General features: G+C 38.6%; 6 protein-coding genes across 8 annotated transcripts; 1 reads left to right on the top strand and 5 right to left on the bottom strand.

Annotated features, from left to right (window-relative positions):
• The first annotated feature begins 10,906 nt into the window (after positions 1 to 10,906).
• rgs6 (regulator of G protein signaling 6) lies at positions 10,907 to 92,061 on the top strand. Of its 3 annotated transcripts, none has more exons than XM_088353767.1 (17): positions 10,907 to 11,237; positions 24,830 to 24,925; positions 68,621 to 68,720; positions 73,129 to 73,179; positions 73,245 to 73,351; positions 75,146 to 75,197; positions 76,939 to 77,003; positions 79,076 to 79,152; positions 80,656 to 80,737; positions 81,917 to 81,991; positions 82,056 to 82,157; positions 82,265 to 82,437; positions 83,849 to 83,974; positions 84,117 to 84,303; positions 86,255 to 86,344; positions 87,374 to 87,436; positions 91,721 to 92,061. In XM_088353767.1, exons 2-17 carry the CDS (start codon positions 24,842 to 24,844, stop codon positions 91,769 to 91,771), a joined length of 1,485 nt encoding a protein of 494 aa, XP_088209893.1. In that variant the 5' UTR covers positions 10,907 to 11,237; positions 24,830 to 24,841; the 3' UTR covers positions 91,772 to 92,061. The 3 variants fall into 3 exon arrangements, 2 of the variants coding, with proteins under 2 accessions (XP_088209893.1, XP_088209892.1); XM_088353766.1 differs by lacking the exon at positions 10,907 to 11,237 and adding an exon at positions 22,749 to 22,886; XR_015852802.1 differs by lacking the exon at positions 10,907 to 11,237 and adding an exon at positions 22,751 to 22,886 and having other exon boundaries at positions 87,156 to 87,436.
• Positions 92,062 to 101,503: 9,442 nt separating this feature from the next.
• Positions 101,504 to 134,450, bottom strand: LOC148351844 (zinc finger protein DPF3-like). Its single transcript, XM_088354900.1, has 10 exons — positions 134,330 to 134,450; positions 122,245 to 122,405; positions 120,886 to 120,993; positions 113,957 to 114,081; positions 111,737 to 111,832; positions 111,600 to 111,660; positions 109,237 to 109,278; positions 109,014 to 109,148; positions 108,116 to 108,229; positions 101,504 to 101,976 (listed from the first exon to the last, which is right to left on the bottom strand). Exons 1-10 carry the CDS (start codon positions 134,359 to 134,361, stop codon positions 101,810 to 101,812), a joined length of 1,041 nt encoding a protein of 346 aa, XP_088211026.1. The 5' UTR covers positions 134,362 to 134,450; the 3' UTR covers positions 101,504 to 101,809.
• Positions 134,451 to 137,299: 2,849 nt separating this feature from the next.
• Positions 137,300 to 152,921, bottom strand: LOC148351843 (zinc finger FYVE domain-containing protein 1-like). Its single transcript, XM_088354558.1, has 12 exons — positions 152,822 to 152,921; positions 151,319 to 151,874; positions 150,739 to 151,243; positions 148,954 to 149,168; positions 148,731 to 148,837; positions 148,536 to 148,644; positions 147,354 to 147,451; positions 147,084 to 147,201; positions 144,004 to 144,174; positions 141,994 to 142,174; positions 141,819 to 141,923; positions 137,300 to 138,850 (listed from the first exon to the last, which is right to left on the bottom strand). Exons 2-12 carry the CDS (start codon positions 151,823 to 151,825, stop codon positions 138,618 to 138,620), a joined length of 2,349 nt encoding a protein of 782 aa, XP_088210684.1. The 5' UTR covers positions 151,826 to 151,874; positions 152,822 to 152,921; the 3' UTR covers positions 137,300 to 138,617.
• Positions 152,922 to 155,211: 2,290 nt separating this feature from the next.
• LOC148351842 (cell division control protein 42 homolog) lies at positions 155,212 to 160,628 on the bottom strand. Its single transcript, XM_088353876.1, has 4 exons — positions 160,547 to 160,628; positions 157,522 to 157,767; positions 156,469 to 156,527; positions 155,212 to 156,394 (listed from the first exon to the last, which is right to left on the bottom strand). Exons 2-4 carry the CDS (start codon positions 157,673 to 157,675, stop codon positions 155,912 to 155,914), a joined length of 696 nt encoding a protein of 231 aa, XP_088210002.1. The 5' UTR covers positions 157,676 to 157,767; positions 160,547 to 160,628; the 3' UTR covers positions 155,212 to 155,911.
• Positions 160,629 to 184,304: 23,676 nt separating this feature from the next.
• Positions 184,305 to 197,236, bottom strand: LOC148351841 (glutathione-specific gamma-glutamylcyclotransferase 1-like). Its single transcript, XM_088354686.1, has 4 exons — positions 197,105 to 197,236; positions 189,878 to 190,041; positions 189,757 to 189,792; positions 184,305 to 185,603 (listed from the first exon to the last, which is right to left on the bottom strand). The coding sequence occupies exons 1-4, from the start codon at positions 197,109 to 197,111 to the stop codon at positions 185,199 to 185,201; spliced, it is 612 nt and encodes a 203-aa protein (XP_088210812.1). The 5' UTR covers positions 197,112 to 197,236; the 3' UTR covers positions 184,305 to 185,198.
• A 10,738-nt stretch (positions 197,237 to 207,974) lies between these two features.
• LOC148351840 (delta-like protein 4) lies at positions 207,975 to 233,668 on the bottom strand. The gene is made up of 11 exons (XM_088354878.1): positions 233,302 to 233,668; positions 232,890 to 233,141; positions 230,249 to 230,303; positions 228,070 to 228,333; positions 226,016 to 226,076; positions 223,158 to 223,288; positions 219,983 to 220,152; positions 216,818 to 217,037; positions 214,538 to 215,255; positions 211,455 to 211,563; positions 207,975 to 210,142 (listed from the first exon to the last, which is right to left on the bottom strand). The coding sequence occupies exons 1-11, from the start codon at positions 233,353 to 233,355 to the stop codon at positions 210,137 to 210,139; spliced, it is 2,040 nt and encodes a 679-aa protein (XP_088211004.1). The 5' UTR covers positions 233,356 to 233,668; the 3' UTR covers positions 207,975 to 210,136.
• Positions 233,669 to 245,261: the final 11,593 nt, after the last annotated feature.

The raw sequence follows: 245,261 nt of genomic DNA, 5'->3' as shown, positions 1-245,261 counted from the left end.
GGTGAAAAGACAATACTAATTGAATGATTGACTGGTTAAGTCATCCGTATATCAATACTTAATCGACCCCAAAATTGCATAAAAAGTGAATTTCAAATGACTAAAGAAAAAAGACCAAATTCCATTACTAGTGCTTGTTATTATACACGACTCATTAATTCCCTTATTTAAAAACTCAATTTTCAACCTCTTCACAATTTGACCAGACGAGGGCGCTGTGACCTCCAAATTGAAGTCTGCCTTGAAATGCTCAATGAAGTTCCAGCAGTGAGCCAGTTGGAGGCTCTTATCAAACATAACACTGACAACTTACAACAAATGCTTTCTCCGCCAGTTTTTAAAACATGTTGTGCGTTACAGGTGAAATAATCACAAGGGAACTGTAAAACGGCATTTCTTCAATATTGAATGACTCAATTTGTTCTTCAAGGACAAACAAAGTGAGGCAAAATTCTCTTGACACAGTATATTTTAAATAGGAAAGCCCTCGTTAAAAGTACCAACTTCATGTGTTGATTAGTGTAAATCCAACATTTCCCAAAGTGAAAACATAATAATGCTCCACAAAGGGATGCATGCAATCAATTATTCACTATTTGCTCCAAATTGGCATAGTCTTTTTTGTTGTTGCTGTTTTCCTCATCATAATATATGCTTGCTGCACCGAAATGACGGTATATGTTTCCCTTGCATGATAATGATGAAAAACCGTCGGCCCGTGAAATTATACAAGGATGACCACCAGCCCCCTCCACCTTCCTTCTGCTTTCTATGCATCACTTATCCTTCTCCGTGTTGCTATTTGCAGCCGCGGCGAGCTTAACACGCTCTTGTGCGTGTTACGTGGCGGGTGGCGTCACTCCGTGTTGGTGAACATATTTAATAATTCAGCTGTCATGCAGATTAAAGCAGCCTGCACACTTTTTTTTTAAAGCAGATTGAAATAATACAGTCATGTCAATTCATGTTTATTTGTATAGCCCTTATTCATAAAAAGTCTCAAAGGGCTGCATAGATGACCATTACTGCATCCCTTGATCTGTAACCTACAACGGGGCAAGGGAAACTCAAAAACCTCAGCTTGAGGAAATTAGAATAGATTTGAGAAGAGGCTGGACAAATGGATTGGTCTCTCATTGCTTATATTCTACCGCTCAGATAGGATGCATTATGCTAGATACAGTTGTGGTCAAAAGTTGACATACACTTGTGAAGAACATAATGTCATGGCTCTCTCGAGTTTCCAGCTTTTTCTATCTATCTATCTCTATCTATCTATCCTTCTATCCTTCTAACCATCTCCCCTGGTCATATCCCTCAAGAGGGGTGACCGACAGCAAGACAAACACATGCAAAAAAAAAGAAAATAAAAAAGGGAAAAGGTAGCAAAAAACACAAAAAAAAAAATCACCATGGGCAATCCAAACACTCAAGCAAGTTCAGCACCTCGGCACCCAAGTCAGTCATAGTTTTGTCCCCCAGATGAAGCGGGACACAAGAAAGCAACCATGTCACTCGGGTCAGGGTGACACAACACACTCTTCTGTTCAACAGCAGGGACAGCTTTCACTGGTTTACCCCTGCCGCGTCATACGGGTGCCCTGCCCACCCCTTAGAACACGTCTAAACATCCCACTATCAAGAAAGGGGGGCGAGAGACCGAAAGGTCTCGCAAAACCTCGTTATAGGGTCACTGAATGTAAGAGGATGTGGAAGTAAAGCGACTGAGTGGAAGAAAGAGGAGATCTGAAGGATGATGATGAAAAGGAAGGTTGATGTGTTAGCCTTGAGTGACAGCTATTTCTACAACTCAGATTTTTCTCAGATAGTTCTTTGTCACAATATATACAGCAATATACCTTGCCTGTGTTTGGCGAACAACTATGCACACAATGCATTTTTAGTTATTTATATGACTATGTATGGGAATTCTCAGGATCAACCTGGAAAATAAGCTGCTAGTGTTCTACAGAACCATAGCATTAGACAGGAGAACCTTAGAGTCAATAACACAGCATAGAAAATGATCACCTGCCCTCTCCCCAGTCTGGATGACATTGCCGACCTGTAGGGTCTGCCCAAGGGTAGCAGGTCGAAAAAAATCAGTGTTCATACAGGTGCTTGAATTTCTTAAATGCTTTATTATAAAGTTTTATGGGTTTGAAAAGTGCTTGCATTTCGGGTGAAGTGCTTGTCTATCTATCTACCTTGGTCATATCCCTCAAGAGTGGTGACCGACAGCAAGACACACACATACAATAACAAAGACAGCATGGCAAAGAAGTGCTTGTAAATGCTTGAAATTGTTGACTTGTTTCTCAACAAGTCTGCTTGAAAATGCTGACAATCGCTTTGCCATTTTATTTCTTCTTCCTCCTTAGTTAACTGCAGCTGGCATTAGTTTGTGCGGTATTGTCCTGTGAAGTGTCATCACCCCCTACGGGTCGCACCCAAGAGGAAAATTGCATACTACACCTAAACCAGGCAGTTTGAGATGTGTACTGTATTAGTTCGATGATTATGTGTCAATCATATACATCTATTATGGGCCATGCAAAAAAATAAGGTATTGTTTCCGGGTAGTAAATTGTAACGGGAAGAACTTACTGCAACTGAAAATGTATTTTGGGAGTAATTTTCACCCAACACCTAAATTGGGAGTGCCCTGCAATTGGCTGGCAACCAGTTCAGGGTGTCCCCTGCCCACTGCCCGATGATTGCTGGGACGGGCTCCAGCACCCCCGCGACCCTACTGAGGATAAGCGGTGCAGCTAATGAGATGAGATGAGACCTAAATGGGGAGAGATTTGTGGAAACATTTGAAATTTGGCTTTGAACGTCCTTAAAATGTGCATTATTTACCATTGAAAAGGTGTCCAACTGAATAATGTATTTGCTTCTGCTGTTCTAGCAATCCCTTGATATCGTGATTTACTTTTCATGGTTTCACTATTCTCCAGATGTTCACCATGCCTTGTGTTCTGCATCTTGATTGGCTAAACAGTCACTCTGCTTCTTCTTTACCTGTACGTCAATCACATTTTGGTCCAATATGTATTCGTATGTAAAACAGCTTGCCTAATTTACATTATGTACGTGCAAATTCCCTTGCAATTTTGTGTTTTGTGAACTCCGGCGAGTAGCTCATGAATAGGAACCCTTGAGAGCCTTTCCTTACAGTTCTCCAACATAATCCTTGGGACAAGTATGTGTATAAGGATCTTTTTGCCAAGAAGAGAAAATGGCGACAACAACTACTAATACTATGTTCTTCTCTCTAAAAAAGACACCTGCACTGCGGACTTACGAATAAAACAATGCAGAGTGGGGTATGGATGCAGCAGGTCATTCATAAGAGCAGTGAAATACACTAATAGAGTGAGTATAAAATCCTCTCTCATTGTTTAATGGTATGCCCCAGCGGCAGTGTGGTGTGTGTGAGACTAAGGTCTAAGACCTTTAAAAAGTTTTTTCTCTTTGTTATAAATTAAATATTTATTTTTTGCTTTGCCAATGATATGATAGATAAGATGAGGGTCCATGTATTTGGAAATCTGACTGTCTCACCAGATTGGAACCTCCCCACACATCACTACACACCATGATGCCATGTGGCAGTATGCTCTCCACTGAAGTTCCATAGAGAAACCCCAGGAGCTTCTGTTTTAAGTTGTGCTTCTCTGCTGGGCCTTCGCTATTACATCGCTGGTATTTTCAGACCAGGAGAGATCGTCGGACACATGCATGCCTAGAAGTTTGAAAGAATAGACTACACCAGTGGTTCTCAACTGGTCTGATTGGAGGACGTTCTACTCCAACCTAATGACAAGTTGCAGCCCAAATCAAGAAAATAAAATCTCACACTTATTGAATGAAAGTATCATGCAGTTTAAAGCCGAGATAGTAGAATTAATTCATTCATTATTTGCACCGCTTATCCTCAGTAGAGTCGCGGGGGTGCTGGGACCCATCCCAACTATCTTCGAGCCGTTGGCAGGGGACACCCTGAACTGGTGACAGAGACAGACAACTCACTCGCTCACACACACCTAGGGACAATTTGAACCGTCCAATTAACCTGACATGCATGTTTTTGGAATGTGGGAAGAAACCGGAGTGCCTGGAGGAAACCCACACAAGCACGGGGACAACATGCAAACTCCACACAGTAAGGTTTGAATCCATGACCTTAAAACTGTGCCGCACATGTGGAAACCACTGTGCTGATGTGCTGTAGAATATAATCACATTAGAAAACAAAAAAGACCAGATAAACCATAACAACTTCAAGTACTGTAAATACTTGCATATAAGCCTACATCGCATATAAGCAACCCTGTAAAAATGCTTTAAATTAGCTACATAGTAAAACAAGTTCGGACCCAAAATGCTTTTTAAAAAATTGTGTACCTTTACAGCGATAATTACTGACTTGTGTAGATAATAAAGATCAATATACTGGTAAAAATTAGAAATGTAACATTTTAAACCATTTACTGTACCTTCAAGCAGTGCTTTAATGGCAGACACTTGAACAATATTTTTGTATTTTTTAATAATTTCCTTCTTCAACTGGATTGCTGTTGTCACTGTTTTCCACTTTTCCTTCCCCTTTTAACTATCTTGGGGGGCATTATTATGGGCAAAAACAGGCAATAAAACAAACAAAATCACAAAAAAATTGAGATGTAGTCCCTCTCAAAAACAAATGGGATGGCTCTGATTGACTGAACAGGAAAAAGACATTGAGTAGGGCACTATTGCCATCTACTGTGTAATTGTCCCTCTGTTTTTTCTTCTTCTTTGTGTTAATTTTCCAGGGCAAAGGTCTGTGACCCACTTTTAGGTCCCGACCCACCAGTTGAAAAACACTGCTTTACACAGTCTCTTTTGATGATGAGTGGAGTAGGGTCCCATCTTTCTCTTCGTCAAGTATGACTTCCTCGGGTTGGGTGCTTTGTTTTTCTCAACGCCGTGTTTTTAAGAGAAAAGCCATTTGATTCCTTTTAAAAGGCTTCTTATTAGAGGGAATCAACCAGGGGGGGTTCTAAGCACAATTATGGTGAAATGAAACATCTCGAGAAAAAAAAAAAACAAGTGATTATTACGAGGGAAAATCTGTTTCGTGTTTTCTCTCTCCTCAAATCCCTCTCGGCTGTGAGCACCCACCACTCAGCCCCGGTTTAGATTTTGCTAAAACAGTTTCAGAAGCCGCATATTGTGGAAAAGCCACTTTGTAACCGCCTGTATACAAATAAATGAGTCTCTGGAGGGCCTGCCCACCCATCAAGTGTGAAATTACACCAGCAATCAATTTAATGTCAGCTCCCTATTTCTGCAAATGAGCTTTTCAGATATTTCAAAGGGGACATATTACACTAATGGACTTTTTATTGTGTTTGTACTTTGAGTCGGGCTTTATCAAACAACCGGCTACGTCAGTTATGAATATCTCTCTCCTTTGGCGGAATTCACAGTTTTAAAGTTAAAAAAAAGTTGACTTTAGTCAAGTCAAGTCATGTTTATTTGTATGGACTTTAATCACAATGAGTCTCAAAGGGCTGCAAAGACAGATTATAGCAAACCACAGACTATTCTGACACCATCCCCTGATCTAAAACCTACATGAGGGCAAATATTACACAGATATTGTCAACATAAAATATAGGTTATTCATAAGCTATAGAATAGAAGTGTGTTTTAAGCTTAGATTTAAACATTTCCACTGAGGTTGCGGATCGAATCTCAGGGGTAAGAGCATTCCACAGCACCGGGGCCCGGACGGAGAACGCTCTCGAACCTGCGGAGCGATTCTTGGCTCTTGGGATCACTAGTAGACCAGCGTTTTCAGAGTGAAGGCTCCGGACCGGAACATAGGGGGAAATTAAATCTGAAAGATATGAGGGAGCAAGTCCATGCATGATTATGTATAGAACCTTAAAATCACATCTTAAGCTAACACGGAGCCAATGCAGGTTAGGTAAAATCGGGGTAATGTGATCAAGCTTTCTTGTCTTAGTTAAAAGCCTCGCTGCAGCATTTAGTGAATTGTGTAGATCTGAGGAGAAAATGGATTGGAGAGGGCAAGGCAGATATCTGAAGAATTTGAGGTGGTGTGTTTGAATAAAATTATTTATTTGTGTAACACTCAGGGTTGGGTAGGGTTACTTTAACTTGATTACTTTCAATTACTTTTGGATTACTCCAATACCAAATATGCTAATAAAAGACAAAAGAAACTAAATATGAATACAATTACTAAATTTTGTGCAGGCTTGGGGAGTAACGGAATTCATGGAACGGCAAAAATGATGTTGGCAAGCTGTTTGGATTTATTTTCGTTTTATTTCTTTTGCATTTTATGTTAGTTTTGCCGGAGATCAAAGAGATGAAAGCCAGGAGAGAATGCTTACCACGTGTTGTGAGTCATCATTTTATTCATATTTAGTTTATTTTGTCTTTTATTAGCATATTTGGTATTGGAGCAATCCAAAAGTAATTGAAAGTAATCAAGTTAAAGTAACCCTACCCAACCCTGATTAACACATTTTCTTCTAGGTTTACCTACAAAATAAGTCATAGTTTGCGTGTGCATTATACACGAGATTCTACAGTTGTATATTAGTCAAAAAATATCGCTGCTCACAACTGCAAAATGTTGGATGCAACAGAAATACTATCATGGGCAGAAACAGGACTATGTAATACTGGTCTGTTACCTATGGTTACGCAGTTATGAATGTTTTTTTTCTGTTACAAAAACTATTGTTTGCTGTGTTACAGATGCTGCCCTACTTACAAACGAGATAGTTTCCGGACGATAGTTCGTAAGTTGAATTTGTTAGTAAGTTGCTACAGTGCTATATTTTGTATAGAATGTATGTTTGAGGTTTATATAAGTATGTTTAAGGCTTGTTTAAGTAACCTGTATGGTTTTGTATTTGTCATGATTGCTGATTCGGGACACCTATGACTGCCCAATTGGCGCCAACAGCCCTGAGCGCTGATTGGTTCAAAGACTCTTTTTAAACCCCCTGGCTTCCAAGAGGAAGCTGTCAGACCGTTTGCGAACCTATGCTCCCAGGTAGGCAAGCCCATACCTTCCGACATTTTCCTGCCCTGTTTTCTCCTGCCTGATACCTGTTGAAGACCTGTTTATGGACCCGTTTCTGCCCTGCTCTTCAATCCCGACCATCGACCTGTTTTGCCCTGTTTCCTCTGATACCTGTTGCCGACCTCTTTTCCGGACTCGATACCGCCCTTGCTCTCTTGTCCCGGCTATCGACCAGTATCCCTGCTGCCTACGATTATCCTCGCTCGACACGGAAGTGCCACTTTCGCGTTCCTCCCACCTGCTACCCGTGTCCGTCGATCATCGGATCGTGGAAGCAAGCACTGCTCTCTCTCTTTATCAATAAAACTGAGTAAACAAACGCTACTGGGTCCTGTCTCCGTTTCTGGCTTGTGACAGTATTAAAAAATAAAAATTTCATAAAAATATTTGTTCTATCCGAAACCGACTTTGATCGTGGTTGAATCAAGTATTTATTACTATGTTAAACACCAGAATACAACAAAATTGTGCAAAAAAGACCTAACAGTTAGTAGTAATCACATTTCTTTCATACAAAGCCCTCAAACTACGAAAGTGTTGGGCATATAGTGAAAGGTGTCACTAGGAGGCGTGCTTTCACTGTCAGTGTCAGACTCTGAAAGCTTTGGATGGATAAAGTGAGAACGAATTAATTGGCTGATGTAAAATATTATTCTAACAGCCCTAAATTAGTAACACAAATCTCATAAAAAAAGCATGTTAAAACAATATTTTACCAAGACAACAACTTAAAACATCCTCACCTTCTTAATTTGTTTCTTTGACAGTGTTATGTAAATAAACAAATAAAGCAATTGTGCCCCAAATAGCTAGCAACAGCCCTGTTAAAGGATATTAAATCAAAGTCGGTATTGCGGTCATAGTCAATACATGATTTTAATCATGGCCGCACGTATTCAATGTTTGTCACTTTATAATGCTTACATACCTGTCAACCTCCACGGCTCCATGCCCTTAAAAACGGTCGTATTTTCCCTTAAACAATACAAAAAAATCTTACACGATATTTTATTTATGTAGTTTAACATGTTATATTGTACATGTGTTTCGTTATATCATATATATTGGTAATCAACATTTTGTAGTGAGATACTGAGTTGCTCGACATGAATGAGGTTTACTATAAAAACAATTAAGTAGCTTGGACGTTCACTGTAGAAGGAAAAAATACATGCAAATGTAATTAGGTAGAATTTTCTTTTTCAAATTCTGAATTCATTTTCTGCAATAAATTATTGTTGGTAATATACTGATTAAAGGGATAACCACAAACCTGTCTTTTTTCATGTTCTCCTTTTATACTTCCTTTTTATCTTAACTTCTTTATACAACATAATAATTCGTAATTTAATGCATCAAAGCAAGTGAGCCGTTTGAGAGCCGGTTCTCTTTAATGAGTTGAGCCGAAAAAGCCGGTTCTCTAAAAAGAGACGGACTTCCTTTCTCTACACAACTACCACAGAATGATGCATGATGGGAAATCCACAGGCGGCAGACGCATGCGCACAGTAGCATCAAACCCTCGCTTCGTTTGTAACGAAAAAAACAATACCGAGATAGAGGCTACCGCGGCGAACTCGTTTGACTTGATTGATTTGCCGTTTCGTGATAGTCGGTGTTTACCGGATGGTACCCATCATTGACAAATTTGTGTTTTTCCGTACAGATTTTCTTGTACGTCGTACACGTCTTAAAATGCATAATAAATGTACTTTGTACGGCAAAAACGTACAGGTTGACAGGTATGGGTGAGCATTATAAACCAGTGCACTTTATTCACGAATAAATACCGTAATTCAGAAGCCAGTTTTAAGCCACGTCTAATGTCTTTTTCATGACGGTACACCCGCAGTAGAGGGAGGCACCACCGTGGTTCTTTTTTTTCCTTTTTTTTACAAGAGACAATACAGCTCCCCCGGAATTGCCTGCTTGAAGCAAAGCTGCTGGTGCGGCACTCGATTTATTTCTTCCTTCATTTGCTCTGCCTTGAAGGCAAATTGCAACAATCCTCATTTGTATGGTGGAGTGAAACATGGAAATGTGTTTGGCTGCAAAGCAATCAATATTTTTCAAAATTTTGCTGCTGAGAGGTAACAAGTGATGCACTGTGTGTGTGTGTCCATACCTGTATCCGCTTTATCCACTACCTAAAATCACCACTAGGTCGTCAACAGGGTTGGGTAGGGTTACTTTAACTTGATTACTTTCAATTACTTTTGGATTACTCCAATACCAAATATGCTAATAAAAGACAAAAGAAACTAAATATGAATAAAATGACTACAATTTGAGCAGGCTTGGGGAGTAACGGAATACATGGAACGGCAAAAATGATGTCGGCAAGCTGTTTGGATTTATTTTCATTTTGTTTCTGTCGCATTTTATGTTCGTTTTGCCGGAGATCAAAGGGATCAAAGCCAGGAGAGAAAGCTTACCACGTATTGTGAGTCATCATTTTATTCATATTTAGTTTCTTTTGACTTTTATTAGCATATTTGGTATTGGAGTAATCCAAAAGTAATTGAAAGTAATCCAGTTGAAGTAATCCTACCCAACCCTGGTCGTAAAATTGGAATGAGTGATGCTGCCTAACGTGCCTGACTCCCCATTTCCCGTAAATAAAAAGCTTGTGTGAGATACGTCACGCGTTTGGGTTCTGATCCTGTTCTGGTTCATGACCTTATGATATATTAAAAAAATATCATACTGTACTTTGGCGGGGCTTTGAACAGATTAGTGTATTTACATACAAAATGCGTCTCTACTGAAGGATTTTATACATTTGACTATAAAGGATTTTATACTATTGACTCATAATGCAATGAACATTTTCACTGAGTAGGCTTTAGTTCAATGACAGGTCAGGCTGTTCCAAATGCAGAATATTTTGTCCAGTTCTGCTGATAACAGGACTCTTGACGAAGGACGGCAGGCGATGTTTTGACAAACGCTCTGTGTTGTTTTGAGTACCCCAGACATCGGGACGCTCGTCTAAGAGATTGTGAAGCCCAGGGGACTTCCTTGGCACGCCCATGCGAGGAGCCGGCACACTTTTATGCGGGGAGAAGATGGCCAATAAGAAAAAGCTAAAGGACTTTAGAAGAAGGCTTCCCACAGACTCCAACGTCACTAATTAGTCCGTTTGCGATGGAGTACACCTAGTTAAATCGTTAGGCAAAATAAATCTGTGAAGAAATGTCGGCTTTCCTGTTCATTTTTCCCTCAAGAAACGAGCGTGCATAAATCGTTGGGTGAATGTAGATTGTGTTTGGTTAACGGAGTCAGATAACTCATTCGAACAATTGGGTAAACGGTACATTTTGATCATTAATTCCAACACTACTTACGAACTTTTCAGGATTCAAAACAACTCCTAGGGATGAATAAAATTCGTAAGTAGAGTTACCACTGTCAAAGTTTCCACTTTGACTATCTCATGTGCTTCTTGGAACGTAACCCTCACAAAAAACGGGGGATTTCTGTAATTTTAGATCATATTACCGTGATAAAACCCCCACACACACCTTCTTTGCCATTTAAGCTTCAATTACTCCACCACCGTCGAAGGAAGTGACACGCGAAGGCGCATCCTCAAGCTACAAGTTTTTCCTCTCTCCCTATTATTATTACATAATGCAGTGATTTATAGAGATGATGTATAAAAATAACTCCTAGCCTACTTAGGAGAATAAGCACGCTAAGCTTTGTATGCTCGCCGGCAATACAGCATGCATTCACAACTTAGCCTCCTGCTTACAGTATTTCATGGTGCACTCCGCTTTACCTTCTCTCTAATTCCTTCATCGCCTCATCTCCCTCTCCCTCTATCCCACACTCACATCCTCAAGCAAACTGGGGGACGTGAGGATCTCCTCAACTAAAGCACTGGAGTGAAGAGGAGGAGGAGAAGGAGGAGGAGGAGGAGGAATACGCCGCAGCGAGCAACCAACTCCTGCATCTATCTACTCTCTCTCTCTTGTTCCTCCACTTCACCCCCTTCTTCTCCCCATCTTGCCAATGACACCATGAACCCACCCGCAGCTTGTTGCTAAGGAGGTGAGCCACGCCGGTGGAAAACGGAGAGAAGCGGACAGGATTGCGCCCCCCTCTCCGCTTCGGGAAGGTAAAAAGATGCTTCACTTTCTTTGCGTGGCAGGTGCACACCCACAGTGGACTGCTGTCTGTGTGAATCGGGGTGCGTGATTCTGTGTTTTCTCACTTTGGGTGACGTCCCACGACCACCGTCACGCTTGGGTTTATGAGTTTTGCTTCACTTTTTTTTAAAAAAAACAGACTAAGTTAGTGTCCTGACGTTTGGGTGCATTCTCAGCTGTGGAAAATACCCTGCCACCCTGATTCCTTTTCATTATTGGGTGTTTTGATTTTGCGGTGGACCAGGGCCGTTGCCAGACAAGAGTCTTGGGGTGGGGTGGGGGTGTATATCAAGCGCACTATTATAAGCCCCCATTTTTGTCAGTGTTTTTCAAGGGATGTGTTCCGCAAGTAGCGCTTTTAAATATGTAATGTTTATTACTGTGTTTTGTATTTTTTGTTGTCGCAGTGAAAAGTGAATATTTTTTTAGTTGTGTCATGCAAGGGTTGCAGTTTAAAGTTATTTCGTATAAAAATGAGGTAAAAGTTCATGGCAGAGTGAGATGAATAAATGTTATTATAATTTAGGAGAATATATATTTCAAAAACGTATTGATTACTTTTTTTGGAATATTACATCATTATTAGTATTATTAGTCTTTTTTGCCTTTTTCCTTATTTTTAAAATTGTATTCCGTTTTTATTTTATTTTCTTCTTCTTTTGTTTATTTTTAAAATGCTTTTAAATTATTTTTTATGCTTTTATTGCTTTACTGCTTGCTTTTAATTATTTTTTCCTGCTTGCTTTCTTATACTTCTTTTCTGTCTCTTTCATTTTTTCCTTTATTGTTTTTTTTCCTAGCTTTTTCTTTTTTCTTGCTTTTACATTTTTAATTTTTTTTCTGCTTCAATCTTCTGTTTCTTTTGTTTCTCTTTCCCCAGCTTTTTAAAAATATTTTTTTTTGCTATATTTTTGTTTTCTTATTTTTTTCTTTCCCTTTTTAATTTCATTTTTTTCTTCTTTTTTTTGTCTTTTTTTCATTTTTTTTCTCCACACTGCTGTAAGGATTCAATTGTGCGTAATCTTGGTGGTTTACCATAATTCCTATACTACAAGAGCAGTTAACAAGTTGTTTATCTCACAGCAGTGTATACTAATATTTTGGCAGCTAACGCAATGTTTAAAGTGTTACAAAATTATTTTCAGGCACCAATTTCATTTGTGTTTTTACAAGGCTTAAATGGCCATAATAAAGTTTTTTTTATGTGTATAACTTGTGTTCAAGGAGGGTTAGGAGGTAATACAGGTTATTCATTTTGGTTAATAATTTCATTTTATTCTTTTACTATATTTTTAACTTGTTTTTCAAATGATATTATATTTTTGTTGTTTTATTGTTAGACTAATAATGTTTAAAATGAGCAAAAATGATCTTCCAGTGGAATAAATAAATGTTTACTCCTGTCTAACGTACTTAAAAAAACAAATTGGGTATATGTCTTTTTTTTTTAAAGAGACAGTGTGTAATATTTAGTGCGTCCTAGTGGTACAAAAACTTTCATTCAGCTAGAAAAAGCATTGATTTAAATACTAGGCAAAAATATATTAATTATCATATCATATATGATAATTTTAATTAAAAAAAACACAAGTTGAGAAACGTGTATACTTTTTACATAGTAGAATCCCTTCCTAGACGTCGCCGCCATGTTTGTCAGCCATCTTGCAAACAAAAAACAGTGCCACGGAGCACAGCGTAGCACCGTGAGACAACAATGCCTGTAACATACAGTAGTCCAAAAAGTCCATAACAGCAACGACACGGATTCCCATCTCTGCCGGCTAGTCGATGCAGGCGTTGGCATGCCGCTGGTCCGCTGACTCATCTCAAATCGTCCTTCCCGTATCACCACCAGACAGGCAGTCGGAAAGAGACAGGAAAAGAAAAATATGAGGTGGGCATCAATCATAAGCTATTGAATAGAAGTGGGTTTTAGGTCTAGATTTATAAACTTCCACTAAGGTGGCAGATTTTATCTCCAGAGGTAGAGTATTCCACAGCACCGGGGCCCGGATAGGGAACGCTCTCGAGCGTGCAGACTTCTTCTTGGCTCTTGGAGTCTCAAGTAGTCCGACATTTTTCTGAGCGGGGCTCCATGCAGGTACACAGGGGGAAACCAAATTGGAGAGATAAGAGGACGCAAGTCCATGAAAAATTTTGTATGTTAGAAGAAAACCTTAAAGTCACATTTTAAGCCGCCTGGGAGCCAGTGCAAATTAGCTTATACAGGAGGGATACGCTCATACTTTTTGTCTTAGTCAAAAGTCTTGCTGCCTCATTTTGAACCAGCTCCAAACTTTTGATGCCAGACCTCGGGAGACCAGAGAGCAATACATTAACAGTAATCAAGCCGAGAAGTAATAAACGCATGAATCATTATCTCCGCATCTGATTGAGACAGCATCGGCGAATCTTCGCAAGATTGCGGAGGTGGAAAAAAGCTCGTCAAGTAATATGAATTTAAGGTTCTGTTGGTAGTATACAAAATCATGCATGGACTTGCTCCCTCATATCTTACAGATTTATTTTCCACTATGTTCCCGTCCAGAGTCTTCTCTCTGAAATTGCTGATCTACTAGTGATCCCAAGAGCCAAGAAGAGATTCACAGGTTTAGGGAGCGTTCTCTATTCAGGCCCTGGTGCTGTGGAATGCACTGCCGACTGAGATTCGATCTGCAACCTGAGTGGAACTGTTTAAATCGAGGCTTAAAACACACTTCTATTCCATAGGTTATGAATGACCTGTATTTCACGTTGACAATATCCGTGTATTATTTGTGATTGCAACATCCGCTGCAGCCTGGTCCTCCTGGAAGGGGGATTACCTCATGTGCAGTCCCTTCTCAAGGTCTCTTCATTTTACTCATGTTGAGGTTTTGAGTTTTTCCTTGGCCTCATTTAGGTTTTAGATCAGGAGATGGTGTCATGATAGTCTGTGGTTTGCAATACTCTGTGGTCTGTGCAGCCCTTTGAGACTCCTTGTGATTAGAGGCTGTACAAATAAACATGACTTGACTTGATTTGACATTTAACGGAAACAACAGATTAAGATCAAATATAACACCTGGGGTTTTGACCGAGTCACTACTGGTGGTATCACATTTGTCGAGGTTCAAGGCAGTGTTTGAGGACAAATCACAACAACGAGCTGGACCAACAATTAACATTTCAGTTTTTTTCTTGGTTAAGGCGCAAAAAATGTGACATCCATCTTTGTATCTCAGTAAGGCAGGCCTCCAGATTTCTACAACTTACTGGCCAGTTGTCTCCAGTGGCAGATACAGTTTTAGATATCAGTTAGACGTTTGACTCCTGCTCTCTTGTTAGCTGTCATAACGCTGCATTCGGAAGCAACACGATCAATGAATTTCATCCATTTTGCTTGACTCATCCGGAAAAGCACATTTAATTTAGTTTTTTTCGGATCACAGTTCTCCAGAAGTACAAGTTCACATGTAGACTTAGTGTCAGGATTTTGTTTACTTAAGGTTCTACGCCAACCTTAAGGTCGCCTATGAGCAGGCAGAGACGATGCAAACGATTATCCGTTTTATGCGCGAGCACGAATGTGCTCTGCTTCCATCCAACTCAACTGTGACAAAGAAGGAGCTGAGGGCGGATTATTACTTATTCTCTTTGAAGATGTCATATTGACCTGCATACGATGGCGGCGCGGCATTTGATTTTCCAATGTGTTAGTTTTATTTGAAAATGATTCAAGTTACCTAATAGAGGGTGTGATTTAGTAAACCGAAGCTACACGTTTCTGATGACACCATTTAAAATAATCTTGGAATTGACATTTGTATACTAGCAGTGTCAGAAAGGTTTCAGGATGGGCATCACAAATCCAACAAACTAAATGTATTTACTCTGATGTAATCCCCATCAGTTTTTTTCCAAGTTGGATTACTTTTTCTAAGATAAAAGGTAAATAAAAAGCTGGATGGACTCTGGAGATTTTTTTTTTTTAATCTGGTAGCCATGTTTGTCTTCAAAACGTTTCATTTATGTTCCAAAAATGACCTGTGATAGGCTAAATCTGTGAATCAGGAACCTTCGTTGTTTTTAAAATGATTAAATACTCGATTATAGTTTTAGACTAAAGAATAAACCCCTTTTACAGGCTGTTTATACAATACTGTATTTCCTTTTTTTTATTCAGGCTAATTGGGACCAGTAGTCCTCTCGATAAGTGAAAAAAACTTTTCCTCCCCATTTTCAACAAGCGCTCTGTCAGCCCCGATTTGTAGCGATAGTCAACTGGGGATAAAAGATCATGGTTGCAGGGGAGTTGTTCATTTCAGCCAAAAGGAACAAAAAAAGCTGCCACTCATGAAACAAATTTTGTTCTCTCACCCCTCGTATTCAGCAATAGTTGATGGGAGATAATGTATCGCGGTCAAAACAGTGTGGTTCATTAAAGGCGGGCACAGTACCCCTCTCGATAAGTGAAAATTCGTGAAGCTCTTCCTCCCCATTTCCAACATGCGCTCTGTCAGCCCCGATTTGTAGCGATAGTCAAGCGGGGATAATAGATCATGGTTGCAGGGGAGTTGTTCATTTCAGCCAAAAGGAACAAAAAAAGCTACCACTCATGAAACTAATTTTGTTCTCTCACATCTTGTTTTCAGCAATAGTTGATGGGAGATAATGGATCGCAGTCAAAACAGTGTGGTTCATTTAAGGCGGGCACAGTACCCCCCTCGATAAGTGCATTTTAGCTCGAGAGAACAAAAAAAGCTGCCATTTATGAAACAAATTTTGTTCTCTTACCCCTTGTATTCAGCAGTAGTCGACGGGCGATAATGGATCGCGGTCTAAACAGTGTGGTTCATTTAAGGCGGGCACAGTACCCCCCTCGATAAGTGAAAATTTGTGAAGCTTTTCCTCCCCATTTTTAACATGCGCTCTGTCAACCTCGATTTGCAGCGATAGTCAACCGGGGATAAAGGATCATGCTTGCAGGGGTGTTGTTCGTTTTAGCTTAGCACTAGTCGATGCGAGATAATGGATCGCGGTCAAAACAGTGCGGTTAATCTAAGGCGGGCACAATAGCACACTTTAATGTCCCGGATCAAAAATAAAAAAGCTCCCTAGTACTGGGTCACCTCTGCTATGGAGACTCAAAGTGACCACACCCTATCATTTTTCTCCTCATTTCCCCCCCCTGAACCTTTTTTCCTAGTTTTCGTTTCCGGGGTAAGCAACAAGAGAGAGAAACATCAATATCAGCTCATGAGGTGATGGTATCGTCTCAAAATTGCTCAAAAATCCCATTAGGTAAAGCGAGGCTTTTTGTCCCTGTTAACACGATACAAGTGATTTCCTCAGGCAAACCTTAAGCGCTTTGAGCAAGATTTCCTTAAGGATTACATGGCTATCGTCAGTAGAACTGTGCTCTATTCGACTCTGGGATTGCTTTAATGTCTCAAGGGACAGTGACTAGATATTTGGTAAAAAACGAGTGCTAAAAAGCACAAAGATAAAATACCAAGGACAGAGACCTAAAGTGACTAAAACGCACTTTTTTAAGTCTTTTGAGAGAGTGATCTTACAGAATAATGTTTAAACATTCTTAAAACACACGGACGCTAATGTTTAGAGAGCCTCCAAAAAGCATCAACGCTACTAAACTTGAATTCTTCCCTTTTTTTCTCGCCAAACCCCCCGACTGTATTCCCGCCAGGCAAACATGAGGAAGCGTGTCGACGGCATGTAATCCAACCCCCTCACCTCTATCTACGCAGGCCGATTAAAGGACTAACAAAGGCCTTAACCCATTTAATACACACAGGAGCCCTCGGTGGCAAAGTATGTGTGAGGGAGGGTTATGAAAACCCTTCGTGGAGCGGAATTAATTCAACGCCCAGCGTCAGGAGGGGGAACCGAGAGGGAGAGAGAGCCTGGAGAAAGTGATGGCGAGGTTGTAAATAAATCTCTTAACAGCCGCTCTCAAAAGCACTCGGTGGGCGAGTGGGTGGGGAAGGCGCTTTAATGTCGGGAGATCAGAGGTAACGCCATGTGATCAACACTTTCTAATAACGTGGAGGAATAATATTGCGCTGGTTTAGAAACTATACAGCTGGAGATTGCATGTGGTGTATAAGCATCACACCACTACCTTAACCCTAGGGCAGGGGTTGAAAACCTATACCTCGAGGGCCCATATTTTTTATTCATGTAGTTTAACATGTTGTATTGTACATGTGTTTCGTTATATCATATACCATAAATTCTGGACTATAAGCCGCTACTTTTTTCCCAAAATTTAAATCCTGCGGCTTATTCAGTGATGCGGCCAGCGGCGCTCGAGTACAAAAGGTAAGATTTAGACCGGTGGAATATATGCGCCGAGGAAGACTGCAACTTATTGGCTTGTGCATAGATTGAATTCGCGTAAACATAACCGCATCATGCAAAATGCAAAAAGAAAGGCACATCAAAAAATCCACCATCACCAACGGGTTCCGAAAAGCCGGTCTGCTGCGTGACAGAGAGGAGGGCACAGAATCAGGAGTTGATGAGAGTTCAAGCGACAGTGACAGCGCGAGTGAGGCTGCGGGAGCGTGGGACAACGTCTATATGACAAAGTTTCTTTCCGACACTGAGGAAGACGACTTTGATGGCTTCAGTTCTAAGGAGGAAGATGAGGACGGTTTACCGTGATTTTTACAAGTGATTTCCTCAGGCAAACCTTAAGCGTCCTCGGTTTACCGTGATTTTTACAAGTACGGTATGTTTTTTTAACAGACCCGTTTACTGTGTTGCGAGCGTGTTGCTAGCGTGTTGCTACCATTAACTGCCCTGTCACAGGCACCGTTTGGGATGAAAGTTATATTATTATTATTAAAGCTTTAAAAACTCTCTTGGCGTACCGTCTTCCTTTGTAAATATGTGTAACCATGTATAATATGTATTTGCAACTGTATATTTTTGTAATGTATTTATTTGTATTTATTTTGGACACTTATTCTGATATGTTTTGCACAGGCAAATGAAAAACAAGGGGCGTAACAAACGTTGGGTGAGGGGAAGTGGGGTAAAGGTGAGACAATAGTGGATTTATATTTTTCCCAACCTTACCTTTGGAAATATACACTTTTTTCCTTGGATTACTTTCAACGAGACCCGGACTCTGCAGGTTGGCATCAAACCTTAAGTTCCGGTATCATTTTCCGTTAATTTGGCCGGCTGTGATATTTGGACTGTGTACTTTAATGTAGGACATTCAGTTTCAATCGCGGGACTTAAAGTCGGGTTTGGGTTAATTTTGTGTTTGTGTTACATTTTCCAATGTGGGCGCTTGCGGCTTATATACAGGTGTGACTTGTGTAAGCACAAAATCGGTTTTCCTCTTAAAATGTGGTGGGTGCGGCTTGTAATCAGGTGCGCTCTATAGTCCGGAATTTACGGTATATTGTTAATAAACATTTTGTTGTGAGATACTGAGTTGCTCGACATGAATGAGGTTTATTATAAAATAAGTTCAAAAATTAAGTAGCTTGGACGTTCACTGTAGAAGGAAAAAATACACGCAAATATAATTATGTAGAATAATACATTTTCTTATTCATATTATGAATTCATTTTCTGCATTAAAATATTGTCGGTAATATACTGATTAAAGGGATAACCACAAACCTGTCTTTTTTCATTTTCTCCTTTTATACTTCCTTCCTTTTTCCTTAATTTCTTTATACGACATAATAATTCGTAATATAATGCATCAAAGCAAGTGAGCCGTTTGAGAGCCGGCTCTCTTTAATGAGTTGAGCCGAAAAAGCCGGGTCTCTAAAAAGAGACGGACTTCCTTTCACTACAATAACTACCACATGAAAGCCGAGGCTGCAGACGCATACGCACAGTAGCATCAAACCGCTTGCTTCGTTTGCAACAAAAAAAAGATACCGAGATAGAGGCTACCGCGGCGAACTCGTTTGACTTGATTGATTTGCCGTTTCGTGATAGCCGGTGTTTACCGGGTGGTACCCATAATTGACAAATTTGCGTTTTTCCGCACAGATTTTCTCGTACGTCATACACGTCTTGAAATGCATAATAAACGCACTTTGTGCGGCAAAAACGTACAGGTTGACAGGTATATGCGCGCCGTATATGGCTCTTTTCATGAGTATATACGGCTCGGAGAGAAAATTTGACAATAGTATATATATTCATGGCGTTCCAAAGTCGAGTGGTTAAAATCAGGTGTTGGCTCATTCAAGTCAAAGCAACGCTAAATAGCCTTTCATCGAGTATGCAGGGCACATTCTCAACTACAGTTTACATTCAAGTTCTCACATAGACATATCCTGTTTTGGCAGTAGGTTGCTAAGAAACCCTTCAAATGAAGGCTCATTAAACTATGTATGTTTACTGTTGAGATACTTTATAATAAAAACCCACAAACAAACTGTAAATGAATAAAAACGCCAGCAAGCCAATAAGAGCATTTTGATTGGGTGAGCGCTCGAGGTGGGCGGATCTCTGCGCACCCTCAGCGAACAAGTTTGACACAAAGAGCTGACATTTTTAATTGTGAGAGTCAAAGAGCCACACCATGCACTGACCTGCCATGACAGACACACACACACAAACACACACAATTAAAAACATATTATTTCCCATAACACACTCCTCTCCTTACAATACAACAAGTATTGTTCTTGTATTGATTTCAAGGAAAGTGTCCACCCTGAATACACACAAAAAACCTAAACATGAAACAAGGCAAAGAGCCACAGTATATAGAAAATATGATGAGGCAAAGAGCCGCATTCTTATTGGCCAAGAGCCGCATGCGGCTCTAGAGCCGCTTGTTCGCCACCCCTGTCCTAGTGTAAAAAAACTTTATTTATTTATTTTTATTACAAATAAGCAAAGATATGATAAACGTGCATGTTTAAAATACTGTTAAGTCGAGAAATCCCATTTATTTTACACAACATGGGCCTCACCTAGAAGGAACCGATGTAAATGTAGACCGTCTTGCAGCTCTGAATGTGTACCCAAATAAACAAAAACCTAGCTCAGAGCTGGGCAAAAAGTAGAAGAAAATGTGACGTGACTTGATCTGGTCGAGAGGAGTAGCAGGTGGATGCAGAGTGGTGGAGATTCAAAATGAAACTGATTACAGCCTTGCAACCTAATGAGAAGTAGTGATTTGCATGCCCTCTTTGTATTTCTTGATTATGAAATACATAAAGAATAACTTTACAGTTCCTCATGCTGAGGTCTTTGAGTTTTTCCCTTGCGCTCATGTAAGTTTTAGATTAGGGGATGCTGTAATAATAGTCTGTAGTTTGCAATAGTTTGTGCAGCCCTTTGAGACTCCTTGTAATTAAGGGCTATAGAGACAAACATGACTTGACTTGACTTGCTTTGTGGTCGCTTTGAGTCTCCAAATTTTGTATTCTTCTTTGCTCTTTTGAGCGCTCGTTTTCAGTTGCACTACTCAATACAGCATCTTGTGGTCAAAAATACACATTGCCCCTTTAAAAATACTTATTTTTCTCTCCAAAGTACTAACAACAATTTTACATGTTCATTTGGAAAATCTTCACTTTATTTTTAGCACTTTAGCCCATGACACAACTGTATTTTATTGACAGTATGTTTCAGAAAACTATAAATATACATTTTATGGTAAAATTTGCCAGACTTTGAAAGGTGATTAGCTTTGTAGAAGAGGTCCTAAATCGGGGTCAGGAACAAGCGGGTCTGTAGCTGAATGCGGCTCTTTGGCGCTTCTCAGTGACTCCCTGGCTTTTTTTCAAAAATGTTTGATAATGGAAAATGATTTGGTTTCTGTAGGACAAACGCAACACAAATATTCTTAACGTCTTGCAATGAATATAGGTACATACCGTAATTATGTATCTCTCTTTATGCTTCTCTCGTTCTCTGCATCTATATGTCTTTCTCTCTTATCTCTCTCTTTCTTTCCGCCCTTCTAGGTCACTTTTTCCTTTCTCTCTCTTCCCTTTCTTTCTCTCTTTCTTTATTCTCTCTCATTCTATCTTCATATTTCTCTTCTTTCTTTCTCTTTCTTTCTTTCTTTCTTTCTTTCTCCCTTTCTCATCCTTTATTTCCCCTCTTCCTTTTTTCCCTCTCTTTCTCTCCCTTGGTCTCTATTTCTCGTTCTCTTCCTTTGTTTCATTCTTTTTCTCATCCTTTCTCTTTGTCTCTCTTTCTTTCTATTTTCTACTCATCCCCCTGTGAGTGTTTTTTTTCTTCTACTCTATGGCGCGGAGCTAAAATGGGATTGTCTTCCTTGATTTAGTAGAAAAACGGGGATATCATTCAAACTGAGTCCCAATAGGATTTACTGTACGGTCTTTAAGGGGATATATACGTGTTTCTTTGTCCTTTCTTTCTTTCTCTCTTCCTTTCGTCCTGTCTTTCTTTCTTCTTTTCATCCTGTCTTTTTTCTCTCTTCCTTCATTTCTGTCTTTCTTTAGTCCTCTTTTGCTCTTTTTTTTCTCTTTCTTCCTTCCATCCAGCAGCCCTTTGAGACAACTTGTGATTAAGGGCTATACAAATAAACATGAATTGACTATGTGTTGTTATGCATAGCCTGGGTAGGGTTCCTTTAACTGGATTACTTTTAATTACTTTTGGATTACTCCAATACCAAATATGCTAATAAAAGACAAAATAAACTGAATATGAATAAAATTACTAAATTTTGTGCAGGCTTGGGGAGTAACGGAATACATGGAACGGCAAAAATGATGTCGGCAAGCTGTTTGGATTTATTTTCATTTTGTTTCTGTCGCATTTTATGTTAGTTTTGCCGGAGATCAAAGAGATCAAAGCCAGGAGAGAAAGATTACCACATGTTGTGAGTCATCATTTTATTCATATTTAGTTTCTTTTGTCTTTTATTGGCATATTTGGTATTGGAGTAATCCAAAAGTAATTGAAAGTAATCAAGTTAAAGTAACCCTCCCCAACCCTGTGCATAGGCTTATATAAAGTTTTTCAACCAGCTCAGTAGCCTAGATGGTAGTGTGCCCGCTTTGAGACTGGGAGGTCGCTGGTTCGCGCCTCGGCTGAGTCATACCTAATTGGTAAAATGGCGGCGCCCTCTGTTGGCTGCGGCTGCATCGGCTCGCTACAACGGGTCAGGTGTATCGACATTTCGTTCTGTGTACATTGTTACAAAGAATGACAATACAAAGGAAATTATTATTATTATTATTATTATTATTTTGTGCAACTCCAAACATGTTTTTTTGTTATGGTCCAATATGGCTCTTTCAGCATTTTTGGTTTGCCAATCCCTACCTAAAATGTAAATAATTACACTGAACAAATTAAGGGACAACAACTAATATGTTCCGTACTGTTGGCTTTGCTTATTAAATTTGTAATGATTATTCCCCAAATTGCTTAATTATGGAACATGCCATTAACATCTATTGGGTTCTTGAGAATGTGCCGATTTTTGTTCCTCATATCTCCACCTGGTTTCATTAGCTTCACTTCTGCCGACCAATCAGATCTTGCCAAATCTTGAGTCCTTCCCACCTGTTTGTCATTATTCAAATTGCATTTAGCTCTTATTGCTAAACTGCCCTTCTTGTTTGGTGGGGTCTCTTTTGTCCTAGTTGGTGAGTTTTCTCTTTTGAAATTAACGTTTCAGTTTTATATGGATTTAGTTTTTGTTTATAAAAGCCTGCTCTTGCTTTCTGCTTCATTTTATGATAAAGCAATTGCATTTACCTGGATTCTTACCTTAACTGCTTTTCCTCAGTTGAAACTGTTTACAGCCATTTCTTTGGTAGCTAGCCGTAGATGTAAAATCTGTCATTAATTAAATCAGTAGGTTACAAAGGGACAGTGTGTGATATTTGACCATTAAATGTCACAAGGAATAATATAGCTTACTCCGTGACCAAAACGCACCATTTTTCATATTTTTCTACATTCTTTCACAAGGTTTTTTTTTTTTTTTTATTGAGTACCCGTAGCAGTAGGATTGCAGACAATTATGTCAGCGCCTTCTAATTGAGCCTCATAGTATGTTGAATTAATGCTAATTTCTTGAGTATTTAAAAAAAACCCTCTTGAGGGATATGACCAAGATAGATGGATAGATGAATAAACGAGGAGTTGCAACCAGATCCAGACATTTTATGTCTCCGATAAGACTTGTAGACATGGTACAACAGATGGCCAACAGTAGTAGAATATTCCTACAAACACTTGTAATACCTACAGTTTTATCAACCACAAGAGCAGAAATTGGATAACAAGCTCATTTCTGTACTGCTATTTAAGGTTTTCTTGCATCAACATGAAGGTTCCAGTGTTGAAACAAACTGTTGGTAAACAATAATTGGTATGCTGTATCTGATATTTCATGACATTCGCAATGGTAAATGAACCTCAATGCTGTAAATTACCCAGCCAAGGACTGAATGATGACTGTTGTTCTCAGTTGACTTATCATTCAACCACTATCCTACTGGTTACATGCCTTAAGGCTTTTATTGGCTCAAAACTCGTACAGGCTTGATCGGTATATCAAGTGGTCTTCGGTGTCAGGCTTATCTTTTTTTTTTATTACGTGTTTAACCTGTAGTGTCATGTCTAATCTTGTGCCATTCTGTGTTTTACTACGTCATCAATGACAATAAAGACGAGTCAATTCAATTACTCTGTACTTTTCCTCTTACCTAGTCTCCAAAATCTTGTTTAAACTTGTGAAGCAAATTGATTTGTAGTTTCATTTTCTGTTTTACGTGCAATCCAATATGGCTATTGCTTAAGTCACGTGACCCTCAAAAGCCTATAAACCACAATAGTCAAGCTTGAGGCCCCTCAGGCTGGATGTGGCCTGCAAGGTTTACGGCTCTTCAAATGCTCTTCATTCATTCTTACAAATGATTTATTTTTTGCCCACTTCTGTTAAAATATTAAATGTAGGCTATGATTGCATACTACAGGCTTTTTTCATTTAATGTTCATGTAATGGGAATTTTTACATAAAGGAAATTTCTTCACTGTATGATGTAACTATAAGCTTACTGACGGGGCCATGAAAAAATATTGCTTTAATTAACTGGTCATGTTGGAATATATTTGTTTTGAGTAGGTTCAATTATGTTCCCTACTGAGTCATTTTTAAAATTTTCAACGATCCCCTCCCCCCAGCTTGACACTTTATTTATTTGAACCTTCCACCTTGAAACATTTATTGTTTTTAATATTGGACACCTGCAAAGGAGAGCTCATAGAATGCCAGCTCTTTATTTTGACTATTATTGCGCACTGTTTTTGACTATTTAACTATTAGCCAATCAAGTTGCTGTTTCCTCACATACTTAAGGGTGGATCTGCTTTTTTCATCTAGGATATGTAATAAAAAGGGCTCAGGGGGAAGGCTTTTAGAACGGTTGGGGCATTCTTATCTGAAGAACCATCTTTGCAAGTTCAAAAACCATTGATGTCTTCTCTCCTTATTTTCACTTAGACACCGCTCTACAACAAGCATGATGTTCAACCAAATTCTGTGCCGCTATTCACATGGTGCATCTGTTATGTCTGACAGGTCTGAGTGAAGATGGCGGAGGCCTCCAAAGAGCAGGTTGCCATCGGCTTGGCAGACCCGGATGAGGACTCCCCAAATATGATTGTCTACAGAAAGGCAAGCCTGACTTTTATTTTATTTTTCTTATTTTTTTGTCTGCATCGACAGGGCAGGCGATGACTCTCGGGTGGTGCCGACTCAATGGTGTGTGTCAAACTGCATCTTGACACTGCCATCTCTTGTGTTCGGGCAATTCTCCCTAGGGGTTGAAGCATCTTGTCACAAGTTGGACACTTTTCATGTCGATTCTCCTCAACAGGGAGAGAATAATGGGTTGTTCCGCTATAATTATTCTATGACAAATGTGCAAGTCCCTAATGGCCTGAATTGAATATCGATCGACAGTTATACAGAGAGAGAGCTGAGGCCTCAATTAATATCACATTTTGTCAGCTAGGATGTTCAAAATCGGCAAGCCTTAGCAAAGTGAATTGTGAGTCGACTAATCCCTCTTCCACTCATGAGCAGCACGCTTTGAGTCGTCGGCGATATGTGGGTCACTTTAAACGCCTATTGTGTCTATCCCTATTGTCCATTGGCCTCCTTCTCGAAAAAATAAACTGCCAGCCTACCGATACTTTCTACCGCAAATGAACCCCAACTCCGCACGTCTTCAGATTACGCCAAAGCGAGATTTCGTTATGTAACCGCTCAAGCCCGTAGGCGCTTTGTCAAAGCGGCAGGTTTCTGCTTGTCAGCATGAAGCCCAGTTAGGGGGGTGAGTTTTTTTTGAATGTTGCAAATAAGGCTCAGAAATGGTCAACTTGACAGTATTTAATGATCAGATAATACTTAATCTATTGTAAAACACAACTAAACAGCTGGAAGCTGATTTTCAGAATTTGATTGTTTGGCTTGTTAGCACTAGCTAGTGAACTGTGCATCAGTGAGGTTTGCGTCTGGTGAGGCACGGTCAGAATTAGAATTTTTTTAAATTCATCATTTTAATGGGCATCACAAGAAAGCAAACTGTTGCGTAGAAAGACGAAAAACCTTGTCTTGGCTTGTAAGATGGCGGCGCGACTACACGCAGCGGCTTCACGTGTCTCTCCAGTAAATCTTTTTACTTTAAGTGTTCTTTTATCTCTTATCTTTTCTTTGATAAATACCTGTTCGGCAACTATCACCTTAAGTCGCCAGGAACTTATTAACCTGGGTCTAAGATTAGATTTCGACTCTTTTCACGATGCAAAAAAAAAAAATACCTCACACGTATGTAAAATGGTACTCACGTACATGCTGTCTGCACTATGTCTGTTCACTGCTCAACAGACACCGCACAAAAACTGAAAACTCGTGCCAACACTACCTCATACGAATATAATGTTACTCAAGTCTTGTTCTTGCACATGTCGACTGCACTACGTTTAATGCTCAAATTGCACAATGTCTGACCATTTCCTTTTTTTGCACTATGATGTCTATGCTTGCACCAATGTATATGCGGACTATTTTTGCACCATGATGACTTTGCACCAAATGCAATATTGCACAACCGTTACGATACAACGTTATCACGACAACCCTGTATGTAACATCCCACATGCTGACATTGTTGTGTAAATACCATGTAAATTATAACTATAGCCTTATTCCCCTTGTTTTATAACATTATCTTCTCTGTTCCTTTATCTTCTTGCTCATACCCTCACTATGTGTAAAACTGGAGTGTCATGCCCAATTTCGTTGTCACAATATGTTAGCCCATTTGTAACAATGACAATAAAGGTATATTCTATTCTATTCTAAATGAAATGTATTTGCTGCTCCTTTTTAATGAAATCATCGGTAGATGGGTAATTCTTATGAAAAAGGTCCACGCAATAACACAATATTTTCTGGATAGTTTGACTTCCTCTTAGCTTGCCAATACTATCTCAAATTATGTTGTTTGTGGCAGAAGTGTGCGCCTTGTTCTCACTACCCCCCTCTGCCATGAGGCATGGGGATTGCGTGACTCACTCTGCATCTGTAGACACTCAGAGTAATTGGATGAATACTATTTGGATCACTAGTGATACCATATTCTTTACTAATTTTTGTAATTTGAATATTCTGTGATTTAGAAAAAAAAATCCAAAACATTGTAGTTCAATGAGAAAGAACTTAAACACAAAATATAACCATTTCATATACATATTTTTATTTCATATCTCTGAGGCACAGCCTCACCTGCCTCCCCTGACTATGCGTCACTCATCTGTTTAAGGCTTTGTTTTTACAGCCGCCGTGTTGCAATCTTTTGGATGCGGTTCTACAATTTCTAAATAAAAGGACGAAATGTTACTTATTTCGTGGGAAAGTACGAAATACTTTGATATATTCATCCATCAATTTTCTCAGCCGTTTATCCGCACTCAGGTGTGGAGGCTACTGGAGCCTATTCTTGCAATCTTTGAGCAGGGGAGACCCTGAACTGGTTTCCATCCACACAACTCACTCATTCTGTCACATCTAGGGACAATTTAGACCGGCCAAATAACATGAAGCATGTTATTAGAATGTGGGAGGAAACAGCAGTCCCCGGAGGAAACCCTCAGTGGTACGGGTACAACATGCAAACTCCGCATGGGGAGACCGCGGTTGCTGAAATCGAACCCTGAGCTCTGCACCATGGGGCTGTGCGCTATCCACCCAGACAGTTTAAAATTCCAAGCTACTAATCCTTGTTCTTTAGTAAAGGTATAGGTATTTGTGTTAGTACCTCGTTTTGGTGAACGCAAAAAATTGACCATTTATGATGGTTTGAAAAACAATTGGAAATCTGCACTTTTTGGGACGGTTTTATACTTTCTGAGAACAGTTTTATACATTTGTGTACATACAATTAGTAAATATTTCTGATAGTCAATGATAGTTCATTTGTTCTGTGTTTTAGCAGATTGGGTTGTATTAAGCCATTTTTTGTTTTTAGCTAAAGCAAGGTACCATCAATTGTGTTTTCCCGCCATGATATCAACACTCACTCACTGAATGATAAATAGTTCATATCCATTTGAAATAATGACTAAAAAAAATAAGTTAATTATCAGATTTACCACTATTAATCAAAAGATAAACCAATTATTGCTGTACTTGTTCCCAGAGTAACATTGAAACCCTGTAGCTCAGGTCTAGGCTCGTCAGATTCTTTTAATCCGACCCACTAAACGAACACTAGAAAACTAGAATAAATGTAAATAATGGAAAATAAAGTAACAAAGTACTACTAAAGTTGTTTAAATGCAGTTCCTGTCCCTATTGTGGCTTGGTCTGTGGTCTGCATATGTCCTGCACTCAAGTCAAACAATAGCTGACTACATTACTCTGGAGTTGTTCTTTTTTTAAAATAACGTATTCATTTTATTTTTCAAAATATGTATTGAATTTTATACAAGCAAATACCCTTCTCAGCTAGCCCTATTGCATTTTGTTTTGTTTTCAATGCAATTAAGTGCTTAAAAATACAAAATATAATTTTCCTTTTCTTTTGTAATTGTCAATACAAATATACAATATAAAATGCACATTGATGTTTGCAGTGTATATTTATTCATAAATCAAAATGAGAAAAAGGTCTACATGATCCTATATATTGCCAGGTTTTTAATTTGACTGTTTTGGTGATCCATTTTTTGCCCATCTGCCAAATATTTCAAACTAATTCGTCCCACAACCCTAAAAGTTTGCCCACCCTTGTTGTAGCAAGTACCTAATGGTAACAACATATGTTGGGCTGTTAAAATGCCGTTATGTTTTTCTTATTCGGAATCGTATAGGACAGATGGACTGCATGAAAGCAGTACATCTGGTCTCATGGCTTCCCTATGAAAATGGAACCCAGTATTCTTCTGTGGGATTGTTTGTAAAGACGTTAAAGGCGAGATTCAGTGACATTGCCATCAATCAAAGCTGCGTCAAATGGTGTTGTGCCACCAGGAGAAATGAGCATGACTGATAGTTTCGCCGGCTAGATGCTTGTTAAAATCCAACACCATAAAACACTTTCATTGTCGTACACACAGAGAATTTGCGAAAGTCAAAACGGTCATAAAGCGGACTTATGAGGTTATCAACAGACAGCGTGGAAACACTCGTAACGGCGACGCTAAAACTACCAATACCGATGCTAAGCATTTCACTGGGGTCGAGCGTTATTTTATTTTTTTTTGAAGGCCAATCAGATGTCGAGTTGTTCGAATGTTATGTTTCAAGTTCAAATGACTACAAGTGAAATTGATGCAAAGGAGGTGTTGCAAAAATGTATCTGCGTGGGAGCCCGAGTGGGCTATTAGTGAGTCTGAGTGCTGAGCAGCGGTGCTGGCTGCTTGTCTGAGTTGCTGCGGTTTTGCAGCATCTTCGCCACAAAAAGAGGAAGTGAAGCAAAACAATTATATATCTGCAGGACACTTTATTGCCTCTGGCACTGAAGGGAGATGCTCCAAGCTGGTTGGCTGCTTGACATACTTGCTGCCTTTTATATAATTCTATGCTGTACAATTTTTGTGCTCCTTGCTATTTTGTAACCCTGTGCTTCTAATTAAGTCTTATTTTGATTTTTATTTTTATTTAATGTTTCTGACAGTCTTGGACATGAGTCTCTTCTCGTGGTAGTTCAAATATCAGCCTATATAGAAAATAACCCCGTGTCGGTGGTTTGAAACATCACTATTTAGAGATAGTCTCTGAAAATCCTGGCCCACGAAAGGTGATATCTGGATATTTTCAAGTTAACAGTTAAATATTCTTTATGATATCTTCCTTGTGTCAAATTATTGTGAGCCCTGGACACAACATTCTGGGGCTGCAACCAATGTTGGTGGTTGACTCTTCTCGAATCTATTGTGATTTCCCCTCCCTCTGCAAGGAAAGTCTATTTTTAAAGTTGTTTACAGCCCAACTTGTGTTATTTGCTGAAGAGAAACTGTTATTGGTATTGGCTTTTCCATAAGTCAAAGTAAATTGTTGACTAAAATTTGGGATAAGCAGTATTAGAATTTTTTTAAATGCCATGGTTGAGCTCTTGAGGTTGGAGGTAGAGCGCTTGTCTTGGGACAGATTCCCAGCTTAAATTTGTTGGAGTCCTTGGGCGAGACGGTGAACTCTTAATGCCCTCGAAAAGCAGGTAGCCACCTTGCGCGTGTGTGTGTGTGTGTGTGTGTGTGTGTGTCGTTGTAAAATGCTTTGAGAGGTCTTCAGTGACTTGAAAAAGTGCTGTGTAAATGCAGAACATTTACCAATAGTTTCCTTTTTTATGTATTCTAATATGGATGAAAATAAAAATACTTAGTACTGGTGAAAAGCTGAAATTTGGGGTATTTTTGATAATTTCTATTTCTAAAGACATCTTAAATTTTCAGTTTTATAAAAACTGGTTGATTAATAAAATTAATTCGTTCTTAATTTAATCAAAACAAAGGTGCTCAACCAGTCACTGCTTCCAGAAACAGCCAAGCCACTTTTGCTAGTTACCCAATGCTGCTTTATAGGCTGTAGGGAAGTTGAGATTTTACCCACACTAAAAACTGTTGGGTTGAAATAATTAAAATTTGGTTAAAAAATTGATTAACCAAATTGGGTGGATATTACCAAAAGTAAACATATTGGGGTTGTCTGTTGTTAACCCAGGCTAGGACTGTTTTCATTCCTCAGTTTGCGCTGTTTTCATTACTCAGCTTGGGCCTTTTTTTAATAATCTGGCATGGGCTGTCTTTGACCCAAGTATTTTTAAAGTGCTGTTTGAATCTTTATAGGCTAATTTAAACAACATGGATACCTGATTTGCTCTGCAACTGGCTGGCAACCAGTTCAGGGTGTTCCATGGCCACTTCCTGAAGATAGCCGGGATGGGCTTCAGCACCCCCGCGACCCTACTGAGGATAAGCGGTGCAGATAATGGATACCTGATCAACCAACTCACAGGCCGTGTTACTCTATACCCGTTGATGTAGGCTTGTGTAGTGTCAATCTAACGGAGGCTACTATGCAAACACTGCTCTTTTTCCACGTAGGCTTTATAACTGATGCATACAGCTTTCCCTAACATGAAGGCTGCTTTGCTTTCTAGTTTATCATCAGGCCAAAACAAAATCCTGGAAGTCCTCTGCAAAGGCATCATAATTGGATGATGATTTAGTGTTTTTGGCAGCTCCCCGCTATGTTGACGGGATTATTCACCAAGAGAACGAAATAAAAGGCTTTTCTCCAGCTTGCCAAAAGCTTTCTCTATTTGCCGACAGCGTACTCCAACTATCGGAGGTCCATCCACTTTTTTCAGCCTGTTTGTGTGCTTCTTAATGAGATGTAAAAGTTGTTTATGCCTGTTTTGGCTGCTGCTAATAGGAAGCTTTGTCAAAGCGGGACGTGTATTCATCTTGCAGCGAGGGAGACGGACGCGTCCCACATTCCAACCCCCTAAAAAAGCCTCCCACTTTTCACACTTGCTGAAAAGGCAGATTGCATGTGCTTGGAGGCTCTTCGGATATCTCCCGCTGTTCTTGCAATACCCAGCGCTTTAATGTAGTTTCACCATTAGCATACTTGACTGTATGGGTGTCACAAGGAGTTTTGAAGTCTTTTCTAGTTTGGAGATTTAAAGGAGTGACTATTTAATAGTCAATTCATAGACTTTCTGGGAGTATTTTCATATAAAATTAAATTTGATTGACACACAGTATTTTCCAACAATCGAGGGCGCACCAATGGTTTGGTACATATTAAACCAGGGGTGTCAAACTCATTTTCAAAGAGGACCACATCAGCATAATGGCTGTCCTCAAAGGGCCTGGTGTAACTTGTAAATGTAACTAAATGTAATTGACATGTAAAAACAATGTAACTACTCCTTTAAAGTAAACCTGAATTTATTAAGTTACCAACATAGTTACATTGAAAATGTACAATAAATACAGTGACAACTCTACAAATGAGCTACTCAAGCCACGAGAAGTTTGCGATACAAGATGAGTTTTTCAAGAATTTTGCCGGATATGCAAGAGAAAAAAAATTGCATTTATAAAATTTCCAGACGTTACTGGAGAACGATCCTTTAGTCATTTTATTAACAACCTTTTACTGTTTTTTGTTAATTACTAATTTGAGTGCGTTTTTAATGATCAGCAAGATTCGTTTTATAGCTGTTTAGGGTTAACTTAAACGGTTTTGGGAGGTTTGGAACAAATTTGTTTCAGCCATTTATGATTTAAGATTTGCTCAAAATATGGGCAATTGTGCATACGAGCCCGATCAGGTAATAAAATTAATCTCATCTCATCTCATTAGCCATACCGCTTATCTTCAGTAGGGTCGCGGGGGTCTGGAGCCCATCCCAGCAAGCAGTGGGCAGGAGACACCCTGAACTGTAATGTCATATGTAAAAGTATCGCTGTTACACAAGTCAGGTTTATTTGTATTGCCCTTAATCCGTCTCAAAGGGATACACAGATCAAAGACTATTGCAAACTAGACTATTATGACACCATCTCATCTAAAACCTACATGAGGGCAAATAATACACATATTATCAACATAAAATATAGGTTATTCATATGCTATAGGGTAGAAGTGTGTTTTAAGATTAGATTTAAACATTTCCACTGAGGTTGCAGATGGAATCTCAGGGGAAAGGGCATTCCACAGCATCGGGGCCTGGATGGAGAAGGCTCTCGAAAATGACAACCTTCTCAGTTTCACTCATCGATACGCATATACTGGCGTGTGGTTGTGCTGAGCCATCACTTCGGATATTATAGTAAACGGGGCATTGTGGGATAAACTGTTTTTGCTCCTAGCCCTTTTTTACCTTATTTTTTAGATGCTCAGATAATTTAAGCTCTCAATAAGCAGTAAGAATCCTATAAATGACTGGATGTAATATGAACTTCTTTGGCAGCTTACGATATTCCCACAAGTCATGTTTATTTGTATAGCCCTGAATCACAAGAACTCTTAAAGGGCTGTACAGACTATTATAACACCATCCCCTGTTCTAAAATCTACATTGGGGCAAGGAAAAACTAAAAACCTCAGCATGAGGAAAATGAATAAACCTTCAGAAGGGACCGCACATGAGGTAATCCCCCCTTCTAGGATGACCAGGCTGCAATAGGTGTCGCAAAGACATCAACAGACATCACACATAGTCATTCACAAGCAATAGATCGAATCTGAGTCACTGAACCCTCTCAACTGCAGATCTCTTCTTGGCTCTTGGAACCACTAGTAGACCAGCATTGTTTAATTACCTTCAGGCAGAGAGACTTAAGATCAGTTGGTGACAAGTTATTTTTCTTCCCTATATTGCGCTGATTGTTACATAGGGGTGAAGAAAATCTTAAGCTTGCAAAGTTCTTCTAATGGAAAGTTATCAACTCTTAAGTAGCTCAGTAAACTTTGACTTCTAACTAGTTGGTTTCTTCTCAGCATTATTCACACGTAAGGATATGGATGATAAAGGCAGTAACCGATGCGGCTTACCATTTCTATTCTGTTGGAGAAAAGGGAGCCCATAAAAAATTATATTCTCCCTACGAACCATGTGGCTTCTCAAAGGGAACGTGTATATTTAGTGTCTTCTAATGGTACAAAAAATGTTCACGCAGTGAAAAAACATTGAATTACAAAACTAAGCAAAAATAAATTATCATACCGATCTTATTTTTCATTAAAAAAAAAAACTTTGAGAAATTTGTTAAACACCGTGGAATCCCTTCTTGGATCGGTGTCATGTTGTTCCGGCATCCTGCCGTCACGCTCTGCCTTTTATCACTGGCCTCTGCTCGTACCTGACAACACACTGCCATCTGGTGGTCAAATTTTTCGAATTCAGGCTTTAAGAATTTTCTCATGCATTTCATAACTTAGGCTGATAAGGCGTCAATTATTCAAACTAAACCGCTCTAAAGTGGATTTCGTTTGCAGCGCTACTGTGCTAGAAATAGCTGATTAGCCTCACTTCACTCAAATCTCACTCGCAAATATTCTAAAATTTAAATTACAAGTCTGGCAAGGCACAGACTAACGATGTGAGGAAAGGAACTTTGGGGAGGCTCATGCACACTTATGGGGAGTGCAGCAGATTGTCTTGGTAAAGGATTTTTAGTCATAAAACCACAACCCTATCAAAATGCCCCCTACAAACATGAGGACACACGAAAGTAATGGTTTAATTTTGGGTTTTATATGCAGTGTGCTAATTACTTGTATGCTAATAGGTAATTAGCACTGCTGTTTTTCATGGCCTTGCGGCTGCGGGTTTTACACAACTTGGCCCCAAACCCAGTCCAACCATTCGCTGCTACACTTAGGATGACTTAAAGGGATGGTGTGTAATATTTGACCACTAGATGTCACTGTATTGTCGTGAAACCGAACACAAGGGCTAAAAACCACGGTTAGAAACTACCGAGAAACAAAGTGGTCATAATTCCTGTTTTAAAAAAAATGGTTCCCTTTTTTTGTCCATTAGGAGGTGCTCACTAATACACACTGTCAGTCTAAAATAAAATCATCCTAGTCTTCGCTCATCATGCTTCCTCTGACGAGAGGTAAACTTCATCAGTTTGCACAATGTCCTTTTTGAAGCAATGATCCGCCGCAGCCATCAAGGAACATTTGTTGCCGTTGATTGAATTACTGTAAAAATGATCTGAATCACACTGCGCTTCACTTACTGTGAAGAATAACACATTTTAAAAGAACATAAAGGAGCGAGAGCGTTACCCTCACAGTTGACCCCGAGAGCACGCACGAAGATGCAATCGCATCTCCGGAGGCCGACGTGATGACTCAGAATAAATTCCCAAATATCAGCATGATGTGCACATTTAACGGCGCAGATGCTGCACAACCTGCAGCGGCGTTATGTAAGGAGAGCCTGAATTGGCTTTCCTTCCTGGTTTTGGGGCTGCTCGCTTAAATCCTAGGGGGATCTTGTTTGCAAGTCTTTCTCATTTGCACGTGTCCCACTTTCACTATCGCTGTGCTGCTAATTAAAGGGAAACTGGATTGTATTGATTGCAATATGTTGCATGGAAATTTGTTGGACAGTGTATAGCGAATAGGATTTCATGGATGCTGATTCTTGAATTATTTTTAATAAATGAGTTTCTATGTTTAATGTGATTTTTAGGTTGAAGTTGGTTTGAATAGAGTAAAAACTGTGGAAGGTTTTATAGAAGATTCCTTTTCTATTCTTTAATAATTTGAGTATTTTTTTTCAGCCTCTTTTTTTTTTTTTTTTTCTCCTGGATACAAAATTATTTTGCTCATTTAAGGTCTGATCCTTAATATATTCTTGTAAAATTGCATAATAAAAGAAGTTGTGTTTTAATAGATGGCAGGTAATTATGTATATATACGACTTATTAGGGCATTTTTTTTTTTTTTTGCATAATATATATTTATTACTGCAGAATATTTCATTTGTGCAAATCTATTTTTTTCAAACATATGTAAAACAGGCTATATAGTTTAAATTCCAGGAAGAACAATCATTTTTTATTTAATAAATATCTAATATTTGCTTTTAATATTTAACAATAAATTTCTTGGTTAAATTATTGTAAAAAAATAATACTATGCTACAAATGAATGTTGCAGTTAGAAAAATGAAATCATTATTAAAGGTGGTGTCCGTAATTTCAAAATATTCTATTTGCTGACTCAATCTTCTGGCTTAAATCATTGCAGCATGTGACAAGCTGCTTGTATGGTGGATGCATGTATGTGCCTATGTTGGATGCGCTTGAATCATTTATTTATTTATTTGAATCTTTTTTGGAGTTTGGACTGGATTCGAAACGGTCCTTTTCTTACTTTCACCATTTTCATTCTATAAAAAAGGAAAACCTCAAGCTTGCCCATGAAATCACTCTCCCATCCCAATTTCCCCTGCCTTTTTTCCCCCAGCCTAATGCACTCTGTGGCCGGAACACCGGTGTTAAAAGCAGATGGGTGCTGTGGAAAAAATACATATATTGGCTCTTTGAACTCAGCTGGGCATTGTTAACACATACTTAATAGAGAAAATAATTAATTAATTTAAAGGACACAAACCACACACCTCACCATTAAATGTTTTTTGTTTTTAATGGCAAACACATAGTCTTATTTAATACAAATCAAATAAATTCAACTTGATTTATATAGTAGTAAAATTAAACATCAAGTTTTTGAGGCTCTGCCTTAAAAGAAATGTCTAGTCTAAAATGTAAAAATAGATCTTTGAATTGGAAACCTTTCTTTGCTACGAAATTAATATTGCAAAAAATCCAGTTAGAAAAACGAATTGGCGTAAACATTTTTCAAAGTATATAATTTCAACTTCTTTAAAAAAATGCATTAAAAAAAGTTATTTGAAGGGAAATTTGTCATTTAAATTTTTGTTTCTTGAGGAGAATTGTATATTTTTTGGCCAGAATATTGTGAAGAAAATATTTTTAAATTTTAAACATTTCTAAAAATAATACATGTGTATTCCGAAAGAACATCAATTTGTTAACTAATTTGAATAGTTTTCTAACAGATTTGAGAATATAACTGCAAAAAAGAACTCACTGTAAGTATGGATTCACTATTTACTTTTATCCGGCATAAATTGTAACTGAAAATATTTTTTCTTTATATTGTTCCCAAATGTTACTTCAAATGAGGTCACATTTCACCTGGGCTCATTTTCCCATAAATGGCTCACTAGTACTATGTTGGTTTATAAAAACAAATGATACTTAGCAATTTTCCACATTTGCCATATAATTTATGTACATATATTTACATTTCATTAATTTAAACCTTAGCCCTGAAACTACAGGTTTTAATTTTGTATTCAAAAGGATGCTAAGTAACTTGCACATGAAAGACTCTAATCATACTTGCATAATTATTTTTTGTGTTGTGTGCCTTGTCTGTTTTAAGTAGCGTGGCTAGGAAAAAAAAACTAGCCTGCTGCTCCGCACCCAAATTTCGATTAAAAACTTCAAAGATGCACCCAAAGTGTGACAGACAGAGCCTACTATAAGAAGAAATGTTTAAGTATATACCGACAAATAAATGCCCCAAAAACAAATCACGTGATACCACTTTTTTGGCATGTATTTTTACATGCATTTTGTCACAACAGTGTTATTCAAATGAGGATGGGGGAGTTGAATTTGCAGAGCCTTTCACTTATTGGTTATTTTTGTTGCTGCTAAATTTGACCATGTTGACAATATCCGTGTATTTGTTATCGCAACATCCATTGTAGCCTGGTCATCCTGGGAGGGGGATTACCTCATGTGCGGTTCCTTCTCAGGGTCTCTTCATTTATCTCATGATGCGGGTCTAAGTTTTTCCCTTGTCCTCATTTGTGTTTTAGATCAGGGGATGGTGTAATAATAGTGTGTAGTTTGCAGTCATCTGTGGTCTGTGCAGCCCTCTAAGACTTGTGATTAAGGGATATACAAATAAACATGACTTGTGGGAATATCGTAAGCATGACTTGACCCTACCTTTTATTGCACTATTGTTTTGATGCACTATGATTACAACTTGGGCCAGTCACCAAGCACTAACTTCTCTACCAAATCTACCATATTTGTGTATAACTCACCCCTGTTTTTTGATTATAAACCAGGATGAAATGTGTTTTTTTTCTCTGCTCAAGCCTTGCGGTTAATGGCAACAGGAATCAAACCCGGGTCACTGCATTGAGAGCACCTAATCTTAACCACTGGACTAGCAGTGATATGGATTTCCCAAGAAATTCAATTTTCTCATTACACAGTTTTTATTCACAGTACCAACATAAAATTTATAATATGTCCTTCAAAGACTGCATCATTAAATACACCAGAGATGTTTTCCTTGTCCTCTTTTGCGTTGGAGATATTTTAGAATTGTTTTTGTTTTCCTCATTCCTTAACATTTTTTTCTGGAACAATGACTTAAAATAGTGTGACTTAAAATCTAATACCTTTTCATATCTATATTACTGGTGGTCCTATGTTTGGCAGTCTTCAGCGCTATTTTTCAATTAATTGATCATTGTGCAAATGAAATACCCTAGATGCAGTGTGTATATATAATTCATTCCCGAGACACTTCGTTACCAATGATTACACAACAAACTTTTCTTTAAGGAATAATTTGTCAGCCTGGAAACCCTGGTATATTTTATCCCATGCCTCTCAATAAAAACCCCACATAAAATAATCACTTCTACAACCACCAGACTAGATTTAGTCCAACAACACAAAGTACTGTGTAGAATCTTACATGTAGGCCTACCTCTTACAAAAGCTAGCTTGGGTTTTGTCTGCAAAAGTAGGCCAGGGATGATCCGTTTCAAAATTCAACAAAAAATGTTTGCGTGGGTCTGGATTGAAACCCTCCCTGTTGATTCTTGCAAGTCAGACATTCCTTCACTCGTGTGTCAATTGCTCAGTGTTGTTTCTTTGGTTGGCTGATAACATTTGGGAGGGCATGAAAACCTCTTTTTGGCTAGGTTAAACCTTTTTTTTTTTTTTTTTTTTTTTTTTTTTGCACTGAAGAGACCCATATTCGCTCTGTTATAGTCAGTCTGAATCGAACATATCTGATCTTTTTTCACACCAGTCCAGGGCCACTTTCATATGTGGTCCTAAATGTAAAACATATCTGATCATTTGGAATGAAACTTGTCTGACTCTCCTGTTAACATCCCTGAGTACTTCTGCAAACATGAGTGCATTGCGTGTGACGTCTCATGACCTTATCTAAGCTTGCGGACCGGTTGTGGAGTTCACACAGCGTTTGAGTCGCATACATTTCACATTTAGTTGAAAATGTAAACAATCCCACAAATATCGGACTTTACACAAACATAGGAATTGAGCATTAAGCTCTGCGGTGTTAACCTAGCCTTTGTCTGGCCTGTAGTTGTGCGTTTTTACAGCCCCATAACAAGCATGTGTGAACCATAGCAACGCAACTTCAGGCCAACACTTTGTTTGCGCTGGATGACTCACTTCGACACACACAAAATGGCGGACGTTGGAAATGTGGTCAGAGCGAAGATCGGGTCTAAAAAATTCAGCCTGACTCGAATCGCAGGTAAATACACCTGAACCCGCCCAAACCCGGCGGATTAACTTGATTTGATAAACGAGCCCGAAAAAAACCCGAAAATTTAATTTGCCGCCAAAGTAAATGCAAAGCCCTATTGCGGCCATGCCAACTTCAGCGCCGAATTGTGCGTTCTGATCTGTGCGTTCCAAAGTGTGCATTGCAACTTGGTTTACTTGGCCTTGTCCCTCACATCAAGTGTGAACTGCAAGTGCAGGACCTAAATGAACTGTTTGGCGCTGAAGAACGCGTCTTGGCGATGTGCAGTGGACGGAAGTGAAATTAAACAAAATGACACTGAAAATAAAATCATATTCCGTAGATTTCATGCTTCAAATGTTAACGATTTGGCCAAAAAGCAAGTTTGTAAAGTGTAAAGTTTGTGGGCTATCTGCAAGAAGCAGAAATGATATCCGACGTGAGGGAGGTGGGAGGAGGAAGCTGTGTGTCTTTAAACCGAACACAGAGGAGGAACATTTCTTGGGATTTATTGATTTGGAGTTGAACTGATAGTTTGGTAAGCATTTTATCCAAGTAATTGAGTAAAAGTGCATACTGTGTGGATCCTCCACAAAAGGAGGGAGGGGGGCGGCTAATGGGCGAAAAAGAAGCCTGACTGGCCCGATTTAATGATTGACATTTTAAGCCTGGACTTCAGGCCGGGGTTGGGTTCAGGCCCGGGCCCACTAACTATGGGTAATGAGTGACATTGGAAATCTAAACATAATTGCCGACACCACAGACGAAATACATAATTAAATTAATTTAGTTTGTCACATTTGGGTATATTGTGATGAATACGTTCATTTATTTATATGGCATATATTTTCAGGAATGCATTTCCAATTCATCTCTACATATAGCAGGTTTGGTCCTCCATACAAAATGTTACCAGGTAAATATGAACCATCCTGGTTTTGAGTGACTGGATGGCAGGTGTGTTTTGTTGATCGCCGTACTTCCACGTTTAAGGGAAAACTCCCCAAACAGTCTGCAGAACACTGCTGAAGGCGAGATGAGTCACCAGGTCACGATTGTTTATCCCCTTGCCGAGCTTGAAAGCCGCAGAGGACAGACTTTGAAAGTGTGGTGCAGCACCCCAGCATGGACATGCATCTCGAGCAGGATCCTTGACCCAGCTACCCTTTTGTCTATTAGTCTGGCTCAGTTAAACCGGGCGTTGGGACTAATGCGTTACAAAGGGAGACGATTACTTCTCGGTAACAAGTACCGTAGTGCTTTTTAAATCACATTTTGTAACTTCACTATCAGTGCAACCTGTAAGCCTTACTCCGCTACTTAATAAAAGCGGTAGAGGAATTGTCATGTCCTGATTGTCAACTGTTCCTTTTGCTTTTAACATACAACCTTTTATGTGGCTATTTTAAAGCAGGTCTAGGTCTTCTTCAATGAGTATATATATGTTAATTCACATATGAAGGATCACCTTTAGTTTGCAGAGGCCTCTCGTTCAAATGGCAACTCTGATTTTTTTGGGGGGTTGATCTTCATTTTCTTTTTAAATGATCCTTTTTTTTTTTTTTTTTTTCTAACAAAGTATACCAATTTACGAAGTATAAAGAGACAAAACTCCTGGGTTGAACACCATAGAAAAGATTTAGATAAAATGTTCATTAGCTCATGATTCTCACATTGTTTCCAGATCCAAACCAGTTTTCAGTACCAAACTAAAATAAGTATAAAAACAGACAATATTACCAGGTTCAAAACAAAAAATAGTTCCTTAACTCAAACGGAGTGTCACTTTTGAGACTACAGTAGACCCCCGGGATATGACACCAATCGGTTCTGCGAGTGAAACTGCCATAGAGCTGGGGAACAGACCTATGGTGATCAGCTAACACCCTTCATACCCCCAATGCCCCAGATGAAAACATAACAAAATGATACATAGTATTACTATGTGTATTGTGCATATGATTATGATCCTAAATATATAAAATGCAATTAATTGACCTTTTGGAGTGCCTGGGAGAGATGACAATGATGGCTTATAATTGAACCATTTCAAAACTTCAACCTCACATTGAGATTTCCTAGCTTTATTCGCCTCATTTTCAAAAAGTCAGAATTGGCGATTGGTTATGGCATGTAACCTAACAGGGGTAGTGAATCTTGTTTGTGCTTCCTTTTTCTTGATAAATGCAGTCTTTGTTTCCGTGGTTCAGGTTTTTGCGTTTCAGGTTCAGTGGCTGCTGTTGTTGGGACCCATAGCAAATACAGTATCGTATAACAGACTTGCCAAGTCTTTTCGGAGCACACGGAATTAGGAGTGGTAGGAGATTGTAGGAGGTAGTTCAGCCAACAGCTTATCTGTATTATCATGATGCAAACTGATAACAGACCTCCATTTTATGTCAATCAATGCTAGACAGCCATCTTGGAGACGTAACTCTACAAACACATGAAAGCTACAAAGTTTGACTTTAAAACGTGGGCTCATGAAAACTTTGTCATATAGTTAGGGAAATTCCATAAAAAGGGCCGCAAAACCTCTTATTTCACACCGTAAAGTGAAAAGGTCGCAAGGCAGGGAAGCGGTTTCCCAGGGGTCTACTATACAGTAGAAGTACATTCTTAGTATCCTTACTTCAGGGCAAAAAGACAATATCACTCATACTGTGGGGAAAAAACAAACACTATGCAAAATTGTTGCTGTTAACTTCCAAAAGGTAACTAGTGTTATCATATTAGCCAGTTATATGACAAATTGGTTCAAGTGCAGTAATAAAGTATTGGTTTTATATCCCTCCACTGACCACTTAAGTTTGATAGCAAGATGTCCTTGAAGAGCTTCTCTAGGGCCTACTTCCAATCCAATATTTTCGTCAAACGCTCAAACATTCAAAGCCAAATCTATAACAATTCTGAAGGATGTTGCAGTGTGACCTCCAAGTGATTGAGATTCTTTATTTTCTCTTAAAGTTAATGGAGCATATCTAAGAATCTAATGTGCACAAAATTGAGGTCCAACCTATAAAAACCTAATTATTCCCACCACCTGTTTCGTCACCTTGTGAAGCAATACGACTGTCATCTGAATGAATTGTTGGAAATAAATTAAAACAATGTTTAAAAGAAGAGAGAAATATGTTAGAGCTCCAAAGCAAATTAGATGCAAGATTGATATAACCGCAAGGAAAAACCTGAAGTAAAATTCCCGCAATTTAATTTTAGGCCTCTTTTTTCAATTAGAATTGTCTTCGTCATTGACAATGTAATAAACATGGTTTACGAGATTAAATATGGCACTCCAGGATAAACATGCAATCAAGAATTTAAAGAGAAAATGGAAGATAAAAATGTCTGGTTGAATACAACCTACATGAGCAGATAAGAATCTGCTGCCACCTAATAATATGGATGAATGATAAAATTACTGTGCAAAGAACCTGAAGGATGAAATGCTTTTTTGCAAAGACAAAATTAGCGCTACAGGGTTCGTACCAAGTGCTTGAAATCCTTGAAAATGCTTAAAGGATTGAAAAGTGGTTGTAATTTCAGGTCAAGTGCTTTTTAAATGCGTGAAATTGTTGCCATGTTCCTCAAAAGGTCTACCTTAAAACTGACCGACACTGCTCTCTGGTGGCTTAGCATTGCCTTTGCGTTGCTTCCTTTGTGACTAACGGCATCTGGCATTAGTTTGCATGGCGTGGTCCCATGAAGCGTCTTCTTCCCCTACCGGTCCCGCCCAGGACGATGGGTGCATGCTCCACTGAAACGGGGCACTTTGTAATGTGTATAGCGCAAGGATTATGTATGAATTATGGAGATGTATTATGGACCATGCAAAAAATGAAGGTAACATTTCCCAATGGTAACCTAATGAGAAACACTTCCTGCGACCGAATATGAAAGCTACATTTACTGTAATTTTTACCCAACACCTACGTGGGGAGAGATTTGTCTAAAAAACAAATTTGCGATTTAATCATATGTATTGATAAATGCACACGCAAGGTCAAAAGTTGCATGATTCACACCGGATGTCTTTTAATAGTATTGGAACATTTGGAGAATTGGCCTTGAAAGTACTTGAATTTGGCCATGAAATAGGTGTACGAACCCTGGGGCTATTTTGTGCAGCATGCTAGTTGAAAAACATTGCTCTAAGGCATACGTGATTTCAATAAGTTAACCGTTCTTGTTGCAAAATGCTTAAATTAGATGTCTACTGTTGCCGCACAAGAGTCTGGAGATAAACTAAAAATGTTGACCTTTTCATGACTTGAGTTATGCTGAGCTGCGACGTGCATGAGTCATATGATTTGTTTTGTCGGATCAGGTGCCCGCGTGGTGCGAGCAAACGGAGGGCGGTCCATTTGTTTTTCCCGGCGCCTTCACGTAATTATCGCCCCATTGGACATATTTCATGCTCCCCGCAATTACATTGTCGCCGCTAGTTCCCGTTTGACCGAAACGAGGCCCAATGAATTTCAATGATTTTCCACTCTGTATGTTGGATTCAATCACGGCAAGGTTGCACATTGGTCTATTCATCTCGCCGATTTATGACTTTGGACTGGAAAAGGCGCGGCGGGTCCGTCTGTGGGTAGCCGAGTGAATAATTGAAACGGGTGCAGTGGCTGCTGTTGCATTTCCTGGCTTTTAAGCTTCAGGTTTTGCTCTATAATGCGACCGCGCACGCTCCGGGCTGCTTTTTGTCACCATTATCGATAATCAATTAGAAGCGAGCGAGGCGTTAATGGCATAAAACCCGGGTAGCACTTCAACCGATTATCGATCCCCTCTTTTGGAGGGTTTGCACCACTTCAGGCTGGGTTCGCTTTCATTAAACGGCAATAAAGGGATGGTAATGAGACGAATGGGCTGAGAACAGGAAGGCTGACGGTGTGATGGAGGCAGGAACTTTCCAGCAAGGTGGGAGACCACTCATAATTTTAGTGCAGTTTTGGCCGCGTTACTCAAAACAATTTCATTTTAAAAGTACTGTATTTTCCGCACTAAAGTCTTTGTAATATCTTTAATATATTAAGCACACTGGACCACAAGGCACAAGGAATTAAGACTATAGTACCGTAATAGTTAAGGTTGCATAAAGTAAATAATTTGAAATTTATAAAAATGTGATTAAATAGAACATGAATTAACATTATTAAATCTTCTTTCACTACTAAAAGAAATCAAATTAGGGTTGCAAGATTTTGGGAAAAAAACCTAATCAGTTTTTCAGACCAGTATTGCAATTTCAATGCAATTTTCGATTTTAAAAGAAAAGTGCAATTTTTTGTGCTAGTTTTTTTTTTTCCTGTGCCACTGTGTTAAAAACTCGGAAATATCCCCTTGAATGATTTTATTTAACTTTAAAAGTCCTTTTCCAAGATTGGTTCCAACAGTAGAAAAATTAAATTTTCTTTTTATAAAGATAACAAAATTACAGAAACTGTCCTTAAAATGAAGACAACACAAGGGGTACAGTAATCAGGTTTCATCCATTTTTACCACTTATCCTGAGTAGGGTCGCGGGGTTGCTGGAGCCCATCCCAGCTATCTTCGGGCAGTGAGCAGGGGAAGCCCTGAACTGGTTACCAGCCAGTCGCAGGGCTCACAGGGACAGACAACTCACTTGCTCATTCACAGCTAGGGACAATTTGGACTGGCCAATTCACCTGACATGTATGTTTTTGGGAATGTGAGAGGAAACTCACGCAGGCACGGGGAGAACATACAAACTCCACACTGTGGGGCTAACCACCATGCCATCCCCAGTAATCATGTTGACATGCGCCTTCTTCTGGGGATGCGTTGGAAGGGTTTTGTCTGCTCACTTAAGGTTCAAACCACAGCGTGCTGCGATAATGCAAACAGACTACATTACATCGAAATATCGATTACAATTTCAGTTTGTCGTGCAGCCCTAATTCATGATAAATTACCCCTTTTTCTTCAGTTGCTATTGATTCAAACACTTCCCTAAACTGTTAAGCTTATGCCCAATTTCGTTGTCACAATATGTTAACCCATTCTTTAACAATGACAATAAAGGTATATTCTATTCTATTCTATTATAGGGTTGGCATAAAACTAAAAATACAGTACTAAACGTCCCGCTGGCTTGCTAACTGTAAAGATACATGCTAAGACAATTTAAACAAATATTTTTGTACAAAATGTTACCATAATTTTCTCCTTGGACTTCAAACCACTTGATCTTCTAGGTTGTCAGGTGTTTTGTTTTTTACTTTAGGGATGCTTTATTACAAAAATAATTTTACAAATAAGACAAATTCAGCAGACTTTTACCGTAATATCTGTGCTCATGTTTGCCCCATTGATTTTGTTTGTGTATAAGCCACGAACCATCGCCACGCGCTACCTACCATTCGCTTTTGGTGACGCACAACAAAATGTACTCATATAAACCCCCCACGATATCAGTATTTTAAAGTTGTGAATACGCCTCACATGCAAATATATTCACAGTAGGGAGAATATCTTCATGAGGATAAATTTAGTCTCTTACTTACTGTTTGAGGCAGGAGTTGTTCTCATCTCATCTCATCAGCCGTACCGCTTATCCTCATTAGGGTCGCGGGGGGGCTGGAGCCCATCCCAGCCATCTCCGGGCAGTGGGCAGGGGACACCCTGAACTGGTTGCCAGCCAATCGCAGGGCACACAGGGACAGACAACTCATTCGCTCATTCACACCTAGGGACAATTTGGACCGGTCAATTCACCTGAAATGCATGTTTTTGGAACGTGGGAGGAAACCGGAGTGCCCGGAGGAAACCCACACAAGCACGGGGAGAACATACAAACTCCGCACAGGAAGTCTGGAGCTGGATTTGAACCCACGACAGGTTCCCATGACATGAACTGTGCCGCACAAGCGCTAACCACTGCGCCACCGTGCTGCCCGCAGGAGTTGTTTTGTTCGTTAAAACAAACACACCCTTTTAAGCACTGCTGGCAGATTAAATGTATGTCACATCAGGAGCAATGGAAGGACCAGTTTGCATTCAGAAGACATTGTAATTCGTGATTTGCTTAAAAAAAAAAAAAAAGAGTAATGCACAATGTTGTAACAGCTGGGTTACAAAAATGTAATAACGTTCTCAAATTTGCTTTCCTTTGTAATGCATTAGTCCCAACACCGTCTGTGGGACGGCGGGCACAAAACTTATCTGCTTGTGTGTGGCCACACTGCTGGAGGGTGAGATTTTTAGAATTTTATTAGCTTGGCCAAGTTGGAAGCAAGTCTTTATTGCCGAGATTGGAAATCTGTCACCTGGCGGGGAGTGCGCCTTTTTAATTTCGGAGGTATTAGGCTCGGAGGAAAACATTTCTGGGATTAGAATGGAGGATATCCAGCATTCTGTACTTGGACATGCTACCAAAAGTGGCAAGTATCGGAGGCCATGCTTTTCTGGTATCGTTATTTGCAATAATAGCTGGTACCTGTATTGACTTGCAGTGGCTATTTAACGAGCACAACCTGATTTTAAAGGAATGGTAAATTAAAACTAAATTGAAGGAATGCGTAAAGACCACTTGATTAAGATACTTCTGCTTCTGATGGATCTGAGACACATCTCAAACTTTGTCATTCTTTGGTGTGTAAACTTTTATTTAACCCTATTTGCCTCACGGGTCATATTGACCCAAGGACCATCTATGTAATTCTTTGTAGAGCTTATTCGGAAATGTGAATGAAAACCTTTAATTTTTTCAAACTAAGAAAGGTCATAAAATTTAAAGTTTAAAAAAAAGTTATTTGGAGGATTTGGGAGGCTTTTAATCAGTAGTGGGTTATTTTTACCCGAACACAAGTGGGTTAAGGAGACATTGACTTTTTAAAGTATTTGTTTAAAATATATCTGTTTTGCAAGAAAATCATGTCAAGTGTTGCTGTTCTGTATTTGATGCGGGCAACCTTTTTACGTTTTTCAAGTGTATTAATTAGCTCCTAGTGATAAAAACAAACTTAATGGGTTAAAATACTGATTTCAATAAGCAAATATACACATTATCATATAAACGTGAATACGTAAAAATGGGCATGGATTTTAATTCTTCATCACCTCGAGGGAGCTGAAGACAAATATTTGTAGTTTTGGGCATTTTGAGTCCCTGTAGTTGGTATTCTTCCTTGTGCTTTGTATTACAGCAAGTGGTCATACAATACACACTGTCTCTTAAAAGGATTGGTGACCACTCACTTTTAAAGCATGCGTTCTTTTTCTTGGTAAGAAAAGCACAGGTAACTTGAAGGTCAAGTTTGCTTTAACGTGTGTGAGCACAGCAAGTAATAACGCTTCCTTTCCTTGCATCGGCAGCCATGACAGAAAATCCATGCCAGTTAAAAGGTCAAGACGACAAGAGGCCATTAAATGAGAATGCGAGAGATGCTTGAAGTAGGAAACTGGTCTTAAACTTGAGGCGAATGGGGGGCATTTGTGACCTGGAAAATTCGTTTTTTTTTTTTTTTTTTTTTTTTTTTTTTTTTTTTTTTTGCGGTCGCCTATTTGTGCAATGTTGCTTTTGTTTTGACTATGTTTAAATCTAGTGGATACTATGACTCAGGCTAATTTTGGCTACCTAGAAAACATAATTCTGAACAATGTGAATTATTTCTATGACAGGTATTTTTATTTTTATTGCTATAAATCCGCTCAAATCTTTTCAATGTGGATCTGCAATAACTGACAAAATAAAGTGAAATAATTAACCATAATTGGATGAGTTGGGCGCCATTTAATGTAGGAGAAAATGTAGGTTCGATAATCTTTTAAGTCTTCTTACGTGATTTAATAAAGTGCACCGGAGCTTGCCATGAGGGGGAGCCTTTTATTTTGTCATCCAAAAGAAACTCAGAGAACTCCAGACATAACAACGCTTTTATAGCTTCAGTTTGAGTACAACCCAAAAGGCGGCCCTAGTCCTCAGTAAAAACAAGGAAGATGCTGTCGTACCCTTATTAGGACATGTTGTTCGCCTCAGTTTGCTCAGAGAGTCCTTGAAGAGGGGCCTTGCAGGTCTCATGCCCTTTTAGGGAAACTCAACTGTCTTGCCAAGGATCTTCTCGAATGATGTCAACATTCCCTCACTACTGTAAGCAATGTAAGCAAGTCTTTCTACATTTCTAAATGTATGCAACTCTATTCTACAAATGCAAGTCTATTTTCCACGACAATATTTTCTACTCAGGCTAATACTCAACTTGGAGTCTTGCTTGATACCAATAGTGTATAAAAATATCTCCTGCAAAAAAATGACTGAAATATTTGGACATTTTCCCCTATCATTTTCGCCACTTACATGGTTCTGAGAGCCAATTTTAATAATATTAAATCCTCTCTTATTAAATGGTCAATCAATGATTTATTTCTAAATTTGCTTCAATAATCAAACATAATCAAAGAGTTGCATTACAATTTAGGGCAGTCTTTAAGCACTACCTTTTAAATATTTGTACAGATTCATCCTCGTTTTACCTGGTGTGCTGTGTCTAATCTTTGTAAATAATGTCCACTACATTGTTATACATGGCAAAAGTAATTCTAATTCTTAAGTTTGCTCATTTAAATGTTTTTTTATCTGCTAGTAAAGTTTTATTGGAAATTACTCTATGTACCTGCCTACGTTTTTTGTTGCACTTTTGCAGCATTTTTACAAAGAGGTTTATTCTGGTTTTATATAGGGCACCTGCATAGGATTCAATTTAATTTTTGAATATTTACCTCACTGTTGGTTGTTTTGTCTGTTATCGGCCAATCATGTTGCTGTTATTTGATTTCCACACCCTTTAGAATGGATCTGCTTTCTTAACCAGGGGATTTAATAGAAAAAGGCTCAGGTTGGTGTTTCTTATTTGAGGTTTAGGCTCTACACTGTTCTCGTTGCAAGGTTAAAATCCCATTGATGTCTTCTCTCCTTTTTTTGTGTCTACTGAAATAGAAACTGCCCACAAAGTAAACTTTAAGTTAAGCCTACTGCCCTCGCAAATCAAATATTATTGACACTACTGTATATTCTAACAAACTGTGCAAAGGCCAAATCTCACTTTCTCGCCTCCTGACCTGCTGCATGAATGGAAATTGAACTCCTCGTCTCCAGTGCCTCCGCCACCAAAAATGGGCGAAACACTATTGCATTCCTCCTCCACGACCCAATTACCAGCAGGGAAGTGTCCGTACGTGAGGGATGAGACTCGTCACTAGACAGATGGTCCTGAGGTTTCACCACGTCAAAGCAATCCCCCTGCAGATATCGCAACGGGAGTCTCAAAATGAAGACGTATTGGGCGCGCCCGAGCGGAACTTGAGTTTGTTTGGGAGCTCGCGCTGGGTAGCTCAAACGATGATTCTAAACTGGCAACCAGATAAAGCGGCTTGCACTGGGCACCTGATTCTGTTTTCGATCGAGAAATCCCTCAAAATAACTATGCTTTATCTGATGTCTGCCGTTAGTGTTGCGTAACACAAATTCAATGTACTTGAGGCCAAAGGAGCAAGAAGTAACTGCTTGACCAAAGGTCATATGTTCAAACCCTACTTTAGTGTATTGTCAGCTGGCAGACCTGGCTTTTGTTCTCGAAACGGAATCTGGACTAACGCGGTACATTGCTATGTTTAGGCATGGATAACGACTTGTTCATGCTAGATTTCGCTTTTGAAGTTCAGGCAAAACATCTCTCCATCCCAGACAGCTACGGAGCGGGTGAATTCCAACACATCATTGCAGTACCATTGATTCTGGCTGAAAGCTGCCATCTCTCGAGGCCCACTTGAGCATGGGGGCAATTACCTGTGTTGCCTGCCCGTTCTATTTCCAGTGCATGGGAACCAGGAACTGTCACGAGTATCGCAAATTGGCAATCTGAGTCCCCTGAAAACGGTTTACATTGGACTATAATTGCTTTTAAATGTCACAAATGGCGACAAGGGAGTACTTCTGTCCAAACGAAGCTCCAAATTAGCAAATTGGAATGTCTAACTGGGAATATGCAGGCATTCCCTTTAAATAGACGTCTTGGAGCCAGATGGTGCAAATGTGACACTTTTAAAAGAGGTTGGGCTAAAAATATTTACATGTTGCGCTGGTAAATTTAAAGCTTTAACCGGAGTCTGGGGAAAATCACAAAGTTAGCTTCCAATAGCTTCTGGAACCCAGCAACTAAAAATCGACACTGACTTTCATAGGGATCTTGAACTGGAAACCAGGATTCATCTTATCTTAAATGATAGAACCGGATTATCTGTAGCTAAATATGTGGTCTTTACTTTCCAGTGAGGATTCATTGTACCAGTAGTTTCTGTAAAACTAATGTTTTAATCTTTAATTCCGAAACTGGCCATGCTACAAGGAGCAGGAATAAAAACACCTGTTAAATCTGAGGAGGCGGCCATTCTGTCATTTGTCGATTGAAAAGGACAATGCAGTGCTTGAAGGCTCATGCTGCATTCAAGGAAGGTGGGAATTGGAATCCCACGCAAAAAGCACAACTGACCTCAAAGCATTAGAGAACAGAAATATGAACTATTCCAGTAAAATCTTTATTCTGCTTCTTAAGATAAAGCTAAAAATAAATTAATCTTGTAATCATTTTATACATTCGACTGACTTAATATATGATGCACAAATGGCATATTAAATTAAAAAGTCGTGATAAATCGAGAGATTTAAATTTAATCTTGCCCATTGCTATTTGTTTTGCAATTTCCTTGATGGGCTTACTGTAGTTGATTTATGTTGGATCTGCAAAACGCAATTCTGAAGATTGATACAAATATTTTCAAAAAAGTTATGGTATTTTTGCTTTAAATTAAGAGTTGTGGATGTGTACCTAGGCAGACAGAAGAGGCAGTGTTAGGACAATGGGTTTATTTGGGGATAACTGACGATTAAGGGCAAAGGGGGAGAAAACCAACAACAAAAGAGAACAGTCTGAAAAAGTCACAGGTGGCAGAGTGAATGATCAATCCAGGGGCACTCACGACTGGCTAAATCCAAAACATCCTGGACTGGTAGCCGGCGAGCGTCAAGGCAGAGCAACGATCCGACGTCGTCGGCCAGTTAATGTATAAGGCTGAGATTTTCTTAGGTCGAGTATGTGGAGATTAGAAGCATGTGTGCGCAGTTCAGCCACTCCCCCCAGGTTGGCACCCTTTTATGGGAGATGGCATGCCAGTTCCTGCTGTCACGTTTTTAATTTGACTTGATTGCTGCCTTTATTTTTAACTATTGTCCGCATAGATCAATTCGTAGAACAAATTAAGATGGTTTTTTTTTTTACAAAATTTTGGTCAGGTTTTTTTTTTTTTTTTTTTTTTTTTTTTTTTTTTAAATGAGTAATAATTTTTTGGTATGTATTTTCCAATGTGTACTCAGGTTTTTCAGCAAATTGGGTTAACCTAATTGGACATTGTGTATTTAGAGCTTCTTGGTGTCCAAATAATAGTATTTATTTGAATAAGCAATCCTACATGAACTCTCATATAAACATGATTTTTTTTTTTTTTTTTTTTTTTTTTTTTTTTATATATATAAATACTCGTAGGTCAAGAAATTTATTTATTTTACGTAACTTGAGGTTCACCGAAATGGAACTGAAATGGTTGTCTGCCACCTTGCTGCTCAGGGTACTGTTCTATACCCCAGGTAAAGTTAAATTGAGCTCATGTAGTTTTCCATATTTATTTTGAAAGAGGCTTAGGCCAGATGTGAAATCACATTGGGACCTTATTCCCTTAGTATTAAAGCTTCCTCACTTGGCATTGTAATCAATACACTTGCTTCTGTTGTACTTTTGACCTATTGTCTGTAAATTTCTGCAGATATTCTATTTATATAGCCATTTTTGATGCATTTTTGTAACTTAATTTGTTTTGTTTTTTAACACACGAATGAAAGGGGGGTGGGGGAAAATAAAATGAAAAAGTCTAAAAAAAAAAAAAAAAAAAAAAAACTAAAAAAAAAAAACATCCAAAACAACATTGCAGTGTTGGGGAATGTCTTCCATGGTCAAGTCATTCTTCAAAGTCCAGTCTTCATTGTTCATTTTCCCTAAAGTCAATCCATTTTTCCTCATTTGTCCATAAATTGGGTCTCCTGTATTTTTATACGAAAAGTGGTTCTTTCCGTTACAGATATTTCCTCCACAGTGCACACCCACTGCTCCACAGTGGGGAGATCTTGTTTGTGCCATAATCCAATACCTTTTTTACTGACTGTCGGTACATTTTTAACCAGGGTCTCATCATCTCTCGATAATATTTCTTGTTAGATGGTCTAAATAGAGTACATTTAATATCTTAGGTATTCCTCATCACAATGTTTCAAAGAAACCATAATTTTTCCCAGTAATCTTGAATTCTTGGGCAAAGCCAAAATATATGCGTGTGGTCAACGTCTACCTCTCCACATGTTCTCCAGCATGGTTGTTGAACCGGGGGTTAATACAAATCTGACACACTTCCAGTTGAATTCCTTCAGATTCCCAAAGCTAGTAAATGTGCACTGTGTTTTACACATAGTTCATCACTCATCTCCTGTAATTGTTTGTGTTTCTGTTTTACTGTTTTAGAATAAAGAGGCGCTAGGATTCTAATCTTGACTCACCTATTCCTAAAATGATTTAACCTGCAGCTGAATTTTTTGTACACAAGGACCCCTAAAATCCTTATGAAAGACTAGGCTCAAATGGCAAGAATCACTAGGCTTGGTCAATTTGAGTCTCTGTAGTTTGTATTCTTGTGCTTTGTAGCCGCCGCTTTTGGTAGCACTACACAATGCAGTGACAAATGGCAATCAAATCAGTCTGTCCATTTGAACTTCATAAGTCCTTGCTCTCAAACTTAAATCAAATCCCTTTGGCTTTTTATGTAGACCAACTCAATATACCCTTCAATATGTCCCTCTACCCTTGTGCGCAATAGCCAGGTGTCCTAATTCGTGAGTCCTAACAGCCACCGTCTGCGTGACGTAAAAATTTAGCGAGTCTCTTAGGTGCTAGAGGACGACAGTGTTTGCATTAATAGCAACCCTTACTGAATATGGAATTGCTTTCACATGGCTCGTTTGAGTAAGCGATCCCCCCTCTGCTAAATTTATGTGATTCTCTCCCGACCAATGTTCCCTGTAATTTTCCACGTGTCTGAGCGTTCACACAAAGTCGGTGAGCAACGCTTGAAACAACAGTGAGCAACCATAATCTGAAGTGTGGCAAGATAATTAATTATCAAACATGTCCAAAACTTGACATAAAGTTACGCTTTGCTGCGTTTCCGGCAATGCAAAATTATTTTTCTCTTTTGAATGAATTTGCTCGTGTACTATTGCAAAGGTTGTACGGCCTACAAACGTAGTTTGTTTTTACAATTCTTTCATTAGATATCCATTTCTTTTTATTTCCTGACATATTTTGTCGCTTAACATTTTTGGGGGCTTATTTAGTCGGTTGTAAGATACAGAACTGTACTTAATCCCATTTTTTTAGTGGAAGCACAATGTTGGCAACAAGATTCACTTGATATAATTTGAAATTATTTGAATGCAACAAAAACCTTTTCTTTTCCGTGTTTTTTAAATTCCTTTAAAAAAATCTTATTTTTTCTGAGCTGTTGCTTTTTTCTTTTTGTTCTCTATTTACTTTTTTCCTACATTTCTTTCTTTTTCGGGCTTTTTTAAAAATGTTTCCTTTTTTTCTCAGCTTTTTACAACCTTTTCATTTTGGCATTTTTTTCTTTTTTGTTCTATTTCCCCATTCCTTTGAGTCGTTTTTTGCATAATTTTTCATGATATTTGGTCATGTTGGGATTAAAGAAGCGAAAACAACCTAAAGAGCCGGTTCCTTTTAGTGAGACGAGCCAACAAAGCCGGCTCTCGACAAACTACTAACTTTACTCAACTTCGTTCTACTTCGACTCAAAATACCGCATTTAGGACGTGTATTTTTACCTTCATGCACAGTAACTTTGACTTCTTAATTAGTAATTTTGAGCCCTCATTTTTGTGCGCTGGCTAGATTTTCTTGTGCGCTGAAATGTGCGCAATTGCGCACGCGTGCAGCTTAGAGGGCACACTGCTCCCAAACCCAGCAAATTACCTTTTTTGCTCGCGCCGATTTGTTTTTGACAGGCCTTAACGCAAATCGGGACACCACTGATGCACTTCATCTCAGACAGCTGCTCTTTTAATAGTAAACCCCTACCAACCTGACGCCCCCTCGTCCTCTGCTATCGACGCAGGGCACTTTGTTTCTGAGTGGACTATCAGGGTAGACTCCTGTTGTTACTCCACTTGAGCCCTTAGCAACACATGGAGTAGCTAACAACAAAATTATGTGAGGGGGTGGGTGGAGGTTGATGGTGGTGTGTGCACCAGGACATCTTTTACTGACCTCCTTGTCTCATAACATCAATGTCACCCCATGCACACGCTGATAATGACGTGCGGAGAGGTTCGTGTTTGGTGAGGCATAGATTTTCAAATAAATAAACTTGCATCTTATTACCGGTAATCATTGGATGGCAGGGCGAGAAAGCAATATGTAAAACGTAGCATAGAAAACGTCATATACTATATAGATACTTACGTTAACTTGTAAACAAATGTTATGCACTGCTCTTTTATAATAAAAGCATTGCATTGCAGTGTATTAATTAGGGCTGCAAAAACACATTGTTAAACTCGCAAAAACACATTGTTAAACTTGATAAAGATTAGAAGGGTTGGCAACTAATTTTAATTATTGAGTCATTGTCACGGGATTTCTTAGCCTCTAAGCATATTAAATCAACACAAATAAGCGTGACTGTTGACCTACCACTTAAAGACAGTTTTTAAAAAGTATTTTTTTTTTTTACAAAATTACATTACCAACAAATTTGGCGTCAAACATTTCAATGTTAAGAATTTTTAAGGGAAAGTAAAGTGCTGCAGAAAGAGGCAAAAAAACTAAGAAACTTGTAACCAAAAAAACAAATTTGTTGACAAAACCTTAAAAAGCGGGTTTGTTTTTGATATTTTTTTTGTGGATGAAAAATTTTGCTTCACATGAAATGTATTGCTCTTTCTTCGTTTATTTTGTACGATAAGTCCAAATTTAATATTATCAGTGGACAAGATGGTAGGAAAAGAGTATCTTACATATTTACAGGTGTCTAGCATACATTTGCTTGTTTTTGGGGCGGCAGTAGCTCAGGAGGTAGAGAGCTCGTCTTGGGATCAAGGGATCCCAGTTCGAATCCCGGCTCGTCCGTGTTACATGTCGAAGTGTCCTTGGGTAAGACACTGAACCCCTAATACCCCCAATAAGCAGGTTAGCGCCTTACATGGCTGCAAGGCCGCTATTGGGAAATGTGGAGCACATTGTAAAGCGCTTTGGGAAGTCATTGACTTGAAAAGCGCTATATAAATGCAGATCATTTCATTTCATTTCATTTTAAGTTTTATTGTAACTTTATTTTTCATTTTACAATATTGTATTTTGTGCATTATTTTTCTATCCACCCAAAACTTTTATTGGTTTATAATATGTACTAGTATTTGAGTAAAGGAAATAAAAATAGGGATATAAAAATGTTTCTTAACCAGATTCATCAATTGAAAAAACAATCTACCACTTCAAAGACTTTTGACATAATCTTTTATTTTCAGCCCTATTAATAATACAGAAATGCTTCTCTGCACGCTATACTTTTCCTTTCGCTACTTCACGGATCCACATGTGTTGTGTTCTGCACACTCATTGTTTGAACTGGGGGTTGGCAACAAGCGGCTCTCTGGTGCTCCCTTCTGACTCCCTGGCACTTTTACAAAAATGTTAGATAACAGTATCCAATTAATATACAATATATGTATACACTTATGTATTGGCTTCATCATAAGGCTTGTACTGTATGAAGCATTTATTTTATGCGCCTCCCAACATGTTTTATTTTTTCTTTTCTTTTTTTTTTTTTTTTTTTTTTTTTGTCCAATATGGCTCCTTCAACATTTTGGGTTGACGACCCCTGGGCTAAACAGTTACCCTGCTTATTTGATGACACAGTAGTTATTTGTACAAAAAAGGTTTATACAATACTTTGATTGAATTATTGAGCCTTTAGAAAAGATTTGTTCTTTGGTTTGAGTGTATAAAGAGTAATTCTTTTTATAAATAAAAAAACCCCAAAAGGTTTCCACTTCATGGATTTCATCTATATCAAGATCATTTTGGAACAGACATCCTTGCAATAAACAAAGGATGTAAAATTCTTCCATTTTGAATAGGAAAGTTCCCCAATTTAGTTAAATGAGAAGGAACTTAAAACTCCAGTGATTGATATATTTATTCAGTGTTAATTGTCAGGTTTTCATGATTCCAGGTGAGGCGCTTCCTCACCTGCCTACCTTGACGGATCAATGCACCCTGTGGATTAGCTGCTTTTCTGTGTGGGCTTGTATTTTACTCTTCACTTGAGTTTTTTTGGGAAATTGGTGCCCCAAGATTCATAATCCTCACACCACTTCATCCACAATGTTCTGGTCAAGCAGGCCAGCTGCCTGAGCAGTAAGTTGACATACTTTTAATTGCTTGGCTCCTCTTATCATGGTTTCCATAGAGACGTACGAAACCACTTTCTCATCTGACTCCTCCTCTTTGGGGGATCCTCAACTGGCCCAGACAAGTAAACAGTGTCCTCATCAACACTCCGACATTTCCACACGGTTGGGGTGAAGTGGGGCGCGACATCCCAACTGGCCGCTTATGGATCTCACCGTGTCAGACCCTCGGAGCTTCCGAGAATTAAGTTGGGGATCGTTAATTTGGGATAGTGCACGGGGTAACGTCGATTGCGAAAGATGGAGTGGAAGACAGAAAAGCTAAAAAGATGAGGACATTCTAATTAAACGTGTGATGTATACCGCAAAAAATCTTGTTACACTGGCAGATCATTTTACTTATAATTTGAATACCGAAGATAAGTAAAATAAGAACATATACTTAAAAAATACGCGAAATCTGATATCGTTGGGGCAGATAATTTTGCGCCAAGTATATTTTAGGTTATGGATAAAAGTTTCAACTTTAGAAGACACTCTAAGGAGAGAACATCAATGGATTTTGAACTTGCATGGAGAAAGGCTTTCAGATAAGAGATTCTGTCCCTTCCTTTCGAAAAACCTCTTCCGAGCTTTCTTTTTATTACATTTTTTAGGTTACAATAACAGACCATTGCTAAAGGATGTGGATTTTTAAAATTACAGCAACATGATTGGCTGATGGTGACAATGATGCAATGGTCAAAACAATGAACAGTGAGTCAAAATAAGAAACTTGCATCCCATGGAATCCACTTTGCACTTGTCTAATAGTAACAAACTTATAAAGTAATTTTTTTTTTTTCTGAGAACATTTTGTCTGGTGAACCAAGACACATTTATTAAAACGTGATTATTTTGTTGGTTTTACCTTTTCTTAACAGACATTTGGAATATTGTAGCTGCAGTGTTTTTTACAGTAATTGTTGTACTGTGCCGTGGGAATTTCTCACGTGTGTGCCTGTTAGCAAAAGATTTTTCATTTGGATTTGCTTTTACCAATAATGCAATGGCACTGACTGGTGGTGTTTCGATGAATTCTTTTCAATTTAAAAAAAAAAAAAAAAAAAATTAATCACTGTTCTAGTGTTTGAACATTTTACCCAATTTAATTCCGTAGGTATCTTAGGCTAATCTTGTCTGATTCAATTATTTTCTCAACCAAATCATTTTTCCCTGGGTATGTTCCTACGACGTAAACAAGAACTACATAAGTAAATGTATCAGTTCAGATACCATAGATTTTTTTCATACGATGAAAATTAGACCCATTGTCCGTGGTACAAGCTGTCAACTTCCTTGCTAAAAACAAATGTCTTCTCAGAGAAACTGTTTTCCTATACCATGGACATTATCATTGTCGTGCTTTTTCTATACTGGATTTTATGTGCGCAGTTGTTTCCACCCGAGACTGACTTGTCTGAAAAATGGATGCTCATTTGAAACTCCTTATACAGTGTATTTTCTTACCTCTTTCAACGATAAGTCTGAGTCATGTTATTAGACTTTCCATTTACACCGTTGGTGCACGAAATGGCACAATGCACCCTGACTTGATTAATGATCCCACCTAAGCGAGGTGTTGAAACCATTTGAGCTCACGGCATGTGATACCAAAATGCTGGGCTGTTTGCCAGTGTCTTCAAACGAAGGTAAAATGGAAAGAAAATCCTTGGGAGTGACTAAAATACTCATTGTGTCAGAGGAGGCTTTATATATAATAAAAAGGGTAATATTAATGCAGTGGTGTCCAAACTTGCGGTAAGGTAACACACACACTGTCCTTTTAAGGGCAGTCCTAGCAGATTATGGATTTTTTATTGATTTTATTTTCATATTAAGTCTTAATGTTTTTATTTTTAGATCTTTTGTGCAGCGGGGGAAAAAAACTATTTCAGGCCAGCGGAATGTTTTTATCACAACTTTTTTGGTCCAACCTCACCCAGACCTTAGTTCCGGTGGCTCTGAACTTAATGGGGTTTGAGACCCACGATCTAAGATGTTTGAACACTAGTTCTAACTGAACAAAAAGTGAAAGGGGGACAATGCAAAATATGTTGCAATACTAACTTAAAAAGGCGAGATGGCACAATATATACGAGACCACTGACTAGCTAAACACAAAGTGAAAGCAAGACCATGGAGGGCTTATACTCAAACGCCGATAGAGCAATAATGGGAGTGCCATGACAGCAAGACAATAAAATACAAAATAGCATTCGTAGGGCGTGTTGGCGATGACCAATCAGGAGTGCCTTGGTGATTGTGAGTAAATGATGGAAAGAAACGATTATCCGAAGCTGTGATTGCCTTTGTAGAAACCATCTAAGAATAATATTTTATTGGAATCTCTAAAACATAGAACATAAATGTACAGAGGATGATGAAATCGGAACATAAACAATGAATGCAGTAGCCTGTGTTAGCTTAGCTTTTATCTAAACTGCTTATAGCTGTGCAGAATTTGTACGTTTACATCATTGCAGCCTCTGTCAAGCGCGTTCATAATACGTGTGCAGGTATCTGCATGTTGACACTCACAACCGATAGGAAATGAAAACAAAACGGGGACGTTGGACAAGGATGCGAGAGCTCCAAAATGATATTTTATGAGGGATTTGTATTGTAGTAAATGCAACAGACTGGATTGCCAACCTATTATGGTGAAAGGGCTGCCTGAAGAAATATTGGATAATTCAGGCAACTATCATGATTGATACGGAGTTACACCAGTTGGAAATAAGCAAAGACATTTAATGGATACTTCCTTCTGAAAAAATAAGGTTATTCACTCATTTTTGCTTGGTAATGGTGTCGGTGTCATTTTTAGGTAGAGCTTACAGCAATTGACCACCTCCGGAAACCGCATTTTTCCTCGTTATTTTACTACTGTACCACTACAATCACTTGATGGTAGCGAGCAAACTGCATAAGTTCACACAACTGCCACTTTTACCTTTATAGCTTACAGCTTGCTGTTTGTTTTCTAGTGCATGTTGTTTCAAAATGCCTTACATTTCAAGCGAAAGGTAGCAGAAATTATAAATAAGTTTTTTATTTGCTAGTGTGACGTTGTGTACCACCCCTCCATTCTTCCTTCCTCCTGCGTTCCGCCCTGAACAGCATTGCTATAAGCACACAGATGCTTTGTAATAAAAAATAAACACGAGGGCTCTTTAAACTCAGTTTGGCATTAACATGTACTCGATCCAGTGAATATTTAACTTTCTATTCGTACAGCACATCTCGAATTATGTTACTACCTTTAAGGTTCTGAAAGATGCCAAGCCACTTCACAATAAATCAATTATTCCCCCATGTTTTTTGATGACAAAACTTCCCACTGCCATTGTTCATAAACAAAATCAAGATGCAGTAATGTTGCGAATGTGACTCTGCTGTATCATTCCGTGCTTTCTGAAATATACTCCGCGTTAGATTTCGCCAACAAACAACTCCAACATCCTCCATGTTTGAGGGATTTGTTGTTCCCCGGATGAATTCACCCAATTAAATTTAGTGCTGACAATCCATTGTGACAAATGATTACAGGGATTAGAATGAAAGCTACTGTCTCCACTGCTGTGTACAAAGTACTTTAGCGGCAGCAGCTGTGGCAATGGCAATTGCATAAAGATCCTGCATGAATGAACGGGACGTGTTCGGCGGATGGCGCGCTGCGGGTGGTAACCTTGCAGAATATTCGACACCTTTCGAATATAATTTAACGGGGCACGATATTTTATATTTGTTTACCCGCCACACACATCTTGCAATGGTTTCAATCAGTTGTGATGAGCCTTGCTGTGTTGAGTGTCATATTCTCATCGTGACTTGGCAACCTGACGCTGTGTCAGGTTTTAGGGGGGGGATTTATTCTCACCTCGCCCTGCAGAGCGTCACACACCAGCTGGAACACATTCATTATTCACCCGGTATGTCTCAGAGGTCAAAATGGCACTCGGGAGGGGAAAAAAAACGAGAGGAAAAATGGCTCGACGAAGCTGAACCTCTTGCCGTCAACTGTTGGTGCAAGGAACATTTGATGCTTTATGTGAGCGTGTGTGGCGTACTTGTAGGCTAAATGTAGGTCTCAAGTGCAAAGCTGTTCCATTTTGGGAATCCCCTAAACTCAATTTTGTTGATTTAAGTTGGGTTTGGGTGCACTTTCTTTGGCTACGTGTCAGATCAGTCACCCGGCCATCCCTGGAGCTCATTTTGCCCAGGTTTTGGTACACTTGTTTTCACCTTTGCAGGAGGTCAGTCACCCGGCCATCCCTGGAGCTCATTTTGCCCAGGTTTCGGTACTTTTTTCACCTTTGCAGGAGGTCAGACACCCGACTGCCTCGACAGTTCCCCCAAGTAATTAGCCCAAAACCTCCACAAGGGGGCCATCAGAGGCAGCCTATATTTTACTTGAGTTTTGAAGATAGATTCAGAGTAAATTCCTCAAACAAAATATTTCAATTGAAACGTTCTTGGCTTGACGGGTCTTTTCTGCCATAATTTTAAAATATACAAATGCTGCCCTACTTATGAACAAGATCAATATGTTGCCTCCATGTGATATTTTGTATGTTCAAGGTTTATATAAGTATGTTTAAGGCTTGTATAAGTAACCTGTATTGTTTTATACTAACAAATAAACATTTCATAAAATATGCTCTATGAAGATGAATAAAGTTAAGTTTAACTTTTTGAAGATGGGCTTGCAGAGGTTGTCCTCCGTAGTAGTGGAAGAAAGCGATCCAACCATTTTCTCAACCGCTTCAATCTTATTCCATTTTCATTTCAAAAGAAACAGCTTGCCTCTTCTTTACATTTTACGAGATATTAATCAATAAAAATGTCAGTTAATACACTCGAACTAGTGGAAGCCGAAATTCTTCTTTGGGGTGGATGCTGGGTGACCTCTCACAGGACCACACGGCGGAAAGAAGCACTACAGTACTGACCTCTACTCTGAAAAAGCTGCACACAATACAAAATCTAACCTACAGCAATGTCCGGATATTTTTCGACATCCCCAAAAAATGTTCGTATGTAATGTTCTACCAATTTTTAAGAAGTCGAATGGTGGCAAGTAGCAGAGCGTCTGTAAAGTCAACCCCATTTTATGGATCTTGGGCAATAGACTTATGAATGTAGGAAACGGGCACATACCTTTAGTATATGGTACTATTTTCACCCAAAATGTCCAATAACTGAAAATAAACCTCCAGAGTGTAAGTTCCTAATAAAAAAAAAAAAACACCTGTAAGTATACCCTATGGCCTTAATCTTAGATCTAGGTTTAAAATGGTACTGATGAAAGCGTTTCAATCGCTGAAATAAAAAACTAGCTATTTAGACAGTATAACTACTTCATTGTCACCTCTACTTTATAGCAATATTGTGCAAGGCAATACAGGTCCATATTTTAGATGTTGCTCAATTCAATTCTTTGAAATTTTGAACAATTGAACACTTGTGATATTCATGTTAAAACATCAACTGTCAAACATCACGTAAAGTTACAACAAATTTGATTAAAGTATTGTGAAATTTTTCAATCCGTAAAAAAATGCTCACCATCAGGTAGTTCATAATCTAACAAACGGCATGCTTTTGCCCATTGTCCCTCGCTTTGGTGTTTTCGCCGCATGGATTTACTTAAAAAAACCTTCAGGCAAAGGTGACTGTTAATCGCAGGCTTATAACACTTGGTCACTGTGTGCTCTGTGTTCCAACAAATTCTGGGTCCGTATGCCAGAAAATGCATGCAAATGACACTGAGCTGTTTTGACATCTAGGAAATATGTTATTGGGATAATGTCTAGTTAGCTTGCAAAATATATGTAACCGTATCAGAAATGTTGCACATATCCGGCTAAAGGACCTTAAGCAATACAGGGAATGGGGAAAAACCCGTAATTTTGCTATCAAGGTGTCGAGAGGTTTTATAGGCACTTATTTCACTGATGGTTTTATCAAGGAAAATCCCATTTGTCATGTTTTGACACTTAAAGCATCTAGTAAATCTGGTTTCAAGGTTTTAATTTGTTCTCAGATTGTAGCATCGTGTTCCCTCGGATCCACAAGCCCGAGTGATCTCCTGCTGGCCATTAAGATCCAAATATAGATTTAGTAGACTAGTGTCTTTGTGGGAATCATCCCTATATCTTTATTACAAGATTGGTTTATCTACACAATCTCAAAGGGTAAAAAATACATTCTTGTGAAGGTGTGATTGTAACTCTTTAGTGTCTTGTACCAAAAAGTAATATCAGTATTGTAGAATAGCGGTAGTTTAGCACTTATGATGTTAGGCAGAGGAAGCGCTACCGGACTAGTTCTAGGTTTGATGAGTGGAAACACCAGTGTCAAAATGAATTCGAACAAATTTAATAAACAATGGTAAATAAAATACTTTCATAAATCATAGTAAAAACAATTATTTGGTTTAAGGCGTTCAAAGCAGAATTTAATGTTTTGTTTAAAGCGGGGTACATAGTTTGAGGCTTCCTTAAAAAGTTTAAAAATGTAATATTTTCTCTTACTGGTAAGAATGTGTTAACCAGTCCAACTGAGTTCAAAAAGCCTTTAATAAAAAAAGAACAGTTTCAAATAAAGTTCAAATTCCATCGCAATCCCTGAAAAATATAGTTTATTTAAACACTTCTAAGAATTTCACATGCTTGCACAAGGAACAAAAAAGCTGCAATGATTTTCGGCAGAAGATGGCGTCACCCAGTACAAAATTTTGAAGTTATGGACACAACCTTTGTATAATAACACTGTTTCATTTCAGTGTAATGACCAGTCATCTATTCTAATTTCAATTTGTTGCAGATCTTCACATTACTGTACACAATTTCAACATTTCCATTTATGCACATTTGGAATTGACCTTATCGGTTTTGTGGCAGAAATTGAAATAACACAATAATATCCTCAAATTTCAATGTTAATTTAAAGGAATTGCAAAAAGGTTCATTAAAGAATCAAGAAAAAATGAATTCATGGAATTCCAAATCCATAGGTATCGCTGTTTATTATTAAGTTCAGAAGTCCGCAGTCAAGGTAAAAGGAATCATCCAATTTCTACAGAAATCTTGAATCAAATCCTTGTTGGATTCCTCGTCTAAGTAGCAGATCACTGAGATTTCCAATCAAGAACTCGAGGAATATTATCAGGATTGGGGAAAATACCTGGCCAAAACTCCTGTAGTCCGGGTTTTGCTTACATTGTAAATCAAGTCGCACAGTCGAATCAAAACAGAAAAGGAGAGATTTGGTTTTCTAAGCAATGTCTTGTTAACAATTGCCATTGATAGTTTCAGGTCCTGTCTGTTGTCTACGCTAGCGTGCGTGTTCTGCTTACTGCGAGCAATTACGAATTACGTGCTATCGGTTCTTGCTATGGCTGTCTCTATTACAAAACTTTATTGAAACAAAATAACAAATCATTGTTTGCTAAATAAAATTTGCTACTTTAGTGATATGATCAAATATTCACTGAAATATTACGTCTTAATGTTGAATATTCTTTTTAAATATCGAATCGTCTTTTTATTTCTAACTCTATGCAACTGCATGTCCGCAGTTAAATATATAGATCATGCCCAATGAAAGTAAATGAGAATGGAAGCGGAGTCATTGGCTTATAAATGTTGATTGTTCTAGTCAAGTCACGAGTGGCGGAGGCGGTGCACCTTTCAGTTTTACGCTCCGGAATCATGGCGCATCAGCGGGCACTTTAATAACCTCATCACAAGCCAACGCGATTTGAAAAGGTCACCGGAGCTTTAATTAGTTTTTCTAACAACCTTCTAAATCGCATGTTTAAGGCATGCCTGACCATTTTGTAGATGCTTTCCCTATTTGCCATTTCGTTGATGAACATGTTTGGTAGGAAGTGATTAAATCCTGAGATATATTTGTGCCCGTACGATTTTTAATTGAACTTTGTAAGCAGATGGGCGAAATTTTTTTTTAAATTTAAATCTTTTTATGAAGAAAAATCTTATATTTTGCTCACGTTTGATTAGCCTCGTGGAAAATTTCCTAAACCTCTTTTTAATGTAAGATTTATTTGTTATTGTATTTGAATTTTGGGGGGGGGGTTCTTACATGCTTTTTTTTTTATTTAAACGTTTAAATGTTTAATTTTTATAATGAAGAAAAATGTTGCCCCACAAATCTTTTTATTAATATAAGGTAGAAATGCTCGTAAGATATTTTAATCACTCCAAAAATTGTGAGCTATAGTTATTAAATATTACCAAATAAGAAATGATTCACCATCTCTTAGAATCTTGCACATGTTATTCTAAATAAAATGTTTTTAGCTCGTTGTAGGTAAAACTTATCTGCCAATTGGGTAAACATTACTTTTTGCCATTTTATTTGAACTTTAGGTATTCGTGATTTAAGTTACTTTTTGATTGAAATTAAAACATGGCATTATATTTTAAAATGGCAAAATCTAATTTTTTTTAAACTCATTTTTAATTGTTGGTGATATTACATTAATGCTGATGGGTAATTTTTTAAATGCATTTAATTGATCATTTGAATCATTTTAATAAAATATATTTTTTTATATAAAACTTAAACAATGTCTTGTCAATCTTATATTTTTATTTAGTTTTAATTAACATTTTATAATAGAAAAAAATAGCACCCAAAATTTTTTTCTTTATCGTCTTTCACGTTTAACAAAATGAACATCGTTTACAACAAGATTAGACCTGGCACGCCAGGATAAACGTAATAAGATTCGAGAAAATGAGAAGTGTTCGGATAAATAGGCAATCTTTACGAGAGTGGCCTAATTTGAAAAAGCATCTAAACAATAGTGCAGTTACATTAGCAGAGAAATATTTACAAGGTGAGTCAATAGATTTAAAATTAATACCAGTGCTGCACTTGTTTTTTCTATACATGGGCAAGATTAAAGGTAAAAAAAAAAACATTTTTTGGAAGAATGTGGCCCCTGTTGGTTAAAGGTGGGGTGTGTTGTTTGAGGTGTTGAATATTTTCTTTTAATGTGTCAAATTCCAATTGAGTTCAAAGAGCCCTTATGCTTTATTTCCCACTGCCTGCGTCAGTTTTGTGTATCAGCTGTTTGGGGTTCGAGGAATGGAGGCTAAAGGGAGTACTAGAGAGTGACTGGCTTTATTTTTACTTGTCACTGTTGCATGAAAATGGTAAAACCCAAACCCTAAGATGAAAAAATGTTTTCGCGCATATCTAAGAAATACACATACTTGCACGTGCATCATGAACGAGCTTACTGAGGCAACATGACTTTAAGCCAGGAGATGGCGGCAAAGGGTAACGATGCTCTGAATTCCATACAAATTCTTAAACACATTCCGCTTTCAATTCAACTAAAGCTTCAGCCTCTTTGGAGCTTTTGCTTTCCCCTCATTCTAAATAACATGGTCAGTTGCTGTAAAATCCATTAACACACACGGTTGTAATGGTTTTTCGAGGTCGAATCATAAATCATAACTTAAATAGCCATACTCCAAATGATTACTCCCTCATTATAATTTGCATTCGTGCTACAAATCCAAATATGCCGCATGAGTGTGTGTGTGAAATATAGATAATGTGTATATGTATATATAACACACTCCTGCAAGATACACAAGTGTCCTTCAGATAATAGTTACAGCCCGGAACAAAGAGACGTTATCTTGCTCTTGCAGCCGTGTTGTGTTCCAAGAGAGCCTCCATGGCTGCCATTTGTGCATGTCCAAGAGATTCGAGTTGGCCTTTCTGTTAAGCGGACGCAATGTTTCTGGCGCTCCCATGTCCTGAAGGCAGATAACGAGTTCTTCTCAAGGTCCATTATCGCGCGGGGCCAAAAGGACTTCATCTCGCTTTGTTGCGTCTGCAGAGCGGGATTGATCCCAAGTGATGTCTGTTGTGAAGCATATAGATGGTGGCAGTGGCGCGCATGTCAAACTGTTTACTGAGTGAAAGCATTGAAATGGATGGAAACACTCTGTAAACTTTCGTGCTTTCTTTTAATAGCCAGTTGTGACACCATGTGTCAAACATGGTTCTTGATGAGCATTGATTTCGTGTGTCACATCTTTGAAGACCCCGCACTTAAGATAGTAATTGTCCTCGACTGTCATTTGGACTGGAAGATTGTTTCTTTTTTTAAATGTTTTTAGGGTGTCTTGAATTGCCTGTCTTTTAGATCACTGGGTATTGGAATTTTCAAGGCCCTAGTGGTGTTGTGTAAGCAATATATGGCAGCAATAATTGTTATAATCCTGTAGAATAAATTCTTGTAATTATTGCAGTAACTATAATACATTTTTAGATTATATATGAATGATGTGATGTCATCGATATGTCACAGAGCTAAAACATCAAAGGAGGATGACTATAGTGGACGTGTAACTGTAGCTTTAATTCCTTCTTCGAATGGTAAAAACTGCAAAGTGAACTGCTGTTGGAGTCGGTGGATTTTTTCAGACCGAGGACAATCAACTTTGGCCTGGACGGATCTATTGACACTAACAAAGATGTTATATAATGAAATTGTGAATATGCTTGATTGCTATTGAGTTTTTCGAGAAAGGTTGTTCAAACCTCACATTGTGTTTGTTGTTAAAATCGTCATATTGGAATATAATATTGTGAATATGCATGATTGCTGTTGTGTTGGTCATAATTGTTTTCTGTTGTTGGTGATCTATTGACACTAACAAAGATGTCATTTAATGAAATTGTGAATATGTTTGATTGCTAATAGGATTTTCGAGAAGGGTTTTTCAAATCCTCACTATGTGTTTGCTGGTAATAACATCATATTGGAACATAATATTATGAATGTGCTTGATTGCTGTTGTGATTGTCATGATTGTTTTATTTTAATATTAGTGTCAATAAATTTGTTCAAACCACACGCATTGAGTCCGTGTACTAAGTTTCTGTATTTTATTGTTGTAAATGTGACATCTGCCAAAACTTACAAGATATATTTACTGGTTTCTTTATATTTCTCATCAGGATTTTGAGTTGTTCCTTGCCCTAGTGTAGGTTTTAGCTCAGGGAATTTTGTAATAATAGTCTGTAGTTTGCAATAATCTGGTCATTGCAGCCCTTTGAGACTCCTTGTGATTAAGGGCGTCACAAATAAACATGACTCGTGCAAATTGTTAATCTTCCAAAATGGATGGAAACCAATTAGAATAGGCACTTTTCCTGTCGACCTGCGTGTAACTACTGATGACAACTAGATAAGAGCATGAAGTGACACAGAAAACTCGTAACTACCATTACCCGGAAGTAGTGTTGTTTCACTACATTTTTCAACTTAAACACAGTAACTTATCAACAAAAAGTGTTGTAAGGACAACACAAATGCTAATCAATATTTATAAGATAAAAATTCAGATTCAGATCTACTTTATTGTCATTCTAGTACACATGTATACAGAACGAAATGTCGATGCATCTGACCCCCACAGTTTCCTTGAATGTACAGATATAAATGCGTTACTACATTAAATAAATGAACAAATAAGTACATCTTATTTAATTTAGTAGTGGTAAGGGGTACCAATCAAAGTACATAAAATAAATAAAAATACATATATAATACTTTTTTGTAAAGACATTTTTGAAATACTTTAAAAACACAGAAGTTTCAGAAATAAAGTCTTCTAAAATAACTTGCGTCCTTCTTTGACCAGGATTGGTGTTGACACTTTTCCACTTTTATTTTTTGGGACCTATTACTGGCAATAACTGCAACAGAACCCAGGTAATCACACTAAAATGAGATGCGGTCCCTCTCAAACACAATCAGGACGGCGCAAATTGACTGAACAGGAAGAGATTGGGCAAGGTGGAAGCATGAGGACACAGCATAGCTGTGGGCTCATGTGTACCTAGGATGGCGGCAGAGATGAGTGCCAGGAAAAGAACCAGAATAGGCAGACTAGTCTGATTCAAGAGGATTTAGCTTGATGAAGTTAATCAGATACCAATGACAATAAAGAAACGTGAGTGAGTGTGCGTGTGTATATGTGTATGTAATATATATATTTATGATGATGATGATTATTATCATAAATAATTTGAGATTTAATAACGTACGCGCCTCCTTACAGATTGAAGACATCGTGACAAGAATACAAGACGAGAAATCAGGGGGCGTCTCCATCCGGACAGTCAAAAGCTTCTTGTCCAAGATTCCGAGCGTAGTATCAGGTGAGTGCAACGATCGCTACTGTGACGATGGACATATACTACCACCAGATTTGAGCTGTCACAGTTGGGGGCCGGTGATGATGTTAACTGGAAGATCACCATGGCAGGCTGTTGCCCTTTAATGCTGCCGCTTGCCCTCGCTGATGTTTTTCTGCAAACGTGGGCGCTTCCATACTTCATGTTTGCGTTGCGTGAATCATCGTTTTCCCGCGGCTGTTTGAGTCATTCCTGAAGTCGACGGCCTCCCAATTTCGCTAGCAAAAGGGTGAAGCAATAACGCTCTGTCCAAGAGCAGAGAAAGCGATTCCGCTTGAGACCATTTTGACCTGCAGCTTTGCTCACTCTAATGTTAATGTGTGGGTAATGTGGGGGCAAGGGTACACAAAACTACAGGGCTCGCTTTTTGCCTTAATGCCATTTTTGCCCATTTTAAATTATCAAAATACCAAAGAATGCAATTTATTTAAATTAAATCTAAAAGGGCTTTCACTAGCAGTGGCGGTTAAACATTAAATTACTCCCTGGGCGAAACCACCTCCACTCATTTTTAACACAACAAGAGGTAGATCTGTTTTTCAATTGCACAAATGCTCAAAAAAAAGGGAAAATGTAAATTTCAGGGCTGGGAATTGAAAAAGAAAATTGACTCTCGATTTTGAAATAAATTAATCACGATTAATTTATTAAATCCAGATTTTACAAATGCAGCAGATATGAAAATATGCATAGAAAAATGAGATTACATTTATTATGCTAAATGGTATAGGCATATAACAAGTACATTAAATGTGCATGCAGACATATAATTATATGATTTTCTTGAATTTATGCCAAAAATAACTTTCATAACACAGATATTCAAGTACTTTGTCAACACTGTTGAACTGTAAATTTGCTGTAAAGCTAATGTAAATATTTTAACAAAACATGCATGCAAAGCACGGAAAAGTGTACAAGGTTTGTGGTGTCAAAAACAAATCATCCATAAATGAAATATTCAAGTCCCTGATGTAAATATTGTGGAACACCCTCTTGAACCAAACTGATCCAAGGTTCTTTGTCGAGGTCCGCTGTCTGACTGTACCACCGCACAGGGATGGTTGGCTTTCAAGTGATCCATCAGGGAACAATTACTCTGAATGTAATTAAATTTACCTTAGCAAAGCATACATATCACTTTCGCCTTGTCAATATTTCCGTCAGTCAATGTTATAAAGCGAAAACTGTCCGCCTAAAAGTGTTTCTTTTGCCACGCCACATTCGACCCTGGAAATGTAAGTGACTCTTCGTTTGTTGGAGGAGCGCAGCTTGACACCCAGGTGGAATTTTAATATCTTTTCACGCGTTAAATTAAAAATAACGCAAATCATTAACGCAACATTTTTCCCAGCCCTAATATTAAAAAAAATAAAGAATGCTTGAAATACAAATACACTACCTGCATAAAAATGGCAAATATTTATCAAAAATTGTGAAGAGAACATTAATGTAAAGTAATTGAATTGCAGTATATTCTTGTACAGCAAATCACACACATTAGAAAATACACTAAAGGAAATATAGTTGTATAGTGAAAAGAAAATAAACAAAAACCTGACCTTTCTCTTTCCGTGATGCAAAATCGATAATTGTCATAGGCAATCTGGTCCCTAACTCATGATGCAGATTACAGCAAGGCCAGTCACCTCCATTTCACAGTTAAAAAAAAAATGCACAGCCTGTATTTTCAAAGTTGAGTAATGTGCGTCATTTGGAAGACGGAGGCCGCCAACTAATTTATGTATAGTAAATACAGTGAATCCTCCCTATGCATAACACACAACCCCGCTTCGATTTTCCTTGTTCGCAAAGCCAGAGTGTCTGTCCCTCTGCACACCTTCGTGGCGATCAGGGGTTTCAAAGCTGCAACCAAGGGGTGCCCATTTGACAAGACGCAAAGTCATACGTTAGATAAATTAAAAAACGCTGTATTATTATTATTAAATAAAAGTTCTAATGCCGCCCCCCGTGTATTACGGAAAAAATGCCACCACTGTTTAATGTTCATTTCTGCTCACAAAAAGTTCAGCTGCTTGTTGAAAGGTTGATGTCAGAGTTCAAACTAATTATCCATTTGGTATTGTTTCTCAAAACAAAAGTACACTTTTAAAGAGGCAGTGTGTGCTATTTCGCATCTCCTAGTGGTAAAAAAAATAGTCTTTAAAGAAACAATACTGTTCTTTTAATCTATTAAAGAAACCAACATTACAGTAGTATTTAAAAATACCACTACAAAATCCATCCATCCATTATCTGCATCGCTTATCCTCAGTAGGGTCACGGGGGTGCTGGAGCCCATCCCAGCTATCTTTTGGCGGTGGGCAGGGGACACCCTGAACTGGTTGCCAGCAAGGTGGTAGGGCACACCGAAAAAGACGACTCACTCGCTCATTCACACCTAGGGACAATTTGGACCGGCCAATTTAACGTGACATGCATGATTTTGGAATGTGGGAGGAAACTGGAGTGCCCGGAGGAAACCCATGCAAGCACGGGGAGAACATGCAAACTCAACACAGGAGGTTCGATCTCATGACCTCAGAACTGTGCCGCTCACGCGCTAACCACTGCACTGCCATGCTGCCTCTTATAAACCATATATAACATATTATTCTTGGACGTTTTTAGTAATGTCTATTCCTCAGTTCCACTCTTTGGCATTGATATGGAAATACTGACGTGTTATAGCACTGAGCCATCACTTCGAAGGTATCATAGTCGACCAGCATTGTGGTTAATAGATTTTTGTCAAAGCACTCTTGACCCTCAGACTTTTGTGAGGTACAAAAATGATATGGCGGGCCACATTTGTCCCGCTGGCCATGCGTTTGACACATGTGCGTTAAGGATTAAAACTGTACAGCTATTTTTTTTTAATCCATTTAAGTACACTTTACCTGCTTTAAGGGGACGTTGTGTATTTTTAGTGCCTCTTAGTGGTTAAAAAATAATATATCAAAACAAGCTAAACACGCGTTTCTTTAAATACTTGAAGCTCGAGAGAACTTTAATTGACATGACAAAAGGGCCTCAAACTTAATTTTCTTGGTGGGCTGCCGGAGCCAGGGTCTGGGTAAGGTGGGGACAAATAAGGTTTTCCAAAAGAAATGATCATTTAAAAAATCCTTTATTCTCAAATCCTTTTCCCACATAAAATAAGTTACCAGTCAAAGGTATTAGAATTAAAAAAATAATTACATCTTATACACGAAATAAGATCTTAGAAAAGGAAACATGAGGATAAATCAATCTTTAATATTTCATATTAAGGTGGGGGGCCTCAAACTATCTTCTCAAAGTCGCAACTGGCCCGCGGGCTGCATGCTTAATTGCCCCGACATAACGCTAGCCTCACCCAAAAGGCAATGACATCATTTTTTTTCCATCTTGCTGCTGTGGGTACCTTAAAACCTCATGAAAGGCTTGGCAAAAAAATTAGTCTGGTCACTAAGTGCCCATAGTTTTCTTTCCTGTACTTTTTAGCACTTGTTTTCGGTTGCAAAACACAATACATTGACATCTACTGTTCAAATAATACACTCTTAAAGTGTAAAGAAATCCTACATTCAGTCAAAAGTTTGTTATGAATACTTAGGTCCCTTTTATAAAACACTATTACAAAAGTGTAGAAGTGTTTATTCAGAATGTAAACATGAGTAAGAATGTTTTTCTTTCTTGAAATTTGCGGCTTTTGCCATCTTTTTGAGGTTATCCTCAGTACCATAGATGGCCCCTTTGCAACAATTTCGACCTGGTTTCAAGGAATTTCTCACTGGACCATGTCATCGCTATGTAGTTATAAGGACACTTGAGTTAATGACTCAAAAATAATCCCTGGTCCGTATGATAGAAAATAATAAAGACGATTTCAGCTTTATTTGGTTTTCTTTTATAAGGTCACTTTGACGACAGAACCATAAGCACAAAAGGGCGGTTTGATGAGTTTAAAGTTTAGTAGACACGTAAACCTTTAGACAAGAATGTCTAACCCTGGGATTTATTTATTTAATCTCCTTGGTTACAAAAGCAAAGAATAGCAACATGTTGGGCTAACGTTGTGAATGTTGCTGATTTAAACAGTGCATAATTATTCAAACAACGAAAATTGTGCAACAATAGTCAAAAAACTAACTGGCATCCTATGGTATAATTTTGAAAACAGAATACACGTATCGGGATAAATTTACTCAAGATTGTCACTCTCCTATGCATTGAAAATGTCTAGCAAGTTTTTAACCTCTACGTATCATAAACTACCATTTTGACATGCAACCAAAGCACATTTTTTCTCAATTGAGCCCTTTGTGCAAAAACCGTTTGGGGACACGTTGCCTCTTCTCATTTAAAGCATTGTTCCTCTTCTGAACAGGGGCGGATATTGTTCAGTGGCTGATGAAAAACCTCTCAATAGATGATCCAGGTATGCACGCCATCAAGACATAATGCAACGGGGTCAGGCCCTGAATGCCTCTCGTCTTCCCGCAGCTGAGGCCATTCACTTGGGAAGCCTCATCGCCGCCCACGGTTACATTTTCCCCATCTCGGACCACGTTCTGGCGCTCAAAGACGACGGGACGCTCTACCGCTTTCAGGTGAGAGGACCTCGGGCAATACCTCCTTGTAAGAATCTGTATTTGAGGACTTAACCAGTGGCAGGCTGTCAGGACCTGCAAGCTCTCCTCTGCTGGCCTAAAAATTATGCAAATCATGTGGTTAGATTTTGCCCATGATTACTTAGTAAATTGAGATTTTCTTCTTTAATCTCTTTTCCCTGGTTGCGCTATGGAAACATCAGCGATTTCTCAAACTATGATTGGCTAGGGGGCAATTACAGAAATTTACAACAGCTAAAGAAAAATACTGCATTCCCATGTCCACTGCTTCTGTAAAACGGACGTTTTCATCTCCAAATCGGAAAAAAACTTGCCACAGAAATGGACCAGGACAGGCTGTACTTAACAGCATCTGCATCCATGGCAATAGAAAACTTGTAGATGGAACAGTGACGCGTGGATACTCTGCACGACACGGTAACTAAAATCTTCCCTAGGAAAGAAAGGAGGACAGAATTTGTGCACGAATCAAGTTTTTGGGTGAGGAAAATGTGGCCAAAATCCTAAATATTACAAGTTTGAGGGTATCGATGTGTTTTTATTCGTCGCTGCAGTAAATGTTATACAGCCGTAAAATAGTTGAAGATCAGATTGATTCCATTATAGCACTACTGAAGGTCTAGGTGTGAAATGCATGGCACGCCACTGGATTTTCTTATCCTTTGAATTGAATTGTTTTTGTCATTCATGTCAACATACTGTAGTTAAACATTGTCTGCAACAGGATCAGACATTGCACTCCAGGCTAAAGGAGTGATAAAAAAAATAAATAAATAAATAAAAAACTAAGGCTGTCGGTAGACTAAAATATTTACAAAGTAGTGCTTAGAGACTCGTGTAAGCTAGATAAATTGTGCAATAAAAATATTATGAAATAGTGAGCGAAGTCTGATGAATCCTTAATGTGGTTCTTTGTGGTAGCATGAGCCTGCAATGTCCTTTGGACTGGGCAGCATAGGGGATGATTTTCTGGGCTGTGTTGCTGGCTCGCTTCAAGTTCCACTTTATGACAGCATTTTTACCTATAAATATACACATGATATGTATACATATATATTATAATATTGCTGAATAAGTGACCAGACTTGTTGTTTATACAACTATCAGGGTAGCACAATTTAGCGACAGCATCACTGGTGCTGCCAACTTTTTCAGTCTGACGCACTTCTGAGGATTGGGTTGCACCCTTTTTTACAGACCATATTTCCACACCTACCCTTTCGACCGGACAATTAAATTTTTTACTTGCATGGATTGTAAATTTAGTCTCTGAAGCAGTGTCAGGCCTCGACTATGGAGAGAACCATTAAATAAATATGTCCTAAGCAATAACCTTTATTGCCCATTGATGGCTACGCATTACTATCAAAAGACCTTTTGATTTCTGTCTGTTTTTAGACATTGTGAATTAAAAGGGGATTAAAAGTACATTAATATGTTACTTGATGGGTACCCGATCTGAAAATGTTTAAATATCACCAAGTTCTAAATCTGCCCAGCTATTAAGAATGCATGTTTGATGGGAGCGCTGCATTATTAATGGATGTGGGAATGAAGTTGTGTGTAACATCGGTTGCGAGAGATAATTAAATATGGATAGTGGAGAATATAGCTACTGCTTCTTCACGGATGAGCGTAAAAAAAAAAAAAGTTGCATTTGCAGACAAATGTAGGAGTGGGGCAATCATGTGATTGCGGAAAATTACTGTTTGATACCCAAGATTCCCCTTTGTTATTAAGGAGAATGAAAATAAACATGTCTTCTGTTTTTAGTCACCGTACTTCTGGCCTTCAAACTGCTGGGAGCCTGAGAACACGGATTATGGTGAGTTATGTAGAATTTGCTAGTCTATGCAGAGGATAAAGAATGTTATTTTGCGTCTCTGAGACGTGCGGTATGGGTCTTTTCTTATTTACAAATAAACCCACACCTTATCGGCAGGGTAAGAAAGCAATATATGAACTGTAGCATAGAAAAATGTTATTACCGGTACATTGCCTTACTTTTATTCTATTTCACAAGAAACACATTGCTAGATGGCTTGACTTTGTCAGCTTGCTAATATTATAACTTGTTCTGACTGGGGTTACTGCTTGTGGGTTAATTAGGACCATGGTTTGCTGCCCTTACACAGATGTTTTGTGTTCATAGCAGTACAAATCATAATCTGTGGTCTCACTATCGCCCCCTGCCATGAGGCAAGAGAATTGTGTGCCTCACTCTACAGACGCTCAGCACAATAATGCATCATATACTAATTAGCAAAATTCAGCCATTTAAAAAAAGACCCAAAGCTATAAGGTTAAATGGGAAGGAACTCTAACCCTAGATTGATATAATATTAAAAAAAAATCATTTTTTTTCCATTTTATATTTCCATAACAGGTGAGGCAAAGCCTCATCTGTCTTCCCAGACTGCTCATCACTGCTTGTGGCTTATTTAGGAACATTATTTGCTGTCATGACAGATTTTTGGGTGTTCAATGCAGTACAAATCATAATCCCTCGCCTCGCTATCACCCTTTGCCATGAGGCAAGGAAATTGCATGCCTCACTCTGCATCTGCAGATGCTAAGCTCAGTAATGCATCACATACTAAATAGTAAAATGTGCACTGTGAAAATCCAGCCATTTAAAAAAAAAGACCCATAAATAAGAAGTTAAAGAAGGAACTTTAACACTGAATAAATACAATATAAATACATAAATAACAATTGTATATTATTTTGTAGTTCCATGACAAATGAGCCAAAGCCTCATCTACCTACCCAAGACTGCATATCACTGCTTGTGGGTTATTTAGGACCATAATTTGCTGTTATCATAGATTTTTCTGTGTGCATGGCAGTACTAATCACAGTATGTGGTTTTACTTTTGCCCTCTAGCATGAGGCAAGAGAATTTAATGCCCCACTCTGCATCTGCAGATGCTCAGCACAGTAATACACTACATACCAATTGTATCAAGTCATTGTACTGTATCAAGTGAAAATTCAATTAGGAAAATATAATTCCCAAAATCGTAAAAGAAATGAGAAAGAGCTTTAACCCTGAATAAATATAAATACAAATTTAACATAATTTAAATGTTTTATTTCCATGATTAACTCCCCTGAATGCACGTCACTGCTTTCTATGCTATCGGACAGATTTTCCTGTGTGCCGGCAGTACAAATCATGGTCCATGGTCTCACTATCACCCTCTGCATGAGGCAAGAGAATCAATTGCCTCATTCGTGTCTGCAGACACAGAGCACAGTAATCATTACATTACATACTACTTGTATTAGTAAATCTCGTGTGAAAATTAAATGATTGTGGAGACAAAAATCCCTAAATTGTGAAGTGTAATTAGATGAAATGTATTAATACGTGTATTTTCAATCTTACAATTCCACGACTGGTGAGGCATAGCTTCACGTGCCTCACTGCTTTCTATGCACCTCGATGAGAGATATCTATGACCATGCCGCTTACTGTTATCGTACAGCGTTTCCTGTCTGCATTGCAGTACAGATCTAGATTTCTCATAACAAACTATTTTTTTCCTTTTCCCTCCCTTCAGCCATCTACCTGTGCAAGCGCACCATGCAGAACAAGGCCAGACTGGAACTCGCAGATTACGAGGCCGTAAGTATTCGCTCACTGACTGATTTATTTTAAGAGCTCCTCCAAGAAAATTCCTTTATTAAATTACAAGCTTTTATGTCATCTAGCAAATGCCTTTTGTGTATTTTTAGGAGCAGGCTGTGCTGTTATTTACTGGCAAAAGTCTTGCCGAGCCCTAATAACACAGCAGAGCTCAAGTGTGCCTTTAATATTCCCACTGATTCAGCGAATATTATCCGGTATACTTCCCCTCTCTCATATCCAGGTCGCTTTATGGCCACGGGCCTCATTAGGCTCACTCTTTAACACCGGCTCGATGGTCCTCCAAGTGTTTTCTTTGTAATAGGGTCATGTCCTCCTTGCTAGTCGGATGCTCGAAGGGCATTTTTTTCTGAAATACACTCAAATATTCTTGGTGGTGTGCAAATTTGACCTGATTGACAGATAATGGAAACATTTTTTTAATCCCCTATTAGTTTACGCATATATTTTAGCTCCCTCCAACCCACACCTTCATTTTTCTGTGAAATAATAAAGGGAGTGTATTTGGCCAATGGATGTCGCTGGATGTTTTATTGCAATCAAAACTAATGCTAAAAAGTACAAGGCAGATTCAGTGACAAATGCTCAGTTTTAATTTTTTTCACCCAGCCTTTTTGAGGTTTTTGGATACCCGTAGCAGCAAGATGGTGGACAATATGTAAAATATAATTCTTGACCTACGAGTATTAAAAAAAGAAGCATACTTATGATAGTTCATGTATTTTTGCCCATTTCTTACCACTCCAGTGGTCTAAATAATACACACCAATAGTCTAAAGGTTGAAGTATGGTAGAGTGAAAATCTTTCATATTTTTATACTACTTTTGAGGTATTTAAAAAAAATAGTCAGGCCTGTTTATTTGTATAGCCCTTAATCACAAGGAGTCTCAAAAGGCTGGTCCTGGTGCGCAATAAATAGGACATGTTTATTAATTTCACATTTTCAATAACTTAGCCACACCTTGATATACATATACAACACAGAATGTGTACATATTATCTTTTGTGTGTTCATATAAATATACCAGTAGAGATGTATATTGAGATATCCAAATGAGATGTTCATAGATAAAGACATAGAACACAAGGTTTGCAAAGAAAATTTTGACATTTTTATGTGTGATTACAAAGACAATCTTGAATAAGTGTAAAAGTTGAATACAATTTCAATAACTCATCTAGTCCTTTTTGGTCTGAAGGCCACTTGTATCAAACTAAAAGCTATTCAATGTGGTGTCCAAAATACTGTTCTTCTGGATGAAATCATCATTGCAGCGCTTTTTGTTGTGCATGCGAGTATGTAGAATTCTTAGATATTCGAATAAGCTCTTCCTTCATCTTTGTGGGGTTTGGGTTGTCATCTGGACTATTTGAAACAGTCCTTTTCTTACTTTCACCATTTTATCCTGGAATTAAAGAGAACCTTCAGCAGGCGTGTGTGATGTTACTCTCCCCCAAAGTTCCTCTGCCTCGTTCCCTCCAGTGTAATGTGCTTCATGGGCGCGGTGGAGAAGTTTACATAAAGGCTCTTTGAACTGATTTGGGTTTTAATCCATACTTGGAGAACATATTTAATTTTAACTACCTCATACTACGCACCAAACTTTTAAGAACGTATGTTTTTTGATAGGACAGTTTTAGGATGTTACAAGAATCAGGGGTTGAGACCCAGTACTACTTATAAAAAATAGATTTTTATCCACCAGTGTGTTTGTTTCGATAGTGAATATTGAATTGGTTCAGTCCAGGTCTCATAAAAATCATTTTAGTAGATGTGATTTTTAGAACGTCCCACGTTCATTTCTAAAGTAGTTGGTGTACCGAATTTGTCCCGGCAGCAATAGTTTGGATTCAAAGCTTTTTTTTTTTAAATTGTTTTTCTCCTAGTCGTTGATAAATGTTGTGTTCTAGTCCACCAAAGGATAGAAATAGTTCAGTGTTTAAACAATATAAATTATTTCATGATATACATTTTAGCGAATCAAATACAGGACTGTGAAGTCTGTGAAAAGATGTTAAATTGTTTTTTCGATTCTGACTGTTCCTGCAGGAGAACCTGGCCCGGCTGCAAAGGGCTTTCGCCAGGAAGTGGGAATTCATCTTCATGCAGGCAGAAGCGCAAGTCAAGTGAGTACAATGGGAGCCACCACGTAAAATAATGTAGATTCTGCTTAAAATGACTGACGAGACGAGGCCTCACCACGAAGTTGATGTTTTTTTAAACACTGCCCTCTGTTGCCTTGTATTTGCAAACACATTACTCCTTTTAAATGCATTTGTCATTTTGATAATACATGCTAAAGGCACAGTTAATCATATTAAGTGCCAACTAGTGGTACAAAAAAAAAAACCCTTTCAGTAAAATAAAAGCATTGATTGGAATAATAGGCAAAATACATAAATCATCAAACCTTATTTTTTTTAAACACAGGTCGAGAAATGTGTTTTTTTACATGGTAGAATCCCTACCTACAGGTCACCGCCGTGTTTGTCTGACATCTTGCTGCTTTGCTGTGCTCTGTGGCACTGGTTTCTGTTCGCCTTAGACCAGGGGTCGTGGTGGCCACCAGGCTGCCCCCCAAGGACAGTTGTGGTGTCCGCGGACCTCTTATGAAACAAGCTCCACAGTGACGGCTCATTGTTATTTTCTAGTAAAAATATTTTTTTATTTATTCTATTTAACCCTGTTTTAATAATAAACATGGTAATAACATAGTAACAGGATCGATCGGTATTTAATAATTTCAAACAAATTCCAGTTTATGGGCTTCTTGGACAAAAGAAAATTTTCAAGTATTGATTATTATTATTAAGCAATTAAAAGAATAGAATGAGAATACATTTATGTATTAAACACATTTATTGTTATTTTATTTTACAGTAAATACAACAAAGTTCCATTTTATGGGTTTTATAAGCTAATTAGCAAAAACATGCGTTTTTTTGTGAGCTAGCTGTCTGGCTACCTTTTATAGCTTTGTTGCTAGCTATCTTCCTACATTTTTAGCTAGCAAACAAGCAAAATAGCTAGCTTTTTAAATGTTTTGCATGCTATCTAGCGAAAATTTAGGCGTTTTCGCTAGTAATCAATCTATTTTGGCCTTCTTTCTAGCTAGCAATCTTGCTCACTTTGTAACTTTTTATCTAGCTATTTAGTAGGATTTTACTCTATTAGCTAGCTATCTAGCTCCCTTTTGGTTTTTAACCTGCTTGCTTTTCTAGTAACAAGCTACTTTTTAGCTTTTTAGCAAGCTATCCAGCTAAAAGTTGCCATTTTAAAAATGAAGGTCAAACTGGGTGCCAAACTGCGCACATTAGTAACTCAAAATAGCTCTCACTTTGAAAAAGGTCAGAGGCCTCTGCATTAAACAATACAGGGCCGTCTAGTTGTCAAATATTTCGCACTGGGCCATGTTTATGAGGTAAATTGTGGTTTGCGGGGCCCAAAAATGGACTCTATCAAAGTGTAATACTAAGATAACAAAAGGACATTCATCATTTTTGTATTCGGTTTATGCCCTAGAAGTGTTTCACTCCAAACATTCACTGCATTTACAACTTCGCATTTTTTGGGAAAGAGGAAGATTTTGCAAAATGTGGTTACAAACTGAAAATATTTTTAATGATCAGAATTGACAGAAAAAAGGACAAGGCAGATAGGAAGGTTCTGGATAGCCAAGAGAGGGCCTTCTGGGACGTCCATCGGCCAGTGGTGAGTCATGCACAAAAGTTATGGACGGTCTTGTTCTGAGATGAGGTTTTCTATTTTTCTTTTGTAAGGGCTTTAAGCCATGTTAAAAATGAATATGGATTTTTCCTTTAATGATCTGTATTAAAATCTCACATACCCTTCATTTTAAAACCACAGACCTATACAGTCTTTTGTAATTTCAAGTCATGTTTATTTGTATTGCCTTTAATCACAAGGAGTCTCAAAGGGCTGCACAGACCAGATTATTGCAAACTATTATCACACCATCCCCTGATCTAAAACTTACATGAGGGCAAGGAAAAACTCAAAACCTCTACTGTGTAATCTTAAGACAGGTTTTTATCTATTACATAAAATTCCAAATTTACTTGTCAAAGCCAGATAGCTTGCCATCAATGTCATTTTACCCCTTTGATAGGTCAGTAATTTTCTATAACATGGGTGGGCAATCTACAGCCCATGGGCCACAAGCGGCCTGTCACGTTTGTTAATCTGGTCCACTGAACAAAAATGATGGACATGATACATTTGATTGTAAATAACATGCTTGTAAAAATGTGGTGTTCTGGCGCCACTCTTGTCCCCTGTGTCCGTTCGTTTTCCCTCATGTACTGCCGAGAAATCGAATGAGACTGTAAATCTGCAGAAAACTATAAAATCGATCTATTTTTTTTTTTTTTTACCCGGCTGATCTGCCTAAGTTTTTAATCCAATGTAGCCCTCAACCCAAAATGTTTGTCCGACCCTGTTCTAAAGCCAACTTAATGTAAAAAAGGTTTTGATTTTTTTCCCCAACATTAGCTGATATTGGCCACCCTGGAATGGCTAGTTAAACATGGAAACTACAGTAATCCCTAATTTATCATGTGTTTTTTTTTTTTAACAATTATTCCAAAATAAATACTTTATTGTAAACTAAATCTAAACAACACATCCTTTTTAACAAATAACTACCATCAAATAAGCGGGGTAACTCTTCAGCAAATCAGGACGCAGAACAAAAGTTGTGAAACCTTGTATAAAGGGATTACTGTATAGTGACTGGTTACTAGTAATATCATACCAGAGAGAAACTATCCAACAGCGCTACGTTTAAATGTATGATTATATATTACTCTTGGAAAAGAAAATGGGAGCATTTTAGCAACACACTGACCTAACTTGGACCATCTCCCACAGCCAGGCTGCGTCAACACCACCGAGATGGACATCCGCAAGTGTCGACACGAGAAGAACCCGCATAGGGTGAAAAAGGTGAACACCGGAAATTACAATTTTGTTTTTGGCATTGGAAGCTTATATTGGTGGACCCTCGCAGTCAGTCTACGGGGTCCCGGAGGACGGCCAGAGCCAGCCAGGTGCGGTCCACATCAGCTCACCGCCGGCCAGGAAGCTCACCCAAGAAGACGTTGAGAAAGAGGTATGGTGATTTATGACCCTCCTGGCTCCTTGCCCCCGGGCATCCATTATGACGACAGTCTGGAAGACTGATGGCTGTACTGCTTTATTTAAACTTCTCATTTCCAGATCACTTTCCTCAACGTCCAGTTGGGCCGACACTGCATGAAGGTTTCCAAAGTGGCCGACAGCCTCATGGGCTACACAGAGCAGTTCATGGAGTACGACCCCCTTGTGGCCCCTGTGGAGCCCTCCAATCCTTGGATCAGTGATGACACTTCCTTTTGGGATCTGGAGGCCAGGTAAAACCTCAAATTTCAACAATGCGACATAGTAAAAAGGTATATGTCAGCAGACTGCCAGTCATTCTTTGGAAGACATAAAACGCAGGAGAATAAAATGAATAATGCGTCCTTGGGTAAACGCTTGACGGCTTGTCTGTCATTGAGGAAAAAAATGGTTTTGAATAGTGAATTTTTTATATTACCTCTGCGGCAGATGTTCTCTTGCAGTGCGATGGTCATTCCATACACAATGAATTTGTTCAATAAATGCGGTGTGAAAAGGGCTTTGTTGGTGTAATGTTCAAGTGCAGTGTTTTTGTGTGTAAAATGTCAAAAACACAACTCAAAAACCAACTTATCTACTTGTATGCTGCAAATTAAAATACAACACAATTCAAATAAGTCGAATATATAAGCAACATGATTAAATAATCACAAATACATCACTAGATCAACCTATTGCTTGAGTATTTTTTTATACTTGAGAAAATAAAATCCGAACTGAAAGTAAGTTTCTAATTTTAAAGGGACAAATTTTGACCGCTGTATTGTGTAGTATTGTACAACCGAAAACAAGTGCTACCAAGCACAAACAAGAATACAAACTAAAAAGAATCAGTGACCAAACGGCACCATACATTTTATTTTTTTGCCCAGCCTTTCACAAGATTGTTTTTTGGGTTCCCTTAGCAGCAATATGGCAGATAAACTGTATGCCCGCTATGCTAACCTCATGTTATTTAAAGTATTTATTTCTTAAATATATGGATCGACGAGTATTTTTAAAAAACACATGTTGATCTGATTAGGTATTTTATTTTTCAAATCAATATATATTTGTTTGTTTTTAACCACTAGGAGGTGCTAAATAATGGTGTCCCTTTTAGAATTATAATCAAGATCAGAAAAATGTTTTTTTATATATAATGCCACACAATTGTTTTTTTTCATATATATTAAAAATACAGTAATATAAGAAATTTTTTGTATGATACCAAGTTAGAAAATGTAGTATAAATGAGGAAAATGCCTTTAGCGTTTTTGATCTTTACAGCTTTTTAAAAAAAATTTGGTAGTGGAATAAAACCTGCTTAAAACCAAAAATCTCACCTTTTTATCAATTTTTTATATTTTTAAGTTTGTTTCCCTGATTCAAACTAGCTGGTACACAGAACATGATGGATTCGACTCAGTTTTCACACAATATATGGATGTGCAATAGTAAACGATTGTAGCTATATGAATACTGTACAGTAGTGAAAATGGAGCATCTGGGATGGATGTCCAAAATGGGCACATATTGCTCATTTGCACATCTGTTCTCTCCTGAGTGTATAGATTCTGAAAGACCTGCAGGTAGTGAAAGTCTGTCGGTAAAATAACATCCAGTCAGTCTTGATATTTGATCTTTTGTGTGTTTTTGGGATAGTCATGACACCAACCAGCAGCGGGTCAAGAAGTGGGGCTTCTCCTTGGAGGAGGCCCTCAAAGACCCAGCAGGGCGAGATCAGTTCCTGAAGTTCCTGGAGTCAGAGTTCAGCTCAGAGAATTTGAGGTGAGGCTTCTGTCTCTTTAAGGTTTCATTTATTCATTTTAAACACATTTTTCTAGCAGTCCATTTCAATCGCAACATTCCCCTGTCAAAACGAGCGTTTTATTCTTGCGTACTGGAGCAAGCCCATCTGTTACCGTGACAGGTTTTGGTTGGCGGTGCAGGACCTGAAGCGCCAGCCGCTGCAAGAAGTCCCCTCCAGGGCCCGAGAAATCTGGCAGGAGTTTCTTGCTGAGGGGGCCCCCAGCTCCATCAACTTAGACTCTCATAGCTACGAGCGCACCAGCCAAAACTTGAAGGACCCCGGCCGATACAGCTTCGAGGATGCTCAGGTGATGCCTGGCACATGAGCGCGTCTGTAGAATTAGGGAAAGACAAAAACATTGGTGTTGAATAATATCAAATCTTTGAAATTAAGGGGAAGGCGGTTTTTGGGGTATTTGTATTTTTCATGTGATCAGCCATCTATTTTCTATTAAAATTAAGGCAATTGAGCATATTTTTGTCATGAGAGGGAAAACCCAATCGCGTAACATTCTCACAATTTTGTTGAAGGAGGAAGGGCTGGGCCCACGATCAGGTGTTCGCTGGACGCGGGAAGCGAGTCGCTCTCGTACTCTGCTTGTGATCCGAACACGGAAGTGGATCTTCCGTAGCGAGTGATGGCGGTGTCAGGGACGGGAAAACTGGTCGATAGCCGGGACTGGAGAGCAAAAACGTGGTCGGAGTCTAAAACGGGTCGGTAGCCAAGATGGGAGAGCAAAAACTGGTCGTAAGTCGAGACAGGAGAGCAGACGTGGTCGGGATCAAAACAGGTCGTCGCCGGAGACAAACGGGAGCAAAACCGGGACAGTCGGGGTCGAAAAAGGCTTGCCTAGTATACACTGAGGTTCGCAGACGGACTGACAACAGGGAATTGACAGGACTGTGTTTAAATGGGGACATGGAGCCAATCAGAAGCCGCATCGGTTGGCGCCAAATGAGCGGTCACAGTTCATTCACATCTGTACTCATGACGATTTTAAAGGGTCGGTGTGTAATTATCGCCTCCTTGTGGTTAAAAAAACTTTATTCAGTAAAAATAGACATCTAAAAATATTTAACAAATACATGAACTATCATAAATATGTGCATTGTTGAAGAATACCTGTAGGTTGAGAAATTGTATATTTTACATAATGTTCCTCACCTGAGGGGGCGTTGAAAATATTGTGCGCCATCTTGCTGCTACAGGTACCCAAAGACCAAAAGTCTTGCAAAAGACTTAGTAAAATAATGAGAAGGGAAATTGTTCTTTATGGTCACTTTCAGTCTCTGTGTTTTTTTTCATTCCAGTGCTTATTTTTTTCAGTTGCACTACACAACACGGTGACATATATTTTTTTGAAAAATTACACTGTCCCTTCAAATATTTATCTTTTATATGCATTTCTAGACAATTTTGAAAAGTAATCCATTAAGTGTGAAATTAAAGTGGCAAAAGGCTGTTGATTTTTTTCATTTTAAGAGTTTTAAGTGTTAACAATCACTCAATATTCCCCATTTCATTGTTCAAACTTTTCTTTATTCAACATTTTTTAACAATTTTTTTACATAGTACCTTAAACTAGACATTGCAAATTACCCGGGAATATTTTTTACAGCATCAAAACAGTTGATTGGAATGCTAATTAATTTAATTATTATTTTTTTATTACAATGAAATGAAAGTTTGGACATTTTTATATTTGTCGAACAAGTCGTGTTTATTTGTATAACCCTTAATCACAAGGAGTCTGAAAAGGCTGCAAAGACAACAGATTATTACAAACTACAGAAATTATTCCACCATCCCCTGATCTAAAATCTACATGAGGGCAAGAAAAAACCCAAAAACCTCAAAATGAGGAAAATTGATCCAGTTTTTTTTTTCCTTCTAAGAAAATACATACCAAGCAATATGTGAGGTAATGTGGTCATATTTGCTATTCTCGTTTAAACCCTTAATATCTAAAAAGGACTAAAAATGAGCAAAATTAATTTTAGTAAAATTGTGAAATTCAATTGGAGAAAATACAGCTTGGACGATTTCTTACAGTATTTTCTAAGTGGACCTTTGCAATATACTGTGATTAGGAATAAGAATGAGACCTACTCGTTTTTTATGTCTCCCTCCTCCAATACTGCTGCTGCAGCTGATCATTTAGCTCTTTACACAAATGATTCTGCTCAGAAGAGGAAGATGTTATATGTGCTGTTCGACACGCTCTTCATATGACTTTCTATTCTTTTTGTCACAATTAGGAGCACATCTTCACTCTAATGAAGAGTGACAGCTATGCACGTTTTTTGCGGTCCAGCGTCTACCAAGACCTCCTGCTGGCCAGAAAAAAGGTAATTTTTTGTGTCTTAACTTGATTCAACACAATTATTTTTTTTAAAAACAATATTTTGACCATTCAGGCTCATACAACACACACTGTAGCTGGATTGACTTAGAAATGCATGAGACATTAACCATTTTAAATTGATTGATTGTCAATAATTTAAAACGGTCAAATTGTTGAGTATCAAATATGTTGTAATGCAGCCTGTGGGCCGGAGTCGGACCATTGGATGATTTCATCCGTCCCGCTATAGATTTAAGTATGTCGGAAAAGAAGCGAGTCTCTTGTTCATTTCTATCAAAAATTATGATTTGATTTGATTTTTTTAAAACAAGCACAAACTAAATGCTCTCTTTGGCTGCCGGAAAGGGAAAAACTCTGAAGGCGCAGTGTAGTAGTTTTTTCTGATGGTGTATAATTTATTATTCGTGCACAGTTAAACCCTTATGACATATTTTTTATTTCAGTGGGAAAAAAATGTTTCACAGGTCCAACTTGAGTTTGTATTGAGTGGTGAGTTGGTTCAGTTGTAAAACTATTTACATAACTTACAATAATCCAGTTAATGCTAAAACAATGCCAAACATGGAAATCCTTTTTAACCCATTTTTGTTACTAAATGTGTTCGAAATGATCCTTCGTCATCCATGATTTTATGATGTAGAGCAGACTAATAAAGTAGGCTGAATGATGAAACATAATACTGAAACTGCGGTCTGCTAGCAATTTTAGGTTGACATCGCTGATTTAATTTGTGGAGGACAATGTCATCTGTGATGTCATCGTTTTTCATTTTTTAATGTTTTTTCTCTTTATAGAAGTAATGTAAATGGATCTTTGTGGCAAACGACTACTTGTGTTCACGCCAGCCTTTCTGTCCCTCGCTGTTGCACCACCGTCCATACCATCACCCTCCCCACCATCTTGTTTGTTATTTACCCTTTTATTTTTTTGCACATCCCGACCGTTCTTTTAACATCATAACGACGACCCTACCCCTCACCTTCCCTTGCCCTGCCATTGACACCCCCCATAGCAACCACCTGCAGACCCCGACCAAGGTCGCCGCACCTCCCTGGAGAAGTTCACGCGTAGCGTGGTAAGTGTTCGAAAAACTCAGCTACTCACTTGCTGGCACCAAATGGCTGCCCTGCCCTTTTTTGATGACCACCTTTATTTATGTGTCAAAAAGTACTTATGCTTCCAACACAAAGTTGAACTTGATCGCTCACTTTTCGAGTTCAACCCAAGTTCAAAGAATTACGCTGGTCAATTCACATTTATTTGTAAAACCCTAAATCACAAACCCTTTCAAAGGGTTGCACAAGACCACTGTTTTTGTTACAAATTGAAACGCTTATTATCCTCAGGGCACCAGACATTTTTGAGATGTTTGATTTTGTGCTAAAATTGTTCTGACTAGACACTATTTAGCAGTGATGTACGATAAGGTTTGTATCTGATGGGGCACAGATTTACAAATGAAAAGACCTACAACTAATTTCATTTGATCTGGCAGAAAGCATTATATAAACTGTAGCATAGAAAAAAACAGTTTAGTTCTTTACCTTAACTCATGCCAACTCATCCTCATGCCATGAGGCTCTTTAACTCCACCCGGCAGAGTAAAGGCCCACATTAAACCACACCACCTACATTGGATATTACCGAATCTTACTGCAATATGTATTCTGTGTAGCACTATTTAGTTACTCTATATAACACGCTACAGTGGGCATTTGCATGTCACACTGGGTATTTGTATATTGCATTATTTTGGCTTTATTATTGTACTGTTCTCAGCTCAGGGATGCTGCTGGAAATGTGAATTTCCCTTAGGGGATGAATAAAGTATCTATCTATCTAACTTGAACTTGATGTGCTGCTCCTTTTAAAGTTAAAGCATTAACAGATGGGTAACCCTCCATTATAGAACATTTAATGCAACGGGAAAAAAATTCTGAAGGCCTTGACTTCCCGTTAGCTTCCCAATACCATCACTTATATTGTTTGAGGATGAAGTGTCCGCCAAATTAGAATCTGTGGTCTCACTATCGCCCTCTCCCACGAGGGAAGAGAATGGCCAGGCCCATTCTGCATCTGCAGATGCTCAGCACAGTAATACCTTACTACCTTACATTTGGCTCCTTATGGGGAAAAACATCACTAAATAGGTATTAGAAAAAGTACATGCAACGAGAAAAAAGATTTTGACCCACATGACTGTGTTGGCTTGCAATATTATCACTAATTCAGAATCCTTGGCCTCAATATAGCCCTCAGCCATGAGGCAAGATAATTACATGCCTCACTTTGCATCTGCACATGCTCAGCACAGTAATACATTAGAAACTAACTGTATTAATGATAATCCTTATATGAAAATGCAAAGTTTTTTGAAAAAATAAACTTTAGACATTGTAAAAACAATTTAATAGTTTTTTTATTTTCAATGACTGGTGAGGCCTGCCTCTCCTCAAAAGGTCTTTCATGTTTGCCAACCTTTTCTTTCTTTTACATTAAATCAATGTTATAGCAGACTCTATTTTTATGCCTGGAATAAAATCCTTCTCTAGAATATATTAAAAAATGTGCTTGTTTAAAACCAGAGGTGGCAAACTTTGACCAAAAGCAAAATCTAATGTGATCATTGGACCAGTTTCTTTATACACAAAGACTTGGACTCACTTCCAATCGAAGCTTAAAACACACTTCTACTCTATAGCATATGAATAACCTATATTTTTTGTTTACAATATCTCTGTAGTATTTGTACTTACAACATCCATTGCAGCCTGGTCATCCTGAAAGGGGGATTACCACATGTGCGGTCCCTTAAGGTTTCTTCATTTTCCTCATGTTGAGGTTTTTGAGTTTTTCCTTGCCCTCATGTTGGTTTCAGATCAGGGGATGGTGTAATAATGGTCTGAAATAATAGTCTGTGCAATAACCTGTGCAGCCCTTTGAGACTCTTTGTGATTAAGGGCTATACAAATAAAAATTACTTGACTTCCAAATAAAGCAGCCATAGGCTAAAATACTAGCTTCGAGTCAAGATAGTTTTATTAGTTAAATTGAAAAAATGGTGGATTTTTAAAACCAATTTATTCATTTATTTTATAAATCTGTAGGCGTTATGGGGAGAAAAGCCTAATGCATAAAGGAGTAGTGTTGGTGAGTATGCAAAATGATGAGGCGATCTTGTTAAAGTACAGTCAAAATGCCAACCCAAACCTCAAGAAGATGGAAAAAGTTTATTCGAACGTGTCTAAACAAAATGCACATACCTGCGCGTGCATCATGAACGAGCTGATAGAGGCTGCTAGGATGACATAGGTCAGGAGATGGCTTTAGCGAGTAAAGGTTCCAAATTACGTACAGCTAAAAATAAGCACAACTTATTTATGAGCTTGTTAAACTTCACCAAAGGGGACAAAGCCTAAAACACTTGGCACCTGTTTCAAACTAATCTGAAGTTACATGGATCGCAGGCGCTAATTACCATCATGATCGTTCTGTCACCTCTCCGATCCTGTCAGTGCACTGTCCATTTTTCATTTTCTTTCGTCACCTCATTTTTAATGGAGGCCTTAAAAATCAAGAGAAGCTTTTATGGTACTAGCTCTTATTCATGCATGGAAGCCTCACTGGAGTTTGAGTAGCTGGGAACCGATGGTGTACTCCCGTCAACATTCAATGTGATTTGAGTGCACCATCTTTTGGGGAAATGTGGGTGTTGCAGCTAAAGGAATCAAATTATTGAGAGTACAGTAATCCCTCGGTTATCGCGGTTAATGGGGACAGAGACCACCCGCGAATACTGAAAATCTGCGAAATACCGGCGCCCCTTCAAAAATGCTTAAAAAAACGTATACAGATATACGGTATACCCCCCCGCCATTAAACCGAAGTGATCGCTGGCATGATGGCCTGGAGTTATTGGGTGACTCATCCAGAACTCTTCACACTGGAACTCAATGTACCAAAACATGACCCACAAGTGTAGCCATGTCTTACATAATCAATTTACACAGAATAGGACTGTGGCGAAACCACTATGAACTATTCAGTATAATTGTATTAACCGCTCTCAACCACATGCAGCCATCGCAGCTTATTTCACTTGTTAACACATGTTACATATTGAAAATAAAAAGTGAAAATGTGATATTTGAGTGTTTGTGAAGCATTTTGGGAAACAGTTAAAAAAATGGTCTGTTAATTTCAATGAAAGTGAAAGAGCTACCTTCTGACAATAACATACTTCAGCTAGCGGCATCGAACGGCTTTTACAACAAATACAAGAAACCACACACAATTAGCCGTGTTAAGGTAGTACAAACAACCGCTCGCTTTTGGTATAATAAAGTCAAACTTGAGATGAAATGTGACTGAAGAGAACATACTTGAGTCGCGTCGTTGAGTCCCTCCTCGATAAACTGAGCGCCACATAAGAAGGGGGTGAGGTTGGAGGAGTTGAAGGAGGGGGGGGGGGGGTGAGCGAAGCGGTAACTCACCATGACTAAGCATTGTGTCAGGGCCTCCCCCTCCCCTTAACAATAAGAGTGTCCGCACCGTGTCCTCGGTTGACATAAGCTCGCACTCAATGGCGTCAAGTCAATAAATGCTTTTATTGAGAAGGTAAGGTATATTTTTTAGACCCGCAAAGCTCTGAACCGGCAAAAGTGGAACCACGAACTAGCGAGGTTCCACTGTACTTTTATCCTTTTAGTATTTTCATTCAGTGGGCCGGATTCAAAAGCCTTATAGCCTGTGGACATAGTTTACCCAAACCTTGTTTTAGCCCATCCAACGTGGTCCAAATGTACTCCCCAAAAGAATTATTATCGACATCATGAAATCCCCTCCGTTTCACTTTTAACGAAATCCTTTGGCAAACTTTAATGGTGAGGTGCGGGATTTGAAGACTTGATGCTGCAATCACGGCTGAGAATAACACATGATTTACGTGCAAGCGCGTGCATTTCTAAGACGTGCTCGAATAAACTCTTTAATCATCTTTTGGGGGTTTGGTTTGGGCGCTTGGACTAAAGGCAGGCTTTTTCTTACCACCATGTTTGTGCTCCACTGGCAAATAGAAATTCAAACCACAGGGACGAGATTGACATCTTTCCAGCAGTCACCCAATTCCTTAGGACCTAGTGTGTTCTACCCTGAACAAGGCTGATAAAAATAAAGTAAAAGCAGATGTGTGCAATGGTAAATAAAGCATACAGGCTCTTTGAACTCAGTTGGGCTTTGTTAACACATACTTAATGGACAAACTAAGGATGCTTGAAACAACGCATCCCACCTTTAATGTATTTTCAACTATGGATAATCAAAATCTTCCTGACGCTTCGCTCTCGACCAAACTTTTCAGGGCAAATCCTTGACTGGGAAGCGTCTCTCGGGCCTGATGCAGTCATCCTGACACGCTGCGTTTGCGGGGGCCGCAATGAAGCCCCCCGAAAAGAAACGACCGCACGGGGCTGGAGTTCAAACGCCATGCTGCCCGAGTGACTCTCGGCCCCCTGAGACGGAATCCAAGACCAAAGGCGGGGACGGGAAATGGGCCAAGCTGGCAGGAAAGAAAGGAAAGCGTGACAACAAGGCGACGTTGCCTCCTTGCACAATGGGTTGTCTGTGGGATAAGCGGATACATTTATATTTTCTATCGATGTATACAGTGTATGTCTGAATAAAAGCACATCATTTGGGAAAGGAGGCAGTGTACTAAGTTGCTGAGAAATGTCCTTTGACTTGCTGCTCAAAGAAGCACAAGACCATTTTTGGATTTAGTGTTTTACATGCTAAAGCTGTTGAATGCTTCATTTTCCCTTGCATTAGATTAGTCTCAGCTCACATTTGAGATTGCAGTCCCTAATCCAAATGCTTAATGTGGCTACATTTTGTATAATGGTTCCCTCTAGTGGTAAAACGAGCACCACGCGGCCCCGTGGTGAGTTTACGTACTACCGTATTTTCCGGATTTCACATCCAATCGGTTTAACTGAATTCTACTTTGAAAGGCAAACCCTAAATGAGATGAAAATTAAAGGACGTGATGAAAATGAGGCAGGTATCAGAGCTTCGAAGAGGTTCGGAGCCCACGGAATCAAAATCTCCATGGATTCCACTGTGTAAGTACATGTTTAGAATGTAATTTATCCCCCCTCCCCATATGTAGCAATCGTGCACGCCATGTCCCTCGAGTAATGGCTCGTTATTTTTTAAGCCACATCACAAAATCAACTGAATTTCAATTTTCTATTTAATATTTCAAATGAGTACAGTGAGCCCTCGCTATAATGCGGTTCCATTTTCACGGTGTCACAACTTCACTTATTTGCATTGTTCTGCATTCTGATTGGCTAAACTGACACTCCACTTTCATTTCACACTAAATTATGACAGATTTCTAAACACGTGTAGTTTGTATTTGAATTTGGTATAAACCATATATAATGTATACATTTTGTAGGAAAACACTTTAAAAACCTTTTGAGAGGGTCACAAATGTGTCTATTAAGGACCCACCAAACTTATGATTGTGTGGACAATTGTTGGCATTAAACGCTCTATTTTATTTTTTGACTCAACATTTGAATATCCCCTCAAAATTGGTTTGCCATCAGTCATTTTGGTTCACAAGAAAACCCTGAGAAATTTGGGTTTAAAATCCCAGAAAACACACACACACTGTTGGGATGCAATCAGCCATTTTGTTTTGCAAGAATAATCTGAAAAATTGGGTCAAACATCCCAGAAAACACCATAAAGGTGTTGCTTCAAAGATAATTGTGGGTTATTTTGATACTTCCATCCAAAGCTGAGTTGTATAACAACCTAAATAATGAAAGCACTAAAAATGTGATTTTAGTGAGTTGCGTTTTTGGTTAAAATTAAAAACTAGGCTTTCCCCATTGGGTTTATTAAACCCCCAAAAAACCCAGGTCAAGCAAGCACGGTCAAAAAACGGTTTTGTTCATACAATCCAATTTTGGTGTTTATAAATTTGAGCCTAAAATGGGATTTGGATGGGTTATTCATTGTTGTTTAGGATAATATTATGGACTACGTTTTCTCAATTTGGTTAAACCCCCAAACCTGGGTCAAACGAAAATCAGCAACCCCCTGTAAAATAAAAATTATACATGTAATCAAACATGTTTGGGATTATTGAATTTATTTGACCAAAATTTTAGGACTAAAATATAATTTTGTCCAATTGGGTTAGTTTAAAAAACACGAGACCTGGGTCAAACACCAGCAACCCCCGGGAAAAAAAATTGTACATGTAATCAAACATGTCTGGGATTATTGCTTTTATTTGACCAATTTTGCCCAATTAGGTCAGTTAAAAAACCCAAAACCTGGGTCAAACAAACATCAGCACCCCACTGTAGAATACCATTTTACATGTAACCAAACATCTTATCTCATTAGCTGTACCGCTTATCCTCAGTAAGGTCGCGGGGGTGCTGGAGCCCATCCCAGTAATCATTGGGCAGGGGACACCCTCAACTGGTTGCCAGCCAATCGCAGGGCGTAATCAAACATGTTTGGGATTATTGCATTTATTTGACCCATTTTGCCCAAATGGGTTAGTTAAAAAACCTGAAGCCTGGGTCAAACAAGCATCAGCAACCCACTGTAAAATAATACAATTTTACATGTAATCAAACATGTTCGGCATTATTGCATTTATTTCACCCAAATTTTAGGCCTAAAATGTTATTTCGCCCAAATGGGTAAGTTAAACTCAACCTGGGTCAAACAAACATTAGCAACCCCCTGTAAAATAAAATTGTACATGTAATCAAACATGTTTGGGATTATTGCATTCATTTCACCCATATTTTAGGCCAAATATGTGATTTTTGCCCAATTGGGTCAACTAAAAAAAAAAATGAAACCTGGGTGAACTACCAGCAATCACCCATAAAAAGAAAAACGATGCACATGTAGTCAATTGTCTTTGTTTGGGGTTGTTGCATTTACTCGACCCAAATGTTACGCCCAAAATACGATTTTGCCCATTTGGCTTAATTAAACCCCTAAACATGGGTCAAACATGAGCACACCAGAAAAAAGGTACATATAATAAAATTTGCTTTTGGGATAATTGTATTGATTTGACCCAAATTTTAAGCATAAAATGTAATTTTGGTGACTTAATCATTGACCCATTGGTCACAATCAAATTTCTAAAGCCCAAAATCTGGGTTAAATACTGCAACCACACCTCCCAAAAAGCTTTGGAGTTGAAAACAAACAAGTTAATAATTACTGGTACATTTATTCACAAAATATTTGGCTTACAAATATAATTATTGGTAAGGATGTTCACTGAACTAGATCATGAATCCTGAAATGAAAATTCTGTATTGTTTATTGAATGATACCAAAAGTGCACGTTAGTATCCTCGTACCAAGATCGCAATAAAACAAGCAATTCTATTTTTAGTTTTTTTATTTTCCCAGAATAAAAATAGTTTAGGAACTTCATTTTGACATGTATATACAACAGAAGATGAAACAAGCACTTGTCCGTTTCATTTCTTCTTGGCTCCGTTTCCAACACACACGTACACAAGCCGCAGGCATACACAAAATTCTGTCGCCGCCCTTTCACAGCACCAGAAGTTGTGGGCGGGGCCACTTTGGGGGAGGGGCTATGTTTGGGTGGGTGAGGTTTATATTGCTGTGTTTTGGTCAAGGTAAGGAAAACTTGCATTCAGGAGTTGACGCTGCAGATTTTGGTTACACTACTGCAGGTGATGTCCATGTTAAAGGGACAGTGGATAGTATTCAGCACCTCCTAGTGGTAAAAAACGACTCCATTAAAACAAACTTAATTGTTTTGAATAAAAATGCATGAACTATGATACAAACTTGCCTTTTTTTAGCTTATAATAGGTAAATAAATTTGCCTTTTTACATTGCGTTAGCCTCGCTTAGTGACCTATCATGATTGACTGCAATTTTTGCTGCTACGTGTATTCCCAAAAACCTCTTGAAAAATTAAGAAAATGGTGCGATTTGGTCATTTTGAGTTTCTATTCCTTGTGCTTTTTAGCATTAATCAGTTTTAATACACAATACAGTGACGTCTAATGGTGAAAATATACACTGTCCCATTAACTTAAACTGGGATAGGCATCTATTACTAATTCTGGCAAGTTTTCAAAAAATAAATAAATAAAAAATAGACTGTGTGCATGTCTAACTGCCCAACGACTCAAATTGGAGATCAAAATGTCCTGAACATAGGGAAAAGTTAAGACTTTATGAAAAGTTGAAGAAATGGATTTGGGGAAGTTCCGGAGTCAACTTATAAGTTGAATAAATAATGAAAATAGTCATTAATTAAAAAAAATGTTTAAGTTAAGCAAGCGAGGTTTTCAGCTAATTGCAGCAAGCTAGTTTAGTGCTAGCAGTTAGCTAAATCCTGCATGCAATGGAATGGTAGCTGTCTTTTGCAAAATGTCCTGAAAAGGTAAAAGAAAAATTGTAAAAAGCAAAATTTCCAATGTTAGATTAGGTGTTACCAAGCTGGATACAGCTAGTGAGATGTTTAGTCAACTGCAGTGAGCTGTCCCAAATCTAGATGCCAGTCTTTAGCTAGCAGTTAGCTAAGATCTATCATGCTATATAACGGCAGCTAACTTTGGGGAATAATCTCAATAGTGGTATGTGGCTTGCTAATAGCTTCAAATTAGTGGAGTAGACATTGCACGCTTAGCGCTGCAGGGTGGATAAATGCCAACTGGAGGTGGCAAGAGGAAAAAGAAACTACGGTCCTTTGCTGTCTTAAATTGTCAGAGGATAAAGAAACTACTATTGTATATGGACAATAAAGTAAAATGGTAAATGTTATAATCACTCGCTACTTGGTGCATTGCGAACTGAAAAATATTCATTAAAGCCCAAGTTTGTAATATTTGACCACTTGATGGTGCTGTTTTGTCCAATGCGCAAAACCTAGTGCCACAGAGCACAATGAGCAGCAAGATGCCAAACAACCATGGTGGTGACTTCAAGCTAGGGATTCCATTATGTAAAAGAAATACAAATTTATAGACCTGATTTTTTTTTTCAATGAAAAATTAACCTTGGTCTGATTTCAGGTTTTTTGCCTAGTAGTCAAATCAATGTTTTTTTTACTAAGTTTTTTACCACTAGGAGGTACTAAACATAACACACTGCGCCTTTAATGTTTATGAGAAATTTAATCCTTGGTGACAGTATACTGGATGCACGATTGCAGAGCGCATTTTTTAATCTGTTTGGGCAACTGAAACAAGCCATTGTGGGCTGCCTAAAATGAACTTTACTGTGTGGCTGTAATCCAATATCCCCAGTAAACGATTGCTGAGAGCGGAGGCCAGGACAAATTGTCTTGCGTGGCAGGCCTTTTTTTTGGTCTAAAATGAACAGCACCCGTTACTCTTATCTTATGGTCGCCTATTACTGCATGTAGTATTTTGCCGTTCTGTCCACTAAAAAGTGAACTACACTTTTGAAATGCACAGTTGTGGCTGCAATTGTCCCCAGTCAACTAGTGCTGAAATGGTTTGCTAGAGCGCATTTTTGGGGGGGTTCAGAACACTGAACCATGCTATTGCAGCACGCTTAACATTAACTGCACGGTTTTGGCCACAATCCATTTTCCCCAGTCGACTGTTACTTACTGAGTGCAGACGGAGGGAGCAAAATTGTGTCACGGGTGGTGGTACTTTGTTTTCGTTCTTTCCGCCTATGATGAGCAGCACCCATGCGACCAAGGTCTATTGTCTTTGGTCAACTATTGCTGCGAATGGAAGCTGGCAGCGTGCATGTTAATGATGTTTGGGGGGCTACTATGCAGATTTTCACATTACAGTATTCACATGAAAAATTTCAAAGCTACAGGTCCCTAATTTAAATGGAAAAATTTACGTGGTAACGTTGGACCAAGGACATCCAGCTTGACCCTAGGGTATTAAGGTCCAACTTGGCCTGAGAAATTAACTTGCCCCCTAAATGTTCATATGAGGACTGGGATTCTCACTTGCTTACTTTTAAAAAAAATTATCCCCCCCCGTAATTGTTCTTCTTTGTCACACGGTAGAGGATTCACCCGATGGATTCAGTCCCCCCTCTCACGCATTGGCAAGCTGCAAAGACACTTGGCGGCGAATGCGTAAGAAGGGGACTGAATTGCGTGGATTACTCGCAGTAAAGTAGAAGAAACAAAGAACAATGATGGGTGGATAGTTAAAAAAGTATGCAAGAAAGTAGCCTGGCCTTAACCCAAATATAATGATTGACAGTTTAGGCCGGACCTGAATTTCGGGGCTTAAGCTCTACATATAGATATAGAGAAGCTGTGTGGGAAACACAAATGAACAGAAACACTCATAAAAATTTGTTTTCTGCTCTATTAAGGGAATGCCATCAGATACCCTTCCCTGAACACCTTCCATGTTTGATAACAAATCCCAAGTCTGTCTCTTCTAGCTCACTCAACAAAATAATTGCAGCATTCTGGCATTTTTCCCGCTCACCATGCATCAGCGGGCCCGTGCGTGGCATTATTGTCCCCTCGGCGCCGGCTCAATACAATCGCATGATTCCGGCCTGTGACGACTCTGGCCAAACAATCAACAGAGGAGCGATGGTGAAGGCTGCCTGAGTAGTTTGGTGGCCGCTCGTGAACAAAATAAATAAAAACATACGAGCCAAGCGAGGAAGCGCAACAATTGAAGCGCTTCGACGAGCAGGGAGGTTCAGAGGTCAGCTGGTGGAGATGAGCACCGGTTTTATGGACGGGGGAGGGTCTGTTGTTCGAATCGAGTGGGGAAGGGGAAAATCGTAGGGGCTGTCAGGGCTGGTTTGCAGTGCAGGGAAGGGCTGGCTCAGCGATAAGAGGAATGACGTCAAAGTCGCATCGGGTCGCATGGGAAGCACGCGATCGCACGGCTTGGAGTGGGTGGGGGTGGATTGAGTTTACGGAAGAGGGGGCTCTGGGTCAATCCTACCCCAACGAGTCCAAAGGTCTTCTTGTATTCGCACTGTAATCCTCAATAAGGCTGTGTGACCCAAAAAAAAAAAACAGGTGGGTAAAGAATAAAAAAAATAACCTGACCAGGGTTGGGTAGGGTTACTTTAACTTAAATACTTTCAATTACTTTTGGATTACTCCAATACCAAATAATCTAATAAAAGACAAAAACTAAATATGAATAAAATTGTGACTCACGACACGTGGTAAGCTTTCTCTCCTGGCTTTGATCTCCGGCAAAACTAACATGCGACAGAAACGAAATGAAAATAAATCCAAACAGCTTGCCAACATCATTTTTGCCGTTCCATGTGTTCCGTTACTCCCCAAGCCTGCACAAAACTTAGTAATTTTATTTATATTTAGTTTCTTTTGTCTTTTATTAGCATATTTGGCATTGGAGTAATCCAAAAGTAATTGAAAGTTATCAAGTTAAAGTAACCCTACCCAGCCCTGTCAGGGACTGATGCCATTTGGCAAATGAAATCCACCCAGTTTCTAATAATTGACCAAATTTCAAAACCCAAACTTAAATGAGAGGGGGAAACATGGAAAAGAACCCACTAAACTTTTGAGGTTATTCATGAGGCAGCTTCAAAATCTTCATTTCATTTGACCCATCATTTTGGGTTTAAATGAACAGTGTATTATTTACTAACCCCTAGTAGTACAAAAAAAAAACTTGACAGAGTTCCTGCAGATTATTACTCTTTAAAGACATTGAATTCTAAAAATAAGGCCTTAAATGGCATTGAAATGTCTTAAATCCATTTTTTGAAAGTCTTAATGTGAGCACATTAACAACATGTGTATTTGAACTAAAAGGATTTAGTAATTTATAAGGATGCTTCATAAGTGTAGCAGAAGTGTTATTTGGAATTAGTGGTTATCGGCCATTTTTGACTGAGGATTCATGATGTATTGTCAACATCCTTTTTATTTGTTTTCCATTTAGAAAACGAGCGTGCTGTTTTTCAGACGATAAGTTTTCAATTGGACTAAAATGTGAAAAATATTTGTTTATAATTGCCTTTATGTTTTTTGGTTTTGTTTCAATTGTTTCTTTTGACGACTTGGTCTTAATTTGATTTCAAAAGGCATTAAAACATGTGAATTTCATTTATTAAGCTGTAGGGAACCTCTTTGAATACTAGGCAAAATGGCCGGAACTATCATACCAATGTTAATTTTTATTAAATCATAGGTCGGGCAATTGGTATTTTACATAGTAGAATCCATACCTAGAAATTGTCGCCATAATTGTCTAGCATCTTGCTGTTCTCTTGGCACTGGTTTTTGTTTACATTAGACAATACAGTGCCATCTTGTAGTCAAATATTACACAGTTGGGCATTAAACACCCCCCAGATTTGGGTTAAAATTTGCCATTTTGGTTCACAGGAATAATCCATGTCAAGTATCTCCAAAATACCATGAATGTTTTTTACGTATATGAGCTGTATATTGATGAACAAACAAACTGAAATGCATTGTAAGCACTAAAAATGTGATTCTTGTTGGTTAAAATTAAAAACTAGGCTCTCTCGATTGGGTTAATTAAACCCAAGAACATGGGTAAAACACAACTCCAAATTGTTTTTCCCTGGAATAGAATTTCGGTGCTTGGGATATTATAATGCGTTTGTTCGCCTCAAAATTTAGACCTAATACATAAAACATGTCTGTCTGGGAATATGGTATTTGACCTATATTTTAGGTCTGGTTGGTTAGTTTTCCCGAAGGGCTCAATTAAACCTCAAAACCAGGGTCAAACACCAGCATCCCCTGCCCACATTAGAAAAAATTAAAGTTTTGAAGCTTTAATCAGATGTCTTTCTTGGGGATTAATGCATTTATTCGACCCAAATTCCTGGCCTGCAAATATAACCCCAAAAGTTGGTCAAAATTGACCTAAGTGGCATTTGGTCCCTTCCTGTCCCACTGTGACAAGATCAGCTCTTCACATGGTCCGGGTTATGTCACAGTCGGGCTTCTGGCCCGGGTGTGTTTAGGCCCAAATTTCAGGAGGCAAGTTTACTATACCGTTATCTCCTGTGCCAAGAGTTCCTAGAAAGAAAACAGCCACTGAATGTTGCACAAAAACAAAACAGGTAACAAAAATACAGTAGACCCCCTGTGTATTACATTGTTCCAAGGTGGGGCTTGAAAAGAGAAATTGCTCTATGGCAGGGAATAGAGACTGATGGTAATGTATAGCTAAAGCTTTTTGAATGCCCGGTACCCTGGATAAAAAGTACTACTTATGACGAAGAATATGAAAAAGCATTAGAAAATAAATTTAAAAGGAAATATTCACTTTCGGTGCGACGTAACTTCAGCTGGTCGAGTAGAGTAGCTGGCGGACGCATGGGAGAAATGTTAGTGGATTAAAAATGAAACGTTTTAAAACTTCCACTCGCAAGGATTCTTAGAGTTCCCTGATATATTCGTCTCATAAATAGTCACGATTGGTTAAGGCCATTCAACTTAGCCAGGGTAGCGTGTGCCTTTGTACTTTTTGATAAACACAAATTTCGATTTGATGGTCGATTTAGTTTCTTCCTATAGCTACGCTAAGGTGAAAAAAGTAAAATACCGTACAATACGCATGAAATTCTGAACTCAATGAATAGAAAGGCATCGTTGGAGGTAGTTCAGCCAATAGCTTCATCATCTTCACGATGCAAACCAATAGACTTGTACGTAACTGTTGACCAATAGGAGACGGGCACCTTGGAGACATAACTCTACAAATGCACGCAGACTGCAAAGATTAAATTTATTTTTTTTAAAAACAATAGGTTGATGTTATATAGTGGGGAAACTGTCATTAAGAGGGGCTGAAGGTGTTCCTATTCTTTGCCGTAAAGTGAAAGTGTCATAAGGTGAGTTAGCCGTATCCCGGGGTCCACTGTATTGTCATGTGTTCTTTCTTACCTTTCATTCACTGTGTGGCTCGTGTCCATAAAGGGAAAAACTGGATTCCGTATGTCTGCAAATGCTGTTATCAGGTTCCTGCCGTTTTGAAGTGTAATCGAGATCCACAGACATCAGCAGGTCCAATGAGATTCTTCAAGACCCCTCCAGTCAAGGCTTTTAAATAACATTCAAACAGGCTCAAAACTTTGTTCCTTTTTTTGATTGCTCCAGTGTTTTTGTTCACACAATACTATCCTCATCTTGCTCCAAAAATGGGGAAAAAGTTAGATTTTTATAAATAAAAACGTATAAATTAATGTCAAGTAGATAAAATACAATTGATTTTTTTTTTCCTTTTTTGTTTTTTCAGTCCTTAAGTGATTATGTTGTGCTTTCAAACAAAAAGTCAGGAAGGGGGAAGCAGCATTTTTTTTTTTTTTTTTTTGCCAGAGATGAATCCAGATGTTTTTTCATTTTTCTTTTCCCGCAGCTGGAAAAGGTCGTCTATCTGTGTCGGCTGGCAAATCCGTTGCTGTTGGCGGGTTCTTCCAGCTCGTCATCTTCAAAGCCGTGGAAAGTAGATGCATCGCTCTCTGATGTGGTGGCAAAGAGCTCCTCGGCGCCCCCTGCGTTGCCATTGCCGCCATCTTCCCTCTCATCGCCACCCTGGGCTGAATCGCCGGCAGAAAGGAGCGTTAGTTGAATTATCATCATACAATTTGTTAGTGTTGAACAGTGTTCCCTCTAAGCTGTGCGTGTGCGCAATTGTGCACTGCTCGCACCTGAAAATCCAGCCAGCGCACAAAAATGAGGGCTCAAAATTACTACTTAAGAAGCGACTCAAGTCAAAGTTACAGTGCATGAAGGTAAAAATACACGGGTTCCCCTGACGTTGTGACCTAAATGCGGTATTTTGAAGTCGAACGAAGTTGAGTAAAGTTAGTAGACTATGTCGAGAACCGGCTTCTTCGGCTCGGGTCACTAAAAGGAACCGGCTCTTTCGGGTCCTAAACGGCTCTTCAGGTTGTTTTTGCTTCTTTCATCCCTATATGACCAAATATTATGTATAATTATGCACAAAATGACAGAAAAAAAGAAAAGTAAGAAATGTAGGAAAAAAGCAAATAGAGAACAAAAAGAAAAAAGTAACAGCTCGGAAAAAATAAACACAATGAGTTTTTTTTTTTAAAGGAATTTAAAAAAAAGTTGAAAAAAACACGGAAAAAAATAATAAAAAGTTTGTGTTGCATTCAAATAATTTCCAATTATATCAAGTGAATCTTGTTGCCAACATTGTACTTCCACTAAAAAATGTGATTACGTACAGTTCTGTATCTTACAACCGACTAAATAAGACCCCAAAAATGTTAATATTATGCGACAAAATATATCAGGAAATAAAAAGAAATGGATATCTTGTGAAAGAATCGTAAGAACAAACGACGTTTGTAGGCCGTACAACCTTTGCAATAGTACGAATCATTCAAAAGAGAAAAATAATTTTGCATTGCCGGAAACTCAGCAAAATGTAACTTAATGTCAAGTTTTGGACATGTTTGATAATTATCTTGCCACACTTGGGATTATGGTTGCTCACTGTAGTTTCAAGCGTTGCTCACCGACTTTGTGTGAACGCTCAGACCCGTGGAAAATTGGTCTGCCGTTAGACCACTGTCACAGTTACTGTCAAAAGCGATGCGTTACTTTGAAGTATACAAACGGCGGCATGTCCTCACGAACCTGACGCCATTTTTAATCAACAGTTTACCACTCTCCTCAGTTGTTTACATCTTTTCGGATCACGTCACCATTCAAAATAGCTATTTACTAATATGCCGAACAGGAGAAAATGAGGGCTAAGTCGATATTATTGATGTGGCAACAGACTCATGTTATTTGCACACGAAATGTCTATGAGCCAGTTCCCCACCGATCAACAGCTGGTTCCTTTCTTATGATTGGTCAAAATCCCCCCGCCCCCTTTTTTTTAAGGATGCAGTTGTTGACTTTAAATTTGTTGAGCATACATTTTTTTAAAAAAAAACAACCCATCAAACGTATTAAATTTCCTGTGTTTTTCAGTGTTAAGAAAATCTAAGCTTAACATTTTTACATTATCTCATTTAATTTGTTAAACTCGCTTTATATGGTTTATTACTTGTATTTGTTGCACTTCAAGTGTAGGATAAATCAGTTGCTGGTGAGGTGACATAACACAATGTTCTATTGCCCAACTACCTTTTTTTAACTGACTCAAATAATGATCAGACATTTTCAGTCTTTGCCATACAACAACTTTTAAAGTAACATAACTAGTTACTTTCCCCCGGTAACTAATTACTTTTACGAAAGAGTCATTTAATTACTAACTCAGTTTCTTCTTGGAAGAAGTATTGAATAACTATACCTACTTACCTTTTTCAAATTAACGTGCCCAACAATGGTAGAAAAATAAATATAAATATACTATATGCACACTTTATATTACTACTAACTATAAGGCTTACTTGAAAACCCCAAATTGGCCAGAAATTTGAAAGAGCGCCTTTTGTATCACAGAAAATGGATACGATTAGAAAAATAGTAGTATCGTGTATTACTCTTCTATAAATACTGTATTTGAGCAACGATTGATCAATCAATAAGCAATTGTATGCAATGGGATTCCAATCTGGGTTGGGTAAATGAGGGCGCCAATACTACCACCAGACATCAGTGGCACGGATGACATATGAAAAGGTAACTTAGCGTTTGACATAACACCATTTTTTTTTACTGACAGCACTAGAAACAGTGCATTTCTTTCTGTATTCTGATAGGTTAAACAGTCTCTACTTCTTCACCTGAGCGTCGATAGTGTTGCAAAAGACCCAAAACGAACTCAACAAAATACAACCTTTTTGACGTACATAATAAACGGCAACATCATTATGATGCACATGTGAAGTGGAATGACTGTTTAACCTTTCAGAATGCAGAACAAAAGCACCGTAAGTAAAATGGCTTGATAATGCCTTATCGTCCAATGCGACTTATAAATGAAAAATATGACAAGGCTGTTTTTGGGGGTGCTCCTTATAGTGCTGAAAATACAAAATAATCATCATTAAAGGGACAGTGTTTATTATTTGCCCACTAAGTGTCACTGTATTGTGTTCACAACCAAAGACAAATGCTAAAAAGAAAGGGAGAATACAAATACAAAGAATTAAAGTGACAAAACAGCCTAATTTTTCTTACTTTTTTGCACTTTTTTTTTTTTATTTTAGGTATCCGTAAGCAGCAAGATTGCGAACAATGATTTCAGCTCCTGGGCAAGGTTATGTAAAATGTATATAATATATATATATATATATATTGACCTATGAGTAATTTTTAAAAGTTGCATTCATATGGAGTTAAAAGTGGGGTGTGTATGTTGAGGGGTTCTTAAAAAGTTAAAAAGTAATTTTCTCTGAGGTATGTTTTAATGCCCAATTCAATTCAAAGAGCATGTATGTGTGTATATATATATATATATATATATAAAATATCGTATTTTCCGCACTGTAGGGCGCACCCCCAAAAAATAGTTTTTGGTCCTATATCTTCCATAGATAAGGCGCACCGGATTATAAGGCGCTACAATGGGAACGTCGACAAAACAGTCAGATGATTCAGTTAAACTGATTACCCCCTTAACATTCCCAAAGCTTGCAAAGAAGCAAATACGTGTCGTAGACACGTGCGGATGCGGTGTCCGTGCGATGTCACTCAAATGCATCGTTTCAAATATCATTCGGAAGGTTAAAGTCTTGGGATTCAAGAAATGCCAACCATTCCTTAGTTTCTATTTTCTTTTTCGCTCGCAACTTTACTGTGCATATGACAATAAACACTTGGAATTGAGTTTAATTCACTCAACTCATCACAGCAACATCAAGATCGTTCTAGAACAAGATACCGGGAAAATATAAAGCCGCATAGCTCACCTAAGTTCTCACGTTCAATAATGATACGCAACCATGGTCTTCTTACAACCGTGAGTGAAGTAAATCCAGGAGAGTAAATTATTTGCAAATACAGACTAATGAAACATGTTTCTTTATGGCGTACTTTAGCAAGCTTGCTATTCAGAGTCATCTTTTTCGGCCAATTGCAGGATTTGTTTTGGCCCTCTAGCCTATCCGAGGCTCCGAATAACTTCAGCCAATAGCGATCGATTTTACTGATGATTGACACATTGGTTAGCCAATGAAACGCCGGTATAAAAACCCCAGCATACACCGCGGACTACTCCACGTTCGGGGGAAAATCGAGTCGGCGGCTGTTGCGTAAGTTGCGAGACCTTGCGACTTAATATTGAGCCATAAATAAGGCGCACTGGTCAGCTTTTGAAAAAAATTAAGACTTTTAGGTGCGCCTTATAGTGCGGAAAATACGGTATATATATATATATATATATATATAAACACAGTGTTCTTGTTTGCCTGCGTCGTAGACGCATCATTTTTGCTGGGGACGCATTGTGTCAAATCAACGTGCGTCCCCGGGACGCATCGTTTTTGACACCAAATTGTCATTATTACCCGATTCCTTTTTTTTTTTCCCTAACAAAGATTTACCGCACTCCAAACTTTTCGTCAGGCAGATCCGCCATCCGCCATTGTTGTTTTGGTCTCGCGCCGATCTCGGCAAACGAGATCTCGTCGCTTCGAGATGACGTCATTGTTGTGGCGGTTGTCGAGTGAAAGAAGTATGCCTCCGAAAAAACAGTTGGTATTAGGTGCAAATCAACAAAAAATTCGTAATTTCTTCAGTGTCGGTAATAGGTCGAAACATAACACAGAAAGTGGTAACAACGGCAATAATTCCGGCACGAAAAAACGGCGGAGAAATTCTTCATAAGACCACGAAGGCAAGGAAAACATGTGTTTTGAAGCGAAAGATTCGACGAAAGAAAATAAACAAAAGAATACTCCGAGCAAGAAAAGGACTTTTCTGCCAAAATGGGACTAAATTATACTTCTGGTTACACTATGAGGAGGATGATAATGGATTGGACTTTGAGAAGGCATTACAACTATGGCGGGACAGCAAATCACGAATAATATATGAACTGAAAAATTTGAAGTGATAACTGCTTTGTATTACCAATTAACTGTGATGGTTAAAACTGCACGAATATATAAATATTTCAGCAATATTTTGTATAGTGTACAATATTGTGAACTGAAATCTGAAGTGATAACTGCTTTGTATTACCAATTAACTGTGATGATTAAAACAATTAAAATATAGATTAATATAATTATTTCAGCAATAATATTTTGTATAATGTACAATATTGTTGTGAACTCAAAAATCTTGAAGTGATAACTGCTTTGTATTACCAATAAACTGTGATGATTAAAACGGAATGAATATATAGATTTATATTATATATTTGTCGCCGATTTACAATTTCAACCGTGACCCATAAATCTCTGTTGGGACCCATAGATTTTTGAGCATGCGAGTCCCTGGGACCCATCACTTTTCAGAGGTAAAATGAACACTGTATATATATTTTTTTCCCCCCCCACAGCTCCTAACTGCTTTTATCTTATGGAAATATGGAACGAGTGTGATTTCAGGCATGTTCTCACGGTTTTGTTTTATTCCGGGATGAAAATAAGAAAAGGACTGTTTCAAAGGAAGTTTATTTAAGCGCTTCGAAAAATTACACATACGTGCACGCGCAACAAAAAGAGGTTGACAGCAGCTGCAATGATGGTTTCAGCCAGAAGATGACACCAGCAAGTAGAACATTTCTTGCGAACACCACATTCAATATATGTTTGCTTATTTCTATAAATATTCTAAATATTTTGTTACCACTTGAAGGTGCTAAATAATACACACTGTCCCTTAAAGTTTTGCATATCACAAGTTAAAACAACTTGAAATGTAGATGTTACAGACATGAAGTATTGCAATGGTATTTGCAGAAATATTTTACAGTCAACGCAGGCTCATCTAATTTAGTAGCTTGGTCCTTTGCACTATTTTGTAGTACAGTTGATCTGCAATATTCTTGTCATCCTTTTGGGGGATTGATTTCCACAAGTTTTTTTAAAGTATTTTATTTTCAGGTAAACTAAGAAAAATATTTCCAAGTTCTGCTTATTTTAAGCATTTGTACAAAATACTTTATGAAAAATAAGCCAATTTATCTGCCACAGTGTTATTTACCTATTTCGAGTCAGGTCATATTTGCATAGCCCTTAATCACAAAAAGTCTCAAAGGGATGCACAGACCACCATTACAACATCCCCTGATCTGAAAGCTACATGAGGGCAAGGGAAATTAAGAAACCTTGAGAAGGTCACACATAAGGGAATCCACCTAGGCAAAAAATGAAAGAATTTGATTTGATTATTTTTAAGTTATTTTACTAGGAAAATGTTAGATCCACACAGGTAAACAAACACCCATTATTATTAAATAAAGACATTATTAAATGTATCCAAAAGAAAACAATGTGTTCCTCTCACAGAGAAACAGTTGGCTGATAGCTTCAATTGGAGCTTGCCTTGATGTCTCAATATTTATACACCTGGCTGTAATGGTCATTTTATTACACACTCTATGGGTATATAAGCACTTAAAAAGCACATTTTCCATTATCTCCTCATGGGTCCTCACTTAAAGCAAACCTGCAATTTGAATTTTATTAAGAGACTCAAATCTAATGAGACTACACTTTAGCCAAGCAAGCATCAAAAGAATTTATCGTTTGCAGCGTTTCGATTGTAAAAGTCTGACAAGAAGTAAATGTGCCGACTCACTTGTGCATTGGCAGGTTGTGCAGGGGGTGCCTGATTTTGTCAGCTTCCTGTTGGCGTTGTGGCATTTTTCACAGTATCTGTTGGGAATCCTGGGCCCCATTGGAGCTTTTGGACCTGAGAAGAAAAAAAAAATATATATATGTGGCTCCTCTTCCAGAAATCTAGACTGTTTTCGAACCCTGTCACATATACCATACCATATATTCTGTACTATAAGGCACACCCCCTTCAAATACAGTGATATACCTTTCATATACAAGGTGCATGAGACTAGTAAGGGCTAGGGTTGGACAAAACATTGCACATTGATCAGTTGGTATATATCACTGATCACAATGGCATACAATTGCTAAATCGGGCTTTAATACCCACGGCCCTGTGTCAGACCAGGATGAATTTTTTGAGACTCAATCTTAAGTTAAAAAAAGTGAAGCAAAATTCTCGCTTATGTATTTGGTACCATGACTAAAAATAGTGTGAGGCCTAACAATGCTTTTTCATTTGTCTTCTGTATCCCTAGCGGATGTTCAGCAGCGATCCGGGAACGATTCCTGTTGCATTTATTGTTATGCAATTGTGAACAAATATTCATGTCTCAAGCTACCTGTCATCAGTAACTTTACCATAGCTATCCGGTTCCCTGTTGCAGCCATTGTTATGCAATTGTGGTCAGCAGTGAATTGTATCGACTGATCGAAAATTGCACATTTGTGGTAACCCATTTCTAATTTTGCCTGTATATATACATAAGTGCACTTTCAAATTTTTGGCTAATTTGTGGTTTTTGGATGAACCTAATAATCTGGAAAGTACGGTACTCAAACATACCAGTAAACTTAATTTTATACTTATGCGATGAACACTTAAAGCAAAGCTAGTTAGCGATAGCAATTCTTACGTTTGTGCCTGTCAGCAGGCTGCACAGAAGGAGACGGTGCGGCATTTCTCTCCATGCTTCTGTCCTCCTCTGCCAGGTGGGAATTGGTATAGTGGTAGCTTAGACCCGTACGGCTCCTGTAGCGCTTCGCATAGACTGCAACGCACACCACAGAGGAATACTTGAATCTATTCAAATTTCACTCATGGGATGACAGTCAAGGGAGTAATTGGTGGTAGGTTACCTGAAGTTGATGATTTGGAATTATTTCTTTGTTTGTATCTGTCTGGAAAGAAATGAAAGTGTTACAACATTGAAAATATATTCTTACCCTATTGGCAGAAAATAGAGCTTATTTTAAGCACCTGTTTCTTTTTTAAATAAGATGATCCTTAAAATACGCACAGCTATTCAACGTTGTTGTGATAGATAAATATTAAATATTTTCTATCTAGTTTCATAAAAAAACAACACTCTCCATTTGTTTACCCTAATCAATGTACTCCACAGCCTATGTAATCAATATGAAAATAATTCAAAATTACTCATTAGCTTTTGCTAAAGAAGTAGACTTCTGGTTTTCTGCATAGAACACCAAGAAAACAGTTTTGCCAAGACGACAACACTTTGGTTTTACGTATAGTACGCTGAACATGCAAAACACGAGAAAGAGGCAGTAAGTCTAATCTCAAGGGGAAATTGAGAGTGCGTTTAATGTATTAATCAACTAGTTGTGCAAAATATTTTACAGTAAGAATCTAACAAACCATAAACTGTATTATATTGGCATGGTATAATCAACTAAAAATTGTATCACTCAGTCGAAACTGGGCATGGCTTATTAACCACTGCATTCCATTGTCTGTAACATTACTAACAGTAACAGTATTGTGCATGTAATTAGTGTTGGGAGTAACGCGTTATAAAGTAACCAACATACCTGGTACACAATTACTTTTTTAGGTAACGAGTACTGTAACGCGTTATTAATACAAATTTGAAACTCAAACAACATGGTGCGTGACTGTGCTACTTATAAAAGACAGCTTACACCGATTTCAATGCCATCTCATCAAAACCTTTTGCTCAAGATGGCTCATTTAACCCTTATTCCATCAGCATCAGACAGCTAACCACATCATTGAAATTGAGTTGGCTAGTTGATATGACCCTACAAAGTACAACTCAGTACAGTGTAGAGCAAATAAGCCCAGCACAAAATTGACTTCCAAGGAACTTAGAACTTTGGAATGGATGGAACGAATGCGTCCCCTTTTGGACAATTCTTGAATGTATCAATTCACCATGTACCATGTTGTAATCTGATAACATGAGGTTTTGAATGTAATTAAAACATCCAAGGCTATGTATTGATAAAATAATGTCCACACTGTACGAATTATGTCGATTGGAGAGGCATTCACAAGTACAGAACAGTATGCAAATTTCTCACTTCTTTGGCTTCCTAACAAGTTTAGCAACTTCAAGACCGTTACCCGATACTGCAAGTATCAGATATCTAAGACCACGCCCATAAAGACAATCTGGTCAAGCATCCTTGGTCTAAATAAAAAGAGGAACTGATCGATAGCTCGCCCTCTTTTCCACTGCCAAGCATGGCGGGCGCTTGATGTGGCTGTGCAGGCCTGCACTGCGGCCTTGAGCTCAGCACGTGGGCCACACCCTCCTATCTATCATTGATTCTATGTGTTAATAAATTGTGTGTGTGCCATTTCAATCGGCCTGGTTCATTGATTCCATTTTCTTGGGATAAGTCATTCATTTCAGAACTCAAAGAACTCCAGTAATTACATAATGTAATCAGTGTAGGAAATTCTAGCATCCTTCAGAGAAAAAAAGATTTATGGTGGAGCACCAGCAACACATGGGAGGCAAATCCGTTTCCTGATTGCAGTAAAGAATAATTCGTTTCAATCCCAACGATTTTCAAAATTAAAGCTAAAATAATCCCTACAACCGTTACGGTGTAACCATCTCAAGCACAATCTTCATTTCTCACGGCTGTATATACTTGCATCCAAGCCGTATTTACAACTATAAAATAAAATACTTAAATCAGGCGGTCAGCCTTAATGGATACATTTGGTTTAGTCAGCAGGAGCGAATGGTAGGCAGCACATCAGCCTATACAGGAACAACAAACCAATCAATGGGCCAAATGTAAGCATAAAATGGAACAGAGTGCTGAATTTTGTTATTTTTTATTTGTAAAATTATTTTTGCTATAAACCATGCCTGGAAAACAAAACTTTGGAGCGTCTCGGCAAGTGTTCCTTTGCAAGCTCTCAAGATTGCACAAGCCAAGAAATATGAAGGCCTAAATGCTTCCACAAGTTGGTGATCATGTTTTCGTCAATTTATTCTTTATTGTGGCTGTTTTTGATCAGTTTTAGGGGGGCAGCTTCAAAGTGAGTACACACAGTAATTTGTAACCATATATTTACCTTCAGAATAACGCACTATTTCTAAATGTCAGTAACCTGGGGCTAACAACATTACTTTTGAAATTAAGTAAGTAGTAAATGTAATAAATTACTTTTTCAGAATTTTGCCAACACAGCATGTAATGCTCAAACATCAACTTACTGTCACAGACAAATGGCTTGTCATCATCCAGGTCCGTCTTCCTGCGGCCTGAACCCCGACCCTAAAGACAAACATGCAAGGGTTCGTTTAACCTTGACCGTACACGACGCGTCCTCCAGTATAATGCCGTTCCTTACCCTTCCTTTTCCCCGGTGTCTCCTTTTGGGAGTGTCTACCTCGTAGTCGTCGTCATCGTTGAAAGCATCTTCGGCGGCGTCTGCTTCAAGAACTCTCTGTATCAGAATGACAGATTTGAGGGGGACATTTTATTTACAAAGGTTTAAATGAGACACTAACTACTACTCACTATTTTCTGTTGACCCTCTAAACCCCTGTTTTAGAAAAACTGTTATCTTTCTACCAATTTAGATGGTGTTATAGGAGGCCAATGGAGATGAGAATGAATTTTTTGCAAAAAAACACATTTCGTAAAGTTATATGAGAACATTATAATAATTTAAATATGACAATTCCTTTCAAGGTTTTGCAGATTGTGAAAGTCCTAGACTTTTAGGCTGGGCTTTACAAATTTCCCAACAAGAATAACTACTATATTAATGTGAAGAAAGCCAATCATGACAAAATATTCAAAACCCTTTTTGGAAAAATATAGAAATGTAATTTTACAACACCGGGTCTTATAGGGTTTGAAGACTGAAACAGTCTAATAGTGCCAATTATAAAGCATTATTATTAGAGTCGTTGAATACCGAATATTAATACCATCAAAGATACCACTGGTGTATAAAAATCCCTTTTACCTGACGGAAAATTGTAAGGTGTGTTAAAAATCTCAATTCTATTTTTCACGAGTTTAAATAGCAATTTATTAATCCACTGACCAATAATGGATACAGATAACTAGTATCGCACTTGCCCAGTCCAAATGATTAACTACTCATCTATTGGTATGGCACTAATTTTGATTGCATCCATACTGATATCATTGATACTAGTACTGTATTATCCGAACTATAAATCGCAGTTTTTTCATAGTTTGGCTGGGGGTGGGACTTATACTCCGGTGAGACGTATACGTGAAATCATTAACACATTATTGTATCATTGAGTTTTTTTTTTTTTTAATAATAATAATAATAATAATAATAATAATAATAATTTCCTTGTATTGTCATTCTGTGTAACAATGTACACAGAACGAAATGTCGATTGCACCTGACCCGTTGTAGCGAGCCGATGCAGCCGCAGCCAACAAGGGTACTGTGTATCACTTCACATGTTATTTTCACTCTAAACCGCAAGAGGGTGCTCTAGGCCTGGTTTGATCATTTCAACCTTGTCCTGTTGTGCGGGGGACATCCTCCCGTTGCAGTTGTCCAAAAAAAAGTGACATCGAGTGTAAATATTTTGTTAGACTTAGTGGTTTGGAGTGAAGCTTGTAGTTGGGTAAGCATGTTCTTTATGCTAGAGTTATCTGAATAACCCTTAATATGTTACGTCATTATTGATGTATTCGAGCGTGTTAATATACCGTACACGTATTCAGCCTGTTGTTCTTTCATTATTATTTCAAATTGCCGTCAAAAATGACATGCATGTTTTTGGTGTTGTACTCAGAGTGCGACTTATATGCGTTTTCTTTTTTGATTATGCATTTTTTTAGGCTGGTGCGACTTGTGATCCAGAAAATACGGTAGTATATAAAATTATCTTTGGTTCAATAAAAAAATTTATTAATATTCAAAAATGGATGTGTTCAAATCCCTAAATTATATTTGTTACGAATTTAAATACTTTTTATTCCGCTGACCACTGGTAGCCGGATCATAGTAATCGGCCACCATTACCTTTATATAGGGGTGATACTAGCACTGATACCAAGAACTATTATCACAATTGTCCATTTCTAATGATTAACCTTAGCACTGCCCTCAAAATTGTTATTACATTGATACTGATACCATCACAGATACCTGTAGAATATAAAAATCCCATCCCTTTTTAATAAGAAATGTTTAATTTCTAATATTGTATTTTTCTTGAATTTAACAGTAATTCTTCTGTAAACATGTATTTCCCATTATAAAACCCCCACTAGTGGCCAGTTTAGAATGGTGATACCATGTAAGAGGGCTAATAATGTCACTGATACAGAGACTCAGTATCAGACTTTTCCATGCCTAGTGATTAACTCCGCTTCCATTAATATTGTACTGCTAATGCACTCAAGATTTTAATTACCTGGGTGATTTATTATGTACTAAGAAAATCAAATATTTATGATCTTACTCCAGTTATCCAATCCTAGTTAAAATGAATAGATTTTAGATGTCTAAAGCTTTTAAAATATGAAAAAAAAATATGAGAGGACATTATTGTATAGGGAAAAAAAGCACCTGGATCTCCAGCAAACTCTCCTCGTCATTTCTAGAGTTCCTTTTGTCTAGACCTTCGCCTCTCAGCAGAGCTTCTAGCGTTGTGCCCTGGGTGGGCAACGTATCCTTGGAAATGAGGCCATTGTCTGCACAAGAAAAAAGCAAACAGGGGAGATCAATCCAACATTTAACTCCGATTATGCATTTTAACGCTGCAGAAAGTCAGAAAGGTTCCGAAACTTTAAAAGCAGTATTTTTGCCTTTTGCTTCTCTAACTGCTTGCACTTGACTGAAAAACAAAAGTAGTCATTTATTGGGGAACCTGTTGGTTATTGTGTACAAACAGTGTTCGCTCAGATCGTTGCCAATCCCAAAGCAAGATTTTGTATACTAGCCACAGAAAAAAAAATGACTGGTAATTTGCAGTGTGGTGCAAGTATACCCTTAAAACAAGTTAGAGGAAGAAGTTACGATTAAATTCCTTTCACTTTTTTTTTACAGATTAAGAGAATGTTAGTTATTCATATTTTGTGTCTTTAATCATATTTATCAATGTGTAGCTGCTAATGTCATTGCACGGTTTTCTGATTAATTTACAATTTGGGCCAATCTAAAAGCACCATCATGTAAATGTTGCCTTACCTAATATCGTATCATAAATATTTTTACCTATTTATCTCATTATCTTATTTTTACCCATGAATGCAATGTCCAATCTTGTAGCAAACAATGTTTACTACGTTGTTATCAATGAAAGTACTGACAATTCAATTCTTTATTACCATATTTTTTATGTGTTTTATTACAAGTGTATCCCGGAGTGCTAAGATCAATCCTGTTGCAAACAATTTTTGTTACATTTTTATAAATGCCAATAAAGATAATTCCAATTCTAGTTTGTTATTTGACAAATTAACACCAAAAAGGAAGTCTTAATTTTCCTTTTAGCTTTTAAATGGACACTAATGACTTTTAGCCTTTGTAAATCCATCCATCCTCTTTCAGTGTTTTATTTGTCTCTATTTGTTAGTGTAGCAAAAAAACGGTGAAAGAATAGGCCTCTTCCAAAGTACAGCCTGAACGTTAACTCAAACCCTGAGAAATATGAAAAGAGGTTATTCGAGCATGTCTAAGAGATGCCGGTACTTGTACGCGCAACATAAGGAGCTTGACGGATACACAAATGATGACACAAGCCAGGAGATGGCGGCAGTGAGTTGAAAAGTTCCAAAATCCGCACAGCTCCTTTGAAAAGACGCTTCTGGGCGGTAATCATTAGCAGCATGGTGCATTTAGGTCACCTGGAAACTTAAAATCTCGTCTCAAAATTATGTAAATATTGGGATTTTTTCAAATTATTAAAGATCCTGAGTCAAAAAAGAAAATTCAAAACATAGCAGTTAGTACATGTAACATTTATATTTTTCAATTCAATGTTTTAAAAATATTGTGAATCGTTTTTATTTACTTATTTTTATTAATTCATTTTTGTATGACATTTCCTGTGAAAAAATGAGGTTATTATAAATACATTATATTATATTATTCTACTCCAGCTCATGGACCCTATAGAGCACCTCTTGGACTCTAGCACATGGTGTAGATTACTCTTCCAACAAAAACTGTGGAGGAAACGACAGGTGGCATATGAATAAAAACCTCCCAGCGTATCTCAGATTCAAAGAGTGATGCCGATTATGGAGAGGATACACTTCAGCTTGAGATCCATTATCCCTCGCCCAACAGCCCCCCTCACCCACACTTTCACCCAATGTGCCTTCTGCGGCATCGGAAATACAAGGCGGAGAAGGTGAGACGCAGACATAAAACTCTTCTGCACCTCCCTCCCCCAGCCTTCGCCATTGTGTCTGACTTTCAACTCTCTGCGACGAGACAGGGGGAGTGGGGTGGATGCACCTCCTCCTCCTCTCCCTTTTCCCCACCCACGGGAGCCGGTGAGCTAAAAATAGAGGCAAAGGCAGCCTGCAGCGCCGAGCTGATTGCGCATGCAGCCGGAGTTGCCGCCGAAGCAGCCATCGGCACGTCAGCTAGCCGTCCGTGACTTTGCCGACTATGGACGGATGCCGGTTGTACTTGGTGTTGCAAAAGATTAACGTAATTTCGATACTACAGAGTGATTAAAATACACATGTGCATATTTAAGAACAAATCTGAATTTTGTCTACCTACGAGCCGCACCGGGGTAGCACCGTTGGAGGTGTCCTTAAAAAGTTCAATGTTAAACATTTTCTCTATTAAGAATGTTTTAACAGAGACTGTCAAAGCTTTTTTTTCCACCGCGGCTATACAGTGCCGTGAAAAAACATTTGCCCCCTTCCTGATGTCTGTGTTTTTGTATATTTATCACTCAAAAAAAAAAAAAAAACACAGAAAATCTGGAAGAGGGCAAATATTTAAAAAAAAAATAACTGCACTTTATGCTTGTATTTTTCTTTTTGGAAAGTGTTCAGAGTGAACTCATTAGGTCGACGCTGCCTTTGACACAGTGGACCACAATATTTTATTAGATCGGGTAGAAAAATGGATTGTGTCTCAGGAACTTTCCTCTCATGGTTTAGATCCTACCTCTCATTTGGCCCTAATCTGTCGTTTCAGTAACACGTTGAGAACATTATTAGAATAGCTTTTTTTTCATCTTCGTGCATTGCGAAAATTCCTTCTTTGCTGTCCTAGTCTGATGCCTGGATTATAACGTATGTGTTTGTTACCCCTTATCAAGATTACTGTGATGTACTGCTCTCTGATCTCTAGCATGTCTAAGTCTAGTATAAAATAATTGCCACTGGTACAAAATGTTGCAACTAGGAACAGAAAGTTTAATCACATTACCTCTACTTTAGCTAACCTGCACTTGCTCCTAGTCAGTTTAAGATGTGATTTTAAGGTTCTGTTTGTGACATACAAAGTGTTGAATGGAGTTGAAACATCTTATCTTTCCGATTTAATTGCCCCCCCTACATTCCTGCTCGGAGCCTTTGCTCGGGAAATGTTGGTTCTAACGATTTCAAAAGCAAGTAAGGAATCCCCACGTTCCGGTCTCAATGCTGTGGAATGCTGAGCTCTCTCTTGGGATATGATTTGTAACCCCAGTGGAAGTGTTTAAATTGATCCTTAAAGGGACAGTGTGTAATATATAGTGCCCACGAGTGATTCAAAAAGCCTTCATTTAGTAAACACAATGATTTGAATAATAGTTTATGTATTTTTGCCTATCATATCAATGCTATTTTTAAAAATTGATATTCATAGGTCGATTTTTTTTATTTCTCTTACATAGCGGTATCTATACCTTTTTAGTTGCCACAATGTTTTTCTAGCATCTTGCTGCTACAATGTGCTCAATTGGCACTGTTTTTCATTCGCATTAGACAATACTGTACCATCGTGGTGGTCAAATACTACATTAAGTACCTTTAGGACATACTTATATTCTATAGCTTATGAGTGGCGTTGACCTCATACTCTTGTCTTCTTGTCCTTGAGGGCAAAGGACGAGCCTGGTTATTGCAAGGTGTATGCATTTTGAGCCATGGTAACAGCACTTGGACCTGATTTACACCACCATCTAGAACCTTCGATTACATTTACATCTGCACAAAGGAAACGTGAAGGAGGGCTGTGTCACAAAAACATGTCTTTCTGGTTGTTGTGTTTTTTGTTGGTCATCTGTGTTTGCCACAATAATGGACTTCGCTTGTCATTGTTCTTTGTGGATTAAAGGAAACTTCAGCTTCATGACATTGACGCTAATGAAACACTGAAAGAACTGAAGCGTTTTTATAGATAACTTCCACCGCTGTTCAATTAAAATTTAAATTGAAGCATTGATTTGTGGGTGCAAATGTCGAGTCGATTGTAAATATCAAATTAAGTACATACCTCCCGTTTTGCTCCTGTTGTGTATTATATGAATAATGTTGGCGAAAACGTAGACTAAATGCTCTCGAAGAAATGTTTCCAGATGTCCAGGTTTTTAATGCTCGACATTTTCTTAGATATTTACACAGAAAGATGTTACAGGTGAGGATTTATTTTTGAGCCGGACACTGGGGAGATCTGTGGGAAGGGCCCCCTTGTGGCAAAGAACAAGCTAAATCGTATTTAAAGCTGCGGTGTTTCAAAAGTGGCAAAAAAGAAGACGCTTGTAGTCCAGAATTTACGGTAGTTGGATCGATGCGAGTGCAGCACGGTAGCGCAGTGGTTAGCGCGTGTGCGGCACAGTTCTGAGGTCATGAGATCGAACCTTCCCTGTGTGGAGTTTGCTTGTTCTCCCTGTACTTGCGTGGGTTTCCTCCGGGCACTCCGGTTTCTTCCCACATTCCAAAAACATGCATGTCAGAGTAATTGTTCAGTCCAAATTGTCCCTAGGAATGAACAAGCGAGTGACTTGTCCGTCTCTGTGTGCCCTGCGACTGGCTGGCAACCAGTTCAGGGTGTCCCCTGCCCACTGCTCAAAGATGGCTGGGATGGGCTCCAGCACCCCCGCGACCCTACTGAGGATAAGCGGTCCAGATAATGGATGGATCGATGCGTGTGATGTCACTTTTGCCTGGCTCTCCCTGACACAGCACAGATAATGGAAAAAGGAGGGGTCAAGTTGGGGGTCTCAGTGGAAAAAAAGGGAAATAGACAGTGTTTGGGAAACACAGCCCTTATTTCAAATGCCATCTGTGCAGTTTGCTTTGGACTTCAAAGCTCAGCTGAGCTTGACCGATATTCTTCCATCACTTGAGGAGTATTTCATAAATCCATTGGCATATAATGGCCACAAAGGCCACATTTTTGTAAATTGAGCTTAAGGACATAGTATTTGTGAGTTATTCCAAATAAATGTCACTTCTTCTGTGGGGTGTTTATTTTTTTTGTACAAAACATAGGGATATATAATTTTTTGTGGCGGGAAACACAAGAGAGGAGCCAGGGAAATTGCTAGCTAGTACTATTAAGTACACCGTGCCAGGGCACACTGGTGGTCAGAGACATTGTACTGTATCATTGCTTTGGTTCAGTGTTCAACCAAGTGTCAAAGATTCAACTATGTCAGTACTGTACCACATACTACACCTACATCTCTTTTTTTAAAAATACTAAATATGTGCTTGCAAGGTAGTACTGGGAAATGTATTTAACAACTTGTTTTATTTGATTAAGCTGTTTAAGAATAATATAAATCAAATAAAGTAAAATCACAGCTTACTAAACTTATTAATTTCATAACTTACTAAAAAGAACGTAGGAAACTTCTATGTTCAAAAAGCAGCTGATTATTACTCATTTTAATTATGTTTTTTAGTTTTCAAAAACTAAAATCTAGATGAAATATGGTAAAAATTGAAAAACATGCATGATCAATAAACTAAATGAATTCATTTCATTACCTCTTGAGTTAAGGTGACCACAAATGATGAAATATGTTTAATGCCATCAATTTTGGTACCATAATAACTTAAGGTTAAAAAAATAAATATGAATCTGGTGGTGGAAATTGTTTTTTATTTTAATTTTTTACAGATGATGTGCCTTTTAAAGGAAAAATGGTGCATTGGCTAAAAAAAGGTTGAGAATAACCAATTTTCAGTACATATGACAATAATCTTTGTATTTCTGAATATGTCATGGATCTAGAATTGTGTGTCAAGTACACTCAACGATTCAATTTTTTCCCTACAATAACTGTTGCAAATATTTTTTTCGTTTGAGATGGAAAAACTTCTAACTTTTTTATTTTTTAATTTATCCACCCGTCGCAGCCCGCATCTGTGCGCTCGACAGAGGAGCAGAAACCATCATGGGGATCCTCCACAAAGAAAAAGAAACAAATCACTATGACAGGTGGATAATAAAACTAAAGAAGTTAGCGAAAGAAAAGCCCAGCCTGAACCCGAACTAAATGATTAAGATTTTAGGCCCAACCCAACTTTCAGGCCGGGTTCGGGCTTAAGAGTTTACCTAGAGTTCAAAGGGAACATTTTCTGGAAAAAAAAACCCCGACATGTAACAAGGAAAGTAACCCGTTTTTAAAACGAAATAACACCCTTATTTTAGCTAGAGTACATAAATTCATTCTAAAATAAAAACATGTATCAATTACTTTTAATTTATGTCAATACGAATGCTTCTTTCCAAATGTACCTTAAAAATTGCACACACTCCCTTTCAAGAAAACACTACAATAAATAACATCTTGTTGTTTTTTTCCCATCTTTTTACGTTGCATGTGTTCCATAATTTCTGTTCTGAATTCACACACACACACTTCTCCAACCTTTGGTTAGAGATCAATGGGATTTATCAATAAACCGCCGTGAGCAACAATCAATAAGAAAACCAAAGCGGCATCAACTTCAAATGCACGGTGGGGGTTGAACTCAATGTAAAGCATGTGTACCTTAGATATGGGTCAAAAACTCATTTAACTCATTAACCGACCGTCGATTTCAATGGAAAATAAAAGTTTGACGTCGACAGTGGCTCAGTATCACTAACAGCATGAGCAATTAATTGTGTCGAGTTTAAATTAGTAAAACATCCAACAGGTTCATTGAGCAAAAAAACCACTTGAAAAACAATCAAGGAAATAAAAGGACTGCTAAAGTGCTGAAAACAAGCTGAAGTCAATAGTGGGAGGCTATAAGCAGGGTCAATGGAACTTCTATAGAGACACGGGGGAGAAGGCCCGACTTTATTCCATAACATTTATTATTAAATACGCTCTGCGGTGGACCGGCTGCTGCTCTCAGCAGCGCTAAGTCTAATTACGTCCTCTCCTCACAAAACAAATTCAACACCCGGGTAAATATGGTCGGAATTCATCCTGTGGAAAAATGACTGGCAGTCTTTTTTGCTGTACCTCCTCACGGGGACATTTTAGTGAGATTCTTTCACATTGTCAATGAAAATTAAAAAAAATGGGTAAATTTAGTACTTACTGAGCTTGAGCCCAAAGATGCCCAGGCTGGGGTCGGTGGCGGTGTGCAGCCGTCTTTTTTTCCGCCAGCAACGGGCCGGGTACGTGTACATCTGCCCAGCTGCAACCCCTGTGGAACAAACCGCTTGGTGTAACGATGCTTGTGAAAGACGATAGGTATAACAGATACTCTTGGATCCGGTTCAGAGGACACTGTGTGCCAACAATCTGAATTCTTGTCTTGAGTCATTTTTTTCTTCGAGACATCTATTTGCAGACACATCCCTTGAAATAGTGCACACTGAATCTATTGAGAATGAAGAATTTACCTTTTCCATGTTTAAACCCTAAATTTGACATTTAGGAACCCCAAAAAATCTCATAAGTACTTAAACAATCTGGATATTTTAAAAGCATAGCATTTTATTGAGAAAAGTAAAAACTAAGACATAGCACGCAATAATTAAAAAAAATGTAATGACTAGAATACAATATTTTTTGCCCACTTATTACAAAAATAGAAACTGCTGAATTACAGGAACAACTTAATATTCCATTATTTTTGGAGTCAATATTTTACCATACAAACAAAAGGGAAAAATGTCAAAAAAATAAAAAATACATGTAGCCAATGATATTAAACATTTCACAAAAAAGGGGGAAAAAAAGAGCAATAATGGCCCACTGCCCGATGATTGCTGGGATGAGCTCCAGCACCCCCGCGACCCTACTGAGGATAAGCGGTGTGGCTAATAAGATGAGATGAGATATATTTCCATTTAATCTGATACTATTTAAAGAACGCTATTGTTTTATTGGTCACCCCTCTTGAGGGATATGACCAAGGTAGATAGATTGTTTTTTAACTATCAAGGACATAATAGTAACTCAACAAATGTGAAATTTCAAATAGAATCACACAGATACATTCATTCTAATGGGTTTATTTTTGCTAATTAAAACTAGTGAGAATCTTTAAATTTCAAAATTTGCCATTCAATAATTGCAAATTTAAAATAAAATTAACTACCTTGAAGTGAATTTAGACATTTAAAATTCAAACAATATTGAAAATGTATGGGAAAAAGTCCAAATAATAAATTTACAATTTACAGTTTACAGAATCCATAACAGACTTCATTCAACAACTTTTTTAAATCTTGGCGCTCACTGCAATCGTCACAAAATGTTAGTGGAAACAGGGTGTCACTGAATACCAAGGTAAACTAACTACAGCATTTCAAGTAAATAAGAACATCTGCATTGTATCAAGATCTGCTATGAGCAAAGGTTAAATCTATTCAATGAAGAGATTAGGGTCACATTGCGTTGAGCAGCATGCACTGGAGGGTTTTTTTAAACAGACTTTGTGTTCACAAACCTGGGCTGCGGTGATGGCGTTCCATCCATATGTAGCAGTTATTCTGAGCCACGCCCGTTTGCGAGTCGAGGAATGGAAGGCGCACGCTGCGCTCGGCACACAGGCGAGCGTTGTAGCTGCGGCACTGCTCGATGGCGTCCTTGTAGAACTGGTCACCCAACCTGTCCGGCAAATACATATTTAGCATGTGTTGCATTTTTGCTACAGTTACAAATGCTCATGTATTTAGTAGTGATGGACCAATATCAATTGTACACGACTGATACTGAGTAGCAAAAAACACACATAAATTCATTTTATTTTTTTGACCATGGCCAACCCAAATGCCCAAACAAGTTAAGCACCTCGGCACCCAAGTTGGTCATGTTTTCGTCTTTCCAGAAGAAACGGGACACAAGAAAGCGGCCGTGTCACTCGGGTTGGGGTGACACAACACACTCTTCTGTTCAACAGCAGGGCCCGACAGCTTTCACTGGTTTACCCTTGCCGCATTAATCCGGATTCCCTGCCCATCCCTTAGAGACCTCTGCAGTGCACTCATAACACCATCCATCCACGTCAATCGCTGCCTTCGTCTTGGACTCCTTCTATTTAATTCTGCTCAACATTCGCTCCCCATCCATCCTCTTCATGTGTCCAAACCAACCGAGTACTCTCTTATCCACATCGCTTGCTCAGTTCCACTACTACTCCAGTTCTGTCTCTCACAATTTCATTTCTCAATCCATCCAATCTTGTCACTCCTAACATACTCCTCAAACACTTCATCTCAAAAACATTTAATTTCTTTCTCAAACCTGCGTTCAGGCTCCAAGTCTCTGCACCATACAACACAGTCGGCACAATCACACTCTCATACAGTCCCCACTTAACATCCAAACTCCGGAAAATACGGTATTAGTTGTTGGGGAAGCAGACAACATATATTTAAAGCTGATCGATTGCTTATTGGCTTTCAAATGAATCAGGACCATCAAGTTAACAATTACTAAAATGGAAAAATAGCTTCTAACTAAAGGCAATTATCAACTTAAAGGCTGGAAAATAAAGCACCAGTTAACCACGCATAGACAGAGCTTGTGCAAGAAGGACCAGGGATGATACACTTCTATTGTTTATTCTTATGCTATTACCTTTAGTATATATTTTTTAACTTAGGCGTTTTAATTTTTTTTGTGCATTTGACATGTTGCAATGACAATAAATTGTATTCTAATTTGAGTATTCACAGATACCGAGTTCTGATACTAGTACAACATTTCATACAAAATGAACCACACCGCACATATCCAAATATAAGACGTTTTCCCAAAACTGAGACTTTTTATACATTTATAAACAATATGTTTATAACAAATAATATTTATTCATACATATTGTATCTAAAATACACAGCGTCATACAAGATTATTGTCCAGACTGCATTGCGTTGATTGCTAATCTTTGATCATGCTGAAAGAAGATCCTCGTTAGATATGTCTTTTATTGTTATGAAGCCATATTTGGTAAATAAATGGTATCGTGATGGGCAGCCCGATCAAAAACAATATTAAGGATCCGCCCAAGGACCCTACAGATTGACCACTATACAGGCCCAGAAAGATTAGGTAATGACAAGTTCTACAGAAAAAAAAAAGAAAAAACATTCATAACAATGCTAAAACACCCCAGAAAATGTATTGCCTGGAGGTTTTCCTGTCTCTCATGTAGGTTTCAGATCAATGGATCATGTAATAGTGGTCTGTGTGGCGCATTGAGACTTGTGATAAAAGGCTGTACAAATAATCATAAGTTGATTACAGAAAATACCAAATTGTAGTCTGAATTGTAGCCTCATATTAGCCCAATACCGCTACGTGATATTGAAACTTTCCCATACGAGCGAGGGCCATTGCCTCAGAGCAAAGCGTGGCGGCATCCTGCCAAACAAAGATGGTGGGAATCTAAGTGGGGACGCCAATGAGAAAAAGAAATACACATTTCAGGACAGTTTTTTTTTTTTTTTTTTAAATAAAAACAATCATCTCCATCTCTCTCCATCTCTCTCCCTCTCGCTCTCTCTTCCTCTCTCCCCGAGATAATGTCTGTTCTATCGTGTCGCCCCCGAGTTAAAATGAGTTTGAACCCCCTGGGATAAAGGATAGCAGTAGATATTTTCAGTAAAAAAAAAAACTTTCATTTTTAATTTAGTGCCAAGACAATTAATTGACTGGTAACAGCAATTGATTAGCTGCTGATTGTAATTCGTCGATCTCGTCATTTTGCAAAGGGATTATTTTTTTGTTTTAATGTTTCACATAGAATATTAAATGCTGAATGAAAACGGTGTGAAGTAGAATCATGTCTGTGCATTGTTTTTACACTGGAACGAGGACTGTGATGCTTAAACTGCAACATGCAATTTTAGAACTATATTTCAAAAATACCAATACTGACTACTGAAGAAAAAAACAATTGAGATTTTCTCATCTTTGTTGTAAGGGACAAAAAAGGTATTGTGGTAGTTGATGAAAATATGTACATTACAATTCAATTTGAATAGAACTGGGCTGGTCGTGAACACCTTAATCCACCAAATAATCGGTGGTCATTTTAAAAATCGATGTTAATCAGGCCTTCATTTCATTATTACACTCACTAAATAATAATGACCACAATGTACAAGAACATGACAAAGTGGTTATTAAATGGCAGGTGAACCCAAAATGAGCATTTATCAAGCGTGTTATTGGCTCCTTTCCTTAAGACTCCTAGGACTTAGTTCCACTTTCCTGAGCACCAACGAGACTTCCATTGTCCCCAAGCGTCCAGAGTTAATATTCAGAGCAGGATGGCGAAGGATATTTCACAGTCAAACCTTCAATCTCTGCCACGTGCCTGCTATGGTAATTAGCCTACTTAATTAATTTCGGCCGGGCGGCGGGCACAATGGCAGGTTCTAATTTAATGACGTCTAAGATAAAGGCCAAATTGAAAACATGGTTTGTTCTCTTGTTTTTCATTCATTTTCAAAGCCAATTTTCTAATTTCTTCGGTATCAATTCAAAAAAATAAATAATACATTATTTTACTATTAATAATTAATATTGATTCATAGTGGTTAAAATTATTATATTTGATCGCACAAACACTAAGAATGTATGTAATGTGGGTGCAAACCCAGAAAAGTCTTTTAAAGTGTAACTTATGGGCAAACTAAGCTACTGTAAGTGTGATTGAACTGGTCATCTGAGACAATATTTTCTTCTATTTAACTTGCTGGCATGAAGTTATATTTTACTAGTTACTTAACTAGTACGGACTGGCGTTATGTATGAGGTAAAAAGGTAAGACAAAACAGTGCCACCAAAAGAACGTTTTTTTATTTTTTTTTTATTTCGACCACTAAAATAAAGTCACTATGTAGCTGCTTACACATCCATCCATCCATCCATTAGCTGCACCACTTATCCTCAGTAGGGTCGCGGGGGTGCTGGAGCCCATCCCAGCTATCTTTGGGCAGTGGGCAGGGGACACCCTGAACTGGTTGCCAGCCAGTTGCAGGGCACACAGGGATAGACAATTTGCTCGCTCATTCACACCTAGGGACAATTTGGACCGGCCAATTAACCTGACACGCATGTTTTTGGAATGTGGGAGAAACCTGAGTGTCCGGAGGAAACCCAACCAGGCACGGAAAGAATATGCAAACTCCACACAGGAGGTTTGATCTCAAGACCTCAGAACTGTGCTGCACATGTGCTAACCACTGCACTGCCGTGCTACCCCGCTTACACATCCTTCGTGTTTATTTGAGACATTACTATGTACCATCTTTATCTGTCACTCGGTTTGTATAATCTAACGCGCATTTCTGCCTCAACAATGCGTGCGCCGCTAAGCTACGTCGCATGTGGATTTATCAAGACATATGATTTTTAGATCTTGAGTAAATCACGAAAATAATTGAACAACAGTGTGTAAAAATGTTTTGAGACAAGACTCTCCCCATGTAGGTGATGGGTAAAAATGACAAATATGTCATGTGTATCTTACATTATCAGTTGCAGCAAGTTCTTCCCATTACAATTTACCATTGGGAAACGGTACATTAATTTTTTACATGTCCCATAATAAATGTCCTTAATAATACATAATCCTTGCGCTAATACACATTTCTTAGTGCTCTGTTCAGGAGTAGCAAGTAGCAAATGGTAAGAAAAAACATAGTCAAGGTAGTCGTCGTCTTTGTGAATACATTGTGGAGAGTTGGATCACTTTTTATTTTACTCTGCAGCGTGTTGTACATAGATCTGTTACATGTTTTAGCCATTGTTTGTATTTTCGGTTTTCTAGCCATCATTCATTAGAACTTCACCCCCCCTGACATCTTGGTGTGATGCACCTGTCCTTAATGCTTCTAGGAAGGAATGGCACTTGACAGGACAACACCATACAAACTAATGCCAGCTGCGACAATCACGAGGAAAGAAGAAAAGCAATAGCAGCCCCCATAGCAGGTGTGTCACCTTCATTTTCAAGCAGACTGATTTTATTTTGTTTCATTTAATGTGTCGTCTATAGTCAGACTACTGAGAAACATGGCAACAATTTCAAGCATTTACAAACCTTGAAAACACATAATACAAGATTTTTTTAAGGATTTTCAAGCACCAGTACGAACCCTATGTAAAGGTGCTGTGTTTGATTCCTCTTCTGCAAACCATGTGTTTGCAGTAACAATCTAAGGGAGACAGCCATTTTCAAGGCAAATTAATGAGCTGGAGGTATCGAATCGAGTCTGGAATAGTTAAGTGGACCTGGGGAGGCAGGAGGGTGCCTCGCTTGTCCTGCTCTCACCCCCCATTGGCTCCACCTCCAGTCCTCGCTCGCGGCGAGAAAACGTGCATTTAAGCTAACAGCCGCCTCAGGAATTCCATCCACACAAAGACGCATACATTGCGCCTCGGACAAAGCCACAGTGTGCGAGGACAAAGGGGCAAGTGGGCAGTTGCAGGTACGCTGAGAAACCAAGAAAGTAAAATGCAAAAACAGCAAGAAAATTGAAAATCGACCTCACAACTTGAAAAGTTTTTCAAACCATTCTGTCATGACGGGGGAAAAAAACGTATCTTTAATGCCAATGTGTTTTTTTTTGTGCCTTTATGGAATGTTTAGGAACTAATTTTATGGATTCTTAATAGAATTACTCATTTTTAAATTTCTTTTTGGGGCGGTGGGGGGATTCTTTAATAAAAACAAATGACTTGTGCAAAATTAAGCAATTTAAATTTGAAACATTCTATGATGTTATGATTCCCTAATTTTCCACTCTAAACGTTACTTTGTATTATTCCAAGAAGGGAAAAAACTGAAAAAAAAACAGATTTTTTTTTTTACTCCACGAAAGCTATTATACGCTTTAATTTATCTTTATGCGATTCATGAACAGATTAGCAGTGAAATGATTATTCGAAAATCTTATGGATTTAGTTGTTTTCAATACTATAACTTTGTTTCATCTTAAAATACCTGGTTATATACATCAAAATGTTATGTCCTTCATGATAGGGGGCTTATAAAAATGTTTCATGGTTTATTAATCTCTTATTTTATTCAAAATGTTTGCCTTAATGTTTGAAAGTTAATTCCCATTTTCTAAAACAGAACATCAGTTCAAATTACCATAATAGAAACGATCATTTTATCTCTTGGTTAAAGCTTGAAATAAGTAGAATTATGAGTCAGCAGTCCCAAAATAAAGTATAGCCGTGATGATAGGAAAAAACTACCGTGTTTATTCGTGTATGACGCGCACTCGTGTTGAAACCTAATTTTTGTTTCACTTAAAAAACTTTGTGGATTATCAGCGGCCATGATTAAAATCATTTATTGAAAACGTAAATTATAAACATAAAACCAACATAAAATTAACAATTTATTTATTTGATTTCCTTCAAGGTCCGATTATTCATCAGGTACATCAAAAAGCTGTTTCCCTCGTCATGTTTTTTGTGTTTATATGTTTCAGGACAACTATTTTTTCTCCATTCTAATAGTGGTCTCTGGTACTTTAAAATACTTTGATAATTAGATACAATCAAATGCCTTTTCAAATGTCATCTATATAATAAGTGCTCTAGTCTTTCGGATTTGGCACTTTCACAGCATATACAAAAAAAACAACCAATATTAATGAGATCCCAAAACATTTGATATTATCTAAAATAAACCCTGACGTTATTAAGGGTATTGGAAAAAATAATAGATTTACAGAATTGTGACGTATGACTCTGGGAATCAGCTTTGATTTCGATCGAACACAAACAAGGAAAACCCTTTTGTGTGACGTGTCTAATTTGCTGCCATATACAGGTATGGACATCAAAGATCCATCTACCTATGCTGCCGACAGCTATAGACGTCAAAGCTCCGTTTTAGCGAGGCTCGCAGTGACTGGGTTAAGAGGCCAGGAAATGGGTTGAAAAAAATAACTTAACAGTCCCTTCCCAAAAACATGTCAAAGCAGGGAAAGGATTTAAACACCAAATCGTAATTATTCAATACCTGTGACACATTTTTGTAAACGCTCATCAGATGCCAAGCTGTGCTTTTGACTGCCGTTCCTCGACATCAGCACTCATCAGTGATGGAACGCGATGTGACATATCGGCTTACAAAAGAGCGCGCCAGCTGTAAACGGTCCCTGAAGTGGACTCTGCTTGGAAGCCGCACTCAAAGGCCATGCCACATGGAAAGCGGCTCTTGAGACCACTCCAGTTGAATGCTGGATACTGATCAGGGCTCAGTGACTGTGTTTTGAGGGTGAGGGGTGGTAATTGAGACAACAAATATGTGGTTAGGAGAAGCCTTTTTGCGGGCTTGAGCTGCTGCCTAGCCTCAAAGCAGGACATTGCCACGAATCAGCATTATCAACTGATCTCTGAATCAATTATCAAGGAAATATAAATAAAATACATATCTTGCGTGTTGGAATTTTTTATTGCTGTTAAACGTCATTGCAATACTTTTCTTTGCACTACTGTTATGATGCCTACTTTTCATTGCAACATTATTTTATCTTGTTTTTCTTTTTCAAGTCTTTATTACGTGTTAATTCTGGAGTGACATGTCTAATCATGTAGCAAACAACATTCACTACGTTGTTATCAATGACAATAAAGACAATGAAAGCAAATCAACAAATACTTTTGAAATAGATTCATGATTGGCTTTTGCATTGAAAGGTCTCCAAAATCATATTTTCAGTTTCTCTATGATAAATATTTGCAGATTTGTATTGTCCTTAATGATAGAAGACCAAATATTTTAGGGTTCAATACAGAAATTTTGGCCCAAAAATTTAAATATCAATTCCATCCGTCTATCAGGTCATTACCGGTTTTGAACAGTAAACACCACTCCATGCACATTCTTTCAATTAAATTGATTAAAAATTAAATAACGGATCAAATACTCACTCGAAAACCTCTGCTTTGGTAAATCCTGATTGCTCGTGCAAAAAAAAACAAATAAAAAACAACTACGCATAGATTGTGACTATCTTGATTGTAATTGACTAGTTAGTGCTGTTTATAAAACAATAGTTATTATATTTAAGTTCTCAAATCAAACCCTTGATTTTCTACCCAAAATTTCACGATTTAAAATTGTTTTTGGACCCTTTTCAAAATGATGATTTACTCAAGGTTAATTAGATTTATTGCCCAGCGCAAAATAAAGACATAACATTTGAACAAAACCTCATTGGTAAATATATAGTTTTGGTCAGTTGACGAGTCGGTCTAATCTTTAAAACATTTAAATATAAAGTGCGAAAATAGCCTATTTTTGTGACACTCAGGATGAAAATCTTTGTTGGTCATTTACGACTAAAAATCAGAGAATTATATGTGCATCCGAGTTTTATTAAATCAGACAACATACCTAGTCCTTGAAATGTGTCGATACTACAAGTTGGTCAACTTGATTCAATTAATACTCAAAGTGCACCTTAATCAGATTGCAGCCTTGATTGTCCTCCATGAGCAAGAAAGACCTCAGATTAATAATAATTCCTGCCCAATTTGAAACCTTTTCCCCAAAGTCAATCTTCTTAATATAAAAAGGTCATACCGGTCCTCTGAAGCAATATCAAATTAGCGTCAAGAGCAACTAATTATAAATCTAAATATAGTGTGAAATGAAGTCAAAAGCCACAATCTTATAATGGCAGATTAAATACTTCATTGTGTTACTTTGAGGTATGGTTTTAGAATGAAACGCCAACTTCATATAGAATATTAGTTGAAAGAATAAGACAATAAGTGAGAAATACTCTACATATTTACTATAACTACTATAACTATATTTATGAAAATTAAGGTAAAGCACTGGATAAAAGAAATGTCTGATTTAAAAGTCCGACTTCTGTTATTATTAAAGGAAGAAATTTAGTCACTGGAACATATTAACAGGTATGAGGTTGTGATTATTGAGAAGTTGATAGGCAATCAATCATGTTACCACTTAAACACACTTTATATGATTTATGTTCATTAGAAACAATTCTATAAAAAATACTTAACATTTTTATTGTTTGTCCATCATATAAATTTGGAGATTAAGTTTTTGAATACTCTCAGTAAATTAATATTAATCAATGCCGCATTAGGATTTTTTTCTTACACAAAAATAGATAACATTTTGTTGTAAACCTATATTTTTGCACTGCAAACAATTTTATACAAGCAATTTTCTTTTTTCTTTTAAAATTCAATTTTGCTTCCCTACCAGCTCAGTAGCCTAGATGGTAAGGCGCCCGCTTTGAGACTGGGAGGTTCGGGTTCGCGCCCCGGCCGAGTCATTCCTAAGACTTAAAAAGTGGTCGGCGGCGCCCTCTCTTGGCTGCGGCTGCATCGGGTCAGATGCAATCGACATTTCGTTCTGTGTACATTGTTACACAGAATGACAATACAAGGAAATTATTATTATTATTATTATTAAAAATAACGAGTTTTGGGGTTTTAAAATGTAAACAAAAAAAAAGAATTCTCAATGTAATCAGTGTTCTCGTTCTTGTCCTTGACGCATCATTTTTGCTGGGGACGCATTGTGTCAAATTAACGTGCGTCCCCGGGACGCAACTTTTTTGACACCAAATTGTTATTATTACCAGATTACTTTTTTTTTTCAAACAAAGATTTACCGCACTCCAACCTTTTCGTCAGGCAGATCTGCCATTGTTGTTTTGGTCTCGCGCCGATCTCGGCAAACGAGATCTCGTTGCTTCGAGATGACGTCATTGTTTTGGTGGTTGTCGAGTGAAAGAATTATGCCTCCGTAAAAACAGTTGGTGTTAGGTGCAAAATAAAAAAAAAATTGGTAATTTCTTCAGTGTCGGTAATAATTCGAAACATAATACAAAAAGTGGTAACAACGACAATAATTCCGGCACAAAAAAAACGCGAAGAAATTCCTCAGAAGACCGCGAAGGCAGGGAAAACACGTGTTTTGAAGCGAACGATTCGATGAAAGATAAACAAAAGAATACTCTTAGCAACAAAAGGACTTTTCTGCCAAAATGGACTCAATTATATTCCTGGTTACGCTATGAGGAGGATGATAATGGAGGCTACATGTTCTGTGATGCGTGCACCCAGCATGACAAAAAAACTCGATTGCATAAATCATTTCGCAATACAAACTTTCAGAAAAGCACATTGGATCAGCACAACGACAATGAAAACCCCAAATTAGCTATGGAAATTCCGTTGCTGCAATAGGACCTTGAGAAGGCATTACAACTGTGGCCGGACAGCAAACCACGAAGAATATATGATCTGAAAAAACTGAAGTGATTAAAACTGCATGAATATATATACTATTATTTCAGCAATATTATTTTGTATAATGTACAATATTATTGTGAACTGACAAATCTGAAGTGATAACTGCTTTATATTACCAATTAAGTGTCAAGTCAAGTCAAATTTATTTATATAGCCCTTAATCACAAAAATGTCTCAAAGGACTGCACAGGATTACAATGACACAATTATCTGATCTTAAACCAACCAAGTGTGATGATTAAAACTGAATGAATATATAGATTTATATATTTATTTATATATTTGTCGCCGATTTACAATTTCAACCTCGACAACACTAAATTTTGGGGACCCATAGATCTCATTTGGGACCCATAGTTTTTTGAGCATCCGAGTCCTATCACTTTTCAGAGGTAAAATGAACACTGATTTTTTTTTTTTTTATAAAACCTGACATTAAATCATTAATCTATAAATTGATTATTTTATATTTGTATTTTCCCAATACATTAATGATGATAGATTGTAATCTTACATTTTATTTTTTGCATCATGTTGCTCACAAAACTATTTTATTGTATTTAAAGACCTGACTTTACTGCACATTGAAAGAATTGACAATCTCTGAATCATGTTTTCAGATTCTGTTGATATTAAATTATCTATTTTTCATATGTATATCAAAAATATTCCATACTGCATTTGATCAAGTCTATCAAACATAAACTGAACCTAATTAAATAGGAAATGGAATCAATTTGAAAAATACTATAGTCTTACAAAATTAAATCGTTAATGTCTCTCTGAATGCCGATAATCCCCCCATGAAAAACATTTTTTCTTAGCACCACTTTCTTGGTTCTAAAAAGTGTGGTACTCATGTTTTGACGAAAAAAATCCTAGCTTCAACGCAGCGCAATTATGCATGCGCTAACTGATGTGGATATTGGAAGTTTTTGTTGGGTTCTTTGCCGTTTTGCGCCTTTCAGCTTTCAACCAACGTATGTTGATTAAACGACAACTTCTAAATATACTGGTCAGTAAGCAGATTTAGCGAGATTTTCTAATAGATGGAATTACAGGTTAGGCCTTTTCAGGCAAAAAGAGGACCACATACCAGCACCCTGCATGCTTCAAAAATGAACAGAGACATTACAGGCCACAGACTGTACACACTCAGCCATAAATTACGCGCTGAATTACGACCCTTGGCTAGTGTGCGTAAATCCCATATGTTGCGTGAGCCGCTCGCATCGGATCTCCAATCCAATTGCAAAACCACAACGCACAAAGCAAACGTGCAACGGCCACAATGGTCAATGGTAATTCGACCAAGCTCCGGTCTCGAGGAAGGAAGGAGCAAAGGGGGCATTTTTTTTCTAGAGCAGATGGTTTGTCCTGCTTGTGCCCAACACTTCCTCCCTGTTGGAGCATCTCTCTCTTGACAGATGGGCCCAGGATACTGGGCCAGATCAGGCTAATCTCTCGCACTCCTCCACTTAAAGGCACAGCGGAGCACGCTTGCTTTCATTGCACAAGGAGGACTGACTCTGTGTGCAAAATCTGCAGAGTTGAAGAAGAAAGGGACCTGCTTTTTTACATTATGTGCACCTATGAGACAATGCATGAGAACAAAGGATATAATAGAATGTTGGAACATCCAATGAATGAGTGTGGATATGATTGCAAATATTATTGTGGAAAAACATCACCACAAACCCCATACTCCCTAAATTTCTCTACTGGCACTTTGGTCGATTGGGCCAGCAAGTATGCAAACACAAAATGCCTCCTCCTCCTCCTCCCTCGCCGGCTCCCGACCACGTCTGCACTCCGACAAGACCAAAGTTGACATGTCGACAAAATGCAAAAGTAGAAAGCACTTTCGGTATGTCACTTGATGTCTTTCCGCGTTGTTCGACGACAAAAAAAAAAAACAGAGTTAAACAATATATCTCCTCTCGACTCGTCCGAACGAAACGAAGCACCGTCGACAGACTCGAACACTTTGCTTGTCTGTGATAAAAAAATATATAGCCGAGAAAGGCTGCTTAGGTCAGAAAAGAATGTAAGATATAAAGGCGACATTTTGTATTCTCGTGAAAATAAAACAACTATATCGAGGCTACTTTGCCATGCAAGAAGTACACCAACATGTAAACCAGACAGGCGAAACTCGCGGCCGAGACTCGCAGGCGCGGACAGCTAGCTTCGCCGTGAAATTCATTTACAAAGTAATTACTCATAATGAACCACAAAACGTTCAATTTACTTACGCTTTGAGTGGATTCTGAATGACAGCCGCCATTTTGCCACAATGTAATGCAATATAAGCGTCTTGCAGTTCTGACGGAAACCTAAGGGAACAGACCAATCAGATCTCGCTATGGTTTCGTCGACCAATAGACGCAGGATAAGTGCGAATTGGGCGTGGTTTGGCGCTGTTGAACTGTCAAAATAATTTTAAAGGGTTTTCCCTTGCACTTTATATTTAATGCTATTGACTCAGTCATAGAAAATGTTGAAACTTGGGTGAATTGGAGTGCTTTTAAGGGGGAGTCTACAAACACAGAACGACGTCATAGAGCGGGCACGTGTTGAATTATTCATTCAACTAATAATTAATTATTGAACGGCATCATCAATAAGCTCGATGGGAATGCTTTTCTTCACTTCATCCGAGGCTGCAGAGGAAAGAAGAGCAAGGACTGCAAACACTACATTGTCCCTGTGCATGGGACTGCAGTTAGTTGTTTGAACACTAAAAGGTATTCCTGACAAAGATGAGAGACTAAAATGTGCAAATAAAAAACAGAAATAAGTTTGAAAATGGAGGTCTTACCCTGGGGTGAGAGAGAGAGGGGGGGGGAAAGAATAAAAGAAAGAAAGAAAGAAAGACACACATTCAGTGAGGCACAGAAAGAATAAGAGGAAGAGAAATACAGAGGAAAGGGGGAGAAAGAAAAATATAAAAGAAAAAGAGAGACACAAAGAGAGTTGGAGGGAAAGAGAGTGAAAGAGATAGAGTGAGAGAAAGAGAGAGACAGAGACAGGGAGAGAGAGATAATGTGTGTGAGAGAGAGAGACAAAGAGAGAGAGACAGAGAAAGAAACGTGCAAAAAAAAGAAAAATGAAACAAAGATACAAAGAAAGATACAAAGAAAGACATAAAGAGAGAGAGGAAGACAGAGAGAGAGAACGCACAAAGAAAAAAGAAAAATGAAGGAAAGGAAGAAATAAATTAAAGAAATGAAAAAAGAAACATAAATGTAGTAAGGCATAGAAAGAAGGAGAGAAGTTGAAACCCAGAGGAAAAGAGAGAAAGAAAAAAAGAGAGCAAGTGGGAGCAAGAGAAATAAAGAGATACAGAAAGAGAGATAAAAAGGGGATGAAGAGAAAGAAAAAAAGAAGAAAGACAAAGAGACACAAAGAGAAGGAGAGAGAGGGAGAACAGGGGAGAGCAAGAGATAGCGAAATAGATAGAGAGCGAGACAGAAATACAGCTCCAGTTCCTTTAGGAGTGGCGCCTGGCTTAGGCAACCTCAAGTAGGACATATTTAAAACTACAGCTCATTCTTTTTCTTGCACTTCTTTTGGCATTGTCTCGATTCAATGCCTTGGCGGGCCTGATCCGGCCCGGGGGCCACATGCTCGATCCCCCTGGTCTGTCCGTGAAAGATCAGTTGCTTCAATTTCCATCTGCAGAAACACTATACACTACACTCTCTATATAGACAATAAATCTACACTTTAGTCTCACAGGTCCATTTGATCATTCATTTTTAGTATTGTAGTGACATGTAGCACTTGTAAGCTGACTACTAATGACTCTCAGTTGGTTCCATCTGCAGAAGTCTGTGTTAAATTGTCACTGGAATCCAGGACATTTATATGAATATTTTAAATCCAATGTTTGGAGTTTTTGTTTGTTTCGTATGTTTAAATATGCTTGTGTGGTTTTGTATTAAAAAAACTATATGAATGAAATACAATCAGGTTCAATTAATCATGAACCTCATCAAGAATACAATATATTGTAGGCAAATGAATCAACAGTCTGTTTACAGTCCTATTTGAAAGGGACACTGCATAATATTCGACCACTAGATGTCACTGTATTGTGAGTGCAACCACAAACAAGTGCCTCAAAGCACAAAGAAGAATACAAACTAAAGGGACTCAGGATGACCAAATTACACCATTTTTCTTCTAATTTCTTTGCCCGGCCTTTAACACTTTTTTTTTGTTTGTTCCCGTAGCAGCATAATGGAGAACAATCATAAACTAGGCTGAATTTATCTACCAAGACCTTTTACACACAATGTCCACCAGGATGCGTGAAATGACAAAAAATCCAAAGTGAGCCAGTAAAATTAGCAAAAGCATAAATTACTTTTTTTTAAAGAAAACAATTCACACAGAAATTTGAGATTAACCAGTGTACTTAGTTAATTACGCACATCGAAAGAGTTAAGGCAAATTCTGGGACACGCCACTTGATTCGTAATTTTAGCAAAATTAAACTTATCTAGGGCAGCACGGCAGTCCTAGCGTGCATTGTTCTGAGGTCATGAGATTAAACCTTCCTGTGTGGAGTTTGCATTTTCTCCCCGTGCCTGCGTGAGTTTTTCCGGGTACTCCGGTTTCCTCCCACATTCCCCAAAGCATGCATGTCAGGTTAATTGACCGCTCCAAATTGTCCCTGGGTGTGAATGAGTGAGTGTGTTATCTGTCTCTGTGTGCCCTGTGACTGCCTGGCAACCAGTTCAGGGTCCCTTGCCCACTACCCGAAGATAGCTGGGATGGGCTCCAGCACCCCTGCGTCCCTACTGAGGATAAGCAGTGCAGATAATGGATGGATAAACTTATCTAAAGAAACAGAAGTGACATTGCCAGGTTGTCTCTTAATGGCACAGCATGTTTAAGAGCAGATTAAGCTGCACAGTAGGCATGTTAAAAATGCATTCATGTCTGATTACCAAAGGCGTAGTTTCTGCATGAAGGGTAGGGGACGTGTCCCCACCATTATTTAGCAATTATTGTTTCGTCCCCACCAATATTACGTGCTAACTTAAAAATGTGCTATATTCTCATCAATGCAAAGCCCAAACCTAGGCCCTTGCTGAAAACGATCATATTGAAAGATAGCAAAGACATTGAATGGATTGACATGTCAACATCCCAAAACATACTTTTCATCCTCATCAGGTATTTCCATCCATGCATATGATTGAAAAACAACAAACTGCAGGTTTCTATTTTTTAATAGGAATGAAGTCCAATAATACGATATACGTAGATACTATTGTATTGTGCAATGACATCTCACAAATGTGTGTGATAATACATTTTGTCCTATGCATTTTGAATTAAAGAACATCTTCTTAGATTCGAGAACCTGTGGAGGCAAAGGTGTGTATTGTATCACTTTCGTTGCCCTTCCGACACTGCTTCGTTCACATTAAAATAAAATAATAAAGGTTTTCGATAATATTGATTTTCCAAGACATTACGGGTAAAGTATGACATGCAGTAATCCAAAACACATTTTCAACAGACTCATGACATCCAATAGTCACTCAATTTTGTTAAAGTGTCAGTTACTACAGATAGAACTGAAATATTTTACAGTAATTCATTCAAAATGCATAAAAATACAGTTAACCCATTCGGTGCTGTTGACGCCTACGGACGCCAATTTTTATTGGGGTAGCAGTGAATGAGTTTTAAAAAAATGGTTGAAAACTGGGAAGGTGAAACAAAATTAAAACACAGAAGAAAGGGTTGTAGTTTAAAAATATAAATGTTCAAATCAAAAGTAAAAGCTACAAAGCTCTCATCATACACCGCCATGCAAATCAGCCAGCTGTTTTTTTTTTTTTTTCTAAGTCTTAGATATAAATACATTTTTTTCAAGCTGCAAGCAGTTCTATCATCTTACACCCACAATTGTCTTTGTTAAAATATAAATAATCATACCATCACGGACACAGTGACCTGAATGATTTTGGCACGGCGGACCTACCCCAGAAATGTGGATATCCGCTATTTTGGCCATGGTAAGCAACAGCCTATAACAGCTGAAAACAGGCTTAGTGCAAACACAAAAAAAAAAAAAAAAAAGTTGCAACAAAGCATGCAGAGTAACCTGCATTCAAATCTTCTGGCCATAACACATTTAAATTAACAATGCTTCTTGATATAGCAAAGGCTGGAATCTAACAACGCGTTCAACTAGCTAGTTTTGAAATGATACATACATCTTTTTTTTTTTATCATATTTTCTCACAGTAAAAAAATAGCTCATCAGTCTTATCTATCATACAAATGAGGACGCGTGTCAACATGAGATCACATATACACGGTAAATAATGCTGAAAATGTCGTTTCCACTCTTTCAAGTAACTCACAGATTGCGGCTGCTCTACAAAGGCCACGTTGACGTTCACCTTTCCGAATTGGGAAAGCGTTCTATATACACTATAGCTAGGCACTTCCTCTCCAAAGATATGAGATGCAACCACTGGAGAAGAGGAGGTATAAGAGCCAGCCGCTCCGTCTCTGTTAAAGCTCTCCGGCTTTTTGGTGGCATCCGTTGCAGACGCGCACCGGGTGATCCCAGCCTCGAGACGGCACCGTGCGGCGCTCCGGGGAGCATTCGTCGCACACTCCTTGGCCACAAGCCCGGCAGTGGTGCTTGGACAGCCTGGCAGTGAATTCGCGCTGGCAGAGGTGGCACGAGAGGATGTCCTGGTCGGGCACCCAGTAGGCGGGGCGAGCGGCATCTTTCACCAACCCTTAAAACAAAAATAATGATTCTATCAACAACTTAAATGGAAAATGGAGGCTTGACGTCGATACCGTCCATGGTATTGAACAAATTAACGCAATAAATTGAGTTTTGAAGTCTGCAGCAGGCACTAAACATGATAACGCACAAAAATCAAAAGTAATTATTTGGTATAATGAATATTTGTCCCCATGTAGGCACTAGCGAAGAGATACCCAACAACTGAGTAATGTCATAAGCAAGCTTTGTGAGTGTGACGTTAGAAATTCCATCTTTTTTTGCATCTATTTACGATAGGCTGGGGAGTATACGGATACAATTTAGGGTTTTATATACATCAAATATTCAGATACAGCTATTATAAAAGTATTGGAGAAAATCAGAACTGGTAAATGCATTCTAGAAGCTGTAGATCATTGTTCAAACATGCCCTAAAAAGAGAATGGGATCATAAGCAAAAAATAATAATTGGGATATCTGAAGTACAATATCATCATCTACTTGGACTCAATATTGATACAAATTTCCTGAATCGATTCTGACTTTGGTTTGTGCAGAATAGAATGTTCTGAAAACATTCTGGAAATGTGAGAATAAAGCTGGAGTGTTAAGACGTGCTGAGGCATCTGTATGTGGACCTCTAAACACTTAAGCTTTATTTTCACATTTCCAGAATTTAACTTTTTGGGGGTACACACATGAGCCCAGGATCCACCATTCTAACTCCAAAATCAAATCTGAAATAAAGCATATTGGCTATTTAAGTATGTACATTATTTGGGACACCCTGTATATAGAAACATATGTAAAATCAATCCTTAAATACCCTGGATATTCCCAAATTAATTAATTAATTCCAAATAGAGTTATGGGCAAAATATTTAGTTGATTTTTTTATAGTCTACATTAATAATATTATCTCTAAAATAAAAAATGATTCAGAATCGTGTGAAAATTATTACCTTTAAAATTTGTCTAAAGACTACATTTGAGAAAAAAAACAGCAAAAACCTCAAAGGAAAGTCTTAAAAACTACGTTTTCTCATAACAAAGACACGTTAAAGGGACAGTGGGTAAGTGTGTGGTAAAAAAAAAAAAACTCATTATAAAAACAATATTAAATTAAATAATCCAAAATACATCGAATATCATATAAACATCCATCCATTATCTGCAAGTCTTATCCACAGTAGGGTCACGGGGGTGCTGGAGCCCATCCCAGCTATCTTCAGGCAGTGGGCAGGGAACACCCTGAACTGGTTGCCAGCTAGTCGCAGGGAACACAGAGACAGACAACCGTTCACTTGTTCATTCACACCCAGGGACAATTTGGACCGGCCAATTAACCTAACATGCATATTTTTGGGAAAGTGGCAGGAGACCGGAGTGCACATGCAAACTCCACACGGGGAGGCTGCGGTAGCTGGACATGAACCCTGAACCTCAGCACCATGGGGCTGCGCGCTAACCACCCATCCACCGTGCCGCCAATCATATGAACATGCATTTCTAAAATACTAGTAGGTTTAGTATTCAGCAATTATTTTACATAACATGAGTCTCACCTAGAGGGATCTAACATAATTGTCTGTCCTCTTGCAGCAAAAAAACTCAAAAAGGCTGGGCAAAACAATATGAAATAAAATGGGGAGTTTTGATACTTTGAGTCTGTGAAGTTTGTATTGTTCATTGGGATTTTTAGCCCTCGTATTTGGTTGCACTACACCATACAGCAACATCCAGTAGCCAACATAAAGCCCACTGTCCCTTTAAAACAATCAAATGGTAAGTTTATTAGATTAATTTTGGGTTGATGTAATACAACATTGATTTAGTATTCCTTTAAACCCCGTCCTATTATTTACTGCTATGAGATGTTTTCATATAAAGATCATAACACCAAACACTCTCACGTACAGTAATGAACTGTGATAAAGAGTCGGGTAGGTATAATCAGTGACATTTAAATTATGTAAGAAAGAGGGCTCTTAAAACGAAATTAACTGAGCAATTGAGCATCTGCTGAGTCTCTCGATTACCATTAGACTACACAATTAATGTCAAACATATTGTTAAACGGCTGAGCTTCAGCACAGATGCCATGCAGCCATGAAAAATCTCTTTAAAAAATATCCAGGGTGTGTCAATTTAATACTTCGGGGATGATTTTTGTCAGGTGGCACATTTTCATTGGACAATGCAAGTTGTTGTCAATGTGTACTTGAATTGAATTGTTTCTATTGTCATTGTCATCAACGTGGTGAAACATTGTATGCAATGAGATTAGACATGACACTCCAGGGTAAGCATGTAATAAAGACTTTAAAGATAAAATAAACTAAAAGATGGTCATGATAAATAGGCAAAGTGCTTAAAGACTTGCCTACGTTATCATATTAGTGCAATGAAAGAATAGTGCACAGTGACAATAGTGCAATGAAAAGTAGTGCAATATCATCTAGAATCCACCAAAATCCAAAATAAGTTGCAAAACATATATTTTCACAGTTTTGCATGCTTGGTGATGGTCCTTGGGGATGATCCGTTTATCCCTGTTTTAAGGGAGGGCAACAAGTCAAAGAGTTGGTGGGCGGGGTGAGAAAAATCTTTAATAATGAATTTAAAAAAAAATCAGATCATTTCCAGCACGGGAAAGGAAGTTTTATGAGCCTAGCATGTATAGTTCAAAAGTTATGGTCATTATTAGATTATTACTTTTTGTTTCAGGCTGAATTCGGCTTTTTTCACACACACATTATATATATAAATTAATGGATTATGTTTTATACCACTAGGGGGCACAAAATAATACACAATGCGCCTTTAAGCTATGAAGGAGAAAAAAATGGACTGCGGTCTAAGTGTAAAGATGATACGTCTGCCAGCAGAGGGCAACGCATTGCCAATGTTTACAGAGTGACTTCCTCCTGTTACACAACAATCCTCCAGAGGTTTTGCTATGGGGCAACACTCACCAAGTGGGATGTCAATAGCGGTGACCACAACCCCGATGGTGTTGGTCACTGCCTCGCCGACCTTCCTGGCAAGCGTCCCACCTTCCTCCTCCTCTTCCTCAAGAGCTGTGTGAAGACAAGATTTATGCATTTAGTGGGGGGAAACAGCGAGAGAATGTCTTGAGTGCGGCAGTACCGGCATGCGAGGCTCTTTGCTCGAAGCACACGTCGCAAACCCGGACGGGGCCGAGACCCCAGCCTCGTTCGGGGACCGGGGCGGCTTTGGAAGAGCATCCGTCGCAGAAACCCTCCCCGCAGGCACGGCAGTGGTGCTTCGTGTCGTTTTCCAAGAACACCGCTTGACACTTGTGGCACAGCTTGAAGATAAACATAATAAGGCTACAGTGATTAGTCAACAAAAAACGTGTGGTTACATAAACGTACAGGAATGGCAGCGTCGACATCGACTATGCGTACAGAAAGTTCTAAAGTTTTTGAAGCGTTTTAGCCTGGATACAGAGGAAACCAAAACTACTTGCAAAGTTCGCAAAACAAACCTTGAGTGTCATGGCGTTAGACCGATGAACATTTAAAGAGTACGTCAGACAGTTGAACGAAACAGAGTCTGAATCACTTCGGTAAGTTTCAAGTACAATTCAAGCCCATACGGTTACATGACATGCATTGTGGGGGCTGCACGATTTTAGAAAAAAATTGCAATTTTTCAGACCAGTATTGCAATTTAAATCAGATTTTTGATTTTAAAAGAAAAGTGGATTTCCTGTGCTATTTTTTTGTGAGTACATAATCCGACATGCTTTAACCTTAAGAAAACTGCGCCCTCTTGTGGGAGCTTTGTTAGGGTTCCTGTCTGCTGACTGTTATTTAATTTTTGATTCCTCAATCGATGCAAGCAAGTACCGACCCTCCTATGAAATGCAAAATAAAGCACTGCAAAGTCATCAAAATAGTTGTCTAGTCTACACACTTTTCAAAATAAATAAACATTTTGTTTTGGGATTCCTCCATAAATACTCCACTGTGAGTGCTGGGCTTAGCCTCACCTTTATTAGCTAGTGCCTGTAAAACTTGCCTCTGATGTCCGGCGCCGTTCAAAACTGAACTGTGACAATTTTGGCTAACCAAACACGCCATCATCCAAATAACAAAAGGGGGAAAAAAATCAAAATATAACTCCTTTAAAAAACCGCAGTGCCTTGTGATTACAAAATCACACTACATCAAGCTGCAATATTGATCAGATTTCAGTTAATCATGCAGCCCTAATCCTTCGTACGTGTATATTTCACTATAAAAGAGAGACTGCACCAGGCAAACATATTTCAATCTAAATGCAAAACGTAAAAAACGACAAACGTCAGTTGGTAAAACCGTTTTATTTCAAACTGATTTTAAATCATTTAGTTCTTTGGTTACAAATTTTGCAGTTGACCACTGAATGTACTTCAGAAAATGGCCATCACATTTGTTTTATTTATTGTTCTATTGCTTCTAATGTGCCTCTTCTTGGTTTACAGGGATAAAAAATGTGTACCTGATTCTCATTTATTATCAATTTGTCACAAAAAAATTGACAGAGGTTTATTAATGCAGTTATGTCTCTATTGACTGAGCACAGTGCTTGTTTAGTTTTTTTTCCCAAATAATTTATTTAATTAATGAGCGTCTGCTTCTTACTACCCCTTTTCAAACATGTTATGTTAACATTATTTCTGTTGTTGAGTCATTTTTTTGGTCTTGTTCATTTTCTAATTTTCAAAATAAAGTTTTCATTCATTCAATTTTAAGTTTGAATCAGGAGTATATTCAATAAAGATGTGTTTTTTATTGTACCCATTTTTATTTGTGTCTATTATTATTTGCCACCGAATCAAATCCATTTCATGCTAAATTTAAGAATAAATCTATTATGATTCAATTATTTGACTACCGTAATTGTTTTAATAGTCGGTGACTAGTTGACTATTGAAATAGTCGTTAGTTGCAGCTCTATAAACAAGGCGCTATTATTGACAAAGCACGGTTTTGTAACAGGAAGGCGGAGCAGACGTAATGTCCGCAACTTTATCTTGTGAGCGTACATAAAGATTGCATAACAGGCAAGGTACACCGCATAAACATCTCTCGGGATACCGGGTGTGGACTGAGGCCGGTGGTGTTGTGTGGCAAGGGGCGACTCGCTCACCAAGATAAGGGAGTTGGGTTTCCAGTAGGTAGGGGCGATCTGGTCCGTCAGCCAGGAGGTGACTGCCTTGGCCGGCTTGACGCTGAGCTCTGAAACCGATTGTGCAACCAAGTTGACACCATCCAGTAGACGTTGAGCTGCGTTGCTGTTGTCCTTTAAAAAGCCCTCCGACTGCAGGAAACAACATGATGATGATTGTTTTGTCTGCAATTTAAGGTTCAGCTAAAGTAGAATTTTCTCAAATGATACTTCTGTTGTTTTATTTAACTGTGGAAAATAATGTGAAAAAAGCATTATTTAAGCCTTTCCTTGCTTTGTTGCTCTTTATTGATTTGCTGATTGGTTTTACAATACAAATGAAATGACCCGTTTTTATTTTGTCTTTATTTATTCTTGCCGAAATCAATAATACCAGATTGTAAATTACATCATGGGTTTGGGAGGGGGGAGCTTGAAAAATGTATTAGTAGGATATAGACATTGTTCTTCAATATTTTGCAATTGATGGAGCTGATGCACCCATCTTGTTCCCATTTTCATGGTGGCAGGGTTGTTTTATACTGAAATAGAGGTAAGATTGGGCCTAAAAAAATCCAGCCAGACCCGACTTGTTCCCTTGATTTCAGGGAACAAGCCGGAAGCAAGCCCAAAATTTCACATTTTATTTGTGAGGACTCAGGAGGAGGAGGTGTGATTTTGGCTGAAGCGCCACTGAAAGGGGGGACAGAATCAATTGCGCAGATATACACAAAGAAAAAAAAATGGAACAATTACCCGGGGATAAAAAAATAAAGAAAACCCAGAAAGACAGAGGCCTGGCCTGGCCAGAACTCGATCATAATGATTGACATTATAGCCTCAACCCGAATTTTGAGTTTGGGCATAAGATCTTACCTCTATATTAAACCTGATTGCACTTCATTCAAAATTTTGCCCCAGTTATGCTGAGGCACCATATAAAGCCCTGAACACACACTCAGTATTTTGCTTTTGGAGTTAGGTTTGGGCTTGCACTTTATGGAGGAAAACGGTGCAGGTGAAGAGTGTCAAACATTACACTTGGTCGCCAAATTCATCAAGTGTCCGGGGCGCAGAAGAAAACAGCAAGCTGTCCTATTCCGCAGGCATGCGCTCTAAATACAAAACACCCCTGTGACGTCTGAAAACATTTATGACACCCTTGTAGAGGAGAATTCCTAGATATGTTTGCCAACATTTTTCAAATAATACATTAAAGGAGAAAAACGGGAGGTTTGATAAGATTTGAATGAATATACATACAACTTTTTTAACCACAAATGAAGTTCTCAATTAATAAATCCTAATTAAACATCAATAGAAGTTATCTATCAAGAACGCTATGGTTCACTTTTCGTATTAACAGAGTTAATCTTGAGTTTCCTTAAATCCTTGAGAAACGATGTCAAGCAAATGCAATTTGACCAGTTACAACTCCAACCATCAGTGACAAAAACTAAAAAAAAAGCATATCACGTCTGTGTTGCAACCTGGCACTATTCTCCACAGTATGGTTGCCCTGGTGCTGTTGCATAGAAATACAGGGCTCACATTTTACGCAACTCAGCCTTAATTTTCATTTTCTTTCAACACTGTAGTAAATACGTGCTTGTCTTTGTGATCGCGAACTGACTCTCTGATAATAGCTATCTTGAATGGTCACATGATACGAAAACATGTGACATATCTGAAAACTGCTTCAGGTATGTGTGGGTAAAGGCACCGTTGGTGTTCTGCAGCCAATGGTGTTGACGCCAAAATTACCCAGGGGTTGGCTCAAAAGAAAAAAATATTGTGGTATCAGATTCAGATTCAGATTCAGATTCAGATCTACTTTATTGTCATTCTAGTACACGTGTATACAGAACGAAATGTCGATGCATCTGACCCCCACAGTTTCCTTGAATGTACAGATATATATAATGTTGTATTGTATTTTGGCTACGTGTAGTATTTTACCATAGTGCCGATAGTGCAAGAAGAGTAGCTAACCAGATGTGCAATATGGGCAGTCAGGTTAACAAGTCAGGTACACAGTAACATTAACACTGTAACAATAACGCTGTAATTACAATAGTGCAGGGCTCAATAATAAATTATTCACTGGTAGCAATTGTGTGACTAGATGGTCGCACAGCACAGAATTAAATCGCACCATTCATGGTAGAGAAGCATTGGACATACGGTTGTTTTCATATAAACATTTGAAATAAAGAACAATCATTATTAAATAAATTTTTCAAATTATTTGATTGTAACCCAAGATTTGTCTGTAGTGGTAACACGCTTGCAATGTGCAGCCTCATCTTTTTGTTTGCACCACAAATTTGGCTTAATTTGCGAGTAAATACGTTGCATTGTCAAACTGAGGAGTCTGAAACAGCTTTACCAACTTCTCAAAGTTTTAGCGGGTAAATAAAATAAAAGCAAGAAAAGGACAAAAATGAAGAAAAAGTGATATTAAAGAAAGGGTACTTGAAAATCAATTTATTGTTTTATTAGTTATTTGATGAATCGTGGAAACTAAAAATCCTTTCATTTAAAATCCTTTATTTTAAAATGGATAATACACAAATAAATGAAAATCTAGTTCCTAATTGGTCCATACTGTGTCAGAAAATTGGCAAAATTTGATTGTTTTCCAAATAAAGCAAACAACAGGTGTACAATGAGAAAAAGCAGCCTCCTTAAATAAAATATCCAATTATACCCCAAAAATTATAGATAATTAATGAAAATAACACTAGAGACCATTCATTATAAAAGATTTTAATAAAACACTAGGTTTACTAAATTGTTATCTATGAAAAATTAACGGGTCTTCTATAATGACAGACAAAAAAGTGGGCAAATATTTGCTGATAAGAAGTTTAAGATCTGTGGAATAGTACACATTTAATTAGAAGCTGATTAATTAATCGTGTCACATCTAAACTGAAAAAACGTGTTTTTGCAAATCGCTTAGAAGGTGAATAAAACATTGTATTAGTTGTTATATACCAGCAATGTCACTCAGTTGAGGTCACTATAAATCAGGTATAAAATCAAAATGTTGCCCTTACCCCAGGCCAGACATGCTCAATCTCTGTTCGAACTACCGTGTCCACTGGATCCTGGTTCCCATACCAATACTGACGACTGCGATAGATCACTCCACAGTTGGGGCATTCAATAACATACCTGAACACGAGTAGAAAAAAGAAATATGGAGTAAGCAAAATTATCCTGGTTCATGCAGTAAGGTCACAGGAACACAAGTTTATTTAAGGTAAGACTAGCCCTGGCCAAGATCATAAATGCTTAACCCTGCAGATTCCAGTCATCTGACTTACCCTGACCAGGCATACTTGGCGAGGCCCATCCAAGGAGAGTCTGAAGAGGCCGAAGTCTTGGGGATGACAATCACCTCTTTGCCTCCTTCGTAACAAACCTGACATAATGCATAATTTATTTTAGATTATGTTTTAATACAATGGCAAACAGTAAACAAGGGCATTGGTTGAACATTACCATGACATTAAAATTGGGATAGAACAAATGTAAGGAAAAGAGAAAATAGGAGCACAAATTTATTAACCGATTTATCAGCCTAAATCTTCTTAATTTGGGGAAATTGGTAAAAAAGATCGCCTTGTTTTAAAATAGATCAGCCAATCGTCAAGCTTCTTTGTCATTTGAACTCAGTCTACTGCTGCGGCAATGATTCATAAAATTTTCTTTTTTTTTTTAACATTTTGCAGATGTCATTTAATGCTATAAATATATTTAAAAAACGAGTCTGAAAATCTGAAAGTGTGTGGTACGGTAGTAGAGTTTGAGGATCAATAATCGCTCAAAAATTCTAATTGGCCAACCCCTAAAATACAATAAAATACAATTTGGATGAAAAAGTATTTCTACTAAAGTTATTTGTTTTTTTATTTATCATTTACCAGTGTTATTGGTACAAAGTACTCAAATGAGTTAGGTAGTCTGGACCTAAAAACATTTTTCATACAAATATATACATAATGGTTATGAAATTATTATTGCTATATTCAGATATACAGGCACATAAATCCTATATGGGCAAAGGTTTTGGGACTCCCAGTCAAAATATTAGAGCCTCATTATAGCAAGATGATTTGAAACAATTAATTTCATGCGTTCAACTTTGTGGAAATATTTACTCGACAATCTACAACAGGGGAGCTAATTTTTGTTACTCATTTAACATTAACATAATATGCATGTCAAAAGCATCATGTTATTCATTTGTTGTTACTATTTTATCAATAGGTTGTCATTTTTTTATGGCGAAATCTCCAGGAAAATCACAATGACCCATGGTATTTCTTCAGGACCTCTCTGCGGGCTACTCAGCACCCTGTTGGAGACTCCTGATCTACACCTACCGCATAGTGCACGGATCGAGTCTCACTCTTCTAATTGAAATATAAACATTCTGCCCTGCTTATTATTTTTTTACAAGGTGGGCAGCATGGACAAGGACAATTATCATTCATTGTGCTTACCTTGCAGGTGTAAATGCGATTATCATGCTGAAGAGAATAACGACAACGATGCTTTGCCTCATGGCAGACTCCCTCTCCGAGATGGTTCATACTGTTTTTGCAACCAGATCTGCAATGGCATAAGTGGTTCAGAATGTTAACCAAAGAACAAAAAATAGGAAATGACGATCAGACTTGAACTTAACAAATACCGACCCACAACTGAGACACAGACTGGAGCAAGTGAAGTACTCATCAGGGAAGAAGCAACTGTGAGCTACCAGCTCGTCTCCGATTTCCCCGCTAAATCGCACACTTAACGCCTATCAACCAGAAAATATTTCTTATTGGTTTAAGTTTTCAGAATGTATACAGAACCTCCAGGTTGTAATGAAGTTTAACATGGGAGGCTAAACGATTGCTTTTGGGTGAGTTGTACCAGAAGAGCTTTAAAGATGACCACAGGGGTGCGTGGAGACCGCGTGGCGTTATTGTCTAGGAGCTGCTCCAGTTTATCTTGCAGGCCGGAGAAGTCGGTGGGCGGAGCCAAAGTCTGCGTGCCCAAGTACTGAACAGAACTGAAAGCTTCCGGGAATCGTGAAACCTTTTTGAAACGGTCCAACAGCAGCCGGTCAAGGGATTCGGGCGATTTATCTAAAACCAAACACAAAGATTTATTGTATTAAAATTGACTAACGGGCTCAGGGCCATGACCACCCTAGACAAGCACTGTAAAAAATATATTGCATTAAAAAAATGGTTTTCTGCTAAATGTTATTGCACTATATTTCATTGACTATTATTACAAAAGAAATTGCACTTACAACTTAGGTCAGTATTCAAGCACAAATTGTAGATACTTTTGCTTTTTTTATCCTGAAATTATTTTATCTCATATTTCTCTTTTTGGTCTTTAGTACATATTTTGTGTCCTGAAGTTCCATGTCTATTCTTGTGGCAAACAATGTTCACTACAATGTTATCAATGACAATAAAAACTATTCTATTCTTTTCTGTCCTATTCTTTTCTATTATGTTCGATCACATCCAAATGTCTTGTCACTTAAATTCACGGTGTGTTAAATTTTTGTTATTATATTTTATTACATGGTTGAAAAATATGGACAGTTTTGTAGTAGACTGTACATTAGAAGCCGTAAAGGCACCTGATTAATTGTTAACTAATCTATCATCAAGTTAATTACCAACTGTTTTTATGATTCATTGTTCACTGCTTAACTTCTCCAAATACTGAGTGTGTCAGCATTTCATTGGTGAACACTGACCTAAGTTTACTGTTCTGTATAGTAGAATACAGTTTATTAATTGCGTTACATTGAAAATGAAACATTTGGCTGATCTCCAAATGAACCGGTCACAAGCTGGTAAATGTGTTATTCTTTATTTTAATGTTATTGATATGCACCATTTTGGAGTTCTCAATTTGACTTTTTCTCTGGAAAATAATGAGTTATTTACTAATATTTTTGTCTACGTTTCACAGGCTAAACATGTTTGGAAAATATACGCATGGGTTTTACAACATTAATCTGAAAGAACACTCTTTCAGACTAGAAAGATTTCATTTTATCCAATTTATCAAATACTTAACTAATGCAGCTACAGTAATATGTTGCAGCCTTGAAAAATAATTTGTAAAAATCTATTTGAATCGAGATGATATTTTGTGTGGAAGATAAAATTGAGGAAATTTAGCTGGTTTGCTTCTCACACTTGCTCTGGAGATTTTCCCTTTTTCACTATATTCTGTTGCTGCTAAATGTTGTTGCACTATTTTTCATTGCACTATTGTTACGATGCACTATTATTTTTCATTCACAAACATTGGACTGTTATTATAACTGAGGCCAGTCGCTAAGTACTACGTTGCTAATATTTTTTTTCTGCGTCTTTTCTCTTTTTTTTCTCTTTAAAGTCTTCATTACATGTTCACCTTGGAGTGTCATGTCCAGTCTTGTTGCATACAATGTTCACAACGTTGATATCAATAACAATACAGGCAATTCAATTCAATTGAGCAAGAGAGTAAGGAGAAGGATGGGTGAAAAATTGTCAAATGTATTTTGTGATTCAAACAGTGGTGTAACAAATGATAGTTATGATGACGCAAGACATAATAACGAGCTAAAAATGGTTGATGAAAGAAGCGTCCAAAGATGAAAAGAAAAAAAAAATATGAAAAATGCAAAATAGAAATTCTTACCTGTACCAAGAAGCCTTGTATGGACAGTTTCATGGAAGATGACGACAGCAGGACCCAAAGTGGAGAGCGGGACATCCAGACCGCAGCGAGCTGTAGTGGCCTTAAGCTCCTTTGTAAAATGCTTCAAGTAGGCCTCGGAAGCATCCCCGAGGAATTTGAAGAGGTCGTCGTGGAGGCGGTCCGCATGTGTGCGATAGATGATGAGGTCAGAGATGGCGAGCACCTTGAGCAAGAGACGGGTCCTCTGGCCCTGTTTGGAACTGTTGCCCAGCAGTCCCTCCGTGTCGATGACCACCACGTTATGGAAGGGGTCGAAAGCCGCCCACACGCCCACTGTGCAGGACTCTTGTGTGGGAGATGTCTTGAACACCTCCCTTCCCATGAAGAAGGTGTGGTTGAGGGTATGGGATTTTCCCTCTCCGGTGTTACCAAAGATGGACACCACTTTTAGGAGCTGGCCGGGGTTACAGTTTAGCTTCTTCACAAATGCGGCGTCGTCTTCTATCTAAGGAGAAAAATATATATAACTGAAATAAATTTGATTGACTTCTTTGATGTTGTACTCATTTGCACAGCTTACCTGCATCTCTTCATTTTCATCAACGAGAAGAAAACTGGCCACATTTTCCAATAACTTTGCCCTCAGTGACTTTTTGTCATCCACAATTTGGACACCAGGTTGTACAGAATTTTGGACAGGCTTGGGCTCTGCGTTTTTAGGTGGCGGAAGGTACAGTGTGAGATGGTGCTTCTTTTTGTTGCCTCCATTGTGGGTACGCTTTTGACAGTCTTGGCACAAGTTCACTTTACAGTTTTGGCAGCGGACCATTGACCTTCTGCGCTTGACATTGTCGCCCCCTTTGCAGTTGTCACAGTAAGGGACGTGACCAGGGCTTATCTGAAGGCGCGCGTGGTTTTGAAGGCGCTCCTGACTGTGGAGCTCCAGATCACAAGTAACACACTGCAAGGTCCTGCACTCTTCACATTCGAAGGCAGCCTCTTCTAAGCCACCGCATGCATAACTTTCCTGGCATGTTAGATTTGTAATGACTCCCCTTTCTGAAGAAGAAGAGCCATGCCCACTCATAGTTTCTGTCACTTCAAAACTCCTGGTTGCTTTTTGGGTAGAGCTTGAACTGTTGAACCGGGGATGAGAAACAGAACTTTTAAAGTAAAAAAAAAAAAGATAATACGGTGATTTCACAGGTACTTAAATTAGCTGCATTCTGATAAGGTAGCTAGTTGATTTATCAATAATAAAAACAACCCTTCTGAGAAAACAAATGATTGAAAAGAAATCAAGGGTTCTTTAAAAAAGACGATTTTATTTGGTTGAAAATTAAAAACCTTTTGCAATGCTATGAAAGTGTCTTTAAACAAAAAGAGCAACAATTTTGGATTAAATCTAAACCGCATTAAATGCAGCTAAATACAGCCACGTTTTAGTCGTCTATTTTTGGACTAAAACAAGTCTAAATATGTACCAGATTGAATTCTGCCTAAAAAGTCCAAAATACGTTTGGTGCAGGGATCAGATTTCCTTTCTACAATATGAAAGTTCTGATAGCGACACTCGGCTAGTGGAACATTTTACTATTAGTGACACAACAAAGAATACACCTGACTTGCACCTAGCGGCCTGTTTCGTGAACTTAATAGAAACCACAATACACAAAAGCATAGATATTAAGTTCCAATAAACGATAAGGAAGATAATTAAGATATTAAAGAAGTCGTTAGCAGACAGAGAAAATCAACCTTAATAACGGATTTGCAAATAATGCTAACAACAGGCTACTTATTAGAATGGACCTCAATCATAAAAATAGAGCTAGCCTGCTAACACTACAGAAATGATCTGCCATTACATAAAATAGTTTTGTTAGCAGTTGTGTGTATTGAAGGTTTGTTTTTAAAAGGCCGTTGTTTTGGAGCAAACGATCCCCCGCATTAGCTAGCGACGGACACTTGAAAACATCAACAAAACTGCACTCGGTCGATGCATAACGGCTCGATTAACCGCAGAAACGAGGAGGGGGTGTTCCTAAAGACGCCGCTTTCAGAGTCCTCAAAAAAAGTGTACCTATTTGTTGAAATGCCGTCCGAGCCGTGTCATTGTTTTTGTTCTTGAGTCCCCTCCCTTTGCAGATTTCGCCAGCTACGTTATGTTGTCGCCAGCTCCGATCAGCTGATCAGATTATTTTCAGTCACAGGGTCAGGGTGGGGCGGAGTTTATGTTGCATTATGGGAGGTGTAGTTAACAAGGAACGAAAGGCTGTTTCTTTTATTTCAGGGGTCAGCAACCTTTTTGGCGTGGAGTGCCACTTTCAACTTGCCTTGAAACTTAGTGTGCCACACTAAGATTAATGACTCGCACACATTTTTTGAATATCCAACATTTATATCCAATATACAACATGGATATACATTTTAACCATATAACTGACCAATTCATCTCCCACTATTCTTGTTCATCAATCAACTAAAAAATGAATGTGAATAACAAGTGGAAAAGCCTGTAGCCATCCATGACTTCAACTTTTTGCCACAAGAATTAACCAGAATCAACCATTCTTCATTAACAATGAACTACAATCAAAAAAAAAGTGCTATGGACAGCTACCATACCATTCATCAATGATATCTTGTTGCAGAAAATATAATAATAATAATAATAATAATTTCCTTGTATTGTTATTCTGTGTAACAATGTACACAGAACGAAATGTCGATTGCACCTGACCCGTTGTAGCGAGCCGATGCAGCCGCAGCCAACAGAGGGCGCCGCCGACCACTTTTTAAGTCTTAGGAATGACTCGGCCGGGGCGCGAACCACCGACCTCCCAGTCTCATCTCATCTCATCTCATTAGCCGTACCGCTTATCCTCATTAGGGTCGCGGGGGGGCTGGAGCCCATCCCAGCCATCTCCGGGCAGTGGGCAGGGGCCCATCCCAGCCATCTCCGGGCAGTGGGCAGGGGACACCCTGAACTGGTTGCCAGCCAATCGCAGGGCACACAGGGACAGACAACTCATTCGCTCATTCACACCTCGGGACAATTTTGGACCGGCCAATTCACCTGAAATGCATGTTTTTGGAACGTGGGAGGAAACCGGAGTGCCCGGAGGAAACCCACGCAAGCACGGGGAGAACATACAAACTCCGCACAGGAAGTCTGGAGCTGGATTTGAACCCACGACAGGTTCCCATGACATGAACTGTGCCGCACAAGCGCTAATCACTGCGCCGCCGTGCTGCCCTATGCAGAAAATATCAAAACTTGAAATAACAGCAGAAAAGCAGAAGGCACACACGCATACACGCATAAACACGCTTCTTAAAATATTCGTCATCAGTAAATGGGTTTCTGTGCTTTGCTATGTAGTGAGAAATGTGATAGCTTGCTTCAGTGGTGGTGTTTTTAGCATTGACAAAGGTCTTCAGGGTCTGTGATTTTTTTCTGTACCTGGACAATGCATGTTTTAATGTCTCCGCCATGTCAGACTCATTCTTGAATTCATGTCATGTTTCGTCTCATAATGACGTTTAACACTTGCTGTGCGAGGGACAACGCTCTCGAGGAATAATGCACAAAACAGCACGGTAATTTTTTGCACAAAGCCTCATTCGTCTGTCCACGCAGGCTGGAAAGAACAAAATGTTTTAATGTTATACAAGGCTTGCCTTGTATAAACAGAGGTTCGCAGACAGACTGACAACAGTGGGGATTGACAGGACTGGGTTCAAATAGTGACAGGGAGCCATTCATAACCCGCGGTGGTTGGTGCCAAATGAACGGGCACAGGTGATTCACATCGGTAATCATGACAATTAATGGGCTGGATTAAAGAACTTTACTCATACTTGGAATTTCCATAAGTAATGGTGACATTACATACATTTTTATTTTAGTTTATAAACTTTAAATATTTCGCCTTGATTTTTAAACGAGTACAAGTTGTGCAGAAATAGAGGTCAATTAAATCAGACATCTTAATAATTCAACATGTGTCAGAAGGATGCATATTGACATTTTAACATTGAAATAAATCAAGAGATTTTGCTTCATAGGAATACGATTCCTCGTGTACTACAGATTGTACAAACATAATTCCATGAGTTATCCTTGTATTTAAAAAAATAAAATACAATAAAATTCCACATACGTTACTGTATTGCAAATTGCTGTGACGGTTAACAGGTTTGGAGGACATTCCCTAATCTAATCTTCCCCACAAAGGAAGATTTGAATTCCCCTTTGTCTTGCAAACAAGCCCTTCAAAGTCTCAGCAGGTGTCCATTTGTCCCAAATAACACTTGCTTGGTGCTGCTTTCCCTACTCAATATCCTGGGGTACTTTTCAAATAGGGTGTAGACAAGTAAAGGGAAACACAATAGCAGTTAAACAGGTCAGCAGAGTATTTATTATACACTTAAATACAACACAGACACATATAAAAATATAAACAACAGTATACTCACAAACAGATTGACAGTTAAAGAATGCAAAGAAGAAGATAAAACATTTAAGAAAATGCCCAAATAGGATTAAAAAAAATGAACCAATATACTACTTGGCTTATGTTCTGTGTTATGTCTGGAATTGCACAATAGTATGGCTTGTTTCAACTTCTTTAGAAGTTATTTGGTTCAATACTACTGAGAGGGGTTCAACACAAAGAGACCACATTTACTTTTTTTTTTTTTTAACATTGAGGCATTTAGAACTCTAAATCCTAACCACTAGGTACTAGTATTATAGATGACACGGGAAAAGGCATTACATTTTATCTCATCATCTCACTATTTCCACTTTCTAGGCCACGTTGTACATAGTCGTATTGGAGTTGGCACGATATTATGGCTTGTTTCAATTAAAACGATCAAGTTCTTTGGAAGTAATTTGGTTTAATATTAAGTGAGATTCAACAAAAAGAGACCACATCTTAATTTTGAACATCAAGGCAGTGAGAGGACCGAATTTTAACCACTTGTTCGTAGGATTATAGATGAAAGAGGAAAAGGCGTTACATTTTATCTTATCATCTCACTATTTTTACTCCCAGCGCCACGTTGTACATTGTTGTAATGGGGCATCATGGGAAATAGTTCAGCTAAAACAACATAAATGTGGTGCTATGAATAGAATTAGTAACCCCTACTGGTCTAGTGATTACACAGTGGTTTTAGGCTTATTATTATTATAGACATTAAACCGGTCCGTGGTGCGAAAAATTTTGCCGACCACTGCCTTCAAGCGTCCAACCAAACCGAGCTTTTTGGGTTTAGCAGCATCCTGCTTGTATTTAACAGCAGCAAATATTGCAAGGTCAAACACATCCTTGAGTCGGTGCTGAGTCAGCGCAGAACACTCCACGTAGCCGTGAGCTCCGATGCCGCGGGCTAGCTTCTTGGCCTGGTTTGGCGCCACCGGCCTGGCACGCTGTTCGGCCAAACGGACCAGGACATCGGCATCGTGGCGCAGGTCCGATTGGGTCCCCACCAGAATGACAGGAGACTTGGGGTTCTGTGCTCGGATCTCCTGGATCCACTTGGATGAGATGTTATCAAAGGAGACAGGATTGACCAGGCTGAAGCATAGGATGAAGACGTCCACATGGGCATAACATAGGGAGCGAAGATGAGCGAATTGGTCCTGTTGAGGGTCAAAACCAGAAATTCATTCAATGCTTTTTGGGATATTCTATAATCACTTTGTGACATATTCACCTGTCCAGCTGTATCAATCAGTTTGAGTCGTTTTGGCACACCATTCACATAAACCAAACCTGTAGATTAAAAAAACCCTGTTACTTATTTTAGAGAGACCGTGTGTATTATTTAGGTGTCTCAAATTTGCGGCCAATTTCGATTGAAGTCGTTTTCGAGTTTCTTTAAAAACATTTTCATTTCAACAAAATTCTCTGCACCAAAGGCAAAGGAAGATGCTTTCAGAGTTATACTCCTTGACATGCTAGACTGGAGAAAGGTCAAATAATTTGTCAATGTAATATTTGAACAAATGCTTGTGCCCATACATAGGGCTTGTTCTTTGGTTTTAATGTATAATTAAGTATTTGATAAATACTGAGTGGTTTGCGCGTCTGTGGCACAGTTCTGAGCTCATGAGATCAAATCCAGCTACCAGCCTTCTTGTGCGGAGTTTGCATATTCTCACCATGTTTGCGTGGGTTTGCCAGGCATTCCGGTTTCCTCCCACATTCCAAAAACATGCATGTCCGGTTAATTGGCCGAATCCTAAATTGTTCCTAGGTGTGAATGAGTGAGTCAGTTTTCTGTCTCTCTGTGCCCTCGATTGGCTGGCAACCAGTTCAGCGTGTCCCCTGCCCACTGCCTGAGGACAGCTGAGATGGACTCCAGCACCTCCGTGACCCTACTGGGGATAAGCAATGCATATAATGGATGGATGAACGCTTCTACCTCGCGAGTTTTGACTATTGCGGATTGTCTATAGAATGCAACCCCTGCAAAAAACGAGGGATTACAGTAGTTTTCCTCCAATTTTTTTTAACCGTTTATACTTATTTTGTTGTCCAGTCCTTCAAAACATTTTTGGGCACTAATATGGTGGACAATCATGTGTTAAGTAAAGAAAATACAAATTTCTTGACCTACGAGTATCATATAACAAATTCACGTTGTTGTGAGTTTATGTATTTTTGCTTAATGTTCAAATCAATACGAAATGCAGGTTTTTTTTAGCCACTAAAAGGCTCTAAAAATACACACTGTACCTTTAATATATATTTTTAAAAATCCTACCAGCAAACACATCAAAAGCCGTCTGCTTGTACTCGCTATTGTACCCGTTGAAGATGTAGCTGATGATCATGCTGGTCTTCCCCACGGCTCCATCACCAACCAGGAGGCAGCTTAACTCTTCCCTCGGCCAGATGGACTCTTCATGCCTCGCCATTTGGTTTCCCCCCTTTTATTATTTTCCTCAAATCATCAGCATCCCACCCTGGTAAAGCATGGTCACATTACTGGAATGAAGAGGCCTTTTTCCTGGGGAAGACACCCAGTGGGACACTTTCAGTTCAAAAAAACAAAAGCAGCCAATCACATTAGTGATGGCCAACTGTCAATGTCTGATTCCGTTGGCTGCTTATTTGCATAGACACGCCCACTCACAACATTCCTGATTTGGGTCTTTTACATATCTTTCATGAATAAAGGAATAAACAAAAAGTAGAAAAAAATATATGAAGAAAATAAAAAAGTAAGAAAAGTAATAGTATTCGCTTGACTCAAATGTAATGGTTTTTTTGGCCTTTAGAGGGAAGCGCTGCTCTGCTTTGTAGACGCACAATGACGTCAGTACAGTATGACGTGATTTATGGCCACCCCAAAGAAGTCCGTCAAGACTTTGAGGTTCTGTTCTTAATTAAACGTTGAAAATTGTCACTGTTTTTATCCATCCATTCATTCATTTTGCTTTGATTTGTCTTTTTGACTTATTGATATTTTTCTTGGCAAGTGGCTTTTTGTTAATGAACAATTAAAAATGCATTAATGTGCAGTAGATTATATTATTGTCAAAGACAATCACTCAAGCGTTCACTAATATACATTTAAATGTAAAACAAATGAATAAATTTGATTTTTAATGTAACCAATGTAAACTAATGCAATATGCTTTGTATTGATTATTGATTATTGAGTGAGATATAACATCCATCCAAATATTACTTTTTAAATCTTATTTGTTATCAATTGAGATGTAGAGAATTTCAATTGTAATTCATTTTTTCCTTTTCAAGTCATATGTTGTATTTTTTCGTGGAGTGCCACGTCAAATCTCGTTGTAAACAATGTACCCTAAAATCTGATCAATGGCAATAAAGTCTATTCTATTCTATTCTATTCTATTCTATTCTATTCTATTCTATTCTATTCTATTCTCTACTATAATATTACTTTTTTATGACAATATCTATGTTTTGTTTGTCAATGCTACAACCACTGTAACCTGGTCAACCTTTTTATTTTATTTATCATTTTATATCATAGTTATATATTATTTGGGCAGCATGGCGGCGCAGTGGTTAGCACGTGTGCAGCACAGTTCTGAGGTCGTGTGTGGAGTTTGCATTTTCACCCCATGCTTGTGTAGGTTTCCTCCGGGCACTCCGGTTTCCTCCCACATTCCAAAAACATGCATGTCAGGTTAATTGGTCGGTCCAAATTGTCCCTAGGTGTGAATGAGCGAGCGAATTGTCTGTCCCTGTGCGCTCCGCGACTGGCTGGCAACCAGTTCAGGGTCTCCCCTGTCCACTGCTCGAAGATAGCTGGGATGGGCTCCAGCACCCCCGCAACCCTACTGAGGATAAGCGGTGCAGATAATGGATGGATGGATGGATATTGGGGCGGCAGTAGCTCAGGAGGTAAAGCGATCGTTTTAGGATTGAGGGATCCCAGTTCGAATCCCGGCTTGTCCGTGTTACATGCCGAAGTGTCCTTGGGTAAGACACTGAAACCCCAATACCCCCAATAAGCAGGTTAGCGCCTTACACGGCTGCACAGATCACGGCCGCTATTGGGAAATGTGAAGTACAATGTAAAGCGCTTTGGGAAGTCATTGACTTGAAAAGCGCTATATAAATGCAGATCATTTCATATATTTTATTTTTTATTTTATTGTTTGTTAATGCATCATCATTGCAGCCTGGTCATCCTGTAAGCGGAATACCACATGTGTGGTTTCTTCATTTTCCTCATGTTGAGGTTTTTAAATTTTTTCCTTGCCCTCATGTAGGTTTTAGATGAGGGGATGTTGTAATAATAGTCTGTAGTTTGCAATATAATGTGATCTGTGCAGCCCTTTGAGACTCCTTTTGATCAAGGAATATACAAATAAACATGACTTGCACTGTTATTTATTAAGTTACCTAGCTAACCTAGCACCATCGTGGTACATATTCAATGTTTTAAAAGTAAAAAACACTCACAAATTCTTAATTAACTTCAACTGTACACAAAGAGTTTTACACAAAAAAGGCCGAAGGAGTGCTACTAATTTTACAGCGAATATCTTCAAAATGAATTACTCTATCAAGGAAACAAACTTTTGTGAGTTCTATTTGGGAATGTGAAATAGCTAAAACGTTGCCAGTGCTATCAAATGTTTTATGAGGCGCTATCTCAGGTAAATAACAATAAAGTAAAACAACTAAAACACCTTCCATTGGACAATATTTTTTAAAAAGTGTCAGTAGTGCAACACAAGTGGATCAAATTTAAAAAGTTATGATCTAGGTATGATTTTACGATCCACTGACAAAATTATTATGAAGATTGTTAAAACGGTTAGACAGAATCAATCCAAAGACAAAAGAAATGAGCAGATCCAAGTAACCTCTCAGTATCTATACTAATGCGCTCATTATTACAAGCGCACTTTTGAATTTCTGGCCTTTTTTTTGTTCTTTTAGTAATATAAATATAATTATAATATACAGTAAGACCTCGGTTATCGCGGTTAATGGGGACCAAAACAACCCACGATAAGTGAAAATCCGCGAAGTAGCGGCGCACCTTCAAATTATTATTATTATTATTTATTTTTTAATCATTATTTTTTTAGACCCGGTTAATGGGGAACAAAACCACCCGCTAAAAGTGAAAATCTGCGAAGTAGCGACGCCCCTTCAAAAAAAAAAAAAAAATCTCATCTCATATCATTATCTGCACCGCTTATCCTTACTGTTTTGGAATAGTTGGGATTTCATTGATATACATTGAAGAAAATAAGTATTGCTCCAACAGTGGACCTTTTTTCACCAACCTCCTTGGCAATTGTCTCTGGTTTCTTTGGACAGCTCTTTGGTCTTCGCCATGTTACAAGTTAAAGTCTTACTGATTGTATGGGGTGGACAGGTGTCTTTATGCAGCTTGCGACCTCAAACTGGTGCATCTAATTCAGGATGATACATGGAGTGCAGGTGGACTTCTAACGGGTGGAATAACAGGTCTCAGAATTCTAGATGATAGACAGGTGTTCAAATGGTTATTTGCAGCTGTATCACACAGACAAATTGTTAAAAAACCATGCATTGTGATTTCTGGATTTTTTAGTTTATCTTTCTCACAGTAGACATGCACATACAATGAAAATTTTTGACCCCTCGATGATTTCTAAGTGGGAGAAAGAGCAAAATAGCAGGGTGTTCAAATACTTAATTTCTTCACTGTACATGATGTGATTCTTCCTTGTCGCGTCAATTCCACATGCTTATTGCTGGGATAAATTGCACAGGCATTGTACAATGTGATTTTAGAGTAACGGAAAGCATTTGAAGCTGGAAATCTGACTTTGAAACAAAGTGTTGTCCCTTATCTGACGACTCCTGCAGGAAACTAGTGCACATTGTGTTGTCAACTCTGCGCATCCTGTTAGCTTGTTTTGAGTGCAGTCTTTCTTTTGCCCCCTTTCGCTGCCACTCTTTCCGACCACCTGTGGTGTTACCCGCTTTAAGAGGTAGGAGGGCAACATCTGGGTCCCCCGGCGCCCGTTGCGTCACCGGCCGGGCCCCCTGGGGACACCCCCTCGCCAGATGTTGCTTTCAATGCTGTTCCATGATTCAAGGTAAACTTTGAAACACAGGAAATTGACCCTACAAACGCGAGCAGCACCATCCTACTTCTTTCTTTGTGAAATATTTAATTTTCAACGGATATGATTTTTTTTTCAAAACCCTCTTTTTGTGCACAATCCTAAACACTGTAAAAGTCCACTTCTGCTACTTGTTTGCTGTGCCACTGGAAATTTCTCAATTTTATCCAAATGTTATTCTATCTAGTCCCAAAACGTTTAACGTCATATGTATACAAAAATACATAAATAAGAATGAAACTCGAGAGAGAAACAAATAAAACATAAAATGAAAGAGAAATGAATAGGAATTGTAAATTGTAATAGTACGAAAAAATTAAACTAAGAAAAGTTAAGAAAAGAGTACTCACAATAAGTTGAATTAACGGCAAATGTAATTGCTTTATTTATCAATATATTTTTATTTCATTGTATTTCATTCTTAAATAAGAATTTTTTTTCAAATGAGCAAAACAAACTGAAAGTGAAATTGCTTATAAATGTTGTTTATTCTTATTTTCTCTTCTTTATGCAACAGTAAAATAAGAAAACTAAACATAGTAAAATAAGTGGGAAAATATTCAAAACAAGCGAAATTAACTGAAAGTGAAATAAATAAATACTAGATAATTAAACAATTGTCTAGTATTTCATCATTTTAATTGTATTTATGCAAGACAAAAATAAGAAAATTAGACATATTAAAATGAAAGAAAAATACCCCAAATCAGCTGAGTTTGTTGAAAGTTAAATTACTTTTTAACTTTTATGTATTAGGTTTTTTTTTGGTCCATTATTTATTCTAATGCAAACTCAAACATGATCTTCAAACTAAATCATTTAACTGTACCAAGTAGTAAGCCGTAACAAATGATGATATCTATTTCAAATTCTTATTAATATATTATTAATTTTAAGAACAACTCTATATTGCCAACTTCTACATACTGTTAAAAGTTGGAAAATTGAAATTGCAGCCAAGAATTTTGAATTTCATTTCTTTAACTATCTCTAGGCAATGTGCCTCAAAAATGTATTTTTGTAAATGTTGGCTCTAAAAAGACTAAACACAAAGACATACATTATACATACATGGATCTAGTACAGTTTGGCCATATTCCACAAATTTTACAGTTAGCATAACTGCAGACTTATTTCTGTGACTGAACTACTGCGTTGCAATGACGTGCAGTAAAAGGAAGCAGGAGAGGCTGGGTCTCACCTGTCATTATGGCTAGATAAAATTCAAAATATATTAAATGGTTATAGTTTTTTAGTGTTTAAGTTAATTTTCATTTAACTTCACAATTTCTGGATTTTCTCTTGCCAAATCGCTAACTTTTCACATTATGTTATGAATATGGTAGAGCACAGGTGTCAAACAGGCGACCCGCGGGCCAGATCAGGCCCGCTAAGGGATTGAATCCGACCCGCGAGACAACGCTCAGAGAAGCGCAAGAGAAAAACAAGCTGCAGGTAGAAATATGTCAACTTAATGTTGCCAAAGCCAGGTGCCTCTCACAAAGACACTCTACTTGTATTTATTTCTCTCTCTCTGTCTCTCTCTCTGTCTCTTTCTGTCTCTCTGTCTCTCTGTCTCTCTGTCTCTCTCTCTCTCTCTCTCTCTCTCTCTCTCTCTCTCTCTCTCTCTCTCTCTCTCTCTCTCTCTCTCTCTCTCTTTCTCTCTCTATCTTCCACCCCTTTTCTCCCACTCTGTCTCTGTCTCTTTCACTCTCTGTGTCTGTGTTTTTTCTCTTCCTTTGTTGCTCTTTGTCTCTTTTCTCTTTCTCTCTTCATACCCTTTGCGCTTTTTCTTTTTTCTATCCTTCTGTCTTTCTATTTCTCTTTGGATTTCTTTTTTCCTCTCCCTTTCTTTTCCCCTTCTATCACGACTTTTTATCTTTTGTTTCTCACGCTCTCTCCCTCTCTCTCTTTTTCTTTCTTTGTCCCGCCCTCTCTCCTTTCCCCTCCCTCTTTCTCTTATTTCTTTGTTTCTTTTTCTTTCTCTTTAATCTACTAGTCCAGCCCCCGACAGAATGTTTGTTCTACCGTGTGGCCCCCGAGGTAAAATGAGTTTGACACCCCTGTAGTAGAAGGTGTCAGTGAGACCTAATATTCTGATTTTGCGTACACCTTTACCCCGAAAATAGAATTAGTGAAAGTATTAGAAAGCTAACAGCAAGTCAAGCATTTCATTAAGTGTTTTTCTTGCTGCATGGACTTTTCTTTCATAATGGAGGATTACCCATTTATCGATGCTTAAATTTAAAAGCAGCACTGAACAGTCTTCATTTTTAACTTATGGTAAGGAAATAAAACAATTTTATTTCTATGGTACCGTTTATATATGTATATTGCCAGGGTTGGGTAGGGTTGCTTTAACTGGATTACTTTCAATTACTTTTGGATTACTCCAATACCAAATATGCTAATAAAAGACAAAATAAACTAAATCTGAATAAAATTATGACTCGCAACACGTGGTAAGCTTTCTCTCCTGGCTTTGATCTCTTTGATCTGCGGCAAAACTAACATAAAATGCGACAGAAACAAAATGAAAATAAATCCAAACAGCTTGCCAACATCATTTTTGCCGTTCCATGTATTCCGTTACTCCCCAAGCCTGCACAAAATTTAGTCATTTTATTCATATTTTGTTTCTTTTGTCTTTTATTGGCATATTTGGTATTGGAGTAATCCAAAAGTAACTGAAAGTAATCCAGTTAAAGTAACCCTACCCAATCCTGTATATTGCTTTCTCGCTCTGCCAATCACATACATGATGAATGAGCTGTTTTTCTCCATTGTTTCTGAATGCTCGTTTGAAATCTTTGCACGTATATTCCAGCAGATGTCAGCATCGCACCTATCAGCCCCTCCAGCCAACTGACTGACATCCCTCGGAAGTAAACATGTTGACTTTGCAAGCATTCTCACCCCATATCATGAAATACGGTTATTAGATGCGCTTCGAAATGCATTGCAATAATCTGCTTAGTAAAGGTCTGCTGACTTCGGAGGGTGTACATAAAACCATCCAAGGAACTTTGATACTCTCTTCAAATGACATAAAAACTATTCCGTCATGTAAAATCTCAGCAATCGTTTCTGGTTGTTGTGTGTAGTTTGAATTGCCTCAGGAAAACGTAGACTTAAACAGATCTGACAACAATGGAGAAATCTGTCACATAGGTGTTAAAAGATTAAACCATACCCTAAGCCCAAGATCAACATGACAGACAACACACAAAACAAGTGGCTGGCCCCCATTTGCATAACATCTCCCTCTTAAAGTAGATATGTCACCCTCTTAGGGCTGGAGATTACAAAGGGTCGGCCCTGCAACACACGAGTGACTCCACTTTTTGGGAACGCTCCTTCCTTGACACTAGGTGTCATTTCGACTTTATGTTAAACATAATCTCATCTGCCATTGTTTATAGTGGTGAGGTCAAAGGGCTCGACCTGCTTGTTCGATTTCCACATACACACCGTGATGGATTAAATATGGCGATTGCTTTCGCTTACTTTAATTGCCCTTCGTATATTGCGTGACATTTGCCAGGCGACTGACTGGTGATCCGTCCCGGGTCCCCCTCGTGACCCTGAACTGGATAAGCAGTATAGAAAATGAACGCAGGCATGGAGGCATTGCGTGACAATTGCATGACCTGTGTTGGATAAAGCTGGCATTTACATCATCTGTATGTTTTAACGTGTTCTCATTCGAGGACCTGGCATCCTAACCCGTTCTGATGTAATATTTAAGCGTGTCATCGGCCATAGCACCTGATTGTAAATCCTGCATATTGTATATGAAAATATGAAAATACACTAAACAACAACTCAATAAAAATTAATCATATCCAGTCCCAAATTTGTGCCGGTATGAATTTTCACTCATTCCTATCACCAAAGAGTGATAGGAATGAGTGGAGAGGTGTTGTTAAAGGATAGTAGGATGTTTGGACGTGTTCTAAGGGATGGGCAGGGCACCCGTATGATGTGGCAGGGGTAAACCAGCGAAAATCTGTCGGGCTTTGCTGTTGAACAGAAAAGTGTGTTCTGTCACCCTGACCTGAGTGACATGGCTGCTTTCTTGTGTCCCGTTTCATCTGGAGTGACGAAAGCATGGCCGACTTGGGTGTCGAAGTGCTTAACTTGTCTGGGTGTTTGGGCATTTGGGTTGGCCATGGTCCAAATATTTTTGGTGTGATTCTTTTGCTACTTTTTCCCTTTTTTTTTTCTCTGTTTTTTTGTATGTGTTTGTCTTGTTGTCGGTTACCCCTCTCGAGGGATGTGACCAGGGTAGATCGATAGATAGATGGACGAATTTTCAACTGTTCAGAGCTTATTTCTATTTCAGATATAAAGTGTCAATATTTTTGGCAGATTTTATACATATAATTTTCTACTAATGCTGCCTGTCCAAATGTAACATATTTTCCTAGCATTATTTTGAATAACTAATAATCTTATAATATTTGGAATTTTTAATATTTAATATTTAATATTTAATTTTTATGTTTAAGGTTTAATTATCCATATTATTTTTTTCAATGTAATCTTGTTTATTCATTTATTATATATATATATATATATATATAGCATTGATGCCCAGTGGTGTTATTTTCCACACATAAATAAATATTAAATTTTAAATATTATAAATATTAGAAGAACTCCGTTTTACATAAACAATATTGGGGCCATCATTAGAATTATTGATAAAGTAATACCGATACCATCGGGCAAGAGAGCTTAATTTCACTGGATTAAACGAAATTCTGGTTTGCAATATTTAGGTCTTTATTTAAATATCAACTGTCTTTACGGTTGGGTGGGCTGAATGCTATTCATAAAAAAAATATAAAAATATGGATACTTAACACCAGATTCTATGACTACTTAAAGCTGAATATGCATGATGGGGTCATTTTACAGCAAAGTTAGTGATCCTTACATGATGAATGATTAAATCGGTTTGACAGGTAGGTTAAGTTCCTTGCCTCCCTCCATTTAAAACAACGTTCAAATGGTGTCAGGATGACAGCCAAAGTACTTCCTGAGAGTTCAACCATCTGACTGACAAATATGTTGCTATACCACCCTCGCATACTGACTTCGGATCGAAGCATCTATAGTTAATCGGAACGGATTTCACTACTTGTATTTGTATCATTTTGGACAGCTTAGAGTAAAGCAAAATGTCCCAATTTCTAAGTAACACCAAAGTGTTTTGAGGCTTTTGTTGGGTCCCAAACAAGCATCCCCCGTCAATTCTGTCAATTCCTGCCCCATTAAACCCCGGCAGGAGTCCAGAGGCGGCACTGCTAATCCTGCTTTACCCTCCAGAGAGCACCGCAGGGGATCTGTCCTCGAGGGATCATGTGGGCATCTCTCATTTAAAGGAAGTGTGTTTTATTTGCCCACTAAATGTCACTGTCCTGCAAAAGAAAACAAGTGCTACAAAGCACAAGGACGAATACAAACTACAGACACTCAAAGTGACCAATCCGCACCATTTGTTGTTTTGGTTTTGGTGGGTACCCATGGAAGCAAGATGGCGGACAACCATGTCAGCTCACTCTTGGTGAAACTCGTGTTATGTTAAATACAATTTTTTGACCTATGGTTATTTAAATAAAATGCACATTTATTTTGACTTGAATTAATTGTGAACTGGGCATTTTCGGTAGTGCGTTTGAATTTAAGTCAGTGTTGTCAACAAGGGTGGGGGGCAGTTGCCTGTATTATTGGCAGAAAAAGGAAATAAAACCAACAGAATCACAATAAAATGAGATGTAGTCCCTCTCAAATGTTCCGTTTAACTGTACAGGAAGAAGATATTAAGCAGGGCATTATTGCTAGTTCCTGTTAAGGGGTGGAATTGTCCCTCCAATATCTACCTCTTAGCATTATTTTGAAGAAAAAGGCTCGTGACCAATGAAAATGGGTCCGTAACAACTTTTGGGTTCAGACCCATCAGTTGAGAAACACTGATCTAATAAGTTCAATCAACTGTTTCACGCGACATTGACAATAGTTATCATGATTTTTTTGTCCAAGGGTCATTCCATGTCCTATTAATAGCTAAAGTATTGAAGTATGAAATTTAATGAACCTATTCACACTAATGTCCTAACAGGGTGTAATGAGTTACGTCCAGCTGATTTTGGCACTGAATTAATCTAAAATATTACTAATTTTTAGGGCTATTCCCAACTGAATTTTGGCACTGAAATATTTATTCATATAAAGGGATTCTCAGAGAAATGAATTGTTTCTTGAAAGACTTGTTGTTTTTCCTTCGTTTAAACACTAAGCCACAAATAATGTTCTGAATGTAGCTTCACTGCCACACCTAGTTTGTTTAATGTCAACCCTCGGAGGCTTTTGTCCATGACATACTTTTCTTGAATGTCAACTGAAGCTGGCTTCATTAGAATTTATGTCAAAATGTACACCGAAGGCTGACAAACAAGGCGCAGTGTTAATTTACGAGCTTTTTGATCATGGATTTAGGTCAGATTTTTCAAGGTCAAATATTTGATTACCCTATTTTCTCGACCGTTTTACAGTGTCGGAACTCATGACAAAAAGTTACTGGACACCTGGGCAGACATCTCTGAAATGTTACCTGCCCCAGTTTTCACAACTTCAAACACAATAAGACCACTAATCACAAAGAAAATACATTGTTGCAAAGTATTAAGGATTGATAATCAGAATATATAACAGAAAACTTTAAAATTAAGTTTATTATAAATCTACTTATAACATTCATTGCGTTTTCCATCTGCCATCAGTATGTACCTGTATTTACTCATCTTCATCCATGCGATGTTTGCGTTGCGTCGTCTGCTACAAGCCACGTGAACTTCTTTTTCCACGATGCTTTTAATGTACGTTTACGTTTTGTAGCGTCATACATTTTGTTAGCTTCTTTTGAATCTTTCTTCTGGGGCTGAGGTTTTGGCTTGATTCCTAACCACGTATCCATTTTTCTTATGTTCTTTGTGCGTCTACTTTGGAAAATGAAATCCAAATGCATGACCTTATAACGCTCGTGAAAGTCCGGAAGTACGAAGTTAATCGATGCAGGCTTCTGATTGGCTGCTGAGTATGCAAATTGCCAAACGAACCGAAATTCCGAAATTTCCAAACCGAACGAAGATTATGAAATCTGAATAAAGCAAACGTTTGATTTGAAAAACATTTTTCAATTTTTTTTCTTTTATTTTTTTTTCTTGAGGAAGATGTCGGCCACCCGGGCGGAGACGTTTTGAAATCTTGTACGCCCGACGTAAAAGATGCACGCCCCGGGCGTCCGGGCAGACGTTATTTCAGACACTGCTGTGTTATAAGGCGCAGTCTCCGTAGCTGGTTCTGTTTCTGTATTAAACATAAAATAGGGCGCACCTGATCATTGGGCATGGGTGCCCTCTGCTGCGACATACACAGACAAGCAGAGCAGTGCGCATTTTTTAAAAATACAGTGGGAGCAACATTGACTTTCATTGTAGTTTATTTAGATATTGATTACAAAGTAAAACACAAGAATATTTTTTTTTCTTAAAGAGCTGCTTAGCCATACGCACAACGGGGTCTAAAAAGTCGTGTTTTACTCTTTTGATTTGTTCAATGATCCACTGCTCAACTTTTTGCAGGCGAGGTGCCTCATTTCCGCGGCAGCTCAGCCCTGTCTTTTTGACCTGTCGTTTTTCAGCTTCCACCACTTGCAAACCATCGTTTCATTAACGTCAACCCTCCCGCGGCTGCTCGGTCTCCATGTTTTTCCGCGTAGCGTAGAAATCAGCACACCATGGCAAAAACCCGGAAAGCATTCAAGGGAGGGAAAGTGAGGTTTTGGATTTAATTAATATTTGGGGGGACAATTTTGTTCAGCATCTGGTAGCCCCATAACTATCAAAATCGGTAGACATGCAACAGCGCTAGCATCCATGAGTACTTCCGCAAGTAATGGGCGCATTGCATGTGATGTCACGTGTCCTCTTCTGCGCATGCGGGACACTTGTCGCGTTCACACAGAAGACGCATAGAAGTCACAGGAGAGCGCTCACAAGTCACATTTGGTTGGAAATGTGAAAGATCTCACAAAAAACATCGGATTTCACCCAGAAATAAGAATTGAGCATTAAACTCTGCAGTGTGAACCTAGCCTTATATATACGTCCACACTTCAACCTACCAGCTCAGTAGCCTAGATGGTAGTGTGCCCGCTTTGAGACTGGGAGGTCGCTGGTTCGCGCCTCGGACGAGACATACCTAATTGGTATAATGGCGGCGCCCTCTGTTGGCTGCGGCTGTATCGACTCGCTACAACGGGTCAGGTGTATCGACATTTTGTTCTGTGTACATTGTTACAAAGAATGACAATACAAAGGAAATTATTATTATTATTATTTAGCAGTGTCATGGTGTCCTCAGTTACATTCACCGTTTTACACCACACATAGAGCGCACTGCACGATAGGGTGTGCCGCACAATTTGAAGAAAATGGAATACTTTAATGGACGCTTATGGTCGTGAAAATACCGTACTTGAAACACTTTAACATAATTTTGAGCTAAGTGCTTATTATCTAGCGCCCCTAGTGGTAAAAACTTTATTAATTGAAAATAAAAACAATATCATACATGATTATGAAAATTAGGTCTTTTATACATTGGAAAAAATAATATTTTGTTACAAATATTGAAATACTTCATAGATTTGAAAGAATATCTCCTTATTTTAGCCGTATTCGAGGATTTTGACAAACATTGAATTTATGAACTGTTCGCTTTTATTTATCATGTTTCCGGCACGCTTTCATACCGCGATATGATCTGTGTGATGCAACAAAAGTACCATTATAAAGTTTTCCTAATGGTGTAAGTTCACAAACATGTGTAATATTTTTTTAGTTATTTATCTAAAAAAATCTTTCAACTAAAATTAAAACTATTTTGAATTTAATGATAAGCAAAAATACATTAACTAGTGTATAACTGCATTTTTAAATACGTGTGGGTAAAGAAATTAGTATTTATTTTATATAACATGAGTCTTACCAAGAGGTAGCCATACATGATTGTCAGCCATATTGCTCGTATAGGTACCCTTAAAAACCCAAAACGTTGTGAAAGACATGAGAAGATAATGGTGCATTTTAATAAATTAGAAACTATTTAGTTTGTAGTCATCCATGCAATTTTAAGCACTTGTTTTTGGTCCCACCACGCAATACAGCGACATCTTATCGTTAAACATAACACAGTGTCCATTAAAAAACCCCAAAACAATATGGATTTGAATAACAAGCAATAATATATGAACTATAGTAAAAAACAGGCATTTTTAAATCATTGTAGAGCAAGGAATTAGTATTTATTTTGAGTAGAAAAATGCAATAGTTTGGTCACATTTGTTTTTTTTTTGGGTAATATTACAATGGCCCTTTAACTTATTGACTGCAATAAAATACAAATATGTTTTCAGAAGCATTGTCCCTGAGTGCCAAACCATAAGAATATATTCATATTTGTTTTATTTCAAAAGATTGTTAAGTGTTTTGCGTAGCTTTTTAGTAATTATCAAGCCTCACAAGACTTCACAATGATAAATCACCATTTGATGGCAGGAGTGGCTGTGATCAGATCTTTCACCACACATCAAGGCAGCCTCCACTTCCCAGTTTTGCTTCCTATATCCAGCGATTGAATTGTGTAGAATGGCCAATACAGGCGTAGTGAAGCAGTGTGGTCGGAGTAGCGAATATATGGATACGTACAGACTGATAACGCTTTGAGCTTTTTTTCCAAAAAGATAAAAAAGTCCCTTTGTCTTCGAGAGAGGGATGACGTTTCGTAACTGAAGTCATGTGTTCACGTCTCCGGAAACATCGGCCGCTGAAAAGTTCTTGCAAAGTTCATGCATCGTTGATGCATAAGTTCAATGTTCTTGCGATGTACGGTAATGTTATTCAGATTCAGATTCAGATTCAGTTGGACTCATCCTTGCAGGACACTTACCAAAAACTATACACATATTTCAGCAGGAATTTCAATAAAACAAAAGTTATTATTACACCCGTTACATACACCCCCCTGAAATTCTGCTAAATATGGGAGTGCTACACTAAACAGAAAAAAATCACATGCAAAAGTGCAAACACTGATGAAAAAAAAGGACACAAAAACTGGTACAGTATTACAAGGAACAAACTGAAGTGCATGTCAGTTCTAAAACTCTCCCAAAAAGGAGCGTGAAAAGAAAGGAGGCGATCAAACTCCTAACTAAGCACAGACTCAAAGATGCCTGAAATATCAAACATTGTTCCTGTTGTTTCAAGTGCTCACATAGGCACAATTCTTGTTTCTTGCTCAAGCTTTGTTACTCAAACTGAAAGTGCATCTCTAAAGAACCTAAACAAGGAACTAGCAGATATTGCAAAGTGAAAGTTCTGCTTGCAACCTTTTACAAGGAGCCATTTTTTCCCCAGGTTTCTTGGAAAGAAGTATTTTCAAGAAATGTTTAACTGTTGTTTACTAAACAACGGAAAAAGCTAGAAATCATACTATAAAATCCGGACTATAAGACTCACCTGATTATAAGCCGAACCAGGTACATTTTTAAAGGAAAAAACGTTTTGCGGCAGTGGCTCAGGAGCTAGAGCGCTCGTTTTGGGATCAAGAGATTGCAGTTCGAATCCCGGCCCCTCCGTGTTACATGTCGAAGTGTCCTTGGGTAAGACACTGAACCCCTAATACCCCCAATAAGCAGGTTAGCGCTTTACATGTTTGCACGGCCGCTATTGGGAAATGTGAAGCACACTGTAAAGCGCTTTGGGAAGTCTTGACCTGAAAAGCGCTATGTAAATGCAGATCATTTCATTTCATTTGTACATACATCATTCGTTGGGGGTTGTCCATCGATTCGATGATGACCATCTTCTTTTATTTGTGAGTCTGCTGATGTTTGAACAGTCCGATCCTGGATTGTGGTTGGAGACTCAGGTAAAAGAGGATACCTGCGCAATGATGGTTTTTAAAGTGGCGTAAGGGGTGCGCTTTCCCCAACGCCACTATCTTGATTGTAAAGAAGATGGTTCCAGTGACAAGGGAGACCCGAGACGACCGGCATCTTTCTACAACTGCAGGCGGCTAACGGGATCCGGGTCTGTAGGAGACCGCCTCAAAGCGTGCCGCCACCAGCTTTTGGGATCACTCTTAGTCTGGACTCTACCCTTCGACCTGTTCGGTTTGGGTAACCCTACCAGGAGTACGAGACTCCCGCCAACATAGCTCTAGGGGTCATGGAGACGCGCAAAGTGCCCCACCACGATAAGGTGGTGATCCGTTGGGACACAAACATACATAAGCCGCACCTGACTATAGGCCACATGTGCCCACATAGAAGCTACATATGCCCACATTGAAACATGATATATTATCAAAGAAAGACTGTACACAAAAAGTTTTAATATGTACGGTACCTTAACCCCTCATCGCTCCAACAGCCCGTCGGTATACTTTGTCTGTACCATGTCACCAGTCACTGAAATGCCAAAAATCATTGGAAAATTTGGGATTTGTCATGATTACTGATGTGGGGCACCTGAGTCTGCTCCGTTGGCGTTAACAGCCGCGGACGCTGATTGGCTACTTCCTCTTTTTTAAACCCCCGCCTTCCTGACAACACTCGTCGGATCGTTCGTGAACCTACGCTACATGCTAGGCAAACTTTTGTGAGTCCTGACTCTATCCTGCCATGCTGTTCTGTCTGATTCTTGTGCCGACCTTTTTTCTGGACACTTCCACGTTCCCAGCGATCTGCTACCCATGACCGACGATCCCCGGATCGTGGGTGCAAGTCCTTTCCTCCTTCTAAATAAAACTGAGTAAAACTTACGCAATTGGGTCCCGTCTCCGTTCCTGGTCTGTGACAGGATTCATCCATCCATCCATTATCTGCACCGCTTATCCTCAGTAGGATTGCAGGGGTGCTGGAGCCCATCCCAGCTATCTTCAGGCAGTGGGCAGGGGACACCCTCAACTGGTTGCCAGCCAGTTGCAGGGCACACAGAGATAGACAATTCACGCGCTCATTCACACCTAGGGACAATTTGGACTGGGCAATTTACCTGAAACGCATATTTTTGGAATGTGGGAGGAAACCGGAGCGCCCGGAGGAAACCCACGCACGCATGGGGAGAACATGCAAACTCCACACAGGAGGTTCGATCTCATGACCTCAGAACTGTGCCGTGCGACACTGAAAGAATCTAACCGTGAAAAATATTTACTCCAAAACACACAATAATGCTGATTGATAAGTATAAATTCGCATCCAATATGGTAGTTAGCCCTTTCCTTTCGATTGACACCTTTTTCAAGTTGAGGGTCTGTTCAAGTGCAAAGTTACATTACACTTGCATCACTCTCACCTTACTGCTCAGGCGCTCCTGGTGGCCGTTAGAAAAAATGCATAGATTAGCCGCAGCAACGTATAAGTCGCAGGGTTGAATGCTTAGGAAAAATGTTGCGGCTTGTAGTCCAAATTTTACTGTACCTTTTTTCTAATAAAAGATGAGGGTTCCATCTTTCGTTTGATATGTCCTATGCCTATGTCCTACAAGACTACATTTCCCGTATGCCTTCAAAAAAAAAGAGTCAAAATGGCAAAAAAATGTCTGGCACTGGCTGAAATGAGTTAATAGCAATTTCATCAAAATTCAAGGACACTAATAGAAGAGTACATTGTCTGTTTTCAAAGTTTGGCTTCCCCATCAAATTCCAAAACAGTGCATGCTTTGGTAGAAGGAGTTCCAAAATGTTAACGTGAGTTTGAATGTGTGTTGTTGCGTGCAAGCTTTTTGATTGGATAGCGGCCAATTTCAAGGTTTACCCTCCCGGTCATTTTGAGGCAGCTGGAATAGGCCACAAAATGTATGGATAGGCGCATTGTGTAACCACATCGCGTTCAGTTTATGTCACAAGGTCACTGATGTGTTGTTTTCCGAGTCCGGAGCAAAGAAAAAGCTGGAAAACACGAAGATCTGAAGACCCGATTTATGACGAGACGTAATTAAAGAGCAAAACGAGACGGGCGAGCTGTTGCAGCTGCCCAGGGCCCTCATGAAACCGACTAAAGCTTTGCGAGCGTGTGGGAAACACAGAGAGGCCTTTCCGTTCATTTAGGGGGGAAACACTTGAGAGGAAAATGGCAGGAAATCTCCCGGGGTCTTTTTATTCAGACTGACAAAGCCGTAGAAAATCACACAAATGGACAATGACTAAAAATATAGGTTTTTATATGTATATGTACAGTGGCTTGCGGAACTATTTGGCTCCCTTTAAACTTGTGACCTTTTGCCACATTTCAGGCTCCAAATATCAAGATATAAAACTGTAATTTCTCGTGAAGCATCAACAATAAGTGGGACACAATCGTGAATAGGAACACATTTATTGGATATTTTAAACTTTCTTAACATATGAAAAACGAAAAAGTGGGTGTGCAAAATTATTTGAGTTAGGGTTAGGGTTAGGGTTAGGGTTAAGGTTAGGGTTAAGGTTAGGGTTAGGGTTAGGGTTAGGGTTAGGGTTAGGGTTAGGTTTTTGAGGCAATCTTACTTTCCCAAGGTCCCTCAAAAAAAATTTTTGGGGGTTCTTGGGAAACCAAGTCTTATTAGCGCTGGCCATTAAGGAAATTGGAGCGTTTCTTGTCTTACCTGCGTTCGTTTAGTCCATCTGGGAAGAGAGTGTTTAATTTTCCTATCCAGCCTTTTTCTGCCCTACGTCTGTCTTTTTGAGTCCAATTGCTATTTGTCTCTAGGCCCCATATTTGTAATGCCTGTAGTCCATGTCGAATAAAGTGTGCGACAAGATGTGTATTACTTTGTATAAGGTTCTTAATGTTGTAAATGTGTTGTGCTAATCTACATCTGATAGAATTTCCTGTCTCTTATATATATTTAATGTCACAGTGTTTACATTTTATGACATAAATACAGTTTTCTGTGGTGGGAGTGATTCTTTGTTTAATTAGGTAGTTTGTCTTGGTAATGGTGTTCCTAACTGTGGTGGCTTGTTTGTAGAATGTGGGTCCCTGCGTTTGTGTTATGTTGATTTCTGGTAATTTACTTTTTACTAAGTAATCTTTGAGATTTTTGTTTCTTTTAAAGGCTGAGATGATTTTGTAATCTTGGATTATGCTTGTGTTCTGTAGTGTCTGATTTATATTTTGTCTAATTTTTCTATTAGCAATTTGGCTAAATTCTGAGTAGGTACTAATTAGTGGGATAATTTTCTGTGTGTCTCGTTGCCCTGTGGTTAAAAATGTTTTACGGACCTGCCTGAGGAAAGATCTTGAGTATCCTCTTGGTCTCAGTGCCTTGAAAAGGGTTTGGGTGGCCTTTTTAAAGTCCGTATCTTGCGAGCAGATTCTGTGGAATCTGAGCAACTGTGATTTTATTAAGCCTCTGTAGGTGTGTTTTGGATGAAGGCTGTTTTTGTGTAAGAGTGCATGTGTGTCTGTGTCTTTAAAGAAGGCCTTAGTGTCTAAAGTTTGTGTTTGAGTGAATGAGGGTCCCTTGTAAGTGGTTGTGTCTAGAAAATCTATCTGGTGGTCATTTGTAGAATGTTTGAGCGTAATTGTACTATGGTGTGTGTTGAGGATTTCTATGAATTGGTTGAATTCCTCTCTGCTATGTGTCCATGTTCCCCAAATGTCATCTAAGTACCTAAAATAATTGGTGGGTAGTTTGTCGCATTTTTCAAAAGCTGTTTCCTCCCAATGCGCCATGTAAAGGTTAGCATAGGCAGGTGCAAATTTTTTACCCATGGCTGTGCCACTAATCTGTAAGTAGAATTCCTTGTTGAAGGGTTATTGTTAGGATTAGGGGTATGGCTAGGGTTAGGGTTAGGGTTAGAAGTGTGTTTCACAGTGTGTTCACAAAATGTATTCTGCTCACAGAATACAGACTTTGAAAAGGCTACCCAAACCCTTTTCAAGGCACTGAGACCAAGAGGATACTCTAGATCAGGGGTCGGGAACCTTTTTGACTCAAAAAGCCATAAAAGCAAAAAATATTAATTTTATTTTGGGAAAGAGCCACACCATATATTATGAGACAAATTTACTAAATTGCTAAACCCGCGCCCCAGACAAAAGCTTAGTCTTCAGCACATTTATTTTTGATGATTTGATAAAAATTATGAAAAGAGAATAATGCCAGAGCCCCTGTCCCAAAATCGACAAACATACCACTTTAAACTTGTCTCTTTCTTGCAATGACTCAAGATCGGTTAAACTCCTTTTGACCCTTTTTTATCATACAAATTGGTTTCAAAACCAGATGCAAGCATTTATTTTGTAAAAACGTCACAACATTCTGAGAATAGGGAGCCTTATATGCTTACCTTTGGCGAGAGATGGGAAGGAGTGCTTGTACTTTTTGCATAGCTCCACCCATCCCTCCCACTCACCCAATCAAATGACTAAGTTCTCTTCCGGTGTTTTGGCGTATTTACAGTTCTGTGGATTCATCATAAGGTATCTGAACACTGAACACAGATTACATAGTGAACTTTTATATAAAGGATTCTTTAGCGTTGTACAGCTAAAACAAGTTTTTTACCCCCATTTTTTTGTGTGACACCTTGACTGTAAATTGTAGTGAAAAACGTGCCATATATATACTGCGAAGTAATCAATCATCAGTGAGTTTCGGTTTGGCTTTGCGTGTAACTTAATAGGATAGACAAATCAAGTTTTGGACAAGATGGAGAAATTTTGCATGCAATCAAATCTGTCTCTGAGCCACAGATACTCGTAGAAAGAGCCATATATGGCTCGCGAGCCATAGGTTCCCGACCCCTGCTCTAGATCTTTCCTCAGGCAAATCTGTAAAACATTTTTAACCACAGGGCAACAGCACACAGAAAATCATCCCCCTAATAAGCACCTACTCAGCATTTAGCCAAACTGCTAATAGAAAAATTAAACAAAATATAAACCAGACACTACAGAACACTGGCATAATCCAAGATTACAAAATCATCTCAGCCTTTAAAAGAAACAAAAACCTCAAAGATTACTTAGTAAAAAGTAAATTACCAGAAATCAACATAACACGAACACGGGGCCCCACATTCTACAAACAAGCCACCACAGTTAGGAACACCGCCACCAACACAAACTACCTAATTAAACAAACACTCACACCTAATACGGAAAACTGTATATATGTCATAAAGTGTAAACACTGTGACATTAAATATGTAGGAGAGACAGAAAATTCAATCAGATGTAGATTAGCACAACACATTTATAACATCAGAAACAGCAGAGAAACTAACACACACTTAGTAGCCCACTTCATACACCATGGGCTACAGGCACTAGAAATATGGGGCCTACAAACAAACAGCAATTGGACGCAAGAAGAAAGACGCAAGGCAGAAAAACACTGGATAACAAAACTCAACACTCTCTTTCCAGATGGACTAAACAAACGCAGGTAAAACAAGAAAAGCTCCAGTTTCCTGAATGGCCAGTGCAAAAACTTACTTTCCCAAGGGCCTCAGATTTAGGGGACCTTGGGAAAGAAAGATTGCTTCCTAACCCTAACCCTAACCCTAACCCTAACCCTAAACCCAGACGCGGAAATGACGCGATGAAGAAGCGGAACTGTCGCCGGCGTCTGTTTTGCGGGCATACCACCGATGAACAGCGGGTTGGCCAATTTTGTGCATTTTCCATCGCGGGCAACCACGGGCAAAAAAAACCCGCAAAATTTTACCCGCGATACAGACGCAAACGGCTGTGTGACCGGGCCCTTAGTTCCTCTACTTTCCCAGTACTTTCTGCAGTGGACTCAGTTCATCCGCAAATTGTGCTGGGACCTAAAAACAGTCAAAGTGAAACTAAAAGCAGAACAAGAAAATCTTCAGTCCGAAAATCCTGTCATGGAGCTGATTCAGCCACTTCCCAAATTGTTCTGAATCCGGATCACATGCTGGCCCCCAACAAGGGAGCGAGTAAAAATGAAACAGAAAGAGAAATAATGAAACTCCCTTCCTATAATTCCAACTCCCCTTCAGGAATACATTTGTGTCCAGTTTTATTTTCATTTTCAGTTCACTCTAAAGCAGTCTTACCATTAACTCATTCGGTTGGTTGGTTGGTTAGATCCCTTAACCACTAGGGTCATAGGGGCACCCAATTCAGTCTGGTGGAGAATTTCATCAACATAAACCAACCCAAGCATTTTGAGTTACTCCACAGAAAACGTTGGGTCAAGTTATTTTAAATCCAAAGAAAAATATTTAAAAAATTAAAACAAATGGCGAGGTGGGAGTTGTTTCTAGGGTCATCAATCAAATTGATCAATTACATTTTATAAAATTCAAAGAATCCAAACGATTCTCGGTCGATTTGCGCAGTACCGTTTCTATCTATTTTTTAATATTACTTTTTTAGTTACGTCACAGAAAACATTGGGTCATATTAATTAATATCCCACGAAAAAAACTGTAGTATATTCTTTTGGGGTTAAAGTGGGTGTAAGAATTGTTTCAAGGGTAATTTGTTTAACCCCATTTGGCATACTGGGTTGATGGAGCCCATCCCAAGTATTTGGCGGGTGACACCCTCGATGATTGCCAACCAATCACAGGCCGCCTAATCCCTTGTGTTAGTTGATAACCCTGTCAAACTGATAAATTAAACTATAAAAAACAAACCTTAGAACACCCCAGTTTTGGAGGGGTTGTTTTGGGGGTTATAATAGGAAAAAATAGGAGAGAAAACACCTCTTATGGGATTTTGTTACTACATTTTAGAGCATATTAATGAGGAAATACTTCTTCTGTCCTTATTATGGTCTTTTGAACAGAAAATACATCAACAAATGACATCCACTAAACCAGTTTCAGATTGTTTTAATCTAAAAGTGCTTTACACTTTGTTTGTAGATCTTGTGCAAACTACATCAATTAGCGGGTCATGTCACGGGCAAGGGAATGCTAAAAAGGTGCCAAGATGAAGCTGTTCTTTGTCCAAATGATTCACTCAGCCCAAAGACCCAAACAGAAAGTGACAGAAACAAACATTTTGCATCAATTGTACGTGATAAACTATCGTCCAAATACATCAAAAGAAAGCTTAGTAGTACATAAATAACAGATTATAAAGGAAGGAATCAGCTGCATTCTCTGGGTCATCCCACATTCAAGTTGTATTGTCTTTGTACCAGTACTGCGTGTCACGCAACTGAGTCTGTTATTGCCCTATAAATTCAAGTCTGCACGCAACGGGGCAAATTGTTCCCAAAATGTACATCGAGTATGCACAGTGGTTAGTTGTATTTTTTTTTTTGCAGAGTTTGACTCTGGCCTACTTATATTTGCTCCAGGCAGAAATGGGAGTACTGCATATTTGGTACACAAAAGACAATTTCAAAAACGATACTTGTTTTTCATTTTCTTCGTTTTTCTTCTTTTAGTCCAACACATGCACAAATTACGACCTTGCCATTAAAGTTGAAGCGGGAGAGTAATTCTATCTCCCTGACACACCCCTTATACTTAGTACACACTGCATATGCTCAACCTCTGTTTTACCCTCATGTCTCTTTCACCAACACACTTTGGAGGTAAACAAATTCCTGCTTTTTCCGTAACATACGACACACGCAAGGACTGTTTATGAAATTTTCCCAAAGAGGACAAGTCTGGATAAACTGAAGGATCATTCATATTGCTTTAAAGAGACAGGGTGTCATATTTAGCACCTCCTAGTGTTAGAAGACATCCATCCATTCGTTAACTGCACTGCTTATCCTCAGTAGGCTCGCGGGATGCTGGAGCCGATGCCAGCTGTCCTCGGGTAGTGGGCAGGGGACACCCTGAACACCCTGAACTGGTTGCCAGCCAATCACAGGGCAAACAGGGAAAGACAAATCACTTGGGGCGGCATTAATCCAATAAAGTGCGTTCCATTTCATGATTGTGTCCCACATTAGCTCAGGAGGTAGAGCGCTCATCTTGGGATCAATAGGTCGCAGGTTCAATTCCCGGCTCCTCTGTGTCATATGTCAAGTGTCCTTGGACAAGACACTGAATCCCTAATGTCCCCGATAGCAGCCTTCTATGTTAGTTTGTAAAAGGGAAAAGTGTGAAGCACATTGTAAAGTGTTTTGGGAGGTCTTCATTGACTTGAAAAGCGCTATATAAATGCAATTACATTTACTCACTCATTCACACTTAGGGTCAATTTGGACCGGCCAATTAACCTCACTTGCATGCTTTTTGGAATGTGGGAGGACACTGGAGTGCGTGGAGAAAACCCACGCAAGCACAGGGAGAACATACAAACTCTGTACAGGAAGGGTGGTCGCTGGATTTGAACCCATGACCTCAGAACTGTACCGCGAACATGCTAACCACTGAGCATTGGTTTAAATGATAACCAAAAATACATGAACCATCATCAAAATATGCGTTTGAAAAGGTTGAGGTATTTGCATTTATCTTACATAACATGAGCCTCACCTAAAGGGAGCCAACATAATTGTCCGCCATCTTGCTGCATGGGTAGTTGGAAAAGCTGGGTGAAAATGTTAGAAGGAAAAAGGTACAATTTGGTCAGTTGAAGTCTCGGTAGTTTGCAATAATCCTTGTGCATTTTAGTACAGTGGAACCTCGGTTTTCGAACGCCTCTCAGTTCGAACAAATCGGAGTCCGACCAAATATTTCCAGAAATTCATGCTTCGCTGTTTGGTCAAAAAAATCGGAGTTCGAACCCCGGTAATGCGTGAGCGCGTACTTTAGGGTGCGATGCTGAGCGGCGTACGGGTGTAGATCGCTCTTTTCGTGACCAACTGTTATCGCGTGCGGACGTGCTTCGTTTTGCTTTCGCTTTTAATATAGGTGTACGAAGTGTTTTAGCCCCTAATTATGCCTCCGAAAGTCAGTGCAAACACCAAGGTTGCTACAAGTGTAAAAAGAAAAGTAGTGCGTACAACTATTGCATTCAAGAAAGAAATAGCACCACCGTCCACCTGCGCCTTCTGCTGACCACCACAAAGGTAAGAAATCCTATGCTTAATTCTTTTCTTTATCCTTTCTTTTATTTTTACACGTTCATGTTAGCGTAATCTTTCAAACGGAAGATTACGATAACGCGAATGTACGATTAGCCTGCGTTAGCTTCATGTTTACGTTACACATTCAAAACATTCAGGGTGTTGGGACGCAGCCCCCTTTCCAATGAACCGCTCACCATTTGTTGTGGAGACCCGGGTGCTAAATGACTTGTAAATGACCTGATTTTTTTATTTTTACATGTTCATGTTAGCGTAATCTTTCGTACTGAAGATTACGATAACGTGAACGTACGATCAGCCTGGGTTAGCTTTATGTTTACGTTAAACATTCAAGGTAAACATTCAGGGTGTTGGAACGGATTAAAACTATTTACATTATTTTTAATGGGAAAAATGATTTCGGTGATCGAACAAATTGGTTTTCGAACAGGGTTCTGGAACGGATTATGGTCGAGAACCGAGGTTCCACTGTACTTGTTTTTGGTGAATGAGAGAAATGATTCAAGGATGCTCGTTAACTATTTACAATAATTAAATCATATGAATAATATTTTTATTTTCAAAATAAATAATATTTCAGGAAAAATTTATGGTGTTTTTTACTATATTTTTTTGAATGTTTTCTCTATTTTCATCTTCTGTGTAGACCAAAATCAGTTTTGTTTTGTGTTGTGATATTTTGTTCCGTTCTGTTAATCAGATCCAAATAGACGGATTGAACTACAAATTTCAAAAAAGATTTGGCGGTGGATATAACTCATTTTATAATACATTTTTTAGTATATTGTGCATGATGTTCTCTACAGGCCGAATATGGCCATTGTTTGGAAACCCCTGATATGAACTTACCTTCTATAAGGTCGTTCTCTTCTCTTCTCTTCTCTTCTCTTCTCTTCTCTTCTCTTCTCTTCTCTTCTCTTCTCTTCTCTTCTCTTCTCTTCTCTTCTCTTCTCTTCTCTTCTCTCCTCTCCTCTCCTCTCCTCTCCTCTCCTCTTCTCTTCTCTTCTATTCTATTATTCTATTATATATGTGCCCTTTGCATTCTTTAATTTTCTCTATGAAACCCCCAGAGAGTTTCAAACAGTTTGCGCAGTGTGGTTTACAAAATTCACATTAATATTAGGTTGGATGAAGAGAAACGTTAATTCAGAAGACTGTTAATAAAGTTGAGAAATTGGCAATGTAGAAAACATATTCTTAGGAGCAACTATAATTTTTGGTATGCAATGATCCGTTGTTTATTACATGGGTTGGGTTTTAAAATGAACCTGTGAAATCTGTGAGGTAGAAATTTTCACATTTTTACAATTATGGTACAATTAAATACTCGATTATGCACAAATACAAATAATTACTGTACCGTCAAATAATAATAAGCAGGAAGACTGTTTAGCCAATCAGAATGCGGATCACAAAGCATGATGCAAATCCCCAGAGCCCTAGATTCAACACCATTTTCCTGCAAAAGCGCAATGATGACATTGTGCATTTGAGATTATGGGAAAAAAAAGTCAGTTTAGGTAAAAAAAACTTTATTTCCATGAACTGATTTTTTTAAAAAAAAATTGTCCCCTCCCATCGACATATCCGAGTGATACGCAGTCCAAAATCCCAAAAGCAGAGTCTGAATTGGAGCTCTGTTTGCCTACCCGGTCCAACTCTGCAGTCCAGATAAATAGTCAGCATTTCCTAGAAGGCTGCAGCTGTACATTCCTGAGCCACGTGAGCGACCAGCATATACAGTATCTTGACAAAGTTTTCCCCCCTTCCTGATTTATGAGTTTTTGCATATTTATCAATTACAAAAATGTCAGCTCATCAAACCAATTACAATATCACGCAGAAGACAACCCATGGAATTACAAAATGCAGTTTTAAAATGTTCGTTCCATTCATTAAGGCACAAAAAATCCAAACCTATCCGGACATATTCAAAAAAGCAATTGCCCCCTGAACTAAGAGCAAGTTGCTTCCCCATTTGGCAGCACAAACAGAAATAAAACGATAATTGGTAATGAGTCTTTCACAACACTGTGGAAGAATTTTCTCCCATTCTTCTTTGCACACTTTGCTCAAATCTGCTATAATGGAAGATTTTCTAAAATAAACCACCAGTTTAAGGTCACACCACAGCATTTCAATTGGATTTAAATCCAGACTTTGATGTGGCCACTCAAGAACCTTCATTTTGATTTGAGAGTAGGACTTGCTTTAATGTCTACAATTTTTGTCCTGCTACATGTTCCAAGACCGCTTAAGTTTGAGTGTACAAACTAATGACCGAACGGTCTTCCTCAGGATCTTCTGGTAAACACCAAAATTCATTATTCCATTAACCATAGGAAATTGAGCTGGTCCTAAGGCAAAGAGAATCCCCAGATACTGTCACCATGCTTCACTGTTGGCATTATGTAATTTTTTTTAGAAGCTGTGCCATTTTTACACCGGATGTATTGGGTTGCACACCTTCCAAAAAGTTCAATCTTTGACTCATCACTCCACAGAAATGTTTTTCTAAAAGTCTTGAGGATAATCAAGATGCTTTTTGGAAAATGTGAGAGGACTCTTTGTGTTATTTTGTGACAGCAGTGGTTTTCACCAAGGAACTCCCCCATGAATGCCAATTACTTTTACACACAGGGCCAGATTTTTTGTGCCTTAATAAATAGGATTAACATCTTAAAACTGCGTTTTGTATTTATTAGGGTTATTTCTGTGTGCCATCGTAATCGTTTTGATGATCTGAAACCTTTGTAAGTGATACATGTTCAAAAAAAAACACAGAATTCAGGAGAGGCAAATACTTTTTCATGGCACAGTAACACATTCTCCACTTCTTTATATTCAAAGCGTCTTTATTCATAAAATCAAGTTGAGTGTGTACAAGTAACAGAAAATATAAAAAGAATTTGAACAAAAACATGAAAGGAAAATATAAAATTATAGGTGCTTATTTGCTACATTCAGTTTATGCATTTGTTATTAGCTATGATAGCAGTCTTTCTTTTAAAATCAGGCTGGAAGCAAATGAGCTAGACTAACCCAGACATTAGTAGAAATAAATGCATAAATAAATAAATGCGGAAAAATATAGGCCATATAAATTAATGAACACACACATAAATCATATAATACCTAAACACATGATGTAAATGCAATTTGTTTATAAAAAATATATATAGTGTATTTTGACATGTATATTGTTGTGTATTTTGTCAAACAATAGGTGAAAAGCTCGGCCAGAGGGACCCGCCACCTAATGTGAATACAATTTTGTTGCGACCAGACTTCTCGACAAAATAAAAACACGAATTAATAAAAGACAAAATCTATCTAATCTAATCAATCTAAACTACATTATAAATCCCGATGTGTGTGTGTGTGTTAGTATGTGACTTATAGGCCCCAAAACGGCTAAACAAATTATCGGGAAACACAGTTGTACTTTTTCATGAGGTCGCTAACGCCCTCTGGTGACCAAATTGGGTACAGCAGATCCCTACCACCAACCAATCCAATCGGCCTAATCCAATCTTCTATCAGCATCAACACTTTGATTGATGCAAGTGTTTCACGGCCCCAACAAACTCAGCCAAGTATGAATTATCTGATTTAGTTATGTGTTCATTTATATTTATGGCACATATTTTTGAGGTATTTTAGTATTTCTACATTTATTTCTACATATGCCAGGATTTGCCCTCAAAAAATAAAGTGCTTGTTGTCTCTCAGACAGACACCGCCAGGAGTGCGTTTTGTGTCCCACAATTGTGGTAAATGTTCAAAACGGCGGCTTCAATGGAGAAGAGGTGCTCGTCCTCTACGTCAGGGCAGCAAACTCGCATAAAGTCGGCCAATCGCAGCAAATATTCTGAGTTTGGACCCGTTTTGCCCCGGCAAGCGGCGATCTGGCCGGCGATCTCCTTGTGGGAGGCGGGGCCAAGGTAGCCAGGGCTGGCAGGCGTGGCGATGTAGACAAGAGCGAGGACCGATACCTCGTCTTTCTCCCGGGGGACGAATTCGACGATATCCGACACGTATCCGCCTAAGACTCTTTCTCTTGTGTCGAGGTAAGAGATGGCCTCTTTCTTCTGAGCATCAGACACTTCGTAGGCCACACCCCATGTCCATGCCTGCAAGGAGAAAATCAGGGACAATTCATTATTAACATTACAAGTCACCATATGTCATTGTTGACTCTAGTTATTAAAAATAAACAAAGGGTGCAATTATGATCCTGGGGATGATGGATTTATTGTAGCTGATGACTACATGATCTAATTTTTATTTTCTTACGTAAGTTTTTAAAAAAAGGCAGATTTCAAAGGGATATTGTGTATTATTTAGCGCCTTATAGTGGTAAAAAAAAAGCTTAATTCATTTAAAACAAATAATGAGTCTCAGAGCCAGAATCAGCAGGCTCAAGGACACCTTTTTCCATTAGGCTGTCAGGATTCTGCAGTCTAAGAAGAATTTAAAGTACAGACACTCAAAGTTGCAAGGTTTTTAGTTTTTCGGGTACCCATAGTTGCGAGATGGTGGACAATCATGTCAGCTCCCTTTTAGGTGAGGCTCAGGTTATGTAATATAAATACAGATTTCTTGACCTTCAAGTATTTAAATAACTGCACTTTTATCTCATGATTCATGTCGTTTTGCCAATTGTTTAATTTATTATTTTTTTACCACTAGGAGGCACTAAATGATACACAATCTCACTCTGTAAACTGGAAAATTTGCAGTTAGGAAATAAAGAGAAAATGAAGAGAAACTTGGAAAATAAACTTTGTTTCTCTTTAAAATGTTAATGTTCTGCTAGCTCATATTGGGTAATATTTTTCTATTTTTTTCTTTTAAAGTTTATTTTTCTGATTATTTTTTTTAAGTCTTCATTATTTCAATTGGACTTACGTAGTCATCTTTAGTCCTCAAAAGGTTTACGTCCTCTAACGGACCGAAAGAGTGCTTTGATCCACATAGTAGCTGTCAAGAACCAGAATAGGAGGAGAACCCAAAAGCGTGACGTTTCTCACACAAGCTTTCATTTTACGGAAATTGGCCAGTCATGCATGTAAACCCAAACACCAGTGATTCCGCAATCGTTGGGCGGAAGACGTAAGGCAGCAGTCTGGCGTGGAATGACAGGAAGCCAGAGGCCAATGAGATAGATACCAATTGCATGAGCAGATATCGGACAGATGGGGTCGATACTGGACAGGACAGGACAGACAGGATTTATATCAAAACTGGATATTGAAATTAAACAGGACAAACTAGACGGGAACAATACCGGACAGGAAAACCAAGCAGGAAACCGGACATAGTCTAAACCCACGTCTTGTGGGTGCGGAGGTTCGTTGCCGGACTGACAAAGGGAGAGTGAGAGCACTGGGCTTAAAAAGAAGGGAAGCCAATCTGTCAACGAGCCGCAGCTGGCACCACACGTCAACCATGACAAGAGGCATTAATGTTTAACAATACATATAATTATATATGTTTTCTTTCCTTTTAAACTAAGAGGCATTAAGAAATACACAATGTCACTTTAAGGTATCAGGAATCAGTTTTCTATACCAGTATCAGCTAACCCTGTAGTAGACAGTTTTACAATCCGTAAATATAAATTAGTTAAAAAAATCAATAAAAACCAAATGATTATGGTTTTCTCTCATACCATGATTAATTAGTGTGTGGTGGAATGGAGTGGGAATTACTATCAGATATTACTACCGGTGAATAGTCCAAAGTTGATAACACATCGGGCGGAAGGATTTTTCTTTTGTAGTATGTATTGCAGTGTGTTTTCTTGTATTGTTTAATTCCCTATTCTCTATCTTCCGCCAAAAAAATGGAAAATAATTGAATGACTCACTTGCATTTTGATAGCAGCTCTGTATTGATACCAACTTTCTTTTACTAGCCCTATTTTAAGGTATTGGGACTATCACAGTGGTGGATATCGGTATCAGCTACATTCTAGCGTCTGTTCTGCAGTAAATACATATTACATAAAAAATGTATTGAAGCAATTTAAAACAAATTATTATGTTAAGATTTGTGCAGGGTGGGATTGTGATCTGGTATCCGTAAAAAATCAAATGTTGAGTATCATAACTGTCAAAAAATTGCCCCTTAATTATTTGTTATAATTTTGGAGTGGAATTGAATGTCGTATGTATGGCAAAGTCTGTACTTGGTATCGATTTGGAGTGTGTTTTTAAGATGTATCCCCCCAAATACTGTAAACTTTTGAATTAGTGACACTAAAATTTCAATATTGGTGCCAAATCTATATCCCAGGGCGGGACAGACAGAATCGATACCAGATACATGAGCAGATACCGGACGGACAGGATCGATACCGGACAGGATGGGACAGACCGGATACTGAAGACTAGAGCACGATATCGGACAGGGCGAGTTAGACGGGATTGAATCCGGATACTGGAGCAAGATACCATACAGGACGAGAAGGACGGGATCGATACCAGATACACGGGACTGGCGCAAGATATCGGACAGGATGAGACAGGTGGGACCGATAGTGGACAGGACGGGACAGAAAGGATCGATACCGGACAGAGTTAAAATACACGTCTGGCGGGTGCACAGGTTCTTTGATGGACTGACAAGGTGTGAATGAGAGCACTGAGGTAAATAGGAGAGAAGCCAATCAAGCAATGAATCACAGCCAATCAAGCAATGAAAACGGGCGTGGCCAAGTGAGGGCAATGAGCAACCATGACACACAACAATAACAATACATAAAATAATCATAATATTACGGCTAAATTCTGTTTTAAAGAGCATAACCTACATAGCGGCCACAACATTATGATCACCTGCATTATTGTATCTGTTATATCCAATTGTGATTTTAAATGATAAAGTATAATGATATAAAAAAGTTACATAAAAACAAATAATCACTGCTGCAAATTTTGACTGCGGTAATAAACCTATTCATGATTTATTACCTCTGTGACAAATCTTCTTGGCACCATTTTGTATCATTTTCTCATCTCGTACTCTACATTTGCGTGCAACAATTCACAGCTAGAGATTGCACTAATGGATTCCAAAAGAAATGTAGGTCATGGATTTATAGTAAAACATTTATTATCAAATAATTGAAGCCAGTGATCCCCATTTTATGGAAAGAGCCTGCCTCCAAATTTAGCCTGGCCACCTGTACAATACCAGAGAGCATTTCGACAAGCATTTATTTTTATTCATTCATTATCTGCACAACCTATCCACATTAGGGTCGCGGGGGTGCTGGAGGCCATCCCAGCTAACTTAGAGCAGTGGGCACGGGACACCCTGAGCTGGTTGCCAGCCTGTCGCAGGGCACCAAAGACAGACACCTAACTCGCTCATTTACACCAAGGGACAATTTGGACCGGCCAATTAACCTGACATGCATATTTTTGGAATGTGGGAGGAAACCAAAGTGCACGGAGGAAACCCATGCAAGCACGGGGAGAACATGCAAACTCCACAAAGGTAGGTTCGATCTCATGACCTCAGAACTGTGCCGTACTGCCCTTATGTATTGCTGCATTTTTTTTACTTATAAATAATTCAAAGTCCAGGTGTGCGTTTTGGGGTGTGACGGTGTCTGAACCTGAGTTGCAGCGCTCTCTGCATAACTCTGAACTACCAGGGAAATAGATATACATTTGTCACTTACACTGTTTGGACTAGAATATAATTTATCATCAGTGTAACACGTGAAACGTGCAACGAAATTAACATGGGTCTTTGGCGCCGTGACTAGAAATAGTGAGGTGATGACATAAAATCACTGCCTTTTCGCAAGTTTTCTGTACCATTGGTGATCCAGTGCTGTGACAACTAAGCTGATCTAGGACCTGATAATAATGTGCACGGCACAACAAAAAGTTTACGTTAGTTGGACTCTGTGAGGAACCCATGTATTGCTTTTCCATACATATCATTATTTATTTTCCGACTTTTATCTGTAAAGAATCCAAAAAGGTAATTTGTTTCTTTCTGGAAAATAATATATTTTTTTACATTTAGGCAGTCCTGCAATTGTCACACAATTTCTTCCTGTACAAACTGCAGGGGAAAGTTGTGTGGCCCTCAGAGGTTCCAGATTTAAGCTGACGTTTTCATGTTCTTGCAGTTGTCTGACAAGCATGTGAGGAAAGCAAAGTGGGAATGTGGCATGTCATGCTGCATTCTATTCATAGTAAACACTGTATATATAGTTAGATATCAAGTGTCTTGTATAAATACATAAAGAGTAAAGTCTCTTACCTCGGGGTCTTGCACTAGTGTCACCACTCTTGCAGGCTGTGGAGATAAAGAGGAGATAAGAGTGCAAACCAGAGGTTAGTACACGTGAAATCATTCACCAAAAAAAGTGTGAAAGTTTTACATTCTCCTTGTCTCCTCGATAAAAATCATCCCCGTGCCAGAAACGTCGTTTGTAGCCTTTAATGAAGCCTATTTTGCTATTCTGGAAGACAAAATCAGGTTTCCACACCAAAGAGCCATAACCAAAAACCCAAAGGCTGCCTTTGCACTGCCAGATGTCTTGAGGTTTCATTGCAGCTATCTCCCAAAATTAAACACTTTAAGATTAAATTTTTAAAGAGTCATAATAAAAATTAAACTTGAAGTCAAAAGGCACAAAGAGGAGATGCAAAATACTGTCTTCGTTGTCGGAGTGCACATGTATTTGTTGTTTACGCAACGTCACAACCAAAGGACGCCGACCAATGAGAGTGCAGCGAGGGCGGGACTTGGGACACTCATGCCCACGAGGAAAATTAGTGATGCTGCTCGCCTTCCAGACTCAAAGCAAAACTTTTAAGCAAGTGAAAGGAAAAGCCCTCAATTTCGTATCGTTATGACTTGGTGTTGTTGTGCTATTTGGAGGTCAAGATACTGTAGTTTGTTTCTCGTAAATGGAATCAACCTCAGCCAGTCGCTGCCCTTAATTATGATAGCAATTCCTCTAAGCAATAATAAACAGCACAAATGTTTAACCTTACAATTGTGTAACACTCTAGATAAGCAAATAATCATTTAAAAGTAAGTATACATGTTTCTTCTATTTATTTTGTTTTGAGGTGATTTTAAGTATGTTTAGGTGTAAATATAAATGTAAATGTTCTGCATTTATATAGCGCTTTTTAAGTCACTGGAGACCTCCCAAAGCGCTTTACAATGTGCTTCACACTTACTCATTCACACACACTCACACACCGATAGCAGCGGCAGCCATGCAAAGCAAATAACTGCTAATCGGGGACATTAGGGATTCAGTGTCTTGCCCAAGGACACTTTGACATCGACAAGCACTCTACCTCCTGAGCTACTGCCGCCCTTCATGTACTAGCAAAGAAATAAAGTGTAAGATTGTTTTTGATATTTTACTGGGTTGAATTTTATTGAAGAAATGCATTGCACGTACATTTTAGTGTACTTCATTGATGTATCGTTAAGATTATATTTAGCTTATTTAGAATTAATTATGCTCAAAAGTTAATCCCAAGGCAACTGAAATGCTTGCTTTGAGGTTGTGTTTGCATCCGTGCACACCTCGAAGTTGAATTTGCTGTCTTTGGACATCAATCAATACACACAATTTATTCATTTGGTTTTATTAAAAGAGGATATTTGCATAGAAATCAGTGCTAATTTTAGCAGCAAGGGCTTATAGCTCAGTAGCCTAGATGGTAAGGCGCCCGCTTTGAGACTGGGAGGTCGGTGGTTCGCGCCCCGGCCGAGTCATTCCTAAGACTTAAAAAGTGGTCGGCGGCGCTCTCTGTTGGCTGCGGCTGCATCGGCTCGCTACAACGGGTCAGGTGCAATCGACATTTCGTTCTGTGTACATTGTTACACAGAATGACAATACAAGGAAATTATTATTATAATAATAATAATATTATTATTATTATTATTTAATTACTCGTTCTATTAAATCAATTTTGATAACAGTTTCTGCCAACTCAACAAAGCAGAAACTGAAATGAGCAAATGACGATATATTCAACTGCATTATCCAGAAATTACTGACAAGTTAATGGCCACAAATCTTTGTCAGGATTTGATGGTGTCCGCCGACAGGGCTTGGACGTGGGCCAAAGCGTCATCGCACATTCCCGATAATCAAAAACAGTAGTTTTAGTGCCATATCAACTTTGACGGGGCACGCTCCTGCAAAGGATGATTCTATGCTTGCGGGCATCGTTATCCATTTTGCCTCCTGGCTCCCTATATAGACTGAAACCGTCATTTAGATTTTATTGTTGTTCTAGGACTGCCAAAAAATGAAAATCCTATTTCAGAATGAATAAGGAGACTTTTCAGATTTTGATTCATAGTCCCTTGTAGCATTTAAGAGCGCAATTTTTAAATCCAAAGTGGTTCTTAGACAATGTAGAAACAACTCATCAAACCTGCTGTTATTGTTAGTGTCCAGCAGATGACACCAATGCAAAAACAACCAGGTCAAGTCATGTTTATTTGTACAGCCCTTAATTAGGAGTTTCGAGGGGCCGTGCAGACCACCAACTATTGCAAACTACAGACTTATTACACCGTCCCCTGATCTAAAACCTACATGAGGGCAAGGAAAACTCAAAAACCTTCGCGTGAGGAAAATGAAGAAACCTTGATAAGGGACCGTACCTGAGGTAATCCCCCTTCCAGGATGACCAGGCCCAAATGGATGATGCATTAACGATCAATAAAAATGAAAATAGAATAATAAAAATAGAAAAAAAATACAACTATAAAGGAAGACCAAGAATGCAATGGATGTAACATTAACAAACATTACACAGACATTGTCAACATAAAATATAGGTCATTTATAAGCTCAATGAGGCAGGTCTCCTAAGGAACAATAAACATTGTCCATACAAACATGACCTCTATATTTTCTTTTCCAGTTTTCGTAGTTTTCATCTAAAATGCAGATTATAATAAGCTGGCGTGCTATACCACAGAAGATGTAGTGCTTGTTATCCTCGTCAACAAGTATCAATCTGTTTAATCTGATTCAAAGTGCTGATACTGTGTAACTGGTGCCTTCCCCAGCTGTACTCCAACACATTAGTTAATTCATTTTTGTTTGGCTAAAGCTAGCTACTTAGAAAGTGAGTAAGACATTGCCAAAGGTCAAAGTCCATTTTCACTCGCTTATTTGTCAAGAAAGGTTAAAACTTCTTTTAAGTTTTTTCTAACTCAGCGTTAAAGCTTTTAGCATTTACCTTCAGGGACACTGTTTTTAACACATTGATTTCATACTAAATATCATGCCAGTCCACAAACCAGCTAGCAAGTTAGTGATGTAAATAACCTACGCTTGTCAGGCGGTAGTTTGATTAGTCGATCAGTCCTATTTCAAAAATTACTGGAATTAGGTAACCACTTGTCGTACTCATTGAATTATAAGATGCAGCGATATGAACAGTGGCTTGCGAAACTATTTGGTGGTTGGCTTCATCCATCCATCCATTATCTCCACTGCTTATCCTCATTAGGGTTGCGGGGGTGCTGGAGCCCAACCCAGCTGTCTTCAGGCAGTGGGCAGGGGACATCCTGAACTGGTTGCCAGGCAGTCACAGGGCACACAGAGACAGACAACCCGCTCGCTCATTCTCACCTAGGACCGATTAACTTTACATGAATGGGGAGAACATGCAAACTCCGTACAGGAAGGCTGGTAGCTGGATTTGAACCCATGACTTCAGAACTGGGCCCTAGATGCACAAACCACTCAACTACTGTGCCACTATCAGAGCAACGCGTTATTTTAGATGTCAGTAATGTTATTCTAATCATTATTTTTTATTTTTGAAGGAACCATTTCATCTTTTTATCTATCTAGTTATTTATTAACTATTATTTTTCATACAAAATTAATATAGATACAAATATATAAAAATACATGAAAAGTATTTATTGGACAAAGAGCCTTTAAGCCTTCTAATATGTCATGAAAATGTCATGGGAAATACAACGGCGATTAGATGTTGAAGGTGCTGTATCTGAGTCAGATCAGAAGGCTTCTCCTGCTGCTGCTAACCATGGAAACTAGTGCTGTCTGTTTCATGTAAGGGAGGAACTTTACCCCCAAAAATGGCCTGGAGAGGGATGGGCACCACCAGGCTGTACTTGCCTAAGACACTCAATAATAAAGGGAGCCCTGACAACCCTGGTGGTTATGGGATCTATGTGAACTGTGAAACTTTAGAACCACATTGTGGCACCTATTATTAACTTACATCAAGACAGACTTTGTAAAATAAAAACAAAGATAATTTGTGTAAACGAGTCTTTTTTTTTTGATTTACCAAATAAACAACACAAATAATTTTTCCACCATCTTTCCCTACGTGCAGTAAATTTACTATCCTTATTGAACATAGAAGCTCCGATTTCGAAATGATCAAAACAAATCTAAAATACGGGGAAAGCGTATATATTTACAGGTATGAGAATATAACATTCGCTTACTCTAAAGAGGGATTCATTATGTAGAAGAATACTTATACTTATGTTAATATTTGAACAAATTGTAGAAGCTTGAGATCAATATTTTAACATTTGATTGTTGAAGAAATTAATGAATGAATCAATGGATAATTAAACATAGTTTATTACATGTAAAATATATAGATTGTCAGTTGTATGGAAAAATGGGTATTGTATCAAATCTTATGCATTGATTTATTTGAGGAATTTTGCTGCTGCTCAATGTTTTCATTCCACTATTGTACTGATGCACTATTTTACATTACACTACCACTACAACTTAGGCCAGTCTGCAGGCACTACCTTGTAAATATGTTAGCCGACCGGGTGCAAACATTTGTCGGCCTGGCGAGGAATGGGCGCAACCAGCCTGTACTTACCCAAAACACAACATAGGAAATGGTGCCCCAACGACCTTAGTGGTTAAGGGACCCAATCACCCACCCACCTATTGATCCTGACATTCTTTTATCTTATTTTGTCTTTATTACGTGTTTATCATGGAGTGTTATGTCTAATCTCATTGGAATTGTTCAAAACTTTGTTATCTATGACAATAAAAACAATTATACATACCCTAGAGTAGCCTGTCATATCTTTCTATTCATTCCATTCTATTCTATTCTATTCTAATCTAATCTATTCTATTCTATTCTATTCTATTCTATTCTATTCTATTCTCATCTCATTAGCTACACCGCTATTCTATTCGATTCTATTCTATTCTATTCTATTCTATTCTATTCTATTCTATTCTATTCTATTCTGAATGAATCCTTGATGTTCTTTAAAGATGCAAGGATGCATTAAACAGAACTGGCTATTAATCTCCTTACTGGTATGGCTGCTTTAGGTGCAGCAGACTAGACGGGAACGAAATTGGAGATACATATTAAACAGGACAAAATAGACGGGAACAATACCGGACAGGAAAACCAAGCAGGAAACCGGACATAGTCTAAACCCACGTCTTGTGGGTGCGGAGGTTCGTTGCCGGACTGACAAAGGGAGAGTGAGAGCACTGGGCTTAAAAAGAAGGGAAGCCAATCTGTCAACGAGCCGCAGCTGGCACCACACGTCAACCATGACAAGAGGCATTAATGTTTAACAATACATAGATAGATAGATAGATAGATAGATAGATACTTTATTCATCCCCGAAGGGAAATTCACTTTTACATATAATTATATATGTTTTCTTTCCTTTTAAACTAAGAGGCATTAAGAAATACACAATGTCACTTTAAGGTATCAGGAATCAGTTTTCTATACCAGTATCAGCTAACCCTGTAGTAGACAGTTTTACAATCCGTAAATATAAATTAGTTAAAAAAATCAATAAAAACCAAATGATTATGGTTTTCTCTCATACCATGATTAATTAGTGTGTGGTGGAATGGAGTGGGAATTACTATCAGATATTACTACCGGTGAATAGTCCAAAGTTGATAACACATCGGGCGGAAGGATTTTTCTTTTGTAGTATGTATTGCAGTGTGTTTTCTTGTATTGTTTAATTCCCTATTCTCTATCTTCCGCCAAAAAAATGGAAAATAATTGAATGACTCACTTGCATTTTGATAGCAGCTCTGTATTGATACCAACTTTCTTTTACTAGCCCTATTTTAAGGTATTGGGACTATCACAGTGGTGGATATCGGTATCAGCTACATTCTAGCGTCTGTTCTGCAGTAAATACATATTACATAAAAAATGGATTGAAGCAATTTAAAACAAATTATTATGTTAAGATTTGTGCAGGGTGGGATTGTGATCTGGTATCCGTAAAAAATCAAATGTTGAGTATCATAACTGTCAAAAAATTGCCCCTTAATTATTTGTTATAATTTTGGAGTGGAATTGAATGTCGTATGTATGGCAAAGTCTGTACTTAGTATCGATTTGGAGTGTGTTTTTAAGATGTATCCCCCAAATACTGTAAACTTTTGAATTAGTGACACTAAAATTTCAATATTGGTGCCAAATCTATATCCCAGGGCGGGACAGACAAAATCGATACCAGATACACGAGCAGATACCGGATGGACGGGATCGATACCGGACAGGATGGGACAGACCGGATACTGAAGACTAGAGCACGATATCGGACAGGGCGAGTTAGACGGGATTGAATCCGGATACTGGAGCAAGATACCATACAGGACGAGAAGGACGGGATCGATACCAGATACACGGGACTCGCGCAAGATATCGGACAGGATGAGACAGGTGGGACCGATAGTGGACAGGACGGGACAGAAAGGATTGATACCGGACAGAGTTAAAATACACGTCTGGTGGGTGCACAGGTTCTTTGACGGACTGACAAAGTGTGAATGAGAGCACTGAGTTAAATAGGAGGGAAGCCAATCAAGCAATGAACCACAGCTGGCGCCAAACGGGCATGGCCAAGTGAGGGCAATGGGCAACCGTGACACACAACAATAACAATACATAAAATAATCATAATATTACGGCTTAATTCTGTTTTAAAGAGCATAACCTACATAGCGGCCACAGCATTATGATCACCTGCATTATTGTATCTGTTATATCCAATTGTGATTTTAAATGATAAAGTATAATGATATAAAAAAGTTACATAAAAACAAATAATCACTGCTGCAAATTTTGACTGCGGTAATAAACCTATTCATGATTTATTACCTCTGTGACAAATCTTCTTGGCACCATTTTGTATCATTTTCTCATCTCGTACTCTACATTTGCGTGCAACAATTCACAGCTAGAGATTGCACTAATGGATTCCAAAAGAAATGTAGGTCATGGATTTATAGTAAAACATTTATTATCAAATAATTGAAGCCAGTGATCCCCATTTTATGGAAAGAGCCTGCCTCCAAATTTAGCCTGGCCACCTGTACAATACCAGAGAGCATTTCGACAAGCATTTATTTTTATTCATTCATTATCTGCACAACCTATCCACATTAGGGTCGCGGGGGTGCTGGAGGCCATCCCAGCTAACTTAGAGCAGTGGGCACGGGACACCCTGAACTGGTTGCCAGCCTGTCGCAGGGCACCAAAGACAGACACCTAACTCGCTCATTTACACCAAGGGACAGGCTGCCTTTGCACTGCCAGATGTCTTGAGGTTTCATTGCAGCTATCTCCCAAAATTAAACACTTTAAGATTAAAAAATAGTAACAAAAAGTTCCTTTTTTTTAAAGAGTCATAATAAAAACTAAACTTGAAGTCAAAAGGCACAAAGAGGAGATGCAAAATACTGTCTTCGTTGTCGGAGTGCACATGTATTTGTTGTTTACGTAACGTCACAACCAAAGGACGCCGACCAATGAGAGTGCAGCGAGGGCGGGACTTGGGACACTCATGCCCACGAGGAAAATTAGTGATGCTGCTCGCCTTCCAGACTCAAAGCAAAACTTTTAAGCAAGTGAAAGGAAAAGCCCTCAATTTCGTATCGTTATGACTTGGTGTTGTTGTGCTATTTGGAGGTCAAGATACTGTAGTTTGTTTCTCGTAAATTGAATCAACCTCAGCCAGTCGCTGCCCCTAATTATGATAGCAATTCCTCTAAGCAATAAAAAGCAGCACAAATGTTTAACCTTACAATTGTGTAACACTCTAGATAAGCAAATAATCATTTAAAAGTAAGTATACATGTTTCTTCTATTTATTTTGTTTTGAGGTGATTTTAAGTATGTTTAGGTGTAAATGTAAATGTTCTGCATTTATATAGCGCTTTTTAAGTCACTGGAGACCTCCCAAAGCGCTTTACAATGTGCTTCACACTTACTCATTCACACACACTCACACACCGATAGCAGCGTCAGCCATGCAAAGCAAATAACTGCTAATCGGGGACATTAGGGATTCAGTGTCTTGCCCAAGGACACTTTGACATCGACAAGCACTCTACCTCCTGAGCTACTGCCGCCCTTCATGTACTAGCAAAGAAATAAAGTGTAAGATTGTTTTTGATATTTTACTGGGTTGAATTTTATTGAAGAAATGCATTGCACGTCCATTTTAGTGTACTTCATTGATGTATCGTTAAGATTATATTTAGCTTATTTAGAATTAATTATGCTCAAAAGTTAATCCCAAGGCAACTGAAATGCATGCTTTGAGGTCAGTGCACACCTCGAAGTTGAATTTGCTGTCTTTGGACATCAATCAATACACACAATTTATTCATTTGGTTTTATTAAAAGAGGATATTTGCAAAGAAATCAGTGCTAATTTTAGCGGCAAGGGCTTATTTAATTACTCGTTCTATTAAATCAATTTTGATAACAGTTTCTGCCAACTCAACAAAGCAGAAACTGAAATGAGCAAATGATGATATCTTCAACTGCATTATCCAGAAATTACTGACAAGTTAATGGCCACAAAGCTTTGTCAGGATTTGATGGTGTCCGCCGACAGGGCTTGGACGTGGGCCAAAGCGTCATCGCACATTCCCGATAATCAAAAACAGTAGTTTTAGTGCCAAATCAACTTTGACGGGGCACGCTCCTGCAAAGGATGAATCTACGCTTGCAGGCATCGTTATCCATTTTGCCTCCTGGCTCCCTATATAGACTGAAACCGTCATTTAGATTTTATTGTTGTTCTAGGACTGCCAAAAAATGAAAATCCTATTTCAGAATGAATAAGGAGACTTTTCAGATTTTGATTCATAGTCCCTTGTAGCATTTAAGAGCGCAATTTTTAAATCCAAAGTGGTTCTTAGACAATGTAGAAACAACTCACCAAACCTGCTGTTATTGTTAGTGTCCAGCAGATGACACCAATACAAAAACAACCAAGTCAAGTCATGTTTATTTGTACAGCCCTTAATTAGAAGGAGTTTCGAGGGGCCGCGCAGACCACCAACTATTGCAAACTACAGACTTATTACACCGTCCCCTGATCTAAAACCTACATGAGGGCAAGGAAAACTCAAAAACCTTCGCGTGAGGAAAATGAAGAAACCTTGATAAGGGACCGTACCTGAGGTAATCCCCCTTCCAGGATGACCAGGTGTCACGGTCGCCTTGGTGACCAGTCTGCCCCGCCCCCTGGGCAACAGCTGAAAGCAGTTCCACTAATGGTGGGTCTGTATTTAAGGCTGCATGGTGGGCTCTGCGGTTGCGGGTTCATTACTACTCATTATTCACAATCCCGGTCTGTTATGCCTTGTCCTGTTTTAGTCTGTTATGCCTTGTCCTGTTGAGTTCGTGCCGGAGGAACTCTGTATTGTTCTGTTTTGCCTCGGAGTATTGGGCGACTTTTATTTTATTAAATAAAACCTATGGATCGTCAACGCATTTGAGTTCTCCCTTCATGCCTCCTGCCTCCGTTCTGGTCCGGTCACCTTCCACGCCACCACGCCAATTCGTGACAATGAACCCGCCAACAATTGAACTCAGCGAACGATCCCAGCGCGACTTGGGGAGAGCTGGAGTGCGCAGTTTGGCAGGCGCCTACTGAGTTGGCCTTCCCTGCCCGTTCGAACCACGGCCCCGCCCGTCGTGGCCCTTGCTGTGCCTCGAATGGGGTCCCAGGAAGAATTGACGCCTGCCTGCCCGACTCCCGTGCCGATTGCCTGCTATTCCCTCTCCCCTGCGTGCAAGTCCGACTCCGACTCCGCTGCCCGTCGGGCCAACTCCGACTCCGCTGCCCGTCGGGCCGACTCCGACTCCCAAGCCTGCCTGTTCGACTCCCAAGCCTGCCTGTTCGACTCCCAAGCCTGCCTGTTCGACTCCCAAGCCTGCCTGTTCGACTCCCATGCCTGCCTGTTCGACTCCCATGCCTGCCTGTTCGACTCCCATGCCTGCCAGTTCGACTCCCATGCCTGCCTGTTCGACTCCCATGCCTGCCTGTTCGACTCCCATGCCTGCCTGTTCGACTCCCATGCCTGCCTTGAGTCTCCCTGTACTGATTTTGTTCAGTCTTTCCTGTCCTGTCTTGTCTGTTCTGCATCTGATCCCCCCCTGAGTCTGACTCTTCTGCATCTGATCCCCCCCTGAGTCTGACTCTTCTGCATCTGATCCCCCCCTGAGTCTGACTCTTCTGCATCTGAACCCCCCCCTGAGTGCGACTCTTCTGCATCTGAACCCCCCCTGAGTGCGACTCTTCTGCATCTGAACCCCCTGAGTGCGACTCTTCTGCATCTGAACCCCCTGAGTGCGACTCTTCTGCAGAGGCCTGACCTGAGTGCGACTCTTCTGTAGAGGCCTGTCCTGTTTACCTGTTCTGATTTTGCCTGTCCTGTCTACCTGTTCTGATTTTGCCTGTCCTGTTTACCTGTTCTGATTCTGCTCTGATTTTGCCTGTCCTGTTCTCGTCGGTTCTGCCTGTTTGTTATCCCCTGTCCAGCTTGCCCGCCGGACCCCCCCCTGCCGAGCGCCGATTCCGATCCGCCCGACGCAGATGGCGCCTGCCTCTCCCCGTTCCTGCGTGTTCGGAGGAGGGAGCGGGGTTGCCCCAATCGTGAGCGTCGAACCATTCCGGGGCGTGAGGTTGTAATTTTTTCTTTTTTGGGACCTCGGGAGCTGTCCCTTAAGAGGGGGGCTCTGTCACGGTCGCCTTGGTGACCAGTCTGCCCCGCCCCCTGGGCAACAGCTGAAAGCAGTTCCACTAATGGTGGGTCTGTATTTAAGGCTGCATGGTGGGCTCTGCGGTTGCGGGTTCATTACTACTCATTATTCACAATCCCGGTCTGTTATGCCTTGTCCTGTTTTAGTCTGTTATGCCTTGTCCTGTTGAGTTCGTGCCGGAGGAACTCTGTTCTGTTTTGCCTCGGAGTATTGGGCGACTTTTATTTTATTAAATAAAACCTATGGATCGTCAACGCATTTGAGTTCTCCCTTCATGCCTCCTGCCTCTGTTCTGGTCCGGTCTTCCCTTCCTCGCCACCACGCCCCGTGACACCAGGCCCAAATGGATGATGCATTAACGAACAATAAAAATGAAAATAGAATAATAAAAATAGAAAAAAAATACAACTATAAAGGAAGACCAAGAATGCAATGGATGTAACATTAACAAACATTACACAGACATTGTCAACATAAAATATAGGTCATTTATAAGCTCAATGAGGCAGGTCTCCCAAGGAACAATAAACATTGTCCATACAAACATGACCTCTATATTTTCTTTTCCAGTTTTCGTAGTTTTCATCGAAAATGCGGATTATAATAAGATGGCGTGCTATACCACAGAAGATGTAGTGCTTGTTGTCCTCATCAACAAGTATCAATCTGTTTAATCTGATTCATAGATACTGTGTAACTGGTGCCTTCCCCAGCTGTACTCCAACACATTAGTTAATTCATTTTTGTTTGGCTAAAGCTAGCTACTTAGAAAGTGAGTAAGACATTGCCAAAGGTCAAAGTCCATTTTCACTCGCTTATTTGTCAAGAAAGGTTAAAACTTCTTTTAAGTTTTTTCTAACTCAGCGTTAAAGCTTTTAGAATTTATCTTCAGGGACACTGTTTTTAACACATTGATTTCATACTAAATATCATGCTAGTCCACAAACCAGCTAGCAAGTTAGTCATGTAAATAACCTACGCTTGTCAGGCGGTAGTTTGATTAGTCGATCAGTCCTATTTCAAAAACTACTGGAATTAGGTAACCACTTGTCGTACTCATTGAATTATAAGATGCAGCGATATGAACAGTGGCTTGCAAAACTATTTGGTAGTTGGCTTCATCCATCCATCCATTATCTCCACTGCTTATCCTCATTAGGGTTGCGGGGGTGCTGGAGCCCATCCCAGCTGTCTTCGGGCAGTGGGCAGGGGACATCCTGAACTGGTTGCCAGGCAGTCACAGGGCACACAGAGACAGACAACCCGCTCGCTCATTCTCACCTAGGACCGATTAACTTTACATGAATGGGGAGAACATGCAAACTCCGTACAGGAAGGCTGGTAGCTGGATTTGAACCCATGACTTCAGAACTGGGCCCTAGATGCACAAACCACTCAACTACTGTGCCACTATCAGAGCAACGCGTTGTTTTAGATGTCAGTAATGTTATTCTAATCATTATTTTTTATTTTTGAAGGAACCATTTCATCTCTTTATCTATCTAGTTATTTATTAACTATTATTTTTCATACAAAATTAATATAGATACAAATATATAAAAATACATGAAAAGTATTTATTGGACAAAGAGCCTTTAAGCCTTCTAATATGTCATGAAATGGATTCTCATCCCCGAAGACGCTTTACATGGGAAAAACAACGGCGATTAGATGTTGAAGGTGCTGTATCTGAGTCAGATCAGGAGGCTTCTCCTGCTGCTGCTAACCATGGAAACTAGTGCTGCCTGTTTCATGTAAGGGAAGGAAACTTACCCCCAAAAATGGCCTGGAGAGGGATGGGCGCCACCAGGCTGTACTTGCCTAAGACACTCAATAATAAACGAGTCTTTTTTTTGATTTACCAAATAAACAACACAAATAATTTTTCCACCATCTTTCCCTACGTGCAGTAAATTTACTATCCTTATTGAACATAGAAGCTCCGATTCGAAATGATCAAAACAAATCTAAAATACGGGGAAAGCGTATACATTTACAGGTATGAGAATATAACATTTGCTTACTCTAAAGAGGGATTCATTATGTAGAAGAATACTTATACTTATGTTAATATTTGAACAAATTGTAGAACCTTGAGATCAATATTTTAACATTTGATTGTTGAAGAAATTAATGAATGAATCAATAGATATTTAAACATAGTTTATTACATGTAAAAATATATAGATTGCCAGTTGTATGGAAAAATGGGTATTGTACCAAATCTTATGCATTGAAAGGAAATTATTATTATTATTATTATTATTTATTTGAGGAATTTTGATGCTGCTCAATGTTTTCATTCCACTATTGTACCGATGCACTATTTTACATTACACTACCACTACAACTTAGGCCAGTCTGCAGGCACTACCTTGTAAATATGTTAGCCGACCGGGTGCAAACATTTGTCGGCCTGGCGAGGGATGGGCGCAACCAGCCTGTACTTACCCAAAACACAACATAGGAAATGGTGCCCCAACGACCTTAGTGGTTAAGGGACCCAATCACCCACCCACCTATTGATCCTGACATTCTTTTATCTTATTTTGTCTTTATTACGTGTTTATCATGGAGTGTTATGTCTAATCTCATTGGAATTGTTCAAAACTTTGTTATCTATGACAATAAAAACAATTATACATACCCTAGAGTAGCCTGTCATATCTTTCTATTCTATTCTATTCCATTCTATTCTATTCTATTCTATTCTATTCTATTCTGAATGAATCCTTGATGTTCTTTAAAGATGCAAGGGTGCGTTAAACAGAACTGGCTATTAATCTCCTTACTGGTATGGCTGCTTTAGGTGCAGCAGACCGGCCATTTATCAGCCTTCACCAAATCAGAGATTTTTTACCGTATCTCATTGTCGTCAGAATGAGTCAGAAGTTGTTTTTTGAAAAGAACATATTCAACACCCCCCACCTTACCCAAAAATCATGTAAAATCCAGCGACCTCGAGTGGTTGGTGATGACACTGCCGTTTAAATTTAGGCGGGTATTATACAGGGTGTGCCACAATAAGTGACCCCATTTCGTAGGCCTATAACATTGTCGTTTGAATGATCTCACATTTTCACAACATCTGCAGAAACGTTTCAAAGTTTTTTTATAAATAAAGTTTTATGTTTGTCTTTTCTATATTTTCAGATTAAGTATGCTGTTTACTTCAAAACGAAAGGCATTTTGCTTGTAGTAATATGCTCTGACTCAGTCACCGAAGCGGTACAGCATGCCTTCTTTAAAAATTTGGCATAAAAAGCACCAGCTACAAAACAAATTAAGACTTGGCACCAATAATTCTTAAGAAAATGGCAGCTTATGCAAACTTAAATAGTCAGGAAGGCCATCAAAATCAGCAGAAACAGTGGAGCCTTTCGTCTTCAGAAGAATGTTTGAAGATCAAATGCGGATTCCGCCAGTTTGGGGTTGTCAGGGCCTGCAAGTCCTTCTCTGCTGGCTTAAAGTTAACTAAATCATGTGATCAATTTTGTCCATCTATTCTTATTAAATAATTCTAAATCGTCTGTCAGCTTCCTTTCTTTGCTTGGTTGCATTGCATCCAATTGTGTGCTTATCATATTCAAGCATTTAGCCATAGGCATTTCAGCCGTTACCTGTTGCCAGGTTCAGAAATCAACCTAAAGGCCTTCACAAAGACTTCTGAAGGCCCCGAGGCATGATATCAGTGTTTAATAATGCTGTTGTTTTAGCCAATGAGATTTCAAGTGAGCGAGTCAGGGGCTATCAGCAGGCCTTGGGAAATCTCAACGGTTTCAGACTATGATCGGCTAGGTCGCTGTAAAACAAGTATCACAACGAAAAGGTAGAGAAAAATACAGTATCCCCATGTCCCTGTTTGTCGAAAGGATATTTTCAGTCCTAAATCAAATAAATGCTTAAGCCAGAGATATGACAAACCAGGCTAGAATTTCACAATTAGCTTTGATGGCGATAGAAAAGAGCTTTTTGACGGAAAAAAAAAAACAGGAAATCTGTATGACAAATTAATTTTTTTTTTCAGAAAAGGAAGCAGGATGAAGTTTGTGCATCAATAAAAAAGATTTTTGGTGAGTAAAATGTGGCTATATTCCTAAATTGTGCAATTTTATGAGAATGATGCTATTACATGTGTCGCAACTGTGGCTGCAGTAAATGTTTATAGCCATACAATAGTTTGTGGCTACCTGGGTAGGTTTTACACTTGGAAAACACAACACCAAGAGACATTTTTACCGGATGAACAAAAAAGGTTTTATTAACTACCAAAATTATCTGTGGAAATGGGAGAAGAGGTCCAAAAAAACTGTGGATATTCTCCAGTTGGAGGTTGGCTTTTCATGGTCAGTGGAGCCTTTGCTTAGGGGCGCAAGGGTCCGTTTGTCTCTTGGGCAGAGAAAAAGCACAGTTAGTGACAATTCAAGAAAGTCTTCGAGCTTCTCAAAAACCAGGATTTCGCCTTGTCTTCAGCCCTTAGAAAAGGAAGTTCCTCTTGTTCTCAAACGCTGCTCTGAACATTGACATGTGCAATATCACTCACAGTGACTCGGTCAAAAATGTAGGTGGCACAATTGGCACGAGAGAAAATTATGAGAACAGCTTCTTTCTATCTTAGCAACATTGCAAATTCACCCTTTGCCTGTCTGATGCTGAGATTATAATTCATGCGTTTTTTAGCTCCAGTCTTGATTAATGTAATCTACTATTCTCCGGTCTCCCAAAGTCTAGCATCAAGAGACTGCAGCTGGTACAAAAATCTCCAGCGAGACCCAAACCCTAAAACAAGAAACTTTGAAAACATAACCCAGATTTTAACTGACCTGTATTGGCTCCCTGTAGGCTTGAGATGTGATATTAAGGTTCTGTTGGTATTATATGAAATAATGCATGGACTTTCAACTTCATATCTTTTGGATTTAGGTCCTGCATGGAGCCGTCGCTTGAAAAATGATGGTCTACTAGTGATCCCTAGAGCCAAGAAGAGATCCACAGTTTCGAGAGCATTCGGGCCCCGGTGCTGTGGAATGCTCTGCCCACTGATATCAATCTGCAACCTCAGTGGAACTGTTAAAATCTATTCTTAAAACACACTTATATTCTATAGCTTATGGATGACCTATACGTCAAGTTGATGATATCTGTGTAATTTCTGTTGATGCCCTTGCAACATATGTTTCAGCCTGGTCATCCTGGAAGGGGGATTACATAGGTAGCCCCTTCTCAAAGTTCCTTAATTTCCTTATGCTGAGGTTTTTGAGTTTTTCCTAGCCCTTGTGTCGGTTTTAGATCAAGGGCTAGTGTAATAGTCCATAGTTTGCACAGCCCTTCAAGACTTCTTGTGATGAAGGGCTATACAAATAAACTTGATTGACTCTTCTTATTTCCTGAAAAATGATTCGGCCACTGGCTGCTTATCCCAGAGGGGTGAAGGGGACATGCGTATCTGCTTCACCAGCCTGGTCATCTCTCCCTTCTCTCTAGAAAGCTGCCCTCAAATACTGCTCCGTGGGGAGTTGGTGGATTGGTATCAGATGCGACAACAGTTTGGTAGATTCTGAGGAAACAATTGCGATGTAAACCTCACAAACTGCAGCTAATGTACAGTCAAAGGACTTTTACGAGACATTTGACATAGAACCAACAAATATTTGGACTTTTCTTTGTAAATTTAACCAATACAACCTATGACTTTTAAGATAAAGTGTATTGAGTTTCACTGAGATCCTGTAAGTGGTTTTTGTGATCTAGGGATTAAGAATGGGGTCGACCATTTTGGAACACCATGTATAGTGATTTAATGGTTATTTCATTCATTTTGTGAACTGCTTTTCCTCACTCTATAATAGGATTGTGGGGGGTTTGGAGTTTATTCCAGCTGATATTGGGCAGTGGGTCCCTAGACCAGGGATGTCAAACTCAGTTTTGCTCAGGTGTCCGATCCAGTTTCTGTTCTCAACCGGGCTGGATGAGTAAAAAAAAGGTCAATTCTAAATTTTTATCTTTGTTTTTCATTATTATGCTTTATCATTTAGCCAACAATAGTAGCCTACCCAACATATTATAATCACGGAAGACAAGGCAACATATTTATTTACAAACAAGATTTTCACATTTGGCATTGAATATGTTAACTGGTTTATTTTAACAGTTGAGTGAATGCAGTTTTACGTCTGAACCAAATCACAACGCTATAAAAACTGAACCCTACTCTCCAGCGGCTGAAGAGAGCAATTGAATTGCATTAATTGACAAAAATCATAACTTTTGATAAAAATGACCTTGAGACTGTCTTCTTTTTTGACATACCCAGATATTTATGATGGGCCGGAATAAATCCTATATACTTGTACTAGAGTGATTGACAGTCCAACACAGGGCACATACAGACACGCTTAGGACTATTTGGAATCACAAATCAACCTGCGATGTATGGTTTTAGGATTTGAGAGAAAACCGGAGTGTCCAGGGAAAACCCAGGCAAGGAGAGAACATGAAAAGCCTGCAGCTGAAATCAAACCGGAGACCTCTGAACTGTGAGGCAGATGGACTAACCAGTCACGTTCTATGCCGTCAAATGAATGGAAAAATAATAATAAACACCATGACTGTGTACTTGACCTACATTTCCAACTATAGTTGAGTTATATAAATTATTTTTGCCTCATTTAAATTTTTGAGGCTAACCACCTCTTAAACAAGTTGTATAGTAGCAGACTGGCATTTTTGTGGAGACGAATGTACAGCCAGCGAGAATGCCACCCAAAATGCGTATGCATAACAAAACAAAAATACACATCATTATGTGTTCCTGATAAGATAATTCCTTTTTTTCTGCCAGTCATTTTTATTTTATTTTATTATTGACCCTTTGGACGGCAGTAGTCTGCAGTGGGTTAGTCCAGTAAACAGTAGACAACAACAACAACAAAAACTACACTATTTGACACCATGGGCAACAAATCAAAAGAATATTGTGCAGCTGTCGAATGAGGTGGCTCACCTTGTTGGAAACCACATAAAGCGCTATTTAGAGAAACTAAAGATAGCATTAACAAGGCTAGCTACTGACCCATACGGTCTTCTTCCTGACACATCTAACCAAATCCTCCAGTCTGCCTTGCTTCAGTCCACACCATCCGCACCACTGTATTGTAAACGCAGTATCCCCATACACCAGTGCTGATCTAAAACCTTATAAAAGTCTGGATGCTTACCAGTGGTTCTAGCTGGTTGGGGGACCGGTACGCATTGCTCACTGCTCAGGGAGGCACCTCATCATTGCAAAGGTAAGGTAAGACACGTAGATATTCTGGATTTTTCATCATTTTGGAGAAGAACATGGTATTAATCCTCAGTATGAAAACCAATAACACATGGACAAAAAGCAGCCATACCAATAAGGAGATTAACTTCACTTAGAGAAACATTAAAAGACCTTTATTATTACTTATTTCAGCATACAGATATTGAAAATATTACGTATCTCTTTCTATATAATGTCTATCTACAGAGGGTTGCAAAGGAGTTTGCTAGTAAATGTTTAACTATTAACCTTCATTTTTGTTCGTTATTATGACTGTTGTGCACTGTTTACATCATTGTCACCATTGGTTCATAATGTTTCTGGTCTTTGATTTCCAGACCCTTTAGTTCTTTTGTATCCTAGGATATTTAATCAAAGACAGAAATTAAGGGAAGGATCATTAAACATATTAGGAATTTGGCATTGCATGACTTCTTTTGTACAGTCCTCTTCTGTTCTTCTTGCAAGTTCAAAAATCTTAGATTTTTTTCTCTCCTCATGCATGAAAAAACAAGAACAAATGGACACAAACTTCACTTAGAGAATCATTAAAAGACCACAATGATTATTTATTTCTGCATACAGATCTTTAAAATGTATATATCTCTCTATATATTTCTATCCATAGTTGATTGCTCGATCTTTATGTCGCGGCCGATTCTAGGGTCCACCGAAAGACGATTGCTAGAACATCGATTTCACGTCACACTTACAATGATGTCATAAAAACACAGACATGGAAACCCATACAAATGCTACCAAATAGAACTCCAGATGACTTGAAATCACAAATCTGTACTTGAACACAACTAAACAGTGTACCAGATATGTAGTAAGGGTTTCTCTCCTTATATAGCGATGTAACAACAACCAAATTATCACCAAAAACACACTTCAAAAATAAAAATTCACACTCTTGGTGCATCACCTTACAAACATAATTCTAATCTTAACATAAATATACACTATGTACAAAATAATCTTATCAAAAAACTGAAAAGAAACGATCAGTGCGTCACATTCTTAAATAAGTAACGAAATACTAAAATAACATTATTTGTTCAGTAATTATCATCGAAGGCGTCCTTGGTACGATAGTCATTTGTTTCTTTTTCTTAAAGGGACAGTGTGTAATATTTAGCACCTCTTAGTGGTATAAAAAAAATTGAATTAGTTTAATTTAAATAATAAATAAAATACATTAACTTAAAAACCTCTCTAAAAGATGGGCCAAAAAACAGAGGAGAATAGTTTTTTGACATTACACTCGCCTCCACTAGAAGTAGCTGCTTTAAATGTCCCCTATCTTGCAGCTACGGCTACCCAAAAGACTGAAAACCTTGCGAAAAGGCAGGAAAAAAAATTAGAATAAAAATGATATGGTTTTTTACTTTGAGTCTCCTTAGTTTGTATTCTTACATGTTCTTTTTAGCATTCATTTTACACAATACAGCAAAATCTAGCAGTAAAATAATACCATCTAAAGGGTGTCACTCTATCGGGTGTGTGTCTATCGAGTGTGTTTTGGTCACTTTAAGTCTCTGTAGTTTTTATTCTTCCTTGTGCTTTTAAGCACTCGTTTTCGGTTGCAAAATGCATCTACTGCTCAAATAATACACACTGCCTCTTTAAATCTGATTTTTGCATACGATTTTAAAATTAATCAAGGCCTTATCAAGAATTTCCCTGCATATGATTCGAGCGTTGCATCGCTTGTTTGCCCTTCTGTGCAACGGGATCAAGATAAGATAAGACGAGCTAAGATAAGGCTAGGGGCACAATGTTTTTTGCTTGAATACAAAATAAGGCTTTGCGCTCCGGGCGGCATAGTGGACATTAAGTCCAGAAATGAACCATTTTCAGGAGGTTTTCATTTGTGTCAAGGGCCATAAAACAAAACAGAAAATCGTGATGAGTCGCTCCAAGCCTCGTGGTGCATTTTTTCACACATTTATTGCCTGAAAAAGCCCCAGGAGAGCGTGCCAAGAGAGTCCTCTTAACATGAAAATAGGTTAACGAGCTTCCCCGTTTACTCGTGTACAATGTCTCGGTTTCCATCTTCCCATCGACGCAGATGTCGGAATTCCAGAAAAGTCTTTTACATTCTTCCAAAGTTGAGTAGCTTTTACGTCCTATTGCATTCGTGGAGCGCTCGCGCTCGGTCCAGTTATCAAGTTTTTAAGAGCAGCGACTTAGCGTTTAAATAAATCCCAGTTTCTCTCCCCACGCTTGTAAACAGTCCACAAGAAACGGTGGTCTCGTCTTCTGTATATATTACACCTGAAAACGGCAGAAAGAGACATTAGTGAGCACGAGGACAGCGATAAAAAAAAAAGGAAAATTACAGTTATCCCCCGCTACTTCGAGCTTCGGTTACCGCTGGTTCAGTTCTTCACGGATTTTCAATTGAATTGATGTTTGAGTATGAGTTGCAGCTGTGGTAAGTGTTTTATAGCCATCAAGTAGTTATTGGCGGTTGGATTATATATAAATATATATGTGTGTGTATATATATGTGTGTACATATATGTATGATAGTGGAACTAGACCCTTTGGTGGTCGTCAGAGTTGGTTGCCCGCCCGAAACTGGGAGGTCACAGGTTCCATTTTTGGCCGAGCAATAAACCAATATTTCTGGGTGAAATCCGATGTTTTTGTGAGATAGTTTTGATGGAATGCGACTTCTTTGCGATCTCCTGTGACTTTTTTGCATCTCCTGTGTGAGTGCCACAACCCGTTTGTGCAATGCGTCTGTTGTGTGCGGAAGTGCTCATGGATGTTAATGTCATAGCATACCCGAGCCTTATCATTCGGTTCGCCTTGTGTAGTGTTAAATACAGACATAGAACACACTACGGAGATGGTGTCTTTTAACATTTTAGACAAAACAATTTCAAAAGTAAAAACAAAAAAAAAGTACTATTTTACTTGAGTTTTTTGAATTTACTAATGTTTCAACTTATTACATAATGTTTAGGGATATTGTGAGCTTGAGAAATTTTCAAAAACTATTTCTTTTATTACCTTTATTTTGTGTTGATAATGTCTGCGTATTTTCTGGACAGCCCTTTGAGACTTCTTGTGATTAAGGGCTATACAAATTATGATGACTTGAAAAAACAAGTTGCACCCATCTGTAGTTATTATTATTTAATTTGATTAATTAATATCAAAACTCTTATCATTTTGATGATATATATGTAGTTAACATCCTATATATATATATATATATATATATATATATATATATATATATATATATATATATATATATATATATATATATATATATATAAAAAATATATGTAGTTCCAACCAACCGATCCTAAAACCATCACAATGGTGCCATCTTCTGCTGGAATGGAAATTGGCTGGCTACGTCGGAGGCATTGCCGGGCCGCTACTTGGTACATTCAAAAATGAGAAAAAGTTGTAAAAAAATGTTTGCATCTGCTCGTAAAAAAGGAGCTTCTGCTGAAATAAATCAGCATCTGCTGTAAAAAATGAGCATCTGCTGGCTGTGGTTGTAAAAACGGTTGGACGTAGAATTCTTCATGATATTCATTGACCTCAGCAAGCATGCAATATTTACCTCAGTTGCGATTATGCATTCCTGTTTCTCGTCTGCTATCACAAAGACCGACTGGTACATGGACTCTCCGGCGGAACATATTGTTGATATTCTGCATTCTGGCCTTTCACTGCAAACACACGCATTTATTTATTGCTCAACAACATCAATCATGAGCCGACACTTGAAAATGTTAAGTGAATTAAGACACAGTGGTACCACTAAACACAAGAATTTCTATATAGGAGTTTTAATTGGAACGAAAATATAGCACGTCATACGAAGAAGAATCCAGGTCACAAGCATTCCCGGAGGCTACAACTAGACACCAAAAAAATAAAACGGTGCTGTAGGATGTTTAGGTGTTCAATCCATCCATTATCTGCACCGCTTATCCACAATAGGGTCGCGGGGGGATCCCAGTTATCTCAATGGGCAGGGGACACCCTGAACCGGGTGCCAGCCAGTCGCAGGACAATGTTGTCTTTCCGAGACAGACAACTCACTCGCTCATTCACACCTAGGGACAATTTGGACAGGCCAATTAACCTGACATGCATGTTTTTGGAATGTGGGAGGAAACCCACGCAAGCACAGGGAGAACATGCAAAGAAGGCTGGTAGCTTGATTTGAACCCATGACCTCAGAACTGTGCCACGCACATGCTAACCTCTGCGCTGCTGTGCTACTCGGTGTTCAATCCGTTTCTTTGAATACACATTACTTTAATTTTAGGGGTACAGTAAGTGCTTACATATTATCAACACTCAACACATGTGTACCGTTTTGTCCTATAGAAACCATATATTTTTCCATTATCAAACATTTTTGAAAAAGCGTCAGGGAGCCACTAGCAAGCGCAAGTGGAGAAGTGTAACAGTGTTTTGTGGGTGCAGAGCCTTATCTGACACAATGGCTTTTAGAGAAACTTGAATTTGAAAATACATTCCTCAAACATAATCTAGGTTCGTCAAGCTGTTTTGCATAAGTGTACCGCAATTTTTATTTTTATTTTTTATTTTTTGCACTATGACGACTATTTTTGCACCAAATGCATAATTGCACAAACCCTTACGATACAAAACTGTATTCCGATACCAAACTGTATGTAACATCCTACATGCCAACATTTCTTGTGTAAATATTGTGTAAATTATACATACCATATCCTCCTTGTTTTATAACCTTATCTTCTCTGTTCCTTTATCTTCTTGGCTTTTTTTACCTCACTGTGAATGTGTGAAACTGGAGTGTCATGCCCAATTTCGTTGTCACAATATGTTAACCCATTTTGTAACAATGACAATAAAGGTATAGTCTATTCTATTCTATTCTATAAAGCAAAGGATTACTGTACATGAATGTGTTTTTAGTGATCAGGAAGATTCGGTTTATCGCTATTAAGGACTCTATGGAGACCGGGAACAGAGTAATCAGTTTAAATTTTTCATACAGGGACAATTTTCTCGTTAAACAAGCCATTCAAGCTACGAGCACAATCTTAGAGCGAATCACTCACCCACTATACCAAGGGTCGGTGACCAATGGCATGCGAGCCATATAGGGCTCTTTTCATGAATACATATGGCACTGAAATAAAATGCTGATTGAGCAAATTTACTCTGTAACAGACTAATTTTGATTAGCTTAGAGTCAGGTTAGGTGCATGCATAGCCAGAGGAATACTGACATTAAGGGTTGAGCCGTCCAGTATAATATAGGCACAGTCTTGCCTACAGTTTACAGTTAAGGTGTCACACCAACAGACCCCGTTACGGCTGTACATCGCTAAAGAATCCTTTATATGGAAGCTCATTTAAAAATGTATGTTCACTTTTGAGACACAGAACAAAGTGTAATTACCCATAAACGCTAGCCAATCACTGAAAACAATTTGATTGGGTGAGCGCTGTGGGTAGGCGGAGCTATGCACACACATCACACTCCCATCTCTCTCACACATGCCCACAGTGCTGAAGGGAAATACAACCATAAACTTTTCGTTAGTAGGTTTTTGTGACATTTTTGCAAAAGAACTCTGCTTACACTTTGTTTTGAAACCATTATGAAAAATATGCCTCAATGATATTAAGTAACTGGGAGGGAGACAAGTTTAGATTTGTGTATTTGTTGACTTGGGACACAGGATGGAATAAGAGCTTGCTCTGCCCACTCCATGCATCGGCCTGGTATTGCAGTACCTCCGGTAACGGTGCACTTGCACCGATCGCAGCTTGGCTCTGTGGCTAGGACCTTGACTCAGCCTCTTGGCTGAGAGCAAGTGTCTCGGCCCCTTGGCTTTGTGGCATATTATGGTTTGACCGATAATGGATAATTAATAAAGAATATATAACAATAAGCCTTACAAAATCCCCCCCCCCAACTGTAGTTCTGAATTTGTGTACTATCTATGAAGTTATATTTGTAGAACTTATATTCGCAATGATCGCTGCTTGGCTCTGTGGCTAGGACCTTGACTCAGCCCCTTGGCTGAGAGCAAGTATCTCGGCCCCTTGGCTTTGTAGCGTACTATGATTTGACCGATAATGGATAATTGATAAAGAATATAGAACAATAAACCTTATTATCATCATTGCATACATTTGATCAAATCCTAAAACGTCATACAGAGAAATAAAGTCTGCTGAAAAATGTAGCTTTTGTCTGGAGAGAGGTTTTGGTAGTTTAGCTGAATTTTGTTTGAAAAAAACAAACAAAAACTCAAAATATTTTGCTATTTTGGCTTTTTGGGTCAAAAAGGTTTCCAACCCCTGCATTATTCTAACACTTCATCCCGTTAGCGTCAGGACGCAAATACAAGACAATAACATTTAAGAGCACCCACCTCGGGAAAAGCCTGATCCCCTCAGCCATCACCCTTCTAAACAACAGGCTCTTTCAATTAGTCTGCCCTCATTGTCCCTCTGCTATGTATTTATTTTACTTTTTTATTTATTTTGTAGCGTAATGTAATGCCTGTTGTTTTCCCCCGTTCAGTGGAACTGAATTTCCCCGAGGGGACCAGTAAATTAAATCTTAATGTAAATATTTTTACTCGTATGAAGAGGTACCACTGTACTGCATAACTGTTTACAAGTACTTACCTGTACATTCTACACAGATGCTTTTTATCTTCTATCGTCTTTTCACAGTTTTCGTCTTTCTCTAGGAGGCATTGTTCATCTTTGTACCCAGGGGAAGTTTTATAGTCCGTTTGGAAGTGCTTGACGTGTTTGTGGTTGGATTTTTCACTCAGGCAATCGACCTCCAAGTCCATCTTCTTGTTGGTGTTTTTAAGCTCCAGCGCTGATATAATGTTGTCTTTCTGAAAATCCGCCTTGGTGATGTTGTTCATGGTTTCGGAAGCCTGCTGTCGGCTCCTCTGCTTCCTCAAATGCTTCAAGATCACCACCAACATGCAGGTAAGCACCAGGGCTACTACCAGGCCCACACCTGAACTGACAGCGACCCAGTTGAGCCTGTCGCCGGACACTTCGGATGATCCTGAGTCCACAGAACGACATTGAGGCCCACCGTAGTGGGCGGGGCATAAGCAGGAGGGCCGTCCTTGGTCATTGAGGACGCAAGTGCCGCCATTGAGGCAGGCAGTGTTTGCGCAGCGATCAGCGGGTTTTTCGCAACGTCGGCCGAATCGTCCGGCCGGGCACACGCATGTGTAGTCGTTGATGCGATCCAGGCAGGTGGCGCCGTCGGCGCAAGGGTTTGCCGCGCACTCGTTGATGTTGATCTCGCAGCGGAGGCCCGTGAAGCCAGCACGGCAGCTGCAAACGCGGAGGTTTCCGTTCATCGTGCAATGGCCACCTAATGGAAATCCAAAAGTTAAAGTCTTAGATCACAGGTGTCAAGCAGGCGGCCGGCGGGCCAGATCAGGCCCACCAATGGTTTAAATCCGGCCCGCAAGACAACGGTGAGAGAAGCGCAAGAGGAAAATGAGCTGTAGTTTTAAACATTTCCACCGGATGTCACCAAAGCCAGTTAACACTTGCAAAACAATTGTGGGAGTATTTCTCCATTTCTCTCTGACTCACTTTTTAAAATTTATTTCTCCCTCTTTTTCTTTCTCCTGTTCACTCTCTCTTTCTCTTTCTTTTTCTCTTTTCTCTATTTCTTTCTCACTCTCTAACTCTTTCTTTTTCTCTGTCTTGCTCTCTTTCTATTTTCTCTCTCTAATTTACACTTTAATGCTCTTTCTTCCTATTTTTATTGTTCTTTCTCACCCTTTTTCTTTCCCTTTCCCTTCACCTCACTTTGTCTCTTTTTCTCCTGCTGACTCTTTTTCTTTCCGTCGTTTCACTTCTCTTATTCTTTTAATCTCTCTCTTTTTTCACTTTCTTTTTCTCTCTATATTCATTTCCCCCTTCTTCTCCATTCATATCTCTATTCTGCTCTCTCGTTTTTCCCACTGTTAATCTGTCTCCCTTGTTCTCCCTATCTGTTTATTGCTCTCTCTTTCCCTCCTTCTCTTTCTCTCTCTTTTTCTCCCTCTCTTTTTCTCTTCAACTTTCTAGTCCGGCCCCCGTGAGATTTTTTATAGCATTTGTGGCCCCCAGTTAAAACGAGTTTGACATCCCTGTCTTAGATTGATCCATTTTGCAATTCTCTTATTCAAAAATCACCATTAACTTGAAATTTCAACTAGAGGTAAGGTTTAAAAAATGTCACCAATTTTTGAAGAATTCTTATACCATTTTTTTCAGACAGATATTGATACCAATAGTCAGCTCATGAACAGTCACCCATATGACACATGTAAGATTGGGCATTAAAAATCTCGCCCGACCCAACCCAAGCCCACAAGTATAGAAACCCAACACAGCCTGAGCCCCATCAGGACAGAGGCTGGAGCAAACCGAAATTTAATATTTTATTTGCGAGGATTGGAAGAGTAGTGATGCTTTGGGATAACAAATTAAAACCTGTCTTTTGAAACAAAATTGAAATTAAACAAGACTGTAAAAATCACATATATCTTTTACGTTTCTTTGTTTGCAGAGGTTATTATCACCATCACGGTGACAGTCTATTTATGAGTCAACAAGAAAATTTTAAAGGCCAAAAAACTGGGCCATAGACCACAGCAGCATTACCTCCTTAAGGAACTAATGCGGCACTTTAAAAGAGAGAGAGAGAGATAGAGAAAAACAGTGACGGGAGGATAATAACAAAAGAAAGTCAGCGAGAAGGAGCCGTGCCTAACCCGGACATAATGATTGATATTTTAGGCCCATGACTATAGGCGTAATTAAAAAAAAAAAAAAAAAACTCAATCAGTCTGGCCCCAGCTTGCAGCCATATTATAAATTTGGCCCGTTAGACAGCCCTGAAGTATAGTGAATGAATTAGAACTTAGAAAATGAAATTACCATTGGTGCATCGCAGGGAGGTGCATTTGTCCACTTTTTTCTCACAGTTCATTCCGGTGTAGCCCGCCGGACACTCGCAGACGTAACTATAACCGTCGTCTGTTTCCTTACACTTGCCACCAAGCAAACATGGTGCATCCTCGCATGTTAGCGTCCTTTGCTCGCAGCGCAGTCCAGTAAAACCCGACGAGCATTTGCAACTGTATCCACTCTCCGTCTCCTGAAAGAAATAAAAGGCGGAGCGTCAGAGGTTTTCTTTTAGTATCCTTTTAATCAGCCCTAGGGACGATGCTCAGAGAAGCATAGGAAAAAAACAAGTCGCTTTTTTTGTCAAACAATGACCTGTGGTTTTTAAATATGTCCACCAGATGTCGCCAAAGCCACGCACCACTCCAAACCTCCCAATGTATATTTACATGCTGACTATCATTTATTAAATAGAGCACATTTTTGGAAACACCCGTCCCGATGTTAATTTATTTGAAATAGAAGTCTTTGTTTAGGGTAGTGCTTCTCAATTATTTTCTGTCACGCCCCCCACTTCCCACCCCTCGGAAGAAGAAATCCTCTCGCGCCCCTCTTAGAAGTCTGTCTTCTCTTCGTTTTTTTTTTTTCACGGGGTCACTTGAGGGTCTGCTCCACTTGGAATCTACACTTCATACTGCATATTGCTTATCCTCTGTGCTATATGGACGGCGTAGAGCTTAAATGTAAACAAAACACTGCCAATGAGAGCACCACTGCTCCCTATTGTAGTGGAGGTGCAATTGCACCCGATTCTTTAAGAAGTTTGAAAAACAAATTATCCCTGAGGTGGAATGAGCCTACGTCCTTTTTGATAGGGTCCTGCGCCCCCTAGAGGGGGCTCCGCCCCACCATTTAAAAACGAACCACTGGTTTAAGGCAATTCGGTTGCACTCACTTGGATTTCTTAGCCGGTGTCCCTTTGCGTACCCCCATTACATTTTTCATTGCGCTGATTGCCAACATTTCAATACATAGCTGGCTACATTTTTCTGTAGAAATATTTTTTAAATTAATTTCATTTATAAATATATTACATTTCAATAAATGAAACACTTCTGATCCTATTGCATTGAGTTTTTCAATGCAAATGATTAGATAGATAGATAGATAGATAGATAGATAGATAGATAGATAGATACTTTGTTCATCCCCGAAGGGAAATTCACATTTCCAGCAGCATCCCTGAGCTGAGAACAATCGAGAACAATCGAAAATAACACGGGAGCTGCTGGAGTGGCTGCCATTCGTGACGGCGCCGGAAGAAAAGATTCAATTTGAATCATGTACAAACAAACAAACAATTGAATCATGTACAAACAAACAAACAAACAAAATATTCATGTTTCAATAGTACTTAAGAAGGGAAGATATTACTTTGCTATAACGCTCCCCTACTTACATCCATTGAAGTTACGAAAAATAGTAGATACCCAAAAATTTTTCGAGATATCGAAAAATAGTTGGACATTTGCTGTGAAATTTTGTATTGTGAATCTTTTTCAGAGTACAGGACATTACTGTAGCGCTTCTTTCCGCCGCTAGCGGCGTGTGGCGCTGTGAGAGGTCACCCAGCATCCACCCGAAGAAGAAATCCGCTTCCTCTTCCTAGTTCGTGTGTAAACATTCTATACTGTCTATACTTCGTCTATACTATCTCAAGCACGCTAAGAACTTTGACTCCGTGTTACATGTCGAAGTGTCCTTGGGTAAAACACTGAACCCCTAATGCCCCCAATAAGCAGGTTAGCGCCTTACATGGGTGCACGGCCGCTATTGGGAAATGTGAAGCACATTTTAAAGCACTTTGGGAAGTCTTCAATGACTTGAAAAGCGCTATATAAATGTAGATCATTTCAATAGGCAAGCCGTTTCTTTTGAAATGAAAGTGAAATAAGAAAGCTTGATGCGGTTGAGAAAACGGTCAAAATGCTTTTTACCCCGGAGGAGGAAGTCGCCTAACTGTTAAAGCTCATCTACCAAAAGTGAGGTAAACTTACTTTGATCTATCTTTGTAAAGTATATTATTTTATAAAATGTTTATTTTTAAGTACAAAACAATACTTATACAATCTTTAAACATACTTATACAAACCTTAAGCATACATTCCATAACAATTATAGCACTAAAGCACCTTATGAACAAATTCAATTTACGAACGATCTTCCGGAATGTATCTTGTTCGTAAGTAGGGCAGCGTCTTTACTCTTACGTGATAAAAGTTCTGTCCGGATTTAGAAACGTTGCTTAGCCGGTCATTTTATGGCTTAAAGTAATAATCGCAGCCTCAGTCAGCTCATTTAACAAGTACGTGCATTTCTCAAATGCGCTAACATAAAGTCTGCTTTTTTTCAACTTTTGGGGGGATTCAGGTGGGCATTAAGACTGTATTTAATGCAGGCCTTTTCTCACTTTTACCATTTTTATGCTACACTAACAAAAACTGCGATCACCCAATCTTTTGGTAGGCTTTGGTATCCATGAGAATTTTGTTTTTTCCTAATTCATGGTGTGGGTCTCTGGGCCTATTTTCTGCCAATAAACCTCTTCAATTTTGATTCTAAAAATGTGAGATGAACCTAGAGAGATTTATATTATTATATATATATATTATTTATGTTACCTGATTAGAGGGGGTATTGCACAACGTCTGCTAAATAATATTTTCAGTTTTGTTCATTTTAATAATATTTAGTGTGATGATTTTTGTAATTGAATTGTATTTATTTGTGTTTTTGGGTGTTTCAAAACCAATGGGATAAAATAGTCTCTTTATAAACACCTAGATAATGAAACACAACAGAAAAAATGGTTATGTTATCTGTTTACCTCATGTAAAATTAAATCAATCAGTTATTTTTTATTTATATTTTACTCCGGCACGGCCACTGTGCAAATATTTTCAAACCGCAACTCAAAAGGTTTGCCCACCCCTGCTGTTCACAAACGCGCCCCCCCGCGCAAGCCCCCTGGATCCTTTAGCTTGCATCCTATTTACAGTAGACTGTAAACTGGGAACCGGGTCATCCAGGGCTCGACAATCAATGGCATCCTCCTGCGCTTGCAGATAGGCCGAGGCCACAACAAAAACAGGAAGGTCTGTGTTGTGGGAAAGGAGAGCGAGGGACTTCCGCACTCACTAAGCAGTTGCCTCCGTTGCGACACGGCCGTCCGTCACATCGCCTGATCTCCGAGTCGCAGTTGACTCCGGTGAAGCCAGGCAGGCAAGCGCAGGTGTAGCTGCCCTGGCCCGCGTTCATGCAGGTGGCACCGTTGGAGCACGGATTGTGGTGGGTGCAGTAGTTCAGGTCTGGAGAAGAGAACAGTTTTTATTTCCATTGGTGTGCAGTGATACCTCATGTTACATTTTGTCTGATCATTGACAAAAAAATTAAAATTATTTACTAAAATGTTTCCAGTAATTTGAAGACATATTGTGACATTTATCTCTACAGTAATCAAGTACTGGGCGGTCAAGGCCTGCGAGGCCTTTTCTCCTGGCCTAAAAAAATATCTGAATCATGCAATGTTATTACATTTTGTCTAAACTGTCTGTCAGCTTTGTTTTATTGCTTTTCCCCTGGTTGTACTGGTTCCAGATGTGTGCTTTTATATTTAAGTATTTAACCAATTACAAGGCAGAAATCAACCCAGCATAAAATAAATGCTCAATTATTTCCTGTCACGCCCCTCTGGAAGAAGAAATTCTCTCTCGCCTCTTGCGCCACTCCAGACGGGCTCACCCTACTATTTGAGAACCACTGGTTTAGCCAATCAGATTTCGAGTTGGTGGGGCTAGCGCCTGCTAGCTGGCCTGAGGAAATGATTGGCTAGGATGTGGTAACGTAAGTAGAACAACAAAAACATGGGAAATAAATCTCTGTATACGCTGCTTCTGTCGAACTGAATATGCCAGGACAGGCTCAACTTTCAGTATAAGATTCAACGGCGATAGAAACGTACTTCTTGATTAATCAATCAAAATGTATTTGTAGAGCACTTTTAAGCCAATGAAATGCCACACAAAGTGCTGCACAAAAATATTAGTTTTACAATAAATTAATAAAATCCCCACTCAACCCCCCCCCCAAAAAAAAAAATACACAGACAAACAAAATAGTTAAAATAAGTAATAATACAAATACAATTTATAAAATTCGAACAATTATAACAAGGCACAAACTAACCATGTGAGGAAAGAGACGAACGATCGTGAGCATTTTTTTATTTCAATTTTTTTTTTATCTCACCATTTCATTCAACTTAATCACACACATATTAGACTAAACAATTTCAATGGATATTTGATCTGTTTGTTTTCACTCTTTTTTTGCCTTGCTTCTTCCTCATCATCTTATAGAAATGAAACCCATAGAGTATCAGTACGACAGAGTAATTGATATCTTCTTGATGAGGGATAAGAGGATCGATTTTGTGCACAGACAAAAATTATTTTTGGTGACTAAAATGTGGCTATATTACCAAATAATATCGCAATTTTATGCGGTTATTATTGATGCTTTTTATATGGGTCGCAGATGTACAGTAGCTGCAGTGAGTGTTGTATAGTCATAAAACAGTTAATTGAGGTTTGGATTGATTTGAACCAGGGGCGTCAAACTCAATTATACAGAGGGCCAGAAGTCAAACCACACCTTTGGTCGTGGGCCGAACAGGATATTTATTGAATAAAATGTCCTTTAAAAAAAAAATTTAAATAAATAAATATGAATTTAAAACAGTCAGGAATATTATTCCAGAATGAACAAACTTAAACATTAAATGAATTAAAAATCGTTGCTCTCCATAAAAATATCTCCTGTCAAAACTATAAAAATGAAAATATGAAAAAACGGAAAATATAAATAAAATTTGTGCTTTTGACTTTGGGAATTTGCTTTATTGAAAAACATCTTCTTATTCTTCTTTAACTCTTCAACTTTCTGTATCTTTTCTCAGGATTCAAGTTTTTTCTGCTTACTCTCAAGTTTTGTCTTGCAGTGCCGTTTTACATTAAATTCCTTAATGACGGCCACAAAATCTCCACAAATAAGACACACGGGTTTACCGGCAATGTCAGTTAACATAATTTTCTCGGCCATTGTGGTTTTTAGTATCCGAGTATAATTTGAAAGTTATCAGGGTTTCATAGACCCGGGCCATTATAGTAGATGTATATAAAAGGATTTCACGGGCTGGATATGATTGTACGCCGGGCCGGATGTGGCCCTCGGGCCGTGAGTTTGACACATGTGATTTAGACGTAGCACTACTGAAGGCCTAGGTGTGAAATGCACGGCCCGGGAATGATATGTTGTATTGTTCTTGGTGAAACTGCTAGTTTTTCTATTTCGTACAGTTTCCTTATCTTTTTAACTGTTTCTGTTGGACTTTTTTCAAAAGCTGACCATGCGCCTTATAATATAGTGCGCCTTATATATGGATCAATATTAAGTCGCAAAGTCTTGCAACTAAGGCAAGCAGCGGCCGACTAGATTTTCCCCCGAAGGCGAACTAGTCCGTGGTGTATCCTGGGATTTACGTTTCATTTCCTAACCAATGAGTCAATCATCATTTGAATCAGTCACTATTGGCTAAAGTTATTCGGAAGTAAAGGGGGCGGATCCTTTTTAATCATTACCGGCTCGCATAGGCTAAAGGGGCAAAACAAAGCCTGCAATTGGCCGAAAAAGATGAATGTGAATCACACGTTGGGTTGCACTACGGCATAGAGAAAACATTTTTTACTATTCTGTATTTGTAAATATTTTACTCTCCTGGATTTACTATACTCTTAGGTGAGCTATGCGGCTTTGTATTTTCCCGGTATCTTGTTTTAGAACGATCTTGATGTTTCTGTGATGAGTCTGTTTTAAAACTAAATTCAATTCAAAGTGTTTATTGTCATATGCACAATAAAATTATTACTTTGCTGTCCACAGTTACCAGCGAAAAATAAAATAGAAACTAAGAAATGGTTGGCATTTCTTGAATCCCAAGACTTTAACCTTCCGAATGATATGTGGAACGATGTATTTGAGTGATTGGTGACATCATACAGACACTGGTTCCGTACATGTCTGAGACATGTATTTGCTTCTTTGCAAGCTTTCGGAATGTTAAGGGGGTAATAAGTTTGACTGAACTATCTGACTGTTTTGTCAACGTTCCCATTGTAGCGCCTTATGTATGAAAAATATAAGACCAAAAACTATTTTTGGGGGGTGGGCCCTATAACTCGTTGCGCCTTGTAGTGCGGAAAACATGGTAATTCCATTAAACCCCGCCCTCCTGAGACTGTGAAACCCTGCCTACCTTGGTCACAGAGTATCCCTCCCCATCCTTCCTTGCAGGCACACTCCCACGGCTCGGTGCAGGTACCGTGTTTACATGACGGGTGCAGTTTACACACATCACAAAAGACGCCCTGCCAGCCTTCTCTGCATCTAGAACAAAGGCACGCAACCCAAAAGTATTATTAGAGTACAAAAAACACGCATATGTGGTTGAAAAATATCAAAATATACACGAAGGCTAAACTTTTTAGCAGTTACTGTTATTGATAGCGAGTACACAGCAAAATGGTCTGTGCAATATTAACTCTGGAAAGTTTGGTTTGTTGACACAGGAAGTTAAATTAACACATTACAGTGTCAATTTATTTGTATTGCAATTATGTTGCTGCAAAAGTCTATAACAGGGGTCTCCAGACCTTTTCTGAAAATAGCTCACCAGTGTTGGGTCATTGGGATTTCCTAGTAGTATTTTTTTTAATTCGTTAAGGGATTCTATTTAACCCTATTTTTTAATATTGAACCTGGTGAAAACATAGTAATAACATGATGAGTTGTCATTTGCAAAATTCAAATGAATAAATCCCATTTCATGGGCCCCATCGACCCCAAAAATATTTGAGGATTGATAATTATTTTCAAGTAATTAATTAAGATAAAAGAATGAGAATCTGTTCATGTATCAAACAAATGTTTTTATTGATCTATTTGACGGGAAATACAAAACATTAAATTCCAATTTATTGGCTTTATAAAGCAATTGGGCAAAGATGTGTATTTTCTTCAGCTAGCTATCTGGCTACCTTACTAGCTTTGTAGCCAGCTATCTTCCTACCTTTTTAGCTACTAAGCCATCTAGCTGGCTTTTCTTTTCTTTTTCTTTTACATTTTTTTCATCATATCCAACTAACATTTTTCTTTTTTTTGCTTGATCTCAAGGTAAATGTTGGCCTTCTTTCTAGCTAGTTTAGCTTTGTGTTTGGCTATGTGTTTAGCTTTTGACTTTTTTAGCTCACAATTTAGCTCCCTTTTAATATTTTTACCTGATTTATTTTATGGCTAACTATCAAGCTACCCTTTAGCTATTTTGTAAGCGATCTAGCTCGGTTGCTATTTTAGAAATTCATATCAAAGGGGGTGTTCTTTGCGCTAATTATTAATAAAAAGTAGCTTGAAGAGACCCTTAGAGACCCTTGGTCTATATCAACTACGGCCCGCGGGCCAAATATGTCTCTTTAATCCGGCCAGCTGAACATGAATGGTAAAATATAAGGATTATTTATATATATATATATCTACAAAAAAAAAATGAGTACTAGTAATTATTTGCCGTTGTTTTGGTGCCACTCATGTCCCCATTTTCTTTTAACGTCCACTCTTTTGTAAAACTATATTTATCCATATAAACATTGATGAGCACAGCAGCAACAATAAAACAATGTACGTAAATGTCATGGCTGTATTTGTAAATTATTTTAAATCATATAATTATTTTATTTAACGTGATAGCTATTAAATCAAACAACTGAAACTGGAAGTGGAACAAGTGTGGGCAAATTACGGCTTGTGGGCCACATACCGCCCGTTGGGTTTTTTAATCTGGCTCGCCCTTCAAAAACTATAAGGGGGTTAGGTTTAATAGGCTAATGGTTACCATTTTCATAAAATTTAATGTACACGAGGCCGAAATGAAAATAATGTAAATGTCATGGCTACATTTTTCAGTATTTGTAATTATAATAGATTATTTATTTTGTTTGACAAGATAAATATCAAATTGATTTCCTGCAATAAAACTACCTCTGAGCTAGCTCTTTGCATTATAATTTATTCCACTGTATATCATTGTTTTGCCTTAAAAAAAAGGGGCCCAACAAATTCCAGGTACTTTGCTTTAATTCTGAGTGCTTTAAAATAAATTTGATGAAATCGTCAATTATTAAACAAATGTGAAATATAATATAATATGTAATTGCATATGTATATTTATTCATAAATGCATTATTTCCTCATGCATTGACGAGGTATCAAGTCAAGACTCATTATCAGCAGATATATAAAAAAACCAATATCTATCTATCTATCTATCTATCTATCTATCTATCTATCTATCTATCTATCTATCTATCTATCTATCTATCTATCTATCTATCTATCTATCTATCTATCTATCTATCTATCTATCTATCTATCTATCTATCTATCTATCTATCTATCTATCTATCTATCTATCTATCTATCTATCTATCTATCTATCTATCTAGCCATCTCTCTCTCTCTCTCTCTCTCTCTCTCTCTCTCTCTCTCTCTCGCTATCGCAATTTTGTCTGTCTGTCTGTCTGTCTGTCTGTCTGTCTGTCTGTCTGTCTGTCTGTCTATCAGTGTTCCATTAACAATAATGAGTGTAGAAGAATTCACACACTTACTAGTGTAACTCTGACCCTTTTTAATGAAAATGATATATTTGTACTAGCATGGGCTACAAAGAACAATTATTTGATTAATGTCGAATATTTCGCCAAATAATCGATGAATCGGCTACATTCAAAATGCTTATGTTTCAATCCCTGTATGCAAAGAAGAATTAGGACAAATTAACATAGTGAAAGGCAGTTTATAATGATTTTGGGATTGGCTTGGCCTATACTATGTGACCAATGTTTTAGTGTATAACAATTGATGAGTCATTGATAGATTGATTAGTGGTTGCACAAGTACTGATACCTGTATATAAGGCTGGTCATAGGCCCAGACCTCATTTGTGGTAAAAGTCCTAACCCAAACCTAAAGCGGTGCTAAACTCCTACACTAAATATCAAAGAATTACTATTCAGCACTTTATAATCCATATAAGGGAACTGATCGGTTGCAAATACTCACTTGCATTCTCCAGGTATTGTGCAGTTTCCATTATTTTCATTGCATCCTTCCAGACAGATTGCTGCAAGGAATAAAAACATAAAAGAAATATGTCAAAGGTCAACCTTTTGCGTGTCCAGGGTCTCCTTAGTTAAAGTTGCTTCCTGGTGTTTGAATGGAAAGGCACAATTTGCCCACTCTGTTCTGAATGTGACATTGATTTTGCCTGCTGTTAAATGGCCGGTTGCATTGGTGCACAGCAGATGCCGTAAAAAAAAAAAAAAGCAGGACAGCTGCCCCATTGTTGTGGGTGGGCAGCGCGAGCCCCGTTTGCAGCTGCCGCCCCGCTCGGCCTCCACAATAGAAGCGACAATTTAGTGGCACGTGGCGGCCTATAATGCCGCGATTAACCCGGCGTGTGCCGATCGCGGGGAACTTCCCTGGATTAAATGCTGAGGGGAAGTGCGCCAATTCTTCACGTCGGTGCGGGCAAAGACTAAGGGGGTATGCCTAAAGGCCGGCTCGGGTGCCATTTGGGGGCCAGCTGCGCTTTTTCATCAGCAAGATTGTAGATGTAAAATATCGTAACATTTAATTAAATGAATAACTGTTATGAATGGGTAGTATTTAATTATTTTTCCCCAAAGAGTCTTCATTTGAGGATGAATATCAACTCACCGAACCCCTAGTAGAAGGGTGGGCAACCGTTTTGAGTGGCGGGCTGGACTGGGTGATGAAAATTGGTGGGAGAGCAGGGGCCAGGAGGAAAAAAATGATTGATTCAATTTTAGTTTGGATGTACCAAAATAGATTGCAGTTGTGTTTCATATTCCTTTTTTTAAACCACTGAGTCAATTTGGTTTTGAACTCAGTAGAATAACAAATTATGTACTCTTTATATGCATTGAAATACTCCAAATGTAATACAGCTAGTTTAGAATTTTTTTTTTAATGGAATTCGATAAATTTCTCGATAAATTTTATACATACATGAGAAAAATAGCAAGGTTAGAAACAGGTAGATGGCTATTTGAATGTTGGGGACACCGGGGACAAGAGCGGCACCAGATCAACACATTTTAATTAGTACTACGTTTTTTTAACCATTTAAATCCATTTTATCATGATGAAAAATCATGCAGCATGTAGTAAGCTGCAGTTTGCCCACCTCTACTCTGGAACATTAATTTCTGGGGGGCGGGGGTCATGTTTCTGAAACACAGGCTACCTCTATTTTCAATTTCTCTTTATGTACCTCCAGTAAAAATTTAAAACTGGAAAAAAGTTAACATCAGAGTCCAAATTTGCAGCTCATTTAAAGTCATTTGCAGAACAAACTTCACAAACTGGATACAGACGCTCCCCTACTTACGACTATTCGACTTACGAAAAACGGTAGGACAACGGTACATACGAACATTTGATTCGGGATGTTGAAAAATATCCGGACATTGCTTCTTTATGCCGATACCGGCGTGTGGAGATGTGAGAGGTCACCCAGCATCCCCCCAGAAGAAGAAATCCGGCTTTTACTTTCTAGTTCATGTGTAAACATTCTATACTGTATCTCCAGCGCGCTAGGAACTTTAACATTTTAATTGTTTAATACCTCGTGCATTCATTCAATATGGTTGGTGTAAAGTGTAAAGAAGAGGCGAGCCTTTTCTTTTGATATGAAAGTGGAATAAGAAGGCTTGATGTGGTTGAGAAAATGGTTAAAACGCTTTTTTTCGGCCACTTTCTAACACGGAGGAGGACCTCTTGAAGCGCATCTTCCAAAGGTAAGTTAAACTCAACTTTATTTATCTTTATAGAGCATATTATTTTATGAAATGTTTATTTTTTAGTACAAAACAATACAGGTTACTTATACAAACCTTAAACATACATTCCATACAAAATATAGCACTGAAGCAACTTACAAACCATCGTCCGGAACCTATTTCATTCGTAAGTCGGGTAGCGTCTGTATCTAGTACCACAAACCCAAGCAAGCAAACCACTGACTGGTGCCCCCTTTAAGATAAAAAAAAGAAAAAAAAACCACCCATATGTGGGTCTAAACTCGTGCTTACGTTCTTGGCAGTATTGTCCTTTCCACCCTGGCATACATGCAATTTGCCCGTCAGACTTGCAGGTATAGTGGCCGAAAAGGTCATCTCTGGCAGTGCAGATTTTGGAACACGTGTCTCCGTAGTAATTGTCTTTGCAGATGAAGCGGTATGAGTACCTTAGCTCCGTCTGTGGCCCGCTCTGGACATCCTGGGACCAACCGTTCCCTATGCCCAACTGTCTTTGCATTGCAAAAGAAGCAATCAAGAATTCAGGGTTGCTGGTATCTAGAAGGAAGAGGAAAGGACTTCATTATTATTTCACAAGATACTGTACCTTTTAGAGAAAAACACGACAAATGCAAGGAATGCATGCTCAAACTAGGCTTCATTAATACCATTTGGTAACATAATGTCAACATTAAAGGGACAGTGTGTATTATCTGACCACTAGATGGTGCTGTATTGTGTAGTGCAACTGAAATTGGGTGCTAAAAAGCACAATATATTGAGACTCAAAGTGACCAAAACACACTTTTTAAATTTATTTATATTTTGCCCAGACTTTTCAAGGTTTTTGGGGTATTGGTAGGATGGCGGACAATCGTGTCATGTAAAATAAATACATATTTTTTTGACTCAAGCATTTAGAAAAAAGGATGTTTATATTGCATTTTTGTTTATTATTTTGATCAATTTTCTTTTTTACATCAATGTTTTACCACAAAGAGTAATAATACACACTGTCCTTTTTAAGAAACATACTAAATAATTCAAATATATGTGATAAAAAAAGCGTACCTCAAGATGCACTTTTTAAAGATGAAATGTACAGTAAATACTATTGTATTTCAAAAATATATATTCTAATTTATTGATATTTTTTTCATATTCTAATTTTATCTGTACATTGTTTATTTTTTTAAAATATCACACTTAATTTTAACCTGATTGCCTTTTCTTGCATATCTATTTATAGATTAAAAATAATACTAACTAAAAAAAAAAAAATATATATATATATGTATGTGTATATATATATATATATATATATATATATATATATATATATATATATTATATTTATTAAAAAGAAAAAAAAAGTTATTCTGATTTTGGTTCAGATTTTTTGCAAATAATTATTTTTTAAGTATTAAATTTGATAAAATGCGTTTAAAAACTCGGAATGATTTTTTTCCTCAATATATTGAATCCATACAACTAACATTTAAATGACAATTTAATAAAAATGACAATACGGATAATACAGAGTTCTTTTTTATTCCTCTATGTATTTTTTCAATCTATATAAAATTATATAGGTACATGAAATATGTTAAATTAGCCAACTTTATTCAAGAAAAGTAATAAAACGTTTAGGAAATACAGGAAATGTGTTTTATCATTTCAAATTGTGTACACTGTATAACAATTTTTGTATGGGATTATTTTTTAAAATACACCCAACTTAATTAATACAAGTAGAGAGAGATAAAAGAAAAATGCCGAAAGAATGTCTTGTGTTGTTCATATGGTAAGTGAAAAAAAACTTGTTTACACTAATGATCTTTGTTTTTATTCTACATAGTCTATGTTGTTTTGAGTAAATAGGTGCCACGTTGTGTTTTAAAGGTTTATTGTCGTTTAATAAAGGGAATTGCAATTTTAAACATAATGTACTTCTGGGAACATATCACTTTGCTGGTTACTGTTTTTCTACACCACTAAACAAACAGGAACATACAGTACAGTATCACAATACGCTGGTGATTCTCTGACTGCTTTTGGGGGCCCCCTTGTGGTGGTAAGTGAACACAGTTCACAAGCGCTTATTGTGCCCATGATATGATGCATTGTTAATGATCATTTTGATCATTGTAGAGACTGTGTGAAAGGGTGGAGATACGTTTTTTGGCAAGACGTCGTGTGCTCACTTAACACAGTGCACTTTCCCACGCAGGGCCAAAATAAAACAAAGGAAACTGTGATTGTGTGGGGAGCCCACTGTGAGTCACAAGACATCCTATCGGACTCTGCTCCATTCGGGGATCGGACAATGTCGTCCTCTAGCCCAAAGACTGCTTATTAGTTTTTAGGAAATAGATGTGATGCAACAGGCCAATAAGTCGAGAGTTATTGTTGATTTCTCCCGATAGTAGGTGTAGATTTGAAATGACTCAAATAAGAGAAAGGGGACAAATACCTCCGGGCTTTTCTGGAGAAGAATGCCAAGCTTCAATTATGAGAGAAAAGGCACCCTAGGAACAGATAAAGTAGATCATATATTTCACTGAAAAGGTTGCAAATGTACAGTAGACAACATTGCGATAGATAGATAGATAGATAGATAGATAGATAGATAGATAGATAGATAGATAGATAGATAGATAGATAGATAGATAGATAGATAGATAGATAGATAGATAGATAGATAGATAGATAGATAGATAGATAGATAGATAGATAGATAGATAGATAGATAGATAGATAGATAGATAGATAGATAGATAGATAGATAGATAGATAGATAGATAGATAGATAGATAGATAGATGGATCAAGTAGGCAAATGTTTTGATAATGTACACAAAAATAATAAACATTAAGCATTATTACTAGTGATACTCGCTATCAATACAGTGCCTACACAGCAGATTTCTTCAATCCCTTAAAATGATAAACTCCAAATCAGCGCAATTTTAAGTGTGTAAAGATTTTATTAATCACATACTCGTAATTATGTAACATTTTAATGTAGAGGTCACCAGGGGCACCAGGTAGCTCTTAAGAGCACCTGAGTAGCTGACAGATCAGTTCTGAAAATAGCTCGCCAGTGGCGGGTCATTTAAATTTTTTTCTAAATCAGGTTTCTAACTGGTCTTTAAGTGGTTGACTGAGTGAATTTCAACCCAACTTATAATAATTCCAACACAGCTATAACATTGTAATAACATAGTAACAAAATAGTAATAACATGACAAATTGCTAGCCCTTTGTGCTATTTAGCAATTAAAATGTAGATCTGTTTAAAAAGGTTGGTGGGCCCTAGTTAAATGCATACATATTCATATAAAGGTAAGTAATGTATTTTCCAGACAATAAAAAAACAAAATTGCCCACAAATTTAAAATAGCAGCCTATAATCTGGTGCGCCTTATAGACCGGAAAACAGGATACATTCAATTGATCATTAAAATAGATTGCTTTTACATAGTTACGATTTATGACTTGCACAGTCAGTTTTAGTTGTGATACCAGATTTAATAAAAATCATGCTCTATGTTTTTATACCATATACTAAAAACTTTTCAATATTTTCTGGTGTTTATTTGGCTGGCACTGTAGCTCTTACAGTTCTTTTAGTTGCATGCTCCCCAAAATACTGTTTTGGATGGTGCACATTATAATCCAGCCTGCTTGATAGTCCAGAATATATGGGTACATTGGTGTATTTGTATTTTTTCATGACAAATGTGTTTACATTAAACAGTCTCATAGTACTACTCTGTACATGTTTTACCTATTTATCCTGACATTTTTTGTAAGTCTACATGTTTATCCTAGAGTGCCATGTCTAATCTCGCCGTAAACAATGTTCACAATGTTCTTATCAATGACAATAAAAACAATTCTAATTTTAATACTGTACTTTATTCATTTCTATTCAATACGCTACAGCAGGGGTTGCTCACATTTTTTAAACCAGTAAGCTATTTTTTGTTACTGATTAGGGCAAAGGGCTATTATTGTGTTATTACCAGGTTGAAGTTATGAGAGGTAGCATTAAAATAAGCACCCCAACATTTTTTTAAGGACACTGATCATGTTAAAGATTTCTCATGCCAGTTGGAAATCACATTTCCTATAAAATCTCTATGATCTATCACGAGTGAGCTCTTAGGGGGCTACCGCTGGCACCATGTTGGAGACCCCTGCGCTATAGTACTGTCCTTTTTTCGTTTATCAGGGTTTGTACACAATTATACTAGCCAAATTATAGAACTTTTAAGGACTTTCAAAGCCAAGTGGCTTTCCGGTTTCTCCATTGCCATAAAAGGAAAATAATCCAGTGTGAATCAAGTACTTTGCAGAGCCACATATATATCGGTGATTTACATATGCCATTTTTAATTTAGAATTTGCATTTATCAAGATATGTTATAATTAGATCGTGAGTAAATCACAAATGTATTTGTGTTTGAGACATTTTTTTCCCCTTATAGGTGTTGGGTATTATAAAGCTTACATTTCCAGTTGCAGGAAGTTTGTCCCAATAAAATTGACCAATGGGATACACTCCGAACATTTTTTGCATGGTCCATAATACATTTTCATAATTGATAGGTAAACCTTTCACTGATATATGTTTTAGTGTAGCATGCACCTGTCCTCGTTGGCGCAACCTGTAGGGGCTGATGATGCTTTACGGGACAATTCCATACAAACTAATGTCAGTTACCGTTTATTACAAAGGTAAAAGAAATGCAATGACAAAGCGTAGCCACTAGAAAGCGGTGTCGGTGTCATTTTTAAGTGACTCGATGAGAAACATAAACACAATGTCAAGCATTTACTAGCATTTTGCCCAGGATTTAAACATATTTGAATCCTTGAAAATGCAACATGAAAATTTAAGCATTTTCAAGAATTTCAAACATCCAAACCCTGATTTATAAAAATATATATAACAGAAAATGTTTGTTGAAAATGTTCAGTGATGATGTCTTAGTTTGGTTAAATGTCGAGTAATTCAAGACAATTATATTTCTTATAGACTTTTTTTTCAACATTTGCGACAAAAAACAATATTTGAGTCTAATTAAATTAAAAGAAAAACTGCATTACCGGCCAGGTGAAGTTAAGAGGCAAGTGTAGCCTGGAGTCGGGTCGCATACTGAAGGAGTCGATGCCTAGAACAGGTGTCCTGGCCTTTCCAAAAAGACAAGCTCCGGGCGTCACCACCGTTTGGAAATGTTTTAGGCAAACCGTGAAAAAAGTCCTGCAGCCGTTCGCGCCGCAGCTCCTTCCGCTGGCCAGCAAACCTTTGGAATTGTCAAAGTGATGAAGATCGATCTCGAACACACCTGATCCCAGAACCTGGCACACATTGGGGGTGAAAATTGAGCAAGAAAAAGGCCACTCTTCACACAAAACACCAAATATGAGCAAGAAAACTGCCACTTTTCACACAAAGCGCAAAAGTTAAGCAAGAAAAAGGCTACTCTTCACAAGAAATCAACTCCTCTGTTGTACAAACCTGAGTGAAACATGTTACAACTATTGCGAGGAAAGACGTGAACCTAACGGCCATCCTTTAGAGCTTGATGTGCGTATCCTGACAAGTATCTAGTCCACAAATCCGGGTGCTGAAGGGGGTGAAGATCCCAAATGCAAATAAATAGAATCCGGTCCGGATCGGAGGGGAAGAGTTATCCAGTGAAAAACCAAGAAGAGGTTAGACCAATATCGAAAAAGTCAATATCCACAAGTGAGTCATTCTGCGGTCTTTGTGATGTCCATCCATCCTGCCGGCCACTTGTGTTACTTTGTTGTGTGTTTTTGCTTGCACTTGTGCGATCGATAGTGAAGCGTGAGCATGCATGTGGACGAGCATCAGTGCATGGTGTCACCCACTGTGGACCCTTTCTTGCCGTCCCTTTTGCTTTTATAAGCCCCCTCAGGCAGGAACATCAAAATAAAGACCGCCCCCTTCACACACATTCACCACACACGCATACACGCGCTTACCCCTCCCCTACCTCCTTTTTGGAGTACGCTTCTGTGGCTGGTAAACTGGAATTATTGGATTGTTGATTAAACGCCTTCAAAGGGAGTTTAAGATTTTAAGTTATTTAAAAGAAGAATATATAATACCCAAACAAATGTAGCTTTTAACCTATCACTTGTCAATTATTAGCTATAGACAATTAGTTGTTACCTTATTAGACTTAAGGCACCAGCTAACTTCTGAGCTACCATGTCGTCGACAGAATTATTTTACTATTACCATGTTTTCATCCCAAGGTAGTAAAAATAATGTCACATTTCACAATAATCAATCAATAAATTCAGAAATACTTAATTATATTATCACATTTGTTTCAATATTGGCTAGCATTGCAGTCAAAAAGTGTTGGGCCGTGAGGCCTTCTCTCCTGACCTAAATGATAACTAAATTATTTGATGTTGATTATATTTTTTCTATCAATACTTATGAAAATAATTCCAAATTGTCCCTCAGATGTATTTTTAGATGTGTGCCTTAATATTTAGGCATTTAACCAATCACCAAACACATTTCAGCCATTAGTTGTTGATAGGCTCAGAAATCTACCTGGAGCCTTTCACAAAAAATCCTGAATGCCCCGAGGCATGATATCAGTCTGCAAAAAAAGCTGTTGGTTTAGCCAATCAGATTCCGAGTTGGCGTCTGAACGCCTGCTAACTGGTGTTGAGAAACGTCACAAATTATGAATAGCTAGGAAGCAGTAATCGAACAAAGCAATTATGCCAAGAGTAGTTAGAGCTGATCCATCCAGGAAATAATACTGTTGTGTTGATTTAATAGCAAAAGGTCGGACAACTTCAAAAGTGAGCAAGTCTTTCGCAAGCGGGAAAAGGTTTAGTCCGCCACTTTCAGCCTAGAGGTAATTTATTAAAGCCGAGTCCAGACCTGATCCGAATTTTGGGCCGGCCTGGCCTAAGATTTGAATTGAGTGAGTGCTATAAGCAAGCAACGGCCGCAAGTTTTGTAAGAGGTTGAAAAACATATGATGATTTTCCTCTCCCCACCGTCCACCTGCGCCTTCTGCTGACCACTACAAAGGTAATAAATCCTATTCATAATTCTTTTCTTTATCCTTTTTTTTTATTTTTACACGTTCATGTTAACATAATCTTTCGTACGGAAGATTACAATAACATTAACGTACAATTAGCCTGGGTTAGCTTTACGTTAAACATTCAAGGTAAACATTCAGGGTGTTGGAATGGATTAAAACGATTTTCATTATTTTTAATGGGAAAAATGATTTCAGTGATCGAACAAATCGGTTTTCGAACAGGGTTCTGGAACGGATTCTGGTCGAGAACCGAGGTTCCACTGTATTAGAGTCCATTTAAATGGCAATAACCCATACAAACAGCAATTATGGGGAAAAAATAATTGTGTTGAAAAAAGCCACATCTATAGTTGATTGTTGGTATAGAAAAATTAATTATCGCACATTATTATATCCATCAAAAACAATGTCAGCAATTGAAAAGCAATTTGTATCAATTGGAACGTGGACTGACACGATGTTTACTGAAAAAACATTCCCTCCCTCCACTTGAGGAACACTTTCATCCCTTTTCAAGTGTGCGCGATTGTTCCGAACGAGGAAAAGCAAATTCAAGACAAAACAGTATAAAATGCTTTAGGGGCAAATTCAAATGCCATTTACTGTACATATTTTTTTTTCTCAACTCACGCTGGGCACAGGGCATTGTGTGCTTTATCACTCCGGCAACAGGCCAAACGTGTCCGGAGAGTGAGGGAACAGGATTTTGCCAGCGTTCCCTGGCCATCAAGGAGCGTGGCGCTCAAACGGCCATGACATCATTGCAGACTCCCGCTACGTTTGAGTTACTGCTTGCAGACGGCGATTCAGGGATCAGACAATGGACTGTTGGAGCCAAGGCAGACTGAGTAAGAGGACTGAGTAATTCATACATTGAAATTTTGGAGGTTCCCACCGGGGACATGCAGGGCTGCAACGATTAGTCGACCATGTTGAAACAAAATCGATAATAGAAATAGTCCACTATTGTCACCAGACACGTCTTTTCGACAGAGTGAGGCATCTTATATGATTGTAATCTCTGCTGAGAATAGCTCATGCACAATAGCATCTTTGTTTCGAAAGTTTGGCAGCATTTTAGCCTCGATACGGCCAATAAAGGACTACATGCAAACTTTGCAAAGCAGACCTTGCTTATCATGGCAGTACATCTGTGATGCATGAACATTTATAGATAAAGCACGTCGGACGGTTCAACAAAACGGAGTCTGACTCGCCTCAGTAAGATTCAAATAACATTCAAGCCCATACGCTTTTGATAACATGCATTGCAAATTTCATTCTTGTATATTTCACTCTACAAGAGGATTAGCGTTATGCAGATGACCACTGTCAGGGACTTTTTTTGGACTACTTTACAGGCTTGAGGCGTCATTGAAGTTGCTAAAACGTTAAAAACGATCAATTTCAGTTGTTGAACTGTTGAGAATCGTTAAGTTCTTTAGTTACATACCAGTACTTTGAATATGACCACTGAATGTAGTTCAAAAAATCCACATGACATTGGTTTTATTTACTGTTCTACTACTGCTGTTCCTGGTGTACAGGAATTAATAAATGTTTACCTAATTTTGTTGTATTATTTATTTGCCTGTCCCTAATAAATGGAAAGATGTTTAGTTATAGGTCTACTGACCGAGCACTAATTGGTTTTAAAGTCATTTTTATATAATTTAAGTATGAATCCTCAGCATGTTCAATAAAATATATTGGCCTTGAGAGGAATGGGCAACACCAGGCTGCACTTGCACAAGACACACCACATTAAATGGTGCCCCTATGACCCCAGTGGTTAAGGGATCCAACCAACCAAATAGAGGTAAGATCAAGCCCAAATATTTTCAGCTTGACCGACCCTAGTTACAGGTATATAAACCCGAACTGGCCCAAACCCGACAGATTAACTATTTGACAACTGAGCCCGAAATTAACCCAAAGCTTTTTTTCACCGCCAAAGTAAAGAGGAAGTTTACTTCTGCTGTGTATACTTTAGCGCCGAACTGTGCGTTTCGGCTGAACCACGCAGCAGCATGCTGGGTTTTACTTGGTCCCTCAAGTTAAGTGTGCACTGCAAGCACAGCGCCAAAGTGAAAGTGAAAGCAAAACCAATTGGCACCGAATTTTTTTTTTTTTTTTTTCAGATTACAAGCTGGAAATAGTTAAATATTTGTCTCGAAAGCAGAAAGAGAGTTTGTAAGGCCTGTAATCTATTGGCAAGAAGCAGAAATGACATCTGACACAAGGGAGGTGGAAGGAGGAAGCGGCGCATCAATTACTGCAACACTGAGGATGAAAACGTCTTCGGATAAGGTGATTTGGTAGTTTGGTGAGCATTTTCTTCATTTAAATAATTACTGGAGTAAAAGTAAGTGCATGCAAAAAAAAACACAAGAGAGATGCCTGGTCAACCCGACATAATGATTGACATCTTAAGCCCATTCAGGACTGGTCCAGACTTGGGCCCAAGATTTTACCTCTACAACCAACCAACTGTTAATATATCATTAATGGTTATATATATTCAGGTATTTCTCATTAACTTGACACATTTTATATTATGTTATTAATATTATTATAGAATTAGAATGTTACATATTACTTGGCTGAGCATCTACAGATGTGGAGTGAGGCAGGCAATTCTCTTGCCTCATGGCAGAGGGCGAAACTGAGACTAAGGAATTTGTGATTATATTACTAAGTTATCCAATATTTTTTTTTCTTAACTGAGCATTACTTATCTATCACTACGTTTTATTTTCAAAAGCAGCAGTATGTAACGTATTACTGTGCTGAGCATCTGCAGAGTGAGGCATACAATTCTCTTGCCTCATGGCATAAAGCGATAGTGAGACCAATGATTCGTATTTGGCACACAATGGAATTAGTGATGGTATTAGTAAGCTAACATTAACTTCCTTTTTCATAATGTACGATTACATATCTAAAAGGAGCATATCTAAAAGGTATTTCAGTTATAAGTTTTGGTAAGATAATAAAACGTTTTTGTTTCTATGCTACATTTTATACATTGCTTTCTTGTTCTGCAAATCTAATGATGAACAAGAAATAGGTTCACGTACTTGCAAATATGACTGTGCCTCATCAGAGGCATGAACCTCATTGCACATCACTGGTTCTCACCACTGGCTGGCTTGTTATCACACTTGCAGGATGTATTCCACCCAATTTTCAGGTTCTACGTGGGTGAGAATGACTTATTAATATTTTTTCACATGGATTACACAGGTGCTGTTAGAAAAATTCAGTCTTAATCTTGAAGAGTATGTTGTTTTTTGTCGTGATTGCCTGAGTGAAGTCACCTGGGGCAATCGTTTGGCGCGCTGGAGCGCACTTCCTGATTGGCTGACGTTCTCCACTTAAGCGGTCTGCGTCCAGAGATGGACGTCCGAGTGTACTCTTTGTATCCCTGAGTGTTACTCCAGACTACAAGGTACCCACGACTCCTCTTGCCTGATTCATGCCTGCCTTCCGTTTTTGACCTGTTTCCGTTCCACGTTTTGCGACCTACTCTCCCGCCCCGGCCATCGACTTACCCGCTAAGCTGTACATTCCCTCTGCACGTCACGGCGCTGCCAATCCGCCCGAAGAGGCTGATGACCGACAAGCGCCGACGTCCCAAGCCAGCTCCAACAACTCTATCAAATAAAAACTCTTTTGAAACTAACGCTATTGGATCTGAGAGTCTGTTCTGGTTCATGACAGTTTTTCACCTTGTTCAAAAATCAAAATACATTTTATTTGTAAATAAATTGCCACACAAAGTATAAAAACATTCAGCGTACACTGAGGCAATAAGATCCTCTCCTTTATCCCTACCCAACAACCCCGATAACCCTAATACCCGACACACTCAATGGATACAATAGAATTAAAAAAGTCTATATTTTTTCATTCTTTAACATCAATAAATGGTTGTAAACATGGCACATTGAGCACTGGATTTATTTACCATGAGACTAAGCAAACAATCAGGCCCTTTTCCACGGAATAAACACACATCTAGAACCTCTGCAATTCCGACGAGAATAGGAAACCATTTTTCTTGGTGACCGTGTTTTGCAAAAGCTGACTTACAATTGTTCTACGGCCTTTCAGGCTGGGCCCCAATCCTTATAAACAGCATGTCGATTGGGGGAAACGAAGAGTTACGGAAAGGCCTCATGTTTAGAATAGGACTGGATGTCTTATTGGAAATGGGAAACGGCTCGATTCAGTTTGTTTGCGTCGGCTACAAACATAATTCCAGGGTTGGGGATTGGAATTACGGGGCTGCCGGAGAGAAGATATTTGCAAAGTTATACAAGAAGGTGCAAATTCCTGAGAAGTTGGTGGAGCGTTAGCGGTAAATAGAGACTTTTTTACCGAGGGGCTGCAGAATCACAATCCAAAATGTCATTCGATCCAATTATTCTAAAGAAAATAAAATCACTGTCATGATTACCAATGTGAATCACCTGTGCCCGCTCATTTGCCGCCAACCCCCGCAGGTTCTGATTGGCTCCCTGTCACTATTTGAACCCAGTCCTGTCTGTCCCCTTTTGCCAGGCAAGCCTTTATTTTTTTTTTAACCCCAACTCCCGCCTGTCTCGTTTTTGCTCCCGTTTGTCTCCGGCTACGACCACGTCTGCTCTCCCTTCCTGGCTTACAACCCGTTTCTGTCCCCGACCACGTTTCTGCTCTCCTGTCCCGGCAATCAACCTGTTTTTCCGCCCCTGACACCGCCATCTACCGCTACGGAAGATCCACTTCCGTATTCGGATCACGAGCGACTTGCTTCCTGCATCTAGCGAGCACCGGATCGCAGGTGCTGCCCATCCTCTCTCTATCTCAATAAACTTGTGAGAAACGTGACGCGATTGGGTCTACCCTTTGTTCTGGACGTGACATTAATGGTATTAATGGTATGGCGGCGCCAGGTTCTGTCACTGTTGCCACGGCGCCCAATTGGTCCCGCCCATGGACACCAGCTGAAACGCGTTGACAGATTGCTTGTTTTTTGCTCTTGCTTTGCCAAGCCCAGTGAAACCCCGTTTTGCCTGTGTTTTTTGCTCCTGTTTTGTTCTCGCCCCGATCTGTTTGATTTTGACCACTTCCTCGATCCGATCAATCTATTTCCGCGACCAACGATCCCCAAATCGAGTGTGCACTCATTCCTCTTGAGTAGCTCAGGAGGTAGAGCGCTCGTCTTGGGATCAAGGGATCCCAGTTCGAATCCCGGCTCGTCCGTGCTACATGTTGAAGTGTCCTTGGGTAAGACACTGAACCCCTAATACCCCCAATAAGCAGGTTAGCGTCTTATATGGCTGCAATACAAGGCCGCTATTGGGAAATGTGGAGCACATTGTAAAGCGCTTTGGGAAGTCATTGACTTGAAAAGCGCTATATAAATGCAGATCATTTCATTTCATTTCTCTTCTCCCCAATAAACTGTGAGTAACGTTACGCGAGTGGGTTCTGCTCCCTGTTTCCTGTTCTAGTACTTGACATTTAGAAATGTTTAGGAAATATTTAGGAAAACAAGACTGAATTATTTGAGTCAGTTTTTTACCTCATTTTAAATCCTACTTTACTATTTTACTGGGGAAAAAAAGGTTGGAAAGGCAGTAAAATAAAGAATAGCTTAAAATGAGCAAAATAATCTGCATAGGGAACAATAGTTTATTTTTTCTGTTCAAATAAACTGGTGACCTAAAACCAGATTAAGCAGTTGGCTATAATGATTACTCATCTCTGCATTTACACACTAACGGAGATAGAGTGACAATTGGGCAGACGCAGACACTGACACATTGTTGATAGTCCTGTATTTTGAACACACACACACCCTCAAGAGTTTTGGAAAATCTTGCTTAAATGCCATGACTGACTTTCTCTTGCTTTGTCTGTAGCTGCAGTGACCTGATACGCTGTCCCTCCTTCCCAATAGCACCAACAGTCCTTATGCTAAGGCCAAAAAGGAAATGAGCTGGCAGTTCCAACAGATGGGCCCACCTGCCGTGTTTAATGAGCGGCGGTTTAGCACTTCTTTACAGCACGTTTGATCTCTATGCCACAATCTGTCCAGCCAATCAATGAGGCTTTTGATATACACTGCCAATGGATGACTGGCATTGAAGCATATTGATTCATCCAGCCATTGAAAAGAAGGAATTGCATTCTGGCGTAACAGGGATTGTGAGGCATTATCTACTATATATTACCGTATTTTCCGGACTATGAGGCGCACCAGAAACCCCAAATTGGCCATTCATAACCATATTTCTGCAATTATGAATCAGTCCATGCAATTTATCACTGATCACAATTGCGGAACGATGATGGTGACGGCGATTGAACCGGAAAGCAATGATAAGAACACCGAATCCTAACCACCAGGCTGATTTAGACATGAATTGTTGTCTACAAGGGCAGCACGGCGGAGCAGTGGTTAGCGCGTGTGCGGCACAGTTCTAAGGTCTTGAGAACCTCCTGTGTGGGTTCAAATCCAGCTACCGGACTTCCTGTGCGGAGTTTGTATGTTCTCCCCGTGCTTGCATGGGTTTCCTCCCACATTCCAAAGACATGCATTTCAGGGGGATTGGCCGGTCCAAATTGTCCCTAGGTGTGAATGAGCGAGCGAGTTGTCTGTCCCTGTGTGCCCTGCGATTGGCTGGCAACCAGTTCAGGGTGTCCCCTGCCCACTGCCCGATGATTGCTGGGATGGGCTCCGACTACTGAGGATAAGCGGTGCAGCTGATGAGATGAGGTTGTTGACAATCGCATAACATTGGATGCAACAGCACGGCGGCTAGGTGATTAGCACACAGTCCCACAATGCAGAAGTCCAGGGTTCAGTTCCAGCTACTCCAGCCTCCCCGTGCAGAGTTAGCATGTTCTCCCCATGCCTGCGTGGTTTTTCTCCGGGCGATCCGGTTTCCGCCGACATTCCAAAAACAAAATTGTCCCTAGGTATGAATGAACGTATGGATTGCTTGCCTGTCTGTGTGCCCTGCAACTGGCAGGCAACCGGTTCTGGGTGTCCTCTGTTAGAAGATAGCTGAGATGGGATCCAAAACCCTCATGACCCTAGTGGGGATAAGCGGCAAAGAAAATAGATGAATGGATACAACAGGAATCAAACCCGGATGAGAGCGAGGAGAGTGCCTGAACCTATCCACCAGACTAGTGTTTCTCAACTGGTGGGTCTGTGCCAAAAGTGGGTCAAGGACCTGTTTTTAGTGGGTCGTGGGCTTTTTCTCTAGCAAAAAAATGCTAAGAAAAGAGAAAAATAGATAAGGGTCAATTGAACTACTTAACAGTAGATTGTGCCTGATTTGTTTTCTGGCCCATTTTTTTCTGTGACTGTGAATATGTTCTACTATCTCTATTTCATCTCATCTCATCTCATCTCATTAGCCGTACCACTTGTCCTCTGTAGGGTCGCGGGGGTGCTGGAGCCCATCCCAGCAATCATCAGGCAGTGGGCAGGGGACACCCTGAACTGGTTGCCAGCCAATCGCAGGGCACACAGGGACAGACAACTCATTCGCTCATTCACACCTAGGGACAATTTGGACCGGCCAATTCACCTGAAATGCATGTTTTTGGAACGTGGGAGGAAACCGGAGTGCCCGGAGGAAAACCACGCAAGCACAGGGAGAACATACAAGCTCCACACAGGAAGTCTGGCGCTGGATTTTATCCCACGCAGGAGGTTCCCAAGACATGATCTGTGCCGCACAAGTGCTAACCACTGCGCCGCCGTGCTGCCCTATCTCTATTTCATACAGAACAATTTTATATTCATTAATTTTGAAAAATGTATTTTTTTTTCTTGAGTTGGGTCGTGGCTTGTATTTACGTTTGGATAGTGGTCCCTAAAGTCAGACCGATTGCGAACCAATGCACAAGGATACAATCGACACACGAAACAGCATTAGGTCTTATCTCATCATCACACCATTTTTAGTCAGGGTACCAGATATTCTAGAGAAATGATAAAACAGAAAGTTATTAAAATCGGTATAATTTTTTTCCACTTTTTCTCAGCTCAAACGAAGCATTGTAAGTGACAACTCATACTGTGTATTCTGGACATTCACTCACCTCCACTCGGAAAAGAAAAACAATGTATGCAAAAGCATTTGAAGTCATTTTTATTAAATTCAACATGCTAGCCAGATGTTAGATTTTGTATTTAGTGGGCTTGATGCCATGTTGGATTATGCTTATGCTGAGTTTGCGCTTTTTGATGCCTGCTTCATCCTCCCAAGGGGAGCCTTGTGGTGAGGGATTCGACTGTCTGGTAGAAGTTCGCTGACGTAGAATTTCCACACATGACATTTAGTGGAAGGGCCTCATGTTGACGGCCATGCGTTTATTTATATCTTTCAGGATGATTTAATTACTTCCAACAATGCCTTTCTTCTTGTTCAGTTCAGAACGACCCAATTACATCCTAAAATGCCTTACTCTTTATTCAGTTCAGAAACTAGTGCCATTCTTCAAGACTTTGCAAGTCGGTGATACGACACTGTATTTCAGTGATGCCCAACCTTTTCTGGACCATAACAGTATTCTTGTGGCCTCGCCCAATAATAACATCAACTATTTAGCACTGATTAAAATAGTGTCATTATGAGATCAAACCTAATGCCTTTTCATGCGTTATCTGTATCCCAAAGGGTTTAGTGCCGAGGTCAAGAACCTTTTTGGTGTGGAGTGCCACTTTCAAATTTCCTTGTAAATCAGTGTGCCACATCAAGATTAATGACTCGCACAACATTTCTTTTATATCCAACAGAGCTATAATTTTAAACCAGTCAATTATTTTCCCCCCATTTTATTAACACTCCACTTATTGAAACATGAATATTTTGTTTGTTTGTTTGTTTGTACATGATTCAATTGTTTGTTTGTTTGTACATGATTCAAATTGAATCTTTTCTTCCGGCGCCGTCACGAATGGCAGCCACTCCAGCAGCTCCCGTGTTATTTTCGATTGTTCTCGATTGTTCTCAGCTCAGGGATGCTGCTGGAAATGTGAATTTCCCTTCGGGGATGAACAAAGTATCTATCTATCTATCTATCTATCTATCTATCTATCTATCTATCTATCTATCTATCTATCTATCTATCTATCTATCTATCTATCTATCTATCTATCTATCTATCTATCTATCTATCTATCTATCTATCTATCTATCTATCTATCTATCTATCTATCTATCTATCTATCTATCTATCTATCTATCTATCTATCTATCAATTGTACAACATGGATATACATTTAAATCGTATAACTGACCAATTTATCTTCCACTATTATTTTTTTATCAATTAACTAAGAAATGAATTATGAAAATCATGTGGAAAGGCCCGTAGCCATTTATTACTTAATTTTTTTACCACAATAAGTAACCATAATCAACAATTCTTCATCAACTATAAACTACAATCAAAAAACAAGTAATATGGACAGCTACCATACCATCATCAATGAAATCTTATTGCAGAAAATATCAAAACTTGAAAAAACATCAGCAAAGCAGAAGGCACACACACGCTTCTTTAAAATATTCGCCATCAGTATATGGTTTTCTGTGCTTTGCTATGCAGTGAGCAATGTGATAGCTTGCTTCAGTGGTGGTGTTTTTAGCAGTGACAAAGGTCTTCAGGGTCTATGTTTGCCGTTCCTGGACACAGCACGTTTTAATGTCTCTGCCATGTCAGACTCATCCTTGAATTCATGTTCATATTTCGTTCCGTAATGAAGTATAACACTTGATGTGCGATGACAAACGGTCTCGAGGCATAATGCAAAAACAGCCCGGTCATTTTTTTGCACAAAGCCCCTGTCATCTGTCCACGCTGGCTGGAAAGAACGAGATTTTTTTCGCTGAAGGAGCGGTTATGATTCGTTTATTTATCGCGTGCCGGTTTTTCTGTGGCTGGGTTAAAACACAGATCTCTCCTTGGCGCCGCGCAGTCACACACGAAGCAGAGGGGGAGGGGCGCTACCGTAAAGCCTCTAAATAACACAGCGTGCAACTGAAAATGTCTCAATTTCAGGGAAAAATACGCATCTTTAAAAAATAAACATTGTTATTTTGCCGTGCGCTCGCATAGGTTGCCGACCCCTGGTCTAGTTGGATAGGATCCTACACTATACGAGTTCACTTCCCGTTGCATTTAATATAAATAGTGACATATTCCAAACTGATCAATTAATGCAAACATAATTTTTTACAACACTGGCCCTTACTGTAGTTTTAATTCTATGTGATTCTGGTGTGCCTTATCCTACTAACACCTGAGCTCCTTGTTTAATGTGTATTCGAATCCTTGCATGTTAAATATGAAAAAATATCACAAA

This window comes from Urocampus carinirostris, chromosome 15, assembly GCF_059441175.1.
Source record: "Urocampus carinirostris isolate Australia breed hairy pipefish chromosome 15, RoL_Ucar_1.0, whole genome shotgun sequence".
NCBI lineage: Eukaryota > Metazoa > Chordata > Actinopteri > Syngnathiformes > Syngnathidae > Urocampus > Urocampus carinirostris.
The sequence above is the reverse complement of the archived record's forward strand: the minus strand, read 5'-3'. Positions and strand labels throughout refer to the sequence as shown.

Bases quoted from the DNA above. Each gene is read 5' to 3' on its own strand.
- rgs6 (XM_088353767.1), top strand. From the start codon at position 24,842: ATGGCGGAGGCCTCCAAAGAGCAGGTTGCCATCGGCTTGGCAGACCCG. The intron at 82,158-82,264 runs GTATGGTGATTT...TCTCATTTCCAG, and splicing joins AAGAAGACGTTGAGAAAGAG to ATCACTTTCCTCAACGTCCA. The intron at 87,437-91,720 runs GTAAGTGTTCGA...CAAACTTTTCAG, and splicing joins AGAAGTTCACGCGTAGCGTG to GGCAAATCCTTGACTGGGAA.
- LOC148351844 (XM_088354900.1), bottom strand. From the start codon at position 134,361: ATGGCGGCTGTCATTCAGAATCCACTCAAAGC. The intron at 120,994-122,244 runs GTTTGTGAACAC...TTTGTTCCACAG, and splicing joins ACGCCATCACCGCAGCCCAG to GGGTTGCAGCTGGGCAGATG. The intron at 111,661-111,736 runs GTAAGGAACGGC...GTTTGTCTTTAG, and splicing joins GACACCGGGGAAAAGGAAGG to GGTCGGGGTTCAGGCCGCAG.
- LOC148351843 (XM_088354558.1), bottom strand. From the start codon at position 151,825: ATGAGTGGGCATGGCTCTTCTTCTTCAGAAAGGGGAGTCATTACAAAT. The intron at 148,645-148,730 runs GTCGGTATTTGT...ATGCCATTGCAG, and splicing joins AGTCTGTGTCTCAGTTGTGG to ATCTGGTTGCAAAAACAGTA. The intron at 138,851-141,818 runs GTGAGTGTTGCC...TTTTGTTTTAAG, and splicing joins CGCTATTGACATCCCACTTG to GGTTGGTGAAAGATGCCGCT.
- LOC148351842 (XM_088353876.1), bottom strand. From the start codon at position 157,675: ATGGCGAGGCATGAAGAGTCCATCTGGCCGAGGGAAGAGTTAAGCTGC. The intron at 156,528-157,521 runs GTAGGATTTTTA...TTTAATCTACAG, and splicing joins GGCTTTTGATGTGTTTGCTG to GTTTGGTTTATGTGAATGGT. The intron at 156,395-156,468 runs GTGAATATGTCA...GACCCTCAACAG, and splicing joins TGATTGATACAGCTGGACAG to GACCAATTCGCTCATCTTCG.
- LOC148351841 (XM_088354686.1), bottom strand. The intron at 189,793-189,877 runs GTAAAACTTTCA...TTATCTCCACAG, and splicing joins ATCGAGGAGACAAGGAGAAT to CCTGCAAGAGTGGTGACACT. The intron at 185,604-189,756 runs GTAAGAGACTTT...TTCTCCTTGCAG, and splicing joins CACTAGTGCAAGACCCCGAG to GCATGGACATGGGGTGTGGC.
- LOC148351840 (XM_088354878.1), bottom strand. From the start codon at position 233,355: ATGGCCGTTAGGTTCACGTCTTTCCTCGCAATAGTTGTAACATGTTTC. The intron at 228,334-230,248 runs GTATTTGTCCCC...TCTTCCTTCTAG, and splicing joins TTCTCCAGAAAAGCCCGGAG to ATACCAGCAACCCTGAATTC. The intron at 217,038-219,982 runs GTGAGTGCGGAA...TATTTCTTTCAG, and splicing joins GCAACGGAGGCAACTGCTTA to GAGACGGAGAGTGGATACAG.